The sequence below is a fragment of the Phyllostomus hastatus genome, unplaced genomic scaffold, assembly GCF_019186645.2.
Source record: "Phyllostomus hastatus isolate PE091 unplaced genomic scaffold, TTU_PhHast_1.1 phas_contig_402, whole genome shotgun sequence".
In the NCBI taxonomy this organism is placed as follows: domain Eukaryota; kingdom Metazoa; phylum Chordata; class Mammalia; order Chiroptera; family Phyllostomidae; genus Phyllostomus; species Phyllostomus hastatus.
In genome coordinates, this window is record NW_025333873.1 from 208,089 (window position 1) to 457,258 (window position 249,170).

Consider the following 249,170-nt stretch of genomic DNA (forward strand, 5'->3'; position numbering starts at 1 on the left):
GCGGGGGCAGTGGAGGCATCAGGCCTCACCTTGTCAGGGAGTCTGGGCATTTTGGGTTCTCCTGAAAAGCTGTTCATGGGGACTTAGGCCAGCTCCCACACTTCTCTCTCTCTCTCCCTTTTCATTGGACTTATTGGGGCGACTCAGTTCTACTGTTTAAGAGGGTTATGTGTGCAGTTGGAGGAGACTGGACTGTAGAGCTTCTATATCTGCCTCTGACGGGAGACCAGCGTGCCGAGAGCACAGGGTGGCCTCAAGGGAAGATGCCTGTTTAAGTCCGTTTCCTAGTCTTAAGTCACAGCTGGCAAGTCTCCCGTGTGCGTGTCTGTGGGTCCAGAGACACAGTGCAGATCGGGTGTGATCACACGCACGTGGCTTGGCACTGAGCCAGGCTTTGCTGGGGCTTGCTGTCACCTTCGACAGCCACACTGACCCACAGGGGGAGCCGCTCCGCAGCAGCCCGGGACTCCGGCAGGGCAGAAGCCGGGTGGTTTCCGAAGCAGAGCAAACCAGAGGCCAGAAGGCTCTGTTGCCTGGAACCCAAGTTTCAGTTCTGCTTGGAAAACATCTATTGGAGGGCCTTTGCACAAAGGATTCATTTCCCAGACTCATTTTCATTTTGGCTGAATAAAATGCTCAAAATGATCGTTGCCTTTGTTTTGACTTTCCATTGGCCTCCCATCAAGTCTCCCCCAAGAGGGAACTTCACCACGCTTGGCGCTCCGCTCACTCAGCGGCAGACGATCTGCTCCCCCGCAGTAACCGGAGAGGCAGCCTCACAGCCTCGGGCTGCACGTGCTCAGCGGAGCCCTGGGACCAAGCTGTGGGCCCTTGGCCACCCTTCCCACCCTTCCACCCTGGTGACTACCGAACACACTCGGAGACGGACCGGTTCAGGCCCTGCAGCAAGGCCTGTGAACTGCCCCACTCCCATCTGCGCAGCCTGGGTTCCCTGGGTGCAGCTCTGAGGGGCGACACGGAACCTTCTTTTCCTGACCTTTGGCTTCCTCAGGAAGGGAGAAGACAGAGATTGTTAGAGTGCCCTTGGTGGTGGTGGGGTGGGGGTAGGGGGCTGGGGGTAGGAGGTGTTCAGGCTGAGAGGACCCGGTGTTCTCAGGGCGCAGAAGTTTCTCCCCCGAAACTGCCGTGGCTCTGCGTGAGCTGCCCAGAGGCCCCTGTGGGCACCATCCCGTGGTGAACATGCAGGTAGGTTTGCAGGTTTTGCCTAGAAATGGTCCTACGACCAGATTGCTGTTCAGGCCGGCTCCTTGCCGCAAGTCCTTGCTCTCTCTGTAGGGTGTGTGTGCCCGACAGCCAGGCCTCCCGAGGGCAGGGTCTTCAGGTCGGGCTGTGCCAGGCGGGGAGGCGAGGGCTGCATTCCCCACGTCCTGCTGTGAGTGCTGGGGGTCTTACAGGGAGTGAACCTGATTGAGGGGTGGGCTGGTGGGGTGGGAAACATGTTTGCCCAGAGGCCAGATGACTCGAGCTTACGTCCCCTCTGCACCAACTGGGTGTGTGATTGTGTGGCCTCGGGAAAGTCACTCAACCTCTCCGAGCATCACTGTCCTCATCTTCTGCTTTGGGACATAACCCCTGCCTCGCAGCGTGGTGGCAACCATTCGATGGGATTGTGAATGTGAAGGAGCTCTTCAAATTGTAAAGAGCGGTTCACAGTTGGGGGTCACCGTCCCAGCAGCACACCTGATGTCATGTGTACTTGCTGGACTATTCAAGACCATGTGACTCTGCTCTGAAAACAGGAGACACTGAGTAAGGAGGATGAATTGAACTGAGTGGAAGCAAATGGCCTGAAGGAGGCGAGACAGAGAGAAGGTGAGCCTGGGAGGGAGAGGAGCGGAGTGGCCCTGAGTATTCGTGATTCACCCTAAATACACAGGAGCACGGGAAACACCAACTGGATACATCAAACACACCTGAATCCCACGAGGCTCTCAGTCTTCAAAGCCTCCCACTGGGGATGCCCGAATGGCCTCATTAACCCCTAGAAATGCAGATACATCCAGGGCCTTCAGCCAACTCATTAGGAAGCTGCAGCTGTGGCCAGCTGTCCTTGCCCTGTTGTCTCTCTGAGAGAGCACCTGTGAGGATGGGCCCTGGAACCTTCTGTCTTCTGGGCTCCTTGCCAAAGCCTTCCCTCAGGTGCCAGTGACCACAGCATTAGCAGGAAGGGCTGATGTGACAGAGGGTGGGGACACAAGTATTGCACACTCAGGATTTAGTCGTGTGGTGCCTCCACCCCCCGCCCACATGCAATGTTCTAAGTGTGTTTGCTATCCCATCTCCATGATCAGCTATGCATTCTGAGCCTCTTGCTTTGGGCTGTGAGCTCTTCTGTTTGGGGGCTGGAATAATTCTCTGGTAGTGGACGTGGAGGCTACCACTGCAACAAGGTAATTTCCCCCAGGACACCTGGGGCTAGGGTGGGGGTGCTGGAGCTGCGAACCCTGGAGCTTGGCTACTGAGGGGTGGGTGCTGTGCTCACATGCATGGTGGGTGAAGGGGGCTCTAAGGTCCCCCACCCCACCAGCCCTCAGCAGGTAGACCAGCTGCCCGCAGCATGCTGGGCACGGGGCTGTCAGGGCTGCTTACCCCCAGGAGGTAGAGGGCAGAGCAGAGCATGGTCAGTTACCCCTAAACCAGCTAAGTCTCTCGTCCTTCGTAAAACAGGGAAGAAGCCCAGCCTGAGATTAGGGTCCTCAGATGCTTATGGCCCCCGCTTTCCACAACTGAGATGTCACCCTTCCATCCCTTCCCCCCATTCATATCCTTAGTCTAGCCAGTCAAGGACAGTCTCCTTGGACCCAGTTCCCAGGACTTCCAGTCATTTCTTAGACATGCTCAGCGCCCTTCCTAAGGCCTTTGCGAGTGATCGGATGGGTATTTTTTTAGACAAATAAAGCATTTTGGAAACCCCCTCATTAGGAGGCAGAGGGAGGTGAGAGAAGCAGGCTAGCATTCTGGCTGGGCCTCCCAGGGGCTGAACACTACGGGACTGTCACTGTTCAAGGCTGAGCTGGTCAGAGTCTCCAGAAGTGACTGGTCCTGGGAAACTGGGTCCCCACCAGTCACGTCATGGGCTTATAATGTGTCCTGGGAATCCAGTCCATCAGTTGTCATTGCAAGATGCCCCTTTGGAGTGACCAGATGCTTACGTCTGCCCTCCAAGAAGGGCCACCTCTGGGCTCCTGGAAGAGCAAACAAGTCATTAGGCGGCTGAACAGACTTACAGCCCAGGGAGTGGGACAAGCCTGGACCGCTGCAGCATGGGCCTTCCTAGTGATTAAATGTCTATGCTGCCAGACGCGCCCTCCTCTGTCCCCCCGGACCGCCCTCCCGACAGTGGCGGGCTCTGCTTCCTGACTGTGCCGTGATCAGCTGTCAGTTCCTTTCACCCATCTGCCTGCACGTGTATGACATCACCTTCTTCGTGGGAACACATGGGGCTTTCACGGCAGGCCCCGCTGTCCAAGTTCACAGATGGGTTTATGTTGATTGCGTTTTTGAGTGGCTGCTTCCTTGAGTGTGCAGGGAAGGCCCCTGCTCACCAGGGGGCGCTCGCTCCCGCAGTCACTCCCACAGCCCAATTTCCTCCTGAAAGGATTTCTGATTTAGACAATCCCCATCAGGAGTTCGGGTTCCCATTGGGCCTGATTATAGGGACTCCCTGTGATCTGCCCTTCCCTGAAAGCATCACATGTGTTGGTTTATTTAGCTAATAGCTGCTGCCTTTAATGTTGTTACGAGCTCATGGGAGCTTATATAAATATCTTTTGAGCCAAAAACAATAGGAAGTGTGCAGGGGCCTTAAGCAGAGCCAACCTTTGAGTTTAAGAGTTTGGGATTTTGAAACTGAATCCTTTCCTCCCCTTACAATTAAAAACAAACAAACAAACAAACAATTGTTTGTTAACAGGCATTTAAAAGAGAATTTTCCCTAAGAAACCAAAGTCTTTATCTTCGAGGGTGACTTCCCCCCTCAGCACCCACAGTTCTGAATTTCATTTGAGGACTGTCTGTCTGTGCCCAGTGGCTTGGGCTCTTCATTGTTTGGGAGACCTCTCACTTTAGAGCTCATTTCTAAGGACAGTGATCTTTAAAGAAGGCAGTTTGCCTCAAAACTGAGGTTCTTAACTCAATTGTTTACTTGATTTAAAAGAGTTGACTCCTCTGGGGGCTCGAGTCTTTGACAGGGCACCGGGATCCCACCTCCTCGGTGCGTCTGTCCGGTGGGACTTTAAGTCAGAATGAGCCGAGACAGTGTTCGGCACACAGCCCCCGGGGTCCCATAGATGGCCGTCTTCATTTTAACACGCGGCACATTCGTGGCGTGTCTTGTGCTTCACGTTTACAGGTGGTTCCGGGTTGGTTGCGTTTTAGAGTGGCTGCTTCTCGGCGGGTGCAGGGAGGCACCCCAGTTCTGCACTGAAATCTGAAATTCTGGGTCCAAGACATGAAAAGCTCACATGTTCACAAACGAATCTATAAAATGATTTTGATGTATGTGCAGGTCATTATTTCAGTACCTACCAACTTCTCTTGGTCACGTTTCATTCATTCCGTCTCTCTCCCAGACGGTTCCTGTCATAGGCTTCTAGGTCATACTAGACTCATACAAGGTAGCCAGCAGATGGGCACCGGCAACCCTGACCTTGGGGCGTAATGGAGAATGCCAGGGGTGTTATATATTTCTGCATCCTTCCCCCACCCCTACTCTGCTCTCTCAGACCCATACTTTCTCCCCAGCTCCCCAACCTCACGTGGATCTGAAGATACTGAATCTGACCTGCTGGCAATAGGGATACTTTGTTGAGAAGAAAGTGAGCTTTGGTTTACTGTTGCTGATGTACACACATTAACTTTAGGGTCTTCATCTGCTTTGGTAGATAAATCACAAACATTTCCATGAATAACCGCGACTGTTATGTAAATTGGTTTCTGTCTGCTGGTCTGCTGAGAATGATGTTCCATAATTACAACAGTTATTTACTTATGGGCAAATAGCTTCCTTATCACCTTCTTCATTTGAGAGATGCCTCCAACTGCTGCAGGAGCCCATGTGTCTAAAGGGCTGAGGTCTGAGCTTGCATGTTCCAGGAGAGAGGAGGGTCCGATACCTTTGGCCACGTGTGGGGACTGGGCACCCTCTTGGCTTCTCTGCGCTCAGATGTCTAGGATTCACTCCATAATGGTTTTACAGCTAGGAAACAAATCATATGGAACAAGTGGAAGAGAATTAAGCCCTGTAATGTGTGGTTCTGCTTAGGATCAATGCAGTAAGTATCCAGTGAGGAAGAGATTGGTGTGGCCTGAAGAATTCTGAGATAGCTTCCTGGAGAGGAGTTGTTCTGGGCTTGGGGAGACGGGGAGGATCCCTGGAGAGACCTCAGGTGGGAAGGCATTCCAGGTGCAGAGCCGAGGCCGGAGAAGACAGCTAATGTAACACGGCCTGTCTGAGCACAGGGAGGTGGGCCTCCCAGCCGGGAAGTAGCTGACATGGGTTAATTGAGCCAGGAGTCTCTTGCCGCTGTCCTGTCAGGTTCACTTAGTTAGGTGCCTGCTGACAATAGTGAGGGAGGTGGGAGTATCTCCAGGTAGGAAAGCCCTGGCAGGGAGACATTAAAGTAGATTGCCTTGCATCGCAGAACCAGAAAAGACTGGGCTGGAGAGGGAGGCAGGGCTGGGAGACCACGGAAGTGCTGGAATCCCAGGGACTGGCACTGGGACACACTCTCTCCGTGGGATTTGATCCATGGTGAAGTGTAAACGACGTGGGGACGACGAGTCAGAGCAGAACTGCTGGGGTGTGGGGATGGCGGTCATGCTTTCTCCTCTGGATCTTTGATTTTTCCCTTCCCAAAATGGCTTTTTCGCCTTGACTTTGAAAATTAAACCCAATAAGAATATTATCCATATTGGTAGTTGTTATTTTTCACAGACGAGGAAAATGAGGCCAAGAAACCGCGTGGCACAAGGTATTCGCTCGTTTTCGCTAGTTAGCCTCGGAATGCCGACTCTCCTGGGATGGGGCCTCGTCACCCTGCCTTATATAGTTCATAATACCACTGATATCCATCCCATAGTTTCGGCGCTTCCTGGAGCCCCTGGCAGAACATAGTCCTTGTCTTCAAACAGCTTCCACTCCCACGTGAAAGTATTCCAAGGGTTTGTTGGGCAGGGACATAGGCCAGCTTTGGGTCGCATGCTGAAGAGCCTCCTCATTTACCTGGCTGCCCAGCTGGTGGGGAAGGGTCAGGGATCTGAGAGGCTGAGTAACCCAGACAGTATGAGCTATTCAAAGAGCCTGCTAACAGATAAAACTCAAATTCAAACTTGCGAACCAGATACAGTATTTCCCCTTCACTGTCTAGTAGACGGAGGGCAGGACTTTGAAGGGAAGGGGAGGCTGGAGAGAAGGATCAGATCAGCTATGGAAAACTGAGGACAGTAGGTATAATATCCATAACTTAGTGGCCTAAGGACAGATGCTTGAATAATAGCCCTGCACCCAAAGGAAGGGCTTTTTTTTATGATTTATAATTGTCATAGAGCTTGAAAATCTTCCAGGTCTTATAGTTCTTAATTATGCTCTCATGCATATGCATCAATTACCCACATGCTCCTTACCTAGCTTGTTACGGAAAAGATATAAAAGAAATATATTTGGAACCGTTTCCTCTGCATGCATCTCCCTCTGCAAATATCCTATGAAATATTTCACCTCCGCCGCAATAATCTGCTCCGGTTGGGACCTGCTTGCCAATCTTCCCCTGCAGGACGGAATTAAACCTGACTGTCATCCGCTGTGGTCTCAGTGTCTGCTCATTCTACCTGGCAATTCTCTCTTCATTAACTCCCCGTGGCTTAATTGCAGGCCTGATTCTCTGGGTTTGTGTCTGCTTTGCTGGGGATGGTCTGCACTCCAGGAAGGACCAGGAGGTTGTGTTCGAATGGCAGTGGAGGGGAACACAGGGTGTTGATATTTTGCCTTGCTGTGTCTCCCTGTCAGAAGTGGCTCTGCGGGGTCTGCACTTCGGGTCCAAGGACTTTCCGCTAGAGTCTTAGTGCTGGAAAGGCAGTTTTATCTGCAAATCAAGATTGGCTGAGTGATAGCATGTGAATTCCCCAGGGTGCCCTTGGGCGATTCCCAGTCCCAACTGGCTTAGTTGACTAATCTACAAGTTAATTTTCTTCTTCCCTGGTCCCTCCTCTTCCTCTATTCCTTCTCTCTCTGACCACCACCCCCTCCCTTCTAGAGATGCCCATAGGAACTACACCTGCTTGTTTCTGTTGGGAAAATGACGGAACTGCATGGGCATTTTCATCAGATGGACTGATGTCATTCTACTGGGGAGCTAACAGGCGGTGGTCTGCCTCAACCTTTGACAGTCAGGCTGAACTTACAAATTTCACCTTGTGAAGAGCTTCCCTTGTATATAACATGTAGTATCCTTAGGTAAATCCCTTCAACCTCTCTGCATCTCCGTCTCCCTACCTGTGAAATGGAGATAATGATATAAATGTGGTTGTGTCCTGGGGAGGACTAAATGAATTAGTGTGTACAATGCTCATCGCATACGGAATACTGTCCCTCAAAAAATACTCCTTCCCTCCTCTGCCTCCACACTTCATTTTTACTCGAGATGCATATATCGCTCCCCTGCCCCCCCCACCATGTGCTTGCTTTAAAGGGAGATTCTGGGGTCTTAGTATGGAGAGTCAGATTTGGTTAGTCGTGGGGAATCTGCATTTTGAGCAAGCTTCCCAGGTGACACGCAGGATGCAGGTGTCCTCGGCTCTGCTTGTAGAGACGGCCCCTTGGGCTGTGAAGATGGTGAGCTTGGGGTAAGCATCTTGAGGGCAGCACCTGTGTGGTGTCCACTGTGTATGATCACAATGCCCGTCACAGAGGACACAGCCAGTGCACATCGGCCAATGTTAAATGAATACCTCTGAGCACCTTCAACATTACCTGATTGATTTTTTAAATTAGTCAGGTCATATAGGGCAATTAGAAGGCTGTGTATAAACTACACTAGTGCAAAAACCCATCCCCTGAACCCTGAGACATGTCCCAGGGGTTGTCTGGAGCGCCCGTGCTCCTCGCCCCCCCTCAGCATGTCCAAGTCTAACCCTCTTTCAGTAAGTCCCAGTTCAGAGCCATGTTGTCTACGATGCCTTCCCCAGTTAAAGCTAACACTGTCCTTCTCTTCAAGCAGTTTCTCCATGTCATTTAAAACAGGGGAACTCCACTGTGTTTTATGTATGTGTATTCGCTCTCTCAGCAGATTGCCTCCTCCTGGTGGTTTTCCCTCATGCTCTCTCAAATCCACGCCCTTCTCCCACCCCCGACACGTCGGCCCAGCCCCAGCCCCATAACCTTGCTTTTTTGTGCTATAGAAGCTGCTGCTTTGGTCTGTCCACCCACTCTGGCCCTCACCAAATTGCTCTCATCGTTGAAGCCAAAGGAGACTTTTGCACACAGGAGGCTGATCACATCATCCCTCTGCAGCTCCGTTTCACCAGTCCTGCCGCTTGGAATCCTCTCGCGGTCTACTTCTCTGTGCTCCTGCGAGAAAACTCCACAATTAGAGCATGTCCTCAAACGCCCTTTGGGGCCTGGCTGTCCTCCACCTCTCCAGCCTCCTCTTGTATTATCGTCCCCTCACGCTGATCTTCTCAAAGTTTCTGAAATGCAACACTCTGCCCCTGCCTTTAGCCTAGGTAACTTTGTTTTCGGGACTGGGTACAAATCTCACGTCCTCAGGAAAGCCTTCAGTCGGGCCCCCAGTCTAAGTTCCTCCGTTATACGATATTCTCATATCACTGTGTTCCTTTTCCTCCTTGTCCCCATCTTACTTATAATTACATACCAGGTACTTTACTGTTGGTCTCCAGGAGAGCAGGGCTTGTCTGCTCTCGTTTACCTGTGTCTCCTTAGCCTTGGAAGGTAAGACATAACACACACCAGGTGCTCAGTGTGTATTTGGTGAATAAAAGAAGGAGTAAAGGCATGGATAAGGAGTGTGCAGATCTTACTTCCAATGCGGGCTGTTTTGAACCTGCCCAGAAAGCGCCTGGTTTCACTAAGTCCTAGGAATCCGAATTAAGCAGTAGGCCTCTGAAAAATAAGTCCAAATTGAAAAATTTGTGAAAACTGGTTTATGGCTTAACTTGGCCTCAGGGACTGTGCTGATTGATTATGCTGTGACTATATCACATGCTCTAAGGAAGCAGGTTTTGCTGACTAAATGACTTACAGAACAGACTTTGGTTAGACAGATGGTTGTAGAGTACTATGTCCGTGTGAGTTTTGGAGACCAGCGTTTCCGATGAGCAAGAAGGTGACTGTTGTGATTGGGTAAGTGGAGAGTGGGTGGCTGAGGGGGGACGGAAGCGGTGGGCTCTCTGGATTGAGATCCTATGCCGTCAAATACCCTCCATCCCAAACTGAATCTGGAATATCATGCAAGAGTAGATATGGCTGAGGGTGGGTGATGGGAAAGTAAAGGTCACGGTTGGGGAAAAGGACAAGAACAAGAAGACACGTGGAATGAAGGGCAGCAGTGCACAGGAACTGTGGGAAATAAAAAAAGGCTCAGGAGATTATGATCGTGGGAGCTGCGGTCACGTAGCCTGAGGTTCCTGCCTCCTCCCGAAGCTCTCCTCTCAGGCAATTGCTCCCAGCTCAGGCTGGCCAAGGCAGCCATAACTGTCGCCTGCAACTCACTCTTAGTCGCTAAACTTCTCATACAACTGTTGGGTCTGGGTCAGTTTTCTGAGCAGAGCTGAGCCGATCAGGCTGTTTTCTTGAAAATTGGAAGTAGAATAGTGAGGGACTGAGTCGTTTGTCAGAACCTGAGCCCAAGGTGTCTGTAGAGATGGGGTCAGGGTCACCCCAACACAAGCCGAAGCTGACATTACAGGAGCAGAAAGCACGGGCGAGGGAGCAGGCGTGCAGAGGGGAGAAGGCAGCACAAGCTGGAGGGAGGCAGAGATGCAAGACTGTTTGTGTCAGAATCACAGAGAGGAACTGCTGCGTCCCTGCACCTGCCAATTATGGGACTGGCCAAAAAGACCACTTAGTTTTTTTTCTGTGAAATCAAAGACATGTTTTTCATTGTTGCCAATAACTTTATTGGTTTGGGTATTTTGAATATGTGTGTTTTCTTCCATTTTCAATATTAAAATGGCTACACAAAAATTCACCAATTTTGACAATTTTTTAAAAATGCACGCTGATATGACAGCTGTCACAATACAATCTAACAAAATTGTTTCAAATGAGGTTAAAGACAACTAAGCGCTCATAGAGCCATCTTACAGGAAAAAAAAATGAACTTTTTGGTCAACCCAATACTTAGATCTTTCCAAGAGCCCAGCTGGGCCAGATGACTGTGAGCTCTGTATTTTATTGATAAACTCCTTTATAAGGGCTAGCTCACGTGGGTCTCTCTCCATTCTCTATATTCAAAAGAAACATGGGAAGCCATTAGTGAGTGAGTATATCATGGAGTGAACCATTTCTATAGGAATTTGAGATGTACCCGGAAGGACCCAACTCCCCTGGAGAATGGAGCCACAAACACAGCCTCAGCAGAAATAAGGTGGGAAGGTCATGCTCGTCTGTAACTAAGTCGGAAGCTAGCTCTGTGTATACGTGTACAGTCAGCATTCCCTGCGATCACGCCTGAGTGAGGGAGGTTTTCCTCACTGCTCATCTGACCCATCTGGAGCTGGGCTAATGTCCTGCTGTGATGGAGCCCCCAAGACTGAGGTCCAAAGTGAAGAGTCTTCTCTGTTGCCTTGGGAGATGATGGTGGAAATGACAGGCAGAGAAAGAATCTGTCTAGCTTTTCCCTCTTCCCCTTCAGTAGTAGCCTGCCCTAGCAAAAGGCCTGTGGTCCCTTCCCTGCTCTTCTAGATTATTTCTAAGGTGTTAGCACCATGCCGATGCCCTTTTAAATCACACTGGCTGCTGCTCCCCTTGGACGGTGTCTCTGCCACCAGCTCTAAATGCCTTCCGATGTTCAAGTCAGCACACTCAGCACCTCCTCATGGCCTAGGTGTTGTCAGCTAGTCAGCAAGTGTGTGCCGAGCATCCCCTGGGTGTCCCTCTCTGCACCAGGTGCTCGGTGAACTTAGCTTATGTGTGTGAAGTAAACAGTTAATTGACTGCCGTATGTGCTGCTCTGTTGGAAGAGTTCTGATGCTTTGGTGATCATTGCTAGGGCAACTGTACCAAGGGCCTGTTAATTAATTAATACTGCAATGAATGCACCCAACTCGAGCTACAGATCAGAGGAAACTGGTTGGGATGATTTTCTTGCTTGAGAAGGACAAGTAGAAGAAAAAAACACAACTATGTGTTTTGCTATGCTATGAATGTCACAGCATAGAACAGTAGGTCCCATTTTAAAGATAACTGGGAAAAAACACTGAGAAAACTGGTGTGTGTGGGGGGGGTGCAGAGGTTGTTATGTATGAAAATAGTTCAACTCATAATCAAGTGGATGACCAGCAAAAAACTAACTGAAGGTTTTCTTAGGAAGGAAGAGAACCACAGCATGAGGATCTATCAAGGGAGAAGCTCAATTACTGAGTTAGGGTTCAGGTTCCATGTGAAGGCTCAATCTGATGAGGGCTTGTGAGAAGTTCCACTTGGAAGGGTTTTTATAAAAAGTTAGGAATTTATACAGAAAGTCATATACATGTATGTTTTGTGTAATTTTTGGTTTTCTTTTGTGTGCATGTATGCAATAACAAAAAAACTTAGTGATTTTCCAAGTTCCCCATGGGAAGGGAGCGAGAAAGGCAGGGAGAGAAACATCAGTGTGAGAGACAAACATCGATTGGTTGCCTTCTGTATGCGCCCCAACTAGGAACCAAACCTGTAACCCAGACATGTGCCCTGACTGGGAATCGAACCAACGACCTTTTGTTTTTCGGGATCACACCCAACCAACACCAGCTGGGGCAACTAACTGTTTTTTGATTTCACATATATGCATATGAGATTAAACAAAACAAAGACTGTGCACTAGTGGATTTTGACTTGGGTATACAAATCCTTTCTTTCCACAGTCCTGGCTACCTTTCTGTACTTTGGGCCCCATTCTGTCACCAAAGGTCTTTGGATATAAGATGGACTCCAAAGCAATTCATGGGTAGGTTGGACTGAATCAATCAGATTCTTTCTCTCTTCAAAAATTTCACTAAAGAACTAAATTAGTCAATAATTAAGAGCTTGAATCGGGGTGGGGGGTGTCACAGAGACCTGGTTCTGGGCAGCCATTTTCTCCCATGACCTCCCAGAAGCACCTGGAAGCAGGGAACAAGACTGGAGAGAGAAGGAAAATTCATTCATTCCTCACTCATTCAGAACTACTTATTGAGCACCTTCTATGCATCATGCCCTCTTCTGGGCGCGGATGATGCCATGGTGATTAAAACAAAGTCCCTCTCCTCACAGAGACAAAGGAGAGACAGAAAACAAATATATATGGTATGCTCAGACAGTAATAAGTGCTAAGAAGGAAAAGCAGGACATTAAGCCACAGAGATTGAGAGGCTGCCATTGTAGGTGAGGAGGGCAGGAGAGGAGAACAAGGGTACCAGCCATGCAGCTATCCAGGGGGAAAGAACAAAGCAGGTCGTTGAGAGGCTTGGGGACAAAGCTTCATGTGGCCCTAGAGAAACAAAGAAAGGGACTTTTTTTTTTGGTGATCCAGCTGTCCTTACTGTCCTTGGGTTCTGTGAGATGCCTGCTACATATCCAATGAATTATCCCCTTTTGCTTAAGTCAGTTTCAGTGGTTTTCCTTTTTTTTGTATTTAACAGATATCAAAGTCATCTACAAATCCTCGGGGTGGGTCTAACACTGTTATAAACTACCTAGAATTTCTGTCAAGGCTGGGTAGGCAGAGCATGTGGCTCTTTATCACCCCCTATTGGCAATACCCTTAAAGTGCAGGGGCCTTAACAAAGGCGCCAAACATGACCAGTGAGCAAAACAGATTGTCAAGAGATAATAATTTTGCAACTGTTTTACTCCAGTTTTAGCAAATTTTTAAAATGGTAGAAATTATTCTTTTGAAAGCATTAAAAAGTATTTATTCATATCAAGATTATCCTATTTCACTTGGGGGATTCAGGGAAATATGGAGGTATGAGTCATGATCTCTTGGAGCTGTGGACCAGAGGTGGTCCCCATACTGGATTCAGTTCATACAGATCACTCTTGATGGCTCTGAGTGGTTCCGCATGTAAACCTGGGGCATGGTTGCCCCTGGCTCTCACTGTAGCTAAAGAATCAGCCAAAAACAGTGGGTTCTCTCTAGAAAATGTGTGGATTCCTGAGGCAGGCAAATACTCAAATGTCAAAAAGGAGTGTAAGTAACAGAGTACTTTGAGGCTATGACGGCTGCTAGACTTGTGTTTGAGGCAAATGATATTTACTGAGTACTCTGATGCCAGACACCTGGCATCTCTTTTCTCCTTCTATCCTTGAAGAATTAACCCTACTCTGAGGATGAGGAAAGAGACCTGCAGAGACATAAAGGGCCTTGCTGGATCAGTCAAAATCTGGGTTCCATGCTACAGAACATGACTTTGACTGATAAAATCAAAACAGAATATTAAAGGGATTTGGGAAGCTCGCAGCAAGCCAGGGCTAAGCTTCCCAAGGTGTTCTGAACCTCACTGCAGAATCAGTTTCTTGCAGAGAGCTGGATGCCTGTATTTGCAGCATTGCCATTTCCATACCCCAGGTTTGCATGTAGGTACTCAGCTGGGCTGCTCCTGCTACTGCTGCCAGCACCATTCCACTTTTGTACCAGGAATTCAGCCTTTTAGCTGTCACTGCTTCCACTGCTCTCTGTCCTCTCTTGTCCCATCAGCTCCCAGGTAAAATCTGGCTCTGGGGTCTGATTAGGAAAGCATAAATCTGGGCTCTAGCTGCAAGGGAGGCAAGGAAAGGAAGGAGCTAGCATTTTCAACTCCTTTGGGAGAGGTGTTTAGTCCCTCATTAAGGGAGAAATTCCTCAAAGAAAGAAAGTGGTTCAGATGTAGGCAACCAAACAAAAGTCACGTGCCCACCAGAGTTGCCAACAGGATGTACATATCCATTATGGGGTGCAGTTGGTACTCTATCTCCAGGGCCCATCACTTCACATTCCCTATTGTAGGGCTGCCAATCAAGTGAAAGGAGATGCTCACTTTAAAATATTCATCAACCAAGCACAGTGTTGAGTATTTTCAATGCACGCATTATGTCACTAAGTGATGAGGTACAAAGGTGCCAAAGATGTGGTCCTTGCTCTCAAGGTAAGGGCCCTACCCATCATCACATGGTCATGAACATGGTCATGGTCATGGTCAATAATGGATGACAAATATATTGATTACCTTCTGTATCCGATGCTTTGAATCCATTGTCTGTAAATTTTGACAAGTTTTCTGCAAGAACATATTTTTAATTCCATTTTTTTTTCAAATGGTGGCACTGAAGCTCAGAAAGACTACACAACACGTAAGTTACACAAATAAGAAGCCACATGTTCTAGAGGTCTGTCTCACCAAGTCCCACCTGGGGACACTGGGAGACAGAAGGAGGCAGTAGCTTGACAGAAGTCTGCAGCTGATGGGAGAGCTGGGATTTGAACACAGGCCTCTGACTCCAGCACCCAGGAGACTAACCACTAAACTAAACTGACTCCATATCAGCTCTGCTCACTTCACGCTGGGTGTCAGCTGGCCTGTCCCTTTCTGCCTACATTGCTCTGGATGCCTTTTATTCAGTCCGAAGGTTTTTAAACTTGACCTTTCCAGTTTTGGTTTGGTGAGGGATAATGACCACTGATGATGCAACTGATTCCAGGATGGGGTGTGTGTCACCAACACCAAACCACCCAGAGACCCTCTGAAGGCAGGATAGAGAGAATCAGGGCATCACCAGCTGAACTTGAAGGGCACCTCTTGGTCCAATTCTCCATTAGGAGGGCTTGTTCCTAGGGTCTGTGACTCCTTCAGGACAGAAAGCACTAGATTTTAACTCCCATTCGTGAGACTGCTGAGCTGTCTGATCTCAGGCTGTCCACCCTGACCACTGGTGAGTTCCTTCCCTAAAGGACAAGGACAGACTGCTGATGGTGATTAGCTTCCTAATGAGGAAAAATGTCTTTAGAAGAAGAAGCACGCTTTGGTAGGGGACATAGTGAGTGACTTCATGAGGACATGGCTCCCAACGGGACAGATCTGGCAGAGTTGCGGTGAAGAAGAGAGCATATTCTGAAGGAGGTCACATGAGGTTGAGAGAGACAGAGACAGACAGAATTAGAGAAACTGGTTCTTTACTCCACATCTTTCCAGACCACCTTTCTTCACGGGTCCAGGTTCCACCACGATTATCTAGCCTTAGTTTTCATATTGCCCTTTGAGGTGCACGGGGTCTGTAGAGAAGTGCTTAACCATGATTATTGTTACTGTGTTAGCATTATCGGGCCATTTCCACTCAGTTCATGTAAATGGGAGTTGATGCCGCTTCCCCGCCCCCAACTCCTCCCCACACACACCAATGGGAATCTCAGAGCTATTTGCCGTACCCTAGAGACTGCTTTATCGGAGAGTCCAAAAAGAAAAACCGATCAAGCTGTCAAGGATTTTTAATTATTTATTTTTAATTATACAAGCAATACATGGATATGTTCAGGTTGTAAAAAATTCACACAATACAGTCCCTATAAAATTAAAGTGTTCCCCAAGCAAAGAATTTTAACTAGCTCTGGTGGTCGTGTGTCAGACCGCGGCTCTGCCGTGGACCAGTTCAGGGAATGTGGGTGAGCCCGGCGGGGAGTCGGGGGGCGGGTTAAGGAAGCACAGAGCCTTTGTGACACTGGGAAGAATGAGGAGCTGCGGTCAACTGTAAAGTGGAATGGGAGTCTCAAGCTGAACTTCCTCCTGCGAGCCCCCATCCCGTCTGACTTCCTGAAAGAGCCCCTCAGAGTTGGCTCACACCTTCCTGGGTTTCAGGGGCCTGGGCACATTTGGCCACAGCAAGTGGAGAGATGTTTGTCGAATTAATTTCTTTCTCAGCAATATTCCATTGGTCTTCCCTATGATTCAATAAGCCCCCATATCAATTTGTACAGAACTACATGGAGATGAATAAAGGGGTTTGGAGGAGGAGTCAGAAATGCATTGAATCAAGGAAAGATTGACGTGGAAAAGACCTTAGAGACCACCAATTTAGTCCTTCACTTTTCAGATGAAGACGTCGAAGACCGGAGAAGCTTGGCCCCACGTCCCAAGTCATATGGAGAGCCGGATGCAGAGTGGGCACCAGCACTCCCACGTGCAGACTCCCACCTCAGCGCTGGCCCAGTACACCGGCGCCGGAACCCAAGCTGTCTCGGTGATCTCGCTGCAGGACCTGGGCAGGTCGCAATAATTCTTGGCCCCAGTTGTCTTGTCACTCCTATGGACCTTAGAGTGGCAGTGCTAACAGCATCAGATGACATAATGACTAAGTGCCATGCAAATCGCCAAGCAATTTTCAAGTACAAAAGTAAACTGCATTTCAGTTATTAGGAAGACAAGCATTCTTAATTAGTCAGTCATCTACAGTAGCATTTCTCAAAGCATGATCATTACCTAAATGAACAAACATTTTTGGGAATCTGGCCAGAAAGCTCTGCCTTTTTATTTCCGTTTGTCTTTTTAAGTCCCCGAGAAACTTGATTATGGGCTGAGAGTTGTATGATCTTAGGAACTGATTTTTAACTGAGTCAGGTGTGATAATGGTGTTGTCGTTACGTCCAGAAGGTCATTAATTTTGGGGAATGTGTGCTGCGGGGGGAGTATTTCTGGGTAATTTAAGTTTATTATTTAGGCGAGATGTACCATGATTTCTATAATTGGTTTGGCAATTGTAGATGCATACGTGCATGTGCCAACACATACATGGCAAAATGTTAACAAGTCTTGAATTTAGGTGGAAGGTATATTACATGTGTGGATATTGAGCAGACTATCATTCTGCCTTTCTGAATGCTTGAACTTTTTGATGATGAAAGTATTAGGAATACATTTTCTGCAGGTGATTCTGATTCTTTCTAACCATTTGAGATCCAGTTACCTAGAGCTGTGAACCCCTGATGAATGCCAATGTGTGAGTGGAAAAAGCTTTTAACCCTTCTTTGATGTCTCATAAGAACTGGAGCCAGCTTTCCTTAGCAATGCTGGTGAGGTTCTGTTCCTCCTTGCTTCGTTTTGCCTGAGTTGACCAATAGACCAAAATATCAAAATAGTGGACCACCTTCCTCATTTCCAGACAGGCCTAGAAGTGACAATGACTCAACTTGATTAGACCAAGGGTTCCCAAGCTTGGGTGCCTGGAAGCACGAGTCATGGAATCTCAGCGGGCTTGGGGTGAGACACGGTCATCTAATTTAACGGCAGTCAGAGGTATATCTAATGCACATCTAGGTTTGAGGCCCATTGTTTTCCACTATCATGATCATAAAGCCAAGGTCATGGGTTTGATTCCCAACTTAAGAGCTATTGAACTTTGTAGGACATTCTCTTCTTTAATGACACCCTGCGCTGCTTACCCTGTTCTACCATTTTGAAACAGGGGTCTCACTGGGAAAAAATGAAAAAATTCAAAAGAAGCAGGAGAAAGAAGGTATATGGATCTAAGAAATTTACTATTGTGAATACATATATGATTTCCCCCCTTTATATGAGAACCTGCTACCATACTTTCAATTGCAGAGGTGGCTGTGTTGTGTTGATGGGTGAAGAGACCTTTATTCGTTGCTCTCTGATTATGAAATGTATCAACTACCTCAGAAATTTTGGATGAAGAGGTAAAAATGTTTTGTCAGCATCAGTGAATTACGATCAAAATGAATGATGTTTTTAATGAAAAACACTTGATGAACACTTACCCAGCAAGCCTGAAAGGGGAAATTGAAGCTCAGGGAACGGAAAGATTAACCACTCCCCCCTACCCGACCGTTTTTTATTACCAACACTTTGGAGCTTCTTATGCTTGTTGCAGAGCAGGGGTGTCCAACCTTTCGGTGTCTCTCTGCCACACTGGAAGAAGAGTTGTCTTGGGCCACACGTTCAACACACTGCGACACGTAATCACACACACGCAAAATCTCATAATGTTTTAAGTAAATTTACGATTTTGTGTTGGGCCACATTCACAGCCATGCTGGGCTGCGGGCGGGCCGCAGGTTGGACGCCCCTGCGAGGGGAAGACAGGATCAGCCCTCGGAGGGAGCCTGGGTTTCTGCAACAGGAAGCAGGCTCTCCATGAAGCGGCTTCCCTGGTTCTTCTGTAATACGTCTTTGCAGCTTAAACCTTTAATTAACCAGCGATGTCATCAGGAAAAGTTTGCCAAGGGAGAGGATGCCTGGTTTAATTAAAAAGATCTTTAATAGTTATTAAGGAAATCAATTTGGAATTGAGGCCTGAGAGCGGTGATAGGGGAAGGAATCACGGGGAGGAGCTTGGCCGTCTCTCCCGGGAATGGAGGTTAACCCTTGGCTCTGCATTGCCGCAAAGCCCCGGGGGTGGTGGCGCAGCGGGTGGAGGGCGCGCTTATCTTGACTCCACGCTTTTGGATCTACATTCCGGTTCCCAGAGGCGAGCCCGTCTTACACACGAGAAGCCTAACCTTCTGGAATGCAGTTATCCGGGCAATCAAAGGCAACAGGAAACCTTTATAAATTGGAAATCACCTACCACATAAGTATAAGCTATTTTTCCCCCCAAAGAGATGCATTACTTCTCCCTGAGGATCTGTGCTTGGACTGTACATCAGACTTCTTTCCATTAGCGCTGCAACCCGCCTTCTTCCGAGCCAGCCAGAGACAGGGATTCGGCTCTTTGAAGCACAAGAGAAATATTATCTTCACTTGTCTCATGAAAATAATGACACAAAAGGTGAAGTAGCCAGAGGATGGGCAAAATAAATAGTCTGCATGGGGGAAAACTGCAAAAGGGAAGGGGTTTTTATTTTAAAAAACAGCTTTCCGCCGCAGGCGATAGTCTCCTATTCCCCTGCCGGCGCAGCCCGGTTGAGTGCAGATGCTGAAAGCAAGCGCCTTTCAAGTCATCTATGTTTAATTAATACGTTTACAGCACTCAGAGAGGGAAACCGAAGACAGAAGCAGAGTGTGGCTACACGAAGGACTTTCCTGTTCCAACGTAGCTGTTTCTCAGGTGGACTGAAGCACCTCCACCTGAGAGTCAGATCATTACTCAATGGAAACTCAAAAGAGAGGAGGGACCAGGTCCTTTAACACCGGAGTGTGCATGCTAATCACTGGCTCACACTTTCTTGAAGAGCTGGAAATAGGCCTTATATCTGTTTGTACCCTTCACAGCAAATTGCCCAGAATCTGTGCTCACAATGTATTTGTTGATTGCTTTGCTGATTACTTGGAAACTTCTGGGCATAATAGTCCCCCAGAATGTCTCAGCTTCCTGTTTCAGTTGGTCCGTTAAACCTAGTAGGGAATGTCGCTTGGTGAATTGGGGTATCTGGGGAGATGAATTATAACTCGAGCGTCACTTTGTTGTTAGAAGCATGAGGGCACACAGGGAGTCTCAGTGCTTATTAAAACATTTGTGGCAGAAGCAGGGGTTGTAAACCGGCAAGCAGCAGGCTGGATCCAGACTGCAGATGTGTTTGGTTGAGCCCACCTGATTTGGGGGGTGGGTGGTAGGAACTGAATTAGTTAACAACAGTTAAAATGCAGAAAGTCTCATAGTTATCTTGACTTGGGCTTCTGTTGAGAAGCAGGGCAACTCTGGCACCACTTTGTCTACCCTGGCAGCGGTCCATTGGAACTCCCTCCTAGTGAGTCCTACATGGACCCCACCAATCCCTACTGTGTCCTCGACACGAAGGCTGCGTTTCAGCTCCTTCGTTATCATTGGGTTTATTCCTGATCCAGTCTCATTTCACACATCCGTGTGACTTTCACGGCCTGAGTAGGTATGTGGGTGAGAGGAAGAGATGGTTGGAGAGATGATGTCAGGAGCCGCCTGCCCTCTGGAGAGACCTCTGCCGGGAACGTGACTGCTTCCTGGGGCATGCTCGGTGCTCGGTGGGTAACACGCCTTCAGCTGGGTGGATGGGGTCAGATAGCCATTGACCGATGTGGGCAACACAATCCTTTCCCATTTAAAGTTGGCTCAGATTGTCCACATGGTCTCTTCTTTGAGTGAATGTCTTTTTTTTAAGATTTTATTTATTTGTTTATTTCTAGAGAGGGAAGGGAGGGAGAAAGAGAGAGAGAGAGAAACATCAATGTGCAGTTGCTGGGGGCTGTGGCCTGCAACCCAGGCATGTGCCCTGACTGGGAATCGAACCTGCGACACTTTGGTTCCCAGCCCGTGCTCAATCCACTGAGCTGCACCAGCCAGGGCTTGAATGAATGTCTTAAATGTCACACAGATCAGTGCCCCACACAAACATACAGGCCATCTCAAACTTGGCACATGCTCAGAAGAACTTTAACAGCAAAGAACCACATTTTTAGTAACCATTGGAGTGGCCATGAAGTTTGTTGCCTAAATTAGGACATTTTTTAAAAGTCAAAGGGGACATTATTCATATTGATGTCAGGAAAACAGGAATAAACCAGCAAGCAAACTGGGGCGTGTGGTCACTCTGCTGAATAGGCCGCATCCATGAATGACTGATTACGGAATCCGCCACTGGCCACCAGGGGTTGTTCTGGGAACAAGGTTTGTCCCATTTCCATCCCTGGCACACGCCTGGCTCCTCTCACTGTTGAAGTTCTCACCACGCTGGAGAGGACCCAGGACAGCTCTGTCCCTTCCAGAATTGCGCTCTCCTGCCCTCTCTACCTTTCGCCTTTGCCTCTGAGCCGAAGCCTACTACGAAAGACTGCCTTTTCGGCTCTCAGACATCTCTCAGATGTCTGCCTTTTCGGCTCTCAGATGCAGGTGGCTGTCAGAGTCGGCTGTCTGAAACTTGGGACCTGGGAAGTAAATGACATCTGCCTTTGGGTCCTTCCATTTCTTCTTCTGCTGTGCTCCCCTCTTTCAGAGACCCTTCTAGGTAATTAATTCAGGATACAGAAGTTTCCTCTACTTTTCCTTAAGCTAACTGGGTCACCCCTTCCTGCTACTAGACATTTGCATTTTCTAGGGGGGAGGGGTGGTCGTGGCTCAGGTCACTGCAGGACACCGCCACAGAAGATCAAACCACTTTCTGCAACCAGCACAGGCCTATCTTGGCGGCAGTAGTAAGTTTCACACTTGGCATCTGGGGGAGGAACAAAGGAAGTCTGGGGGCATTTCAAATATCGGAAGAAAGAGGCAGGTTTTTGAAATGCAAAGATATGAGTCCCTTTCCAGGAGGCAAATTATACAGTAGTAGCTAAGATAAAAAAGGGTGGAGGGGTAGAGGGTATCGGGATGGTGAAAGAAATTGTTTAATGGCTAGAGAACGATCCAGAAAGGTGACTCTCAGATCCCTTAGATAAAGCCACCCAGCTACTCGTCAAAGATAAGAGGAAAAGCTGGCTGGCTTTATTCTTTTGACAAAGATGCACCAAGGTGGCAGAGAGAGGAGGTTAGAAGGTTGGTAATAGCTCATTCTCATTTACAATGCATCCTAAACTATTCTATCATTCTTTATAAGAAGGCCTTGCGGGAGACTCGGACATGAGGTTTTGACAGAATCTACAGTGGCAAAGAAAAGGGGGAGAGATGAAGAGAGAGGGGGGGCTGGTGTATTATTTACAATTGGAGAACTTGCACAGAGCAGACTGCAAGGGCTGGCCCAAAGACTCGTGTCTGTATGACTGTGGAATAAAGACAGACATGTCTGAATTCTCACCACGGCCGTGCTGGGCCAGCCTGCGGGTGTCTCATCACTGTGCTACAGTCTGCCCTGCTACTGGTTACCTTTCCCGGTGGTCTAGAAGGGCAAAGATCTCAACAGAATGCTGCTCAGGCCTCTGGGGGTGAAATCTCATTAGACTGGCACGGAGGGCATCTTGCTGGTGGTGACAGGTCTAATAAGCATGTGGATGGTAGACACACGCACATACACTCTTACTGAAGTCACCGCACAGTGGGCAGAGAGGAGGGATGTGGGGAATCTGATCCGAAAGGCACAAAAAAGCTGCAGCCTCTGCAGTGAGCTGAGAGAGAGTGACAGGAGGACGGCACAAGGAAACAAGAAGCAAAGTGTGAAACCCCACAGCAAAAGCCGCTGGAGAGCATATGCATTGGACTTCACAGCTTCCCCCCGTTTCCAGCTTACATTTGCTCCATATGCTGCTTTACACGGCTTTCCAGAGCCATAACGGGTTTTATTCCGTAGTTTTTATACTAACACGAATGACTCACATCTGCTCCAATACCCAATTCACTCTCTAATGTCTTCGGCTGCGCGGAGAGAACAGCTTACACAGAACTTGCCAATGACAGGAGTGGCGAAAGGAATCCTAATTCATGGAAGGTTAGAACCCTGTGTGAGCTGGAGGGTCTGTGAGAGGGCATGGCACGACGGATGGGAAAACGGAGACCCAGAGCGATGTGGAACTAGCTCAAGAATATCAAGACCAGCGAGGTCAACTCATGCTCCAGCACCAGGATATACCTAATTAAGAGGGCACTTACTATTATTTTTTTTCTTATTTCCTGCCATGTTAAATCTTTTGCTGGGAGATTTTCCTGCCCATGTAGGCTGTGATGAGAAAAAAAGTAACATGGATTAATCGCTAATGATAGCTAATCCCCAACTGGGATCAACTGTGCTCTGTGTTACTCAGGCTGGTTATTAAAGTTTTAAATATCCGCCAGAGCATGGAGGTCCCCTGGATAGACTGTGTTCTGGGGGAGACCTATGGGGCTGTGCTCGGTTGGGGTGGAGCTTCACTTGGCTTCCAGATGCTGAAAGTCCCATCTGAAATTGATTTCAATCCTAATAACTTGCTGGTGTGACAGCCCAGGCTAATATGCCCTTTGGCCAGATCAGGTAATGGCACTCAGTGAAATGGGATTCCCTCGATGGCTTCCGGAGGCCCAGGAAATCTCCATCAGACTGGAGGACAAAACAGCTACTCGAGAGGCAAGCGCCTTCGAAGGCAATCCCTGCTGCCCCAGGCATGGCAGGCCTTGCATGGAGCTTCCGTGGGAATCCCAGGGCCTCAGTTTCCCCAGATGCTAAACAGTTAGAAAGAAGCACCTAGCACCTCAGCAGCAGGAAGTGCGGTGCTGCACTATCTCAAAAGCTTGGCGGTGGTGTTGTATAACTCCCCACCATCTGTTACTCAGAAGCAGTAGTATCACAAAGCGCTGAGCAATGGACTACGGTACAGCAGCTCCTGCCTGGAGCTGACAGCGGCTCAGCCTCAGCGGCTCGCCTGGGGGTCCCCTGCAGAGTCTGCTGCAGACACTTTGCAGGCCTGAGCCTGCAGGTCCACGGTGAGGCTCCTGGAAGAGATCCAGGCAGCTCAAGATGCTGCAGGGATGGGTTCTCTTGCTGCCATCACCCCGCCCCTCCTCACCCCATGACTACAGTCTACCTGGATCTTTGCCGGGCCAAAGGCCAAAGCGATGGCTGGGAAGCCTACACCAACCTTTCAGCATACAGAGCTCTAATGGAGGTGAGTCCTGGGTCACCCCCACGGTTCTGTGTGGTGGTCGGAGAGCTCCACCAAATCTGGGGAGGAGCTTGCAAGAGCGCTCAGCTTTTCTGGGCTGTTTGATTTCCACCCCTGTTCCCACCCAAAAACTTCTGATTTACAGCCTGGCCGAGCACTTTTAGAGACGTGAGGCAGGGCTGCCGTGCTGCTGAAAGACAAGGTACTAAACACAGTGGCTTTCGGCAGATTCCTCCATTTCAGACTCTTCCTGGGGAATGAATTCCGGAACTCCGCTTTCCTAGTGTATGGTGCTTCCCTTGTGCTGAGTTCCATGGGGAGAAGCAGGAGGATGGTGGCTACATTGGTAGGTACATCAGTCTTACGTCCTTTTGAAAGGTAACCCTCTACATCCAGTATCCCCACCCCCCCTGCCCAGGGTCACTTTCCAAGAACTCCATGTGGTTGGCTTAACTTCCGGCCTCCTCCCTATAAACATCCGCAAATACAGAGCTCTGATGCTTCATAAGAAAACACTTAAGGGAGATAACTGCTCCTTAATTTTTAAAAGGAGTTCTTTAAAGTTAAAAGACCAACTCAGAGTTCCATTAAGCAGAAAAAGTTGCCAGCCACCTGCATGCAGGTAGAGAAACAAACACCCTGGGGAGCTGGCTGAACTCAGCCTTGGCCCTGAGCTGCCAGGAGCAGCTCCAGCGTCCCAGGGCCGGCTCCGGGGGGATGGTGGTGGGGGGCGAATGCATTGAGGGCGGGACTCGGTTTGAGCGCCACGTGCAGCCCTGTGCTGTGAAAAGGAAAGTCTTCCTAGGCACAGCTCTGCAAGGCGCAGCCTGCCCCTTCAGTCCCAAAATGAAGCTGGCGTTGGCGGGCTCCTGAGTGCACCGTTCCCGTCCTGCCCCGCCCCAACCCAGGATGGCCCTGGAGCTGCGCCCTGTGTTCGGCGCCGTAGTCTTCAGAACAGCACCATGCGCCTCGGTCGGCGGGCGGCGGTAGCGCCCCCTGTCAGAACCCCCTCGCTCCCACCCCGGCTCCCTCCGAGTCTGTCTGTCGTGCCTTCCTTCTCCGTACTCTCCCTCCTCCCCTTCCTCCCTCGTGTTCCTGTTGGGGTGCCGGGCACAGCCTCGGATTCCTCCCTCCCCGCAGCTCGAGTCAGTTTCCCCCGCGGCAGCGGCGGCGGCGGCGGCAGCGGCGAGCGAGGCGGCCGCGGTGGCGCGGGGACCATCTCGGCTGCCACCGCGCTTGTCCAGCTTGGCTGCCCCTCGGCCCTTTCCTGCTGTGCCTCAGAGGCGCCGCTCCCCCACCCCTGCTCTCTTTACTCCCAAGCGGGCGGGGCGCTTTGCAGGATCCTGCCGCCTCTGCACCGCGTTCCCGGGCTAGCGCTCCACGGAGCAAGGTGCTCTCCGAGACTCCTGCCCCGCCGACCCTGACCACCAGGGGGTGCCCCAGGGACGTAGCTCCGCTGAGAGGAAAAGGCAAAGGGGACCATGCGGTGCCTGTCTCGCCGCCTGGTACTGCCGATCTTCGGGGTGCTCTGGATCACCGTGCTGCTGTTCTTCTGGGTAAACAAGAAGAAGTTGGAGGTGTCGACGGGACCTGAAGTGCAGACCCCCAAGGTATGGGGTTTGGCGGCGCGCCGGGCACGGGGCAGCGGTTTGCAGGAGGGCGCGCCACTCGCGCGCTGGGTTTGCGGGCTCCCGGGAAGCCAGGTCCGGGGTCTGGGTGTTGTGAGCAGGTAACCGGGAGCCGGATGAGGCTACAGGGTGTTATTTCTGGATTAAAAAAAAGCTCGGGGTTATCTCCAGACCCGCAGTGTGGTAAGTGGGATTGGGTGTGGGTAGTGGGCAAGCGTCGCGGGCAGAGCAGAGCTGTCAACTTGGGCAACGCGCCGGGGTCCCGGGGCGAAGGAGGCGCTGCAGACGAGTGGCCCAGAGGGTGGCAGTCTGTGGACTCCTCAAGAGAGTCGCCGGTGTTTGGGTTGGGTGGCGCGGCCGGCCGGTGCTGGCGCCCGGGAGAAGTCTGGCGGCTGCGCTGACCTCCTTCTTTCCCGTAGCTGCCAGGCCCCACCACCCGAGGCCAGAGGCCGGGGGTGCGCCGCGAGCGTGTGCTTCTCCCGCGAATGCCCTGCAGCCTCCCAGGGCGGCTGCAGCCGGTGCTCATCTGGCCTGCTGCCACCCCTGCTTTGTAATTGTCCCTGAACCCTTAAGCTGCATTGGAAATTGAACGCCAGTAAAGAGTCTGTAAAACAAACTCCCTGGTATTGGTGGGGAGTTGGGGAAATGAGAATTCAAGTGGCTTTTCAAACTCCTGCCCAGTTGGTTCATCTGAACAGAGCCAGAAGGTTCTCTCCACAGGCTCTCTTCTACCTCTCATTCAGAGCCCCCATTTCTCAGTCTCTTTCACTTCCGCGCACCTGGCCACGGGCCAGAGAAGGAGGCCTCCGGGTTTCCTGACGAGTGAGGCAAAATTTATGAACTGGGTCCAGAGCAGAGACGAGGAAAAGCCCTTGGAAGAACTTAAGGTCCAAAGCAGGAGGCTGAAAAGAGTGGGGAGTCTCCCCAGTAGGTACAGTACAGAGGACCACGATTTTCCAGGTGACATAGTGGGTGTTTCTTTATAAGGAGTTGTGTGAGTTGGGTGGTACTATCCTTACTTCATAGATTAGGAGGCTGGCTCAGTCATTGAATGCCTTGCCTGAGGTCACTTTTCTGACTTGAACTCAGAGCTCAGATGTTGAGGACCTTTCTACTGTACCCACGTTCCTTTCAGATCCCCTTCTAACTAAGCCTTCTGGTGATATGTTTTGGAATCTCGCCAGTTTTTAGTTGTGTTTCACAAGCATTTTTTTGTGGGTGGGCCATGCACCATCGCTATGGGCACAGAGATGCAGAACGTACACTCTGGGGTGGGATTGACTCATCAATGGGCAGACCATACAGCGCGCGGAGGGCCAATAGGGTCTCCGTGCACTTGGTGGTGTCGCAGGAGCCCGGGGACTTCCTGGAGGAGGACGTCGCAGAACGGAGTTGAGAAGGACGAACAGTAGGGCAGGGAGGGCATTCCAGGTAGCGGTCAGCTGCACCGAGCAGGCTCAGAGGAATGACACAGCACGTTGTGTGAGTTCGGCACAACTGGGGCGTAAAGCAGGTGGCAGACGCCAGGGACGAGGCTGGGGAGGGAGGTGTATATGGGTCATGTTGGGGAGCACCTTGTGGGTGCTAGGGGGGCCTTGGAGGAGCACTAAGCAGGGAATTGTCAAGGTCGGACTCATAACTTCAAACAGCCTTCAGAGCACAGGATCAATTTTCCTACTCACCTCAGACCTGCCCCATAGATCTAGAGAGCGTTTCTCCTTTTTCCCCGGGTGGTTCTGCTCCTGGTGGTGCTGCCAATGATGCCTGTGGGGACGTGAACTGTCTTTTGCCTTGAAACTCATTGCCTGAAGTTCACTTATTCTTGGTTTCCACCAGGGAGGGATCTGGGACAGACAAGAGATGTTTCCTTCTTTGTGCACCTTGTCCTCCTTCCTCATCTGTCTGTTCTCATCCTGGCGTGTGCCAGACACACACTTACAGAACAGATGCCACTACGGGCCAGGCTCTGCGCCAGGGCTGGGGACAGCCCTTTGTGGGGGGCGGCTCTCACAGTCCCTGGTTGAGGCAGAATCGCAAACCAATGAGTGGACAAGTAGCATTGGGAGTGGTCAGCCGCCAAGTCTGACATTGTGCTGTGCCGTCACAGAAGTGGGGGATTCCAGTTTTGAGCACTTGTTCTTTGTCTTAACATTCTATTTTTTCTCCCCCCTTTTCTGTATCCCTTATAACTACAAATTCCATAAACTTTAACAATCTGGATACCTTTTATTAGGTGCCCTTCTGTTTTTGTTAGTGTATTTCTCCTTCCTGTTTTTCACGTGGGTGTCTGACTGCACATCTGCATAGCTGTGTTGTGTGTTTGTGGGTGTGTTTGTGTCTGGAGGATGAGCTAGCCCTCTGTAGCTTAGTGTGTCTGTGTCTGAGAACAGAGGTAGAGAGACACAGAGAGATCTCGTCTTAGCCCCAGAACAGTTTTATGCCCATGATGGATCTATACATGATAGGAAATTTGCTCGTCTTGCCTGAAGAAGTGCAGTTGGTTCCCAAACCTGACTGCGTGTCAGAATCACCTGGAGAGGTGGTTTACCATACTCATTTTGGGGGTTGTGACCCTGTGGGTTTGGGAGAAGGTCCTAGAATCAGTATCTCTGCAAGTGCTCCGTGTGAGTTGGAAGCAGCCTACTGATGGATTGCCACTGGGGAGCTTGATGAGGAATACCGAGTGTGTGGATGTTTCTATAGTTCTGTTGGTCCTGTGTAAAGTGTGCCCGAGTGACTTCATTCTTCTTGAGTTGCTGGTGGACTGAGCTCTTGTGAGAGGGTGCACTCACGAGAAATAACCACAGCTAGGCTTCGGACGGTACTTTCCAAGTTCACAAGCCCCATTTTATGTATATTCATTATCTCTTTTAATCTTCACAGCCACCACATAAAGCAGATAATACTTCCATGCAGATAAGGTTGACTAGCGAAGTTATACAATTTGGCCCGTGATAATAAGGCTATTATTAGGTGGCTGCATCAGGGACAAGGGTGGAACAGGATCATTCTGGGAACTGTGCACCCATGTGCCCCTTCCATGCCACTATGCCATGTGGACCGCCTGGGTCCGCACTTGTGGGTGGTGGGGTGGGGCTAGGTGGTGGAGTGGGGGATGTTTATAGCATATACTCCCCAATCCACTTTCCAGCGCCTTCACGCCTCATCCCTGGATGCTGGCCTTCGGAGGGCTGCAGCGGGGGTCTCTGTGACTTGTGAGGGAACCACTTCAGAGGGAAATCCCGCTCTGCCCCTGGGAGGAGGCCATCTGGGGCAGGGGAGGCTCCTCTGGCTGGTCGGAGTCCGCCCGGGTGGGGAAGGGCCCAGGGGAGGTCATACCCGAAAGCTGCAGATGGTTGCGGCACCTTTGGTTTAGAAATCATTTGCCAGGGCAGGGATCATTTCCTCAACAGTAGGAATTTGGACATTTCCTGGGATATTTGAAGATTGCAGGAAACAAAAAAAAACCCTTCCATTTTTGAGTGAGTTCTGTACCCTAGGTTTTCCTAGGAAATGCTTGTGCACGGCCACGCAGAGAGCTCTTGCCTTGGACAGGTCAAGGCCTCGGGGAACGTTCCCCCTGCCTGGGCCTCTTCTTGCTGTGGCGGAGGGGTCCGCCTGTTTTCTGGGGCAGGGGCAGTGGGCTCCCGGCCCTTCAGAGACTTTACAAAAGTTGGGAACGCCAGTTGGAGAGGAGAGGGCTGTTGCGAGGGCTCCGGGGCTGGGGACCTCCCGAATTCCAGGTTCCGTGCAGCGAAGAGCCTCCCTGGGGGCCGCTGCAGGCTCCAGCCCCTGGTCTCCGTTCTCCACCGTGTCGGGGAACGTCCGTATCCACCCAGAGGTGGCGTCTCCGAAGGGGGCCTGGTAATAAAATAAAACCCATGCCAGGTCACACTCCGAAGGGGATGGGGAAGGCGTGCTGTACTACCGGTTGAAGAAAATTAATTGAGTTTTTTTTTCCCCTTGGTTTCAAGAAGGGCTTGGTTCTATTAATAGCTCGAGTAAAGATTTTTTTAAGTTTGACTTTTTAATGTTGATTCTGTTCTTTTACCAGGTCCCCTACCACCGAATCCAGCAAGCTCTAATTCCTAATTGGAAATTCTGTAACAAGTCTGATGTCTTAATTCAAACTGCATTTTAGTGATAAATATGGTACCAAAAAATACCCCCCAAATGTTTCTATTTCTTCTCTCCCCTATCATGTGTTTGCCGTTTGGAGAATTCTACAATAAATGACAGAATTGAAAAAGATAGGAAACCAGCAAATTTGTCTTCTATTTCCTAGAACTAAATTTAGTCCAGGGGTTAGGCTTTAATAAAAGCAACAAAATATGTATATTTTTTGAGGCCTGAGGGTACTTTTTGAGGGAAGCATTGGAACTGTAACAGCTTTGAACGGAGTGCCTCGGGCCCGGGTGAATGTGTTTGTGCTGCACTGGAAATACAACAAACACTCTGAGAAAAGAACTTGTCTTTCTGTAACATGTGCATAGCGCCCATGCCTTCGGTAGATGATACCGTTATTTTCCCCAGTTAGTAGGTAATTTCTTCCATTAAAAAAATAATGACTTTTAGGGAGAGACCCTATTAATCTGCTAACGCTCGGTGCATGCTTATCGGACTCTATCCAGGGAATGTTGACTCTGGCGTGACCAGAAGTAGCTCATTAGCACAAGAATGTTTATCCTCTCATTGACACCCACGCCTGAGCTTGCTGGGGGCTATGTTTTCCCCACAGGCAGGTTCTTGGAGCAGGTGGGGAAATGGCCCAGCAGTGGCTGCTGTGAGAGCCCGGGAAGGATGCACGTAGGAGGTTGGAACCTCAGGTATTTGAGAAATAGCATGTCTTTGCTTTCTAGAGATCAAGAAGCTTTTTAAACAAACAAACAAACAAACAAACAAACAAAAAAACAAACAAATCTGAGTTTACCCCCACCCTCTTACAATCCCATCAAGCTGGGGGAATGTCTCCTGGGTCATTTGGGGCCGCTCTGGGTTGTACTCATGTCCGAGCTCCCTTTCCCAGCCAGTACTCCCCCCCAGGTCCTGGTGGGAGGTCCTGTCCCAGGGACCCACAGATCTAATTTAAGGGACTCTCTTTAATTCAGTCTGCGGAGCTCTCTCCCTCCCTAAACCCTTATTGCCCTAATTGGCCTGGTGCTTCTGGAGACAAAGACTAGGAATCCCTGTCTCCAGTGTTCCTGTAGGTACAGAATGATACCTGCTCAAATCCGAGAAGACAAACGGGCAAAACCAGGAAGGAAAGAGAAATTAATGTCCCTGTAACAAGCCTCCCCAGCCTGTCGAGGGACTGCCCTTTTTCAAGGTTGCTGTTTGTATCATTTGTAAGTGTTAATTTCCACTCATCAGAGGTCACCAATAAACTGAACAGGGTCAGAATGGAGCTGCATTGGCTGATGCCCTCGGCCTAGGGTTTCCACCCAGCCCGTTCAGGGGCCATATCACCTGCCATGTCTGCCTGCGCCCTTCCCCACACCTGTCCCTTCACAAATTTCCCAGACAGCCTTGTCCATGACCAGGCACCCATGAGCACATTCGGAAGGAAGGTGTTGCTCTGCCCTGGTGTAGTTTCTAATGCACACAGTTCTGTCTCGGTTCCAGAGCACCTCACAGTTCCCCATGCTTTTACTTACTTATTTATTTTGGGGGGGGGATTTGAATTAGAAAGCAGAGACAAAATTCCAGTGCCACTCTTGGGGCGGGGGGGGGACTGTGAATCCTGCTGTGGCTTTGGCACATTCCACCCCAGAGACCAGACCTGCCATCTGGTTAGGGAAGTGAGTCTGGCCCTGCCCGTGCCTTCTGAAGCTGGCTGCTGCCTCTTCCACTTGCCTGAGCTGGGTGGTCAGCCTTCCTCCTCGAGTGGACCTCAGAGTTCCACACTGTCCACGAGGGGCAAGGATAGAGAGCCTGACCCTCTCCCGGTCACCCCCATGGTGTCGTAATCAAGCGAGCTTTCACCTTCTAGGTTTTCTTACACATGCGGCAGCCCGGGCGTCTCTTCCTGGCATAGGGAGTGCTAGGGACAGCCCAGATCCCCTCTTCCAGCTCAGTGACCTCAACTGTGACATGGGGACAGCACTGCTCGTCTCCCACTTGCCCTGCCCAGCAGGCTGAGGCATTTTGGGTCACCTGTGAATGACTCTGAAGTGAGACCTCATGACGATCCATAATTACACCACAGATACTCTGCATCTATTACTTATCTTTTAATTATTTTACCAGAAATGCTAGATTAACCAAAAAATAAATCAGCCTCAGAGTCCTCAGATGTTGAGCTGATTAAAAAAGAAGCCCTTTGGGATACTTACGGGCGAGCGCACACACACACACGCCCACACTCATGCACGCATGGGCGCGCACACTGCTACCCTGGGGAATTCTTGCAGAAGCTCCTGAAATTTGCTGGCTCTGGTATTTTGGTGTTTCAGAATAAATGGCCCGGTGTGACCTTCTGGGGCAGCAGTCTGCACTTGGCAGCAGCTGCCGCCGTCACAGGACCTCATGAGCACTAGGAAGCGGGCAGGGAGAAAGAGATCTCCACAGTGTGAGAGACTATGTGCCGCCCAGGAGTCCTCTTTCCTCCTATTTTCTTTCCACGTGCCCCTCCTTTCTTCATCACGTGCCTCCTCCTTATTCACATCCCCCGCCAAGCTAGTGGGGTCTACAGCAGAGCGCCCCAGATCACTTGGCCAGGAGCTCTAGGGAGAAGTCTGGAGGGACAGGAGCCCAGAGTGTCCCTGTCCCAGAGCAGACTCCAACCAAGGGCAGGGGCAGCCTGCCTTGCTGCTGCTCTGGACGCAAAGGCACTTCTTTCTGAAGGAGGAAGGCAGCCACCCCGAGCCATTCTCCTCAGATGCCCGGAGACCAGCAGGAGCCCGTATCCTAGGAATTAAGGAGTCATTTGACCCACTGCCTCCTGGGAGATGCTGATGTTCAAGCACAAAGGCTCTTCTGCATACCATTTCCGGGAGACAAGATTAGGCACTTAAAAAAAATAATTAAATTCTCTCTGTGTCACTTGTCTTCTTAACCGTAAGCACTACAGAGATCTTTCAAGGAAATGCAGGGCAGAGAGACACACTCCCGTGTCCCTCCCTTGGATTTGAATACCAAGAGGAAGAAAACTCCCCCAGCTGTCTCCTTTCTAATGATCCTGTTGTTTAGACCCAATTTGCATCTCATTCCAGTTCAGGAGAGAGGGGGAAACACCTATCGGACTGGAATGACCGCCCCATCTTGACCAGCTCTCTCCAGAGAGGTGCTGTCCCTTCTCTCTGTCCTCACGAAGGCTTAGAAATTAGGATTTTCTTCCCTAGGGTCCAGGCTGGAGATTTATGTATCTTCTCTTGTTCCTTTGAGAACATTCTAATCATTCATCTCCTCCCCCCAGCCACAGAGGCTGGCCTAATCAATATTTATGCGCCCATCACTCGCAGCTGCAACATGCAGGGATAATGGACGCCCAATTCCTTGGTGGCCATTGAAAAATTAGCTGGCGCCTGTATTTCAGCCTCATTGTTTTCTAGGATCTGGGGAGCCCAGACCACGTGGATTAATTAAGCCACCCAGATAATTGGCTGTTAATAGATGGCCAACTGGTGGCTGCCAGCTGGGTGCTGAATGGACTCCGGTCTTGCTGTTGGGCTGTGGTCCTCCGCAGAAGAGGGACGGGCCAGGAGACTTGACTGATGACAGGTGAATCAGGGTGGGAAGGTGAGAGGTAGCTTCTTTTCTCCACCACTTCGTGTGATGTTTTTTTACAGTTCACAAAGTGTTTCTCTTCACAAATACCTCATCTGATCCTTCCTGCCACCCTGTGAGGCGGGTGTTATCGCTATTCTCATTTTCTGAAGCGCGATGAGTCCGAGGTGACACGGGGAGGAGACTGGCAGGCTGGCCTAACGGGTGAGTGGCCTGGACTCGCTCATTCGACTGTTTGCATTAGGCCAGGCTCAGCTTTCCTGCTCCAGGGAAAGCAAACCTATTTTATCTAGGTCTGTATTACATGCAAACTTTCATGTGGACAGAAAGTGAGCAAGCACTCTTGCTGAGAAATGGCTCCTGGCCCCCGACGAAACGCCAGAATTGTCTTTGTGCCCAGTAAGGGGAACTGGGGAGTGAATTAAGGGAAATATAGAGCCTGTCTCTGGAGGGCCACTGGGGGTCCAGGAGGACCTTAGGTTTTCCTCCAGGATAGGCCAAGTTTAACCGCCCCCTGCAGGCCTTAGAGAGATGTCCCACGGGTCACTGCCTTGGGCTGTAGGAAGATGCTGGGCAGGAAGATGCTGTAGGAAGTGGCAGACTTGGAGTCGCAGGGAGCAGGGGAGAGAGGCTCTCCCATCCCCTCAGTCCCGTGGTGGGCACTGACTCTGCCCTCGAGTAGTGAGCCTGCTTTGGGCAGCCACGTAGTCCTGCCTGGCCTGGGGCGGGGGTGGTTTGACAGCAGGAAATGAGGCTGCTCAACTCTTAAGTGAACAGGATTGTGCAATTAACGCAGAAACTGTTGATTGGAATCCCTTTCATGATGAATGTGGTCCTTACAGAATCAGAAGCAATTTCTCTCCAAGAAGAAAAATGTCATTGAAGGAACTTAATGCAGCCTGTTTGAAATGCAAGGCAGGTGTGTGTGGCGGGGTGGGTTGGGGGAACGACTCTAGGGACTTAATTACCTTTAGACCTAGACACTCAGCAGCATCATTTGAGAGCCTCCTTCCTGCTCAACGGCAGAGGGCGCTCTGCCTGGGTCTTGCTGTTGAGCCTTGAATGTCCACTGGGGACCGCTCAGTTCAGTCCAGTCCGTGTCAGGGTGTCCAACCAGCCACAGCCCAGGATGTCTATGAATCGGCCCGACGCAAAATCGTAAGTTTACTTAAAACATTATGAGGTTCTTTTGTGATTATGTGTCACAATGCATTCCATGTGTGGCCCAAGACAACTCTCCTTCCAGTGTGGCGCAGAGATGCCAAAAGGCTGGCCACCCCTGGTAGATGAGCTGCTGGTTCTGCCCAGTGCAGGGCACAGACGCTTCCTGGCTGCTGTGGTAGCTGGGCGTGACTTAAAAGTTGCCACTCGTGTATGTATTTAACCTTATGAAAGCGTGAAGTCGGGAGGCTGCTTATGTCTTCACGGCATTTTGTCTGCAATTCAGGTGAAACTACCGAAGGGCTCACGTTCCCTGACCTGAACGGCAGAGTCGGTCTCTCCTGCAAGACCTGCAGCAGAAGTGTGACTTTTTCACTCTTGTCCACTTCTACCGATAACGGCAACATTAAAGGGGACTGCATTTTTAGAGTGTGCATGGAGTAGGAATGAAAGAAGTATAAACCTAGACAACCCTGGTATTTTACCTCTCTGCTTGGAGGCCCTGATGGTTTTCTCCTCACTTGCTCCATTTGGGCTCAGGTCAACTCCCCGCAGTCCTCCCTGTTTATTGTTACATGAGATTAGGGTTTTAGCTGTTCTTTTAAAACCAAGCCTATCTTTTTGGAAAACTTCTTCGTGATGTCTACTAAAGCTGAACATATGTAAGTGACCTTGCAATGCACTCCCAGCCCCTACCCAGGGGAGATGCACACACCGTGCACTGGAATTGGAGTCGGCAAACTTTTCCTGTGAAGGGTTTTTGGGTTTGGCAGCTTCTGGGGTAAGTAGTCAGCGCTGCTGCTGGAGAGCGAAAGATGGCCTGGGAAGGAATGCGTGGATGTGTTCCAATAAAGCTTTATTTATGCACACTAAAATTTGAATTTCATATATTTTTCATGTCTCCTGAAATATTATTATTCTTCTGGTATTATTTTCAAATATTTATAAATGTAAAATCCATTCTTAGTTTGCAAGCTGTGCTAGAGCAAGCGGCATGCCAGATTCAGCCTGAGGGCCGTGGGATTCCCTTTATCCACGAGAACAAGGAGAACTAAGCTGTGGCGTTGGGGGTCAGTTCACGGTGACCCCTGGTCGGGGTGAGAGACCGGAAGGGAGCAGGGGGTGCTTTGGGGGGGAAGCTGGCACTGTTCAGTTTCTTAATCTGGGTGCTGGTGATGTAGCCCCTGCGTGAACATTCATTCAAGACATGCTCTTTTCTGTTTGTACACCACATTCCGCTCTAATGAAAAGTTCAGAAAGAAAACATCCGAACTGTGTGTGGCTTCTGACTCCGGGTTTAAGCACCCCATTTGGGGTTAAAGTGTAGCAGTTTTCATTCTTTTTATAGCCACTGCTTTCTGTTTTCTAATAAGAGAGTCTTTGAAGAAAGGTCTGATATGTCTTTCCAATTTCCCAGATCTTATTTCCTTTTATAGACAGGGAGACACTTAACAACCGGTGTGGTACAGGCACCAGTCAACCCAAGTACCAGTATGGTGATGAGTGTTAACCCTTTAGTCGCCGGATCACAGGAAGATGGGGGAGGCTGGGGAGAGAGCAGGGGCAGAGGGAGGGCCCTCAGGACCGCGGGAACCATGGGCAGGACTTCAGCTGGTACGGCTGTCCCCAGAGTGAATCGGCGCAGAAATCTACCTGTGCTGATCGGTAAGAGGCGGAGGCTTAATTGGAGAGCATGGAATTACATGGCACAAGTGCCTGGCTTGTAGAAAACCAGCTTCTTTTTGCATTTTGGCGGGGTCGGGGGGGGGGGTGGAAAGCAGAGAACTAACCATCAGAACCCCTGGTCGGTGTCAGGTGCCTCCTATGTATTTCAGTCACCTATTCTCCACAGCAACCCTGGGCAGGGGGCGTTCCTCACTTAGTTTTTCAGATGAGGAACAGGGAGGCTCGAGGAAGGGACGTGACTTTCCCAAGGTCGTGCTGCTCAGACGAGGCTGAGCTGGCTTCCCAACCTGATCTGTCTGGCTCCAGAGCCCCCTTCCACGTCACCATACTCACCCTGCGCTTCCTTCCCTCTCCTCACAGTGGCACCGAGTCTGGTCTCTTGGAAGCGATGGCCTCAATGTATTTTCCCCTGAGCAGCCAGCCTTTACAGACCGCCTGTGCTCTGCTTCCCAGAATTGCACACACTTGTTTAGACGAGAGCTGTTGAATGAAACAGTTTTATATCAGCAGCTATCTCTTCTAGGGCAAGTCCTTTCTAAAACTAGAGTCAAAGAGAAAACTTTACAGCATTTTCAAAGAGAAATATATTGGGCTTTCAGCACCATTTGACATCTCTTAGGAATACTTCTCTCCTGCAGGCAACCAGGAATGTTTCTGGCCCCTGGGTTAAATTTTAAAGAAGCCCCATGGCTTCACATTCTGAGGAGTGTTAAGGTGCTTTGGGCACACCTCAAGACTGACTCAAGAGGGGACAATGAGGAATTGATCCACAGATACGGAAAGTGCAAAGGCTGTAGCGGATGGTAAACACTCGCCACATCACCATTCAGAGAGGAATAGTCTTGTATCTATTATAGCATAATAGCACCAATTATTTGGTTGTTTGTGCTGAGGAGTTGAAAGCTATCATGTGCCGGGGAAAATACTCAGCATGGAGCAGTAATTATGGATCAGCTGATGATAACGGATGCATTGGATTGACTGCTAATTAGATTATTAGCAACAAAAACAAATACCTGCTATTAACCATAAATAAGCTGCCTTTATGATATTTTCTACTTTTTAATGCATATTTTTTTGGTAATGTGCAATTTGCTTTCTTTTTTTTCTGTGCCAAGACCTCCCAGGCTCCCCAGTCATATTAAGCGTATTTGTTTATTGAGCTGTAATCAAGTTGTTTTCTTGTTTCCTTCCAGTCTCACAGGGGGCTGAGAGAGCTGACATGTCCTGAGTGCCACATGTCAGGCTCTCTGTGATGTGCGCTGGGTCTTCTCAGGCTTCTCAGGGAAGGAGTCGGGGCTATTCCAGCACCGGATCCAGGTCTTCCCAAGGGCATGGGATCTTTGTTAAGGGTAAGGGATGGTAGGGTTTTCCGGATCGCGAGTTCATTGTTGAAGACATGTCCTGGTTGCTCTTTTGTGGCACTTTGAGGTTAGATCCTTTTTGTTCTGGATTCAAGGAGAAGGGGATGGGCATTTGGGGCCTCAGGTGACTGTACCTCCACTTCCTCCCCTCCAAATCGGCCATCTTCCTACAAGCAGGTTGACTGTGTCCCCAGCAGTGTGGGACTCCTGCTGTCTTCCCGCCCAGGTGGCTATGAGTCCTGTGAGTAGGACCAGCTGGAAGAATACTTGGGAACTCCCTGGGTTATCTGGGGAGAGAGAAGCCAGCATCATGCAGGGGCACCTCTGGCCATGACCTTGATAATTGATGTCAGTCACTATCAGGAGTCCTGAGGAGCTTGAGTTGGAACTGTTTGTGGCCACCATTATATGCCAGGAGCGTATGTGGGGAGTGGAGGTTTCCATGGGGAGAGGGCCATGTGACTGCCTTTTGAGAGAAATGCGAGGCACTTCATGGGTGTTAAGTCATTCCTTCTTTACTACCACCTCATGAGGTAGGCGGGTTGAGGGTTAGCTGGTGCTTCCCAGTGTTTAAGGCCAGCACCTTTCTGATTAAACCGTGCCTGAGCCATGCGGGCTGTCAAAATGTTGTCTGATGAATATTATCTCTGGATGAGATGTTAATGATCCACATTTTACCAGTGGGGAACTTGAGGCTCATAAGCATCCAATAATTTGCCCAAGTCTATTGAGCTAACTAGTGGCAGAAGTAAGACAGGTCTATGTGATGCTGGTGCCCGTGCCGGGAGCCACTGGGTCATTGCCAAATGAGAAAGATGGTAAGCTCCTTGAAGGAGTTTCTCCCTTTGCGTGCCTACCCAGTGGGCAAATTCCCCCGAACAGGGCCATTGGGTCAAGCTCATCCAGCACGCTGATGTGGCCATGCAGTGTGGGAAGCCCTGTGGGGGAGGCCTGGGTTCTGCTCTCCTTGCCCAGGGTGGATTCTGGGAGTGTGGAAGTGAGGAGCAGTGCTGGCCCCTGGCCACTTCTGTCTCTAGAACTCTGCCTCCCTCTTGGATGTGAAGACGTGTTGCTTTTTCCCTAGAAAGATGTAACTGTGCCACCAGGATGTCTGTGTAATGGTGAAAGGGACTTCGAGATGGACTGAAGTCTTTTCTCTTTTGAGTCACGGTGGAAAGTGAGGCCGACGGGATGGAAAGAATCTTTACTCGGGCTCATGGGATAAAAGTTGGAGACAATTGCTTCTGAATTTCCTAGGAGTCGTTCTGCAAGGTTGAATTTCTTCCCCTGATCATGCCACTCTTCTGTTAGCTCAGAACACGGTGGTTGAAGTTTAATCTCCTCCCGAAAGCTGTTTCACTATAACAGGGCCCTGTTATTCCACAGGGCCTTTTATTAGAAGAGGAAGGATTTCGGGCGGTCTTTTAAAGTCAGTGATTTTTGAAGAAGTATATTTGCTGGAATCCACTCGTCCCCAAAGTGCCTGCCGTTTAAAAAGCATAGCGCTAGTGGAAGAATCACGGGAAAGGAGAACCAGCTTCGGGGTAGAAAATAGGCTGACGGAACAAGTGGAACAACCGACTTACATTTAATTAGTGTGGGCGGGGGCTGGGGGAGGCCGTTGCAGGTTCTGTACTGTTCGGGGCATCCTAGGTCAGGGCTGGCCCAGGGCAAATCCAGACGCCCTTCCTCCTGGGGTTCATGTATGGCTAGTGAGCTAAGAATAATTTTTCATAGTTTTACTGCAGATTACATGAGATTCAAATTTCAGTGTCCACAGGTGATAAGGGAACGCAGTCCCGCTCATTCCTTTAGGTGCTGCCTGTGTCTGCTGTCTCACCACTGTGAGTTGGACAGTTGCAGTGGAGACGGCTAGCTGGCCTACACAGCCAGAACTTGAGCTGGCCCTTTTTAGAAAAAGTGTGCTAATTCCTACCCTAGACCTTTGCTTCTCAAAGTGTGCTTTCCCTCTCCACTCCCCAGACCCCATATCCTGGTGCTGGCTTCCTTCCCCAAGGAAACTGTCCATTCCAAGAACTTCCTCTTCCTCTTTGCTCACTTCTACGGCTGTTCTTACTCATCCTAATCTCTAGGCAACAGGCACTAAATTAAAAACCATGTTGAGAATCCCCTCCCCCCATTGGCCCACCAGTCCTAGCTCCTCCCTCTCTTTCCCCAACTGTCCCTAAATAAAGCCCATGTCCATGGGGAAAAAAATTTTTTTTTTAACAGGCAGTACCTGTCTATTTTGTCAGGGGCACTGACCTCTCTTCCCTTAGATTGTCAAATTAAAAAATGATAATGGCCAACACAACAATAGCTGTCCAGTGTGAATGAGTCAAAATTATACCTATTTTGGGGGGTCAGGTCAGCAGCAGAGATAATACATTTTTTGGTGTGGCACAGAATTTCCGTAATTGCTTTATGTGTGTCAGGAGATGAAAAAGGTTGAAAATCGCTGTTCCGCCGTGTGGATGTGACATCTTGTTTAATCATTTCCTTCTGATGGGTATCCGACTTGTCTCTTATCTCTTGTCACTGCACACAGCGCTGCACTAAATATCTGTGTGCACAGACTTTTACATGTTGGTGCCTTTACGTCTGTAGAATGGATGTTGAGGAGTGGGAATTCTGGGTCAAAGGGCTTTCCTCACTCACAGACACATGTGAGGGTTGCTTTTCAAACAGGGTGGTACTGCCCGTTTCTATTAGCGAAGTATGAGAGCACTGTTTTCCCCCAGCTTCCCCTCTAGCGTAAAGTGGTCATTTTCATTTTCCCTAGTAAAGGGTATAAAATGGAACCCTATCGTAATTTTATATTCCTCTGACTACCAGAGTGGTCCTTGTGTGTTTATTGCCTTAAAGGAACTGCTCTTCTGTGAAGTGTCTATTCACAGCCTCTGGCCGTTTTACCACGGGGCTGTTTATCTCTTTGTTGTCAATTTTATAACATACAGAGCTCTTTAGTGGTCATAACTATTGCAGATATTTCCCCCTAATCAGTTGTTATGCTGTTGACTTTATGATATATATTGCCATGTAATTTTTTTGCTTATTTTCATATAGTTAAATGTGTCTGTTAAGAAATAGCTAACGAGCGTTGTGTCTTATTAAAAATATCATCCTAACTCCTAGAGTGTGTATAAGGCATCCTAAATTTCCTCTTCTTTATGACCTTAAAAACACTTTTAAACCTTAACTCCATCTGAGTTTTATTTTCATATCTAGTGTGAGGTAGGGATTTAACTCCATTTCATTCCAAAAAAGGTATCTATTTGTGTCAAAGCCTTTAATTAAATAAACTATCTTTCCCTCCACTAGCTGAAATACCATCTTTGTCATGTATTTATTTCCCATAAACATCAGGTTTTAGTTCTGGAAGCTCCATTTAATTCTGTTGACCTATTTACCTCTCACTATGCCAATATCATATGTTTTAGGAGAATTTTCTTATTAAATCTAGTAGTTCTTAATGAGTCCATTGGTTTTATTCAGTACAAAGTTATATCATGATCAGAATGAGTTAAATTTATCTCATTTTTTTGAGTACTTATCTTGATTATTTCATTATCTTGTTTGTCACATTCATAAGAACATTCCAAACAAATTACAATGGCCATATAGGGCTGTTTCTTGATTTTGATGCAATGGCTATAGTGTTTCACTATTTACTGTTCGCTTTTATGAAGTATTCTTTAATATTTCCGTAGATTTCTTCTCCTGTATTACTTCAAATTTTATTAGAAACTATGTTGGATTTTTATCATATTTTGATTCAATCATAGATATAGCTTTTCTCTTGTATTGATGCAGTGAATTATTTTGATTTCCATACTTTGAGCCAACCTTGTATTCCCGAGATAAACCCTATTCAGTTATATTTTATTTTTATTTATGCTTCTGTATTTTATCTGTTGTAATTTATTTGGAATTTTAACATCTATATTCATGAATTAGGCTGATTTATAGTTATTTGGTACTCATTAGAGTTTAGATTTAATCATATACTGCTACCGTAATTAGGGAAGATGAATGAATTAGGGAGGTTTTTTTTTTTTTGAACACGTGGGAAGACTTTGAATAACTTCGGCACATCTGTTCTTTGGTGGCCACGTACAGCTCCACCCTGGGAACACCGATCCCGTTGGCTTCTCCAACGGGGGAAGGGGCCTGTGGTGGGGGCCTGTGGCTGTCTTAACTCCCCGTTTTTATTGTTCAATCCAATCTGATGCTGTTTGTATTCTAATAGCAATATTCAGCATATCATGATCAGTAAAATAATTGAGATATTGAATATTCACTATTTATTTTCCTTTATCTTTTTATTACCCTCAGTATGGCCAATTACTACGTCAACTCCTTGTTTAAAAAAAAAGTTGGATCTCTTACTATAACATCAACACCGTTACCTTCCTTTTCAGGACATTTAAATACCTATGTCTATAAAAACAAGACATCAATGAGTTTTAAATACCTGCCAAGGTGTTTACTCATCTACCCAATATCGACCCGATAAACTGAGCCTTTCAGCACTTTACTTCCTTCCTCCTCCTTACACTGAAAGCAGGCAGATGCTTAGAAGACTTATACTCCCTCTGCCTTCTACCACTCCTAATTTCTAGGTTTTGCTAAGATAACTTAACACTTCTAGAACCTCTTGTCAAGTTTTTCTTTGCTGGATGCTTCTTCTTTGAAGTATTCTTACTTGTCACGTACATGTTTCCAGCATATTCACACGCTCTATTTAGAGCCATCCGCGCAAACTGTGAGGTTCATCCCACACCACGGCGTTCTGTTCACCTCTCCCATGACAGGCTTTCTTTCTGTTTGAATTCCTATTTGTACATATATGTTAATTTGTTTATTTAAACATTTCCAATTATAGTTGACATACAATATTGTATTAGTTTCCAGGGTCAGGGTGACATTTTCTATGAACCCTTGTATACCCACAAATGCGGATACCATGTGGCTTGGGTATCTGGCCGTTGGTGAACGGTTTTCTACTGTCTTCTAGATGCCACTTTTGCAGATGGCAGGTCTACTTGAAGGCTAATTACTTTCCTTGGTAAGTGACTTATTTTTTCTGTTGGGGGGCTTACGAGGTCCCATTCTTGGGACTTAGAAACACCCCTTGGGCTGTGTCCTTTCCCACAACTCCTGCAAGGAGCTCAGTTCCATTTGCAGACGGTAAATGCCTGTGGACCGGGTGGACTCATGAGCTGACCAGGAGGCCGGACTCGGAGGGGAGAGCGTTGTTCAAGAGCATAGGCCTTCGCCCAGGAGTTTCTCAGATGGCGCTCAGAGTTGGAGAGCCGCAGTGGTGTGTTTGCTCCCCGGTGCCCGGGGGCTGGCTGACTGCTCTCTGGGAGGGCACTTGTGCTGAATGGCCAGGAGTGGGGCTGTTGGCCTTGAGCTCATGTCTGTGGAACAAGGAGAGGTACAAAGAAGAAAACAGAAGTAGCAAATACAAAGTTGTAGAGCGAGAAGGCAGCCAGCCCCTTCATCGGAGGCGACAGCTGCTTGTTGACTGTTCTGTTGGTGCTTCAGGTGGCTTACCTAAAACGTGAAAAGTTAAATAAAATATGAGGGAATAGAAAAATAAAGGTAGTAAAAGGAAGAAAGGATCCAATGGTGACTCATCTTGCATAGAAAAAGTGACTAAAATCAGAGAGGGACCTTTGTCTGAAAGCAAGTTGTAGGCAAGCATCTACTAAAACTTCGTTTTCACAAGGCAAAGTGTGCTTAAGGTGCGCCTCAGAGTCGCCGGCCCTCTGCAAGGCTGGACTCAGGGGTGGGCCCTGTGCAGTGTGTGGTGGCTCGTTGTAGTTTATTTTCAGTTTGGTGGGTTGTAGTTTGATACCTTGGATGAAAGCTGCACCGGCAGCTTATAGGGCAGCTTTTCCGGCCAAAGCAGCCTGGGGGACAAGCAGATAGGGCCCTTCTCACTGTTGCTTTTGTGAACAAGTTAAATTCTACAAATGTTTAACAAGTATCTGCTGTGTGTCTGGCACTGCACTCATCATTGTGGACATGCAAGTATTGGGTTGGCCAAAAAGTCTGTATGGTTTTCCCCATAAAATAAGAGACAGATTTTTCATTTTCGCCAATAACTTTATTGATTTGGATATTTTGAGTATGTCGGCTATCTCCCACGTGGTATAATGTCGATTGTTCTCAATTAATGTCTCAATTTGATCGCTATCAACTCTAACTGATCTACCCAACCGTGCAGCGTTGTCCAGTGAGAAATCTCTGGCACTAAACTTCACAAACCACTTTCGACACGTTCAGTCAGTCACAGCACCTTCTCCATACACTGCAGAAGTCTTTTTTTTTTTTGCGTTTCAGTTGTGTCTTTACCTTTCTTGAAATAATAAAGCATAATATGCCCAAAACGATGTGTATTTCCTTTCATCTTCAACATTGAATTGACTACACAAAAATTCACCAATTTTGGTAAGTTTTTTTAGAATGTGTGCTATATGACAACTGTCACAATACAATCTAACGAAATTGTGTCGGATGAAGTTCAAGGTAACTAAGCATTACTACAGCCATCTTAGGGGAAAAAAAATGAACTTTTTGGCCAACCCACTAGAAACCCTAGCCGTGAGCCCTGGAGTCGGGTGAAGTTTGGGGGGTCATCACTGCGGGAGGCCCTGTCCTGGTGTCCAGGTAATGTAGACCCGTAATGCAGATCCGCGCGGGTCAACATCCTGGGCGGCTCAGCGGAGGCATCTCCCCAACCACAGCTGGACACTCTCCTGCCATCCTCCGCATGATCTCTTTGATGCTCGAGAGTGCTGCTGCTGCTTTAAATCCTCTGAGTGTGCAGGGAGACCACAGGGGTGAGGGACGGTTTTCTAACTCTCTCTTACAAATGGGGCATGTCAATGCAGGAACACTGAAGTGCTTGACCCCCAAGTCATTCAGGGCTTTGGACCTGGAGTCCCAGTTTCTTCCTTTTCCCTTAACCTCCTCCGACTCAGGTTCAGTCGCATCTTTGAACATCAGGCTTGAAGGATTCTTTCGCTTCAGTCGAGTGCCTGTGGGAGAGTTGATACAAGTCTTGCAGACTCAGTGTTTCCTACTCAGGGAAAAAGACCAATCCGCTTGATGTGAATTCCGTGAAAAATTAGAACAGATGGTTTTCTAAGCACTTCGGGGAAAAAATGTGATTGCCAGGCTCCCCTAAAAGCAAAGCACGTATTCTTTTCTGTGGTTGCGCCCCTGGGGGGTCAGAGGAGAGCTGGCCAACGCCTAGCCCATGTGCGGGCACTCCCACCCCTGGCACTCCGAGAGACGGCATGCAGTGTCCCATGTCAGCATCCGTCTACGGTTCTCATGAAAGCCAGCAACCGTGCTTGGCATCCCCCCGTACGCTTTGATTTTGCTCACTAAAGATTGCCTTCTGGGTGAGAAACAGGGCTCTTTCTTTTTGTGACTTTTGAAATCCTGGGCCTGTTCAATTTCTAGGATGCCTAGTGTTTGGAAGACCTGTCCCTTGGAATCAGTACAGGTAGGACACCCTTTGAATTGATGAACCAGTGAATCGAGTGCCCGGAAGCGGGGGCCACGGGGAATCTGTGTGTATCTTGCCTTTGTAGGGAATGCAGAGATTTAGGAGGTAAGGGAGAAAGAAGGATATCCTATTCAGAGACCTGGCACATTGTTCCAAAGAAAGGCAATGCAGAAATTAAACCATTTTCTTTGGAAAAATGGGTCTCAAAGACAAGGAAAGAATGGATTTGTTCTTAACGATTTCAAGTAGAATTGAGCCTGTTCCTGTGATTGTTGGAAATAAAATTGGTTAGAAAATGATGTCAGCGGAGAGCGGGGATTGTGAACCAGGAAAATAAATGAGCTCTGAAATCACCTTCTATTTTATAAATATTGTTTCTGGAGCCGAGAAAATTGAGACAGATTATTCCTTTTTCTCTCTCCCAAGCTATGGGTGGAAGAAGCCCTGAGTACCCCATTTGGACCTTGTGAGGAGCATCTCATCTTGTCCTGGCGCGCTAAGTGGCTTTGTCTGCATTTAGATACACTCCATTTCCCTTTCAAGGACCACTATCAGCAGCAGCCAATTACAAACACACCTCATAACACATTATTGAGAGACACACTGCACACAAATAAGCTGCAGAGATGTTTAATGATTGGGCCGCACCAGGCCTGTTACAATCTGTCCGCAGCGCCGTGGACGAAGGGCCCAGGTCTCAGGTGTGAGTGTCTCCGGGTGTGTGTGTTTATGTAGATTTCATTGTCGCTGTGTCTCAATTAGACCTAATTTGAGCCAAATCGGTTTACACTTTAAAGGAAGGGAAAAGGGCATCACTTCGCATTCTGACAGGCCCCTTTTAAGCCCGAGGTTCCTTGTCTTTGGTTTTCTGAAAATATCAGCACTATTAGCAGCCTGAATTCATCTGAGAACAAGGGCTGATGCATTTTCCGACTCAATAGGTGGCTTCCTTCTGTTATCTGTTTCTCGTGGAGAGGCGAAAGGTGGGCAATTTAGGGAAATGTTACTTAGGCTGTCACTTCCTCCACTCTCTCATCTGCTGGCTTGGTTTTGCAGTAAAAGTTTGCTGTATTTTATTTTACTGGCTATTTGCCATTGCTGTTGGTTTTGAAGTAATGACTGCATCTTGCCCCAGTACCAGCCGTGTTCCAGGCCTGGATGAAGTGGCGGCTCATTCATAAACACAAAGCCTTCCCTTACAGTGTTTGCGGTGTGGGACCTAGGGATGAGATGTCAGTCAGGCTCAGGGGGCTAAACCGGAATCTCCACTTGTTGAGGCAAGAAGCCTTTTTTATTTTTTCCACTCCCAAGGACTTTTTTTTTCATTGCTTTTAGAGAGAGATAAAGGGAGAGAGAGAGAAACATCAATGTGAGAGAGAAACACTGATTTGTTGCCTTCCATATGTGCCTGGACCAGGGATCGAACTTGCAACCTTGGTATGTGCCCTGACTGGGAATCGAACCTGCAGCCTTTCGGTTCCAGGATGATGCTCCAACCAACTGAGCCACACTGGCCAGGGTGGGGCAGGAAGCCTACGAGTTTCTCAGACCTGCTTGCTCTCTCTGTATCTGAGGATGCTGAGGCTAAGGAGAGGGATTTACTTTCTCAAGAGAACTCAGCTGGTTAGTGAAAGAACTTATCTGGAACCTGGCCTCTTGGCCCCTAGTCCAAGCTCTTTGCCCTCTGCCTGTTCTGAGCTGGCCGTGTTTTCTTCTGTGAAACGCAGAGTTCAGCAGGGAGCTGGGAGCTCCCAACAGGAAAGCTGGGGAGCCTGTGAACCCTCTGCCACGAAAACCCTCACAGGGCATGCAAGTGCTTAACACCTGTATCGTGCTCCCGCCCCAAGGAAACTTCACATTCTGCAGAGCATCCTGAATGAAGGCATATGATTTTAAAGGATTCTTTTTAAAAAAAATTATTTATTTTTAGAGAGAGAAGAAGGGAGGGAGGAAGAGAGGGAGAAAACATCAGTGTGTGGCTGCTTCTTGAGCGCCTCCTACCAAGGACCTGGCCCACAACCCAGGCATGTGCCCTGACTGGGAATTGAACTGGCGACCCTTTGGTTTGCAGGCTGGTACTCAATCCATCCAGCCACATCAGCCAGGGTCAAAGGATTCTTTTATCAAATGTTTGGCTTTATCTTCATTCTGTTGGAAAAACGAATGCTCCATGCACCTACATATGTTGTCTTTCTTGAGATTTGCTCCTGTGGTTCTGGGCTTTCCTGGAAGAGGTAGCAGAGGAAAGAGAGAACACACCCTTAAGTCAGCCAGAAATGTTTTCAGCTGGACAGAAAACTCGGCTGGGTCTTCTAGAGCCTGTTTGTATAGTTGAGCGGGTGACATGTCCAGCCTTCTAAACTTGGAAAAATTTACTGTTCACACTTCATTCGTATGTTCCTTAGTCCTTGGCAAATGAATTGCTTTTGAAGAATTTATGTTCCATCTGCCACTTCTGTTAGTAGGAGTGGCATTTGTGACTGATGTGGTGATGGTGGAGTCCTGGGGCTTTGGCGATTTGATGTCAGCCATCTGCAGCCTGAAACTCTGGGGTCGCGGGGTCAGAGGCAGCAGTGTGGGTTTGTCATTCCCCGAATCACACTGCCTGGCTGAGGGAGTGGTGCTTGCTCACAGCCAGGTGTTTGGTGCCAAGTAGTGGCACATTCCTACTGCTACTTTGCAGCCAGCAAGAGAAATGAGACAGGGCAGCCAGCAAGTTGGTATTTTGAAGAATCTGCTCTGTCTTTGGGTGGGAGTGTGGGTGTTCTGGGGGAGGTGGCAAGAGTCTGAAGTGTGGAGTGTGATTCTGTCCAAAAGAGCCAGCTGTTTCCCAGCTGGTGGACTCTAAAGTGCAGGTGCCAACAGAGGAACTGGATGAGAGGTAAAGCGGTCAGCACCATGGAAAGCACCAGGTTTTTTTGCCATCTAGGACATTTTTCCTGATTGCAATGAGACATGCTGTATGTCTGTGCTTTCCATACTTTGCTTTTATTACCTTCTGAGGGAGCTGGGAGGACAGCAGTTCTGTCTGCCTACTCTGCTATTAGGGAGCCTGAGGCTCAAGGGGTGACTGGTTTGAGATTGTAGTGAGCCAGTAGGCTCACAGGTAAATAGGACTTCCAGCATGATACGGTTGTGCCAATCAACCTCTTCTACTTCCTAATCTTGTATAGCACACAAAAACAACAAGGAGAACAACTGGAAAAGTTTAAATGCCATTTTCAGTGGATTTAAAGAATAGATATAATCTGTGGGGTTTGAATTATATGCAAGGGCTGCCCAGTCGGCCAGGTTAGGGAGAGGCCACTAGGGGGATGGGAAGAGGGTTAGAAGAGAGGCAGGAGGGCCTCAGAGCAGCAGGTGGCAGAATGCCTGCGAAATGTGTGTCCCAGAGGTGCAGGGGTGTCCCGAGGAGTCCCCAGCTACATCTTTTACTTGCCAGCATTGGGCAGGGACTGGCAGGAGCACGACTGAAGGAAGGCATCTCTCGGGCCTGTTTTGCTTCAGAGAAACAGAGGCAGTGGGTTCATACAAGAGACATGTTTGCAGGAAGTGATGTCTGTGGCAGCACAAACAAATCCTCCTTCTCTCCCTCCCTCCATTCTTCCTCCCCTTAACATTTTTCTCGAGGTATAACATATATACAGTAAAATACACAATTACGTTTAGCTTGACAAACTTATATATGTGTACACTTATGCCACCACCATCCAGATCAAGACCTAGAGTAGTTTTGGCACCCTGAAGTCTCCTGGTGACTGCCCTCAGTCATTACCCCTTCCCATGAAGAGAGCTTTTTGTAAACAAAGGCTACCCTGCTTCCTCCTCCCACCTTGCAGGAACTTCCTCCAAAGAGCTGGTCCAAGAAAGTCCACCCTGTACAATGATAAGGCATAAAGGAGAAATTGAGAGTATTGGTAGAAAAGAAGCAAAGATATTCTAGTGAAAAATATCAACAGTAGCCACAAAAATTACCTGCCAAATAAGGAATATACCCAGGAAAATGTTCATAGGGAACAGATGAAAATTGTAATCAAGCATTTTACAATGAATTTAAAGAACTCAATGAAGCAATGGTTTTTAGAAGAAAAACTACGATGCAGAAAAGAGAATTCTGCAAGGGATGACAAGGCAGCAAGAGGTGGTGAAACGTGAGCTATGAGAACTCAAGGAGGAAATCGGATTAAAAAGGCCAATTTATCTCAGAAATGAAGATAAAGTTGGAAAGTCCTCAAGGGAAAATAGACACTGGAAAATACAGTGTAGGATATAGACAGTGGAAATGAGACAGGCAAATAAATATGACTGAAATAAGGGAAACATTAATAAAAATTAGAACGTGATAGATATAGAAGACTGGCAATGGAAAACCACCATAAACTTAATTTTAGTCCCTGAAGGAAAACACAAAATAATTTAATAGAATGAATATTTAAAATATAAATTAGAAAAGTTTTCATGATATAAAGCAGGCTTAAATCTACATGTTGAAAGAACTCAATTTAGGTATCAGGGAAAATTACCGAGAAGAGTTAACACCAAGATATGGCGTTGTATAGTTTTAGACACTAAAGACAGGGAATGGTTCTTCTCTCCTCTCCTCTCTGTCTGCCCCCTTTCCGGTGCTCTCCCCTCTTCCCTCCCCTCGCTCCTTCCCTCCTCTCCTCTGTCTTCCCCTTCTCTCCCCAGCAGGGTAGTGGGCATGTGTGCAAGTGGCAGACACGGAAGGTGGCTGGAATGACTGAAAGATTAGTTACGGAGGGCAAATAAGTTACTTGATGGAGAAAGTAAATAAATATGTAGAGCATAACAGGATCCATGTTGCTCACTATTTGAAAAGAGATTCATAAACATGGAAAGAGGGAAGGCTAGGAAGAACCTGAGTGTTAGAGTGGAATTAGAGGCAGTGGCCTGTGTGTAGACATACATGCATTTCCTGACTCATCCCACTGAGATGGTCTGGAAGCAGTGGAACGGCAGTGGCAGTGAGTATGCATCGAGTATTCAGACCCTGGTTTCTTAATGCCGTCTTCCACTAACCGTTACTGGGGCTCCTCTGAGAAATGGCTGATTTATGGGATAGGGCCAAGAAGGTGTAAAATGAACCCAAAATATTTAATTTTACCAGAAAGTCAGGAAAAGATTGGAACATGTGAAAAGGACACAGAAGCCAGCTTGACGGAGTTTCCATGGGCCAAACTGAGGACAGTATGAGCATCAAAGTATATAATGGGTATCAGATTACCACCTATTGAATAAAATAGGAATCCATGAGCTCATACTGTTATAAGTGGATGAGTAAATAAGTACATAAATAAATAAGTAAGTAAGTTAGTTGGGTAGAGGGAAAACTCTTCTTTATAGTAGAGTGCCAACTGGTCAATGTAGAGGGGATGATGGAAAAACATATTTACCACTTGCCAACCATTGTAGATGATACAGGCAAGAGTTGCAATGGATGCTAAGTGTTGTAGGTGGAGGTTTCATAAGGATCAATATATTGGTAGCATATTGGAATAGGGTCCCACAAGATTGTAATCAAAGACAACGGAAACATGGTGAATTGTCAGTGGTGAAATCTGGCAGACACCAACTTGGCCAGATGATCAAAGTTAACCTTACTAGTGGGATGGGTTGACCTAAGGTGCCCCTAGACATAATGTGCTGAGAGCATGATATCATTTCCATTATAGTCCTGCCTAGATGTGTGGCTTGTGTCTGGTCATGAGGTAACACCAGATGGACTCAGGCCCTGCAGAATGAAAGGTCTGCAGCTTTGAGAAACTTGAAAAACAGAGAGAAAAACTGAGGAACTCTTTCGGACTGAAGGAGACTGATGAGACTTGATAACTAAGTGCAACCCATGTTGGTGGATAGGATCGTGGACTGGGAGGAGAAAGGTGACATTGTTAGGACAATTGGAGAAATTTGAATGGGTCTGTGGATCAGGTGTGTGCTATCTGGTAGATACAGGAGAAGGGAGGCATTCACAGGAATACTTAGAGGTGGTAGACATCATGTGAAAAGGAAAATCTCGAAGTCTCATTAAAATATCATCACCTAGAGAATTTGTGTAGAGGGAGTGTAGGAGTTTGTACTAAACTTTCAGCATTTTCTTAGGTTTGAAATACCTCAAAATTAATAAGAGAGCCATGAATAAGAACAATACATGGAAGGAAGGAAGGAAGGAAGGAAGGAAGGAAGGATGGATGCAGGTAAAGAAATCAAGTTACGAGGAGAAAAATATCAGGTCAGCCCTGGTTTTCTTTGCAGCAACATTCAATGCCCAGAAGACAGTGAAACATCTACAAGATAACCCAGGAAAGCACATGTGAGCCAAAGATTCATATCCATCCTAGCTGCCTTTGAAGTATAAAGACAATTTTGAGCATGTGATATCTCAGGAATTATTGTTCCCAGGAGCCTTTCCTGAGCAAACTAGTAGGGGATGAACTTCAGCCAACACAGAGAAGACTGAGGGTGAACACTAAATACTCCCAACTGTCAAAGCAAACTAAAACAAATATAAGGATTAGAGCAGCAGAAGAGAATGCAAATGTTCTGTGCCCTGATGCTGTAGAAAGGACACAACCAACAACTATTGCGAGGGGTAGGAGGAAAGAAGGGTAAGCTCTCTGCATGCCTCATTCTGTAATGTCAGGAAGTCAAACTATATAATTTGGAGCTGACAAATACAGCAATGTAAGCATAATTATATTTAAAAATAAATGGTAAACATTAGGAAAGATAACATTGTTGACTAAAATCAGGTGGTAGAAGAGATGCAGCACAGCCAGAGTAAGTGGCCCCTAGGGACTGTGTAATGTGTTTGTCATCTCCCTGCATGCAGCTGCCACTGTGTTAACGTCTCTGTGCACTTTCAGAACTGGCATCCGGGGACATGTGCCTCTTTCTCTCTCCACCCCAGCCAAGCCTTTGCTATGCCTCTGTGGGAAGGAAGGGACATAAAGGGGAAGAAGAGAAAGCGTACCAATTTTATCTTTGCTTGTAGTATAGGATTAATAATGATGTCTAAACACATGCGTTACGATTATTACGTAGCATTGTGGGTATGAATGCAACCACTAGAATAAAAACATGAACCTTCCCAGAAGAACTACCCATCAGAAACAATCACAGAAAGACTAAAACTAATGCCAAGAAACCAGAGAACATGATATAAAATGAGAACTAGGAACAAATGCATTTGTTATATTGCTAAGTATAAATGAGTGTAACTCACCCTTTAGAAAGATTTTCAGATTGGATCACAAATCACAGTCCAGTCCTTTCTCATTTGTAGAAATGCCCCTAAAAGAAAGTGATACAGAAAGGTTGAAAATACAGGAAGTAATGAATAAAGGAACACCAGGAAAATGCTTTAAAAAGTTAATGAAAAGTAAATGTAGAAATACAAAGTAGTAATTATGAGCTGGCATCACACAAAGTTGAATTCAGACTAAAATGCATTAAATAAGATAAAGAAAGGAGCTTCCTAATGCCAAAGTGTACATTTCAGAATGAAAAAACATAGCAGCAATACTAAAAAAAAAATGCAAGGGAAAATGGAACAAAGCACACTAGTAACAGATCACTTTAATTTACATGTTTCAGGTAAGTGGACAAAGAATAAAAATCAATATTGAAGACCTAATTAACATAAGTAATAAAGCTGATCTGATTGATAAATAGCAAACCCTGTAGACTAATGAAAAGAATGCATCTTTCAAGGGCCCATGAAACATTTACAAATATTGACCACCTATTAGGGCACAAAGATAACCCCCATAAATCCCCAGAGGTAGAGAAACATAAAAAGTATTCTCTGATTACAGTCCAATTAAACTAGAAATTAACACTGAATCAGAAAACTGAAAGACCATTCCACTGAAAGAAAAATCAAAACAAAACAACAGCAACAAGGAAACACTCAATGCCTGGCTCATAAAAATGGAAACTGCAGATTTTCTGGAAAAGAACGACTAATGAAAACACAATCAGAACAGATGTGACACAGCTAAAGCAGTGCCCAGAGGAAATGATAGAGCTAAAGCAGTACCCAGAGGAAAAATGATGGACTTAAATATTTACACAAAAGAATGACAGCACGTGAATTAGTTATGTAAGGCAAGGAGTTATAATAATAGAACAGATTATAGCAGAGTGAAAGCAGAAGGAAGAAGTAGATAAAAGTAAAAATTAATGCCTTAGAACACAAAACAGTTAAAATAGATTTCAGAACTGGTTTGGGGGCAAAGAACAACCATAACATAGCTAAGCTACTAAGTAACCTAACCAAGAGAATGTGGGAGCAAGTGTAGATACATAAAATAAGAAATGAAATGCGGGAAGTAATGATACAACGAGAAATTAAGGGACTCACAAAAGACTTCTTTCCTCAGCTCCATGCAAATACATTTGAAAGTCTTGAATGAACTATATTTTTCAAGAAAATGAAATTTACTCCACTGACCCCAGAAAAGAATTCAGATTTTCCAAGGTGGAAATTTAAAAACAGAAACAAAACCCAAAAACTGCTCAGACATGCATGTACACCATGCCTCAAAGAAGAAAGCACCAGTCCTGAGGGCCTTACAGGGGATATGCTACCAAACATCCAAGGAACAATTTCACTGGGAATGGTCTTAAATGTGTTAAACATATACTCAACCTTATGTCATCAAAAATTAAAATAAAACTATGTATAAATGCAACCAGATTTCATCATATTGCCAAGTTAAGAAAAAAAAGATGCAGAACAGTGTGTATACAATACTAATTTTGTATAGAAGGTGGTGGAATGGGGGTGGGGGCAGCATTAGAATGTATATTTATATTTGCATCTACATGCGTGAGAAATTCTGGAAAGCTACACAACAAGCTAACAGTGGTTTGCCTTTGCAGGTGGTGATGTGAACTAGGGATGGACAGGGTAGAAGGGAGGCTTTTCACTGTATGCTTTTCTTCAACCGTGTACATTCCTTTATTCTGGAAAGGGATTATTATGTTAAGGTGATTCTGACATATTCACTGACATTTTTATATCAGCAAGATGATGCACACCCTTCCCTCCCCCACCTACAGAAATGGGTACAAATGCTTCTACTCCAACAAAATATAGTTTGCTCAAAGTCCCCCGCCTTAATAAACCATGAAGGATAGAGACAGAGCTTCTCAGCGTCCACTGTGAGTTTTTCAGGTAAAATCAGCATCTTCTCGAATCACTGACTTTTATTGGGCTCTGGAGTGTTTGTTTGCAGAACACAGTGCGTCTGCTGAGTGTGCGGTTTGCATCTCCCCTGGCGACAGCATGGATCTGGATCAAGTGTTACATGCTTGTTTTGCAGCTTTTTAATGGAGATGTACACTGGTGATTGATACTAGTTTGAGATTCCTCAGTTTCCAATTATAATGGATGTTTGAGCAGCTCTGACCATGTAGAGCATAGAACACAAATTGCAGAAGTGGAATGGATTCTATTGTTTTGTGAAACTCCCTCTTTTCATTGGTGAGGAAACATTCCAGCCCAGGGAGAGGGAACTCAGCTAGTCGGTGCTCAGAGAGGAACTAGATGGAGCCTGAGCTTCTAAGCTGGAACCTGCTAGCTGTGGGGTCTTTCTCATCGCCCATTTCTCACGATCACAAAGGTCTTGGCTGGGCCAGCACAGTGTGATGCTGTGGACAGGACAGTATTAGGGAGGCTCAGTATTAGGGGGGTAAACGCCATCTGTGTTAGGATGCTTTGGTGTGAACAAGGGGGACCTGATCCAATGAACTTAAACAAAAGGAAATTAGCTAACATAGTGGAAAAGAAGTCCAGATAATACCTTGGGTGTCTCCCTATAACAAAAACCCTATTTCATTTTTTTATAGTCCATAACACTCTTGAAAAAGTATCTGCTTAGATGTTTTAGTTTTACTGATTTATTTATTTGGTAGCTCCATGACAGTAGGGAACTCATCTTTTATTTATTTGGTAGCTCCATGACAGTAGGGAACTCATCTACTCTTGTAACTTGTGTACCCTTGTATTTCCCATGCCTAGAGTACATATTAGGTGCTCGGTAAATACTTCTGGTTGGAGTTAAGTTTTCACCCTTGGAGTGGAGGCTGGAGAATAGATCAGGTGCATGGTCTGAAAGTAGGGAGTGAGATTGTCACCAGAACACTTTGATGTGACAGTGGATGCTCGGGGCCAAAAAGTAGCGAATGTCTACTGTACCCCAAAGACTATCAGGTAGTCTTTCCTCCCTCCTCCTTCCTTGTTTCCTAGAAAATGTCTTCACTGTTCCTGTTTTTCCGTGCACTGGATTTGACTGAAGAAGACAGGGAGAAGATTTCATAATGGCGCTGAGCTGCCCCGTCTCACTAAGCGCAGTCTCATGTCCCCAGCACTACACGAAGGGCATGAGACCCTCCCCCAATCCCAGCTAGAGGCTCATGACTTCTCCTTCATTTAGACTGAGGACTGTGCTGATAATCTCATGGCAAGGAAGGAGGAATATGGACTAGGAGGATACTTTCAACAGAACACAATCTGACAGAGTACAGAAATCCGAAGTGGCAGACACCGAGTCCTGAGTTATCTTCAGAGATCACTTTCAAGACTTGATTCTGCTGTCGATTCTCAGCATATCATTTGCACTCTTAGTGACTGAGTTGGAATGTTCCCATTGATTCCACCCCAGGATTGATATTTACTTGGTCATTCTTTCGTATCAGCTCCTGGCCTCTTTCTCATTTTGATCTTGATACTCCTGCCTTGTGGCTCTGACCTGGCTCCTGGTCCAATTTGCTCATTGGACCCATGAGCCACTAGGGCCAGACAGGAGAAATTACCTGTTTGGGACCAAGTATCACTGGGACAGCAGTGGGACCAGAGCTCAGTGTCCCTCATTCTATTCTTTGCCCCCTCCAGCCACCCCCTATAGTGAGTATTTAGAGGCATCATTGCTGAACAAGATGTGCCTGTGCTTTCTAATATTAAGACTGGCCTCATGTTCTTTGGAAAAATTACTTAAACATGAACTTTCATTTTCCATATGCAAAATAGAGCAGAGAAGATGCTGAGAGACACCTGGAGAATGGTGAAGTCTGGCATGTGGAATAAGCTGGATCAAGGTAGGCCTGAGGCTATCCTATTGCCAGAGCAAAGGGTAATGGGCATGTAGCCATATATTGCCCATATCCAGTTTCTAGGACTCTCTGATCACACAGTAGCTTTGGCCTCCAGATGGGGCCAGGTCAAAGCCTACAGCTGGGGTAGATTTCATTGCACCAAAATGAATGTAAATGACCTGGATTCAGTGGGTTTTCTAGCCTATCAGCATCCTTGAGAGGGGCTTCTCAAGTCCTGCACAGGGTAGTTCAGTCTGGGATATGGAGGAACCTGGCAGCTTTTCTGTTCTGTGCTCACAGCTGTTTTTCTGGAGACTGCTAGTCTGCAAAAATGTTTTTTCAGTCCATTTGCATTCATCACCTGCTGGATGCTACAGAAATAAGGTGATGTATACATGATAGATAATAATAAGAAATGTAGCACTTGTCATTTGTTAACGGTGCTATTCATTATTCTTCATAGCAGCATGATGTGATAGATTCACATTATCCTCTCCCTAAAGAGGAGAGACTCAGGCACGGTGGATGGGAATTGATCTACCATGTCTGTTGTTCCTGCTCAGGATGTTCAGTGGCAGACTCCACAGGAACTGCTTCTAGAGGTCGTGTGGCCTCTCTTCTAGGTGGGCAAACAGGATCTTAAATCCCCCGCACCATTATCAATGTTTGAGTCTCCTTTACTCCAAAACTACACAATTTAAAGTTTTTGAGCTGTAAGTCAGAGAATCCATTTCAAGCTGGCTTCTGAAAAATGACATTTTTAAAAATTTTTAAAACATTTTCTTTTCTTTTCTTACAAATATATTTTATTGATTATGCTGTTATGGTTGCCCCAATTTTCTCCCTTTGTCTCCCTCTGTGTGGTACCCCCATTCCCTCTAGCAATCCCCCTGTTAAATCCTGTCTGCGGGTTGTGCATGTAAGTTCTTTGGCTCCTCCATTTCCTATACTATTCTTAATATCCCCCTGTCTATTTTGTTCCTACCAATTATGCTTCTTAATCCCTGCACATTTTGCCGCATTCTCCCCCTTCCCCCTTCCTGCTGATAACCCTCCAAATGACCTCCATGTCTATGATTCTGTTCCTGTTGTGGTTTGCCTAGTTTGTTTTTTTAGATTCAGTTGTTGATAGTTGTGAATTTGTTGCCATTTTAATGTTCATAGTTTTGATCTTCTTTTTCTGAACTAAGTCCCTTAACATTTTATGTAATACTGGCTCGGTGATGATGAACTCCTTTAGCTCTACCTTGCCTGGGAAGCACTTGATCTGCCTTTCCATTCTAAATGATAGCTTTGCTGGATAGAACAATCTAGGTTGTAGGTCCTTGCTTTTCATCACTTTCATCACTTCTTGCCTGTCCCTTCTTGCCTGGAAAGTTTCTTTTGAGAAGTTGGCTGACAGTCTTATGGAAACTCCTTTGTAGGTAATCATCTGCTTTTCTGTTGCTGCTTTTAAGATTTTCTCTTTACCTTTAACCTTTGGCATTTTAATTATGATGTGCCTTGGTGTGGTTCTCTTTGGGTCCAACTTGTTTGGGACTCTTTATGCTTCTTGAACTTGTACATCTATCTCCTTTCCAAATTAGGAAAGTTTTCTTTCATTATTTTTTCAAATATGTTTTCAATTTCTTGCTCTTCCTCTTCTCCTTTTGGCATCCCTATGATTTGGATGTTGGGATATTTGGAGATGTCCCAGAAGCACTTTAAACTATCCTCATTTTTAAAAAATTATTTTTTCTTCTTGCTGTTCTGGTTGAATGCTTATTTCTTCCTTATGTTCCAAATCATTGATTTCAATCCTGGCTTCATCCCCTCCACTATTGGTTCTCTGTAGATTTTTCTTTATTTCACTTAGTATAACTTTCACTTCTTCCAGGGTCTTTTTTATTCTGTTGCGTGCTCAGTGAGTTCTGTGAGCATCCTGATCACCAGTGTTTTGAATCTGCATCTGATAGGTTAGTTTTCTCCATTTCATTTAATTCTTTTCTGTGGTTTTGTTCTTCTCCTCATTTGGGCCGTATTGCTTTGTCTCCTCAACTTGTCAGCCTCCCTGTGTTTGTTTCTGTGTATTAGGTAGAGCTGCTTTGACTCCCTACGTTAGTAGCGTGGCCTATTGTTGAAAAGGAACCTGTAAATTGTGTGGGGTGGTGTTAGGTAATCACTAGGGTAGGACAACCTGCTTCACTGCTTTTGGCTTTGTGTGAGGGGACAATGCTGCTGCCTGGCTTCTAGAGGTTTGCCCAGCACTCACTCTGTGTGACTGGTGCCCTTCCAGCTGTTGCCCTGGTGCTGACTCTCAGAGGGGTGGGTCTGCATACATTTAAATCCATGTGGGCCCTTTAAACAGTCTCCTGCAAATCTGGCAGTTTCTTCTGTGGCCCCAACCTCCACTGGTTTTTACAGCCAGAAGTTTGGGGATTTAGCTTCCTGGCACTTGAATACTGGGCTGTGCACTCGGGCCTGGGGCTGGGATTGCTGTCTCCTAAGATATCCCTCCAATTTTTGTCCATCACATGTGAATGTGGGACTGCCTACGCTTCCTCTGCTGCCATTTCTACAGGTCACACCGCTTCTCTGTGCCCCTCCATCCCTCCTACCTGTCTGGATGAATATGGCTTCTTTAAATCCTTGGTTGTTGGATTTCCATACAGCCTGATTTTATGACGGTTCTGGGTGTCACTGTAGTTTATTATGTATAATGTATACCCATGGTTTTGGACCCAACTTTCAGTTAATAAATCTTTTGTTTTAATTTTTTAGTCCAATTATTTATTTACTTATTTATTTATATTGAGATACTAATTTTTTGTAAAGAAACTATAAAGAAATTTTAGCATTTATTTTTGAACACATTATGGTACAAGAAATTTTATGTAACAAGTAATTAGAAAACATGAGAACAGATGCAAGGTATGAGAAATTTTATGTACCAGTAACAAATTTACAATATGTACACATCATAGAAGGCCAAGAACTCACCACTGTCAATGCCAGAAGTATCATCTTCTTCAGTTTCTACATTACCAGTGTCTTCTGAAGAGTCATTTTCTGAAGAGTAACATAAATAAAAGAATTAGAAACATTTATGTAGATACAGAATTAATACTACCCATGTATGATGTGTACCCTTATTTTCCCTCAAAAATTTGGGCAAAAAGTGCATATTATACATGGCAAAATATGGTATTTGTTTTGAGGTCTAGTTGTAATTCTTCCTGTGACTGCGGGAGGAGGCAAAGCACGTTTGCCTACACCTCCACCATGGCCGGCAGTTGAAGAATGAGATTCTTGTAGTGATCCAGGAGTGTGGTCATGGAAGCCAGGCCTCACGAAGAGTTTGGAGGCCAGGACGCAAAACTGTTGGGAGCCCTGGGAGCACGCTTTCTCTCTCTCATTCCTCTCCCGTTCTCTGGATACCTGCTTTATTCTTCTTTCCTAGTATTCCAACCTTCTCTGCTCCTGAGCCCACATGGTGGATGAAAAGGTTACCCTCCCAGCCACACAGAGCACCCTCGTCCTCTCTCTCTTCCCCACTGTGACCTGCTCTCAAGTTCTAAGGCGAGGGAACCCCATGGGCCCAGCCCCAGACAGGAGCCATGCCTGGCCCAATAAACTGTGGTTGAATCACATCATACAAACACGGCATCCAGGGACATCCTATTCTGTGGATGCTTGTGGTGGAGTGAAGGAGGCCTTTGCAAGATAAGCAGTCTTCTAGAAGATGAACAGGTGCCGGTCATTGCACACTGCATTTTATATTCATGCCACTGTACATCCACTGCTTGGAATGTCTGCAATGACAGGGAACGCGTCACCTGAGACAGTTCAGGCAGCTAGGATGCTTCTTTATACTGAACTGAGATTGTCCTTCAGTCCTAAGTGTACTTCTTGCAGCCACAGAGAATTATCCTTGTCTTCCTTCTTCATGACAGCTCTCGGGTAATTGAAGGCAGCCTCTGAATTACCTCCCTAACCATTCTTCCCACAATATGTCTGAGTCCCAGCACATCTCTGGTTGAACCCCTGAATAGGACCCATTTTTTCTACATCTCTCTTAAAGTAGAATCCTTATCAATCAAACCCTTACTCATTCTAGATCCTTCTCTAGGAGTAGCCTTGATGTTAGTACAGAAATGGGGCTACATCTGGGGTTGGCAAATTTTTTCATTAAAAAACCAATGAGTAAATAATTTGGCTTTACAGGCTACATGGTCTCTGTAGCATCTACTCACCTCTGCTGGTGCAGAGTGAAAGCAGCCATAGGCAATGTGTCAACAGGTGACATGGCTGTGTTTCAATAAAACTTATTTATGAACACTATAATTTGAATTTCACATAATTTTAGTGTCACAAAATACTCTTCTTTTGACTTTTCTTTCAACCATTTAAAAATGTACCAACCACTGAGCCCCCCTGGCCTTGATCAGTGTGGCTCTGTTGGTTGAGCATCATCCTGTAAAGTCAAGGGTCACCGGTTTGATTCCCAGCTGGGTTCATGCCTAGGTTACGGGCTCAGTCCCTGGTTGGGGCGCATACAGGTGGCAACAGATGAATATTTCTCTCTTACATTGATGTGTCTCACCCTCTCTTCCTCCCTCCTTTTCCCTCTCTCTAAAAATAAATAAATAAAAATCTTTAAAAAAACACTGTTCTTAGCTCAGCAGCCATACAAAAAACAAGTGATGGGTCAGATTTGGGGAGTGGGACACAGTTTGCTGGCCTTTGGGAATTAAGGGCCTTGAGCACTTGAGCACTTCCGTCAGTCAAAACAAATCCATTCCCTTTGCCCACGCCCAAAACACCGCTGCTGCTGAGGGAAGAAAACATGGCTCTCCACAGAGGAGGGGAAGGGAGGTCAGCAGGTCTGTTTATAAAGTGAAAATACTCTGGCAGAGATAGTACCACCTTTATAACTTTAGTATGAATTGGTGTTAATGACTTAACCTTTGTAAAACATTTGCCAGTTTGTGAAACAATGCATTATTGAATTCTGTCTTCACAGCACCTGTGAGGTAGCTATTTCAGTGTTCCCTTCACTAGCGAGGAGAAAGCCCCTTAAAGATAATCTGACTTCCTCAGGCTCCACAGTCCAGGCGGAGCTGAGGCTTATTACAGGCAGGTCCAGCTCTCTGCCTGCCACTGCTGTGAGAGTATAACGGAGCATTTATTGGGCGCTCGCTCACTTGTTCCTGCTGGAGAAGGAAATACAGGTGGACGCGATACAGCTCCAGTCCCCGAGAGCTCAGTGTCTCATGAGGGAAGTCACTAATGTCATCTGATGTCCCTGGCAGCACCTCCCTGGAAGTGAGGGCATAGTGTTCCCAGGAGCTCAGAAGAGGGGACTCTGAGCTCCACTCTGGACTGGGGACTTCTCGAGGGACACTTCGCTCCAGCAGAGGAGGAGGGTGGGCTGGCTTGATGAATCTGGTGTCTGGAAATGATGCGAACTGGGAGGTGTGTGTGTGTACTGTAGTCTTTTGGGGAGGGAAGGTAAGTTCCCTCATGAGTTTGCCTGTGGCCATCCTGCAGCCAAGCAAGTGTTCTGTGGATCGGCCCTGTCTTCACATATAACTGGTGGTGCTGGAGACGGTGGTGCAGGACCTCCTGAAACTCTCAGGTTCTTTGAACCGAGACTTCAAGGTACTCTTAGCCACCTTGGTTCAGGCTGGGGCGTCAGTCCCTTGAGAGCTCCCTTAGCTCTTGATCCGCATCACTGGGATGGAGAGAGCATGCTGGCTGCTTGTTATTTCTGGGACCCCTTGCATGAAATACAGGCTTCCTAGCATCACCTGTCAGATACGGTGCTTTTTTGTTTCATTAAAAATAAAACAGAAAGCCCTCTGAGCAATGGCATTAAAGAACATCTGGAAAAGAACCCTTCTGCTTTCCCAGGGAAGTGTCAGTATGTCCAAGGCAGGATTGATGAAAGAATTTTTGAAGTGCTCAAGAAAATGGATCAGGCTTTGGGGATATTGGCATAAGAAGTGAGAAAAAAATAACCCTAAACTAGATTACATGTCTGCCTCCAAAAACAATAGTTCTGGTGGCTAACTCTTCACAGCTGGTCTCGCCTGATTTGCTTTGGTCCCAGTCAGCTCTTCTGGAAGAGGAAATAGTGACAGACAAATACTTTTTTTTTTCTCCAACTAGTTACCAAGTAATTTTTAAGCCTCTTCAGCATGATCCTCACTATGGCACGGGCACTGTGGGGATTTCAAAAGCAGCAGACAGCATGTTCTCACCCTCCACCCCACCGCCATTTCATCAAGCTCTAGTTCAGCAGAGGGAAGATATGTGGGTCCTGCATCTCACAATGAGAAGGCTAATAACGTATTGGGCTGGGGTGGAGATTAGGGATGCCGTAGGAAAAGTGAGGGGTCAGGGTGGGCTGAACGAGTGAGCAAAGGCTTTCCAAGAGAAAGTGAGACTTATCAGGATTCAATTTGGTGGAGAAAATTGGAAAGACACATTTAAGGAAGGGAAAACGACAGGCAATGAGGTCCCCCTCACCACCGCCAACAATACTCTCCTGATGATCTTGCCTCTCCATTTCTTGAGAAGTTCAAGTCCATCCAATCTGAGCTCATCTTTCCTCTAGCAGACTTTAAATCTTCTGATGTCTGGAACCATCTCTTCTATTCAGCTGTCTTGATGTTGCCATTGGGGTGTCATGGTAACCCCTAAACTTAATACATCCAGACGGGATTATTTTCCCTCCATAATTTGCCCCCTCAGTGCCCACCCCTCCCTCATTCCCCTCCCCTGCCCCCCGCTTAGCCATAAAGGTCCTAAACAGACTGTGCTGGCCACTCTCTCAGGGACTTTGGAAAGGGCATTCCTTCTGCCTGGAAAGCTCTGTGACCTTCTCCCCACGCCAGCTCTCTGATGACTGGTGTCTCGTCATCATCCAGGTCATATGGTCAACTGTCTCTAACCCAGAGAAGCCTTCCCTGACCATATTGTCTAAAGGAGCCCATGTTTTCTATGGCTTCTCACTCTTTTTTTGATGTCAGGCCTATGTTTTCTACCAGTTACCATCATTGGGCATTCTTTTATTTGTTCTCTTGGATGTTTTCTGCCTCCTTAACTAGAATGTACACTTCCTAGCAGGCACTCAGTGAATATCTGCTGAGGGAATCAGTGACCTTGAAAGGCCCGTGGAAGTGGTCTAGTGCACTGTTTGCCAATCTGCAGGCTTGGGCTCCGAGGGACTGTGGAGTTATTACCCTGGGCCCAAGAGTGCGCAGTGCACTAATCATCGCCTCGCTGTCGGAGAACTGAAGGATACATCTCACATGTGTGCACTCCTGTTTTTCAGATGATGGCGTTGTAATGAATAAAATACAAATTCATTTGAAGGTAATACTAAATTCATAGGGCCTTTTTATCTCACCTAGTAGAATAATTTGTATAACTCCTATCTTTTTAGTGTAGATACAGCTCCAGAGGGAGGACAGTCCTTGCTCAAGGTCAGGTTCTTCAGCAGCAGCAAGGCCTGGAGGGGGGTGGAGAGGGAAGGTCAGGGGACTGGGGAGCTACCCAGCCTGGTGATTAGGAGCACCACTGTGGGGCAGACACTCTGAATGTACCTGCTGTGGGGGCCGGTCCCACGTCCCTGGGCCTGAGCTGATTTGTGGGGTTGAAAGCCCGTGACTTGGAGGCAATGACTTGGAGTAGCAGGTGGAAGGGTGGAAGAGCTAGCAACTCTCTGTGCATGAAAACTGAGGTTTAGCCTGGAGACTGGGCCAGTCCAGACATCTGGGGATGTGGTGACGGCCTGATGGCCAGGGTGGGGGTGATGGCGGCAGATCAAGGGTCACACGTGGGCAGGAACTGAGCATTTCAATTTGAGAAGCATCAGGAAAGCACAAGAGAGCCAAGGGGTCCCGGCAACACACAGAAAGGAAATGAGTGACTTCTGATGAGGAAGAAGGGGAAGTGTGACTGAGGTGGCCGAGGTCAGCGTGGGTTTTCCCGGGAGCGTACGTCAGTGCCCAATACGGGGAGCCACGGAGCTGACTTCCCGCCTCGCCCAGGGCCCCCTACCCCCTCCTCACTGCCTTCCTGTGGCTAAGGCTGCCTCCTGTCTCCTGCTGGAAGTTGAACTCATCTATGGCTGTTCTTGGGAGCATCTTCTTGAGACCCTGAAGGTCATGCTTGAGGAAAGAGAGGGAGCAAGGAATGGAGACTTTGAGTCAGGCTCCTAGTTAGACGAGTCTGTTGGCATAGTTACATGCCATTAATGGGGAGAAGGATAGCTTCTGTTTGGCTTGTGGGCCTGGCACCCTGGCAGTTAGTAAATCTTTGCTTAAGATAATGTTCCTTATGTGGCGGGGGCGGGGGGCTACCTGCACTCCATGCAGTGCAAATCGTGTCACACTTGCTATCTATCTCTAAACAGCAGCTCTGGGTAAGCCCGGTTCTTAATGAAGAGACTGAGGTTCAGGGAGGTTAAGTGACTCGCTGAAGTCTGCTCAGCCACCACGGAGCAGAGCCATTATTGCAGTCCTGGTTTGTGGGTGTCTAAACCTACGCTTCTCCTTTACCATTCTACCTGAGCAGTGTTTCCAAGGACGAGACCCCCACCCCTGCAACCCTGACATGCTGAGCATCAGGTTAGGGCACTGAAGTCTTAATAAACATGGAGGGGCTACACACATCAACCTAGGGCCTCGAACGCCACAACGGACAGCTTGCCCAGAGGAGGCCCTTCAGGTCCTGAGATGCCTGGTGTCTGGCATCAGCCATCACCCGCTCGGTGAACATTGCTGGACCCGACCCACATCTTCAGGCTTCCAAAATTGGCTGCTTCAGCTTTAGCCAACACCGAACCACCAGCAAAATAGCTTTGTTGTCTTGGATAGCTCGCCTCTCGTAGCCTCAGATTTCTGCTTTCTTAAACTGATTTTTTCATTTAAAAAAGGCGGGGGGAGGCCTAGCAGTGCTCATGTTGCAGTTTTGTGGTGAGGATTAGAGGAGGACAAACTCCGAGAAAGTGCCTCCAGCAGGAGCCGCTCCCAGCACCCGGCTGACAGGGGTTCAGCGAAGCCGAACCAGGAGGGTGTGAGGCAGGCAGGTTCTGACGGCAAATCCAGCGCACTTGCTCCCCTGCTGCGCTCTACATCTGCAGCCTCTAGAAACCATTTGCCTCAATCCATCCCCAAATCCAAATGTTCTGTGGGCCCTTCTTGCTCCTAGTTTTAAGGTTCACCAGCAGCGGAAGAGGGAGTAGGAACCCAAGGCTGTGTAACTTCCCTTCCCTTGGGTCAGGGTTATGGGCAAGGCCTTTGGCCCGGGCCACCTGGGTCAGGGAGCAGGACCTTCCCACTGAACCACAGCTGCCTGGTAGTAATTCCAGCCAAGCGCCCAGGCGTTTCTGCAGACACACGTCCGAGGAGGTGGCGGATTGGAATCCCAGCCCCACCACCAGCTTATCAGATGCGGGTGCACGTGGGCTGAGTGCCCGCCTGCCGTGCTCCTGAGTGAGGCACTGGGTGGAGGTTCAAACTTGGTGAAGGGTCAGGATCTCCAGCTGAAACTCAGTGATTCCTGGCAAGGCCAGGTCTGGCTTCCTCACCATCCCCTCCTAACCCTTCGTTCTGTTTTGTTTAACTGGAAGTGACTGGAGGAAACGATCAGCCCAGACAGCTCGTTAACGATCATCGATTCACTATGTTCCTTTCACAAGGTGAGGAGAAAAGCCAGACCATGATCCCTGAATACCTGTCCACCTAAGGGGTTGTGGTGCCCTGCTCGCTGCCTCCACTGACCTCTGATCCCCAGAGCTCACAGCTCGTGAGCCTACCTGTAGCGTCTGTCCCACCCCCTGGCTCTGTGATCAGTCTGGGCACAGTGCGGAGGGAGAAGGACCAGCCGTCCTCATTTGCCTTACTAGCTTTAGCACTGAATGTCCTGAATCCTGGGAAACCCATCAATCCTGGACAGACTGGACACCCAGTACCCCCAGCTCATGATTTCAGCATCATGCCAGCCCCCTGCAGGGGCTCCTGTAACCCTGTGGCTCTAAAACCTGGTTTCTCCCACACTACTGCCTTGTCCTGGTCTCTGGCTCTCCACCTCTCCTGTGGCTGGGACCCACTGAGTCCTGCAGTCCCTGGTGACTGAGGCCAGTCAGCCTTGTTCCTGACCTCCATTCCAGACTTCTACAAGAGCCTGGTGTGTTGTACTTGAATTTCTGTCACTGAGGCTTCACCTTTGTACCCTCACTCTGGATCCCTTCTGGCTACCTTGACTTGGGCCTGCTCAGTTGCTTGGTAATTATAGTTGGTACTTGGTTGGCCTTACTGGGATTATCTGCAACTGGTCTAAGTCTGCAGAAGCCTCTGCTCCTTGCTCTGTTGGTATGGCAAGGGGAACACAGTTCTATTCATATCCGTCCAAGCATTCTGTAACTAGGAAGACAAATAGAGCACCGAAAGTAACAGCAGGCACTCTGAAGGCATGTATCTGTGACTTTTGGATAGGGTGGGGTCCATTAAAATCAAATTGATTCAGATCATGATTTGAATCACTAGTCAGGAAGAGTCGATTAAATCAATATTTTCCCTTCAAAAATGCATTTATTTTTGATATAATTTTAATGCACGGTCTCCACAACTCTGACAGAGATAGATGTGGTTTTCATTTTTAGGAGTCACATACCATGCATTTTTAAGCTGTGATTTATTTTGACATTTCGTTGAATCAATTTTGCAGCCACATCTGAGCCTTGAGTGATGACTTGGTTTATTTTATTTACCAAAGCTAATCAAACAAATGTGTATAATTTTCCCAACAAAATAAGCATGTGCACTTTTGAATGTTTAAGTATTTGGGTTTTTTGGATTTTTTTTTTGTTGTAAATGTAAAATGTGTTTTTGCTGAAATGAGTTAGACTGTTCGGGGCAGATTCAACTCAAAACACTTATAATATTCTATTTTGGAGTTAACAAGAGTCTTTACCTTTTATTTCTGCTTAATTATATATTAGAAAAGAAAGGTAAGCTTTTCTGCTTTCATACCTGCCAAATCATTTTTTAAATTTAGACTGAATTAATCTTCTTTGGAAGACACTCTTGCATGTATAGAAAAGGAATAGCTGTGATCACACCACCCTGATACTCCTCTTAATCATCGTTGAGAATCCATGTGCCTGGCTCTGCCAGGCGCTGGTGGGAACTTTCAGAAGCCTTATCAGCATCTTTCGTGATTAATTGGGCCTCACTATATATCTGAGGCCAATTGTCTTCACAAGGATCAGTGGATTGTAGTTTAAGAAAGTATTTTCACAACAACAAAATCTTTTAAGGCTCAACATTTGGAATGGGTCACAGTCTTAGCTACGGCTGTCTTATGGAAAGACAGCTTCTCTTTCCCTCTCCCAGCTTCAGAATATTTGAGATGGACCCCATGCCGCGTTAGAGCTCCAAATAGCTTATTTGGGTTGATGAGTTTACCTCGTTCCTCTCGGAGCCTGTTTCTGGCGTGACCATGACATCACCTCCACAGACATTTTTTGCCTGCTGGGAAGTCAAGTCACTGTCTATAGATGAATGGATACAGAAAATGTCAGATCGGTCCATGCACACACACAATGGAATATTATTCAGCCTTTAAAAATAAGGAAATCCTGCCCTTTGTGACAATGTGGACGGATCTGGGGGCCTTAAGCTGAGGGAGACAAGCCAGGTGCAGGAAGAGAAAGAAGTACTGTGTCATGTCACTTTCAGGCGGGATCTGAAACACTCAAACTCACAGCAGCAGAGAGTGGGATGCTGGTTGCCAGGGCCAGCTGGGGGAGGTGGAAATGGGGTGATACTGGCCAAAGTGTCAGTTAGGAAGGATGAGTGCATGTTGGAAAGCTAATGTACAGCCTTGTGACTGTAGAGATAATACTATATTGCATGCTTGAAATTGGCTAAGAGAGTAGATCTTAATTGTTCTCACCAAAAAAAAAAAAGTAACAACCTGAGATGATTTGTTTAAAAAGATAAAATAGTACCTGCATCTTTCAGGTGCCCCCTAGTATTTTTAGGACTTGGAACATAAATACATTTATGTTTACCCTGTTCATATAGTTCTAGTTGAAAAGAAAATCATACCATTTTAAGGTTGGAAGGAACATAATTATTTCCTTGCCCCATCCTCAAAATAACTCTTTAATGTAAAAATTAAGTGACTTGCATATATCCCAAGCCTGGGACAAAAAACCATGTACTCTGAGTCTCTGGAATAGGGCTTTCTCTGTAATAAATCATGCCTGGATTTGGATATTTCTCCTCATAGTCTTCGTCTTCTGGAAAAGAGTGATTTTTTCCCCAACATCTTTAAACAAACAGCTAACTTTTGTTCACTTACAGCTCTCCTTTTCTGGGCTTCCTCAGAGCTGCTCTCAGGGTCCAGGTGTGGACTGGACCCCACCTGCTTCTCTAGCGGGGATGCCAGAGTTAGTTAGCGAATGAGAACAGAGGACACGCAGGTAAATCTGAATTTCAGATAGACGGCAAATGCATTCTTAGCATAAGTATGTCCCAAATATTTCAGGAGACATACTTATACTAAAAACTTAACTGGGCATCCTGCTTTATATCTGGCAATCCTGTGCCTCCTCCCATCCAGGGTAATATGTTGTGTTTGGTTTCTCATGTGTTTTTAAGGTGTCAGGTAATATACATAATTCACCCTACAGGTGGTCAGATATGCCTGAGTTATAATTGCACTGTATACTTTACTTCTGTTTCTGTTTCATTAAATATACATACACACGCACATTAAATACACACACACATATGTCTCATTTTAGCTGTGATTTTGCCCCATACACCATTTTCATTAACACGCACGTATACTGCATCCTCTTCAAGAAAGGATCCTGTGCTTACAGAGCTCATGCCTTCCTAAGCCAGCCTGTGCAGCACCAGGTCGCAGGGACTAGCCAGATCCGGGACTGCTGGAGGCTGGAGTGGAGCCCTAAGTGCCCAGGTGACCACCAGAGGGAGTAGCTGTGATGGGGGCTGAGAGACGGGAGCCTCGCTGTGCCCAGAACGGGACGTGTAGACCCTGTGTGACTAAGGAAGCCTGTGCAACCTTCCTGGGGACGCAGCCACTTTGCTGGTTGGTGGCAGCCTCACCCAGAGGCCAGTTATCCCTAGATGCGTGGCTTTCTAATTGGCTGGAGCAGTTCCTCCTGTCCGCCAGCTTCCCTTCTGACATGGAGCCTGGGCTATGGCTCTTGGTTCCGACAAGCTGGTTTCCCAAATATCATGGCATGCACTTCCATTTTCTTATTTCTTTGTTTTCTAGAAGTGAGAAAGGCCTGCAGCAGCAGTCTGGGCCCACCCATGTCACTCGGAGCCCAGCCCAAGCATCCCAGCGTAGCTCCCCTGCTCCCCCTCTGAGGCCCTGAGATGGGCCAGTGCGGCAGGGGTCCTGCCTACCCCGCTTCCTACTCCCGTGGGCCCGACGGTGCCCAGGTTGGTGGCCCTGGTCTCCTCTGGTCTACGAACCAACGTTGCCCTGAAATCTCTCCGCACTCAAGTTCTCCCAGGCCCGTGTCTTGTGCTTGTCTTGATCTCACGTGCCCATGTCATTCCCTGTTGCTTATCTTGGTGGCCTCATCATGCTGTCCAGCTTGAGTGACCACTCTGTCCTGAGTGGGCGGCACAACCCCCAGGAGCCAGGCCTGTAGTCTCCCTGGTTCTGGCATCCCTGCAGGCCTGGGCCAAGAGCGCTCACGGCAGCCAGCTGCGGCACAGGTCGGGGCGGGGGGCGGATACTGGTTTGAGCAGGGTTCAAGCAGGGGGAAGAGAAGTCTCTAGTGGGCCAAACCCTCCCAGGACCGCTTGGATGAGAGATTCAGACTTAGATGTTTTCTCCTAAAGGCATTTAGTTGGCTTTAATCCTGGACACAATTTTCTGGTAACCTTTAAAACAATGAGGTTTTCTTGTCAGTTCGTGTTCCTTTATTAGGGGACGGGCTGATTTAGACGGGAGTAGGGGGCAGACCAGGGGAATGTATGATGGTCTAACATTATCAAACCTAATTACCATTTGCACGGCCTTGCCGACACTCTGCAAGTTGTTGAGCGGGATCATTACCACGCCAGTTCTCCCTTTCTAATGAGCCTGAACTTTCGCTTCCCTTTGCTTCCATCGCTTCTGCCCGACGCTTTCCGGCGGTTGTCCCCGTTGACTAATGACCAGAGTTGGTCCTGGCCCTCTTCCCTGCCTCTTCATTTCAGAGTGAGCTCTGTCTCCCCTGGAGCTGGTCTGATCTCAGGATGACCCTTCCCTTCGCTTGGTGTTGTCACTCCTGGCATGACAGAGCAATGTCCTCAACTCCTGACTTGAATTGTTTGCTTCCTTGTTGCCCCAGCCTCTCGGCCGGCCCCCCAGTCTCCCCCGTCCCCTGATACACATCTCCCCGTGGGTGCAACGTGAGAAATCTTGGTCAGGCTCCTCGGCCGGTCTTCCGCAGCCTGTCCACCTGGGCTGCACCTGGGGCGCGGTGCTTGTGCAATGGGAAAGAGGCGGTGATGCGGCCCCCCTGGTGATTGTGGGGAGGTGATGAGCCAAAGGTGATGAAACTGAGTGAGAAATGTGTATGTGTTGCTGGGACTCAGGGAAAAGTCAGTTTAATTAAAAACAGATGAAGAGGTAAAGATTTCTGGGGATGGTGAAAGGGGACTTCTGGGCACATTTTATGTCATTATTGAATGGTATAACTGTTTATTATTTTAAATTTTATTTTGCAACTTAAAGCTTTCATTTGCTTACATAGAGGAAGCCTTAGGCTTACCCAACAGGATTAGCTAGCGTCTCCGGAGGTTTGAAACAAGAATGGAGATGGGGAAAGAAATACTTAGCGAGAAGGACAAGTACGTCTACGATAACTGAAGGGGAAACAGACAGATGTTAAAGAGGGAGACGCGTGTGACCACGGGGAGAGAGGGGAGCTGCCTGAGGTGGCAGACGAGCTGTGCGTGGTGAAAGGCGGGGGTGTGTGCTGGATTCGCGGCCTCCTCCAGGGATGCACTGAGTGCAGATAGTGAGAGGACCGACAGTTTGCAATGAAGACGAGGTCCTTCAAACTCAGTCCTAGCTTCAAAGACTCGCTCTTGTGGCCACTGATCATGTCGCTTAACCTAAGCTCTTTGTACCCTGTTTTTACTCGTCTGTGAACTGGGTTTAATAAGGCTCCCCTCTTACCATCGTGAGGACGGAATGAGATTATGTTTTTTTAATCTTTTTTATTTTATTTATTTATTTTTAGAGAGGGAAGGGAGGGAGAAAGAGAGAGAGAGAGAAACATCAATGTGCGGTTGCTGGGGGCCGTGGCCTGCAACCCAGGCATGTGCCCTGACTGGGAATCGAACCTGCGATGCTTTGGTTCACAGCCCGAGCTCTATCCACTGAGCTACGCCAGCCAGGGCGAGATTATGTTTTTAATGACTCAGTGGAGTGCCTGGAATAACCAATGAATAGAAGCTGCAATTATTATTAAGATTGTTACTATACTAATGCAAGGAACACCAGTGATCGTTAGTGCTGATGTCACAAGGCATAGGGTGGTACCTGCAGAAGTGAGCACTTGTATAGGACAGACAGGTGGAAGCTGAGTCTGCATAAGGTCAGCTGGGGCTTATGACCTTCTAGCTACCTTAGGCGACCTTATGTCCTGGATCACCTTGGCCAGTCGCATTGACATCTATTGTTCCAGGGCAGTGGTGGGCAGTGCCTGCTTTCCTTCCTAAGAGTGTTCCAGTTTGGGTGACAAATCAGTTACTGGCATATGGTTCTTAATGTCTAAGTCAGTAAGACAGCATTATTGCATTATTTATTTTCCTATTTCTCAAATACACTGAGTTTCCTGAGGCCACTGTGTATGTGTGTATGTAGAAATCTGTGTGTATGCAACACTTGCATGTGTTGTATGTCCGCGCACACACACACACACACACACACAGAGCTTCTTTTGCATTTACATCAGTCCTTCACAAAGAAATGTGGTGACCTCATCCTACGTGTTCATCTGTACAGAACCCATCCCCTCCCACTGTCTGCTACGCAATGGGCCTCTCACAGAAAGGGGATCACCAGGCAATGGCGAGCTAAGAGGAGAGGTGAGGGGAGGGTGTTCATAGGGGCAGAACTGGTTCTGAGTTGTGGAGCTGCGGACAGACCCTGAGTCTGCACCCTCGCCCCTCAGCTGGAGCTCCGTGCTCTTGGAGCACTCACCGAACTTCTTTGAATCCCCACGTGCTCGTACGGAAAAGTGAGTAAAAAATACACCTCGAAGGGAAGGATTGCATTGCAAGGGGCCTGACTGTAGTGGGCGCTCAATGGATGGGAGCCTTGGAAAGGACAGTCTTCTGAATAGATGTGGGCGGCACCAGGGCCCTGCCTGCTCCTCCTCAGCTCCTCCTTCCTCTTGTTTGTCCAGCTGTTCTTTGTACACTGTGGTTTTCAGGTCCTTTGGTGACCCCAGTATGCTTCAGTTCAATGGCCAGGTGGATGGACAGACCAATGCATTCATTCAGGAAGTATTTATTGGAGGCTAGGCCCCGTGCCAGGCACGGGGAATTCCCTGGTGGATGCCAGATGCAGTCCTGGTCCCGTGGAGCCGGTGGCTGCCGGAGCTGTTTGCAGACTGCTTTAGAAAGATTTCCCTCCGCTCTCATGAAAGCGTGTGTAGAACCTGCCAGAGTCCCAGAGCCCAGAGTCCTCTGAGAGAGGTCTTTCCACCATGGGCTTTGAACTTCCTGCTTGCCTTGAAGTTAAATCATGTTATTCAAATGGGATATTTGTGATTCAATAATCAATTCAACAGCGAAAGGCAGAGGCGCAGCCTGCCAGTCCTGGCTGAGTAAATCATCCCGGAAGCATATGAGGAGCAGCAGCCCTAATAGCTCTTGTAAACATGCTGTCACTCTCGGGGCTGGGCCCGGTCCAGCCCACCCTCTCCCTGGTGTTCATTTCCATTTCTCGGAAACCGTGCGAGAGCCAGCCGTGGCACACATCCCGCAGCAGCCCAGGAACACTGTTCAGAGATCGGTTCTGAAGTTTGCATGCCAATCAGCGAACCTTGTTGGAGTAGCTTCTCGGTGGGTGGGTGGGTGGAGGGTGGAGGCTCAAAGATTCAGTGAGACACATTTGCAAGTGAAAGAGGTGTGGGGATGGTGGAACCCCTGCTCTGTACCAAGTTCTGCATACCTGCTGTCACTAATGCTCATAGCAGCTGTCCCTTGTGGCTTTGTTTTATAGATCAAGAAGCTCAGACTTGGGCGCCGGGGGGCGGGGGGGGGGGGATCAAGTGACTTCTCCAAGGCCACACAGGGGAGGGTTGGCCCCAGAACTGAGTGCTGACTGTGTTCTCTGCTCAGTATACCAGGAGCTGAAAGTCTCCATTAGACTTCTGTCCTCCCCACAAGTGACACATGGCCCTCCCTTACCTGCTTCCCCTGCAGCTTGGTGTCATTCCTCACCCACGTTTACCTCCTCCAAGTCCGCACCTCACAGGCAGCTATTTGCAGTGTGAACCTCAATGGATTCTTATGTGCAGAAAACGCAAATAACTTACAGGTAGGTACATAGCCAGCCTGGGGTAAAGCAGAGGGCCCTGTGTAGCCATGGAAAGAGGGGGTTGCACCCCAGATGTTGCTCCTCCTTTGCACGCTAGCCCCCGAATTTGCTTTATTTTTCTTTGTAGCAGAAATAATTTAACCATGATTTGTCTGTCTCCTCCAGCCCAATGCAAGCTCCAAGAGGGCAGAGTCTTTGTTGGTTTTCTTGACCACTCTGTCCCCCGTGTCTGGGTCAACACCTGCATTGGCGCGCAACACTCGTACTTATTGCACCCCCTTCTCTGTAAGTAACAGGTGCTGAGGGCGTGTACCATGCCAGGCACGGGGCGAGTTATTTATGTTATCTAAGCCTCGTACAAATCCCACAGAGCGAGTCCTGTTACCATTCCCTTTGGCAGATGAGGAGTCTAAAGCAGACAGTGCTTAAATATTTTGTCCAAGATCCTGCAGCTGGTTAGTGTGGGAGCCAGGGCTGATTGGCTCCTGATCGGAAGCCCAGAGACACTATTCTTGAGCAACCACTTGCTGCCGTCACTCAAGCAATTGGGGGAGGGGCTCTCCCAGCAAAACATTGCCCGGCCCCTGCAGTTTCTGGTATTTCCTGCGAACTTGACTCTTTTCCTTAACCACATCTCCCATGTTCCTAACACTCAGCTGTTTTGGAACAGAAGCCAGTTTATGATTCTGAGTTGAGAATTTAGGGCTTAAATAAGACATAGAGACAACAGTGATGCGCGGTGCAGGGTGGAGGCCACCCGTGGTCATGGAAGGAACCCCAGGATAGACTCTGGTGGCCTCTGTCACCCCGTCCAGCAGGCACACATCTCTGCATGGTGTCCTAGCGTGCATATTTCCCTCACCCTCTTGCCCCATCTAGAGGGCGGAGAAGGAAGTCCCTTTGTCCCTGTGCACTGAGGTGAGGGATCCTGCTGGAGGGACGAATGTGTCAGTGTGTAGTGGGACCCATGCCCTCCAGGTCTCCTTCAGCTCCGGGAGGCCCAGTCTGCGAGCCCGTGAGTGCAGTAAGGGAGAAGCAAAAGAAGGCAGAACTTCCCAAGCAAACCGAAGCAAGGGGTTGTGTAAGGAAAAGAGGGAAGGAAAGAGGCAGGGCAGAGAGAGGACAAAGAGAGGCCAGGCCAGGGGACCAGAGGAGGACGAGAATGAAAGCAATGAAGGAACAAAGAAAAAAAGAATGGGACCAGGAAGGGAAAAAACGTGTATTTGACATGTATGTATGTATATGCAGGTGTGTGTGTGCGTGTGTGTGTAAAATAAACGTGGTGAAGGAAGGAGACCGGAAGCCGGGGACGGGGAGTGAGCTTCTAGCCTGAGCTGCACCCCTGCTCCTCCTCCCTCTGCCTGAGTTGCTCTGCACAGCGCGTGCTTGGGACCTGCCTCCGGTGCTTCCATCCTGAAATGCTACCCTCTGCCTGGGTTCACTGTGTTCTTCCACGTGTCTCCATCATACCTTCCTTTCTGGCCCCTCCCCATGCCCTCTCCTTCCTCCCCCACACGGTGGTAGCCCCCCTCTGGCCGCACCCCACATGGCTGCAGTCCTTGCTGTTGTTCCCTGGGCACTGTCTCTGCTGGTGGTTGCTGATCAGCACCTCCAGCCCCCAGAGTGTCAGGGCAGCCTCCAGAGGACACGACACCTGGGCAGGCAGCTCCTGCATTTGCACTGTGCTTGGTCTCATGTCTGCTGTTGCCGTATTTAAATTCTTCAGGAATGTTGAACAAGGAGCCTGCATTTTCATTTTGCACTGGGCCATATCAGTTATGTAGCCAGTCCTGACTCAGAGTCCAGAGACCCTCTGGGGGTCTGAAGGGAGAAGGAAGGAGATTGCAGAATTCAGAGACCGGCAGGGGTGAGAGGGAAGAGGACCCAGACAAGTCAGGTCAGGCGAGGAGAAGGTGGACCTTGGCTGCTGTGGGGAGCCTTCTGGGACCAGGTGAGCCAGGGAATCTGGTGAGGCAGGAGAGGCCAGCTAGGGATGCAGAGTCGGCCTTCAGGGCCTCGATCACTGAGGCGATGCTGCTACTTTGGGTCCGGCTGCAGGGACCCCTCCCTGCCTGGGGGACAGGGAAAAGAACAGCCATAATGAGTGGCGATGTCACTTGACACCAGTTTCTGAACAAAGCTGCTCTGTCCACCCTTGATTTCAGACCTGAGTGGCTCTCCATTATGCTGTAGTGTCCTCTGGATGTTGTTCAAGAAAGAGCTGTACAAAGTCCTGTCCAGGGAGAACTCAGACTCATGATGGGCATCCTTGGTTGACCCTGGTTCCACCTTTCTTCAAGTCCAAGGACGCCCTGCTAGCTCCCTGCTAGTAACAACCTCTCTTACTGCTCCCGCAAGCCCAGTGCCCAGCCCCGAGTGGGGCCAGCCTCCCTGCATCCCTCCAACATCAAATTACCCAGACTTCCAAATCTGCATTTCTTCAGCTGGACCAAGGATCTAGGATTGTCTCGCCATCTCCACAATTTGGGCAATGGCTGCATCCTAGGTTGTGGATGCAGCTGAAAGAAATTCAGACTTCAGGATGTAGGACTTCAAGTAAAAATTGGAAGTACGGTTCCCATCACGGCTTGTTTTGGCTACGCTGGCTCGTGCCTGGCAGCCGCCTCCCCTCCAGCACACTGATAAATGGCGGCTGAGCATTTTTCGGGCTGGTAGAAATGAATGGATCGCAGGGCTCCGGGACCCTAACTACAAGCTTGCTAGAAAGTTCAGTGTAAAATGAGCGGATGGAAGAGATGGCCCTGGGGTCAGGGGCCCACTGGGGGTCTAGAGGCGTCTGTTTCTGAGGACAGGACAGCCTGGGCAAGGCCTGCATGGCGTTGCCATTTCTAGGTTCCTTCCGTCTTCAGAGGAACTTGGGTCCCAAATGACCCTCTTTATCACATCCAAACTGGTCTCCTAGGTGTGTTCAGGATGCTGGACAATGCTGCGTGCAAGCTGAGCTCACGGCAGGTGCTTGTGAATGAGGGGGTGGGCGGGGCAGGTCCTGGCTCACCCGGGAGGAAGCACTTGGGGTCAGCCTGGCACCCTGCCGTGGAGTGGCAGGGCCTTTCTGGGACTTTACTCAGGTGGTGGCTTACGGTTCACCTCTTGCCTCCCAGAGGTTCTTGGAGGATGCTTTGCAGACTTCAGGGGAGGTGCAGGAGGGTGGAGGGAAAGTGGTGGCTTTGCGTTGGCCGGTTGATTAAGCCATCTCCTTCTCGTCACCCCGGTTCTGGCCAGCGCTGATGGATTCCTCGCCTCCCTGTCACAGCGCCTGCTCCTCACGGAGTGAGGCAGTTCATCACCCCCATCGGGATGGGGAGACAAATGACAGCAGTAACGGGAACTGAGGAGGATTAGATAAAACCAAAGAGCTATCACACACAACAGCGGACAGTCATTTAAAAGGAAATCCATCTCGTTGTTGCCCGAGGCCTCTCGGGGAGAAAAAGACATCTTCCTGTGGCGAGTTCAGTGTTTACTGCCGGGGTCAGCCCCCAGGAAGCTCGGGCCCTGCTCTGGCAGGGCAGGTCGGCGCGGCCCCGAGGTTGCCCCCTGTGAACTCTCCCAGGGTCGGGGCAGAGAGAGGAGGGAAAGTTCTGGAGAGACTGACCGAGTCCGCCTCCCAGCACCAGCCCTTGGGGTCTGCCTGTCCTCGGAAGAGGAATCCCAGTCAACCTCTCGGTGAGTCCATTCTCTCATTTGGAAAGTGGGGGTAGTGAAAGCATTTCTTTCACACAGACACTGTGGAGAATAAATGAGGAGATGCATGCAAAGCGCTTGCACATAACCAGGACGCCATACAGGGTGAGTGTGGTGATTACAGGGCAGGAGCAGGCTGCGCGGCCTGCGCACACACAAACGCCCACTAGCACCGACGCCCTGTGGCCGTGCGGGAAATAACACAGAGAATGTTTATCTCCACTTCTGAGATGCTCACCTTCTCCCTGGCCCTCTCTGAAAAGGAAGATGAAGGGGATAACCCTAGCATCTTATTTTTTCAAGACAGCTCTTCGGAGACACCACTTACATACCATGCAATCCACCCCTCTGAAGTGTGCGGCTCGGTGGCTGTAGTGTGTTCACGGGGCTGAGCAACCATCGCCATAACCCAGTTTCAGAGCTTCTTCATCCTCCCAGAAGAAACCCCGTACCCACCGGCCGTCACTCCCCAGGCCCCTTACCCAGTCCCCGGCACCCACTCATCTACCTTCCGTCTGTGGACTTGCCTATTCTGCGAGTTTCATATACATGGAATCGTCCAGTAATCGTCCTTTTGGGTCCGGCTTCTTTCACTCAGCATAATGTTTTCCGGGCCCACCTGTGTTGTGGCATGCATCTCTCCTTCTAATTGGCCGATCATAGTCTCCTGTATGCATGTGCCTCCTTTTGCTCCCCCATTGGTCAGCTGGTGGGTGTTTTGTTGTTTCTACTTTATGATGGATAATCCAGCATGGCCTCAAATCCCCAAGGGCCCCACTGCTGTGCCGGCACGGGGGCCGGCAGTGCTGCTCCGTGCTGGATGGTGACCCCCGCCTGCCTCCAGAGTGGGCCCTCTGGGTTGAGAGGGCAGCGCCGGCGGGGGGTTGGGGGGGCTCTGTACTTTCTGTTACTAGCGAAGCGGTTTGCCATCAGTTAGGGGCCTTCCTTGGAGCGCAGCCCTCTGTCTCCCTTCTAAGCAGCCAGAACACAGGTGCCTGTGGGGCCGGGTCCCCGGGTCTGACCAGAGATTCTAGTTTGGGCAATGACCTGGAATCCCTTTCTGGGCAGATCTGGGTGCAGGGTGGGAGGTGGAGGCCCCCGAGCTCTGTGGCTGGTGGGGACGGGGAGAATCCACACCCACAGGAGGGGAGAGCAGGCTCAGGGTGAAGGAGCTGCACCCACAGCCCTCTGCCTGCGTCTCCCGGGGCTGTAGCTCCTGGGAGGAGCGCACAAGTAGTCCCCCCCTTATCCTTAGCTTCCCGTTCCGAAGTTTCAGTTACCTGTGGTCAACTGCAGTCTGAAGATATTAAATGGAAAGTTCTAGAAATAAACAATTCCTAAGTTCTAAATCACTGCGCTGTCCTGAGTAGCGTGGTGAAATCTTGCGCCAACGCAGTCTGTCGCACGGGACGTGAGTCATGCCTTTGTCCGGCATCTCCACGCAGCATACATGTTCCTGGCCGTCTCAAATATCAGATCTGTTATGGGGGGGGAGGAGAGGAGAGACCACATGCACATAACTTCCATTACAGTATATTGTTAGAAGCGTTCCATTTTATTATTAGTTATTGTTACTCTCTTCCTGTGCCTAATTTATACAATGAGGGAAAACATAGTATTGATATTTATAGGGTTCAGTACTGTCCAAGGTTTCAGGCATCCGTGGGGGGGTCTTGGAATGTATTTCTCTCAGAGGGGGGATGACTGGACTGCGCATGTCCAGACGGCCTGGATTCGGCTCGCCCACATGGAGCAGGTCACTGCGCACCCCTGGGCCGGTCATTGTCTGAAAAGTGGGAGGAGGCATGCTCACTTCGTGAAATGTTTAGAGGAACTTAGCAAGCGGATGGCACTGGAAGCAGAGCTTTGCCTCCGGACGAAGGTCATTTTTATTGCAGGAGAAGTTCGGACTCCTGAGCCCTCTGTCTGTGAAGCCGGGTAAACTGAGGCATGGCAAACAACCTCAGTGTCACGGCCACGCGGGGCAGAGCTGGGGACCCTGCTCAGTCTCACAACAGGTCCAGTCACCTGTGGACACCCCGCTTTCCTGTGGTGTTGGCCCCTCCCAAAACCTGCGGGGAGGAGGACTCCTGGAGAAGCCCCCCCACCCCAGTCTGAAAGCCCTTGGGGTGCGTGGCAGAGAGTCCGGCCCTGTGATTGGACGCCTCCTGTGGGATTTCAGGGCGGGCCTCTGCCTTCGCGGTGGGGTCGCACGCCCCTGCGTCGGGGCTCGCTGTGCGGTCGCAAGGCCTGCGCTCCTTCCTGCCCTTTCTCTCCTCGGCACCCTCCGTAGGTCTGGAGGGGGTCTCCCCACTGGCCTCCCTTGTTCTCCTCTGCGTGACGCAGGAGGGACCCAGGCCAGGGAGGCCCGGTGGCTGGGCGAAGGGCACAGGGCACCTGGCTGGCCTGGGGCCGGAGGGAGGTAGTGTCAGAGCAGGTGGGGAGCCCCTGAGGGAGCGGTGATGCCGGGACTGTGGGCGGAGGGGGGGGGGGCAGGATGAGGAGATGCTTGGCTGAGCAGGCTCCGGCGCCGTCCCACTGCACCACGGGTGCGGCTGGGGTGGGTGTCCTGGCCCCGCGTGGGTTGGGCTGGTGTCTGGGCACCCTGAGCAGGGGCGTGGGTAAGGTAGATGCTCCTCCCCCGCCCCACACTTCTCATCCTGCCTGGGCCTGGGACTTGGGTTTTCCACGCTCGCGGCAGCTTCCTGCTATGATGTGATTTCCCTTCTGTTGCTGGAGAGTCGGTCAGCCTTTTGGGGGATGGCGGTATGTGGCACCAGTGTCTAAGCTGGCCTGGGAAGGGCCAGGTGGCCTCGAACAGGTGTCTGGGGCAGCAACAGGGTGGCTTCCTGCCCCACCTGCACCAGGCCCTGCAGGCTGCTCTGTGTCCTTCCCGCATTTGCAGCCATTGTTATTGTCCCCCTGGGATCCTGGGGATGATGATGTTCTGGCCGAGATGTAGTTCCAGTCCAACCCACGTCAGCATTTCTGAGGGAAGAGCTCTAATAACAGGCTTCCCTGCGTGGCCCCCTCCCTGCGTGCTCAGCTCCAGTGACATAAATAAGCCCCTTGTTTCTCTTTCACAGGCAAACAGGGACCCTTAATGGTGGCTGGACGCCACTTCCCCACCCCCCCGCCTCTCGCAGCCCCTGGGAGTCCTTGGGCAGAGCCGGTGAATAACAGCTGCTGTCGAAGCGGCAGCCTCACTCCTGTAGCTTCTGACAGGCTCCTGGGTGCTTTACGGCGGGGAAGGGCGTTATGAATTCTTCTTCCATCTCCCTCTGATGCTGGTGCTCTGGACCCTGGGGCGGCCTCGAAACAGCTCAGCTGAGCAGCCAATGAATGACGAGCAGGTAGCAGGGGGCTCTCACACAGTGGGACCTCCAGAGGGGAAGCAAAAGGGAAGGGGCTCCAGGAAGGGGGCGCCTGCTGCGTGCTGTCCTGCCCTGAGCTCAGCGCCTTGCAGCGATCATCTCTCTCCCACCTAACAGCCCTGCGTGCAAGCTGAGGAAAGTAAGGCTCAGAGACGTTGGGCCACTTGCTCTAGGTCACACAGCTTGAGAGAGGATGGGGCAGGGTTTTGAACCCTGAACTGAAGGCCTATGCCCTGGCAATAGGCCAGTGTTCTACTGACTTCCCATGGGCTGGGTTTTGGGGAGGTTTGTGGGGATATTTGAGGAAGTTACAAGGCATAGATGTATCAAAGCTGGAACCCAAAACCCACGTCTGCCTGCTGCCTTGGCCCTGCTGCTGGGCTGTGCCTGGGAACCCAGGGAAGACCCAGGGTGTGCTGGGTCCCTAGAGAGGACTCGGAGGGGAGTTTGTTCTAGTCTTTCTCAGAGTAAGAAGCCCCCAGTGCAACTGGGAGGTGATTTCTTTCACAACGCTTCAATCCACACGTCATTTTCAAAGTCCCAAATAGTGAGCCATGCCTGTCAATCTGAGACACTGGAGGGTCTGTTACCAGGTCGATGGGGCTGGAAGGGGTGTAGTAGCATCCATCCATCCCAGGGCCTTTCTCCTGACCCTGAACTTGTCTGCCAACCCCACCCACCACTGTGCTGGTTACTCCCTTGTCTTGTCCTCTAGGATTTGCCAGGTACCGAACCGTGCGGTTTACCGAAAGCATCTGTGTCGCCTTCATCCTCACCACTCTCCTGAAAAGCGTTCTCCCCATTCTTCCAGTGCAGAAAATGGGGCTCGGAGGGTGTCAGTGACTTGTCAAAAATCACGTGGCCATGACATAGACAGGAGGGATTTGGATTGACTCGCCATCCCCACGATCGTCTCAGCCTTCCGTGGGGGGAGGAGACAGGGAGGGGGAGGCTCGAAGGCAGACTGTGAAACATCAGACGTAGTCTCTGCCCTCAAGGTCCCAGGAACTCAGTGCATCTGTGCAATAGTTAAAAGGATAAAACGAAAGAGTAGATAAAGGACCAAGACAGAAACATAGACTAGAAATTCTGTGCGGACCTAGAGCTGGGAGGTCTCTAGGGCTGATCTGGAAAGGAGAGGTCCGTCTGGGCCTTGCTTCCAGCCACTCCTCCATCATCCCCACTCCTCCCCTCCCCCCCCCCAGGAGGAGTGCAGCCAGCCTGAAAGTGTAAGCACTTAACGTTCCAGCAGTGGAGGAGGAGACGAATCTCTTTAGCTGTATAACAGTTTTTCACCACGGTCTCCCTCCTCGTCCCTGTTTATTCTGGAGATCAATATGAAGGAGAAGTTATTCCCAGGAGAGGACCTGGCTATGTAGCTTCTTAAAAAATATATTTTATCGATTATGCTCTCACACTTGTCCCAATTTTCCCCCTTTGCCCTCCTCCACCTGGTACCCACCTTCCCTTCAGCAATCCCCTGCCTTACTTCATGTTCATGGGTCGTGCATATAAGTTCTTTGGCTTCTCCACTTCCCATACTATTCTTAACACCCCCTTCCATCTATTTTGCACCTACAAAAATATCTTTAGTCCTTCCCTTGTCCTGCTTGCCTTCCCCCATCACACTTACTTAGAGCAGCGCAATTTCTGAGGAGGGACTCTGGGTGGTGGTGCTGAACTGGACAGCTCTACTGCTGAGTGACTGGCGGGGACCCCGAAGCCTGACCTGCACAGGCACCCGGCATGAGAAACTCATCTCCCTTTTTTTAAAAAAAATTTTTTATTTATTTTTATTTATTTTTTATTCATTGTTCAAATACAGTTTTCTCCTTTTTACTCCCAATCCATTCCCCCCTCCCACCCTCCCCACTTCCCTCCCATTACCACCCTCCCCTTAGTTTATGACCATGTGTCCTTTAAGTTTGTTCCTGTGAACCCTTCCCAATGTCCCCTTAAATTCCCTCTACTCTCCCCTGTGGTCATCTCTCTTGTTTAGACAGAAATGTTGACTTCCTGAGCCAGAAGCCTTTGCAGCAGAGGAGACCCAGTGGTGGGTGGGAAGGCGGCATAAGTGACCTCCCACTTTCAGAGTTCATAATACAGGAGTGTCTAGCAAGATCCAACAGGACCTAAATCTAAAGCCTGCCACTCCAGTAGAAGCCAGGGTCCTCTGTGCCACTGACACGAAAACATACAGTCTTGACTGTCATCTAGTTGAATGACCTCGGGAACCAGATGTTAACTTTCAGACATTTCCCCCAGTGGAATCCTTACAGTTTGATTGAAATCTGTGTCAGGTCCTGTACATGAACTGGGTGAAAGCAGAGCTCTGGTTTTCGGGGGCCAGGGTTTGGGGCAGACTCTACTTTCTTAGTCACTCTCTGCACCTCCCTAGGATCTGGGGGTCTCACCCGGGTCAGGAAAGCCCGGAGGGTTTGGCTCTGGACTTGTTTCAGATATAACATTCCAGAAGTGGGCTATCTTGCCTTCCTCTCCTCTCAGTGTTGTGCCTGAGTTTGGACTCTCCAGGGACTCTGTGAAAGCTGTGGTGCAGACACACTACCTTCCATTTGTGTCCTTGCACACAGTAGGGACATGAAGGCGGATGTGTGCACAGTTGGGTTTCAGTCTCTATTCCCACTAAACTCAAGTGCTTGCAGCACGTTATCTGGGGAAGCTGGCCACTCGCCACCAATCCAGATGTGACGTCCACCCTGAATCCCAGTGGAGTTGGCTGGGAGCCTGGCCATTTCTCGTCTTGCAATCAGTAAAAGAGGACGCTGCCCATTAGGATGAAATGAGAAGGAAATCCTCATTTTGGAGGTCCCCTCCTGTAGAATCGTCTTTTCAAATCTTTTTCATTCAGGCAAAATTATTCTTACTTACTATGTCAGGGATTCAATTCATTGTCAAGATCCTATTGAAACCATTTGGCTCTGGCTCTGCATTAAATGCTGGGGTATGAGTAAGCTTAAACTATGATCCTATTTTCGAGGACTATTCAATGTGGGTGGTGACAGTAGGCACCAGTGGGCAGATGACAGGGTGATAAGATGTAGTGACAGGAAGTCGGAAAAGAGGAAGGTGTAGAGTAAATTGCAAGACTTTATTCTGAAAGGGCCAGGGCACCAGGCTTAAAAGGTGAGGAATGAGGGAAAGAACACTCTAGGCAGTGGGGGAAAGCAGGAGCGAACACTCGCAGGCATTGCGATGCTGTTTTCTGGAGGTTGCGTGGTCGTCTGGGGCAGCTGGAACTTCAGGTTTAATGGGGAAACTCGCTTGAGGCGAGACTAGCCAGAGAGTTTGGGTCCCAAGGAGGAAAGGCCATACAAGCTACAGGACAGAGAGCTGGTTTCCAGGAGGAGAAAACTTATGGTCATTACTCAGTTTGGGGAAAATCCTCTGATGATATTTTAGAGGCTGCGCATTGTGCTTGGGAGTAATGATGGAAGCTCAGACTGAGATGAGATGATCCCATTTAAAATGAGCGTGGAAGGAGATGGGCACCAGAGGTATCTGGTAGTAGAGTTAATCAGCCCAGCAGTGGATATGAGGGTCGAGAAAGAAAAATTAAGGAAGAAGCCAGATGTTTGTTTTGAGAAACTGGGTGCAGAAAGGAAATTGCTCTTGAGATGGGAGGTGGGGGGAGAAAGAGCACCTTGGGTGTGGGAGGTGGAGAGAAGGTCATAGCTGCGTGGAGTCTGAGGGGTCTGCGGGACATTCAGGAGGGATGCTTGCTGGGCGGGCGGTCTGGGCTTGGAAGAGAGGCCTGGTGGAGTCTGGGACCCTTGGCCTGGGGATGACGGTTGACTGCCTAGGTGTGAACAAGTGATGAAGGACCCCATGAAGGGTAGGGAGAGAAATATCAGCACTTAAGAAGCCATGGGAAAGGAAGATAAGAAGAAATGCAGCAGGAGAGCTGGAGGAAGGCCTGCCTTCCTTTAAAAGCCCAGTGGGAAGAAAGTCTGCAGTTCCTACAGCAGATGCCTCCGTTTCTCAGAGACCTGTCCCGTGGTAGCAGAAGCCCCGGGGCTTTCCCACGAAGGTCCTGGCTGGGTGGAGTGCGATCATGAGTCACAGCACAGCAAAGCCAGGTGGTCCTACAGCATTGGTCGTCTTCCAGGCTTCTCCGACTTCCCTTGGAGGGGGGTGACCCGCTGGGCCCAAAGCACCGAAACTAATCGAGAGAGCTGTTTAACTTAAACATATCACCCTGGCTGTGCTGGCTGGGCCCCAGGTGTCACGTTGACAAGCCGCTGGCCCGTTAAAGATGCAGCTAGCCTGATGAGGCACAGTTCTGAGGAGCTGCTATTAACAGCATTTAATAGCAGCAGTGTAGTTAATGGTTAGCAAATGTTTTATGAACAGGTTCCCTCATGCTCTGGGAAGGAGGATTCAATTATTCAGAATGGATTTGCTTTCCCCTATTAAGCACCAGAGTGTATAATCAGCTCCATCTCTCCACCAAGGGCTTTCTCTCTGGTAGGAGTGAGGTCTGTTTGACTGTGGTTCTCCTTAGGGTCACTAGGAGGCTCACTAGGAGGGTCACTAGGAGGGTGGTCGGCCTGTGCGGATTGTTGGCAAAGCGGCGGCCTGAGAGACTGGTTTACGGTGGGTGGAGAAAGGCATTCTGGAAAAGCCATGTGGTCATAATAGAGTCTTCCAAGACTGGTAGGAGACCCCCTGACTTGGGAGCTCCTTAGGGACTCCAGGCTGGGACCCTGTTGTCCTTGTCACTCTTGGGTGAGCCGTTTAACCTTTCTGCTTCTGCTCTCTTCGTCTGTGAAGTGCACCCCATAACACCCCTCTCTTCCTCTCTGGAGTGCTGGAGGAACTAGTGGTTCTGAGGCATTTCGGGGTTGGGGGCGGGAAAGGGCCTGGGGTAGTGTCCACACTAAGCAATCGAGGAGACTCAGGAAGTCCCCTTAAATGGAAGGGAAACACAAGTTGGCCTTACTGATAAATCGTACGTTCAATTCAATTTCCGATAGTTGTTTGTTCAGGGCAAGTCACATTTTAGAACAACATATAACATGAGATGTTGATCTGTTTCTGTCCAGAATGGAAGTGGGCTGTGGTTTTTGTTTTTAATTCAAAGAAAACCTAACACTGTTTTGTGTATTTATTTTTTTCATTAATGCTGGACAGTCAAGGAGGAGGACAAGGCCCCCAGCCTGGCTTCTCCTTTTAAAGCACAGGGGAAGAAAATGTTGTCTCTCGGGAAATAAGGATGTCGAGATGAAACTCCAGCTCTCTTACTTATACTTAAATGAAAGATGTTTCTTGTATTTCTCTTTTTTCCCCTAAAACCAGTTCTCTAGATGACACAATGAAACACACACACTCAATGACCAGTGCACAAATGACTGTCCCTTCGATGCCAGTCCTGCTTCTCAGTGGCAAGGCCTGTCCCTCCAGCCCAAAGACCATGGGAGCAGGAGGGTTTCATCGAGTCATTTACATCTGCTTCCTTAGGTCTTCCTCCTGGGTTGGAATTTGAGACGTTGTTTAGACGATTGGAGAACTAGGCCTGGTTCTGGCACTCAACAGATATGTAATGCTGGATAAGTCTCACAATATCTCTGAACTTAGTCTCATCCAAAAACTAAGTAGTGTGATAAGGCCCAGTTTCGTGATATCATGAAGATCAAGTGGGATGTCCCCTTGCATCTCTGTGCACCTGTCAGGTGTGGTGGTTTACTGCCCAAGTAGGAAAGAAGAGGCAGATGAAGAGGAAATCTACAGGGTGTTGTTCCTTAAGCCAGATGGCCCCCCAGGGCCAGCCTGGCCTTGCTCCTCCGGGGAATGGCCCCAGCTGCTGAGTGCCCCCACAGGACAAGAGGCCTCTGAGTGCCTTGTGCTACTGGAAGACCTGCCCTAGAGCGATTCTGGCCGTTCTGGACAAGGGACCCGCTGGGGCTGTTGACCAAGAACAGCTTGTCTGCAGAGTTCATCACCAGCTCCAAAACAAAAGGAGACTTGGCGAGAGCTCCCAGAGGATGGGACCCCGCTAATCCCCGTATGCATGCTGACCACTGAACCCTTGCAGCCCCCGCTGGCCAGGGGGAGCTCTGGCTCCCCTTCCACGGATGAGGAGGCTCTGATCGGCGGGGTCACCTTGCTCAAGGTCACATGGCTAGGGAGCAGTTATATTGGTAGGACTCTGGCAAGAAATGGCTGGCACACAGAGTGTGGCTGATGAGACCTTAGTGAAGAGAGGTTATAAAGGTCTGTGGGCAGCGGGGAAGGAGCCAGCAGGGCAGAGAGCACCCCTCGGGGACTAGTGAAAGCAGGAAGCCGTTACCCACAGGCCTGGAGGGGCAGGGGAGGGATGGTGTTGCTGGAGTAGGGGGCCACCGTGAAGCCCTGGCAGTGCATAGCTTGGTGTGGTCGGCTCCCAGGGCGCAGAGTGGGATGGGAAAGGTCAGAGGCAGTATATCTGGGGGACAGATGGAGAGTAATTAGGATGCAAACCTGAGTCTCTGACATCAAACTCAGGGCTCGTTACTACTTTGCCAAGCTGAACTGGAGTTACACCCAGGCTCCCACACGTAGGGATGTGCCATGTGGTGACCTAGGGCTCAGGGACAGGAAAGTGAAGCACCTGGTGAAAGCTGTTCCTGGTAACCGTAAGAGGGCTGTTGCCTCTCCTTTGGTTCCAGAGCCCGGCCCAGGGCCGCAGCAGCCAAGGTGGGTTCCTGGCATGGCCCCAGCTGTACCCTTAAACATGTAGCCGGTATTTTAAAATAGGTATTTTAAAAGTTTTTTCATTTTTCATCTTGTTACTACCATGAAATGATAATAGTTATTAGCCTGCTGCTAGATCTTGTTATTGAAGATATTAATAAACATACTATTATATAAAAATTTTAAAAATTTTGAAAACCTATTTGAATATAATTTTTCTTTGTAATACTATGCATTTTGTTTTATGCATTTATAAACATTGCTCCGAGAGGGGCTTCCCCGTGGCTCGTACGCACACGGAATGTTCAGGATCCCTGGACGGCCCGGTGTTGACCCCATGCACATTGGTGTGACCACAGGTGCTGGATTGTGGCAGGTGGCACCTCGGAGGTCTGGGTCGCAGGACCTGGCCAGGGGCTCCCCAAGGCCAAGGCCCTTGGTCTGAGCTCCCGGAGTGTCCCTGGTATTGTTTTCACTCCTCCTACCTCTGGATTCAGGGACTTAGACACCGATCCTTTCTGAGGATCGCGCCTCTGAGGCTGGGGCTCTGGAAAGCAGCGTGGGGATAGGTCAGTCTGACCCACCAGGTGGACCAGGGCAAACGGGAAGACCATCTCCTTCCACGTGGAGTTTCCCCACGGTGCGGTTCATTCATCCCTGCCTGCCTCAGAATTGCTTGGGGAGCTTATGAAACTGGAGACTCCCAAGAGCGACTGAATCAGAATTTTGGGGGGGCAGGGCCTGGGAATCTGGGTTCCACGAGCTTCTTGGGTGGTGTGCAGGCAAGCTGATATTTGAGGCCCAGGACCATTGCTTTAGAGTCTTGGGCTCTTAGTTTGACCTGAAGTTCAAAACTTTTTAAAGTCATTTTTTTATTGCTCTTCTATTAGAGTTGTCCCAGTTTTTCCCCCTTTGCCCTCCTATGCCCACCCCACCCCATCCCCGGTTCCCGCAATCAATCCCCGCCCTGTTGTCCATGTCCGTGGGTCATTCATACGTTCATACTTCGGTCCCTTCCCCTTCCTTCCACCAGTGTCCCCTCCCCCACGCCTCCGGTCACTGTCAGTCGCTTCCATGTTTCCATGCCTGTGGTTCTGTTTTGTTCATTAGTTTAGATTCCTCTTATAAGTGAGATCATATGGTACTTGTCTTTCACCACCTGGCTTGTTTCACTTATTTTAACTGAATTTTGAAAAAGACGTCTAATCTCTAAACCAAGCTCTATATTTGGTTTGGATGAAAGTGTGCAAGTTAGGGAACCCCTGGCAAAATTCTCACAGTGTACGTACAGGTCTCCTCTCGCTCTGTCCGGCAGAACTAGAGGTCTTCTTGCCAGGCTAGGCTCTCCTGTGTGGCTGGGCCACTGTCTATAAGTGAAATAAAGCAGCCAGTCACTATACCAGCAGCCCGTCACTGTACCAGCAGGGTGCCTCATTCCCCCACTGTCCCGCAAGGCAGGCGAAGTACCAGACCTACTGCACAGCCCCTCAAGCGGCCCCTGTTAGCCACGGCCTGGCCAGTGGGGAGCCTGTCTGCTTGGCTGTGGACCTGCCCGAAGCCCCCCTTACACGGGAAGCCCCTCCCGGGACCCAGTGCACTGCAGATGGGTGGCAGGTGCTCGGTGTCAGGGGCAGACCAGGGCTCAGAGAGCAGATAATGGCATAATGGCCCCTTTGGCCTCCAGCAGCTGGAATCCCAGCTGACCTGGGACTGCTGTATGTTGACCCCGAAGCTTTGCCAGGCAGTTGATCAAGTGAAATGACAAGTCTGTGGTTTATCCGGCACCTTTAGTCCCAGCATTTAAAGCACTATTCAAAGGTCAGCTTCCAAGGGGTAAGTGCCCATGTCATTTACGCGTTTAAAATATTAGAATAATGAAAAGCAGTGCGTTAGCGCCTTGCTAATGGGTGTGCCCTTTCCAAATTTTCATTAGCCTTTCTGAAGATTGCCAGTGTTATACGGATGATCTATTTGATAGCAGTGAGCCTGAAGATACTGTGTATCTGTGCTGTGAATAATAATTTTTGCTTTTATTTAAATCACTCCTTTTCCAAAGCGTGATTTCTTCTATGAGCAATATTTTCATGGCTGAGTCTCACCCTTTTTCGCTCCAATGCTATACAGTTTTTTTTTTACTGATGGCTCTGTGTGGCCTCTCACCTCAGTCTTACCACCCAGAAAATAGACAGGTACCCCAGAAAATAGGAGAGGTATCGCCAGTCTCCCCTTCCACCGTGAGATCCTCTAGCGCTTTTTATTTTGCTCCGTGGTCTCTAGTCTTGAAAGATGTTATTCACTAAATAAATGGCTCTGATGTTATAATGTTTTGTTTTCCCACTTTTAATATCCAAAATATACTTACTAATGAAGAGCGTCTGATTAGCATGGGGGCCAGTAATACTGCGTTCATATCATTCCAGTCAATGGCAAAGAAATATGACATTTTATTTCTCCTGTGGGGCTTTATCAAGGGTAAGCAAACAGATAAAGACTGTTAGGCTTTGGAATATATTAGGATCGCTCGCAGTGCCTTGTTATTACATTCAAGGGCCCCTGGAGCTTGGGAAGCAGTGGGTTGTTATTCTTTCCATTCATTTAATTGTTCATTCATCTGTGCAGTAAACATCGGTGGAGTGGGCACTGCGCTGGGCGCTGGGGGTGCAGCATCGCATGAGACAGACAGGAATCTGTCCTGGGCGGAGGATGGATTAACAAATCAGGAGAGGTCGGGCAGAGATAAATGTTGTAACAGCAGCAAAACAGCATGATGGGAGGGAGGGCGACGGGGCCGCCTCCGATCAGACAGTTGCGGAAAGCCTCGCAGAGGAGGGGGCGTTTCCGGTGGGACCCCAAGGACGTGAAGGAGCCAGCCACGCCAAGATCACCCCTGATCATGCTGACATCACGGCCAGAGTAAGTTCACACAGATGCAGATATGACCAGTCTTAAACTATATTTAAAAAAAAAATCAGAACAGCCATTAAGTTGACAGCTCACTCCGGGGGATTGAAGGATTTGCCACACTTCCTGGCAGTGGCCAGCGTACTTGTCTCTCTCTCCCTAAGTAATGTGCGATCTCCTTGGAGGCGGGAATGCTGACTTGCCTCTGCTGTGTCCACGGGGCTGGAAGCAGGGCCCGGCTCAGGGGAGGCCTGCAGTGAGCTCAGCGGGTGGATGGATGAATGAAGGAGTGAGTGATGTCCGTTGTCACTCTCCTCAGGCTTTGCAGGACTACAAGTTGGTGGGGTTGTTGCTGAGAATTGATTGACAGGGCTCAAAAGTGCGCAAGAACTGGTAAGAGGGGTCTTCCCAGCCTTGATGTGATCTGTGAGCCCCTCAAACACTAGGGTCTGAAGACTGCAAGAGAAGGAAAGGTTTAGTCCTTAGTAAAATAGTACTCTTTGTTGTGCCTCTTGTGAAGAAGGCATGGATGCCAGGACAGCCACGAGGGGACGGCTTCCCAGTCCCCTCAGAAGCACCATTGTTTTTGGACCAGGCTACCAGTTGGAACAGGGGCCTCAGGGGAAGCCGTGGGGGTTCTGGTGGGAGCCCGCTCAGGGAGGCCACCTGGCTAAGATCCCATCCATGGCTCTCAGACGCGGGGATTGGCCGAACAGCCGGGCGTGACAGGGCATGTGGGGAAAGGCCGGCTGAGAAGGTTCTCACTCCCCTGGGTGCAGAGCTCGCCCAGCTGCAGGTGCTTCGTGGGCGAGTTGACACCGACGGCTGCTGCAGGGGTTGGGGCTGCAGCTGTCTTCAGTCACAGATCCACCTGGGAGGGTGGTGGTGCGTGCCCGAGGGGAAGGGGCTGACGATCCTGATTACCCTCCCATGATGCTGGGGCGCAGGCCCTGGATCTGAGGACAGACGAAGGGCCTGACATCATCAGGCAGGTCCCCAGGTCTCGGAGTGGTGCCAGGCAGAACACAGCCCAGGCAGGTGGTACAAGTGGCATGCAAGCCCAGGGGCTGGGGCTGGGTGAGGGCTGGGGCCGGTGAGGGCTGGCTGGGAGCACTGGGGCTCGCCTTTGGTGTGTGTCTGGAGCTGGTTAAACCCCTCTTGCCTCGGGGCTGGGCCTGAGCTGAGTGCGTGGGCTCCGCTGTGAGGAGCAGGATGGAAGGGCCCAGATGGAGGCCGATGACCACACAGGCCCTGATGCTGCAGCTCTCACGGATCTCCGCCGTTGGCAGTGGGATGCCAGATAAGATACAGGGTGCCCAGTTATATTTGAATTTCAGAGAAACAATTTTTAAATTATAAGCATGTTCTACTTCTTACATGAGAGGTATATTTGCAGTTGATATGAAATTCAAATTTAATAGGGCATCCTGTCTTTTTAAAGATTTTATTTATTTTTAGAGAGAGGGGAAGAGAGGGAGAAAGAGAGGGAGAGAAACACCAATAGCAACCTATTGCTTCTCGTGCGCCCCCAACCGGGGACCTGGTCTGCAGCTCAGGCATGTGCCTTGACTGGGAATTGAACTGGCGACCTTCCACCTTGCGAGTTGATGCCCAACCCACTGAGCTACACCAGTCAGGGTGGGCATCCTGTATTTTTATTTGCTAAGCCTGGCAACCCTAATTTGAAGGCAAAAGTCAGAAGCTCCCGAAGAGGCCACTGATTTCTCAAGCATCGGCTGTCTGGCTCGTCCTCTGCAGTCGAAGCCGACGGGGCCGCTGTTCCCTTCCCCCTCCCCCAGCACGTGTTCTCTGGGTTGGCAGCTGAGCTGAAGGAAGGGGCCGGCGTGGCCGGACCGGAGGCAGATGGCAGGTGTGTCGTGGGTGGATAGAGGAGGGATGCCCTGGTGTGTCCCAGGAGGCCAGGATTCCACAGAGAGGAGGCCGTTGCTCTCTGCTTCTCCTTCCTGAAAAGTGTCCCAAGTAAAAATGCCCAACTTTCTGCCTTGTTGCTTGACCTTGAGGATGTCCTCTATTGACACCTAGGATGTGGCCCGTAGGACGTCACCCACCCAACTGGATGGGTGACCAACGTTTCTGTTGGGTCACAGAGCAGGGGACCCGAGGCTCGCAGGAGTACTGCGGGATGGGTGTCTTGGTGTTGTGTGGGGTGCTGGGGACGCCACCCAGGTCCATAGATTCCCGGTCAGCTGAGAGCCCACAGGCCCTGGGCTGCTCCACAGACGCTGCTCTTGTCCTTGATGCGGGGAAAACTGCGGGTCCAAGGATAACTTCAAGGACTAGTCGTCTATCCCGGTGAGATGGTCTGTTGTGTGCCGTTGGTAACTCAGCACCTCGACGAGTGTATCTCCTTGGCAGGTGGCACATTTTTTTCTCTTCACCGAGGCAATTCTGTCGTCCCAGGGCACGTGGGACTGTGGCGGGTGGTGGCGGGGGGGGGGGGGGCTGAGCGATGTGCTGTGCTTTCATTTCTGAGTTGGAAATGAAAGGCTGTCGGGGGAATGTCCACTAAGCTATTTCTGAAATGTTTGTCACTTACTGTCACTTGTGAGCACAGGGAAAGACATCCTCTTAAGACAATCAATATGACTCTTTATTTCACTGACTGCACGGCAGAGCTGTGGATGCACCGGTGATGGGGTGTCACAGTCTGTAAACCCACAGAGCGATGTCAACAGGACAAAGAACGGAGCGGGCGCCTCTGACCCTCCGCTCTGCTTGTATTAGTCAGGAAAGCAGAGCCGTATGTGTCTCTGTCTCATATCTATCTGTCTGTCTATCTGTCTGTCTGTCTATCTATCTGTCTATCTATCCAGATGAATTTTGAGGCACTGAGTCAGGAGATTGTGGTGGCTGGCAAGCCCCAGATCTGCAGGGTTGGAAGCTCAGACAAGAGCTCTTGTTGCGGCCTCAAGTCCAGAATCCATAGGGCCAGCCAGGAGGATGGAGGCCCCGGCAGGGCGTTTAGGTTTCAGTCGGGAGGAGAACTCCTTCTTCGGTAAACCTCACAATTTGATCTTAAGACCTTCGATGGATTGGATGAGGCCCACCCCCATCAGCTTGCCTCAACGTCTGTTGAGTTAAATGTCCGTCTGTACTCAAAGTCCCGGGCCAGGGGGGTTGCACACCCTCTCCTCGGGCCTGTGAGGAGAAGTACAAGCACCCCCGGGCAGCAGAAGGACTCACACACCCCGGCGGAGGCTCCCAGCCATGGGCTGTCCGGGGCCAGCCCGGAGTAGGCCGTGTGATATGAAGCCTTCTACACAGTTCGTTTCCCTGTCTCTGTCCAGTAGAGTGTTCTGGCAGTTTCAAGCTTTCAAGGCGGTTTCTCTGCAGCATCCTCCCGCCTGCTTCCTTTGCTTCCATCTCTCTGCAAAGCCTTTCTCCTCTGCTTTCCCCCTTTGCCCTTCTCCTTAGTTACAACCCGCCTGTGACCTGCAGGCTCTGTCCAGGGGGAGGCCCCACACAGAGCACGCCCCTCTTGGTGCTTGGCTGCCCCCACCCCCCACCACCCGTAATCGGGAACCCTTCACCTCCAGAAGGCCTGCACATTCAAAGCAAACTTCTTAATTTAGACTAATTTTAGATTTACAGAAAAGTTGCAAAGAGCACAGGGAGGTCCTGCCTACCCCTCACCCAGTTTCCTCTAGTGTTACCGTCTTACCTTACAGGGAACATTTGTCATAATTAAGAAACCGACACGGGTAACTGCAGTACTATGAGCCCACCTCCAGACTCTGACTGTCACAGGTCTTTCTGCCCCAGGGGCTGGCCCGGGATGCCCCGGTGCATTTCAGGCTCCTGCACGGTCCGGGCAGGCAGGCTTGGTCTGCCTGCCACGTGCTCCTTCTCGTCATGCCCCTTCCCAGTGCTCCCCACCCCCTTCCCCGTCTCCCGTCTCTGGTTCATGGTCACTGACCAGAAGCCCACCGCCACGTCTGTTGATCTCTACTAAGTCCTCAGAGCTTCTTTTGCATGCTGGGAGGAAGGGAGCCTCCCTGGCCGCTTGGTAAATATTTTACAACGTCTAATGGAATCAAGTTGTTTACTCTGCAGGAAATAGAAAGGCATTAGTTAAAGAAAGTAACAAGCTGGCTGGTTGCTGACTCTTCAGATGTAGAGAGAGGCCTGAGAGCCAGGATGATTTCCACTTAAGTAAGGAGTGTTAGTGCTGGCAACTAGAACATCCCAGACGGGATTGGCTTCTGCTGCCTCTGGGGGGTGGGGCCCGGCCGCCAGAGCCCCTAGGGGCCTGGATCGGGAGTCAGGCTCCCTGTAGCCTCAGGGTCTTGTTGGGCTTCTGCTCAGCTCTGCCCCATAATGCTCCCACCCCCAAACCTCATCCCCAATGGCTGTCTACTTGGCCTATTCCTCCTCAGCTTGACTCTCCTGGCCTGTGCCCTATGGGGTGTCTGTGTGGGTCTGTGGACCACATCCTGAGCCTGTGGTGTCTGTGTCTATCATCAGGGCCCCTGGGCCGCAGGATCTGGCTTCCTGGTCTGGAATGAGAAAGGCGGTGCTCCTGGTCTCGTGGCCCTGAGACGGTGAGCAGGGCCGCTGGTGCCGCCGAGAGTTGGGGAACTCCCACTGCGCTGCCCGCCACGTTTGTTCCTGCTCCTGCCTCACCTCCCCCACCTCTTGGTCCTACCTCTGCTTTTTCGTACTTTGCTTCCCAAGAGTTTCATTTCACAGGAGAGTGAAATAAAAATGTTTATTATTTAAACCAAGGCAGATAAAGGCTGTAGCAAATTGTTTTGATGCCATTTACAAGCTGTGCATTGTAGTCAAGTTTAATGTGAAGTCAGAAGGGATTCAGAGAGGGAGGTCTGAGCAGAATCTCGAATGAAGGGGAAATGGATTTTATAGACCCACAGGTTTGCAGGTTGGTCCCTTCCTGGCCTGCCCCTTGAAGAAGACTGCTGTCTGCCTGGGTCCTTCCTGCTAGCCCTGTGGCCTCCTCTCAGCCTGTGCACCTTCCCCTCACCCCCCACCCCACTCAGTGCCCTCACTCTTCCCCCCTTCTCAGCCCCTGCCACACACACACCACAGTTCTGGGATCTCGAGAACCCAGAGCGTGAGCTACCAGTCCGGATTCATGGTGCCTCGGCCCAGAAGCCATGTGGCCTGGCTGTCCCCCAGTTATCTGGGAGCCAAGGGGTGGAGCCAGCTCAGCTCTGGCTTGGAGCATTCAGGAGGATTCTCTGAAACCTCGGCGTTCCTGTGTCCCCCAGCCACAAGCCACAGGGCCTGCAGGGCCCCAAGCCTGTGGTCCCGAACAGAAAGCTAGACACCAGTACGGGTTCTCTGCCCCTGCCCTCCCACCTCAGGTGGGTAGCACATATACCCAGGAGCTCTCCTGAGGGTGATGAGGCTATTCCTGACTCTGGTCATGCCTCTCTGGGCCCAGGGAAGGTGGTTTCGTGACCCCCAGGTCTGGGCTGTTTCTCTCAGAGAGCTGGGAGCTGACTCTCAGGTGTTTGGGGGCATCCCACATGTTCAGCAGCTTTGGATTAAAATGTTCTAAATCTACCTGTTACAGACCCCATGATGGAGCTGCAAAGGCCTGGTGCTTGGCTGCGAGCAGATGCTCCCCAGTATAGGTTGGACCCTGGCACTGAAAGTACTCCCGGAGAGGAGGTGGATGGGCAGCCTTGGCCCCTGCAGCTCGTCTCCGGCTGCCTGTGTCCTCTTGCTGGTTGCGGCTGGCAAGGAGGCTCCATTACAGCTTTGTTTCCTTATGGCACGCGGCTCCTTTGCAGAGCTGGTTAGCATGCAGACTCTAGGGCCTGCTTGCCGAGTTCACAAGTCTGGGTGTCTGGGGCATGGCCCTGGAATCTGCATGTTGACCAAGTTCTCCTGGGTGATTCTACGTGCAGCCAGATTTGGGAACCCTAGCTCCAGCCCAGCTTCTTCTTCTAGGAAGGATCCCTTCAAGGTCACTAGCCCAGACTCAGATATGAAAGGGAGACTGGGGAGCACTGTGGACCCCCCACCCCTGGCCCTTGCTTTCAGTTACTGAAAGGTAAGAGATCTTACCTCTAGTGCTCCTGATTCTCAGGGTCCAGAGTCCTTGGGAAGAGCCAATTCTGAAGCTATTCAGAGCCCGGCAAGTGGCTACAAATGGAATCTGGGCCTCAGGGAATGATACCCTGCCTTACAGTAACGTGGGAAGGTCAGGAGCAACACAAGCAGATGGGGGCTCTCGGGATGGATGACTTAGGAGTTTGCCCACAATATAACCTGCTTCCCAGGGGAATGATGCCAGGCCACAAACATGCCTGTAAAACATCCCATGTGCTGACTTCATGTCGGATGTTCCCACTGGCCTTCCCTTCTTGGCTTGCCAGGTGTGACTGGGGATGGCAGGTCAGGTGAGGCTGCCAGGCAGGCCTCCCCTCTGCTCGTCTCAGCAGCCCGGGGCCCGCAGCTCAGCCTCCTGGACCAGCCAGGCCCTGCCGTTTTCTCCTGGAGAAGGAGTCATCTTCAGAGATGCCCGTAACTGGCCTCATGGCCCTCGTGTTCTGTGGGGTCCTGATGGTGACAGCGATACATGCTGTGAGGTTACCCCTTCACAAGGAAGCAGAAGACCTGGATGGAGTTTATTTCCAGCCATGACACTTCCCGGCCTCCCAGCCCAGGCGAGGGGCTGGGCTTCCCTGAGGCTTAGTTTCTCCATTTGCAAAAGGGGATTTTGATTTCTTTCTTGCCTCCCTTATGGAAACATTTCAAAGACCCAATGAGCTGAGAGATGGGTGAAATCTTGCAAATTCTAAAGCAAGATCTGTGGGCTTGAAATGGGTGACATAAATGAGTGACCCAGGCAGTGAGGAATGGTTGGGAGCGCTGGAGAACTGGATGACAAAATCAGATTTTCTTAGGAGAAAAATACTGCAGCCTCCGAATAGCTCCTCTAAGGGCTGAACTTGGCTTCTGGCCAACCACTAACCTCCACTGGAAAGTGTTGTTCAAAAGCAGGTGTCATCGGTTGCCATGCCACGTTCATGAACTGTGATGCGGCGACACTCCGAACAAGGCCCTGCCTGCAAAGTGTCTTGTGCCTGGATGTGTCTGCACGTAGAGGCTCTGTGGGCACGGGCTCCGGAGTCAGGCTGCTTTGACGCTCACCTGGCCTCCGCTTGGGCTTGTCATTTCAGCTTCCTCTGTTCTCATTTCTGTAATGTGTAAAATGTGATCATAATAGCACCTCCTCACTGGAATCCCGTGGGGACGAATTGAGATAAGCCATGAAAAGTTTAGCCCGATGACTGCGCCTAACATAACTTTCTCAGTGAACGTTCATTATTATGTTTTCATTGTGTCATTGTTATTATTCTCTGCTTTGTCGCACAAAGGATTGGAGGGACGCAAGCAGCAATAGCAACATGATGATGATGCAGAATAAAAGAGGGAGGTAGGAAAGAGTCCGACCTTGAGAGTGGACAGAGAGGACCACAGGGGTCTCCTGTGGTGTCTGTTGGGAAGTTTCACACTTGACTCAGCTCCCTGATGACTATAGGGGACAGGGTGAAATGGTCAGTTAAAGCTTCTTGTCAAAAAGGAGGAGGGATCGTGGAAGTTCCTCCTGGATTTGTGCTTGTATCTGCTCAAGAAAAGAAGTAGAAAAGACTTTAATTCTTGGGTAACCAGCTATGAATGTCCCTGGATAACTCAGGTGGGTGGAGTTTGGAAACAGGTGTTTTTCCAGGGGCGTGTCTGACCTCAGCTTGGCGCCTTGGTGGTTGTTAAACCTCACCCGGTCCCTGGATTCTGAGATGTTGAATGGCCCCCTCATGGCTAGGGCTTCAAAGTTCAAGGTTTGGGCCAGTGTTTTCATCTTTCTGAATGCACCAAGATAGATCATGGATGCTACTGGATGTTTCAGCAGTCCCATCCTTGCCTGCACCTTGTTCCTGAGCTACCTGCCCGTCCTTCTCTTCCCAGCATGCAGAAGGCTCCTGACACCTGCCTCCCTACCTCCCACCAGGAAGCCTTTTGAGAAGGTTTCCTAAAGGGTGATTTCTTGTGAGCATATTGGTTTGAACTTCCAGTGCCTTTGGTGGATCTGATGCCCCATTCTTCTGACCAGCCGAATGCACTTAGGATGGAGTGCAGCCAGTGTGTACTTTCTAGAAGAATCCTGTCTTGGTTTGTGCACTGTTAATATGTAGTATCGAAGTACGTGTTTCTGGAGTGCGGAGACCACACATCTGTCTCTCTGCTCAGAATTGCATCCTAGGCACTGAAGGACACTTACTAAATCAATGGCCTGTTGAAGACGGTGGTATTGTCAGTAAATGATAATGCCTGGGAATGCAAAAGAGGGCAATGTTACTTGATTTGAATGTAAACCTTGGGTTTGGGGTGGGGAGAAACTCTCTGCAAAGTGTTTATTTTAGGAGGGCAGTGTGTTGTGTTTGCAAGCACTGCACCGTTGCGGGATAAAGAGAGAAATGCGTCATTTGATCGTGCAGCCCTTGCAAATATTTCTGGGAACTTCGATGTGTCAGGACAAAAGGCTTCTCTTTCTCCAGTAATGTGTGGCTTTCAAGGGCTTACTAATGGGAACATGAAGAAACAACTACGTGAAAAAAATTGATCTTTGAATGATTTAATGGTCTTCAAAATGATTAGGCGGTCGTATCGTAAGTTTCTATGTTGTTATAGAGGGCAGTACATGAACTTGGCAGTCAGGAAACTTGACAGCATTCTCTGAGGGTGTGTCCTTCTGGTTCTGCTTTCCAAGATGCAGGGAGGCACCCTAGGGCCCAGTAGGCCCATTCCCTGGCCATCCCCAACCCCTGCCCACCCCACCATAGATCTCATTCCTGTTGCATCTACAATCCCATGGCCCTTTGCTTAGACATCTGATATCACATTGGATGATAATTCTTTGTTCACAGGTTCATCTCTCTGGACAATGGGGAGGGACCATGCAGTGGGATGTCTTATTAATCTTCATATGCACAGGACCTAGCAGGTAGTAGGCCCTCAAAGTGTATTTGTTGAATTAGTTGAGTAATTTTGAAAAAGCACTAAAAAATAAAAAGTCATTTAGTCCACCCCTTTCTGGTAAGGTGGAGTATCCCAGAGAGTTTTAATACCTTACCTGGAATTCCGCAGCCAGACTTGTGGACCCTGCCGGGACTGGGTCCTTTGCCTTCTGTCTCCGAGTGCAGCATTTTTGGCTGGAGTGCCGAGTTGTGGGTTTCTCTCCCACTTGCTTCTGTACATCGTTTTTCCTTCTTCACTTATTCATGCATTGACTCATTCTTATGTTATTTATCAAGCAGCTATAATGGGCTAGATATAGGTATAAAATAAAACAGATAAAACTAATGGGCTTTTATTTTAGCCGGGAAAGAGAGCCAATAAATAATAAGCATAATCCATAGGGAAGGTATATGGTATGTTCAAAGGAAATCAGTGCTGTGTAAAAAAAATGTCAATAATAGGAGAGTAAGGGGAGGCATTGGAAATGTTGAGAAGGGGCAGGCAGGAGGTTGCAGCATTTCATGGGGTGAGAGTGAGAAAGTGAGGTTGAGCAGAGGTTTGAAGGAAGTGGAGGATTTAGCCTTGCAGATGTCTGGGGAGGTGTGTTCCCAGCAGAGGAAAGAACTGCAGCAAAGGCTCCAGAGTAAAAGTGTGCTCGGAGCGCCTGAGGAACGGCATGGGGCTGCCGGGGTAGAGCGGAGCCGAGTGGACAGGGTGAGGGTAGGGTGAGACAGGTAACCAGACACAGATCAAGCAGAGCCTTGTAGGGCATAAAAAGGACTTTGGCACAGATTCGGAAGGAAATGGAGACCCACTGGGGGGGTTGGAGGAAAGGAATGGTATGATCTGAGTTTTCCTTTCGGAAGGATCATTCTAGCCGTTGCACTGAAAACAGGCTTTGGGAGGGAAAGGGCGGAGGCAGTGTGAGCTACTAGGGAGCTATTGAAATAACCCAAGTCCAGCATGGTGGTGGCCAGGATCAAGACAGCAGCAGTAGTGGAGATGGCGAGAAAAGGCAGCTACTGGATGTATTTCAAATCCCAGCGAGCCACTGGGACTTCCTGGTGGATTAGATGCAAGCAGATGGGACTGAAGGATGCCCCAGGGTTTTCACCCGGACAGATGGAAGGATGGAGTTGCCATCAGCAGAGACGGAGAAGGCTGTGGGTGGAACTGGATCCCACCCCCCAACCAGCCGCACGGATCCCTGCAAGAGGGAGGAGCGGGGACCATATGGGAGGCTTCCATCCCAGGGAGACTGCAGCTCCCACTCTGGAGCCCTCAATCTTTTTTCTTTTTACTGAGTCAAGTGCCACCCTTTCAGTACTCCCGTTGAGATGGATCACCCCCTTCCTGACATCTACCTTGATTAATTTTACCTGGCTGAAGTCTCCCAGTTCATTCCATATTCATACATAGATATGCTTTACTTAACACAATAGATGGGTTTTTGAAAAGAGAGGTGTAAGTCACCTTTCAAAAAATATTAAAGCCTATTTTATATTCACCAGGGGAGCTAACTATTTGAAGTACCCTATTATTAATGCTTTTGTAAGGTGAAGATTCCTTTTGTTAGATGACTCTGGAGCTCCACTAATTTATCAGTTTTGAAAGATCAGGTTATAAATGTATCAAACTGAGTGCCCACTTATATACTATGTCTCTGTACCTGAGACACCTGCTAAGCATCTCATCAGAGGGCCCACAGGGACCTCAGGCTCTGTGTTTTCACCTGAGCTGATCCCTTTCTTCCTAAACCGTCGCCTGTGCTCTCTGTTCCACCCAGGGCTGAAATCTCAGAGTCATCCCCGCCCCCAGCTCGTCACTTCTTCACATCCGTGAGCTCTCTCACATCTCCTGCATCCTTTCTAAGACCCTCTGCCTCTGTTACAGTGCAAGTGCCCAGGACATTTTACTGGGCTCCTTAACACTTCTCCTGCACCTACTTTATCTGTTTCCTCTAACGTATCATCCCACATGCAGCCATTTGAGCAAACTGCCCAAAGCATTTTTCTTATCGTGACTTTTTTCTGTTCAGAGATCTGTAATCTTCTCCTCGCCTTGGCTGTTGCTCACCATCGAAACACCTGACCCAGCATGGTATCCAAAACCTGTCTGTGACCGACCTGCACGCGCATTTCCGGCCTCCTCACCACCGCTTATCTATCCATCCTCACGCATCGGAGAGGCATTGTGATGAAGCAGGTGCTGCACCCCCACAGCCCCTAGCGCCAGCAGGCGTGCACCCCACCTTCCTCACCCCTGGCCTGCACTGCCCCTCAGACCCCCTTGCTCTGTTCAGATCCTTGCCATTTTCAAAGGCCAGCCAAGTGCCCCCTTCCTCTTTGAGTCTTCTCTTTCTTCAAGCACAAATGACCTCTCCTTCCATAGCACTTCATGCAAGGCACTTTCTAGCCCGTTTCCCTCTCCTAGTGTAGCATCTCCTAGATTCTACTTCTCATATCTTCCTCACCAGCCCGTACATTTCCTGCCTGCTGGGCGCTGCCTTCATCCTCACCTTTCTCTCTTGTGCCTTATGTGTGGTGAGTACAGAATATGTCACGTGACTGTATGGCTGTTCTTTTCCTCAGTAACATTTTATTGTTGACATCCGCTGCCTACATTAAATTGTAAGTTTCATGAAGGCTGGAACTGTCCTTTTTTTTTTTTTACCTCCATCCCTGGCCACACAGTCCCTGCAGATGGTATTTATTGTGCTAGGTGCCGAGTTCTCCGTTAGCCCTCGAAAGGTTGCTCAACCCTGATGGTGGAAACACGGCAAACTAGGAGTTGATCCCAAGCACTCTGGCCTCTGCTCTGTTTACTCGCTCATTCATGTATTTATATCCCATGTGGCATATATCAATTTCAGGCCACAATAGTCGGGTGTAAGAGATGTCGCCTTTCTTTATCTGAAATTTCATCAGTGACAAGCTTTCGCCTGCTGGGCTGGCAGGAAATTCAATCTGCCTTTTGAGAACCGCGCCCCCCCCCCCCACTCCTAACCACTCCCTGAGGATTGTGCAAAAGCCTCAGTGTTCTCATCAGCTCTGAAGGGCTGGGGGAGGACCCTTTAGCATCCCAGCCCATGTGACCCATGGGCCAGTGGCTCCTCTGCTTCTGTGTCATGAGAGCAAGAGGGTCAGATCCTCCCATGGTCCCAGGATACTGCAAGGAGAAGAGGGCAAACATCCACCACTCATGGTACCTCCAGAGCTCAGGCTCCATCCCAGCTTCAGGGGACCTTCTCAAAGCTCCTTCCAGACGAGAGAGGGGAAATAATTCTTGTTCTTTTACCCTCTTTCTGTATTCCTAAAAAAAAATTGATATCAGATTGATTTTCCTGTCACACATCTTAATAAACTGATTTATGCTAAGTGTATGTCATAAACCCATGGCGGTATAGAAATAAAGAATTTGGACCAGGGAAAGCACCCAGAGTTGCAGGGACTATAATGGCTATGGTTAAGCTTCACGTTTGACTTAAAGCTGCCTGGTTGTCCAAGTGAAAAGGGACATGTGATTTCATAACCCAGATATCAGAAAAGGAGAAACAATCAGCTTCTCAAGAGAAACAAAGATTTTTCTGTTACTTGATTGTAAAATAAACTTTTCATGGGAAGCATTATAAAGGGGATATGAAGTCTTCTAAGGTATTCCCATTGGACTCCGTTTCTCAAAGCTTGAGCCACTTGATAACCACTTATGCGGATAAGTACGTCTGGGAGCCTGCACACAGATGCACTGACCACAGACACCGGTCTCTTGTTTTGCTACCTTTATCTTCTGCTTTATCTCCTAAACATAATCATATATTATTGATAGCACCACTACACGACAGCGTAAACAGAACAGGGGCTGAAACAAATGTCTATTAGAGGTTATAACCTAAGAAACATAAAAGTGTGGCCAGTCTGAGCAAGGAGCATCTGCCCTTGATGTTGCCTTCGCCCACTGATGACCTTGGCTGTTTCCTTCTCCTGCTGAAATGCCTTTGAGCTGAGACTCTATTCATCATTGAACCACCATCGCCAAACGTGGTGCCTAGTATTTAACAGGCAAATAAATCATTGTGGAATTAACATGCCTGCTTTATCCTCTCTTTCATGGCTGAAGCATGATCTTTTAAGTTTCCCTCCTCTGTTGCAGAAGTAATTGGAGCTAAACGACAAAAGAGTCCCTCCAAGGTGGACCCTTCTCATACCTGATGGGACTAAGGAGATAGGCCTGAGGATCTGTCAGTGAGTTAGGGGACATATGAGAATTAAAGGAAACTATGAGGAAATTGTTTCATTAAATATAGAATATCAGTAGTTTGAAATTTTATATGTAGATGTTTCAGTTGTACTTATTTAGTATATTTTATATATGTTTTGATATATATTAAATAAAAGTTCACTAAAGAAGCTCAGTAGCCTATTTGGTCTGGCAAAAGAAGGACTCAGCAAACTTGAAAACAGGTCAGTTAATATCTGGACTGAGAAACAGGACGAAGAAGACTTAAGAGGAACTGACACAATGTCTGAGACCTGTGGTACACCATGAAGCAGGTCAACGTCTGCATACGAGGAATTCCAAAAGGAGAGGAGAGAAAGAAAGTGGCAAAAAAAAATTTGAAGAAACAATGTCCCATAACTTCCCAAATTTATGAAAAACAATCTACACATTCAAAAATTTCTACAAATTCCAAGTAGAGTAAACTCAAAGAAATCCTCACCTAGACAATCCTCATGGTTAAACTGTCGAAAGTCAGTGACAAAGAGAGAACATTTAAAGCAGCATGAGAGAAGAGGCTTGCCATGTGCCAGGGAGCCTCCATAAGACTGACAGCTGACTTCTCACCAGAAAGCATGGAGGCCAGGGGTCAGTGGTATGAAATAGTTACAATGATGAAAAAGAAAGACCGTCAACCAAGTATTTTTCTATTCAATAAAAACTAGCTTTTGAAAGTGGAGGAGAAATGAAGACATTCTCAGACAAACAAAAACTGAGAAAATTTGTCGTTAGAGGACCAGCCCTATAAGGAGTACTGAAGAGTATCTTTCAGGTTGAAATGAAGGAACACTAGATGTAACTCAGATTCACATGAAGAAGTAAAGAACAGTAGGGAAAGTTGCTACAGTGTGAATGTATTTTTATTTGTTATGCCTTTATTATCTGCTTTAGAAAGCAACTAAAATTATAGGCTTATAATGCATAAATATGTAATTTGTATGGCATTAGTTGGGGGGAGGGAATAAAGCTATACTGGATTAAAGTTTTAAATACTATTAAAAATAAATTGGAATTAATCTGAACAAGATTATTATAAATTAAGATGTTAATTGTTATCTCCAGGGAACCCACTAAGAAAATAACTAAAAAAAAGAGTAGAGAATAAAATGGTACACTAGAAAATATCTGTTTAACATGAAAGAAGCTAGTAGTGGAGAAATAGAGGAACAAAGGCATAAGTCATACAAAAAACAAATAGCAAAATGGCAGACCTAAATCCTACCTTATCACTAATTACACATTGTATTTAAATAGACTACTACAATCAAGAGGCAGAGATTGGCAAATGGATTTAAAAGAAACATGATCCGACTATAAGCTGTCTACAAGAGACACATTTTAGATTCAAAAACAAAAATGGATTGGAAGTAAAAAAAGTAGTTAAACATATAACATGCAAACAATAACCAAAAAGAGCTTTACTACTACCGGACATAATAGACTTAAGAAACAATTTTAGTAGAGGCTTAAGAAGGACACTTTATAATGATAAAAGGGTCAACTTACCGGGAAGATATAAATATAAGCATATAATCACCTAACAGCATATAATCTCTATAATACATAAAGCAATAACTAACAGAACTGAAGGAAAAATAGACATATCACAATAATAGTTGGACACTTCAATACCCCACTTTCAATAACTGATAGAAAAACTAGGCAGATGACTGACAAGGAAACAGAGGGCTTGGCCCTCCATAGATCAACTCGACAAACAACTGTAGAACATGGCATCCGGCAACAGCGGAACACAGGTACTTCTCAAGTGCACACGGATGTTCTCCAGGTAGACCACCTGGCGGCCCACGAAATGCCCTCAATAAATTTAACAGAATTTAAATCATGCAATGTAGTTTCTCCAACCACGGTGGAGTGAAATTGGAAATCAATTGCAGGAGAAAATTTGAGAAATTAACAAATATGTGGAAATTAAATAGCATGCTTCTAAATAACCAGTGGGTTCAAGAAGAAATCACAGGGAGATTAGAAAATACTTTGAGAAGCTTGAAAGTGAAAACACAATAAAAACTTATGGGATGCTGCTAAGTCATTGCTTAGAGGGAAATTTATGGCTGTACATGCCTGGTTTTTAAAAGAAGAAAGATCTCAAATCAATAAGCCCAACTTCCACCTTAAGAAATTAGAAAAAGCAGATCAAACAGAAGGAAGAAAACTAATAAAGCTTAGAACAGAAATAAATCAAACAGAGACTAGAAGAACCATCAAGTCTAGGAAATGATCAAAAGTCAGTGACTGGAATAGCCACAAGCAGCTCAGGGAATTCATCAGCCAAGGCTGCAAAAGACGCTGGGACTGTTTTGTGAAGGGCCCCGTGCCAGACACAACACTGCGTTTTGGTGGGTGAGCTTGGAGGAGTCCTTGGAATTTTCTCCTAGAACAGTAACAAAGTGGAATGAGCTCTAAAGAATTATTTGGTGTTGGTGTGTATTGTCTGGAAGTGGGGTTCAGTGCATTATATAAAAACCAAAGAATGAAATCAGCAAGGTGAAGCGGGAGGCCTCTGCAGTGAACCAGCCAGCGAGGGGCGGGAGTGGAGTTGTGCAGTGGAAGGACAGGGTCAGTGTAAAGGGACTAGAGGGGAAAGAAGACTTCGTGGGATTTGATGGATGTTTGGATCTCTGATCTGAGAAGTAAGAAGGCATAAAAACTCACTTCAATCTTGCCTCCATAATTTACTAGCTGTTTGATCTTAGACCATTCTGAATTCCCAGTTCCCTCACCTACGAAATGAGAATAGCATTGCTTCCCTGGCTTTTCTTTCAGGATTTTGGGTATGTTCTAAATGGAGTAATGGGTGTCAGTAGGTGTCAGTGATACTTGTGAATGTTCAAACTCTTGATGAGTATGAGGTCTTGTTTGCTATTGTCGTAATGAGTTCCATTTCTGACTCATTTCAATAGTGAGAACATCCAAGTGGAGATGTTGAACTTGGACGGTTGGAAACATGGGAGGGAATTCTGGAGAGACATTAGTGCCAGAGCTATCATTTGGGCATCACCAACTGCCTCGGGGAGAGGAGTGGATCGTGGAGTGGGATGGAGGTTTGAGTGAGCAAGGATGCAGCCAGGGGAGAAACTGAAATGCTTAGGAGCAGAGGAAGGCCAGGGTGGGAAGGGATCGGGAATTCAGGATACGGTTTCCCAGAGTCGCAGCTATTGCCCCTGAGATGAGAGAAGACAGCGGGACGGGGGACGAGGGTACGTCTGTGAGCTGCACACAGGCATTTCCTTAGAAAACAGTGGAAGCATAAGTACCATTATCAGAACTGAGATTCACAAGTAAGGCAAGGTTGGCAACCCTGTTCCTTTCAAATGGTTCGCTTGGGAAGAGGGGACAGGGACAATTTCAGACTCTTGTGTTGAGATTTCATGGTTCTTTATTTTGTGATGGAAACTGTGGTGCTTCTGCTGTTAGAAGTGTCCGGGCCATGAGGGAACACAGGGGACCCCTTGTTGTCCCCACCTCTGGTGCGGGTTTTGCAAGTAGGAGCCGTGCCACACGTGATAGATGGGCGGGAGCGCCTGTCCAGGAAGCTGGAGGGAAATGCTCTGCAAATCAGAGATGCCCTAAGGCCCTTAGAGCTCATTTGCTTTTCAGTGACTTTGCCCGAGCACCTAGAGAAGCAGCCCACCTGAGCCAGCAGAGTTCATTTCGGAGACCTGATGCTTGTACTGCCATCTGTCCCCATACCCATGTGGCACCAGCCAGATTACACCCGGTCTGTTCCCCAGCCCAGGGCTGTTCACTAATCACAGTGTGGCTCCAAGCGTGGAGTGAGGTGTGACTCCAGATCCCTCCCAACTAAAGGGCTGCTTTGGGAGTTGACTAGTGCAGTGGTCCCCTTAGGGCATGGATGCAGCCTTTCTGGCTCCTTCTCGCACAGAGCCAGCTGTTCTCCAGCGTTGAGCTAAGTGCCCCCTGAGGCAGGGCTTCCTGGCTGCCAAGTGCAGGATGCATCTTCAGCTCCTCTCAGCAGCTCTGTGGGAGGTTGATGTGACCTTACTGGCTCAGCAGTGCTCCTGAGGGGCTTCCTGCTTGGGGGGCGGGGGAGCATCAGGGGTGGAGGTGGTGGGAGTGTTCTCAACAGCTACCCTGGCAGGAGCAAGTTGTGCACTTGCTCACTGGGACCTCTGGGCTGCAGCAGCCATTTTGCAGCCCCAGGATGCTTCTCAATACGCTTGACCTTCAAAGGCACCAGAAAAGTAGAAGCAGCAAGTCAGGCCCAGCTACCCTGAACTGCCAGCTTCATCTGCTTCCTGCAACCTGGAAATGAAAGTGGCCCTGCCTTTGGTGACTGTTCAGGGCATTCGGGAGCCCCACACTGCGGTCTGCCTGCCATACCACTACCCCTGACTTTCTCACTCCCAACCCTGGGCTCAGGTGGGGATGGAAGTTCTGGGGTGTCGGTGGCTGGGAGGTTTCTTGAATAGGGGAGTCCTCTAGGGCCCATGGGCCCAGGGGGCTTTCAGAGAAAAATCACACTTTCATAGGTCAGGGCTTTGGGCTCAAGCCCCGTTGGTCACCTACCCTGGGGACCCTGCTTCAGCACCATGGGCCTCGAGGGCTCCATTGTATCCACAAGTCTGGTCCCTGGATGGTCCTCCCAGAATCCTACCAATGGTTCCAGTGTGGCCGTCCTGATGGACAAAGAAACTTTCTTCCAAGTGAAGGAAGGTCCTCGGCAGATTAGTGTGGCAGCTACAAGGAGTCCCTAGAGGAGTAGGCAGGGACAGCTCAGTAACACCGGACACAGAGGCTCTGAACAGGAGGACACTTATTGCAGAGAGAATGTGTTACCCAGTATTGTGTGTGTGACTCCCGCGTGACCCACACACGGGGATGTGGATGGACAGGGGGAAGCCTCTACCTCCCCCTACAGGTCAGAATGTATTGCCGAGATTCTGCACCCAAAGCCGCATTACTTTATGGAATTCTAAAGGTGGCAGCTATTTTGAAGGTTTAGGCAGGACATTTAAAAAGACTTCCTGTTTCTCCATATGATCTCGTTTGGCTGGATCCTGATGTGAATGTAACCAGGTACTTGGTTTCCTTAACTTGGTGCGTTGGGGGAGGGGAGAGGAAGTGATGAGCAAAGTAGGAGGCGGGAGGTGGCCCTGGTGGATGAGGCTAATCAGAGGATTTTCAGGGCAATGCAAAGGTGGGCTGGATCACACGTGTGAGTTCAGTTACTTTAGTGGGTCTAGATACCATTTCCTCATTACCACATTACCATTTACAAATATTAGTATCACATCCAATCATGATTTTTTAAATTTCATTTATTTATTTTTAGAGAGAGGGGGAGTGAGAAGGACAGGAAGAGAAACATCAATGTGTGGTTGCCTCTCACATACCCCCTACTGGGGACCCCAGCCTGCAACCCAGGCCTGTGCCCTGACTGGGAATCAAACCAGTGACCCCTTGATTTGCAGGCCAGAGCTCAGTCCACTGAGCCACACTAGCCAGGGTAATCATGATTGTTAAAAATGATGGTCCAGTAACCTGAGAGTGAAAATGGGGTGTTTTTTTTGGTAAGTGTTTCTAGTCACCCACTCGAGATCATGTTAGGCAAGGATCAATGGGACTTGCTCCCCAGCCCTGGGGCTGCTTACACCCTCGAGTCACCTGATGGGGCTCCCGTGGCTGCCCAGCATTCACCTGTTAAGTGATCTCATGGTGTCAGGACAGGACTTGAGATGTCTACAATTTTGAGAAAGGACATTTAGTCTCTTAAAGGTCATGGACTTGAGTTCTCTAAACACAGAGTGACCTCCACTCTAGGAAACTCCATTCTTACATTATTAGAGTTGTACCGTTGGGACCGGCTGGTTTTGTACAGTTGCTTTGGGGTATGTATGTATGTATGTGAACACGCAGTCTCATGATGCTTGAATGTCAGTGGCTTTTGGGCCTGCAAGTGAGAATATCAAGATCCTGCAGCCCCCAGTGAATCCAAAATGCAGCAGCAGGCATCTTGAGAGAGAGAGCTGCTGGTGGACCCATATCTAAGTTCAGGCTGTGACTGGCTACTGGTGCTCAGTACCTCCTCCGTCCTTCTTGGTTCTCATCTACAGGTCAGGGGCCAGAAGCCCGCAAGCTACATTTCTCAGACTCATAAAGGTTCCACCGACAAGAAGCATTTGCCTACAGTTTGCAGGGCAGGAGGGAAGCAGAAGCTCAGTGAGAAGGCTCATGGACTTCAGCAGATGGTGCACCTGAGGTTTCACGGGAGTTTTGGGGGTCCCCCTGTGAATGGTGACAGAAGTGCCTGTGCTGTAGGCAGCTAAGACAGTCGGTTGTCATCGCCTACAGTCCCTGAGCTTTTTGATTTCCTGAGCAAATTAGGGAAGTTTTTGACTTCCCTAACTTTTACCCCTTCAGCCTTTTTAACAGTTTATAAGCTTCTCCATCCTCCTATTTCATTCTTCTCGCTGAAAATACCTGGAGTGGTTTCTGATACAAACACTTTGTTTTTCTCTTCCTTTGTCCAAACCTGGTACCCAGCCTTAGATTTGTGTGATTTCTCCTTCCTTTTAAATCCTTATCTGGGAGATATGTCCCTTGACTCCAGGGGGTGGAGGCGGAGGCATCGACGTGAGGGAAGCAGCCATGGGCTGCCTCCACAGATCGTGTTGGCATCACTCCCAGCGTGTCCGTTAAGTCCTGGAGGCTCTGCTTGCCTCCTCTTGTGCTGTTCTGGAAACGCAGCAGGTGAGACCATTCCATGCAGAACTGAGTCCTGACATAGTTCAGCAGCAGCGCGGACCCTTGAAGATGTCCTGGGAGAGTCTGATAGGGAATTTTTTCATTTGTTTAACTATAATTTTATAACCATTTGCTACAATAAGTCCTCACTTAACTTCATAGATAGGTTCTGTGGCTCTAAGTGAAACAAGGGATAATGAAACCAATCTTCCCATAGGCTAATTGACAAAAACGAGAGTTAAATTCCTACGGCATTTTGCCAACACTGACCGAACAATGTTATTTGAAGACGTGCTGTGCCTGGTAAACACTTTCTTTAGGCCCTGGTGATGTCAGAATGAAGGAGACACAAACCCTGTTCTCCAGCTGCTCGCTGACTACAAGACATGTGTAGTAACTTCATGAGGTCGGACGATAGGCTCTAGTAGAGGTTACCGCGCAGATGATGTTCTGCAGCCGCACTGCGCAGAGACAGGCTCAGTCTTCCCAGAGGGACAGTGGAGGCACATGAGTTAGGACACAGACTGTGCAGCTAGAACAAAGATACCCAAAATGATAGTGGCTAGAGCAACATAGAGGCTTCCTCTGTACACTCTAGGCAGTCCAAAGGTGGTCCAGGGAGATAGCATTCTGCAGTATGAGGTCATGTGGACAGCCGGGCTCTGTCTTGTTATTTCTTCATGCCTTAGAGTGTTGTCCTCACCCACATGGCTGAGACTGGCCATCAGCGTCACATCCATGTCCCAGGCCAGGGGAAGGGGTAAAGAGAGGAGTGGGGGACAGCCCGTCTCCTATGTGTTGTCTACATCATTTCCACTCACCTTCCTTTCGTTATGTGGTTCCATCTGGGAGCAAGGCAGAGAGCGGGAAATACAGTCGCTAGCTGGGTGGTCCTGCCCAGCTCAGTCTCAGGGAGGGATTCTGTTACCCAATGAAGGAAGTGGGGAAAGATTCAGGGAGACAGAGATCAATCTTCGCCCGGATGGCTTCCCTGGGAAGGGACGCAGGAAGTGCTGCCACCATGTGACACCGGCTCTGTGCAGGGCTAGAGAGACAGATGCTGGTGGTGGAGACCAGGCATTCGGGCGTGATGGTGGTGGAGGGGGTACAGAGGCATCCGTGACAGTGAGTGGGGAGCTGGAAGTGGCAGAATGTGTGTGACAGGCAGGCTGGCTATTCCTGGCTTCAGTTCTTTGTATACAAGTCATGGAGCTTACTGCACCTGTTATTCTACAAGTGACAAAACGGATCCAGAGAGCTGGAGTGACATGCTCCAGGTCCCACTGTTGGTGAGTTGTTGAACAGAGTCTCAACCCCATGTCTTCCATCTCCTGGGCCAACACTCTTCCCTCAACACACGTTAGAATGGAGCAGTTTGATACAGGGGAGCCCAGGGAGCGCCCAGAGTGCTGAGGGTGGTAAGAGCATTTGAGGACGGCTAATAAATGCCCTCATTCCTGGCCCTCAGACTTCACTGTGAGGAGCAGGGGTTTTGTTTTTATTTTTCATTTTTGCGGCCAGTCCCGCAACTGCAGGCTCCCCTCAGCCGTTGCTGCCCGTCCAGGGAGCTGGCCTCCTCACCTCACCTTCCCTTCCCTTCCCCACCGGATACGGAGGCAGTGAAATACCACCGCGGCTGTGTCGGAGAATTTGTCATTTTTACATCTCCACATTCTGGTGTCTTCTGCTCCTGGTGACAAATAAATCCTTGGGCTGATGGCTGGCCCCGGCCATTCATTAAGCAAATATAGCCCCAGCGTGCGAGTGGGAGACTCGTAAATAATTCCCGGTGTTTTATCCCCGTCGCCTGCTGCCTCCCAAGCTTTGCATATTTATAACCTGGGAGCGGTATTTCTGACACAGACGGTTACGTGTGGGAGCCTCCAGGGAGAAGGACAGACGGAGGCAGCTGTCACCTGGGTGGAGAGAGCCGGTTCACTGGGCCTGGCTTCGGGCAGTTGCCCTGAAGCTTGGGATGTGGGCGTCATCCTCCGGCAGGGGTGGATTAGGGCCTCTGGTGTTCGGCCTGGAGCCAGCTCTGGATGGGCTGCGAGGTCTGATCTGGTTCCAAGTTGAGGTGGGAGGACGGGGGTGATCTGGGGCATTCCCAGGACAGACCAGGCTGAAGGTGCCACTTCCGCCAAGGAAGTGCGTGGCAATAAAGGACACAGTGCCCTCCTAAGAGAGGCCAAGCACCCTCGCACCTGTCTCCATGGGCAGCCCCGTGGGTGAGGGTGTCAGGCTTCCAGCACTGAGGAGCAGGGGGAAGGTGAGAAAGTGGTCCTGCCAGGACCAATGAGAATGACGAGAATCACTGACAGGAACATTTACCACTAAAGAGGGGGTTCAAGTTTACAGGTGTGTTCATGCACATTACGTGCCTCGTTATGCATGCTCATGACCAGTGGACTCTGCAAACCTCATTCACCCGAGCAAGATGCCCCCTGCCACCCCGAGTGTGCGTGCACACACATGCACACACACACATACAAGGGAACTCTTCGCATGTCATGTATCTCAGGCAACAACTGCTGCCTGAAGGCTTCCGGGGGCAACAACTTGTTTGCAGAGGTGTCCCGTCTACAGGGGTACATGATGGTGGGCGTGAATTTCATTTCAGTTCCTGTTTAACTGTATAGGGCGGGCACATGAAATTGGGGTGAAAAACAGGAATACAGATAATGGGCAACTAACACTACATACCAGTCCTGAAAGGAACGCTGGGGACAAACTCCTAACCCACTGGTGTCCATGTGCCAGGTCGCCACAGTCGACTGCTCTCACACACGCCCCACACTGTCTGGGGTCTGTGTGCACCGTGCCAGGGCCCCCGAGGGTGAAGGTTTGGTCCTGGACTGAGACCTGTGACTTCTCAGAGTAAAAAAATGTAGAGAACAGAGCCTGCCTTTAAAAAAAATATTTATTTATTTTTAGAGAAAGGGGAAGGGAGGGAGAGAGAAACATCAATGTATGATTGCCTCTCGTGTATCCCCAACTGGAGACCTGGCCCACAGTCCCAGGCATGTGCCCTGACCGGGAATTGAGCTGACGACCCTTTGGTTCTCAGACTGGCGCTCAATCCACTGAGCCACACCAGCCAGGGCCAGAGCCTGCCTTTAAGCCTGGCGAGAGCACGTGGACCTCCTGGTTCTGCACTGTGCCTGGTTAGTGTCAGGTGGACCAGAGTGGTTTTTAAATATGTGTTATTATGCATCAGTGAATTGTATCTTTTTTAAGATACAGGACAGAATGAGAAAGCAGTACAAGCAGAAAGGGAGCCTTCCATTCCTAAAATGTGGGTCTCGGTGGTGTTCTTGGGCTATGTGTGTGTGCTATGTGGGTGTGCTGGTCATATTATGAAATGTATGTCTTACCTTGGGTTGCACTCAGATAGGAGGGCGGTGTGGGGAAGACCGGAGAGGAAAGGGCTCTGGACTCGGAGTTGACGGTCCTGGGGTTAGTTCCCAGCTGTGGCCCTGAAATCCTCGCGCACATGTTTGCACATCCTGCCTCAGGCCGGTCCCCTCCCTGTGCATGTGAGCATGACAGAAATGACTCGCCATGACGGCACGGCAGGCATGTTAGAGCGAGAAGACACCCTGGAGGCTAGCTAGGTCTGCAGGGAAACTCCAGGACAGGGATCGGGAAAGCTGGTCCACGGTCACTTGGCACATTAGTGGCGGAGGCAGGACTGGAACCCTAGTGACTCCTGGGGCAGCTTCCCTTCTGGTACGTGGGTGAGAGGCACAGGACCCTTGGGAATCTTCTTAGAAGCAAAAGTCTCCAGGTAGCAGCCAGGATGACCTGGCATCACCCCATTCTAGCTCTCACTCATCACTGAGCCAGGCTGGGGCAGCCGCCTGAACTGTCCCAGGCCACACTCCAGTATCTGTCTGTAGAGAGAAGACATGATACTCTGCATCCAATTAAAAGCAACAGGAGTATGTAAGGGAAACAGAAAGTAATTCTCCTTCCTGGAAGCCAGCCAGGGCATCCCCGTGCCAAGATTAAGAAGGATAATAACAACAGCCATAATAGTGGGAAGGAAAAAGCTTCTACAAGGCCTCAGGGACCTGGTGATGTAAAAAGAGGAGAGCAGGAAATCGGGGCGAACCCTCTGACCTTTGCTAACCTCTGGCGGAAAAGCCGATAGTCCGGCCCCTTCCTGGAGAGCAGTGGCCTCTTGGCAGCACCACACACCCACCTGGGCCTCCCACCCGCTCCACACGCCCGGCACTTCCGAGGACACGCTCGCTGTGGTGGTTCATGCTGTGCGTCAGCTGGGCGAGACGACGGGGCCCAGCTGCTTGGTCAGCACCAGCCCGCATGTTGCTGTGAACGTGTTTCGAGCGCGTGACAAACATTTCAGTCAGTAGCCTGTAGTTAAGGTTAACATTTCAATTAGTAGACTTGGAGTCAAGCAGATCCCTCTTCATAGTGGGGGTGAGCCTCATCCCACCAGTGGGAGGCCTTCAGAGCAAAGGCTGAGGTTTCCTGAAGAAGAAGAAGGAATTTTTCTCAAGAAGGCAACGTCAACTCTTGCTGGAGGCAGTTCCTTAAAATCAGTGACACACTCTGTCCCTCTGGTTGGCTGTTTCTCTGGAGAATGCTGACCGCTACACTCAGCACCTCATCTCCTTCCTCTATGTTACAGGTCCGTCCAGCCTCATGCCCAGCCAGGTTAGCGCTCTCCTAGCCGACCTCAGCTTGGGTTTCTTCTTCCTTCCTCCACCCACGTCTGGTGGGCCAATAAGCCTGGGTGTTTTCTCACCACCGTATTACTTTCCTCCAGGCACAATTAAAGTGTTTGCCATTCCTTCAAACATGCCTTTCCCCTCGTCCATACAGTTGTTTTGCCGGACCCTTAGATATCTTGAAAACTTTCTCCTAGGTTTCAATTTGTTGAAATTGTATCTGTTCTTCCAGGCCTGTCTCCAATGCACCCCCATCCCAGGGGCACCCCCGTCTGGGTGCTTTACTTGGTCTCTCCAGAGCACCTCTGTCCTTGCTGCCTTCCTCACTGAACAGACTGAGGGCATGGCCACCCATGGGTGGGGGGTGAGAGAAGCAATTCCGCTTCCATGAACTTATGCAGAAGTATGATATTGGAAAAGCTACAACAAGCTTCTGTTCCTTTTAGTGTACTTGTAAATGTTATGCTTTAATGTGGCATATTGTTCTTATTCAGAATTATATATGGCAGAGGGCACCATACTTTCTTCTGAGCTTAGATCCAAAGATCCCTGAAGATTCTTATCTAGTCCTGCCCTGCCCCCCACTTCGCCTAGGGAGCCATAGCAACGTGAGCAGCCGTTCTAGCCCACCAGCCTTGGGGCCCCTGCTGCACCCCCTTAGCTCCTAAATGCACATTTGTTGAGTGTAAAGACACTTTTGTAGAAGCATTACCTGGTTATGTGAGGCCCTGTGCAGGGTGGCATTCTGACTTTGAGGAAGTTAGAATGTTGGTTAAAAGTGGCCTTATTCCAGACCTGGGAGGAAAAGAGGACAGCAGGGCTGAGTGTGGGATGGAGATCCATAAACTCAACCCAAGGAGAGGCTGACCCCGAGCCAGGTATTGGGATCGGCCCCGCATCCCCCCGCCCCCCACTGAGGGACTGCGTGGCCATGGTTTATGTATGGTAGTGTACATATTTTTTTAAAGGGAGGCTTTGATTAGACTGCTTATCAGTATTTTTCCTGGGAAAATCAAGAATAATTCTCCCTCCTTCCCTCCTTCCCTCCTTCCCTCCCCTTTCTGACCCACACCTCTCACCCATACACATGTTCACAAAACACCTGCAGGGTCCCTGAAAATATCTAGCCCATGGAGACTGGGATGCAAAGCTATATTTCAGAAGAAAGAATCTCCATTCTAATTACTCAGTGATGTATGTGCCTTCGAGGCCTTTGCTGCACACATAGCTTGTCTCATTTTCACTAATTGTGAAAACAACCCTGTAAGTAGACAGTATATTCCCATTTTATAGATGGGAACAACTGAGCTCTAGAGACGTCAACCCTACCCAAGTCTAGACAGCTAGGACAGGACAGAGCATGTGGTTAATCTCAAGTCTCCTGACTTCCCGGCTCCAGCTCCAGTGCTCTTTCTACTCCATCAGGGTCGGCACACCTCTTCTCTAACAGGCCAGGTGGTGAGTATGTTAGGCTTGGTGGCTGTGTGGTCTCAGCTCTGCTGTCGTAATGAGAAAGCAGCCACAGTGTGTAAACGGTGGGTGTGACTGTATTTCCATCAAACTATTTATCAGAGCAGGTAGCCAACTGGATGTGGCCCACAGGGTGAGGGAGAAGACCTCAGACCTCCTCCAAAGCCACCTGTTACCCCGATGTCCTTTGGTGACCACAGCTTCACATGGCCGTCAGTGTCCCTTCCTCATCTGCCAACTGGCCCACGTGCAGTGCTTGCTGGCTTTTCCAGCTCTTTCATGAATCTCTCGGCTCCAGGATGAGCATTTATGCTTCTGCCTTCCCTCCAGGCCCATTGGCAGGTGATTAAGAGCCCAGCTATACGTTTCTGACAGCAGTGGCTGGCAGAAGGGACCGCGTGGCTGAGATAAGCGAGTGTGCACTGGGGAAGGGGACTGGCCACGTGGGATGTGGGTTTCATTCCTGGAGAGGAGTAATAAGCATGTAATTGGCTTTTCAGAAAATGTGCAGGCTGCTGGCAAGCCTGTTTCTCCCGCACACCCTGCTCTTCAGAGCGGCTGAGCCTGGCTCACCCTGAGCGGTGATGAGCCAGATGAATTCTGGATCAGCAGGTGGGAGCCGCCTGTCCCAAATAATCACCGTAAGCTGCATGATGTTTGGGAGCCAGGAGGCAGATAAGAACAAGACAGAGGTAGGTGGTTCCCACCAGCAACAGACTTCCTTACCCCAAGGGAGCAGAAGAGACGGGCCTGGGAGGGCTAGTCCTGGACACAGCATGATTGTTGAGTAGAGAGTTAAGTAGCTTCCCCCGAGTGCCAGGAGCCGTGGGCCTGGAGATGATACCATCCTTCTGTGATTCCCCAAGGCTACCTTGAACTCCAGGCACACGTGGGAACTGCATCCCTCCAGCTATGTGCTGCCCAGTATGCTGAGGGTGCTCTGACTGTCTTTGAGTGGGGAGACGAGGAGCTGCTGGAGGTCCCCTGTTTCTTCTAATCCTCTCCGTTCTCTGGGGCATCATGGACCCACATGCTGTATTAAAAACTGGAGCCGTGTTTTCGATAGAAACAGGGAAAAACCAGCTTTAGCTTTAGGTTCACTTGAGGTTCATTCTCCTTTTAATGAGCACAGTTAAAATGTACGGTTTTATAAACGGAGTCTATTTTCACGTCCTGGATAATGATCCACCCCTGCCTTGCTGTGCTATAGCAGCAAGACACATCTGTCTAACGTGTATGTTTCCAAATCCCTTGTACTTAGCGGTGGTCTGTTCAGCAGAGAGATGCTGTTTGTAGGGTAGACCTCTTGCCCCTACTCTAGTACAATTCTATACATAAATTCTGGCATAATTTCTCTTAAACTTGTAGCGTGTGTTTTAGGTTGTCAATAAACTTTTACGTGCATATTTTTTACTTAATTCCCACAATGACCCTGTGACCTAGACAAGCTAGGAACCATGATGCCCATTTTTACAGAGGGACAAATGGAGGCTCCATGCATGGTCTTTTGGGGTTGCACAGGGAGTAAGTATGGAGATGGAGCTAGACTCCAGTACTCTTTCCTCTGCTCCAAGTTGCCATTCACATGAGGGTCCCGGTTCCAGGCTGAAGCCAGGGTACCAGACTCTGGAAAGGGAACAATAGATATAAGGTCTGTCTGGAAAAAGTCCAGCCATTGTTACTATAACGAGAATGTTTGTGTGACATTGATGTAACCTGGCAGCCAAGGAGAGTGGACTGGAATGCACATGTGTGGACAATGACGACTTCACTCTACTAGTCAGTAGGGGCGGTAGCTGCTGTTGAGTGAGCATGTGCACTGTGTGGCCATCACATTTAAAATGACTGAGCAAGTAGGGCAATGAATCTGCATCAAATTTTGCATTAAGCTTGAACATTCCTCCATAGAAACTATTTGGATGATTCAGAAGGCTGCAGCTATGGGCAACCTGTGATTGGCAGCTGCATCACGACAATGTCCCCACTCATGCATCATGCCTCATGCGGAGTGTTTTGGCGAAACATCAGATCATCCAGGTGACTCAGCCCCTCTACAGCCCAGAATTAGCACCCTGCAACTTCTGGCTTTTCCCCAAACTAAAATCACCTTTGAAAGGGATTTCAGACTGTTGACGAGATTCAGGAAAATATGATGGGGCAGGTGGTGGCGACTGGGAGAACCATGTGAGGCTTCAGGGTGCCCACTTTGAGGAGGACAGAGGCGTCTTTGTCCTATGTACAGTGTTTCTTGTATCTTGTATCTTCTTCAATAAATGTCTCTATTTTTCCTAGTCCGTGGCTGGATACCTTCTGAACAGACCTTGGACATAACCTCTGTGTGGAACCCTTGCACCCCTGAGCCTACCCATTATAACCCTGCTGACCTTTCAAGGTCAACTGCAGGCCCCTGATGCAGGACTGGGTAAGGTGGTTGTGTGGTCATGCGGAGTACCCTCGGCCTGTTGCCTAGCTCAGCCCCTGCAGGACACGGCTAGATTTTGAGTGAGTGGTCATTAAATGAGTGAATGAACGAGTGACTTGGGACCCTCACAAAAGAGTGAGGTGGCCAGTTAGGTGCCAGACACTAGGCTCTGCCGTTGCAGAAAGGAGAGTTCTTTACAATTGAAACGTAAAGCCAAACCCACCCACAAAAAGCCCTGATGCCAACAAACTCTCGACCCAAGTCAGGTTCTACACGAGGACTACGCTGTTCCGCGTGGGTGTGGAATTGCAGCTGAAGGCCACGGGGAGGAGCGGCAGCGTCCGCCCTTCCCGGGGGGGTCGGGGAGGGGGGGTTCGGGCTTCCCTCCCCTCCGCCGTGAGAGGAGGCACTCAGGCTACGGATTTAGCACACCTGTATTTGAGGCCTCTCTGGCTTCTACCAGCCTGTGGTCTTGGGGACATGACTTTTCTACCTCATGGAGCTGTATGAGAATTATGGGAGATGATGCCCAATAAAGCATAGTACTGCAGACACCGAACTCGCCATCACCAGCCCCTGTCACACTGTCATGTACTCATTTCATGACCGCTCACGGAGGATCTGTCTGCCCTGCAGGGCCTGGGCTAGGCAGCAGTCCCCGGGGCTACCCCACGCAACCCCAGGGCCTGCAGGTCACACTGAAAGGCCACGAGGCTGTGAGGGCCGCGTGCTGAGTAAAACTGTGCATCTGTTGTCACCATCCTCAGCATCGCACTCTCACGTCCCACAGACCCTGCCGAAATTTCCTTCTGATTCACTTTGTCCCTCCCTAGAAGCCTTCACTGTTCCAGACGTCTCACTCAAATACTTTTTTTTTAAAAAGAGCCCTCTGCTCTTGTCTCTTTCACAAGAAGGGACAGTGTGTGGCAGCTGTCCCTCTCCAGTCCTCCAACGCTGACACTCCCCTGCCCCTGGGCCGTGGCCTCTGTGCTCATGGCAGAGGCAGGCCCGGGCCTCCTTCCTCGCACGGCTCCAGGCCCCCCTTCATCTCAGGAAAACTCCCTCTCCTGGGGCCTCGGAGACGCCGACGGCTGCCCCAGACCTTCGCGGGGAAATGAGTGGAGTGCGGCCCCAAGACCCAGGGCCTGCGGGAGGGTAATTGACCCTCGTCGCTGTAACTACCGACGCCCTTACTGCGCACACAGGCGGCTCGCCCTTGTTGAACAACACATTAAACCATTAGTTTCCATGCCAGTGGGTTCACTTAGTTCAAAGTGGCAAAAGCTGATCATTAAATTCTTTTTCCCCTGCTTAATCTCTTTTAAATTGGTTGCCTTTTCATTTCATCAAGTGCCTTCTTTCTGAACCTGTGCAGCAGCACCGGTGGATTCACAGCCGCCAGGAGCTGGCTCTCTGGGTCTTCCCTGAGTGGTCTCTGTGGGTGACGAGGACGTGGGGACAGGGGCTAAACAGGGCCCTCCCCCTGCCGAGTGGGCCCCTCTGAGCGTCATGAAAGGGCTATTGGTTGTGCTTCTTCCTCTCTTACCTCTGATACCTGTGTCAGAAGATTCCAGTCTTTGAACACTTTGCTTCACCATCCTGTCCAAGAACCGGGGCCCCCTGTAGGTAAAAATTAAAATCCTGTGTTTTCTCAGGAGAAAATGGCAATATTTCTTAATATGGATACTGTGTTATGTGCATTACTTGCATTAAATTCAAGTGTCATTAAGGTTGTAATAGGAGATTTTGGTTTGCTAGGACCCATCAGAAATGCTTGAGTGGGTGGGGGGAAGGGAGGTGGGAGGGGGATGCTGAGGGTCCACTGTCCCTCCTGGCAGGTCTTATGGGCTGTGGGAGGAGAAGTCCTGGCTTTCAAGGTCAGGTCATCCCTGCTGAAGGCCACAGGGATGGAGGGAGATTAGAGTCTTTATGAAAATGTGGAGACAGAATTGACATGTGAAACCAAAACGGCATTAACAGAATGGCTGCAGGGCCAGACAGATTTGGGTTCATCCATGAACCGAGCATCCTTTATTCACATTGCAGGATTGCTAGGAGGCATCAGTGGGTAACGAGTACAGGGCGCCTAGCCCAGAGCCTGGCACACTGCAATGATGACAGCGTACTGTCCTCTCAGGGCTGCATCTCCATGCTGGTGCCTCAGCAATGCTCCAGGGGGCTGGTGGCGTCTGGATGGCAGACCGTGTTTTAGGACCAGTGGATCTGCAGTTGTATACCCACCACTGTACTCCCTTTACAGAAATGGGTCCCCTGGTACAAAACAATGCTATGGGTGGGCAGGGAGTCCCCTGTTGATACATCAGACTTTGTGTGAGCCTTCCAATGGTGGTACCAGCTCAGGGTCTGTGGGCAGGAAACGTGAACACATACCTGGAATATGTGTTCAACTGGGAGGGATGAATCACTGCTTTTCCCATCATGGGCAGGTCCAGTGTAGTCCACTTGCACTCAGTGGCTGGCTGGCCTCCTCAGTGGATGGCGCTCTTTGGAGCTCAGCACTGGTCTGTGTTGTTGGCAGGTTGGCATGTGGCCTTGGTGGTGGCTGGATCACACTTAGTGGAAGGGAGGCCGTGCCCCAGTCGTTGTAAGGGGCAAGGAGGTGGGTCTGGCCACCCGTTCGTGAAACCTTCTTGTGTTCCCTGGACACACTCAGCCCATTCTGGATGTTCCAGTTCCACTTTTTGATGGCTTGCCCCCAGGCCTGCTCACCCTCGTGACATGGTAGGTCTGGCGATTTTCAGTTCGTTTTGAGTAGTCCTGGCTAAGTTCTTGCTTCACGTTCTATGTCCAATTTCCTTTTTTAAATGCTCTTTCTTCACTTGATATCTCAGGGTGAGTGTGTAGGGTGTGTGTGCGTGCGCGTGTGTGTGTGTTCTGTCTCTCCCAGGCCCCAGGAGCATGCCCTGGTGTAGAGTTCTGTGCCTCAAGGGACATAGGTCACCTTGCTGCATAACCCTGAACTACAGACCTACCATGAACTGAACTGCAGTTTAAAACCCTGCCACTTTTTCCATTAATGTCCTTTGTCTCTTCTGGGAACAAGTTCAGCTGTTATAGCTCCTTAGTCTTTTCCAATCTGTGACTGTCTCTGTCTTTCCTTGTCTTGCATGACCTTGACACTTTGAAGAGTGTTAGTTATTTTGCAGAATGGCTCTCAGTGGGGCTTGTCGGATGTTTCTCCCGATCAGGTTGAGGTTAAGGGCTTTTGGCGAGGACGCTGCTGTCAAAGTGATGTCGAGCCCTTCAGTGCGTGATTTCAGGGGATGCGTGTTATTGATACATCTTGTGACTGGGGTGTTGACCCTGATCACGTGGCTAAGGTGGTACCAGCCAGGTTTCTCCATAGTGAAATTAACATTTCCCCCCCTCCTTTGGAATTAATAAAAATCTTGGAAGAATGTACTTTCAAACTATGCAAATACCTATTCCTTCTCCAACTCTAGCCCACCAGTTTTAAGACAGACGAATGCACTTTCTATGGCTTTTGTGGCCCCCTTTTATACAGTGGAGCTGACTTCCCTCTGCAGTTCTGATATCAGGAGCGGAGTGTGGGCTCCTAGGCATGCAACTTGCAACCCTCACAGGCAGGCCACTGACACTCCTTCAAGGCTATTGAACTTGGTCTGTCGTAGGCCACAGCGCTTTAGCTCCTTCCTGCTTCCTTTTCTCATCCGCTCCCCTGCAGATTTCCACTTCCATCTCACGCTTCCTTTGCCTTTCTCCCTGTTTCCTTTGGTTTGCTTGTGGAATTAATTGCGGCCACAAAGACTTCACGTAGAGGATGCAACCAGCTCAGACCTCAGCACTCCACACTCAGGGTAGGCCCACAGATCTCAGAGAATGCCCACCCTCCTGTTTCACTCATGAGTAAACAGACACAGAGCACTTGAAAAGAAGGGGCAGGTGCCAGAGCCAGGCCAAGAACTCAGCTTCCTGACGCTGTGTGCTGTGTTCCCAGGGGTGCTCAGTTCCTCCAGGCTGGTCCTACAGAGATGTCCCCAGGCCCTCTGACCAGCACACTACCTGTCCCTCTGCTCCTTCCTGAGAGGAATTCTGGCTTCCAGTCCAGTCTTCAGCTCCTCCACCCTAGTCCTGGAAAGGGGCCTGCTCTCGGCCTGGTTGGAAACCGGGGGTCCCGTGCCTCTCTGGGGGACAAGCATCTCCCTGCTCTGACTTAGAGCAGTAGCCACAAGGACCTTGAGAGAGCCCAGACCGGTGGTTGCTCCTCTTGCCTTCCTTTGGAGGGGAGGGGGAAGGGAGTGGGGGTGCTTGGAATGCTCACTTTCATTCCCATTTTCGTCCTCATCTTTGGTCCCTGCCACCTCTTAGCAAACAGTTACTATGAGCAGGTCACAGCTTTTTACAAGTATTTTCATTTAATCCTTCAACCCTGAGAGAGATATGATTCTCCCCATTGTACAGGTGAGGGAACTGAGACTCAAGGAGACTCAGTAGCTTACTCCAGATCACATAAAGAAAAAGTTTTCAGGTCGTTCCCACAGCCATTTAGTGTTGATTTCATAAGAAAACAGATCCAGTGCCTTACTGGTTCTTGCACTCCATTCCTAGGCTTTCATCATGAACCATCTCTGCGCTCGCTGGTGTTCTCTAGCAGAGTCTGCAAAACGGGCTCCGACATGCAGCAACCCTGAGCTCCCCCGGAACGAGAACAGCAGTCTCTCCCTTTCACGTCTGAACGCAGCAGCCCCGCCGGCTCGGGTGCTCGGGGCGCACTTGGAGTTGGCCTCAGCGGGCTGTTTCCTCACGGTCCTCTGACAGCCTGGCTGTGGGGAGGTTTGCGGCCAGCACACGTTTTCTCCTTCGAGGTGACTTATTAGTTCTGCCTGGATGCTCAATCATTTCTGCCTTGATTTTCCAAATTCAATACCTAAACCAGGAATGTCTTCATGCCAATTGTTCTGTGTCCATTTTTTAAGGGGACACAGCCCACTCTTCTGATGTGCAGATTTGGAGCTTTTTAAAAAAATCATTTGATTGTTGTTCAAATCCCCATCCTTCCCCATCACCCTCCCCCGCCCTGCCCACCACCCTGAGTGAATACCTATCTGTGTGTTCCACCTGTGTCTTCCTCAGCTTCACCAGTTTTCTGATGTTGGGCCGCCTTTGCTGTTTCCACATGTTTTCCCTCTTCCAGTTGCTTTAATAACTTGAGCCTTTCTCCTCTGCAGTCACAGTGGCTCAGCCAAGGACCCGCCACCACCTGGCGGATGGGGACGGGCACCCTGCAGCTGGTGTCACTAGTTAGCTTTTCTCCTGTGTCTGCTCTGCGCCTCGGAGTGGGTTCTGCAGAACTGTTCTGTGATTCTCAGTGTCATGAACCTTCATTTCATTTCTCTGCTTTGGCATCTCACCTTTCAGCTCTTATTGGATGAAATCCGTGTTCTTAAGTTGTTCTATAGCATGAAGCATGTTTGGGTAACTTCCTTCTGTTCCTTAGTTTACATTTTCTTCCACACTGGGGAGTTTGTTTTAAGTGTGTGTATGCGCAGTGGAGTTTTTTTTTTTTTTTAATCATTGTTCAAGTACAGTTTTCTCCCTTTTACTCCCATTCCAGCCCACCCACCCAACCCTCCCCACTTCCCTCCCATTACCACCCTCCCCCTAGCTTTTGTCCATGTGTCCTTTAAATTTGTTCCTGTAAACCCTACCCATTCTCCCCTGAAATTCCCTCTTCTCTCCCCTCTGGTCCTCAGTGGAGTTTTTAATATATTCTTTACCCTGTACTCCATTTCTTTGTTCGTTTTTGTTTTATTCCCTCACTGACATGTCTGCCTCATTGCCACGCAGTGTGTTCTTATCTTGCCTGGCCTCCTGACCCTGATGTAGGGCAGGTCGGTTCTGGCTCCTTTCCCTGCCTGCCTGCCCTTGTCCCTGTGCTCCGTGAGGCCAAGTCTGGGGGCCAGGTGTTCTGTGTGCTGTCCACGGTTCTGCAGCCCGAGAGCCTGGCCAGGTGAGGGATGGAAGGGAGAGCTGGGGCTGTGAGCAGTCTTCATCCGGACTCCCGGACACTCATAGAGAGGCCAGGATTCAGACAGAAAACCCACGCTCCCCTAAATGTGTTGTTTAGGGAAGAAGGCCCAATAAACACGTAATTATAGTAAGTGCCATGACATAAGAGGAAGGGACACTTTTAGACTGCAGGGACCAGACGTTCTCAGCTTACTCCCAGTACTGGTGGTAGTTTAAGGATACCCGTGTGCGGGGACCAGGATGGAACTGAACCAGATGAGGCTAGAAGCTCAGCAAAGAACTTGTGGCCCCCAGTAAGGAACTCGGCCCTTACTCTATCAGCAGGACCCACCTGTGTAAACGCACTCCGGCAGCAGTGTGAAAAGTTAAGTACAGACCTAAAGATGAGTCCCCAGAGCCTGCCTGTTGGTCAGCTCCGTCAAGGGGCCAAGGAAATCTCTTTCACACTCGGAGCAGGGGCACCAGGGAGTATAAAGGTTCCAGAAAGAGGCCGACACCTCCACTCTTCTTTGTTCCTGCCCCGTTTAAGACTCCCTCGGCTTCTGTGCAGCAGCTGAAGAACACGCAGCTTTTCCTCCTGGTGACACTTCCTCGTGGCCCTCTGGAGATGTTTTTGAGGGTCACCCAGATGGCAGCCAGGGCCGAGGACTGTACATCTGAATAACATATCTCACGGTTGTTGTCTTTTTCCAGCACCAGCACACAGCAGGAGCCAATGATAAGGTCCCCCTGCACAGCGCGCCTTATTGCTTTGCTCAGCATACGGGATGGCCAGAGACTGGCAGAGCTGGGGGACCGGCCTTGGCTCTTTAAAGGGCAGCTGGGAGGGAAGGAAGGATGACACTGATTTCGTCCCTGCCAGACAGGTCTGCTCAGGTGAGCTCACCTTTTTAGGGAGGCACCCATTCCTCTGTCCCTGACTCGGCAACCAGGTGCCTCCTGGGCCCCCAGGGTGGCACTGGGTCCTTGACACTGCAAGCAGAAATTCACTTCTGTTTCTGCGAGGACATTTCTCTGGGGGAAAGGGCCATGGGTTCCGTCACATTGAACAGGGAACCATGTTTTCTCAGCATAGTTGAGAATGCCTGCTCTGTGGAACCTTGCATTTCGTAGGTGGGGAAAGTGACGAAGACACAATGAGCAGAAGGGATCCATGGACACCGGGTGGTGGCAGAGGCGGACCTAAAGGCCACAGCTCCTGGGTCCTCCGAGGACTCCCCGCTGCCTGGCTGTGAGGTCCCCGTCTACCCCGTAGACACACGGGGTAGTCTTCCTTTTCCTGACAGACTCAGAGATGCTCTGTAGTGAGCGCTCAGTGCTTTGCTTACATCAGCTCCCTAGTTCGTGAAACAGAACATATCAAGATTTTACAGGACAGGCAGCTGTGCCACTCTCAGGAGAGAGGAAGAGGATAAGTCACTTGCCCGAGGGCATGGAGACTGTGACTGGAGGACAGAGATGGCACGCTCGGCTCGCTTGGGCAACCACCCTGCCCATCCCGACCTCTCACTGCTCTGGACTCCTGTCTCGGTCCGTCCGTCTCGAAAGGCTCACGTCAAGCCTGGTCTATTCCTGAAGTGCCCTCTGACAGGCCCAGCCCTCACCGCCCCATTGCTCCAGTGGGTGGGGCCATTGCAAGAAGGTGGGCAGGTGGTCCTGGTTAAACTCGCATCCCGCTGCCTCTGGGATGGCTGCCCTTCTTCTCCCCCCAGCCTCTGCTTGGATGCGATGTGGGAATAGTCATCTTCCAATCCTGGGGCTTTTAAGAGGATTAAATGAGATCATTACTGTCCACTGACTCATTTATTCAGCAAGTATTTGAGAATCTACCATGAGCCAGGAACTGTGCCGAGGATACCAGTGGGGCCTGAAACAGACACAGTTCCTGTTCTCAGAAACTCCCAGAGGCAGACAGGAAATGTGTAACTAGACAGAGGTCCCCGCTTTAGGCTGGGACCGCCAGATTCTATGAAGGAGACGCACCAAGTTCTAGGAGGGAATAAGGAGGGACTTGATTCAGCCTGAAGATTCGTGGAAGGCTTCTCTAAAGATATGGTAACACTTTGTCTGGGAGCAGATGGGTGAGTAGGGCTTGACCAGATGAAGAATATTCCAGGAAGGCATGGAGTCTGGAGATGGTGTGTTGGTATGCTGGCTGCCGTAACGGAATACCACAGGCTGCGAGGATTAAACAACAGACATTTATGTTCTTGAGGTTCTGGAGGTCTGAAGTCTGAGATCAAAGTGCTGGCAATGTTGGTTTCTCCTGAGGCCTTTGTCTGTGGCTTGCAGAGGACTGCCTTCTCACTGTGTCCTCATGTAGCCTTTTCTCTGTGCAAGGGAACCCTGGGGGTCTCTACCTCTTTGTATAAGGACACCAGTCATGTGGGATGAGGGCTTCACCTTGGTGGCCTCATTGTAACAATCGCCTCTTTGACAGTCCTAGCTCCAGGTACAATAGCATGGATTAGGGCAGGGGTGTCAAACTTATTTTCACCAGGGGCCCTATCAGCCTTGCGGTTGCCTTCAAAGGGCCGAATGTAATTTTAGGACTGTATATAAATGTAACTACTCCTTAACTAGGGGCAAGGAGCTCTACATTTGGCTGTTTGAAGGCAATAGCAAGGCTGGTGTGGGTACTGGTGAAAATGAATTTGACACCCCTGGATTAGGGCTCACCCATATGAGCTCATTCAACCTTAATTACTTCTTCAAAGGTCTTATCTCTAAATACAGTTACATTCTGAGCTACTGGAGGCTTCAACAAATGACTCTTGTGGGGGACACAACTCATCCCCTAACAGATGGAAAAGGGCTTGTCCTGTTTTACAAGCCAAAGGGAGGCCAGTGTGGCTGGACCATAATGAACAGAGCGGGAGGGAGAGTGGAGGGAGGTGGGAGAGAGTGCAGGGCCTGGAGGGCCACCGTGCAGTAAGGGCAGTATTCCCTGTGCAGCGAGGTCGGCATTCCGTGTGCAGTGAGGACAGTATTCCCTGTGCAGCGAGATCAGCATTCCGTGTGCAGTGAGGACAGTATTCCCTGTGCAGCGAGGTCGGCATTCCGTGTGCAGTGAGGACAGTATTCCCTGTGCAGCGAGGTCGGCATTCCGTGTGCAGTGAGGACAGTATTCCCTGTGCAGCGAGATCAGCATTCCGTGTGCAGTGAGGACAGCATTCCCTGTGCAGCGAGGTCGGCATTCCGTGTGCAGTGAGGACAGCATTCCCTGTGCAGCGAGGTCGGCATTCCGTGTGCAGTGAGGACAGCATTCCCTGTGCAGCGAGGTCGGCATTCCGTGTGCAGTGAGGACAGTATTCCCTGTGCAGCGAGGTCGGCATTCCGTGTGCAGTGAGGACAGCATTCCCTGTGCAGCGAGGTCGGCATTCCGTGTGCAGTGAGGACAGCATTCCCTGTGCAGCGAGGTCGGCATTCCGTGTGCAGTGAGGACAGTATTCCCTGTGCAGCGAGGTCGGCATTCCGTGTGCGGCGCGGAGCCGCTGCAGGGTTTGTGATCCAGAATGGGAGAGGATCAGGTGCCATTTTTGAAAAAGTGATTCTAGAAAACTAGGATTTTGGGGGTCAGGAGTAGAAGTATGGAGTTGGGCCTACTGCGGTCTGTAATCCAGAAGGGAGTCAGTGGTGGCAGGGCATGGTTGCAGAAATAGGAGAGGGCAGGTGGGTGGGTAGAGACATGTTTCGGGGGTAGAATGGACAGGACATGGTGATGGGTTAGACGTGTGTGAGAGTTCAAGTGATGGGGCAAAGATGCGGGTTAGAGGGAAGGGCATATCAAGGATTCTGAGCTTCCTGGCTGAGCGCCTGCATGGATGGCGGTGCCGTTCTCACATGGGAAAGACGGTGGAGGCACGGTTGTGATGGCAAGGTCAAGAGCTCCAGCTGGAACCTACTTGGAGTGAGAGGTTTATGAGATGCCCAAGTGGGCCTGTTAAATAGGCATTTTTTTTTAAAGATTTTATTTATTTATTTTTAGAGAGGGAAGGGAGGGAGATAGAGAGAGAGAGAGAAACATGAATGTGCGGTTGCTGGGGGTTATGGCCTGCAACCCAGGCATGTACCCTGACTGGGAATCGAACCTGCGACACTTTGGTTCGCAGCCCGTGCTCAATCCACTGAGCTACGCCAGCCAGGGCGGCATATGTTTGATGTAGATGTGGAATGCAGGCAAGAGGCCTGTGCTGGAGAGATGTGTTGGGAATTATCCACCTGTAGAAGGTTTTCAGGACACAGAAATGGAAGAAATCACCTATGGTGAGCACATCATGAGAAGAGAGGAGGGTTAAATCGACATTTGGAAGCCAGAGAGGAGGAGAGAACAGCAAGGAGATAGAGAAAAAGGCCAACGTGTGAGGGAGGCCAAGGGAGAGGGCTGGGGGAAGCCAGGGCCCAGGAGCACCTGAAGGGGCTTCCTCAGTGGGCTGGGTCGTTGCTCAGAGGTCAAGGTTGGTGAGTACGCCAAATCACAGCTCAGTGCTGGGCAGCCAGGAGGTGTCCATCAATGTGGGAACCTTTTCCTTGCCCCTCTCTCCTTCAGAATTTTTCTTATCTCTGAGGCTGGCCCTCGGATTACAGAAAGCACTCAGGAATAGTGAATTAATAATGAATGAATGCAGGCATCAAGCGAATGAAGAAGCGTATGACCAGTGAGGCTGTTAGTGATGGGTTTCTGAGGCGGGCTGTAAATCCCCTCATCTCCCTGCCTGCGGCCTGGGCGTTGGTTTCGTCCAAGGGCTCGACTCGGTGCAACGTTCCTGGACACCGTTGGCTCCAGCCTGGCAGAGGGCCCTCTGGGAGCTCCCTCTCCTGCTTGTCGGGCATCCCGGCCCGAGCAGGACCGAGGCGGTCCCCTCGGCTGCCTGTGCGGGGAGCCGCCTTCCCCAGTAGGTCGCCAGAGTCCCTGCCATCTTTCTTCCCCGAGCCGTGTTGCCTGCACTGTAATCACACAATCATGATGCCATTAAAATGTCACATTTGGAGAAATCCGTATAAATAAAGCATTAACAATCGCTTGAAAATTGTAGTCTTTACCACTAATGACCTACTTTCTCTACACCTCATGCACCCCCCCTCCCCGCCACCCCTCCTCAGCAGCCTTTTCCCCCCAGTCTCACTTCAGAGACAGACCAGGAGTTACGGCCCTCTCTGCTGCCTGGAAAACCTTCCTTTTCAATGTGTTGGGAGAGGTTTCTTGATGGGGCCCAAGACGTCCAGGCCAGGGGAGCCCAGCACTGAGCATTTGGTGAAGGCCGCGAGAGGAGGCCACACCCAAGCAGATCTAAGGTCCTGGTGCTGGACGGCCCTCGGAGAGCGTCTGGTCTGTGGGAAGTTGAAGAAAGCGGATGGTGTTGAAAAATCTGAGGTGTGGATTCAGTCCATGGGCTTTGACTCCTTCCTTTGGGAAGAGATGGAACTTGAGACACAGTGGTTCTCAGCGTCCTGCCCAGGGGCTGTGGGCCAGAGAGCATGGGATCCCCATGGCCACGAGTGGAGGGTGAGAATGCAGGTAAAGGTTGGTAGGTGGGCAGAGACCCCTGGGGCAAGACGGCTTTTGGTAGTTTCCCCCTCATTTCCCAGCATAGCGCTCTGGAAAAGTCCAGGTGCTGAATTTTCTTTGTCATCACAATCGAATTTTAATGCACTAAGGAAGCGATTTTCACCCAGTGTGCCATAAGAATCTTTAAAACATGCAGTACCTGACTATTTAGTCAGCGGCACTGACCTCTTTTCCCTTAGACTGTCTAAAAAAAAAAATGACAACAGCCAACACAACAATGGCCATCCGATGTGAATGAATCAAAATTATACCTATTATTTTGTCAGATGCGCAAAAAATGTATTTTTTGGTGTTCTGCAGAATTTTAGGAAATTAGTTTATGTGTGCCGTGAGCTGAAAAAGGTTGAAAATCGCTGCACTGAGGAGGTGGAGTATTTAAAGGAATCTCGCAGGGAGTGAGCCCACGAACTAAAACACAAACCAAAACAGCTCTGGTGGACTGATTAACCTCTTCCCAAAGTATCTGAATTGCAAATCCTGATCCCCATACAGCCCCAGCTGTGATGAAAGCGAGAGAGCGCCTCTAATTCTGAGGCAGCCAAGAGGCCACTGCGGATGACAAGACGTGGAATGAGAGTGTAGGAGACATTGGAAATACCACTTCGGCACCCCTCATGCCTGTAACAACGAGAATGATCAGTGACAAGCACTCATTTGGGGAGCCATTATTGGTGGTTCCTAAGGTGGGGGAAATGCCCTCACGGGTCTTGTTTGCGTAGCAAATGCACATAACCCCCCTTTTATAGTTCGTGCAAGACTCCCTGGAGTCGTTTCCTGCTGTGCCGTAAGGACGGTCAGTCCTTAGGACCGGCTCAGAGGGTTTCTCCCGGTTTCTCGGCCCGCTGCCGCCACCGCTTGCTGTATCATCCACAGCACTTAATTTGCGCTTGGCTGAGGCGGGCACCCCACCCCCACCCCGATTCAGCAGGCATGACAGCAGGGACTGTGGGCCTGCTTTTGACATACCAGCCAGCGGCCCCTATGGAGTCCTGTGAGATAAAGTCATTTCAAAGTCACTCACTCTCACCCCACACCTACACATTCAGCAGCTGACCTAGTTTTGAGGGAACTGGAGGATAGCTGGATGTCACCGTATTTACAGAGCCAGTGGAAAATGCGCTAAACTCTGGGCACAGCGTCTGGGATCTCTCGCGCACCTCGGAGGCGGAAGGACACAGGGACAAATTTATCGCAGCTGAGAGCTTGAGACTTCTCACTAATGTGACCTTATGGGATGAACGACAGGGCTCAGGGGACACTCGACTCTGAAACTCTGTTCAGCTAGATCCTCATTGACACCTCTGGGGGTGTGGATTGGGGAAGGTGCTTCCGTGCTAACTTTAGCAGAAAGTGTAAGAGTAAGACTGAGCTTCCGGCAGGTGCCCCTCCCCCCTCCTTCCTTCGTGGTCCTTTTCTATGCGTCTGATGGGTTTGGAAGTTCCCTTGCTCCAGTGACCCTCTGCCACTGCCGATCCCAGTTACGGATGTGACAGAGCCCACCTGCCTGGGTTTAACCCCAGCACTTCCACTCACTAATTGTGTGACCTTGGCCAAGTCTCTTTAGCTCCTCCAACCTCAGTTTCTCCTTCAGTAAAAAAGTAAGGTTCATAATAGCACTTGCTTCAGATTTGTTCTCAGGGTTCAATGAGTGACATTTTCAGGACAGAGCCTGACACAAAGTACGCTCTACAAAACTGCGAGTTGTGGTTGTTTTGAGTTGTGTCTGGTGTGAGAGCTGATCACCCTTTCTAGTCTGTCCTTTCCCTGGGCTTTCCACAGCCATCCCCATCTGCATCTCTCTGGTCACCTCTCCCAGAGGGGCACCCAGAGGGAGATGTGGCCCCGCCAAAGCCCTTGCGGAGCACACTCCTGGCGAGTGCGGCTGCCCCACAGACCCTCCCGCCCTTGGCAGCCAAGCCCCAGGAGCCTGGGGAAGCCCCTCGGGCTGATGTCAGGGGAGGGGAGAGAGCAGCAATTGAGCAGGGACACTCGGGCTCCTGGGCCAGATGAGAGACTTGGGGTCTCCAGTAGGGTCAGGCGTCTGACCCCAGTTCCAAGGTCTCCAGGTCTCTCCCCTGAATAGCCCCACACAGCCGCTGGCCCCGCCTCCACATGCGTAAGAAAGAGTTAGCAGAGAGGCCACGCAAAGCTCTGTTTCTAGCCTTCTAACTAAGCTGGTGATAATCTTACATATTATGCTTCTTAAAGCAGTCTTATCATTTGCATGGTGCTGGGCTCAAACCCACGTTCGAGATGGAGCTTCTGGACCAAAAAGCCCTGCCGAGCCCCAGGAAACACTGGTGTTAATAATAACCAATGGCTTTCATCCGGACAGTGGGTGATGCGTCCAGTTGCCTGTGGACGCCATCAGAGATCCCACCCGGAAAGAAGAAGTTAAACATAAATTGGCTGACTGTAAATTACATTTTCTCTCCATTAGCATTCAGTCCCCAAGAGAAATAATGGTAACCACGAGCAATGTTGACGATAATAATAGGTTACACGTGCATTATGTTTTGCCAAGCACTTTTTCCTGTCTTATCTCATTTCTGAGATCTCCTTCTGTAAAACTGCATGGGGTGAAGATTGGTTATCGTCCTCAGGATGGAGGGAGAAACCGACCACAAGAGGTGGAAAGGGCATGCACAGCAGAGCCAGGCTCAGGACCAGCCTTCCAAACTCCTGTGCTCTTATGGTGTCGATGGGACTGTGGGGAAGAATCACAGGACCATCCTGCTGTTGGACTCCCCCTTCTCTGCCCATCTTTACCTTCCCACACAAAAACACTCTGCCCTGCATTTCTTCCAGGTGAAATTGACTTAAAATGTGCAAGGGGCCCCTTTGAAGAAGAAAAGAAGCCACAAAAGCGTAACACATAGGATGAGCACGTTTCCTTTGGTTTCATTTTCCCTCCTTTTCCCCCTCTTTTATCTTTTTCCTTTTAATCCATTCCTGTCCCTGGGTTCACAGTTTGCTGTCCTGCAGGCCCAGGTCAGCCCACAGGCATATGTTTTTTCACCCAAGGAGAGCTTTAAACCGTGTACCTGGGCAGTTATTGGGCAGTTACCTACAAGGCACTGGCTTTCATTTCGCTTCTTGGTGACCCTGCAGGCAGGTTCATTTGTGACCCCTGCTAGATATCCTGGTTCAGTAATGCCCCTTGGAAATTGCTTGACTCCATCGCTGTTTCTGCGGCTAAAGAGCTTCCTGATGATACCTGAAGACATTCCCGGGGCCTGCCCAGGCGAAAGAGGAGAGAGGAGACTGGCTTGTAGGGAAGCCGCTCCTGTCACTGAGAAATCAAAATCTTGTTTTTAGTGTCTTCTTCCTCTTCTAGAAGTGGCTTCCAGTGGGGTGAGCCTCTACCGTGGGGTGAGCCTCTACCATGAGGTCCTGTCTCTGTTCTGCTCAAGGCCACTCTGGCCACATTGCTGGGCCACCCCGGGAGGAGTTGGCCTCTATTTCTCTTGCACCCCTGCCCTGGGAGGTGCCACAGCACCCCCCTGGCAGACCTGCCCTCAGACAGATGAGGGGACCTTGCGCCCAAGACAGCTCGACTGCCCACACCACGGACAGCAGCGTGTTTCAGTGCTCAGCGCTGTCCGGCTGGGTGCCTCCCTTCCTGCGCCCACTTCTGGTGCTTCTCTTCCCAAGTCCAAGCCCTCCCTTTGGTCTCTCCTGGGCACTGGTTCCGTCTCCCAGTGCATGCTGTCCTCCAGTGTCGGCAAACCCACCCTCCTGGGCCCCTCTGCAGCCCACCAAACCCTCTTCCTCCTGAGCCCCTTGTGGGTGCCTGGCTCCCTCCCTCCTTGATCTCCTGTTCTCTCGGTTCCAGAGCTGGGACGGATAGAGGCTTCTCATGGCCCAGTGATCAGAGAAGATGGTGCAGAAATACACAGAGAAGAAGGTGCAGAAATAAATGGGGCTGGGGGGTAGGGCCCACTCTCTCTCAGTCCTCCTGCTCCCCAGCAACGGGGAGGTGCTCCTCAAGCAAGCCACAAGCGACCCGAGGTGCCCATCTCCATCAAGGGGCTCTGGGTTAGCCTTCGGTGGTGGAATCTACAGGGTTTGGGGTAGGAAGGGAGCAGGCACGTCAGCGTCAGCACTCACGCACCCTGGTGCATGCAGGGAGCCAGCCATCGTGCCCAGGAACGCTGACTTCCTCTTCTCTGGCACCTCCCTCTCATGCTAATTAGTTAGCAAATTAATCTCTCTATAGGGTCCAAATGGTGTGAGTTTCTTTATTTCTATTCCAGAAACAAAAGCTGGGCTTCTGTCCATTCTGCTAATCACATTATATTATGCAGTTGGAGTTTTCAGGCAATTATAATTATCAGAACTTTTCTTCTCCCAGAAAGCCTGATGCACCCCCCAAAGCTGTGTCTGCACATGTGGTGTACAGTTGGGATATGGCTGGGGAGCGTGTGTGTGGCGGGGATGCGGCGGGGAGGAGCGAATCCGGCGGCGGTGGCTCTTGCTGTCAGAGGCTGAAACCAGGTGGAGGAAGAAACCAGCATCTTGGAGGCTCTAGATACGGCGTCCGGGGTGTCAGACTCTCCGGAGCCTCAGAACGGCCACAGCAAGGCGCTCCCGGCAGGGCCCACTTTCTAGGCACCTGGCTCCGGAGGGAGGGCGAGGGGGCGAGAAGGGAAGTGGAGAGAAGGCGCAGAAGAAGGTAGAATAGAAGAGTAAACTCAGCCCCGCTGATCACACGCTACCTCATTTGGTCTGAGAAATAGCCCTTTCCCCCTCTATTATATGTCCATTTCATCTATCAAACTCTTTGAGGAGTGACTTTCATATAATTAATACTAACCATTAAACTACAGCATTGAAGAAGCAATTGCCTAATTCTGAGGAAAATTTAAATTTATTAGCAGCACCCGAGATAAAATGAATGCTAAAGAGAAGGAGAGAAAACCCAGCAGAAGATAAATAGAAAGCCAAGTGGGATATTGACTTGATCCTTCTCCAGTGCTGGGTAATTTGGCTTCCAAAGTGAGTTAGATCATAATAAATTAAATTTAGATTTCTGCACATCAGTTAAATAACTCCCAAGACAGAATTACAGTGAGATGAAGAGGTGCTAATACATGGTGAAAATATTAAAATGAAGATCTTATCTAATAATCCATAATTGATGTGCTGTCCCCAGATGAGGGGAAAAGGATTTTTCAGCTTTGTCATGAGCGCAGGTGAGTGAAAGGCTGGCCTGCCCCTCGTTATTTGTTCGAGTTTGTCTTGCATGCTGGGAGTGTCTGTTACCAGCATTCTTTTCCCAGGCCGCTCCTCTAGGGAGGGTGTACAGAGCAGGGGTTATGCAGTACTCTTTCTAACTGTTTGACCGGTCCTGGGAAAAAGAAGGTCTCTGCCCAGCCAGGCGAACAATAGAAGAGTATAGGAGTAGCAGTGAGCAGATACTTCTGCGTTCTCGTGACTGCCCAGCATGGGGAAAAAGTGGCCCTGTGGATGAATGAACCATCTAGTAATGTGGAAGGAATTCCGGCTTTGAAGGCAAAAGTCCTGGGTTGGTGTCTCAGCAGCAAGCTCACTACCTCTGTGGTTTCAAGCAAGCGCCTTGGCTTCTCCGAGCCTCAGTTTTCATAGTGTGAAATGGGAACAGTGCAGCCGGCCTGCCTCCCTCATGGCGGTAACACAAATGAGACATTCCAGTGAAACCCTTTGTAGGTTACACGCACCTCCCTTCGGCCAGTTTGGTACGGACTTTCCGTCATTATTAGACTCTTTGTTTCTAAGTTATGCTGGTTCTGTCTCAAAGAACCTTTGTTCTTCACTAATTTTCTATTCCATATTTTAACCATTTATCTACAGTTATGCTTTATTTTGTATCTATATTTCCTGTATCTGAAGTCCTTTAGGAGATCAAAATACCGGGTCCGGGAAAAGTAACATCTGCTTGAGTGTGGTTAGTAGGGTAATAATATGGGTGTAATAATTTACAGTTTTAATTGGAACTTTGCACCTAAAATGTCACATGGTGGGCTTGCGTGTGGTATTGTTATGTCACAGAATTGCATGCTCATGATTTTGTCATGGAAGATTTTGTAATCAACAGGGGCATTATTTGCGCCAGATCCTGTCTATTGGTTCTCGTCTCTGCTGACTCTCTCTTCCAGTGACTTGTTCCTTTGTGTGCCTGACCGCTTTTTGTGGTGATTCCATCTTTTTGATCTGGGACCCTTACACCCGCCTTCTTGGCCTTCCTTACGGAGAACTCGGGCTCGGTCTCCCCACCTTGTGCGGCCTTTCCCCTCAGGGCAGCCTCACGTGCCTTTACTCGCCATTCTGTCATCACAGCCCAGATTTCAGCACCCTGTTTTTCCCCAGTTTTATCACTGCTCTCACAGTGAAGATTTTCCTTCTAGAAAACCCAGGCATGTATTTAAAGGCAGAATCTAGTCGTAGTTTAGCGTGAGTTCCCCGGAGTGTCTGCTCTGTGCTAGATGCAGAAGCCCCAGCGGGCACATAGCAGGGACCCTGGGGGCGGTTTGGGGAAGCCAGAGGCTGTGGGCACCCGCGGGCGAGAACCCCAGGACCACACAGCTGGCTCGGCAACTGGGTCTGCGGGCTTTGGGGCAGGCACGGCTCAGTTGGATGAACTTTGGCAAATCGTGTACCCTCCTGTGCCTCCGTTTCCTCATTTGGAAATTGGGAAGACAATTTTCTGTTGCATGTCCCGCGAATTTGTGTGCCCATTTTAGCACAGACGCAGCATTTCCACCCAACAGCTTCCGTCTCGGAAACCCGGACACACAAGTTAGACTCCGTGGTGAGCAAGGTCTCCCTGGTCACACCACTCGTGTAGAAGGCTTGCCAGGGTGTTTGAATTCCTTGATGGACCCCACCTGCTTTCTGTTGGTCTTGTTCTCCTCGACCCCCAGTGTACATTTGGCACTCTTCTGTGTCACTTATTCTGAGCTGTGAGTCTCAGCTGGTGGTATAAGAGGGCAGAGGGTGCTGCGCGAGGCACAACAGTTACTACTAACTATTTGAAAGGCGTAAGAAAGATTAGATTTGTATCATAGAACTTAGCGGATAAAACCAGGCCCCAAAGGAGAGATTACTAGGAGACAAATTCTGGTTCAATATTAGAAGGAAACTTCTAGAAGCTGTAGTCCTTTGCAGCTTGGAGTGGGCTACTTGGGACCTCTGTGTCCCTGGCTGGACCCAGGGGGCCTGCCCACTGGACAATGGAATGTTGTGCTGGGGTTTCAAACACTGAATGGATACATGAATGATTTCATCTTTAATTATGACCTTCTCCCGACTGTTAGCCTAGCACATTCCCACCTTCCTGCAGGAATGTGGCTGCCAGCTTTTGTGCTCTGGCTGTCAGGAAGAAGCCTGCTGCTGGGAGGGAAACCGCCCAGGAGGGGAGTGAAGAGCAGGTGGGGTGACGGGGAAAGGGGGACAGACAGCCTTTGGGAGAGGCAGGTCCCTGAGCAAAGAGAGAACTTGACTGAGGAAAATGACGGAAACACGTCTTTGCAGACTCCTGAAAGGAACGATACTGAGGCTGCCACGTGGCAATGCCGCCTCACGGTTGAGAGCCTGGGGGCTAGAGCCGGGCTCCCTGGGTTCAAATCCTCACCCTGGCTTGGTGGGCAAGTCACTCCATCTCTCTGTGCCTCTGTCTCCCCATTTATAAAATGGGAAGGGTGCTGTTGACATCTATCATTTCGGGGATCAGATGTAAATATTTATGACACATGATAGGTACCCCCAAGGTGTGAGCTGTTTTACTATATTATTGGGCAAGTTTTTGAGAAGTTTTATTCCAGATACGCACAGTTCAGAGCTGGAGAGAAGCCTTATGAAGAGACAGAGATGTTCTCATTTTAAAGGTGAAAAGGAGAGAATTAGGACAACAAGAGAGAACGTGGAGTATCGAACTGGGGAAAGGAGGAGAGAGTGGAAATAGTGGAAAGTGGGGGCAGCCACACAACCGAGCAGAAGGGAAGTCTTCCACCCGTGACCGCTGAGCCACGCATCCGCTCGAAGCCAGGGTGAGAGGGAGCAGGCCGGGCTGGGATGCGGGCAAGGGAGCTCGAGATTCCTCATGGAGGAAGCATGGTGGGAGGAAAGGATGAAGCAACTCCACAGATGTGCTTTTGAGCTTTTGCTTTAGGTGCCAAATTATTTCAGCAACGGTCTTGGCCAGGGGTTTGGCTGACTTAACCAGATGGTTCCTATTTAAAAGATTGTTATCTGTGTGTGGCATCATTTTGACTCCAGATTGACTAAATTCTGGCCAGAAAGTTAAGCGGGGACTTGCTTGGGAGGAGCGTGCATGGTAGTGAGGAGCAGGCTCAGCCCTGGGGCGGGACCCTGTGGAGGCCCCTAGGTGCGTGTTCTTGTTTCCAAGGGGAGCATGACCCCTTGTCCCGTGGAGGTTTGTGAAGGTGCCAGCATGCGTTCAGTTGCTCTCCTGGATGGTCACACGAGCCAAGAAGCGAGTGGGTGTAACATACTGCACTCTGGACCCCCAGACCTAGACATGGGACTTGAACTGTAGAGCTTGGAAGCCACCCCCACATCTGTACTAGAAGTGTCTGGGGAGTCAGTGACCTTGCAGAAATCCCGAGAGGCCCACGGCTGGCCTGTTCTGCGGGCAAGGAAGAAAAGAGTGGCTGGCCCTTCCTGTAGACATGCCCCCCTCCGCTCCTCATGACGGGTTGTTGTCTGCCCACTCAGCCTCAGCAGCAGAGACGCCCCTCGTTACTGTCCATGAGGAGACAGAGCAGACCGTGGCCTTGGGAGGCTCTGGGGAGAATTCGATCAGCTATCCTGTCACTTACTAGCTATTAAAGCCACTGAACCTCGGTAAGCCGATCCCTCCCTGTGCAAATGGGGCTGTGTGGAGATTCTGTGACAGTTGCACATGCTGCATTGTAAAACAGAAATTGCTATTCCGATGGTAGTGCTATCATTTTAAACACAGATTCATCATTATTTAGTGTGTTCAGATATCTCGATAGGAAAGCCAAGCTCCCGGTGCAGGGCGTCCTCCCGCCCCCCCAGCGTGGACCTCAGAGCAGAAACGTGTGGGCCAGCTCCATAGTGTGACCATCTGAGGGAGCGGTCCTCTCTAAGGACAGCCTCGTGGCCTAGTCTTGACTGTTCAGGTGACTGTTCTCGCCAGCCTGGCTGCTGCTCTGGCTCCAGGCTCTCTAGGGGCCAGAATGCCACTGAGTTCTCCCGGCACCATCTCCAAGGAGACGGGTCTGTCAAGGAGGCTTAACCGCTCCTAGGATGGCAAATGCCAGGCTGAGCAGATCACCCAGCCTCAAGCCCTCTTGGCCCTGGGCCTGGTCTAGTGGGAACAGAGAGTAGGGGATGAAGCCAAGAGGTTGGCTACCTGCCCCCTCCACGGGTGCCTGCCTCTCCACCTGCTTCTCCCGCTGATGCTGGAACCATCCATCTGGGCCCCAGCAGGAGCTGCCCAGTTCAGGCTGCCCTTCCCACCAGGCCAGTTGACTGAGGTCACCTCCCCCCTGGCCTCCTGCCATAGCTCCCCTCCCCCCACCCTACCCTACATATGTGGCCAGGGGCGTTTCCCTCCTGAGCTGCTTCCTGCAGGTGCAGCTGCGTTCCAGAGTTTTCTTTCACTCACGCCTCTCTGCGATCCCACTCCGGCCTCCCATTCCTGAGCTAGCCATTCCCTGAACAGGTTTCCCTCCTCAGGCCTCCCCACCTTTTGTCTGGATTTTCACCACACACGTATTTGCTCTCCCCACCTCCCCTTAAATGAAGTAAAATTCCTGCTCAGACTTCAGCCTCTAACTCACTTGACACTTGTTCCAGGAAGTCCTTCCCGCTTCCCTCACACCTCCATTAGCTGTGTGAGAGGTGTCTTCATGCGTGTCTCTGAGCCACACGGCAACCCCCCGCCTCGAGGGCAGAGGCCTCCCCTCTCTGCACCTCCCTTCATAGCACAGAGCACAGTGGGGCCCACAGTTTATTTACAACGATGCAATGAATTAAGCTGGAAATGAGCCAGCAGGAGACGGTGCAGGACCCCATGTTCCTTCCCTGGAAGATGCGGGGTCAGTTCATCGTGTGGTGACATTCTAAGCACAGGTGACAGCTGTCAGGCTGTGACATTGCACAGCACAGGCTCGGGAGTTTTGCACACACCACTCCCTGCAACCAAGTTCCCCCTGAGTAGCAATAGTATCACAGGACATTAATAAGATCAATTATTGGATAAAAATCACTGGTTTCTAAAGCTTCATTTTGTGCTATTAGCAGGAGAATGCTGTTGCAAAATGAGATAACGAGAAAGAGAGATCAATTACCAGATAAGACGGAGGGGCGCCTGAGCGGAAGGGTGCCCGAGGTATTCGCACACCGGCAAGCGGCCCCTCACCTGCCGTGTGTGGGCGGGGCTCCTGCTCTGCTGTCTCTGTGCCTTTCTGGCTCCCCAAGTGGAGAAGGGCATCCTGCTCAGTGATGGGAAGGGCAGGGACCGGGCAGCTTGCATAGCAACTAGGCTCGGTAACACACGAGTGAGCATCTCATCCTCGGTGAGGATGCCAGCCCCAGGGCCCGGGTCCCCCATCCCGCGTCAGACCCTGGTCAGTAGGTTCTTCCCAGAGGCACAACATTCCTTTGGCTTTGATGAACCTGAAAGGTCTGAGTGTGGTTGAATACAGACCAGCTCTCACCTTTCCCGATGACAGTGCTAGCATCCACTGGGTAGTGGTCGCCAAGGGATGCTTATCCTGTGGGATAGGCCCTGAAGCCCCGCCCCCTCTCTGGCTTTGCAGTAGGGCTCTGTTGGCTGTGGATCCGGTGTGGGTGGGGCTCTGGGTGAGGCCCCCCTCCCTGCGTAAACCCTCCCTCCTCCTCCACTGTGCGAATGCATGGAGGGCATGGGGGGCGGGGGTGAGGGGGGCGGCTGGAGCTCTGCTTCACGCCCTGCCTGTGTCCACTGGGCAGCCTCAGACAAGCCAGTCACCTTTGCGAAACCTTGATTCCTGCCTCAGTACACAGGGTTTTGGGGAAAGCGAAAGGAGCTCATGAATGAGGAAACTACCTAATACCTTGTAAAGTGCTGTCTCCCCGGATGGTGAGGGTTATGACTTGTTTCCCCACTGATGCTTTATAAAAATAATTGCAGGTTCTGGGGTTGGAGCAGGAAAGGAACGCGTAGGGTGCCTGTCCAGTGGGAGCACGGCATCTCAGATGGACCACCTACTTCCCGTCACAGCCTTCCTATGGGATGACGGTCATTGTATACCTACTATGTGCCGGCTGCTGTGCTGGCGATTTCAGTTGTGTGTCCTCAGATTATCCTGGAGTCAGGATACTAAAATCCACTCCCGGATTGTGGAATGTTGAGCAAGGTGCTTAGCCAGGCGAGGCTGTTGCCTTGCCTGTGTAATGGGAATGTGAGCCATACGCACCTTGCAGAAGCACTGTGAGAAATACACGACATCCCAGGAGTGACAGTCCCGGCACGCGCCTGGTGTGTCGTGCTCAGTAAATGGTAGCTGCCATGATGGTCGTTCTGTTCACTTGGGTAGCTGATGGTTTTATTAACATCCTACCTCTGGCGCATCTCTGAGCCAAACTTGCCAGAACAAGCCTGGACTCTGCGGTTGGACACTGATGGATGGACAGAAGGGCTGGTGGAAGGCCAGGAGCCATTCTCACAGACTTCCTGTTCCTGTCACACAGATTTTGGAAGCTGACTGGGATGACCTGTGGGACCAGTTTGATGAGCGGCGGTATCTGAATGCCAAAAAGTGGCGCGTGGGTGACGATCCCTATAAGCTGTATGCTTTCAACCAGCGGGAGAGCGAGCGCATCGCCAGCAACCGGGCCATCCCGGACACTCGCCACCTGAGGTAATCCCCTTTCTCTGCTACTCTCTCGCCTGCCCCTCCCTGTGGTCAGGACACTTGATTTGTGCGGTGGCCAGTGCCAAGTGCCGGGGCAGGCAAACCGTTTGTTGCCAGCTGGTTGATAGAGGGTTTACAATGTGGCCATTCACACTGTCTGTGCTGAGCTTGGTTGTGAGCTACCCAGTGGAGAGGGTGGGAGGCCCCTTTCACCAGCAGCGGGGACTAGAAGTCACAGCCCAAGACCCAGGGGATGGACTGTATCTAGAACACTTCCTGCTGCTGGCCTGGGAGCTTGTTAGAGTCAGTCTTGCATTAGTCCCGTGGAAATGCCCCAGCCCGGGTCCTGGTCCTTGGCATCTGATAGAATTTTATTTAAACATTAGGCTATTTTATTTCTGTGAGCAGAGGTTACGTGTAGGAGAAGAGGAAGGAGACAGAGTGCTGAGGGGCCCCACTGGGTCTCAGTCTGGTGGCACCTTTCTGCTCCTGAGTCCAGGGGCCAAGCCCTCCAGAGGGACAGGGACACCTGCCGGCCAGGAAAGGAGCTGGCACGTCTGGGTGAGAGCTGTGGTCAGAGAGGGCTGGGGGATGTCCCTGGACGCTCTCCCCTGCAGCGGGGGGGAGGGGGGTTCCTTCGGGAATTCGCTGAGCAGGCAGGTTCGCAGGGATACCCTGTGCAGGATGAATTTCTGCATTCACTCTACTCTATGAAGGAGGTTCATAAAGGCCGGATGTCCCCAAAGGTCCAAGTTCCCCTCGTCCAGTCCTGGGCTCTGCAACTAACCCGGTGAATTCCATCTGTTCAGTAAGTGTGGTCTGCTGGGATTTTGCAGCAAGAGGGGAAGAGAGAAAATCCAGACACCCTTTGGGAAGACAAAAAGGGAATGTGTACCAGGCATGTGTCTGCCTCAGGGCACTGACCTTGCCCTGGGGAGGTGGGGGGAGCTGGGATTGTGTTACTCAGAGCATTTCACTTGTATGGATCCTAATCTGAAAGAGCAGGAAGAGGAGAGGACAGGGGATTAGGAATGAGAACAAGCGCACAGGACCAGGCAATCAAGGCACTGAGCACCTACTGTGTGCGAAGACCCAGGCTAGCACCACGAGAAACCAGCGATCGATCAGCCATCTCCAGGTTGAGTCGGGTAGAGGGCTGCCCCTGTGCCCACCTCACTCTTGTGGTGTCGGGTGTTCCGAAGACTACCAGCAAAGCCTGGTGTTCTCCCCTCATATCGGCCCCATGGCGGGGTGGCCTTCAGTCTATAGGGGCTCCCACTTCCAACCCTGTGTCCATGAGGTCGAAGTCGCCAGCTGAGTCCCTGCATCCCCCTGTGAGTCCAGCCTCCACTGTGCACTGGCTTCCTCCCGCTGTGAAGTGTGGAGCCTGCCGGCCTGGCCTGACAGAGCCCTGCGGCCCTTCCCGGCCCTGCCTGCCCCGGCCTGCCCCGGCTTCGACCAGCTGTGGCTGCTGCTGACTCACAGGCCCCGTGACTAGAGATTCTTAGCGGAGACCGACCTTTGGGCTGGGTAATTCTTTTTCTCGGGGTGCTGCTGTGCACTGTAGGATATTCAGCAGCATCTCTGGCCTCTGCCCACTAGATGCCAATAACACCCCCAAGTTGTCAAAACCAAAAATATCTCCAGACATGGCCAGATGTCTCCTGGGGACAAAACTGCAATGAGAACCACGGCTGCAAAGCCAGCCCCACTTGTTACCTGAGTTCTCAAGAATGAAATGTAAACACGTTATCGGCCCCAGCAACGGGATGAGGCCACACCCTCCCTGAAAGGCGGAATCAGGCAGAAGGCGGTACTTAGAGCCCAGGGGGTTGAGGTGTAGACTCCGGGGTCAGATCATGCTGTTTCCAGTCCTGGCTGCGCCACAGACACAGCGGGGGGACCTCACATCGCCTGGCTGCTCCGGACTGCAATTTCCTGTTTTAACAAACAGGGATTGAAACAAAAACAAACAAACAAACAATAACGACACCCACCTAATGTGATTTTTTTCTAAGAATCAAATAAATTCTATGTAGAGCACAGGGTAATAAATAACATGAGCTGGCTGACAGTGCAGGGCCAGAAATGGGAGGCGAGGGCCCTCCTGAGAAAAGTGAGGCCGCTCAGGCAAAGAGATGCAGCCAAACCCCAGGCATCGGGAAGGGGCACTAGGCAGATCGCTGAGTTGTCAGGAGTGGTGGTGGAGCAGGGAGGGAGAGAGGAGGGTTTCAAGATTAAGTCCAATGCTAGAGAAATGGGAGCGTTGCAGTCAACCATACATGTGGGTGTGGAGTGTAGGCGTGAGTATGAACCTCAGCAGTTCTCAGTCGAGGCCTCGTTGAAGAACCACATGGGGAGCTTTTTAAAAATGATGAGACCAAACTCTGACCAGCTGAAGTCTCTCTTGTCTAAACTCCGCAGGTGGTTCTAATGAGCAGTCAGGCTTAAGAGCCACTGCTCCAGCTCAGTGTTTCTCAGACTTAAACAGGCGAGCTGACACGTCACGGGAGGACCTGACTCACCGCTGATGCAGCAGGTCTGCGGTAGGGCCTGTGCTTCTGCATTTCTCACAAGCTCCTGGGCAACGCTGATGCCACCCGTTCATGGATCCCACTCTGAATAGTAAGGGCTCAGAACAACAGTTCTCCACAAACTAGCAGCTCAACAGCGACTAGCATCATTTGGGAACTTGTTAGAAATGCAAATGATTAAGCTTTACCCTAGAACTACGGACTCAGAAACCCTGGGGATGCAGACTAGCAGCCTGCATCTTGACAAGCACTACAGGTAATTCTGACGCGTGTTCGAGTTTGAAAACCATAGGTCATCGGCTTATACTTGCGCTTGCTTTTGTGAACCAGATGAAGTCCACGGGCTGGTTGGTCCCGCTGAAAGACTCAGGGTTTGAGGGGAATGGAAGGCCCTGGAATAAGGCCACCCTGCTGCCTGCATGCTGCAGCACTCTCCCTCCATCCAGGAGACAGGACTTCTGTCTCAGGCCCTGCGCAGTCCTTTCGCTTCTCTGGCTCCTTCCGGCTCCTCCCCCTTCTCCCAGTTTCTTCGAGCACAGAAGCTGTATGAAGCCATCCTCCTGGATTTCATCCTACCGTGGGGCACTCCTAGGCCAGTGGCCACTGGCCCACACTGGACTCCTGGCTCCTTTGTGGGATCCAACCCCACCGATACAGGCTTCCCTCCCACAGGTCTACTTTTGTGTTCCCATCATGCCTTGCAGCTAAGGCTCTACTAGTTAATGACACCAGTTGCCCTCTAGGGCAAGTAACCTTTGATAATATCTACTACAATGTGCCTGGTGTGTGATAGGAACTCAATAAACATTGTTGAACCAACAGAAGGGAGAGTAGAACTGGAAAGACACCTGACTACTCCCTCCCATCTGCCTTACGTGCAAAGAGGAGAAGGGGAGCTGGAAGAAGCTTCTTCTGTCTTCCTTCCATCCTCAGGGCATTCAGATGAGGGATCTGAACAGACTCAGTTAAAGGAAAAAGGCTTTTTTCCCTTAAAGATTTCTCATTACTGAAAAGAGAAGAGTGAAGACACAGTCTGTGGGAGGGGTCCAAGCTTATTAAATTTACTTCCAATTTTCTTACCACCGTAATTGGATTCTGATTTATAGGATGCGTGTGGACAGCACCTGATACAGAGAACAATTAGCCAAGCATTAGAACAGTGCCGCTGAGAGGGCTGCTGCTGGGGTGAGCTGCCTAGGAATCCAGAGATGCCGCAGGTGGGGTGGGGAGGGGGAGAAGGAAGAAGACTGTGGAAGCTGTCACCCAGCTGGCTGCTATCCTGGTGTGACGGCAGTGTGGAACACCCCTGACGAGCAAGCCACAGCGTGGCGCCATGTGATAGAAGAAGCCCCAGAGAGACCGAGGGCTCAACTTGTTTCGTATGGAATAGGACAGAGTTGCCATTTTTCTCCGGGGCCTTTTCCCCGTGGAGCCCACAGTATGTAGGAGGCAGCTGGTTTGCCTGGAGCATGCGTGATGTAACTGAGGAGAAGACTGGAGAAGATAAGACCGGGGAAGGCTTCGAACTCTACTTTCCCAGGGTTTATGAGGTCTGGGGGGTGAGCAGTGAGTGATGCCCACACCCAGAATTGTTTGGAAAGGGGGTGTCGGCAGTTTCCAAAGGATCCCCTATCCATTCAGCCTTTGGGGTTAATAACGTCCCCCCCAACCCCCACTCCTTGCATACTAGTTAACATTTCCACGATCTTGAGATTGAAACCTGGTGCTGTTGGCCTTTCGGCATGTGTTTGCTGCGGCTGGGTATCCTCCTCTTCCCAGTTCAGGTCCTGGGAGAGGAGTGGGGATGCGGTAACCAGTCACAGCCTTCCACACACCCCTGCTCCTCTCTTGGCTTTGTTTTCTCATCTGCAGTTGGACTTGAAGCTTTGTCATTCTGTAAGTCGCCAAGCAACTGGAGATCCATTCACCCTCCCGCTGTTGGTCTTCCCCGCCCAGATAGGTACTCAGGTGTGCACTCCACTCTCCTGCCCCGCCTCCGTGTGGACAAAGCAACTGCACCTATATCAGGGCATCCTAACCCTCAACTTCCCCCGCTGAGGCCCACAGTTCTGTTAACACTGGTGAAAGCTTTAACTTCCCGGACACTGCCTAGGTCCTGTGGGATCACAAGGGTGAATAAGTCAGGGCCACCTATATCAGGGAGAGGGGGTGGTGTGCCATAAACAACTTACAGTGAAAGGAGAGGCAGCAACTAGCTGGAGTGAGTCTGAGATTTCCCACAGGGGTTCTGCTGTCTGTAAATCATCGACTGGCTCCACACACAGTCTTTGTCTTCCTATTGTCCTACCCTGACATCCAGGTGACAACAGCTGGATCCACCATCATCCAAGGAGCACATAGACCATCTGGCAGTCAAGAGGCCCTTAAATGGGGACACACCTCTCTAGAAGGAGGGAAATATTTTGATGAGACAAATGCATGTTTTCACTGTCACCCAGCACCACTTATTACAGGGTTGCTTTGCTTGCAGGGGAGCAGGGTGGACTGAGCCCAGGGGCCGTGGGCTGGAAGGAGTTAGAGCTGGGAGGCCCCATTAGGTCACGTCCTCCTGGCCCGGTAAGGTGGTTCCCCTCAGCACAGTCCCCGGGCCTTCGTCCAGTGCCACGCTAAGTGGTTCAGACAGTGGGATGCCTATCACTTGCCTAGAGGGAAAATTCCACACTTCGACACATCTCACCAGGAGGACTTTTTTCCTCTGCTCCTTTCATCCTAGGGAATAAAGGGTCAGCAGCCCGGTCTCGGCTGGCATTTCTCCTTCCTCGTATTTACTCAGTTGGAATGACTGCCAAAGATCATCATCATTTCTCTCCTTGTACTCCTCACTTAGCAGTAATAGGATAAAAATCTTTACGGCTGGAATGGCTAAGCATAAAAAATGCTCATACTCCCTCAGAGTCAAGGCTATTCCACCAGCTCAGCACACAGAGCTGGTGATTCCACATCAAGGCGGCGGGGAGGGGAGGGGCAACCCATCACAGACACTTAGCTTTTGCAAACAAGCTCCCATCTGCTGTATCCTGGTCCCTCCTGTGCATCGTTTTTCAGTACAGGAGTTTGTGAGCCAGTTGATGGTGGTGCTGAGTGCACTTCCCTGCAGAGCATCTCAGACTTTCAGGGAGCTTTGGAAGGGGGCAGCAGGAGGAGTTTCTGAACATCCTGGAGATCTGTGTCCGCTGCCCTGGGCAGCTGTTCAAGGGCCACCAGGGCCACGGAATGCATCCTCACTAGGGTGGGGGGAAGAAAGACCACAGAGGCTGAGAGAACAGGTGCCTCTGGGCCAGGATTCCTTTTATTCCCAGTCCCTGGGCCCTTGTGTACGGCCCCTCCTGCCATGGCTTGCTCTGTGAATTTCAGACAGATATCTCAGAGAGGCAGCTCCTCAGCTTTTGAAAGGGAACCAGTCAAGAAAATGTGCTGATGAGAATTCATCTAGGCAAACTGCCTCACTAATGAATGTTTTCTCACACCTTGTTTCCTAGCTAATTCCCACCAACTTCGACATTGCATTGTGCACCTCATTCATTCATTTATTCCTTTTCCTATCATGTGCTCATTCATCTGCTCAACACATTTACTGAGCACTAACCACGGGATGAACTCCGTGCCAGGAATGGGCCCCCACTCCCCAGGAGCTTGCGGTCTCGTGAGGGACGTGCCCATGGGACCGATTCCTGCCGCTCACGTGTGGGTCACCCTGACGCCACATCCTTGATTCTGGAGTTAATGCACATTCTGCCCTCAGTTTCCAAGCACCCATCTCTTGTCCTGCCCCTGATATGGGTGCGGCTATCCCTCTCTTGGCCATTGGGCAACCCACAAGAGGTAGGAGCTTTCCTGTGAGAAAGACAGAACATCAGGTGGGCCTATGGACAAGGACTCTGCACGTGGACAGGAGGCAGAGGCTTGTTGGAGATGGCATCTGGGCTGGACCTGGGGGAGACAGGTGGGGTTTCAGCCAGTGGTCAGCGTTCCCGGTTGAGGGAACAGCATACACAAAGACGAGGAAGTGGAAAGCCACAGTGTCTTGTAGGAGTCAGCCCAGCTTCCTTGGGCTGTGGGATGATGGAGTGGAGGGAAACATTTCTGGAAGGAAACTTGGGGTCATGTTGTGGCAAAGTCTTGAATTCAGGATAAGGAGCTTAGCATTAACTCAGTAGACGTTGGAATGCTTTGACTTTCATACTGTCATTGCCTCATCACCATGACAACTCTGAGAGGTGCCCTAAGCAACATACTCCTGGCAAGCACCACATTTTGAACACTCCTACCAGGGGATGGGGACAAAGTTGGACCGAGCAGAACTATGCCAGGTGGCAGTGATGTCCCTGCTCCCACAAGAGGAGGGTGGGCAACAGCACAGTACCAGCTTGGCTTGAGCTGGGTGCCACCCTAGGGGGTAGAGAGTAATGTGGGATCTTGGCTTTAAGGCACTGGCATCCTGAAGATGGAGGTGTGGGTCTTACTTTGGGGAGTTTGTTCTCAGGTGAGGCAGAAGGGATGAGAAGCAAGAATTGGTTCTGAAGGAAAAGGACTGGTGGGAACCTAGAAAAGGGGTCTGCCCCCCACCCCTAAACTAAGCGCTGGGTTTTAGGACTGAGCACTAGTACTAGCCGTAGAGACATGGGAAAAAGACCGAGACTGCTAGCAGATTAAGCATATACCTTAGATAAGGAAATTCAGGCTCAGAGAGGTTAAGGGACTTGCCCAAGGTCACACAGGAAGTCAATGCTTGGCTGAAACTCCAAACCAAGTTTTCAGATTATATAATTCTGTCACACACATGGAGTCCCTATTGTGTCCAAGCCCACTGAGTGAGGGAGTGTGTATGTATTTGACTTGTGCCTGTGGGACAAGGAGAAGAGGTGACACATGACAATTCTGTGTTTCCCAATTAGGGTAGTTTGATACTTCTATCTTAGCTCTGCTTGGGGGCACAGATGTAACATAGGTCAGTTAGCTAACGGGGTCAATCGTTTTTTTCTGGGGTTCCATCACCAAGGCCAAGTTCTAAGAAGCAGGTAATCCAAGAACTTGTGTGTCTTTGGAAGGTGCCAAATGACCTTCATTCTGGGGCAGATTTCCCTTCTTCCTCCCTCGCTTTGCCTCCTTGAGTACGGATTGCCTGAGGAAAGAGGCAACGGGAAGATGTGGAAAGAGATAGTGAAGTATGTTCACTGCTGTGGGGGGGGGGGCTGATTTGGAATTAGATAATTCCCATGAAAATTCATCCTGAAGATTAGTGAATATAAGGCTGTTAGCGCTGTATCAGTAAATGAGCATTCCGAACTCCTGTTCTCACGGAGCTTATATTCCCCAGTGGGCAAACCCCCCAGCCGGCGACTGGGAACTGCCCCAGTGCCCTCCACAGGCTGCCAGCACCTTCTCCCCTGTGGGCCGCCCCAGGAAACCATGTTCCCCTGAGCTAGCCTTGAAAATAAGCCCCATGCACTTAGGGCCAATGATGCCAAGGGGAATGTGGTATCATTTCTCCCTCCTCTAAATTATCTTTTTAAAAAAACTGTTTGGAAGATGTGCACACAGTAAAAGGTGGACGGTGGAGGGGGAGGCCCTGGATCTGCACTCTGCATTCTGGGATGTCCTCTGTTGCGCCGTGGGTCTCCGGGGGAGCTGGGGGTCTAAGGGGAGCGGAAGGCACAGCTGAGCTTGTTCTTGCTCCTTCCCTACTTCATGGGCTGTCTTGAATTCTTCCAGGCCTGAGGCTTTGGAAATATTGCTGCAAGACTGAAATATACCCCAGGATAAGAATCTCTCTTTATCTTTTCTTAAGTAAATTTTGTCTGAAAGTATAATATTCATACAGAAAGGTTCAAGCACCATACACAGACAGCTTAAAGATTTGTCCAAAGAGAACACAGCCAAGTTCCTGCATTAAGCACCTTATTCAAGGACAAGATGACTCTCAGTTTGCCAGCAGCCACCCTGGTGCCCCTGCCCCTACCCCCAGCACAGGTAACACCACAAACCTCAAACGCCACGGGCTAGCGTCGCTTGTTGTTGAACTTCCCCTAAATGCAGTTGCACAGTATGTACTCTCGTGTGTCTGTTTTGCCTCAAATTATATTAATGAAATCCAGCCACAATCTTGCAAGACAGCATGTTCTTCCTTGTTGCTGTATAGCACTCCTTTCAGTGACTATATTACAATGTAAGGACCTAGTCTGCTTGTAATGCACATGTGGGGTTTTTCCAGAGTGGGGCTCTTAAGAGCAGAGCTCCTGTGATTGATCTGATGCTTGTCTTTCAGGGAACAGGTATAAGTGTGTCTCTAGGGTGTGTCTCTGGGAGCTTTTGGAGGTCCTGTCGAACATCTAAGGGAGTGGTTTTACCCAGTCCCAGCCACCCGCAGGGGAGGAGAGTTCCAGCTGCTCAGGCCGCTTTGTTATCAGTTCCTTGCTATTGTCTGTCTTTTCCCTTTTAGCCTTTTTAGAGGCTGAGTGGTGGTATCTTATTGTGGTTTAAATTAGCCTTTCATAAGTTTATTGGCCACTTGAATACCCAATCAAGTGTTCTGCCTCTTTTCTGTTCATCTTCCTGGGCCCTTTGCCCAAGAACCAAGCACAAAGCCCGACTTTTGGTACTATTTTCTCTTCTGATTATTCTCGTTTTGTCCTGCGTCTTGGCAGCCCAATTAAACGGTCCGGGGTGGGGCTGCTAGCCCGAACCTGAGAAGACCTGCTTCCTGTCTAGGATACTGCCCGACCCTTCAGCGACCTGGTGTCCCCTTTGTCCCTGCAAGAAGAGAGAGGTAGCTCAGAGATGGTTATTAAGGTCACTTCCAGCTCTGTCTGCTGGTTGAAGATGCCTCTGCCGGGAAGGATGTGCGGGAACTGACTTAGGAACTGAATCCGATTGGAAGCTATTTCCAGATGCGTGACTCCTGCAGCTCAGCGGCAGCTCCCCTCCCCCACGGCCCCGGCTTAGTCTTTCTCCTCACACGCTCCCCTCCCCAGCAGGACTCGGACGGCCAAACCATCAGAGCCACCCTGTCTCACCGCTGCCTCATCCACTTCCTTATGCAGCCTTCCCCGTGCCCCTGCTCCCCCCACCCGTGCCTCCCACCTGGCGGAGGTCACCAGACCCACTCCTGGCTTAAGACACACATAAGCTGGTGTGACACTGTCACTGAGCTTATCTGAAGGCCCAGGATCTACTAAACGTGAAACAGCAAGCTGCTTGCTCTAGGGGCTGGCACATCACGTGGATGGCAGCCTGGCTGCGAACAGGTGACCTGCTCACTTTTTTCAGCCTAGAGAAAGGAGTGGGAACGAATGGACATCTCCCCTTTGAAACAGAGAGCACCGTCACGGTCAGTTCCCGTTCCCCACAGGGCTTTGGAGAACCCTTGGCTTGCTGTGATACACCCCACGGGGCTCTACTGCCGGAAGAAACGGGGCCCGCAGAAGCAGCGTGGGGAACCCCGAGGTGGCTCAGCGCGCCAGCGTGATTCCTGAGTAAAAGGCTGACCCTTCCGGGACGTCCTCGAATAGGAATAATCACACCTGCTACACCTTATAATTAACGTGAGACTTTCCAAAAATGCGCTTACATCCCTCTCACGGGATGTCCTCAGTAGACAGGTCTTCCCCGCCATCACTGTTTCACCGGGAGGAAGCCGAGGCTCAGGCAACTGGCTAACAGGGGACCCAGCTCTGTGAGCTGCGAGGTCAGGCGTCTCCACCGGCTACTAGCTGGTCCTTGTGGACGTGACTCAAATTCCCTGAGCCTCGTGGGAATGACAAGGGTTGCTGGGAGGGTGCACAAACCCACGGTCCACATCAGAGGATGGGCACAGTCTTTGTCCTCTGGTGACACCAGGTGACCGTGAGCTGTGGCGATGAGTTAGTCAAATGGGTATCCGTGTCAGGATCAGCATGAGCACGCAGACCCTGTGATCTCCTCCTCACGGCTTCGCAGCTATGGGTAAAAGTAGGTTTGAGAGGCGGGGCAGAGAAGGGGACAGCTCCAAAGGAGAAAGGGGTGGTGGGAGTGAGGCTGGAGAGGTCCTGGCGTAGCCCTGTCCCCCACCTTTGAGCTGGGCTGCACTCCACGAGCCAGGTGGGGCAGAGTTGGAGGGAGCGCAGGCAGAGAGCTTCCCGCCTCGGCCCTGGCTCCCAGCACCGAGCACCGAGCACCTAACGTGCCTGAATGTCAAACTTACTTTGAAAACCGAAAGGCAAAGTAAGCAACGAGGCGGTTATGATGCCTGGTCTGCTGAAGTCCGTACTTTTAAGATGCTGGAGATGGAAGGCAAGGGCAGCGGGGAGAGTGATTTAAGGGCCGGGGGCCAGGAAGTACAAATGTGTTGACAGGAGATGAAAAGAGCAGAGAGGCGATGACAGCTGTGGGTGGAAGAAGCCGTGGCAGGGAGGCTGGCGGAGGTGACAGACAGTGGGAAGGAGCGATGCGATCAGCTCAGCAGGGCCCGCGGCGGCTGCTACACTAAGAAGACTGTGATGTGATGGGAGGGGAACTTGGCTGAGGGGCCCGTGGAGGCTCGGAGACGGCCCGGGTTCCCGCTGCGCTAGCAAGGGGCGAGAGCAGCAAAGTCCCTTGTGGTTGTCCTTGGCATTTCGGATGTAACAAGAGGAGATCCTTATATTTGATTGGAGGCTGTTGTATCCAGACAGCTCTCACCTGACCCTCACCATGACCTTGAAGCTAGCCAGAGCAGGCATCGTTCCATCCTTCACCTGCTTCCCCACTCCTCCCTGTCTCTCCTTGATTCAACATACAGAATACAGACATGCCATTTATCCCTTACCCAAGTTCCTGTGGGCCTGCCTGGACCACCTCTCGAGACGACAGGCACCCACATCGCGCTCACCTGCCTCACCTCAGTGCAGGCCCCGCTGTTCACCCTTTGACGTGAGCCCAGACCTTTGGAGTTCTACTCGTCTCTCGCCCTCATTTTGTTGAGTCTGCCTCCCAGAGAGCTCTTAGCCCTTGACCTTGCTGCCATGCGCATCATCTGTCCCCTCTCCCCTGGGTGACTGCAGCAGACCCCAGCTGCCCTCCTAGTTGGCTCTGACCCCCCGCACCAGGGCACGCTCCACACCTCCTCCACAGGAGCTTTCCAAATGCGGTCCCATCGCTCCTCATCTACAGCCCTTCCGTGCCGTCAGCTGGCCCCCCTCCTGAAGGCGTGTCCAGCGCAGCCAGGCCCGGGGTTTGCAGCTGCCTGTTGGTACCCGAGGGTTCACGCCCCTTCATCCTTGCTGCTCTCTCAGCGCAGGCCCTTGCATCTCCAGAAAGATACCCCATGTGCTCCGGCTGAGTTAGGTCACTGCTCCTCACTCCCATGCTCACCCCCCAGCAGCACCTATGCCCCAAGCTGCAAGCATCAGTTTGCTTTGCCTCTGCCCTCTGAGACCTTGAGTGACTTGGGGCCGGGACGCTGACCGGCCGTGCTGTCTCCCTCTGGAGCCCCGCCCAGGGCCTGGCATTCGGACTCCTCACTGGTATCCGCCGAGTCGACATGGACTGGAAAAGCACCTCACTAGATTTATCCCCAAACTACTTTCTGAAAACATCAGGGCTTGGGAGTATGCGTGTGGGAATGAGTCCTCGGAACAGTGAGAAAATCAAATCACGGGAAATTTAAAACCACCTTCACTCAACAAAGAATTCTCTGTGTTAGCACATAAATCTGAGACCATAATCAGCCAACATTTATTGATCAAACTATCTCCCTGACATGTGGTAGGCACCTTATATATGTTCTCTCGGTTAATCTTCACAACAGATTTGCTTTGATCCTGGTTTTAGAGATGAGGAAATTGACTCCAGTCAGTTGAGTAACTTGTCCAGAGGACCTGGAAGGTGAAAAGTGGTCCCTGTCCACGGGGAAGACAGCGCAGCAGCCGTGCAGAGAGGGTTGTCACCGCGGGCAGCCCCAGAGAAGTGAAGTGGAGGAAGCCGACTTGGGCCAAACACTGCACAGCAGTTCCAATTCAGGCAGCCCCAGAAAGGAAGCTGGCAGGATGGGAGGCACGTGGAGGTTGTGGATTAGGGCAGGAGCAAGGGTTTGCAGGGACAGAAGGCTTAGTCTAGGGAACAGCGTTGTGGGGCTGAGGGCTCACCTGGTGGTGGAGGCCTTGAGATGCGGCCAAGGTTTAGCTTCAGGTAACTACCGAACATAGAGTTGCAGGTGTGAAGCAATGTGTTATGAAGATGAACGTGGGAAACGGGTGTTGGCCCAATGGAAGTGAGGCCAGAAGGAGGTGGCGGTGGCCAAATTGCATGCAGGACTGACTCGGGGTGGATTCACTGACCAGAAGGGTGCAGGAGGGTATCAGAGGCCTTTGCTTTTTCCCTCCCACCTCAGACCTTCCAGAGGGGCACACCACTGTGTGTGTCCTGAAGAAAAGACAGACATGGGACACTTGGCCCTCAGCCAGGCTGTTCCTGAGCTCGGTGGGCTCGGTCTGGTGACATCCCTGAAGCCACTAGGCTACAAGGCTCATCTCAGGTCTTTCAGTTTGAGGAACTTTTAACCCATCCAGCAAAAGGAAGGAATGACTCTTCCCTAATCCCTGAGCTGGGAGGTCTGAAAAATATCAGGAGATTGCTTGGGGACTGTCAAGGAGACACAGTCATTCTCTAGCAGCTGATGGGTAGCCCAGAGTCGTGATTTTCTATCTTTCCAGAACCTCCCGGGATGAGGTCTTCAAGACCAAAGACAGAGAGAAAGGTCAGTATGAAATAAAGGTCTGCGAGCCAGTGAGTTGGATGACCATCAAAGGTTGTTCTAGTGGAGCGTGTGAGAGCACAGAGTCGGGCGCCAGACCATCTGGCTTCACACCGAGGCTCTGCTGCTCGCCGACTGCGACCTCCCAGTCTTCTCCCCAACGGGAGAGAAGGGATTGCAACACTTACCTCTGAGAAATACTGTGCAGATTCGAAGCTCTTGACGAATGCCTGAGACATAGCGAGGGTTCAATAAATGTTATCTATTATTACTACTGTGGGATATGATTCAAGCACGGCTAAAATAAGAATTGAAGGCGCCCTGGTCTCAGACACTGAGGGATCTTTTTCAGGAAACATTCGGAAAATAAGCCTTGGCGCACCTCCACAGTTAGGGCCCAGTCAGACTCAGCATTTGCCTTTGGAAAACACTCTCCCCTGTGCATGTACATCCACGCTCGTGTGCACGTACATGTGCGCATGTGTGTGTGCATATGTACAGCTGCCATCTGGGGGGTGCTCGGTACCACCTAACACAGGTCCTGCTGGCGTCCCCAGAGAAGCCTCTTTGCAGCCTCCTGGGGGCAGCCGATCTTCCTGGAGAGAAGGTGCTGCTGCCTCCACAGTCTTCACCAAAACTCAGTGTCCTGCTCACCTGGAAGGGGCTGGTCCACAGAAGAGACCAAAGTTAGTTTTCTGGAAAAAGAAAGGCATTAGTGCAGACTAGAGCAATGATCATTTCTAGGCGGTCTCAGTGCACATGGCCATCCATGCTCTGCAAGTCTGGAGGGAGCCCAGAGGGCATGGGCAGCAGAGGACCTGAGGAGGCCTGGGGCCATAGATGGGAAAAGCCACAGCAACTCACTAGCATCAGCAACACCAAGGACAGAGTTGGGGCTGCTGGTTCCGGAGCAAAGAGAGGAGACAGCCCCGTCTTCTGGGTTCAAGGTCCTGGCTGTCGGCAGAGGGTGGTCAGACACAGGCTCATCATAATTTAGTGGAATAAACCATAGGTGCCGGTTGGTGCGTTAGTGCCAGTTGGATCCGTGGGGTTGGGGAAGAGGGGGAGACTACGAGGGAGGTTTTCTCAAAGCTAATATTCATGGTGAAAGGGTTTTCAGCTGTTCTGAGATAGCTTCCTTTGCTGGTGTTTAAATACCCTGCTTTTTATAAAATAATGATGATACTAGATGATGGGTTTTTTATAATACATTCTTTTCTGCAGAGTGAAATGTTGCAAGCAATGGTCTCTATAATTTTTGAATTATATTCTACTTATAGAAAAGAACCCAACATCTATTACTAGAAACCAATGTCTGACACTAATGTAGAAATGTTAAATTGGCTTAGGAATTAGGAATTTTAAGGCTTAGGAATGACCTAGGACCACAGTGTCCAATAGAAATTGATGTGAGCCTCCTATGTAATTAAAAATGTTCTAGCAGACACATTGTTAAAAGCAAAAGAAATAAGTGAAGTCATTTTTAATAATATATTTTATTTAACCCAATATACCCATAGCATCATTTCAACATGTAAGCAATATAAAAACAATACTGAAATCTTTTACATTCTGTTGTATACAAAGCCCTTGAACTCTTGTGTATATTTCACACTTACTGCTTATCTCCATTCCAACCAGACGCAGCTCAGGTGCTCAGCAACCACTGTATCTAGTGACACCGGATTGGACAGAGCCAGTCTGGGGAAGGCAGTGTTGAGCCGTAGCCTATGGTCCTATCAGACAGGATTCAGCCTCTCTTGCATCCGTTACCATCCCTGGGACTGTGGTGTGTGAGGGGAGCATCCCAGCCGTTCAGCACAGTCAAATACTCCCAGTGCAACACAGAATGGGTCAGAGCTCTTCGGAAGCACCATCTGACTCTCCCAGATGTCTCCCGGGGCAGCCTTAGCCCCAAGCCCCCTGTTCTTGCCACCGTGACTTCACACTCCAACTGCAGTTTTGGTGAATTGTTTGGCCTTCCTTCTCTGCATGACTGACCTTGGCACCTCACTCAGCTCACAGCTCTGCAGCTCTCTTGAGTGGGTGTCACCCGTAAGTTAGCAGGGGACATTTTCTCCTGGGGCTTTGCCCCCATGGAAGCCTCACCTGCTTGCTCCCTCACTCATTTGCCCCCTCACTTGTTCTCCAGGCACTTACTGTGTGTCTGTTGTGCTTAGTCACTGTGCTCGGTGCTCACTGAGGTTGCAGCTACAAAGAAGGCTACAATGAGGTGCCTTCACTGCGACTAACAGTCAGCAGAGGAGAAAGGGATGTAAATTCACAAGACTTGGTGATAACTTGCAGTGGTGAGTGGAATGCAGGGTCCTAGGGGAGCCCTTTGGAAAAGTCTTGAGAGATCAAGAGATGCTTCCCAGGGGAAATAATTTCCCAGCTAGGATTAGAAGAGGAGAAAGTAGCCCAGCCATGGAAGAGAGGAGAGTGCATTTCAGACTGAGGGGAGGGAGGCGGCGCCTGCACAGGTCCAGAGGGAGAAAGCAGGTCGGAACCTGGCTGGAGCGCGGAGGGTGTACAGAGAGGAGTCGGAAGTGGTGCTGGGTCACAGGGAATGGTAAGCCGTGGTTAGGAGTTTGAACTTCATTTTGTGAGAAATTTGGGCGGCGCTGACAGGCGTGAAAGATTTGCAGTTTGGAAGGATCATCCGAGCTGCAGTGTGCAGGATAGATTGGAGGGGGATAAAGCCAGCTAGAAGCTGCTGCAGTAATCCCTGAAGAGGGACGGGAATGGGGTGAAACGTCCAGGTCGGCAGAAAAGGACGAAGGATCGGCAGGACCAGGTTTAATTAGACTGGGTGTGGGGGAGGGAGGGGCAGCACTTGAGAGTACCTCAGAGTTTGGACACCCAGTAGGTGGTAAGGATCACCATGAACACGAAAGGGTCAGCAGACTCGGCCTGTATGGGGGAGATAAGGGCGGTGAGGAGGTCACGGCAGGGGGACATGTAAGGGAAGATGCTCGTCAGGATTAGGGTTAGAGTTGTGGTCGTTAGCAAACAGATGGGAAGCTGAAGCCTTGAAAACAACTTAGAGAATTCAGAGAGAGGGACGATTGAGAAGAGGATGGCATGGAAGAGTCTCTTTTGGGAAACAGGAGAATTTCAGATGAGGGAAAGAAAAGGAGAACCGAGAGGAAACCGCCCAAGAAGAGGATAGCTGTGCCCGGGCGATTTCAGCAAAGCCAAGGGGAAAGAACTGAGCATCTCATAAGATGGATGGGCTCAGTGTCAGGTGCTACAGAGATGAAAGTAGGAAAACGACTGAAAAGTTTCCATTGGGTTTAGCACCGCAGAGAAGTAGTAGGGAACTCGGTGGGTATGTTTCGGTGGGGGGCAGAGAGGGTACTAAAAGGGCACTGGAAGGTCACGGTGGCCAGTAACCCTATGTGGACTGGGGCTTGCAGCCTCTCTACCGTCTGACAGGGGCTCCCAAGCCTCAGTGCTTTAAGGAAACAGCAAGTTCAGTCCCAAGAACTAGAAGATCTTAGCTCTGCCACTAACTAACACGGCAACCTCGGGCAGGACAATTCACTGTCTGGGCCACGGTTTCCTCATCTATAAAAGAAGGAGAGAGCTGAACCAACGTGTTCTAAACCTGTGTCCCACCCATTCTGTTTAGTAGGATGTTACATGCTAGGCTTGACTCAATCTATATTCGATAAATATTTGGGTTCCCATTAGGTGCAAGGGATTGTGTGCTCAGAAAGAAAAAGTGCAAGGGTGGGGGAGGGGACAGGTTTTGAGGTCAAAGCTTGGTAAACAGTTGGCCAGTAGAAGTCTCAGAACTTTTAACAAGTTAATGTGCATTGGTGGGTCACCAGAAACGTAATATGGCCCAGGCTGTTGTGGCTCAGTGGATTGAGTGCCAGCCTGCAAACCAAAGGGTCACCGATTCGATTCCCAGTCAGGGCACATGCCTGGGTTGTGGGCCAGGTCCCCACTAGGGGGCATGTGAGAGGCTACCACACATTGATGTTTCCCTTTCTTTCTCTTTTCTTTCCTTTCTCTCAAAAATAAATAAATAAAATCTTAAAAAACAAAACAAAAGGTAATCTGGTATTTTCCCAGTATTTTTCGTTTGCAAAGTTATTTGACTCTTGTACACTGAACACAGCATGCACAGACTGCTCCAGGAGATGCCTCAGCAGCTTACAGTGTGGGGACTGCCTACCCAGGTGATCGCTGTGGTCCCTTCCAGTCCAGAGTTGCAGCAACACAGGAGTTTGCTGCCAAAGACAAAAAGGTCTTCCAGTTGCTGTGGGCTGCAAAGTAAAGTAGAGGCAGAGACGGAACCTTTAGGGGAGTCTGGACAACATGGCCTTCGATATCATAGGGCCCTCCCTTCCCTAGTTAGTCTCCCAGGTTGTCAGCAAAGATCCCGTAGGGCATTTTTACGTTGCCAGGAAAATGAGCTTGCAGAGCTAACTTCTGAAATCGCCATTCTGATCTGCAGCCTGCAATTAATTGATCTGATGGGGAAGTGCCCTAGAATCATCATAATGCAGATTTTCTTAGAAATCGGATGCTTCTGGAAGTCTGTGGCTAAGAAATTCAGAAGGGTCCTCTGAGGAGCAAGAAGTGAACTGTGGACCCTGACCTGGTCTGACAGATTCAACCAAGACTGTAGTGGTGGTTGGTACAGAGAGATGCGTTTGTTGATCTAAATAGGTCCACCCTGAAACCAAGGACCCTGAGGATGGCCCTGTTTTCATAGAAAGGGAGAATGTCCATGATACCATCTAGGTCTGGTCTTTTCTTTTTCTTTCCTTCCTTCTTTCTTTCCTTCCTTCCTTCTTTCCTTCCTTCTTTCTTTCTTTCTTTCTTTCTTTCTTTCTTTCTTTCTTTCTTTTTCTTCCCCTTCCTTCCTTCCTTCCTTCCTTCCTTCCTTCCTTCCTTCCTTTCTCTATCTCTCTATATATCTCTTTTCCCTTCCTTCTCTCCTTCCTTCCTTCCATGTTTTAGGCTGGGTTATTTTGTTTGTTTTTAATTAATTTATTATCCAAATACAGTTTTACAGTTAACATATAATATTATATTAGCTTCAGGTGTACAACATAGTGATTAGACATTTATGTAGTTTACAAAGTCATGGCTCTGGTAGGTCTAGAAGCCATGCAACACCAGACATGGTTATGACAACATTGTTGTAGGTTAGCCTTCCCTAACGGGACTTCCATGAAAGAATTAAGCTGTAAAGCCCTAGGATGTCGATTGTCTGAAGTGAGTTCACTTCTCTATGCATGTGAACAGGTATTAAGTGTGTACCATCCATGGGAGAAGTGAGAAGACAATCACTCAAATAATTTCCTAAGTATTATGTTTTATATTAGGAACCTGGGAATTGAATATTTAAAGAGTGGAACAAGCCCCAAAGGTACTGCTGAAGGGTTTTTTTTGTTTGGTTGGGGTTTTTTTGTAGCTAAGAGTAGCCTGTATTCATTGCCTATTGTTGCATAACAAATTATCCCAAAACTTAATGCCTTAAACCAATGACAATGTTTATCATCTCACAGCGTCTGTGGGTCAGGAATTCAGGAATGGCCAGGTGGGTCCTTTACTTCCGGGTTTCTCTCAGGCAGCAACGAAGGTGTTGGCCAGGGCCATAGGCATCTCAGGGTGTGACTGGGGTGGACTCTCTTCCAAGCCCCCTCACATGGTGGTTGGCAGGATTCAGTTCATCACAGGCTGTTGACCGAAGTCCATGCTCAGGTCCTTGCTCCCCGATCTGGCAGCTTGCTTCACTAAAGCATGCATGCCAAAAAAAAGTCACGGTCTTTGGTCGTAACCTAGTCACAAAAGTGATATCCCGTCACTTCAGCTGCATTCTGTTCCCAGAAAGCAAGTCACCAGGTTCAGCTCACACTCCAGGGGAGATCACACAAGGAGGTGGGGTGGGGGCCATCAGCTGCCGCCACCGTGCCCAGCCAACTCCCTGAGCAGTTCATGTCCCTGCCCCAAGCCCTCCCAGTGTCCTGGAATTTAATAACATGTTCAGCAATTCAAAACATGACGGTGCAGTGGAATGGCAGATCTCACTGTCATTTTAAATGTCTTTAGGAGATGGAAGATTTCTGTAATACTAAGTGAGGGCAGCTACTGAAGCAAGAAACAGGAACAGTGTGTCTTTATAAGGAAGAACGAATTAACCTGCATGTGAAATCCCAGGGAAATTGACATGGAAAAAAAATTTCATGCCTTACAGTATATCCCATGAAAGCAGATGAAAAGGAATGTCTGATTTTACAGCTGTCACACATTTTAGACTGCTTGTGTTTTTCTCTTCTAAAGAGTTGAGTTCGCTCCTAGAGGCCAGTCACAGATGCAACATTTTGCAATTTGTAGTTTGTGGGCATCTTCCTTTTCCTCTGAGTGGAGAGCAGGCTTCCTTAGACAGAACTGAGCAGGGAATGCATTAGGTGTTCTCCGCCCTAAGGACTGAATCGATTCTAAAAGCTGGCAGCAAGCCCACAGTGCCTGTCCTCAGGGAACTGACATTCTGGGAAGATCACCGGGCCCAGAGCTGTTCCCTTCTCATCCTTTCTTCCTCACCCACTCGTCAGTTTTGGTGGCAGGGGAAATGAGGGGAGGAGAGGGTGGTCTCCACGAGGCTTCTTCAGGGCTAGAGCAGTGCCACAGGGAGACAGGTGGATGTGGGGGTGTATACCCCACCCCCTGCATCTGGGAATCCACAGATGGTCCCTCCCTCGGGGACAGGCACTGCTCTCCCAGGAAACTACCCCACTTGTCTTGTGTCTGTGTTTCCCTCGGTCGTGGTGGCCATGGAGTTCGGGAAGTGGAACACGTGGAAACGATAACCCGTTCGTTTCCTCTGCCTGGGTCTGAGGTCTGTGGCTCACTGGAACTCCAGGAATCGGAGGGACACAGCATGGCTTTCTGTTTAGGAGAGCTGCTCATAAACCACCCCTAGAAATGGGCCTCGTGGAGATCCCACCTCCACTCACCTCTTCCGGCTCCATCTGGGCAGTAAGCGGGAGCCCTTGTTAGCATGTCCCTAGTGGCTGCTCAGCCAGCAGTGTCCCTGTCTTGTTACTAGTCGAGGGTGGCAGCTGTCCCTCCCTTCTGGGCAGGTCAGTGCCACTGCTGGGTTCCAGAGCTCAATAGAAACGGCTCTTGGAGTGGTGATTCAAGCATGGGCACGTGGGCCCATGCGGTGAGCAGGACACCAAGCGGACCTGAGGAACAGCGGGGTGCTTGAAACGGTGCTGGCAGGGTGATGCTGTGGCATGGTGACGGGGCCTCCAGCAGGCCTGGGGTCACTAGCTGCGGGGAGTGCTTTAACCTCCCTGAGCCTCAGTTTCTTCATGAGTGAACTCATTGAACAGGAGCCCCCCGCAGGGCTGTTGTGAGCATTAGAAATGCCGGGGGTTCAGGACAGTGCCTGGCAGGAGGGATCTCTAAGGAGGAGGCTGAAGCGGCCGTTTTCACCTCTGTAAACCAGGGCGCTGAGGCCGAGAGAAGGGAAGTCACTGCCAGGCCCCCTGTGGCCGCATGGGTCCCACCCAGGCCTGCTGGATTTCCACTGTACTGTGCCGTGTGATCTCCGTGCGACCTTCCCCTTCATCTAACTGCCCTCAGTCTCCCCTCTGGATCGCCAGAGCCCCTTCCAGAGTCTGTCTTCTCAGACTCGGAGCCATTGCCGCTTCTGGGGGAGCCAGAGTGGCTTTGCTTCACATGGACATTGTTGTAATAATAATTATGCTTTCCTCTCTGCTTCAGAGTTATTGAGGCTGCCTCTCCATCACTCCCTCCTGATTTTATGCTCGAGAATAAAATCCCGTATGTTTACACTTTACGACCATGTCTTTTCTTCCCCAAGGGCAGCGTGCTGTGGGAGGGAGACCGTGTATGGGAGTCGGAGGACCTGGGTCCTCGCCCCAGCAGGCACGCCCCGGGCCACCAGGGCCCCTCCTGCCCGCTGAGAAGGTGGGGATGATGATCATCATAACACTCTGTTTACGGGTTGCTGCCCGTTTAATGAGCTTGTGCAGTAAAATGAAAGGCATGTGCACAGCATTACATTTCTATGATAACTGACAGTGATCCTTGCTCGGTGAGTTCCTGACATGCCCGAGTTGGCGGGTGTTCAGGTGCAGGGGCGGGAGGGGGTGGGCGGGGGAGCAGCGATTGGCTGGTGGAGAGATGGGAAGAGAGGAAAGAGGGAGACGCTCCAACCCCCGGCCAGGGGTTAGCATCTCAGAACCTTCTCTTGGAAGCAACCTCAGCCCTGGACACTCAAGAAGATGGTTCAGGAAGCACTTTGGGGCCCAGCTGAACTTGAGGAAATCAAGAGTCTTAGTAGAATCTTTCTTTAAAGGAAAAAAACCAGCTCGGAGGAGCATGCATTATTCAGGAGCTGCTGTGGCAATCAGGATGGCAGCCTGGGGCTGGCGTCTGTCTCTCAACACAGTCCGCGGTGGGCCCGTCCTGCCTCCTGGTCCCACCCCCACGCCCATCTTTCCTGCTCGCTAGCTCTTCTCTCCCGTAAAACCCCCGAGTCTTTAATAAATTATAAACATGCTTTCTGGTCCTTCTGCCGGCGCCGGAGCTCCGCGTTGGCAGCCTTTTCCATCCCCCTCGTGCCCCTAATAGATCTCGCTGTTTGATTAATTTTTTAGATTGCTCTCTCCAAAAGCCGGCTCTCTGCACTGTGTCCAGTTTTAAGGATTTTTCTCGGTCCTTGGCTTTGTTGCCGCCATGTCCAGTGCTCGTTCCAAGGCAGGGCTTTGCTTCCCCACCCCTGGCCTCAGAGGGCAGGTGGCTGTTGCACAGGGCTCAGGCAGGTGGGCCCCTCCAGCTCTTGTGCCTTAAGCAGGGTGAGTTCACAGTGGGACACTAGAGACATATACCGGGTGAAAAGTCTCAGGACCTGGGTTCAGCTCACTCTGCAGGTATGTGGCCTTGAGCGAGATTCTGAGCCTCAGTTGTGCTCATCTGGGGAGTAAAGGTTCTCAGAGGCTGTCGAAACGGTCAGATGAGACATAGGGTAACCCCGGGTACCACGAGCTGTGAGCAGGGGCAGAAGGTAGATAGTGCTGAGTCCCATGAGCCAGGATACCTGTACTTTTGAGGTCAGAGTACCACCCTACTGCCTGCATTCCCCAAAACCTGCTCATGCTTGTGTCAGTTGTAGGGTGCCTGCCCAGCCTGGAGGAACAGCCTCTGTCCTATGGGCACAGGAAGCTGGAGGGGACTGAGACCCAGGAGCACACCTGCACAGGCTCCAAATCTCTACCCCGTTGGGGAGATTGGACTGGGCCATCTCCAAAGCCCCTTCCTTTTCTGAACTATGAGTTTGTGGTTCTAATTCAGGAGTACTGACTGAGCATGGCATGGAGACGGCCTCAGCCTCAGTCGTGATAATAATGCTAGCTGCCTGCCGTTTACTCAGCAGCTGTGAAACACCAGGTGTTTTGCCTGCAGTATCTGTGGTCTTCAGAACAAGCCTGGAAGGGAGGTATTTGTTCACATTTTGTAGGTGACAACACTGAGGCTTATGGAAGGCACATTACACAGCCAAGGGCACACACAGCCAGCGTCTGGCAGATCCAGGCTTCACACGGACATCCCAGTGCAGGTTCCTTTCTCTGACATCGATGCAACCTCCTTTGCTTTCACCTCCTCCTCTAGCCTCCCAGCACCCCTCACTCACTATTACACTGGCCAAACCACTCACCCTTTCAGCCCATGCAGGATCTGGCTCCACCCAGTGGAGGAGGGGTCTGCAGATCTGAACTTGATGTTAAAAACGAGTTACTCTTTGTCAAGCATCTGTTAATAATCTTGGGGGTAGGGGGAGGGCGCGGTCTACAAGTTAAAGATGGTCTCCGCTTTCCAAATGAAGAAATTGAGGCTTAGAAAGTAAGTTCAGATGTCCAGCTACAGAGTTGAGCCTCAGCTGCAGAATATTTGACATTCCATTCAAGTCAGCCATACTTACTGAATGCCAGACCTCATCAAAGCTTTTGACCACCGATGCTGTGAGAACCTTGAACAGGAGAGCCTGTCTTACAGAGGAGCACACAGCAGCCTGGGGAGGTGGGTGGTCTGCCCATGGTCCCACAGCTGGTCGGTGGTGTCCAGACCCTGAGGCCAGGGTACCATGAGCTGCCTCACTTGGCATTCAGCCTGTGGGTCCAGAACTGTGCTGTCACTGGGAGGCTGTACCCCATTTGCCATCTGTCCAGGTCTACCTCATCTGTGAGATCCAGCTCGCCCTCCTCCAGGGAGCCTTCTTCACCTCCCCAGGTGGAGGCATGCCCACCTCTTTGCTCCCCCAGCCCCATGGGCTGCATCACTGTGGGTGAATACACCTGTCTCCCGGCCAGATGCCTACAAGGCAGGAAAAGTGTCCCTTGTCCCCTAAAGCTCTCTAAAACCATTAAGTCCCAGTACCACCTTCCCTGAATAACTTACATCACAAAGGTTGGGGGGGATCCCATTGTCCCCCAGGGTGTGGAGGGGAAGCCATCTCCAAGACGGTGCTCAGAGTCTGACCCTTGACACAGCCCTGGCAGTGCTGGCCTTATGAGTCACTCTGCTTGGTCTCTTATTTCTTCCCGTCTCCAGTGGAGACAGGGAGGTTCTGCTAAGTCCTCGGCTTTATTACCGTCCTGTAAAGGTGCTGACTATGTGCACTGCCACCTGCCCCACTCTCCGTGCCTCTCCATGTCCTCATGAACCCGGCAGCACACCAACCAAGGGACCCCCCACATCCACCTTGACCAGCCACCTGCCCTACCCCCTCCTACTGCCCCCACCTCAGACTCAGATCTGCGTCCAAAGATAGCTAAGTCCAAGGCCTCGTCTCATTGGGGGCCCTTTCAAGGCATTTCTCTTCTCTTTTCATAATGGTTATCTAATGTACAACAAATTACCCCCCAAAATTAGTGGCTTAAAATAATGGGAATCATTGATTATCTTCATGGTCTTCGTGGGTCAGGAATTGGGAGCATCTTGGCTGGGTGGTTCTGGCTTGGAGCCACCAGAGCCGCCATCTTCTGGGGCTTGATGGGACCCGGCAGACTCACTTCCAGGCTCGCTCCTCCCATGGCGGGCAACCTGGCGCCCGCTGCGGGCCTCAGTTCCTCTGCACGTGGGCCGGCTTCACTCCACGTGGTCAAGGTAGAGCCTGAGGTGCTTTTGTGACTTAGCCTTGGAAGTCACCCTCTGTCACTTCCATCACATTCCATTGGTCATATAGCCTAACCCTGGTTCAGTGAAGGATGGAGCTGTACAAGGCCTGAGGACCAGTAGGTGAGAATCACTGGAAGCCATCTGGGAGGCTGACTACCACCCCTTTTAAAACCATAAAAGGCAAAGTCATCGGCTGAGCTAGAAGTGCATTTCCTGAATCTCTCCCTTTCTGTGTGAATGGGCATCTGGTATACTAAATTCCTATTCTAGGGATAGGGAGATGGGCAAGGGTCTTTCTTCTCTATAGCAACTCACAGTCCAGTGGGGGAGACAGTCCTATCTCGAGAAGTACTAGAAGAGAGAGATGTGTACAGAGTTACGGGAGCACAAAGGACAGGTAACAACCTGTCCTGTCTGGGAGAGCATAGAATACCTTCGTTGCAGAGGGGACGTTTGCTCTGGGTCTTGAAGGATGTGCAGGAGCTCATCAGGTGGAGAAGGGAGGAAGGACATTGCTTCATGCAGAAGTAACAGTGTGAGCAGTGGCAGAGAGTGATGGAACTATATTAAGGAGCAACTACGACAGGTCTTGAAGGCTGTGGTGGCAGGGGTTGGACTTGTATATCAAGAGCCACCAGAGGGCTTCAGCCAGAGGAAGGCTGGGGCAGAGCTGTGTGGTAGACAGGAGATGACTGGCAGGGGCAGAGGCCGGAGGGCCAAGGGGACGAGAGAGGAGGATAGATTCAGGGGCGTTTTAGTCACAGGTGGAGCTGGCAGTATGTGGTGAGACCTTGTCTCTTTGGGACGAACACAGACAGGCCCAAAGGACACAACTTACCTTTTCCACAGTGTCTTCCCCTGAGGTCTTCCTTTCCTGATTCTCGGCTCCTCTGCCCGCGCTTAGGTGCCGAGCAGAAGAACAGCCCGCCTTTCTTGGAACAAGTTCTCTGATTCAGTGTTTGCTCTCATAGAAATAAGTGCTCAGAATTACCAGGGAGGCCACAGGGACATCAGGCCCACTGACCTGGGAATGAGGTTCTTAAGTATCTTAGGCCACACAGACTTCTTTGAGAGTCTATACAAAACTGTGAACCATCTTCCCGAGGCTGGCATGGGGGCAGCAGGGGAGGCAGGGATGCACATTCGTATACACAGCTTTGCAAACAGTTTCAGCGGGCTCACCATCCCCTTGAAGTCCATCCTCGGGTTTCTGGACCCTAAATTAACAGCCTAGGAAGAAATGGAATATGAAGAGAGGAAATATTTGACTCACCAAACGTCTGTTATTTACTTCCGTGTTTAATGCCCGTCCTTGCACTTGGACAGCCCCCCGAAGAGCACGAAATGGGAGGGAACACTTACTCAGAGACAGCCCCTGGTGGCACCAGCCTCCCGTGGCAGGTTTATCTTCATTATTACAGTAATTTTCAGGCGGCGGGCTACAATTTTCACTTGCAGCAAGGTATTAAATTGAAAGTACCCTAGATGTAATTGTCGTATGAAATGATCCTGGACACGTGGGAATGAATGATTTTTCAAGACTGGGTTTTACAAGTATTGTTTATGCCAGGGTTTGGGGGATTTGCCTCTTTAAGCCTGGCCAATTTGGGAGTGTGGGGGCAGGAGGTCGGTGGGGTGCAGTGGGCTGGAGCTGCTGGCCCAGAACCTGTGCAGCCTCTGCCAGCTGGAGGGGCACAGACTGGGGGCAGGTTTGTGCGGCCCCTAGGAACCACTGGGTACTAACTGGGGCATGCGAGGAATCCCACATTTGTGTTCTGTGTCTCAACTTGGCACCAAGCCCGTGTTCCCCCAGGTGGTAGGAAATTGAACTTCAGTTATTTTTGGAGTTTCCCCACCCCACTGAAGGTCCAGGTGAGGCCCTGGGGTCTTGCCCAGGACTACGCAGCTAGGGCGGCCCCATCGGATGCCAGGCATTTGTCCGTGCTGGTGACCACCATGATGCCCTTGGTTCCAGCCCCTGACCCCCGCTTTGCCCCCAGAGGTCTTAGTGGTCTCCTGCCTTCTCTTCCCCAGGTGCACTCTGCTGATGTACTGCAGGGACCTCCCTCCCACCAGCATCATCATCACCTTCCACAACGAGGCCCGCTCCACCCTGCTCAGGACCATCCGCAGGTAAGCTATCCTTCCTGGTCGGCCAGCCCTCCAGGGCCAGCACCTGGGGAGGGCCTGTGTGCTTGCTGGGGGTGCTGGCCTTGTGATGAGGGTATGAAGTGTTCTCAGCCCCTGCCAGGTGCTGTTCACGTCATACATGCATCCGCTCAGTCTCTCCTCGCACCCCTGCGAGGGTGGCTATTCTCCCATTTTACAGGGGGAAGACAGAGGCCTGAGGTGCTGGGTAATTTGCAGAAGGTCACTGAGCATCACAGAGATCCTAGCAGAGCCCTTGCCCTTGACCACTATGTAGACTGCCTCTAGAACATGAGTTCTAATTTCACAACTAACAAGGGAGCTGAGGCCCTGAGAGACTGAGGTTGCCCCCCATTCCCAGAGTCAGGCCGGGATTAGAACTCAGGTCGTCTAGGTGCTGCCTCTCCCAGCGTCTGCCTCTCCACAGCCTCCCATGCGCCAGGGCCCAGGGCGCAAATCGGAGCAGCCTGATGGTAATGGCTGATGTTTGCTTTCTCAGCCACCACTGTTTCAGCCCTATTCCCCCTCGGGCCTCTCCATCCACCCTCAGCGCCTAGCCTGGGCCATGCCATTGCTCTGACAGGCAGGCCCTTTTCTGTGGCCTGCATGCATTTTTGATATGCAAAAGTGCCAGGTCAGCTCCCAGCAGAACACCCCTTAAAACAGACAGGCCCCAGAGACATGGCCGGGAATTTTTTTGCCCAGGTTCTCAGAAGGTGCTGGTTGTTTTGGCTTCCCTTCTCTATGCCATGCCCCCTCCTCCCCTCTGCCCAAAACCCCCCCTTACCCCAAATCATCTGGCCCACCCTTTTGTCACTCACATTAGCATCTTAGATGGTGCTAACAGCAGCCACCAGTCCCTAGGTCCCCTTGAGTGCAGACACCTGAGCTCACGCTCTCAGCTGGGGAGGCAGGAGGACTATGCACTATGCACATGTGACAGCTGAGAAACTGAGACTGGAAGGTGCTGAATTAAGGCCTCCTGTTGCTCAGCTAACAACGGGGATGCAGGGCTTGGACCTTGCACTCTCATATGAGTTCTTCTCAGCAGCCTCAAAGGAACCAGGCTATTCAGCATGGGGGTGTTGAGCACCTCCAAGGGAGGTGCTGGGGCTGCAGGTGCGCTCAGCCATACATCAAGCAAGAGAGGGGCTGGCCTGGGGGAAGGTGCCTGTCGTACCTCCACTCCCCGGGCACACGGCCCATGAGAGCCCTTTCCGATCTGCTGGGCGGCACATCGGGTGCGTTCCAGATCCCACCGAGAAGGAGATTAGATGTTGGCCAAGCAGAGGACAACCAAACACAGCAAAGCGTCATCATTCCCATCAACAAGCCACGCCTTCCCTCCCTCCCTGATGCACCTGCATGGCTGGGGGCAGCTGGGAAGTGCCAAGAGGCAGGAGGAAATCAGCAGTAGGTCCCCCTGACGGCCATCACCCAGTCCTCTGCAACACCTGTCACTCTCAATGAATGTCCTCTGTGCGGGGTCAGTGCGTCCCTTAGAACTGCAGGGAGGGCCTGCCCAAGCCCACGGGCACCAGCCTGATGTTCCTCTCTGTCCATGGGGCAGCTCTGTCTGCTGCCCAGATGTCCTTGGGGACTGGCTGGCTAGGTCCTTCCACCTGCCACTTGCCCTGTTTGCCCTGGCTTCTGCATTCACCCCACAAGCCGCCGGATTTGAATTTGATTTTCTAACAAGGTTTCAGCGTTTGACAAGAAAAGGTGCTGAGTCACTGTCGGATGTCACTGTGGGTCTCCCGGTAGACCAATAATGTGCCTTTCTGATTTGTAAACCAGTGTGGGTCCACATGGTGGGGTGGGGATGAGTAATGGCCCCACTCACCCGGGTCGGTTCTGGTGAAGGGAGAACAGAGTTCCGAGGCCCCACAGGCAGAACAGGCACACGGCAGGAGAGGTGCTGGTTCCAAAGGGCCAGCCACAGCCCCACCACACAAGGTCATGTCTGCGCATGTTCACTGGATGCTTCCCCAAGGATGCTACGGCATCCTAGAGAAGCTCCTTGCCTTACGGGCTGGCCTCCTCTCCTCCTTCAAGGAGCCTTCTGATGCCATGCACCTCCGTCCCCCTCAACCCTCAGTACACACACACCTGTGCACGCACGCACACACACACACACTCACCATTAGGGAGCTGAGAACTGTGGGCACAGAGTAAGCTCTTGATCAGCGTTAGCCATCCCTGTATCTGCACAGCCGGTGAGCACGCAGAAGGAAAGAGGCTGTAGGGTATTCAAAGGCACTGCACTTGGAGTCTGAGGACCTGGGGTCAAGTCCCCACCTGCCACTTCCAGTCCACCTTGGGCAGGTCACTAGCCACGTCTATAAAGACAATGGTGAAAGTATACTAGATGTCTCAAGTTCCGTCACATTTCCCACAATGAACCTTCCTCAGGAATGCCTCAGAAACATTTGGGGGGCATTATAATATGGAGGCCCCAGCACCCCAAGCTTCCCTCACACTGTGTTTACGTTCTGGGGGCCCCTCAGCCACTGCCCTCAGACTCGTCCACTTCAGCTCTAAGACATACTTCTCCTCTTCCGGCTGCTCCTCCGTCTCTTCATAGTAGTGACAATGACACTTTGCAATGGCAATGGGTTAAACCTGTGCTGAGTTTTAAGTCTGCAGACCCCTCGCTCCAGTCGGGGCCCCAGGGGGAGTCAGGGCCCCAGGGGGAGTCTGGGACTTTCGGTGCCTGTGGTGAACGGAGGACAGGAGCCACAGTGGGTGAGGCAGCACGGGGGCCAAGGCTCGGGCTCCCGACTTCCTGCGTGCAAGTGGGGGGCAGCCAGGGGTGTGGGCCCAGCACCTCTGTCCTCTGGCCTGGGGGTCTGTCTCCCATGCCCTGGTGCCCTGCTCTCTGGGAGGGGCTTGCAGCCCATCAACACTGTCCTTCTCAGAAGGTATCCCTGCAGCGCCCCGCTCCACACCAAATTGTTGGGCCTTTGGCTGAGAGAGCCCTGGGCCTGGGTCCTGCCTCTCGGGAACTTCCCATGTTAGCCAGGACCCCGGCCCAGGCCCAGGTGTAATGCGAAAGGTAGCAGGATAGGGGCCTGGAAGCCTCGTGTGAACAGACCTCTGTGTACGTCCTCAGCAGGCTGGATGGAAGTGAGCTTCAGGGGTGGGGGGAAGGAAGACCAGTATTTCTAAAAGCTTCCACAGCCAGGTATCATCTGCCTCGGGACTCTGTACCTCCTTCCCCTCCCTGCCCTGTCCCACAAGTGAGTCACTAGATCCTGAGCGGGGGCTGAATGAGAAGCTCTTCCTATCATCTCACCATTGATGAAAGGATCTTTTCTAAGGTATCTTTCATCTTTAATCTTCTAAATTTTGGATGGCTTTGCTGCCAGGCCCTGAAAAGCAAAAGATACTTGAGGAACTAGGGGCGGGGAGTGGGTGACTGTTCCTCTCCTCCCTCCAGCCCAGCGCTTGGCCGGCCTTCACCTCTCTGCGCATGCCTGTCCACGCCCTCCGACCTCTGAGCCCCTGAGTCAGCTGAGGGCTGGGGGCTGCCTACATTGGGGGCACTCAGAGCCAGGCAGAGGCACGATGGGGTGGACGATGTGGGGAGAGAGAGGGAATCACGACCTAGATGAATTAGGGCACTTTTCTCACTTGAGAGAGAGAGAAAGCCCCCCAAAATGGTTTATCCTTGGCGTTGCAGTGGGTCCCCGAGTATATGTGAAACCCAGGGAGGAGGCACCTTTAGCTCCACACCTCCCATGGGGGCTCCGGAGCCCACACCATTTATACACTTATGTCCTGAGTCTCCTTCCTGTTGCTTTTTGTAAAGTCCTCGATTTAGAGGAGCAATTTCTCAGGTTGAGGTGGTTAAGAAACTGGACTCTGGGGCCAGAGTTGCCTGCTCGGCCCTTACCAACTGTGTGACCCTGCGTACGCCCCTTCACCTCCCTGCCTCATTGTCTTTCTCTGCAAAACAAGGGCTACTGGTAATAAATACTTTGCGTGATTGTGGAGGAGGATGAATGAGCTTAGGCAGGTAAAGGCCTCAAAACAATACCTGAGCCCATACATGGGACAACAGGTGATGTGCCTCCAGCAGGTAGGCAGCAGCACCCTAATGCAGCTCCAAACTGGAGCAGGGGTCGGGATCTCCCAGAGGGGTTGTCAAAATGCAGTTTGTTGGGCCCCCTCCCCAGTACTCTAGCTCAGTAAGTAGCTGGGGCGGGGCCCAAGAAGACAGACACATGTCTAACAAGCTCTTAGGTGACGCCGATATTACTGGCTCCAGGGTCACACTTGGAGAACTGGTCTCATTATCAATACTCAGATTTGAGAGCAGCCGCTGTGCGCCATGCACCTGCCAGGGGCCTGTCGTGCAGTCGAGGAAGTTGCGCCGAAGGCTCAGTACTTACTGAAGCTCTCCATCTCGTGAATGGAGGGCGGACAGGCACGGTGCCTCCACCCGGGCCAGTCTGGCTCCAGAACGAGTCAACTGCTCTACCAGCCGGGGGTCTTCATTCAACTGGCATTTATGAAGCGTTTGATAAACCCTGCCTGTGTATAGCACCACGGAGTTCACAAAGCAATTTCAAATACATTTCCTCATTTCCTACGCACAAAAGCCTGTGAAGTAGGTCAAGTATTAATATCGCCCGCCTTTACAAGGAAAATGTAATTACAGCTGGAAAGGAAGGCAGCCCGGCGTCTTGTTCGGGACTGCACAGGTAGGAGGCAGTGGAGGCTGCCTGGCCTCCCGTGCCGCCCACGCCGGGCTGCCGCCACCTCTCAGGGCGCTCCGTGTGGGCCTCACAGTCAAGGCAGCAGGCAGAAAGCAGAAGGTGTAGCGGCTGCCCGCACGGCCGCCGGGTCCTCTGGCAGAGATGTGAGTGGTGTACAGGAGACTCAGTTGCAGAATGATTCCCAGGCGCCGTGTGACCTGGATATGCCAGTGACATGAGCTCTCACTCCCATGCTGAGGCTGTGTAAGGAAAGGGCATGGAACAGCCCCAGGGACTGAAACAGGAAAAAAAAAAAAACATGCTCAGCTGGGCCCTGGGGAAAGGGACAGTCGGCTTCACTGTGGAAGGGGCTGGTGAGAAGTGCTGGCCGAAGTCATGACAGCAGAGGAGAGGCCTGAGCGGTCGGGGTCGGGGGAAGGGGCGTGGGGGGTGCTAAAGAGAGGGCCCCTGGGAGGACCTGGACCTTCCTCCTTCGCCAGCCACCCCAGGAGCCCAGAGCCCCTTTAACACAGCGGAGTGGCCCCCTCCCCACCTCCCCCACCACTCCAATTGCTCTGATTAGAGGAGCAAAAACAAGCCAGGTGTTACCAGGAAATGGTCTAATTAGCACTTACTGCTGACGATTCCTTTTTTTCTTTTTTAAACCCTGGACATTTTTTATTCACTAATCATCTCTTAGTTCAACCAGTGCAGAGCCACACGCGATTTACCTTTTGATGTTCGCAGAAGAGAACTCTTGAATTTCAAAGAGCCGGCAGGGATTTGGGGAATCACATGCAGAAGCTGCGAGCCGTAATCAAACCTCATTAGAGGGTATTCTTCAAGCAGGTTTCCCCTCTCTTTCCGCCCCCCTTTCTGATGAGAGGGCTGGTTGTGGAGTTTGCCCGTGTTTTCCCGGGACGGTCACGGTGAGGGTCTCCTTCCTCCACCTCCTACCCCTCCTGGTTCTCACCTCCCAACGGTGGACTCAAGGCTTGGTGTTTGGGGCTCCTCTCTCCACCTTACACACTGTTGCCGTTGCCATGGTGAGAATTAAGGCCTTCATAAATAAAGGTAGCTCCAGGCAAGGTTCTGCTGGAGAGTCTCTGCAGTCTATTTAGAAAAGCGCCTCACCTGAAGCAGAGCTCAGGACGGTCCTCCAGAGAGAAGGGACGCACGTAGCACGGGGGCCCCACCCCTCTGAACCGCCTCCCCAACCCTAGGCGGCTCTGGGCGTCCCTTGGTGGGCGGTGTGGCCCACGAGGGTTTCTGAGGGAACATACATTTTGGAGGGTTTTCAGGAGAAGCGGGATCCAGCCGTCTCAGTCAGGCCTGACACCCAGAGTGGACTCCAAAACCCGGCCTTGTCCCAGTAAACAAAGTCAATTCAGAAAATCATTACGATGCACAAACAGCAGTCGTTGCCACCGCGTTTCATCATTGGGTGCCAGACAGGATGCGGTTTCTCCTTTCATCCTCTCAGTAGCCCTGAGAAGTGCCTGCTTTTCTTATTGTCCCACTTTCTAGATGGAGAGACTTTACTGCGCAGGGCAGTAAAGTAACTTAGACAGGCTTACACAGCCTGCAGTAAGTAGCTGCTGGACCACAAGCCTCTGGAAGGCAGAGCCCGTGTCTCCTTTGTTCCTCATTGTGTAACCAGTCCCAAGCACATAGTAGGTGTGCACTAAGTGTCTCTGGAGGGGATGGTTACGGACCAAGGAAGGGGCTGTGCTGAACTCTGGAGATACAGAGGGAACCTGACAAGGATGTGATCCGTCCCTGGGGGTTTAACCATCCACAGGGTCAGCAAAACCAGCCCGCAGAGTCAGGCAGCAGTGGAAACCGCAGGAAGCTTCAGCTGCAAACTGCTGAGGAAGCCCGAGGAGGAAGCAATTAATTCTCATGAAGTGGGGTGGAAAGCTGTCAGGGAGGAAGTGACATTTGAACTGGTCCTCGTGGCAGAGGATGGGCATTTCCAGCCGCGACAGACAGCGGGAGGGAAGCGGGCTCGGGGTGGGAGTGAGCAGGGTGTGTCTAGATAAGGACCTTGGGTGTGAGTGGGCGGAAACAGTAGCTAGCTGCAGGCTGTGACGGGCCTTGAAGAGCACGCCGAGGGTTTGGGGCGTAGATAGTGGGGAGCCCCTGGAGGAGGCTGTCGAGTTATATATTTGTCTCAGCGAGACAAGTCACAGGATAACAGATCAGATCTGTGCTTCGGGAAGCTCACCCTGGAGGCCGCGGGAGGGTGGCCTGGACAGGTCAAGGCCACTGTAATAAACTGTACGAAAGAGGCTGGAGCAGGGATAAGAGGTGAAAGTGACTTGGGTGACATTTTCAAGTTGAACCAGCCGTTTGGGGCACTGACTTGGGGTGGAGTGTCAGGGAGCGGCAGGGCTGTGGAGGACGGCTCCTGTATGTCTGCCTGGGTGCCGGGTGGGTGGTGGTGGGTCCTCACCACCACAAAGCAGCTTTCTCCACCAGGGGGTCCCAGGGACTCAGTGGGCCTGGACAAGCCCTTTGGCTGCTCTGAGTTTTTATTCCTCCAATGCAATGGTGCCTATTTAAAACACGATGTAATGCACATATATTGTACTTGCCACTAGAAGTCATAATGACCATTCCTCTTCCCACCTCACAGCGTATTAAACCGCACCCCTATGAATCTGATCAAGGAAATCATACTGGTGGATGACTTCAGCAATGACCGTAAGTAACATCGCCCCCTTGCTCTGTAGACACGAATGTCTGTTCCAGCTCCCAAGTGACAGCCAGAGGCGAGCCCACGGTTCCCTGGGGACGGAGGAAAGCCTGGGTTTATGGCAGGAATGGAAACTTCGAGTTGTGGTTGGTGTGTGCATGCGTGTGTGCAACTGCTCCTTGGCCTGCACTCCTGGGCGTGGGAACTGCACCTTCAAAGAATCGGCCCTGATGCCCAGGAGCAATGATGTCACTGAAGATTCCTGTCCAGAGTGCTGTGATCACCTGCGAGCCTGAGCTGAGGCTAGCGCACCCTCTCTGTGGGAGGGCTGGGTGCGCTCTCTCTGTCTTTGGGATCTCCAGGGGGCATCCCATAACCTGGCCATGCCTTCCAACCCTGCAACCCACCGGTCATCACTGTCTCCTAGTTGTCGTATTGAAGAACCTGGGTGCCACCCAAACTCATACTCTAAATCCTCTTTCCCCCCAGAAAAGTTTGCAGGTGTTTTCAAGCATCTGTGTGTACAGTTTGACAGGTACAATACTTACAGAAGCATTGTTAGACTTCAGGTATTAACAGTGCCGACACCTCTCCTGAGAGCCATGGGTACAGTTCCAAGCAGTCAGCCACACCCAGGCAGGACCGTCCCTTCCCAGTGATGACCAGGGGAAGCAAACAAGGGTCCCTGGGGACAGCTCCACGTCCCGGGAGAGCGCAGTCTGTCCCAGTGCTGACGCTGGAGGCTGGGTGTGGGAGGCACTACTGTGCTGGGCTGGGCTGTAGGGAGTCTGGTGCCCCACGTCCGTGACAGAGCCTGGGAACCTTGGAAGGATTACGTAAGTGGGCCGTGTAGGAGGTCCACGCCAGACCCGAGTGCAGCACCTCAGGGACCTGATCTCCTTTCCCTTGTGAGGAAGGGGCTGGAGGTGCCTGTCCTGCTGGGAGGCAGCCTGGCATTGAGGCTGCGGGAGGGGATGCTGCTGGAGTCACAGGGAGGCAGAATAGGCTGGTGGTTAGAGCGTGGACCCTGGAGCCAGACTGCCTGGCTTCAAATCCTAGACCTGTCACTTACCTTACTAGGTGCGTGCCTTGGGGAAGTTATTAATCTTGATGTGTCTCAGTTTCCTCGACTATAAAGTTGAGATTATAATGATAATAGATATGGTTTATCTAAGGATTTAACTATGTTAACACACTCAAAGTGCTTAGAACAGTACCTGGCCCCAGGAAAGCTCCTCTGAGTCTCTGCTGTCACTCAGGAAAGTCCCAAGCCAAGCAGAGAGCCTAACATTGGCAAACCGGTGAAGCAAAACCAGCGCGGTGGGATCGCAGCATAGAGTTCGGAGCCAAGGGGTGGTGAGCCGGACGAGTGCTGGGGCAGCGGGCAAGCTAGAGGATGACCCCAGGCATAAGCCTGCGGCCGGGTCCCCTGTGCATCCTGGCACATTTCCTGCGAGGTGGGAGTCGGACCAGCTCCGTGTGGTGGGAGACACTGTGGACAGACCCGTTAACACACAGGGTCTCCTGTGTTAAGAGTTCATGGTCTGAAGCTCCAAAATTCATCTCAGCCATCTGCCAGCCTCTGCAGTCGGTGGCAGGGATGGCAGGCAGGGCTGCCCTATTTTCTCCTCAGGTTCACCTCCATCCCCAGGTGCTCACTTCACATAACCTTGTGTCTTTGCAGCCGCCGACTGCAAAGAGCTCATCAAGCTGCCCAAGGTGAAGTGCTTGCGCAATAACCAGCGGCAAGGTGGGTCCGGGCAGCTGGCGGGGCCTGGGGAGGTGAAGGGTGGTTTGCTGCTGTGTGTGCGTGTATGTGTGTGTTTGGGAGTGTGTCCCACATGTGGGGAAAATGCTGAGGGGTTCTTCCGTGGGCCTGTTGGAAGGTGGAGCGACGCGGGCACCCACTTGGCCGTCTGTCCCCTTTGCAGGTCTGGTGCGGTCCCGGATCCGGGGTGCCGATGTTGCCCAGGGCACCACTCTGACCTTCCTCGACAGCCACTGTGAGGTGAACAGGGACTGGCTGCAGCCGCTGCTGCACAGGGTCAAAGAGGTGAGTGCGGCCCACCGAGAAGCGGAGGGATCCCGCACCCCCACTCTCTGCAGACTCAGTACTTCACCTAGGCCCCTGGTCCCTCTAGGAGTTGGATGAGGCAGAGGACTGTCCCAGTTTTATAGGTGGGGAAACTGAGGCAGAGCAGCCTGCCCAGGGACACACAGCAGGCAGCGGTGGGACGAGGCCCAGGGCCTGCTGTGTTACACTGTCACACACAGCTTCCTGGCCTAGGGACCCAGCTGCCCAAAACTGTCTCTCCCAGACGATAGAAGGTTCCAGAAAGGAAGCCCTGAGGAGTGCCTTTGTGAAAAGGAGACAGCGGAAGTAACCAGGCCTCATCACTTAGCCTGTGGGTTTTGCCTCCACCCACATGTCACCCTCACCCCGGGGCCAAGGCAGGCCAACTGGGTGCAGAGACCTGAATTCCTTGCCTCTGTCTGTCCTTAAATTACTCTGGAATTTTGTATTCTTTCTCTCTCCGGGTCTCAGTTATTCTTCTTGAAAGTGAAAAAAAACTTTAGGAATTTTCCTCTCATTATTTTATATTCCCCCAAATCTGTCCGCCCCCATCCTGATGTACAAAAGACGCTATTGGGTGCTGGGGGCCAGTGCCGGCGGTGAGCACCCGTGGTACCCACTTTCTCCCGAGTTACTGCGTCCGACAGCCGTCCTGAAACGTGAGGCTGGGTGTTGTTGACATCCCAGATCACAGATGAGGACCCAGTCCTGGGGGGGAAATATGTAACTTGGGCTGATGTTCCCACTGGAACCCTCGCTGTCGCCTGTGCTGTGGTTCTTTCCTCCCCGCCCTGCCCACTTTCCTATGGTGTGTTCCACACGGCCTGCAAAAGGGCAGTGTGGCGAGCGCGAAAGAACTGGGTCGTGCCACCTGCCAGAGGGCTAGGAAATCCTTGTCAACTGCCTTCATTCCTGGGAGGGAAGCTCGGTGGGTTTACGAAGTTCTCACACGTGGGCCTAGGTGTGAAAACCCACCCTGTGACCACTTTCCCCACGGCTGGTGGGGGAGGGGGGTGGCGGTGTTCATGCACTGAGTGCTGTTTACAAACCCCCCTCTCACCACTTTCGGACATTATCTTGGCGGAGGGATCTGCACTGAGAAACAGAAGGTTATGAATGGACCACTCAGGGGAGGGGCTTTGCCTGGATCCGGAGGCCCTTCCAAACCCTCTCCTCCCCTCAGGCTCAGCCTGCAGCCACAGCACGGCCTCCCCAGACTCACCCTGGGCCGCTCCGCCCCTCTGAACATGCGCTGAATTCCTGCTGCTACGGCTCTGACCACGCCCTTCCCCTCCCTGGGAGCCCTTCCGCTCCTCTCTACACACCCGTACTCTCCAGGGCCTCTCCCAGGTCACCCTCCTCCAGGAGCTCTTTCCCAGCCCTAGCCAGCTGGGGTCCCTCCAGGCAAGAACTGCCCACTGGCCCTGCAGTTTCTTCTCTGGGTTTAGTTCTCTGTCTCCCCTGACAGCCTACAACCCACTGGGGGCACAGTCGCCTCCTGTGGTCACCCTGCTTGATGTCCTGTCGGGGCCCAGTGTTCAGAAATGACCATGGGCGGGGAGGTGATGAGGTAGCAGTGGGAGGAAAGCAGGCTCACATCCTGCCTCGGAATGAGCAGGCGTTTACTGAGCACCTGTTTCAGGCAGAGCCGCCAGGGAGGGAGACCCCGTCTCAGGCAGGCCCCCTTGGCTGATCAGCCCAGAACTGCTCAGAACCCTGTGCTCATGGGGTTTTACGGAGGCTCCATCACACAGGGATGATTGATTATACCATTGGCCATTGACGATGGAACTGGACCTTCTAGTAGCTGTCCCCTCGCTGAGGTGGGGGGTGGAGGGGAGCTTGGAGGGAGAGGTGAGGGGGGCAGAGGTGGGGTGAAAGTTCCAGCCTTCTGATCAGTCTGGCTCCTCCGACAACCAGCCCCCATCCTCCTCCCGGAGTCCCTAATTAGCATAAACTCAGGTATGTGAAAGGGGCTTAGGAACAAAAGATGCTCCTCTCATCCCATTGGCTCAGGATGTTATAAGGGTTTTAATAGCTGTGTTTGATGACCCAGGAACAAAAGCCAACATATATTTCTTGTTATGTCACATCTTCACAGTATATGCAGCACCACGTTTTGTTATCCGTTCATCTGCTGATGTACTTTTGTGTCGCTTCCCCCTTTCTACTGTTGCAAATAACGCTGCTGCAAACATGGGAGTACAGGTTTTTGTCGGGGTGCCTGCTTCCACTTTGGGGTGGGGTACAGAGTGGAATTGCTGGGTCATGTGGTAACTCGGTGTCTGACCTATAGGATCCCTTGGGCTGACGTGTCCCTGCGGGATGTGTTAAGGGGGCTTTGCCTTCCTCAGGCAGCCTGAATGTACCTGCCAGGCCCTTTTCATTCCCGGGGTCTGAGTCCGCCTCAGAAGCCCTGTCTGAAAAATGCCCCCACTTCTGTGTCGGTGGCCGGCCTTCCCTGTAGGCAGGGGACGCCTTTACCTCCTCCTTCCTGCCTATGAGTGTTGCCTGCCACCCAGGGCCCCTGCTCCGGGGGTCATTGGGCTCCCGGACTGAGCTCCCAAGACTGAGCTCAGCCTCCCAGGCTAAATGCCGGTTCTCACTGCTGTCCGATCTAAAGCTTTCGTTGCAGAGGGTTGGTCAGGCAGACCCTGACCAGTGGCCCTCGCTCTGCTCCCACAGAGGTTGTCACCAGGCCCTGACTCTTGGTGGCCGAATGGCTCCACTGGGACATCCCTTTCAGGAAAAGGGGTGGGGGGGAGCACCACCCTGCGTCTCCACGTGTCTTCCTATGTGTCTCGTCTCAGAGGAAAGTACGATTTGATCTTCTGAGTGGAAGTGGAAATTTTAAGCTGTAATTGGGGTTTGGGATTTTCAAAAATAGAAAGGCGATAAGAAAGAGGCTAGGCTTAAGCTGTCGGAATCTGTCCTCGGCTGGTGTTTTCCTCATGGAAAAATCTCGATTTCCCTTCTGTCCCCTTCAATGACACGGTGGTGCTTGAAAAAGCACCACGCTGGCTTTTGAAAAAACATAGGCTTTTTTCCCTTCCTTATCTACATACTTTTTTACTAGAAAACGATATTTTTAAGAAATGTGAGTCCTGTAGCATTTGGTAAGTTGATATAAACAATGGCTTACATGTGCTTCAAACCCTCAATTATCCCAAAAACCCTCTTGGGAAGGCAGGACAGTTTTGCAAAGACTAATTTGTTCCCACTTCATAGAGGAAGAAACAGCGCCTCGCTGTGTGCCGATGTGCTTAAGGTCATGTGCACCTTAGATGGCAGAACCCAAACAGGAACCCAGGTCTCCTGCCACCGCACCACCTCCTGAGGATCCTCTCCTGACCCCCACCCTGCCCTCCAGGCTAGCTTAGAGACCTCATCGTAAAACTGCTCACCTGTGCACTACCGTCCCTAGACTGCAAGGTCTTACTCATCCTTGTACCTGCCACAAGTTCTAAACTATCATAGGTGCTCAGTAATGTTGGTTCACAAAGTGAAGGAATGATAGTCTCCAGGAGTTTTTTGATTGCCCATCCACAATGTGGTTTTAATTATATGAATGGATAGAGAAATGAGAGGCGTGCCTGCAGGGCTGATCCATGGCCATTGGCTCCCGTGGAGGGGCGGGGCTTGGGCGTGGATTATGAATGGGGGAGGGGAGAAGATGAGAACTTTGTTCTGGGTCTGCTAAGGATCCCACCAGCTTGCCTGCTTCGCCTACCCGTGGACATAGCCTTAAAGATACAGCCTCCTGGGGGACACAGGTGGGGATCTGTGATGGGCATGAGTATCTTTACAGAGAGCCCCTCCATCCCTTAGCCTACAGGGGGGGAGGCCATCTTGCTCAGCTGTGATTGAGCCACCTGTGTTGCCTCCAGCCATGACACAGAGCCTTCAGCAGGAATTAATAGAGGGCCTCTCTCAGCCAACACCAAGTGAACACCTGCCGCCCACCCGGCTCTGGGCTGGGGCTGAGCGACGTGACATTGGAGCAGGTACTGACCCCTCTGCCAGGGTCACTCAGACAGATGTGTGTCCTGGCTTTGATGGGTCATTCAGAAAGCCTCCTGCAGCCCCTTCTCAAGGTCATGGCCCTCCACAGCACTTAGCCCCAAACCTCTCTCATTGTCTATCTGGCCTCCATGGCTCCAAGCAGATGCTGTTATCAAAATGTCCCAGGAATAATAGGACAGAAACCCTCAGAACTTACAGGGAGCACGTAGCAGAGCCTGCCGCAGCCCCGGAGGCAGAAGCCCGTGGCTGGCTTCTAGGGAAGCATATGGATGACGTAAGAAACCTGCATTTTATTTTGTATTTCAACTTCCAAATAGTGAAGAAAGATTTTTTTAAAAAGCAGGATTGCGGTTTGGGGGTCCTCAAGACCACCCTCAGCTTCAATAGTTCACTAGAAAGACTTGACACTTAACAAAGCTGTTACAATCATGTAAGCTGTTACTGCTTATGACAGCGGAAGGATGCAGATTAACATCAGCGGCAGGGAAAGGTACAGAGGGAGAGTCCCAGGCACAGATTTCCGGTTGTCCTGTCCCAGTCGTGGTACAGACCCTGCTCACGTCTCCCAGCACACATGTGTGATGTCACGCAGAGAGTATTGCCAAACAGGGGAGTCCACCTGAGCCTTGATGTCCAGGGTTTTTATTGGGGGTCCATCACATAGATATGACTGATCACCCCCATGGTGTCCACGTACCTCCAGAGGTCAAGTTGAGTTGGTACCACGTGGCCAAGGCCCTCGCCCTAAATCTCTCTGTTAGCACAGACTATCTGGTGGAGCCCAAGGCTCCACCAAGTAGAGATATTGTTACAGGCAGGACATTTCAAGGGCTTAGAAGTTCTCTCGAAGGAGCTGGGCAAGGGCCAAATGTATCTTTGAGTAAGGTTAGTCCTTTCCTGTACAAGGGTCTATATAGGACTTAATGAAGCTGCAGAATCCTCAAAACTCAGCAAACAAAAGCAAAATGAGGATGTTATCAGACCCGCAGAATAAGGTCAGACTCTGAATTCCGGAGAACGTTTCAGAATTCAAGTCACAGCAATGTCTTGGGGGTATGTCTGTGTAGATGTTGGTGTGGACGGCAGTGTGTGTGTGTGTGTGTGTGTGTGTGTGTGTGAGATGTGCACACACACACACCGATGCATGATGACCGTGGCCTGCGAGGAGCCCCAGAGGACGGTGGCAGCTGGGCAGGGGCTGTGTTGGCCACGGAGGAGGCAGCTGTGCACATCCCAGGGGTGGAAGCAATGCATTGAAAATGAGCATTTGTTTCCACGTGGGCCGACTGGCTTCGGAGGCACCTCGTCACTGTCAGGATGAGTCACAGAGGGAGGCTGAGGGCCAAATCAAATCTGTGAACGTAACAGCAGGCATTTGGTGGATCTGGGCTTAAAATAAGAAGACAGCCTCATTCGGAGGGAAGACTGGCCCAGGAAGTTAAAAGGATGCAAGGAGAGACAGAGGTTCCCACCTGTGCCAGCCAGGGGTGGTGGGTGCAGGGGGTTGGAGAAGTGGTCCCGTCTGGCCCTCTGCCGCTGCAGGATTCCATATACTTAGCTGTCAGCTCTCCATGTTCATGTGCACCACACTCTGCCCGTGGGAGTCCAGCTTCCCCTCCTACACACCAGGTACAGAGACGCTCACTCAGAATTAGGGAACATTTACAATATTTAATGCCTTGGCGGTCCCCAGGAGGTGGTGAATCTGTCTTGTAGATTTTGAAAATGTCCTCTGGATGACTTTGATGCCGACAAACAGGGCAGCCTGCAGGGAGGAGCCAGCACTTAGGCTGGGAAGCTAGCTACAGGCCTGTTTTTGATGGTCTTGGATGCCAGCGAAGGAGTTGGAACTTTATCTTGGAGGCGACTCAAGTCTTTAGCTGTTGAGCAGCAGAGTGAGATTTGCATGCCAGAGAGACAACTGTGTCAGCCACCTGTGGACTGACAGGGAAAGGGAGAGATGGGGTGGGGAGGGGCTAGGGGTCCACGGCAGGTGCGAGGCGCTGAAGGAGAGGCAGGATTCATTCAGATGAGCAGTTTCGATTGATGGACAGAGATGAAGCTTCTGAATTTAGTGCTGGGGAGGAAGTGGGGTATGTCCTGACTGTGAACAGAAACAGGGAACCGAGGGGAAGGAGCCCATTTGGGGAGACGATGACGAAGCCGCCACTGAAAGGCTGTGTGACATCCACGTGGCGGTGGTTCTCGGCCCACTGGGTCTGAGCCTGGGAGCGAGGAGGGCGGTCAGGGCTGGAGGTGCAGATCTGTGAGTGCCACAGGTAGCAGCTGAAGGCAGGAGGCTCTGAGAACACTCTCCATCAGCTTGCCTAGAAGCATAAGCACAGGATGAAAGTATTTGGAAATCCCAAGAGGTTCCCTCTGTGGATAAGTGGCTTTGCTTCTTGGGGCTGCAGGCTTGGGGTCACCTTCCCAGTTGAGTACCCCCTGACAGTGAAGGACTTCTGGAGCCCCCCTTCCCGATGTCCCCCTTCCCAGCGTGCATCACTCTTGAGCCAGCCTCCACGGTGTCTCCACTACACTTAGACGGCCGTCATGCCAGACATCAAGAAAAGGCTCTCAGCATTTTTTGGTATTGGAACTAGAGGGGTCACAGTGTCCGATGCCCCATTTTATAGATGGGAAGGAAAGTTGACACCCAGGAAGGAGAGTGTCTGGTCAAGGCCCCAAAACCAGTCTCTGGCACTACCAGGGGGAGGCCCTACCGAGCTCCCGGGGGTCCGCCACTCCGCACACTGAGCTCGGGGTCTGCTGTTGACAGGACAACACGCGGGTGGTGTGCCCTGTGATCGATATCATCAACCTGGACACCTTCAGCTACATCGAGTCTGCCGCAGAGCTCCGAGGGGGTGAGTGGGGCTACGGCCTTCTCCCCAAAGGACTTGCTTTTTCCCCCTAGTCATTGCTGTCAAAGGGAGAAGTGACAAAATCTTTCCTCCCAGTGGTTTGTCTGGAACTTCCTGCCCTGCATCCTATAATACCTGTAGCTCCAGTGTGGCCCTCACCACTGGGCCTGAACGGAGGGGCCAGGGGAGGGCGAGCTCCAGCCCCCAGAGCTCAGCTTTAGCACCAGCTTACTCACTCCGGGGCCTGGTGGTGAGGGAAGCAAGGCCCCCTCGCTACATGGGCCCTGAACTCTTCTGGCATCTCAGCATCAGACACCACCCTCTCCTCAAGGCCCACCTCAGCTCTCTGCCCAGGCCCCTACCCCAAGACCAGCCACTTTAGGTGATTCAGCCCCTCCAGACCTCGTGCTTCCACCTCCTCGATGGTCCTGGCCAAGGGCCACACTCCATTACTGTCCATCTTGTCCTCATCACGTGTCTCTGTCCTCTACCCTTCATTCCTACTGCAGCCAGCAGGGAAGGCGCAGAGAGACGGGAGCAGGCAGAGAAAGAGAAGGAAGCTGTGATCAGTGGGGGCGAGACTTGATATCCCTGGGACTGGCTTCCCCAGGACACTGGGTACATTCACAGACTTGTAGAATAGGGACAGGATGAGCAAGCTTTGCAGGTACACCTGAGACACCAAAGCAACCGAGCGGGCGCTGTGTTTCAGGGTTTGACTGGAGCCTCCACTTCCAATGGGAGCAGCTCTCCCCGGAACAGAAGGCTCGCCGCCTGGACCCCGCTGAGCCCATTAGGTAGGTCAGGGCAAGGGTGGGTGGGCCGACTCATTCCCGCTGGGTCCCTCCCGCTGTCGCGCGGTATAGCAACATTAGATGCGCAGAAGTTTGGGCAGAGACCGAGAGAGCCCATAGCCAGGCCTGCACCTCGTTTCCCTTCATTTCAGGAGGTTTCTGTCCTCGGGGAGACTTCCATTAAGGGGCCGGGGTTCTGGTGGAGGGAGACCTGTGCTGGGGAGTCGCCCAGTGTTGTTCTCACACAAACACGCCGTGACGTGCTCACGCTTCATGCTAAATGTGGGAGGGTCCCAGGTGGTCCCGCTTGAGCCTCCGACAAGAGGAAAGGTCCCTTCGTGCCAAGAGCAGAGCACCCAGGTCTCGGATGTCAGGATTCAGCCCAGGGAGGTCAAGGCAGCCGTGGCAGTAAGTGGAGGCTGATATCAGGGCAAGGGCACTGCTGCTTGTTAACAGACACATCTGCTCTGTTCTGTGCGAGAACATGGCAGTGGCATTGCCTCTGGGCTGCTTCTGCCCTGTGTACATGGCTTTGACCTGATCTGCCGTCTCTCTGCCGGCCCCATGGTGACCACGCTAATGACTGCATTGTAAGTCACTTACCTCCGTAAAGACCCTCTGTCCAAGTAAGGTCACATTCTGAGGTACAGGGGGTAGGACCCCAGTATGTCTTGTAGGGGAACACAAGCCATAACAGAGGGGTAAAGAGGGAAGAAAAGGAAGAGGAGCCCAGTCTTAAGAAATGGATGTGTTGTTGTCAAGTGCGGCCTCAGCCTTTCTTCTCTGCCGGGTCATTGGCCCCAAACAGGGAGCCCCCCAGAGAGCCGTGCTGGGCAGGGCCTGGTGGGGTGGCCAGTGTCTAAGCGAGTCTTGGTCCCCCACGGGAGGTGTGCTGGGCTGTGTGCATGGTTTTTCATGAAAGGGAAAACCCCGGGAGCATGTTCGTGCTGTAGGTAAGTTGGAAAATGCTCTGGCTTTTCCCTGAAGAGGAGCAAAAATGGAAATGACCTTGAGTTCCAGACGGCTGGGGCAGAAGAATGTGGCCATGGTCCCCTCCCATCACTGGCCCTCCCCCTCCCCCTTCTCTCTGCACAGGACTCCAATCATAGCTGGAGGGCTCTTCGTGATGGACAAATCCTGGTTCGATTACCTGGGGAAGTATGACACGGACATGGACATCTGGGGTGGGGAGAACTTCGGTGAGTTACTCTCTGTGCGTCCTGGAGCTGGGGTGGCAATCTGTCCGTGGACCCCATGTGCCTGGGGGGAGGGCCAGGGGATGGGGACTCAGTCGCCCCTGTGGGGGGAGGTTGGGTGGGGCACCAGAGGAGCAGTTGCTGGGAGGGTGGAAGCAACCAAGGAACAGCTCCATGGGACCAGGTGGATGCTGAGGACTGGGCAGACCCATAGGGGGTAGCTGACATTCAAAAGCCAGGAAGACCAGGGAGGAACACCAAGGGCCAGAGGCAGGTGTGAGCTAGGAGCACTGAACTTGAGAATTTGGAGTTGCAGCGAGACTGGAGATAAAAGTGAATGAAGAGCAGGATTGACAGTGACACTGGAAACATCTGGGTCACCTGTGTTGGCTGCTCTAGGCAAATAGCACTCAGCACTGAGTTAACGAGGAGGGGCCGGGATGAGCGCTGCAGAAACTCTGGGGGGATCTTGTCCTTATCTGTCACTGGGGGTGGAGGGGCTGGGCTCCAAAACCGCACAGGCAGAGGGCCCGGTGCGGCCAGAGGTGCAGGGCTGCGGTTTGCAGAGAGAGCAGTCAGAGGCCCGTTCCGTCGGCTGACAACACCCTCCAGTTTCCTTGTGTATTTAAAAGATAATGTGGGGAGGCTTCTTGGAGTCATTGTGAAAATCAGCCCTTTGAGGTGAGTCTGCAAAAATCTGGGCACAATACGGGCACCAGAAATGTTAGCTTTCCTCCCTCTCTCCCTCCCTTCCAGCAGGTGGTGACTGGAATATCAGCTGCACAAGGGCAAGGGTTGGGGTCTGGGGCCTGCCATGAGGGAGGCTTCAGTAACTCTGTGGAATAAAGCACAGTAAAGGAAGAGGAAGAGTCCCCAGGTGCCGGGCCCCGTCTCCTCCCTGTGCCCGGAGCACTGTGTTTGGCACGGGCTCCCCGAGTAGGAGCGCAGGCCAGGACGGCGATCCACGGGGATCATCCGGCATTTAGCGGTAATCCGGCGCATTGTCCTCTGCCATTGTTCTCTCCTGTCCCTGCCTCCAGAGTGTTTTATGACTTTCCTCCTAGTCACTAAGAATTATTTCCCAGAAATTTATGGCCGCTGGTCTGACCCAGAGCATCTGTTCTCCCAAACTGGGCAGTGAAGGGAAATCCATCAGAAAAGCCAGTCTCCTGCCATGTGGGCCTTGGATCGGGAGCCTGGCAAGCAGAGCAGAAAACCCCAACACCCACCAGCCAAACCGAGTCCCCTTCTTGGACCCAGCCCTGGGACGTGAAGGGATGTTTGCTGTGGGTTTGGGGTCAGAGCTGCCCGTGCGGGCCCAGGAGGACTTGGAGCTGGGTCCACCTCGGGTGTTCTCAATGGGGAGGAGGTTTCTCTCTCTCTGGGCAGAGCCAGTCAATGTGGTGATGACCACAGCCCCTCTCACGGCCCTTAGCGACGTGCTCTAGCCTTTCTTTCCAGCCACCACGTGAATTCTTTCTGCAACACTCTTGACAGACAGCAGTCATTGACCTCCGCTCAGCTGCGGCTTGTGCTGGTTGTATTCACCGCTTCACGACTCAGCGTGTTCTGTTGTTGGGAATTTTGTGGGAAGTGTTAGAAAATTCTTCTAAGTCGAAGCCCATCTCCCTCTAGCTTTTGCGTGCCGGGGCTTGTGCCCTCTTGAACCCTACCAAGTGCGCATGTCCCTCCTTCCACTGGGCAGCCGCACGTGGACTCAGAGAGCACATGACTGTTAACGATGGCACATCTGGGCCAACCTTCTCTTTACAGCCGTGAGGACACACATCTGCTCACGTCAAGTGGTGACTTCATCTAGTCGACTTCCGAGTTGGTTGCACTACCAAGTACGGGTTCCAGTAGGGAAGCAGGGAGGGGCTTCTGCAGAGCTTCTGCGTAGAGATGTTTCATGATCCACCACGACACTTTCAGGCCACAGAAAAAGCAGTGCCGACAGCTATCACGGAAACACTTGCTTTTCTCCCATCCCAACATCCCATGATGCGGTAGCCGGCTCCCAGCACCTGCATTTCCTTCTCTTCGAGTTTTATGTGAGAAAATGCAGTGCTCGTCCGATGGTGGGTACAGCGTGTGAGCAGCACCGGTCCTGTGGGCGAGGACAGCTGGGCACCTGAGTGCTCGAAGGTGGGGATTTGAAGGAGTCCGTGCAGGGTGGGGCAACGAGCAGGGGTGGATGTGGTAGGAGAGCGAGGCTTCCGCTGCAGAGGAGAGAGGACGCCGGGGATGGAGGAGGCTGCGTGTCCCGAGCGGGTCCCAGGTCCCACAGCAGGGTGTGGCCAGAGGGGCCTCCCCACGTCCCAGGTCACCGAGTCCTGAAGGTCTGCTCCTCCTCACCATTGTTCACGTCTGTTCCCCTCTCTTCATCCCCAGTACTCTCCTGAACGACCCGCACCTCCGGTCTACGCCCCTCAAAGCCACTCTCCCACACGCCTGCCGCCAAAGTGCCCTCTCTAAAATGCTGGTCTCTCCCACCTGCTCGGGCCTGGCAGCCACCCACTGGCGGCTTCCTGTCTCAAGGACGAGGTCCACACTCCTCAGCTGGGTCGCTCCTTGGCCTCGCTCACCCCTCCAGCCTTCGGTCCAGAGGCTCTGCCTTGACTCGCCCACGCTCCGACAACCTAGTGCTGTCTCTCTACCAAGCTGAGGAGCGTGGCTCTGGGGCTGCCCACCCAGTGCATGGGCACCTCCCTGCCCACGCTGGCACCCACCTCTCCCTCACCCTGTGCCCATAGCACCCAGCTCTCCTCTGCACCCTGGCACTGAGCCCTCTCGTGTATTTGTGATGTATGACATTCGTCTGTGCCTGCTGCCCTGCCTCCTACTAAACCTAGAACAGAGGCAAGAGCCTTCCTCCGGCTTCCCGTCCTTAAGGCCTGGAATGGTGGAACCCACTCCCTGTGTGTTCAAAATCCAGAAACGTAGGAAGAGGTGCCGGGGTGGGAAGGTGAACACACATCCAGTTCACGAGGCTCCGCGTAAAACAGGTCTCACTGCAGTAAATGGAGCTCATGGAGAAAAATAACAGCAGGGACAGGTGCGTTTCTCTTCCCAGAAACGGGGCGTCTGGGGGCTCCAGACAGGTTGGCCTGTGTTGCACTGACCATGTTTCACAGAAATCCGTGATGTTATTGGAGAAGGCTCTGGCTCGGGTGGCCACCAGGGCCCTCAGCGCCGTGCTGCCCCTGCCTGCCACCCCACCGCACTCTCTTCTGTCGGAAGCCACCCCAGCTGCCCCGGGAAAGACGACCCCCCAAGCACTCGCCCAGCCTGAGCCTGGTGTGCCGTATTCCCACAGTGTTTCTGGCAGGAGCTGAATAGTTTTGATAACTTGGTCTGCATTTAGCATAGAAGCAGGCTTTAGGGAAGGAGATGTGGCTTTTAGCCTTTTTATTCCTCCAGAAGTTGTTTTGCATTAAAATTGTACACTTTAACTCTAATTTGCATAACACAGGCCACCTGATATATCTGATACATTTACTCCCTCCCAGCTGCATCTCACTCACAGCTTTTGGTCTTTAGAGATCAAAGGAAGCTATTGCCCAGTGAGAAGAGGGTATGTGTGTGTAGGGGGGTGTGCACATTTCTGGGGGGGGGGACTTAGCACATGCATGAAGGGTGAGCATGGGATCTCTGGATTTAGCCTGGGCGATTTCTAAAGCACAGCAAACACAAAAGACAGGGCTGAGGAAAGAAATGAGGTGAGGCCCAAGGAGGAGCTACCACCACCCCCGGCCCTGGATGCAGTCAAGGACAGCAGGCTGCGTCAGGCTTGGCACACACACCTGCGCGTGCGTGAACAGGGGCTGCAGAATCAGAGGGGCCCGAGTTTGAACCCTGTCATTGTAACTAGCTGAGTGTCCCTGAAATAGTTAACTTTACTTCACTGGGCCTGTGTCCAAGTCTTTAAACTGGAGATAGTGTTTTCTGAGGTATGGAGAATGGCCTCCCCCCAAAGGATATCCACTCCCTCATCCCCGTGTTAAAGTAAAAATTACTCTGAGTCTTGTTAAGATGGTGAGGAAGACATCATTCAGGACTATCACAATAGGTGCCGAGACTGTCACCACACGGGAAGGAGATGGGGCTCAACTTAGAGGACTACAGGAGCAAGTGGGGACTCTGAGCCAAGGGCCCGAGTGGGGGCCAGTGGGTGAAAGTTGCTAAGAGAGAACATCACAGGTGAGGGATTCTCTCTCAACCGGATTAGCAGAATTCTTGCTACAACTGCAGAATGGAGGCTCAACAAGGACAGGGGCCAAGATCAAGGCCTCATCGAGCAGAGCTGGCTACAGCTTGGTCAGGGAGAACACACCAAAAGGGACTTTGCAGATGGGATCAGGGCTGTTGACTGTGAAGATGCGAGATGATCCTGGATCATCCAGAGGGGGCCAGTCTAAACATGTGAGCCCCTAAAAGCAGAGAACTTTCTTCACCTGGAGGCAGAAGAGACGGAACAGAAGGAGTCGGAGACACTGGCAGCCGGAGAGGGACTGATCTGGCCACTGCTGGTTTACAGGTGGAGGGGCAGCGTGGGCGTAGAGAGGCTCCTGGCCTACAGCCAACAAGGAAGAGGGACCCTCCACCCCACAACCACAGGGAGCTGAGTCCTGCAAACGACCTCAGTGAGCTTGAAGGCAGATTCTTCTTCAGGGCCCCCAGAGAGGAACAGGGTCCTGTGGACCCTTGATTTTGGCCTTGGGAGGCTCTCAGCAGAGGCCCAGGCAAACCCACGCACTAGGTTAGTGTGGTAGTTTGTTGCAGCAGCGATAGAACCTGACCACCCGCTGTACCACAGGCTGCTGTGAGGATGAACTAGGTAACGTGCGGCGTCTCTGCTTCCCCTCCCAGCCCCATGCGAGCCACATGGGTTAGCGGAGCGTGTGTCAGGCCTGCTGCAGCAGCTTCTCCCCGCCGCTTCCTCTTTCAGCCTCATTCTTTCCATGCTCGGTGGCCCAAGGTGAGGGAAATGGCCCCATCTGAGGACACTGAGTCTGATGAAAGTCACTTTTTCCCCCAACGTGAAAGCAGGCCTCTGCTCCGTTCCTTGTCTGGGCTGCTTGCTAAAGCCCAGTGCCCCGGTGAGCTTCCCCGGAGGCCATTCTCTCCCACTGGGAATACAGAAACGCGAAGGGTGCCACCGTGGCATTTGCAGTCATATGGCCCTTGGTGGCCGTGGTGTGACTGAGGCCCACATGCAGCTGCGATTGTCCCAGATGGCGTGAAGCAGTTTTGCTCAAAGATTCAAAGCTGCCTTTTGTGGGCCAATTAGATAATCCCTCCTCAGTCGGTGTAGTCATTAAAAAATAGTAACAGGGATTTCTGGCACAGGAGACCCTGGGAATGTGACGATTACTGAAAGGAAAGGTCCTGGGACCACATTTGTGTGTGTGGCCTTATGAGTAAAAATAGCCAGGGGGGCGTGTGCCACTTTCTGCCCGCCACTGTCCGCCCGCCTCCCTTTGATCTCCATGGTTTCAGCCAGCCAGAGGTGGGCTGGGTAGAGCGATGGTGTGCACAGCAGATGTGGCCGCACTCAGAACAGCCCACAGCTCTCGGTGGAGCCCACGTCTAATGCTCTTCCTGCCTCTGCTGAGAAACCAGGCTATAAAATGAAATTAGAACCTCGATCAGCAGAGGTGTATGAATAGCTGTGGCTTAGTTCCTAGGGAGGAAGCTGTCCCTTTTCCCCTGAACTCCCATCCACCGTCATGGATTTGTCACGTAGGTGTTGGTTCCGGCAGAGCGTGGGGGTCCATGCGCACCGGTAAAACAACTGGGGGCTTGGTGAGTAGAGAGAAGGAGGCAAGAGTGGAGGGCGGGAAGGGCAGCGTGCTCTCAAATGTCACTTTAAAGGAAGCTTAAAGAATAAAGTTAAAAATAAGTTTGAAGGAAGTTGAAGAAAATAAGGATCCGTGTCCCCATTGAGGATGGAATAATTACACATCTCCCACCTGGAGTTCACAGCAGACTTGAATCTCCCATGTGACATTTGTCACCAGGGAGATTGTGTGGGTTACTCAGTGACGACCCCCTGCCAACTCCCTGCATTGTCTTTTTGCTTCATCTTCCTTCACATGAGAAAGGGGTGACGTTGCGGGGCCAGAAGAAGCAGAGAGCGAGGGACTAGGCTTTGCCTACGAGGGACACATGCTGATGTCCCGGCCCCCACGGCCCCAGGCCGTGGGGTTACAAGACTTTCACAAAGCCTCTAGCAGATATCTGTGAATCTCTGGGCCTGGCTTGCAGTCCTTTGAGGACTCTAGCAGTCTTTGAGGACATTATTATCTTGGAGTTAGTGGAGTAGAGAAAGGAAGGGCCACTCTGTGTCCTAGGTCTTAAATATTCCACACTCTAGTACCTGGGAATCATCATGCTACTCTGACCACTCCAAGCTGCATCGCCCAGACTGCCCGACCCCTGCAGCAGCACAGCCATGCCCGCCACCCGCTGTCTCAGCTCCGCTCAGACATGACAATCTGTCCCCAGGGAGAGGAGCGCCTATGCTCCTAAGGCCACAGGATCCTCTGGGTGGCATCCAAGCCTGGAGATCTAAGACAGACATTGATCAGGCTTGGGGGAATGAGTGGATGAGGGAGAAGTGTGACCGCTGGTTATAAACTTGTCTCTCTTGTTGGTGAGAATGGAGAAGTTGCTATGTTTGCATCCGTGGCTGCATTGGCTGGTGGGAGGTATACAGTGGTGAGGGAGGGTGGAATCAGGCAAGAGCATGTGTTCTGGAGTTGGGGGATGCGCTTCGGTTCCCAGCTACTCACCATCAGCTGCCCGATCAGAACTGCTTCTGCATCAGAAAACAAGACCAAGCACAACCATGAGCCCTGGGATTGTTGGGGTGACTCATAAAGCCACCACCTGAGGGAGGACTGAGCAAAGTCCAGCCAGAAGTAAACGAAGGGGTTGTTTTCCTCCCGTTGATGATGTTGGCAGAAGTGAGATGCTTAGAAGGTTTGGACAAAGGCACCAGACACAGGAAAACGAGGAAGAGGAGGCAGGCTGAGGGGGGGGGGGGGGAACGCTGATGGGCCAGAAGACACACAGTGTCTGAGGGGGCCCAGTGCACCTGAACAGAGCAGCAGGCAGCCACTGGGAGCTGGGGCTGGAGCCCGGAGGTGAGTCCTCGGTGTCAAGCGAACATGGGCATCGGAGGAAGAAGCAGCATGGAGAAGACACTCAGAGGCAGCCTTGGAGTGCAGAACGCTAGGAGGCCAGAAGGAATGTGGAGAAGGACCAGGACCAGGCGACGGTACTTTCGAAGGGGAGGGGGGGATCTGTGCGTGACTGTGGCAGAGGGGAGGGAGGCCGGCAGATTCAGGAAAGAAGCAAAGTGCTGGGCCCAGCAAACACTGGGAAAGAAGCAGGTTTCAGGGGACTGGGGGTGGGGGATGGGCTTGAAGCCTAGGTTGGACGGATTCACTTTAAAAATGAGTAGGGAGCATATGTCTCATTTGAATACATGGAAAGGAAGAGACCATAGCCAAAACATAGACATATTTTTAAGAAAGCTGGCACAAAACTCACTGGTTATATCTAGTAAGCAAGGCTTCCATCTCTAGTCTTGAGGGATTAGCACATTTTCCTTTTTAGGAACAGGAACAAGACGAGTTGATGGGAACACAGTAGACTTGAGACCTGTTACCGAAGACATCTCCGGAGACTGAACTTACACGTGTACCAACATAATTCCCTGGGCCAAGGCCTTCAGCCCCTCGGCACGTTCTCTGCAAGGTGGAGAGTGCTTGTAAACTGTCGGCAAAACACACTCATTGTTCCTATCTCCTGCGAACCTCAGCTTGGGCACACGATGCTAGCGGTGTCCCCGCAAGACTCCAAATCACGATGCATCCTGGACCTTGATGGAGAGTAGAAATCTCGAGCGTTAAGTCCATAAATTTCAAATGCCTTTTATGGCAGAAGAAGTTGCAGGTGGGCACAGGTGGTCCATGCCGTCGGTGGCCATGTTTTTATTAAAGACACGGACTTCAGAGGGACATCTCTTCACAACTGTGGCTGCTCTCTGCATCCCACCGGAGGTTTCAGTCACTCTCAGAATCCTGTTTCGTTGGATGTCAACAGCAATCCTGCAGAGTGTTTTTATGGTTTTCATTTGATGAACAAGAAGACCTGGCCTCAGCAAGGTCAGGCAGGCGTCCCCACAAACGCAGCTAGTAGGACACTGCAGACTCGGGCCACTGGCCCCAAAGCCAAGCTCTTCTTGTTTCTCCCCCACTCCGTGTTTCTGCCATCACTCGGTGGCACCCTCGAGTCCTTTCCTCGTCCTAGTGTGCATGTTGTCCCCACTCTGAGGGACATCCGAGCTTCCTGGGAGTGAGGTGTAGTCCATCCGGGACAGCACCTGGGCAGATGTGGAGACAGGGAAGTCTTGTGTGCAACTCTGTGGCCTTTCCAGGGACACATGGCAGGAGGAAGTAGGGGACAAGGGTGGCTGAGGACTGGTGAGGGAGAGAGCAGGTGAGGATCAGGGTAAAGAAGAGGTCTAGGCACCTGCTTGGGTCACTGAAACGAAGGGAGACACAGAGCAGGAAGTGGGAGGGACAGAGAAGAGACAAAGGGAGGTGGGGCCCAAGGTGCTGGGTGGTGCAGGGCACCTGTGCGGTGGGAAGGCACTGGAATATTCACATCCTAATTCCTGTCCATGGGCACCCAGCCTGCTGCCACATGGCACCTCCAAGGGACAGTCACCAATGGCATAGATTTTTTTCCTGAGCCGGCCTGTCTTCCTCGTACTTACACTTGACTATGGAAGCTAGGGCCAGGCAGGAATTCCCTGTTGGGAAGCTGGCTCTTCCCACTCGTGGCGTACCTAGTAATACCTAGTAGAGTGCAAATGGGTGGCCTGCTCTGGGAGCAGTCAGCAAGGGGGTGCACTTCTAGAGAAGTTAAAAGCAATAATAACAGTGTCTAACAGTTATTCTGCTTTTTATTATCAATATGTGCTGGCAATTCTGAACAATGGCAGTGGTAAGATACACCCCAGCCATGTTGGTCTGCTGCTGCTTCCTTCCGGGGCAGAACCACTGCCCCCAACCCGCTGAGAAGCAGCCCCAGGGAGAAGTGCCCAGCCCAGCCTGTCTGCTAACTCCACTCTCCTCCCTGAGGTTCCCGAGGTCGTGGCAGCAGCAGCAGCAGCAACAGCAGCCAACCAGGAAGAAATGGGGGTGTGTGCAGAGTCCCCACCTGATGGAGCACACCCAGCAATAGCATTGAGGCTTCTAGCATATTCTGTGGCTACTCTCAGTCCTCTTGGGAAGGCTACAATTCAGGTGTCCTTGCAGAGTGGTAGGATTGCAGTCTGGGTATTGGGAGGTGCCTCCTGGAACCAGCCATGTGGTTTGCTAGCCTGCCAGAGTGTGAAACTCCCTATCTCCATGTCGGCCACTTCTGTCTCGACCTTGACTGTCAGCAAATTTTTCCATATTTTCAAATGGAAATTCTTTCTCATCAGTCCTGGTTCTAACCCTCTGAGGTCTTGTGAGGGAGTCTGATCTGGCTTCCACACTGACACCTTCTGTGTGTCCAAAAGCAGCACTCTCGTGGCCCCAAGCCTTCTCTTTCCAGACGAGGGCATCGCAGCTGGCCCTGATGTGCCCGGGGGCTGATTTAGGCGCATGCTCCTCCTCCTCCTTGCAGGCCTCCACTCCCATGTTAACTCAGACCACCCTCCCAGGTCTGAGTTATCTTCATCCCCATTTGTGGATGTGGGAACCAAGATTGCCCAGCCTGCGGAGCACACAGTTGGCTGTGAACTCAAGGCTGTCCTGTGTCCCAACCCCTCCTTGTCCAGGAGGCGGAACCGTGATGGAAGGCGTGGCTTTCTTGCAGAGATCTCCTTCAGAGTGTGGATGTGTGGGGGCAGCCTAGAGATCGTCCCCTGCAGCCGAGTGGGCCACGTCTTCCGGAAAAAGCACCCGTATGTTTTCCCAGATGGAAACGCCAACACGTACATAAAGTAAGTGTGCAGCCCAGGGGCTCCCTGGGAGCCGCGGTGGCGGAGGGCTTTCCTGGGGATGGGCTGCGGCTGTCTCGGGTTCTCCGGTAGGTTGCCCGAGCGTTCTGGGTGGTCAGGAGCCGCATGTGGTGCTCTCCAGGCCTCTGCCTACGCAAGGAGGTCAGGCCTGCCCATCCAGTACTAGGCAGGGGCCTCCAGGCTGGCAAGGTCCCACATAGGGCCTTGGGGATTTCAAGTCACTGAGCCATTCTGCAGGGCCTAAGGTTCTGGGTATTCTGTGTTGTTCAGGGATGGGGCAGGGCAGCTGTTTTTGGCCTCTGAGTTCTGGAAGATCTGCTGCTGTTTTGTGCAGGCTGTCACCAGGGAGAAGGTTCTTGGGAAGATTCGGGGGCAGGGGGGCACAGTGGGTTCAAGGCCCATGGCTGTGCCAGGGCCTCGCCTGTGCACAGAAAGGGTCCAGGCCAGGGCAGACCCTGCGGCCGGGGCTCCTCTCCCAGGGTGCTCTCGTCTCCTGCCCAGGGAAGGACAAGACGCCAGGGACTCAGTGACCCAGCGGTGCCCACGGGCCGTTTCCTGCCCTCTCCCTGCCTACAGCCTCCTCCTTTGCTCCATTTCTTCCCTTTCAGCCTTGTCCCTCTCCTTTAAAATAGACTCATGTGTAACGTATTCCTTTTTTTCCCTCTAGCATCTTCTCTCCTTTTCCCTAATTCTCTTGTCTTTTCTCATTTGAAAGGTCCACTCGCCCATTTCTTCCACTTTCCCCTATCGTTTTGTCCATTTGGGGGAAGGAGGACTAAGCACCTCATTTGGTGGTTTTCTTCCTTCGGGGTGCCACTTTCCTCCTCCGTGTTCTTCCTTCCTCAGTTTTCCACATACACGAACAGGTATGGGTCACACCCTGGCACTGCAGTCGCACAGGAGACATGGGTTTGAGCCATGGGAAAGTTGGCACCTTTTGTGGCAATGTGGAGGGCAAGGGTGGGGCGGTGAGACTCCCAGCAGGCAGGAGCAGCAGCAGGGAACAGAGGTGGGGCTGCCTCAGCTCTTGAGTCTTCAGAAGGGACAGAGGAGCTGACGTCTGGTGTGGGAAAGCGACGTGGCTGTGATGTAGCGTGGGGACAGCCCGGGAGTGAGGGGCACAACCTGGGGCTCCAGAACACCCACCGTCCGTGAGACTGGACCCCGGCCACTCCGTGGTTAAAGAAACGAGGTGGAGCTGTCTCCTGAGCAGCTTCGGTTTGCTGATGGTTCAGCCAGTAGAAGGGTCAGCAAGGCAAGAACAGCCTTCATGGCCCCCCAAACGGGGCTGTGTGTGCCTGACTCATTGCTGGCCCACCACCTTGGAAGGGCTTGCCATGCCCCTCTCTCAAATGCCTCTGCTCCAAATGGAACCAGAAATCTGGAGGCGCACACCGTCTTCAGTGAGACCCCAAGTTCACTGCCGAGGGCCTCAGCGGGTGCTCCTCCCCACACTGCCTGCCCCTGGCACCTGGTTGTTTTCTGGGGTGTTTTTTCTGCGCTCCGGGGCTCCTCCTGATAGCCCTGCCTCTCTGATGGCTGAATGGTGACATTTCTCACTGCCTCTCTTCCTCCCGGCCTTTTTTCTGTGACCTTTGGAGTCAGACTCAGAACAATTCCCGATGTAAAAAAAAAACGCCTGAGTGCTGGCAAAATATCTGAGACGGCTTGATTACTTCATTCTTCACACCTGCAAGAAGCTAGTTGCTTAGATCTCGGGGAAGGCTGGGAGAGCGGGGACCTCGGCGTGTGTTCTGTGTAAAGGCGGGGGGGGCGCACCTGGAGCAGGGGCCCGGGGATGGCCTGGGGGGAGGCGACCAATGCACCACTGTCTGTCCTCTCGGCTACTGGTGCCACACAGATGTGCCGGACTCTCCTGGCTCTTCTCTCCCCGTGACTCCTTGTTTGAGTCCTGGAAGTTCAGTACATGGGCCATTTCTCTGGTGCAGACCTTTTGGGGACCAGTTTGTCATCACCACTAAAGTCCTGTGTCTTGGGGTAAAGTTCCCGTTGGAGACTGGGTGGGACCTGGCTCGGCCCAGCACCCTGGGGAGAGGAGTGTTGCTGGACCGTGGCGGCCTGGGGAATGCTGCCTGCTTGCTCGCACGGGTGTACCTGAACTAGATACATTCACGGGTCCTCTCGGATAACACCACCCTGACACCCCGGTCCCCCGCCCCCCAGGAACACCAAGCGGACAGCAGAAGTGTGGATGGATGAATACAGGCAATACTATTATGCTGCCCGGCCGTTTGCCCTGGAGAGGCCCTTTGGAAAGTAAGTGCCCTTCCGGTTGATTTGCACGGAGAGTCCAGAAGGGCCCCAGCTCCCAGGCCCAAGGCAGACGGGTCCTGACGGGCCTGTCACTGAGCTGTTCTGAGCCGCCAGGCCCGTCCAGGCCCCAGGCTGCGGCTGCTCTCCTACTGCAGCCCTGCTGTGCCCGCCCCGCACTGGGTGTGCACGGCTCTGGGCGGCTCGTGTGGAATGACTGCCTGGCAACCCGGACCACCCGCTCCGGTGGGGCTGTCCTTGTACAGTGGTCGGATGTTTCCAGCTCTTTCCAGAAAGGCGGGCTGTGGGACTACAGCACTATGCCTGCACGTCAGAGTGCCTTCCTCCCGGTTCTCAGCCACCGGGCCCAAGTCCTTCTCCTTCCTGGGAGACACGGTGTCGCACAGATGTCCCTACAGCGGCGTTCCAGCTTCGTGGGGGTGGGGGAGGACAGGGAAAGGGAGGAAGTGCCAGGTGACATTACAGAAGATACCTAACTCATTAGCACTTCCCAGACTGTAAGACGTGGGTATAATTACCTGCCTCACGGTGAGACGACTGAGGGTTCTGCAGGTTAAGGTACTTGTCCTGGATCACACCACTGTACGAGGGGACGAGGCCCAAACCACACCGGTCTGATTCTAAAAGTACACGAGGTTGCACTCCCCAACCCAAAGCTGATTCAAGCAAGGAAAAGTGGCAGCTTTGTTTATGTTATCTGTCTCTGGGGGAAGTGGGGGGCAGCCAGTGACTTTTTGCTATGTTAATGTCACCCATTGGTCAGGCTGAGGCTGTGGAGCAGGTGGGTTTTTTGCAACCTACACTTCATAAGCTGATCCCATCACTGCTCCAGGGGGTTAAATCAGACCCTGACCAAATGATCTGCACCTCTTAAGCCATTAACCCATGCCGTCCCCCACTTTCCCTCCAGGAGCTTCCCAAGGCCTTCATTGCAGTCCTCACCAAACTGCCAGTTCATTGGCCATGCCCATCCGCCTCTCCTTTCTTCACTTCCTTCCCTCTCCCGCTTAGGTTCTGTTCTCTTGCCTAAAAGGAGGACTAGAAAGACGCCCTCAAATCTGTTGCCCTGCTGTGCCTCTATCAACACCCCGGGCAAAGTTTTCTCAGCCCTGGATGAACCCGGTTCTATTACCTTTTCCTCCCCTCTGCACAGGCTGCCGAATGGTCCTGGGAATTATCAGCTGGGACTGGTAGCACTCTGCAGCCATCAGCCTCAGGGAGGCCCTTGCTGTGCTTACTGGCCCCGCCCCCTCTCCTGGCCAGCGTTTCCCCTCCAGCTCCTTCTAAATCTTCTCCACTCTCCCCAGCCACCGAGTCCACGCCCCTTCTGTCACTCACAACAGATGACATCCGTTTTATAGATGACAGAGATGGCATCCACTTCCTAAAACGAACCAAACTATACACTGCACTGTATCTGCACCATCCTTCTCTGTCCCTTTCATCTCAGAGGACGGGGTTTGCCTCCTGCTGGGGCAGGCCAGCCCTCTACCTGTACTCCAGACACACCTTTCATTCCTGCACTCATTTATAAATCAACATTTATTGAGTCCCCACAGCCTGGACTCATCTCCTCCTGCCTCCTGGCTCAGAGCTTATCAAACTTTAATGTGCACATGGATCTCCTGGGGATCTCGTTAAAAAGTGCATGCCGGTTCGGCAGGACTGCATTTCTAATAAGTTTCCAGCTGATACTGCGTTGCTAGTCAGAGGACCTCAGCCCCAGGAGCAAGGTTCGAGGTGGGTGGTTCCCAGAATAGCCAGCTCACTGCAATGTCACCCAGGGAGCTTCGGAAGCTACTGAGGCCTCTAATCCACTCCCAGGGGGTTGCTGTAATCCGGGGTGTGGCCTGCGCTGCAGGATATTTTTTTTTTAAAGACACCCCTGTCCTGGTGATTCTAAGGTGCAGACAGTGTGGGAAACACTGCTCCAGGGGGCGTGGCCCTCCATGTGTCTCCACTCTCTCCCTGATCACTCATGCCTCCTCCACTGCATGGTGCCCACCACCATTTGAACTTATTCAGTGTCTTCCATCTTCAAAATGGCATGAAAAGGAAGAAGAAAAAGAAAGAAAACACTACCAAACTCTCCTTCACTCCTACTGTGCTCATTACCTGCCCCCTGTCCTCTCCTCCTCGAAAGCCAAGCTTCATGAAACAGCTGCCTGCCCCGCCCCCTCTGAGTGCTCCCCCCTGCTCACCCCTGACTCCCTCGGACCCCATACCGTTCTCTGTGTTACCCCATTCGTGCGAGTCTTCTCCCACCCCGCCCCCCACTCTCAGCACACCTCCGATCTCTGGATTTCTGTAACGACTGTCCAGGCTTTAGTCCTGCTGCTCAGGCTCTGCCTTTGAGGTCTCGTTTTCAACCTCAGTTTCCCCTTGCCGCCCTTACATGTCGGTCTTCCCCGAGGGTCTGTCATAGCCGTCTTCTTACCGTGCGGTCTCTCTGGCATCAGCCACCCCTTCAGTGCTGCTGCTACTCACGTGTCCGTCTCTAACCCGGACCTCCCCTCTGAGCTCCAGTCCCTTACGTCCAAGTATCAACCAGACATCTCTGCCTGGGCGTCTCCTCCAACTCAGGTTCCAGCCGAACTCATCCACTTGGCGCCCACACTTGCTCCTCAGCCCCTGTTCCCCGTCTCAGTGAATGCTCTTCCTTACATCCTGTGGCCCAAGTCAGAAATCTGGGTGTCAGCCTGCACTCCTCCCTCCCCCCTCACGTCCAAACAGTCACCACATCCCGGCATCACTGAGCACCCAGGTCCCTGCTAAACACTGAACATTTAGCATTTTTTTTGAAAGTCATCCCTGTCCCTGTGTTGCTTAGGGTCTGGTGACAAACTGTTGTTAGTGCTATATAAAAAGTCTTGGTGCTAAGACAGTGCCTGGTGCAGGCTTGGGTGGCAGGAGGGGCATGGCCGGATAGAGCAGGGCCATTCCATGTGGATGCCCAGGAGCGACAAGGTGCAGATGGAACTCAGCTGGTGCTGGTGGTGCAGATGGGGAGAAGTGGAGGGACTCGAACCTGTCACTTCTCTCCATTCCCACCCCGGCTTTTCTACCTGAAATCATGATCAGCACCCAGGTTTCTACAACCACCTGCTAATGGCTCTCGCTGCCTCCAGCTTCGCCCCATCAGACCCATTTGTGATCCATAAGACGCCCTTAAACTGCAAGCATCATCACATTATGCTCTGCTCAGAACCCATCTGTGACACCACTGCCCTAAAAATAAAGTCCCACCTCCTCCACAGAGCCTCGCCTCACAAGCCACTATAGGTCTGTATCTTTGTCTCTCATCCCACTCGTTTCCTCTCTTCCATCCCCCCGTGCACACACATTTGCGCATACACATATGTTCCCCTCCCACAGAGCTGCTCCTGCCCACACCCTCTCACTTCTTCACGTGCATTACTCCCTGCTAGTCCCCTGCCTCTCCCCGGTGCCTGCTTTACCCACTTTCTGGTTTGTCTAGGTAACGTCCACTCCTCCTTCGGCGTTACCACACTGACCACCACAGAACTGCTGAGCAAGGGCACACCCCTGCAGTGCTCCCGCAGTCCGTGCCTGCCCAGCCCCTGTCCTCATCCGGTTGGGATCGCTTATTTCATTACCTTTCTCTATTACTCAAAAGCTCATCATTATATCCCGCACTGGACACATGCCTGGCACATAGTAGGTGCCCAATAAATATTTGATGAGCAACTAGATGATGAGGCCCCGGAACCAACCAAAGAAGAGGATTCTTTGAGGCTGGGGTGGTCTGGGGTGGTATTTCAACTGCAGAATCCTAACAGGGATGTGCGAGCAAGTAGACTCAGAGCCCCGATGGTGAATTATTACAACACACGGACTGTCCTTGTAGCCTCGTTTTTAGTGAAAAGTCAAAATACCCCCAAAATCCATTTTGAAGTTAAAGCACAAGGCCTTGGTGTCATTACCGCACCATTGTGAGGTATTACTCAGTATTTCCGTAGCTCTGCCTGGGGCTCTAGAAATGTCTCCTGGTTAATTCTTTCAGCACCCTCCAGACAGAGGTGGGCGCAGAGCATGGGCACAGGCTGTGCGTTGTGCCACCCAGCCTGGTACCTGCCCGTGACACGGCTGTGTTCTATCCTCCTGTTCACCCCCAGCATTGAGAGCAGAGTGGACCTGAGGAGGAAACTGCACTGCCAGAGCTTCAAGTGGTACCTGGAGAACGTCTACCCAGAACTCAGGTACCTTCCCTACTACGTGAGCCTTTGGTGGCTGCCAGGAAAGGCCCTCAGCCGACTTGGTCTGGAAAAGGGACAGCCTATGGCCAGCAGGATGAGGGCTTTTTAGTACGTAGAGGTCTGAGAAGTCAAGTGAGCTCCCTCTGACCCGTGACACCCAAAGAGGAGTTACGCTAATCAGTAGCATCAGGGACTGAGGTTAGCTCGGATCAGTGCTTCTCAGCTGCTGGGGTCTGACTGCCATCCCCCGACCCCCGACGTGACCCAAGGACATAGATGGGCAGCCGCTGCCTCCCTTCCAGCTCCATCTGACCTTTGACTCCTGGGTCCTTCCTTGCTGCCTTGTTCCTAAGTGTATTCTCCTCCCCAGCAGGACCCAGGAAAAAATGCCCCTGCCATTCTCAAAGCACTGCCCCCACCTCTTAGCTGCTAGTGTAAACATCCCAAGAGCCACGGATTCTCACCTCTCCCGTGGCTTCTTTCTAGAGTTCCCAAGGATTCCTCCATCCAGAAGGGCAACATCCGACAGAGACAGAAGTGCCTGGAGTCTCAAAGGCAGAAAAACCCAGAGATCTATAACCTCAGGTTAAGTCCATGTGTCAAGAGCAAAGGCGAGGATGCAAAGTCCCAGGTAAGTGACCGGTTGGGGATTTGCAAACATGTGCATGGACTCAGCCTCTGTCTCCTGCTTTTATGTGATGCCAGGTGACCAGTTATAGCCAGAGCTCAGCATCAGAGGATGAGAAGCATGCCTCCCCTCAGTACGAGACTGGGTTCACTCCGCCGAGTTTCCAAGGGCATGGGATTTCTCTGAAGGACACCTTACCAGACTGTCATGTTCAGAGGAAATTGCCATTAAATTAGCAGTTTAATGAGTATGTCATCGGTGTCCAACCCGCTGGCAGTGAGTGTGGGCTGGGTCAGACTGGGCGGGTAGGACAGCTACTCCCAAATATGAAGTGCAAACAGGAATACATGTCGTTGATTGTCGCTGCTCCAGCCTGAAATGCCTGTTCTATGAATCTTTCTGCTGACTTAACCCTGACTTCCAGGTAGTGACCTCAGATCTGCTAAAGCCACTACCATCCTCTGCCCCTCCTGTCTCTGAGGAGGGCCCTGGTTCACCCCACCCTGTCCTCTGCTATTTCCTACTCTCCCACGTCTGGAGGAAGCATGTTGCCCCCTCTCAGAAAGGTTGCCTGGTGACTTAGTTGATTCACCAACACAGCGTCCCCATGTTCAGTGGGCCAGTGCTCTCCCTTCTGGTGATGGAACAGCTCTTCAAAGGTCACTGACAAACACATGGCCTGCTTCAGCCTCTGTGACATTTGTTCTGCTGGATGCACTGAAGTACATCCGTCCCGTAAACTCCCCCACTGGCCATGCTGGCTCTGCCTGGTCCTGATTCTCCCGCATTTCCATTTTCCCTGTCTCTCTTTTCTTTGCTGGATTCTTTCCCATCTCACTTATACTTACAGTGAGCATTCACCAAGAATCTCAGGTCACTGCTCTTTTCCCTATAAGTGGTTTCTTAGAGACTTTATCCATGCTTCCAGCTTTGGCATCCTTCTCTATTCACTGATCACAAATTCTGTATCTTCATTTATGAATTCATTCATTCATTCATTCATTCACTCATTCAGCAGACATCTGTGTCCTCCGCTAGCTGTGATGATGCAGAAATGAAAGGCCAGGCCACTTTGGTCCCTCAACGGGTCTAATGCTTATTGCTGCATTAGACCCATTGAGGGACCATGGAGGTCCCCAACTGTGGTGTGCACATGTGCGCACGTGTGCACCTGTGTGCATCTGTGAAGTATGCACCTTGTAGGACTGGCTTATGGCACCTTTCTCTTCCTTTCAGCATCTGCTCCTCCTTTCTACATAAACCCACAGTCCTGTCTTTCTGCTAATGCATCATGGCATCCAGGGGTTCTTGCCTCTCCCCTCCTACCTCTCTCTTCTTGACCGGCCACTTGGCCTGTCTAGAAGGAGTCGTGTCTGCCCCTCTGCCCTTCACCGGACTCATACATCCCTCTTTCCTGCTGTCACCTTTTCTGTCTGAGAGGCCCAATCAAGCAAGTGATACAAGAACCCTATAAAGTAGGTACAATAGTCCCCTTTATCCACGGTTTCATTTTCCATGGTTTTAGTTACCCATGGTCTAAAAGTATTAAGGAAAATCCCATAAATAAACAACCCATAAGTTTTAAGTTACACATCATTCTGAGTAGCGTGATACAGTCTAGGGCTCTCCTGCCTCATCCTGGATGCGAACCATCCCTTTGTCCAGCTGTCCACACTGTACATGCTCCCCGCCCTTTAGTCACTTAGTAGCCCTCTGCATTATCAGATCCGCCATCACAGAACAGCAACACTTGTGTTCAAGTGACTTTTATTTGACTTAATAATGGCCCCAAAGCACAACAATGTGATGCTGGTATTCAGCTATGCCAGCGAGAAGCCATAAAGTGTTCCCTTTAAGTGAAAAGGTGTGTCCGTATGTGAAAAAAAAACATAGTATATATAGGGTTCAGTGCTGTTCAAGGTTTCAGGCATCCACTGGGGGGCTTGGGATGTATCCTCCAAGGATAAGGGGGGAGGGACTACTGTGTGACTATTGTCCTCATTCTACAGATGATGGAGCCAAGGCCTAGAGAGATTATCCAAGGTTACATGCCAGTAAGTGATGAAGGTGGATGTAGAAAACCCCGCTGCCGTGCTGTAGCTCTGCTATTATTACTGTCGCCAGACTCACGGCTGGTTTTAGAACCCGTTTATTCAGATTTAATCACAGAAGCTGTCTGTCCCTGAGATCCTCTCCCAGGTTGTAAATATTAAAGCTATAAATCAGCTCCACTTTGACAGAAGAGAGCTGGCAAGAAATTCTCCTTCTTGGCCACTTCCCAATGGCAACCCCCATGAGCAGGGAAACAGAGGTCACACCCATTGTCAGAACTGGGCAGGGGGCAGACCAGAGAGGGGGCCCCTTCCCTGCCATCGGTGGGAACCTCGCATGTAGGAATGGAGGCCACACTCAGGGGACTCCACACCAGACCAGGGGACTCACGGAGCTCTGGCTTCCAGCCTGCACTGCCCTCTTTTCTTCCCACCCTGGCCCTGTCCCCCATGGTGACCTCCATGCCTGCATGTCCAGGCTTGGCCACACCCCTCTCCATGGTCCCCCTTGGGTCTGGGGGTGTGTGCTGGGGACACACTGCACCTCAGGAAGGCCACCCCAAAGGAGACATCCACACACGTCCCGAAATCGGACTTGGGCCATTTGGGTCCTAGATGTCTGGAGTAAACGATCACCGTTTCTGGAAGCCAAGAGCTCTGAGTCCTGCTTCCCACTGGCCACTCACTGTCCAGGTCATGTGTCACCAGGCACGTGGGTGTCCTCATTGTTGAAAGGAGGCCCTCAAACCATGTCTGTCCTCTGGCTCTGATGCTGGCTTGTGTCCCCGCTTCACCCCCAGCCCCATTCGTCCTTCTCCCTGCCTTACCTCCCTCTCTTGGCTGGCTCATCAACCTCAGAGCAAAATGTTTTATCTGAGTGCGTATTGAAGACATCAGCAAACCGGTGCCTTAGGGGAAGGCAAGAGAGAAACACCATGTGTCTGTAAATGTGTGAAGCCCGAGCGGCCTCCTGGTTAACAAGTTCCCTCTTAACTGTGTTGGCTTCCCTGGAAAAATATGTATTGGATCCCCTAGAAGGAAGACAGATGCACCAGTCCAGTTGCTACCCCAATTTAAAGAACAGGAAACCACATCGATGAAAAACTTCTGAGTGTGTTCTTCTACCTGGATCCCAGCACTTCAGGCTACTGGCTCGCGGCACAAGTGTGCAGATAGCTGGGAACCCAGGCGGGGGGGGCGGGGGGGCGGGGGGGGCGGGGGGGGCAGGGGGCGTGGTTAGATGAAGGGAAAAGCTCTTCCCCAGACCCAGACTCATACCGGCTCCTCTAGGTGAGTCTGCCAGTGGCACAGGTCGCCAACATGTCACCTTCCCCACCTGATACCACCTTTCCTCTCTGAGTTTTCTCTGTACCCCCTTGGGAGTGGACCCATTGCAACTGCCACTCCAGCCTCTCCTGGGAATCAAAGCAAAGGCAGATTTCTAAAGGAAAACCTCTAGGGCAGGGGTGTCAAACTCATGTTCACCAGGGGCCACATCAGCCTCACAGTTACCTTCCAAGGGCCGGATGTAATTTTAGGACTGTGTGAATGTAACTACTCTTTAACAGTTAAGCGAGAGCTCGGCGATGCTGCCGGGTAGAAACAAGGTGCTGGGCGGATGAAACAAGGTGGAGGGCCGGATTCGGCCCGCGGGCCTTGTGTTTGCCACCTGTGCTCTAGGGCCATGTCTTCCTCTTTTCCATCATTACAGTCAACATGCAGACGGTAACTAGCACTGGTTCTGTAGCCAGCACCCTTCTGGACATGGTTCTGTGTTAACCCATTTATTCCGGACAGTGGCCTTCTGCAGTAGGTGCTGACTCTATCTTCATTTTTCATCTGAGGGAACTGCAGTGAAGACTTAAGTAACTCACCCAAGCTTACAAGGGTTCATAAGTGGGTGAGCTGGGGTTCCAGCCCCAGGAAGTCAGTGCATTTGGGTGGTCCTTCAGGGATCCAGGTGCATCAAGAGGTCAGCTGAACTCAAGTTTCACTTGAACCCACCACCTCATTCCAGACATCTTATCTGAACAGCTTCAAGAGAGTGTTCGATGAACTAGTGTGCTGCCCGGTGTGGCCTTAGAGGTTCAAGGCCAACTGGTGACCCCGGTTACTCTCAGCTCAGATCCCATCTCACCAAGGAGGTCCCTCATTCACCACCTACCCTGCTCCTTGTGTTGCCCAAAATAACGCTGCCTTCAGGAACAGGTTTTCTCCCATTCAATTGTACCGACCTCCAGAGGTAGGAACCTATGACGATTAAATAGACAATGAACATGAAGTACCTAACGGGACTTGTCAGCTCTGAGTGACTAGTTTGGCCACCCAACCACAGCATGAGCCGTGGTGCTGCCTTGCTTTCAGCGTTTCTTCTCCGTCGTTTCCTACTTCCCACACAGGAGAGGCTTTGAATAGGAAACACGCGCCACCACTGCTAAATGCTGCATGTGTCTGCATTGATGAAAACACAGACCCTCCTGACTTTTCTCTCTGTGTTAGTGTTTCTCTAGTCTCACCCAGCCGCTTCTCCTTCCCGCGTGTCATTAAAAGCGCTGTTCCCGGAGACTCTGCGCCAGGGGCCAGGCACCGGGCTAAGCGTGTCCACATGCATCACTGTATTCTTCAATCCCCTGAACTATGTCCCGTTATTACTCCCATCTCACAGATGGAGTAGATGAGGCTTAGACAAGTTGGCCAGTGCTCCCCAGGTGATGAGTAATACCAGAGCAGGGTGCAGACACAGAGCAACTGCCCCCAGAGACCGAGCCCTTAAAACTAGGTGAGGGTTTCTCAGTCTCAGCACTGCCAGTGCTTTATGCCAGGTAAGTCTTTGTTATGGGGACAGTCCTGTGTGTTGCAGAATGGTTAGCATCCCTGGCCCTACCCACTAGGTGCCAGTAACTAGTCATAATGATCAAAAAATGTCTCCAAAGCCAGATGACTTCGGGGAAGGTGGACAGGGGCAAAATCTCCCCGGTGAGAACTGTGGCCCCAGACCACTTGCTTCTGGCCTCCTGGAGGGGCCCCTGGACCATTTGAAGTTCAGCCACTGCGCCCCAGCTCATCTTCATGCATGCCCCTCTCAGAACTTTGCTCCTTCAGTTATCTCCTCTAGAGAAAATCTCTGATGTGCGTCTCCATCCAGTGCAAGACCGTAGGCCCCAGGCACGGAGCTGTGGCCTGTTTCATCCCAGCTTTCACAGCTGTGGCCAGATGCGCATCTACTAGAGAGGGGTCTGCTGTGCCCGCTGCCAGGCAGCCTCTTTTCCCACCACAGTGGCTGTCTACAGGGACTCCCTCCAAGCACAGAGGGCCTCGGGGCTGTCCATCCTGGACCATCCTGCTCCATCATCAGCTCCCCTCTTCCAGCAAAGAACCCTCTCCTCCCCAGCCCCTTACCAAGGGAGGCAAGGCCACCCACCTCCAAGATGGTCTCTGGGTTTCCTTCCACGGGTATGGCTGTGCCTGTGTGCCCAGTGGGGGTCTGAATTAGCTAGTCCCCCTGATGGGACCATCAGCAGGGGCCCAGCACTTACCAACTGGGTCCAGGCCAGTCTGAGCAACCACTGCTGCCCTCCTAAATCCATTTCTGACTCCGGGATTTGTTTCATAAACATATTCATCACCGGCCATTCCGGGGAAGTCTGACCAGCTGCAGGGTGGGAGTTGGAAAGCCCCTCCGCTGCTCCTGTGCCCGCTCCTGTGTTCTGCTCCCCAGCCTCCTCTCCCGCGGATGTGGCCATCGAGCCGTGCTCCTCTGGGAAACTGAGAGGCCGAATTATTTCAGTGCCAGTAAAGCACCAGCTAATGGAAAATCCATTTAGTGAAAAGACTTCAGTCCCTATCTGTGCAAGACCCTTGGGGGTCTTGGGGTGGTTTCCTCAGACACCAGCCCCAGGAGTGGATCCTGTGTATTCCTTCCCAAAAGGCATTTGTGGATGGGGTGGCTCAGATGTCAGAGAGCCTCCCTCTCCACATGCCCCCAACACCATCCCCTGCACTTCCAGTTCTCAAAGCCACTTGGTTAGAGCCACTTGGTTTTCAATTCTTTTCATCTCATGGCACAAACTAATTACTAAAATTCTACAGCACACCAAAAAATATATTTTTTGACAATCGGACAAAAATAGGTATAATTTTGATTGATTTACAAAAATAATAGTAATGACCTGTCCTTTCTGCTCCAAAGTGACTTTTTAAGAAATCAGGTGCCTATACTTTTATACAAGGATTACTGGTACCAAGAATTAACCAATCAGATGCAGCCTTATTATGCTATGTGACCAATAAGATATGACTCCAGGGTTGAAGACAGAGCATTCACACCAGACGGCTATTGTTGTGTTGGTGTTGCGATTTTTTAAATTTGACAATATAAGGGAAAAGAGGTCAGTGCCCCTGACTAAATAGTCAGGTGTTGCATGTCTTAAAAATTCTTGTGACACACCAGTTGAAAATCAGAGATTATGGTATATTTTTAAAGTTGTTGTTGTTGTTGTCGAACCAGTTAATGCTCCTCATGTAAAAGTAGAAAGCCAGGTTAGGGTGGTGATAAGATAATTGCAGGGTGATAGGTAAATTGCTGAGGCACAGTTCACTGCCAGCTGTCGGGGTGGGGGGGGGGGTAGGCCTGGGTCCATGGCTCCCTGGTAGCCTTGCCCTTGAAGCTGGGCCTTTCTTCCTTTCACAACAGAGCAGGGAATTCTCCACACGAAATCCGGGCTCTTCTCCCACCTTTATGATAAAGGTGGGATCCCAAATCCCTCACCCAAGTAGTCCAAGTCTGATTTCGGGACGTGTGTGGGTGTCTCCTCTGGGGTGGCCTTCCCGAGGTGCAGTGTGTCCCCAGCACACACCCCCAGGCCCAAGGGAGACCATGGAGAGGGGTGTGGCCAAGCCTGGACATGCAGGCATGGAGGTCACCATGGGGGACAGGGCCAGGGTGGGAAGAAAAGAGGGCAGTGCAGGCTGGAAGCCAGAGCTCCGTGAGTCCCCTGGTCTGGTGTGGAGTCCCCTGAGTGTGGCCTCCATTCCTACATGCCCGGTTCCCACCAATGATAGGGAAGGGGCCCCCTCTCTGGTCTTCCCCCTGCCCAGCCCTGACAGTGGGTGTGACCTCTGTTTCCCTGCTCATGGGGGTTGCCATTGGGAAGTGGCCAAGAAGGAGAATTTCTTGCCAGCTCTCTTCTGTCAAAGTGGAGCTGATTTATAGCTTTAATATTTACAACCTGGGAGAGGATCTCAGGGACAGACATGTTCCATAATTCAACGAATGAAAGGGTTCTAGAACCAGCCGTGACTCTGGCAGCAGCAATAGCAGAGCTGATGGAAAGAGTGTGTGCAGGGGACGCTTATGAGGACGTGGCTCTGGATACCCTCTCTGGGCCTTACTTTCACCATCTGTAAAATGGGGATAATAATAGCAATCTAGTCCGATCTTCATGAGGAACCTATGCATCTGTGTAAAGCACCCAGAACAGTCCTGGCGCACAATAAGGGCTCCACAAGCACTAGCCATTACTGGCAGTCTCATCTTGGCTCTGCATCGCCTCTGTGCATACAGACATCTTCTCCCTTTCAGCTTATCCTAGAGGAAGGCAGGCATGTGTGGAATGGTGACATACACAGGCCGGGGGGGAACTTGATCTGTCCCAGGGAGTACATTTCACAAGGTTTTACTAGGAGAAAAATTCAAACATATATAGATCTGGAAGTAGATGGAGGAGTGTAAGAAGCCCCAGGCCCCAAGTTTTCTCAACTCATGGCCTGTCATTTTTCATCTACATCTCCATTCACTTCCCAGGGAGTACTTTCTGGTCTGGGTCTTCTCCCAACACCAGCAACTTAAGAAGGGACAAGAGAATTCACAGGCATACCCCAATCCTTGGGGACAGAGGTTCCCACTGGGCCGGTGGCCCCATCCAGGTGTGAGAGACAAAGGAAGGTCCCAGATCAGGAGAGGCAGCAGCCAGCATCCTGTAGGGACGGCAAAAGGCCCCAAGCCTGTGGGAAGGGAGAGGAACAAGCCAAGTCACAGAAGGCATTGAAGACGTTAGCAGACAGTGGAGGCTGGGAGAGAACCAGGGCCAGGAGGTGGCTGCCACGAGCTAGGGAAGGTGGAGAGCAAGAGGCAGGTAAGCACTGTATCAGCTTATGAGCCACAGGTTCCTAGTGTGCAGACTGGCTGGCTAAGGACCCTTTTTTTCATTCTTTGGCCAAGGAGAAGTGGCCATTGAGGGGCGTGGTCTAGAGGCTGAAGGTCATCTGGTTGGCGAGGGTGAAGTGAAGGTGAAGAGATTGTCCTCTTTACCCCATGATAAAGGCAAAGGGCAAATCTCCCCATTTTCCAGCCTGGGCAACACCTCTGGGAGGTTCATGTTTTGATATTATTATGCCAGTGCTTTTACCCCTTGATGAAAGAACTAGAAAGGATGTGGCTTTTTCAGCAGTCAGTTGCATTCCGATCTCTGGCACTTTGGAGGAAATACTGAGGAGCGTGCTTCCTAATGAACCTCACAGAAAGCCCCTTTCCCTTTGTCGTCAGGACTCTGCTTGTCCATCCAGCTTCTCAGCTTCCCTCCCTGCTGGCCCTCGGGGGCCAAGTGATCTATGCTGCCGGGAATGCTGGCGCGCATGCGCCCTCCAGAATAATTGTAGTTCTCATGTCTTTCCTCCCTCCCTCTATACTCCTCTTCCACTAGCTCCCTCGGGACACTTTGTCCCTCTGTCTGCCTCTTGTCATAACTCTCATGTTCTCACAACACTGATTTAGACTCCTTTTCAGAGAAGAAGGGACATTCTAAAGACAGCTGAAGGGTGCAACCTGCCAGGTAGCTGCTAGAAACGTCAAGTGTGGAGAACAGACACCTACCAAAACACAAATCAGAGACCACGCAACTTGCCAGGGGTGTTGCTCAGCTCCCCGCAGAGGTGGCCTGCATGCCCCAGGCCAGTCCCCATTATGGGGTGTGGGGACAGAGACTGCAGTGGGAGCTTGACCAAGTAGCATTTTCCAGTTGATGCTTGTTGACAAATGATTTCTGCTAGCCCCACCCCCAGTGCGTTTTACCAAGCTGTGTTATGTTATCACACATGAGCACAGGAGTGTCCCACCAGTGGTGGCTTCTCCCAAGGATCCTAATGTGACCCTTCCTGGCCTCTGCCCCTCCAGATCTGGGCCTTCACATACACCCAGCAGATCCTCCAGGAGGAGCTGTGCCTGTCAGTCATCACCTTTTTCCCTGGTGCCCCAGTGGTTCTTGTCCTTTGCAAGAATGGAGATGACAAACAGGTAAGTGCAGAGTGGGTGTGCCCTGGGGCGTGGCTGCCTACAATAATGTGACGGCCTGTGTAGGTCTGAATCTCTTACACAGGAAAAGAGAGAACCTATAGAAGAGGAGTGTTGATAAGAAAGAGGTCCTTATGGTTAGGACAGGGGTGGAGTGCTGCCTCTGATACCCTCCCTGAGGCCAGCCAGCAGCGGTGGTCAGCTTGCCACACGGAAGCCTACTGACCTCGTCAGACCCCACTGTGTGTGTGTATCTTGTACTATCATGTCTTGCCCCGAGTCCCACCTGGGATCCCAGAGCAGGAAAGGACTGGGACAAAGCCTTGGGACCACAAGGCTGAGCAAGGCTCAAACCTTTGCCTTCAGGAGCCTTGGGCTGTGGCAGGATGTCCACCAAGCTCATAGTATTCTGGGTACACCACCTGTTCCATTCCTCCAGCAGCAAGGTACTGGCTCCACCCAATTCCCTGCCAGTTGCTTACTGGCATTAGGGAAACTGAGATTCAAATGCCCATTTGTGTCTCACTGGCTGTGTGACCCATGGCAGCTTATTGGATCTCTCTGAGCCTCAGCTCCTTCTTCTAGGAAATGGAGCCCATGGTGCCCAACCACATAGGGTAGCTGTTTACAGAAATTAACTGACATGGCCCATGGCCCATAGTCAGTGGTGATTCCCCAACACATGTCCATTCCCGCCCTACTTGTCATGCAAGGTGACCTCTGGGAAGCAGCAGCATGAGATGCGCCCCCCTCCACTCTCTGCTCGGGCCCCCCATGTGCTGAAGCACTTTGGAGGAGCGGAGGTTTACGTGCTGCCCAGGAGGCCCACCCACCCCCACCCCTCTTGCGTCGCCATCCTCCAGCTCACTCACTCCCACCCTTCGAGGCCATGCAGACACTGAAGGTGGATCATTTCTTTGGTTGCTTCTGTGACTAACTCGCTTCACATTTTCTGGCCTATTGCTTGGAAGGTTATTCCCTTCTAATGAGTTTTCCTAGCAAACGTATTGATTTTGCTTTTACTTTTAAAAAAATCTGATTAAAAAAAGAAAAACAACAATACCTGGTAAAGCAATTAGTTGCAGTTTTATTTCTCCATGGGACCATGAAGTCGAGTCTCAAGGGGACTCTAGCCATGTGGTTAAACGTTTCTGATTCCGCCGGACCTCCTGGTGTTATTGCTAGGACCTGGCCTTGGCCAGAGAATCTGGTTCATCCTCTCTCCTCTCCGTCTTCTCAGCAGTGGACCAGGACCGGCTCCCGCATCGAGCACGTGGCGTCTCACCTCTGCCTAGACACAGACACATTTGGTGATGGCACAGACAACAACAGGGAAATCGTGGTCAACCTGTGTGAGTCCTCACTCATGAGCCAGCACTGGGACATGATGAGCTCGTGAGGACCCATGCGGGAACCAGCGGGGACTGTGGGGCAGCGTGTCCCCGGAGGAGAGCAGACTGGAACTCAGGCTGCGAGCCGCCCGTGACTGTTGCAGATGCCCTGACCTGGGAGGTGGAGGCAGAGCCCCCCAGGGCAGGAGCGGCTGTCTCAGGGAGGATGGAGGAAAAGTTACAAGCCAAGTGGAGCTCCCAGGCACACCCCGCCTCTTCTCAAGGCCATGAAGCTCCAGTCCCAGCCTGATCTGCCCCTGATTTGTGTCTGGAGACAGATCTAATGGGAAGCGTTCGTGTTTTTCCCTTGCTTACATGAGAAGCTGGAGAGAAAAGTCACTCACTAGGCCAGGGCTGAATTGAAAGTTAAAGAGTGGAGGTTGGTTGTTTTCTAAACAAATAAAGAAACTTAAGAAGTTTTCCGTGTGCCTCTTACTTTGCTTCTACTTGGATTAGCTCAGGGCTGGGTCAAGTTCTCCACTGAGTGGATACCTAGGGGCTGTGGGGCCTTGGGGGCCTTGTGGCAGCTGGATGAAGGAGAGAACGGAGGTAGGAGACCTTGGCTGCCACCAATGTGCTGTGTGACCCTAGAAAGACCTGTCACTTCTCTGGCCCTTCATTTCCTGTTATGTCAACTTGGGGTGTAGGTGCTCATCAGTGGTCCTTACCCCGGGATACATGGTCTGTGTGTGTCGTCTGGGGAATTTTACCTGTTCAAGGGGCTCTGGGTTCTGCCCAGAGGGGGCTCCCCCTTCAGTGGGTCCAGGGTGGGGTCCAGGCTCAGCTGATTCCAACACCCTTCCCTGGTTTGAGTTACTGCCCTAGATGGGTGGCTGTGTGGGCCCTTATGGCCCTCTTGTCAGTGGCCAGTAGTGTAAAGAATTTCCTACCATCATCAATTCCCTGCATGCTCTAGGTCCAGTGGGTGTCCATTCATAACTAGAGTTTAAGAGAAGAACCAATCTGTGTTGTTCAAAAGTTCCCCAAACCTGCCTGCACATTCTCAGCCGAGGTAAGGTAACCACGCACGGATTAGTTACCGTCTTAGTTACCTATTGCTAAGTAACAAAGTACCACAAAGCTTAGCTGCTTAAAGCAACACACATTTATTCTCCCTTGGTTTCTATGAGGCAAAAATCGAGGCGCAGCCTCACTGGGTGCCCTGCTCCGGGGTGCCTTAAGAGGCTACAATCCAGGAGTTGGCTGGGGCTGCAGCCATCTCAAGGTGCAACAGGGGGATCTGTTCTGAGTTCACCCAGCGGTGCTTGGCAGGATTCGGTTCCTCGGGGGCTGTTGGTCAGCAGCTTCCCTCTGTTCCTTGCTACGTAGGTCTCTTCAACGCAGCAGCCTGTTTCACCAAAGCAAGCAAGCCAGGGAGGCCCGGATCTTTTATAACCTGATCTCACAAGTCCTTCCCCATCACTTTTCCCACCTTCTACTCAAGAGAAGCAAGTCAGTAGGCCCAGCCCACACACAAGGGCAGAGGGTCACATGAGAGCTGATGCCGGGAGGTAGGGGCCCCTAGAACCCTTGTAGAGTCCGTCTGCCACAGTAACTGTGATGCCCTGGACAGGTGTCCCTCTCCCCTTCATCCAGAAAATCATCCGTGGCTGGCAGTTGTGCAGGTTCACAGCATATAGGGTTGGCCAAAAAGCCTGTTTAGTTTTCTCTGTAAAATAAAAGATATTTTTCATTTTCACCAATAACTTTATTGATTTGGATATTTTGAGTATATTGACTATCCCCTACGTGGTATAACATTGATTGTTTCTCAATTAAATGTCTTGATTTGATCGCTATCAACTTCAGCTGGTCTACCCAACTGTGGAACATCATCCAGTGAGAAAGCTCCGGCACAAAACTTCACAAACCACTTTAGACAGGTTCGATCAGCCACAGCGCCTTCTCCGTACACTGCACAAATCTGTGTTTTTGCATTTCAGTTGCATTTTTACCTTTCTTGAAATAATAAAGCATAATATGCCGAAAACATTGCGTATTTTCTTCCATCTTCAGTATGAAAATGGCGGCACAAAAATTCACCAATTTTGATAACTTTTTTAAATGCATGCTCACTCATATGACAGCTGTCACCATACAATCGAACAAAATTATTTGGAATGAAATTCAAGACAACTAAGCACTACTAGAGCTATGTTACGTAAAAAAAAACAAATGAATTTTTTGGCCGACCCAATAAAATGCATGACTGTGGCCGACGGTGGATGTGGCTGTATTTGGTCGCACAGTCTTCCTCTTGTCTTAGTTATGATTGGGCTCTTTGAGGAACCATTCAGTCCCCACTGTGAAAAGGAGGGGAGGCCCTGGAATAAAGACATCTGAAGGAGACATTCTCATGTCCCTTTAAGCTGTGTGTCCACAGACTTCAAGCCAGTCTTGCTAAGAAGAAAGAACAGAAGGGGCATCAGCACCCTTTTCCCTAAGCAGCGGAGTCAGTCACTGCACTAAAATAACTAAAGGAGCTGGCCTTGTCCCCATCGGTCCCCTTGTCTCCCTCTGTGTATGCGCCTGTCCCTGGGTTCCCCGGTGGCGGGACAGCTGTCTCTTGTCTTGCTTCATTGCCAGCCCTGGGCTGGGCACATGAAGCGCACAGTGAATGTTTTCCTAAACGGATGATTGAAACAACTATCCTTGCCCAAGACGACGTGACTCTACTTACTTTTTACTACCCCCCAAAAGTCACAACGTGCAGGTGGCTGTAGGTCTGTCTCAAACATCCGAGGAAATGGGGAAACAGGAGTGGATGCTCTGCCCCGAGGGGCCTTTTTGAAAATCTCGGCTGCTTTCCATGTGGCAGGAGAACAAACACTCGCCCATCCCACCACTTCCCACTTGCTAGAGAAGGACTCGGGGCTGCAAAGGACGTGGAGGGTCACCTGTTAGTGGAGATAAGGATGGCTGACATGCAGCTGCTGGGCGTGCATCTGTTCTTGTATTTACTGAAGTATAATTGACCTGTAACATTGGATTAGTTTCAGGTACAGGGCCATGTATCCGAAGGCCTCCCCAGTGGAAAATACAGGTTAAAAACTCTGATGATGCAAACAGAAGTCACTACAACTGTGTAGTTATCCACATGTCCTCTGTCCACTAAGCTGGTGATGATGAAGCAAGAGTAATTTGTGACTTAAAAGTAGCTATTTGAACCCTCAACCAATCCAAGACAAAGTTAATGATATCCTGATAGGACAGCGACCTGCTCCAGTGTGGGACACCTATGACCTGCACACGCACAGCCAAACGAGTGTGACCTGGTGGTCAGGGTTTCTCTGATGGATGCTGAGTTATTGGCCTCAGTTAACTCTATTCACTGAGTTTGAATTTTCATAACCTAGAGTACGTAGCTCAGGAGGCCTCCCGTAGCTGTGGGTGAAAGTGAAAGACTTTCAAATGACATTGACCTATGAAAACAAAAAGAACCCATACTCTTCAAATTTCTAGGGCTCACAAGACTTAGACTCCAAACTGAGCTTAAACAGTCACCACCCAGGGAGCACAACTGGCTCATGGGAACTGATGTGAACAGTATGGGCTCCTATGTATCTTAATGGTGTAACGTACACATTACATGAAGGAAAATTTATACATATATGTGAGTGCACATGTGTGGAAAGGAGAGAGGCAGGGGCTCCGGGCGCTCTCTAGTGTCTGGATGAGAGTTGGAGTGATGACGGTGTTGAATGGGTGGAAATGGGAGTTTTTAGGTCATTCTGGGGCCAGCATGGGTGGCCCGGCCGGGTGCCATATTGAATCTGAGACTCGCTCCCTTCGTTCTCTTACGTGCCGTGTAATTTCTGTGTGTGAGCTCCTCTTCCGCGGTAGTTATTTCCTCTGGGCCCCCTGGTTACGGAGGCATGCATGCCTCAGGGAGGGTTCGAGTTTGTCTCTGCTGGGTTCCGTTGATTTCAAACCAATTTGTACATTAATTTCCCCATTTGTGCTTCCCACACTGTGGGACGATGATACCAATTTAGACCCTGCGTCTGTGCTTGGCACAAGTTTGGATTTTGATCTTTTGCAGATGATCTTTCTCCACCCAAATTGTCTTCTTGCTTTCATGCCATCACCACTTACCTAGCTGGGTGGGGATCGTCTGGCCCTTCTAAGCACCCAGCCCTGCGTTGGGTCCCACCGCCGGCCGCAGCCACCCGCGAGGCTGGTCTTCAGTGTCTGCCTCTGCACGGGCGTTAGAAGCCCAGCCGGGATCGCACACATCTGGCCACAACTCCGGCTTTGAATTCCCACTTGTTTTTAAAATCTGGAATTTGTCCTTCCATCCTTCTGCATGCAGCTGTGATGTCAAGTTGTTTTATTATGTTTTATACAATATTTATATGTCGGGGGGAAGGGAGCTTCCATGCCAGCTCGGACCAAAATTCCGTAGTGCTGTAATTGGCTGTCACCACTGTCTTTCCCACCTGCTGTGGGCCCATATCTTAGTATAGACACCCAACACATTTCCATGAATAAGTGAGGGAATAAGCCTGTGATTCTTTAGTACCATTTCCTAATTACCCCCTGGCTACAGCTATCAGACATTACAGTTTTAAAAAGACAGCAAAGGCAGAAATGTAGGACCGAGAAGACAAATTTATAACAATGAAACCTCGTTATAATATACATAGATTTAGAGATCATGCATATTTTACTTTGTAATGACAGAGTTTAATACTGAAAGTGCTAACTGGAAAGAGCTATCAGTAATGGAAATCTTTAATACTGCAGTGGAGCCCAGCAAGAGAGGATCTGTTTTCATAAACTCTGAGGGATGGTGATGCATTCACGTCTCATCTGCAAGCGTCTGGGGCAGGTTCTCTGGCACCTGGCAACCTGAGTCCTGGCTGGCCTCACCTTTCATCTGCCATCCACCTTAGCTGACCCGCAGGAGAGTTAAACACCCTCCCTTCCCCCACTCCGTACTCTGAGCTGTTGTCCACTGTGTCCCCGGAGAGACCTCTTTGTTCCTTTGGCGTGTGACAACACCTCGGGCAGCATCTGGCGTGCTGGGGAGCACAGTGAAGGTTTGCGGGTTACGGCAGAGGTCGAGCCTGTGCGCACGCGGTGGCCTCCGGGACTGCAGACGGCGGGTGGAAGCCTCGTCTACCCAGCACGCAGAGCCAACCTCCCGAGCTCCCTGGTGGTCTAAGGTCTCAGGCAGCCCAACCCAGATTAACAAAATCGAAAGCTCCGAGCGCTTTTTCATTTGCCATGGAGCCGGCTAATTTAATGAAGCCGTCACAGTGCAAACCTCGGGGCTTATTGGAAAAGGACTCGAGCACGACATTATTTCACAGCAGTAGATTGCATCATTTTCATTTCACAGCTTTCCAATGGGAAATAATAAAACAAAATTACAAACATAATGAAGAAAGAAAGGAGGCAAAAAAAAAAAAGAAGAACCCTTGGGTGCGAGACGCATCCTCTGTGCTGTGACAGGGCTGGTTACCTTATTCATTTGAGCCAGTAAATATTACCTGGCTTCGCTCTGCAGGAAGGAGCCCAGGATGCCTCCACCTGCTGCTGAAGATAACAGGCTGCAATAACTCACTGTCCAGCACAGCCGGGAGCCGTGTGCGTCCCTGCAGAAGGCTCGCTGGGTGGCCTTCTGAGAAATTCCAGACGCCAGGCACACAGCCCCGCCCCCGGGGCTGGCTGCAATGCTGGGGTGGAGGGCGGCCATTGGAGGTGCCAGGGCAAGCTGCTGGACTGTGGGTGTGCACTGTGCCCCCCTTCTCTTGGGAAGACAAAGCGACTTCCCAGGAGGGCTTCCTGGGATGGAGGAAAGGTGATGGCTGCCTCTCCCCATTTGCGTCTGCAGGGTGCTTCTGTGGTGACCAGGTGAGCTGACAGCCAGGGGCTAAATTCGAGTCAACCAAGAGACAAAGCTCTTTTCCAAAGCTGTTCCCAGCACAGCACCGAGGCAGAAGATGATGGGACAGCCAGCTCTGCTGGGCCTTTTAACCTATTCCACAGGCCTGTCCTTCAGCCGAGGGGTGCCCCGGCCTGTCCCCACAGCGAGGGGCCCCCTTCATCTCACCCGGGGCCCCAAGCCCTCCCCTGCCTGTACCGAAAATACCATTTTCCTCTGTCAGCAGGGAGTTGGAAGCCATCTGAAACAGTATCCCCATTTCTCCTACCCTGGTGTACAGAAGGAAAACCTTCCCCTGAGGCTGGGCCCCGCTTTTTCTGTGGCCACCTGCTCCTCTAACGTACCTCGTCCCACGGACACAGGTCCAGATCCTGGCTCCTCCAGCTCCTCGCTGTGCAGCTAGGGGCGAATTACTTAACTTCTCTGAACTTAATCTCCTCCTTTCTAAATTTTGATAATCTCGTAATTTTAGTGTGAAATTAAATGAGATGATTCATGTGACTTTCTCAGCACAGAGCCAGGCACGTATTATGTCTAAAAGTGTTTGTCATCATTGTATCTTGTGTGTGTGTGTGTGTGTGTGTGTGTGAGGTTCAAACATCTGTTTCCAGAGCAGAGGGCAGGGACTGGGAATGTTGAGGACTGACCTCCAACCTCAGGGGTCACTGAGAAGTCAGGCAGGGGCCTGAGACTTCCCGGTGGGGCTGACCTGGTGGCGGAGGACTCGAGCCCCCTGCAGCCCTGCTCTCTGGTTCCAGATTGGTGATGAGCGGGGCGGGGGGGGGAGGAAGCAGAGGGGAGCCGTGCGGAGCAGCGAGGGAAACGTCAGTCTCCCGGCCTGTCTTGGCTCTTCGTTGCCTGCGTTTCTCTGCCACTTGCCCACTGGGTGCTTCCTCAGCCTTTGTGTTCATTCCCCACCCGTGCTCACTGATTGGGTCTGTCACCCGTGTGGAGCCCCTGTGTGTGCTGTGGGGAAGCCACGCCATGCACAATGTAAGTGGTGTCATAGACGGAAACAGGACATGCATGCTAGTCACGGAGGCCTGGCAGAGACAGCCCAGCCTGGCCCCGCACCCCAGAAGCTTCCTCTTCGCTCATAGGGATGGTCACATCACTCCCCGACCCCCAGGGGATGTCTGCAGTTCGGCCTCTTATCCTGTTTGAATCACCTGGTCTAACCTCTGAGTTCAGCTCTCATGCCTGAATTTGGCCCCTTTTAGCTCCTCAGCAGCCCGGCACCTGCATGGTTTTTGCTTTTGGAGCTCCTCTTGGGAGCTGTCAGAATGCCATGTTTGTCTGGGCTGCCCGCGCCCAGGGCCGGGGCTTCCACCTGCCTTCCGGCAGGGTCCCCTGCTCAAGAAGTAGGGTCTCATCTATCTCACTAAACCAGGTGGTTTTACAGGACACACGGTCCTGAGAAAGCAGACGGGATGTTAATATCCCAAAGCAGTTCAGCCAGAATATCTTGGCAGAAAAAAAGTTAAAGAACTCTGAGGTTCAAAGGAAGAAAAGTCCTCGTGTGAGATGAACTTGAGGTATAAGCGAGACTTCAGAAGGGTGGAGATGGGGACAAATCCCAGATGATAACAGCCTAAGCAAAAGCAGAGAAATAGGGCAGGACTGGCCTTTCTCCGTGAATGCGGAGCAGGTCTGCCAGCCTGAGATGTAAGAGAAATGAAGGAGAATGGGTGCCGGTAAGGCCAAAGAATGGGTTTGGAATGCCAGGCGGAAGATTCGGAACTTAACTGGGTAAGTAGTTGTGAGCCACCGAAGGTGCTGGAGCAAGGAGGTAACACTGACCAGATCCTGAGAAGGGGAAGGGAGAAGGGGTAGCAAGGCGTGGGTGTAAGGTGGTTTGGAGGTGGGGTTCTGGGAAGAGGGGCCTGTCAGAGGCCGTGTCCGGGAGAGACTGTGAGGCCGGGGCCGTGTCACCAGAGCAGAAAGTAGCCCATGGTTACGGGAGATCGTGGGGGGCGGGGAGTGGGAGGAGAGGAGACGGAGCAAGGTGGGAGAACGGCCTTGATGCCAAACAGATCCTGCTCTGTCTACCTAGCAAGCATCTTCAAGGTCCCGCGTTTAATTGTTCTATTTGAGTACCTGATAATTATTTAATTATAAAGCATTTTAGACACACGCAAAAGAAGAACAGTAGCTTAGCAACCACTTACACCGTGCTTCCCTACACTCGGTATTGTTCTAACAGCTTAAAGAATTTAACTTAGTCAATCCTCATGAAAATAATAGCTACATAATAATAATTACTACTGTTCCCTCCATCTTTCAGGTAAGGAGCTTGAGGGCCAAGAAGGTTACGGAACTAGCCCAAAGTCTCCTAACTGATACTGGAAGTGAGATTCGAGTCTAAGTTTACTCCTGAGTTCTGGGCTCATAACCACTAGGCTACACTGCTTCTCACGTTGATGTTGGAATAATGAATGTGTGTTCTTGCCACAAATATAGGGAAGTCCCTGGTGCAAAACTCCCTAAGGGGCTGGCTTTTCAAATCAAGTGGTTCTACATCTTTAACCACTGGTTAGCCACATCGATGTTCAAATTCGTCCACTCATTAGCCATTGGTTAGGTGAGGAAGGGAGGAGGGAACTAGCATTTAGTGAGCTACTCTTTTGCACCAGCTGTATGTTTATGTGCTGCACGGTCACCATGGAGTTGAACGCTAACAGCTTTCCAATGGGAGAGCTGTTATCCTCATGATTTGACAAATGAGGAGCATGAGTCTCAGAGAAGTTAAATACATAACTGGTCAAGGTGGCCCCACCGATGGGTGGCAGAACCTCTTCTCAGTGACCACGCTGCCTCACAAAGTGCATGGTGATTCAGCCCCCTCCCCACTGCCATGTGCATAAATCACTAAGTAACAAATATTTACTAGACACCTGTTACATGACAGGCACGATGCCAGGAGCTGGCCACCAGCCCTTGCCTTCAAGGACAACAAGCTGGGGAGAGAGCTGGATCTTATATTAGAGAGTCCGGGGAGAGGAGGAGAGCAGGTGGGAAGGACGATGTGTTGGGTATGATTGTGGTTGTGACAGAGGTCACCTGGGTACAAGGAGCACAGAGGAGAGGACGGAACAGCTTCACAGAGAAAGGGCGGCTGAGGCGTAAGGCTGAGAGGACAAGGGGCAGAGAGGGCAGAGTTCCAGACCCAGGAGTCCACGTTTGCTTCTCCACAGTGTCTTTGAGTCCCTGGCTCAACCCTGGCCATGATACAATGGAGGCATTACCCTTACGTACTTCTGAGGGTTTGTTTTGACATTGGATAAGAAAATGGGACTGAAGGAAGCTGAGCCATGGCCTAGGAAACCCTTTCTGGACTCCCAGCGGGATGGGGTGCCGGGAGGCTAGGTGTCCTTGTGGCAGCCTCTGTCCTCACGGAACACTTTGGGTCCCTGTGGCCTTCTGTGGGAATGGCACCCTCTGCAGAGCCCACTTAGTGTTTTGTGACCTGCACCTGTTGGTGTGTCTGTCCCCCCCCACACACTTGTTCATAAGCCCCTTACAGGGTGGGACCCCCTGTGTCTGGCAGGGCTGGTACTCAGGGTGCCTGATGAACTGAGGCCACCCTAAGTGGACCAAACCAGATTTTCCAGATTAAACTGCTCCTTCATTTGCTCTTGTGTCTAATCAGCTGGGCCAGGGCCATAGGCATTTTTCTGTCCAGAATGGGCCCTTGCAACCTGAGCAGCACAAACAGGCCGTTAGTTCATTGTGAACTACAAGAACTCTTCTGCTGGATCATGAAGCAAATGAAAAACTCTCAGACTGTAGCTTCTGTTGATGGGTAATCAGGTGCTTCTGCCCTGCGGCCCCGGGGAATTGACAATATGCAGTTGATGGGAACTTCAGAGCATTCAGAACTGCCTTGAGGGAACTCCTGCTGTCCTGAGGTTTACCCAGCCACCCTGAGCAGGACTGGCCCTCCCGAGAATGGCAGGGCACAGCTCAGAGGGATGACTACTGACCTTCCTCCCTGCCACAGTTGGCTGTGGGACATCCAGACAAACTCAGCTTCTGATAACAGCCAACCTGCGAGGCAGTGCCTGGGGAAGGGAGCCCATAGGGAGGCACAGTGGGCACCAGCAAATGTGTGTCAACCACAGTCATAGTTCAGACTCCAGAACCAGGAGCTCCAATGAGGGAGTGTGGCTTGGAGATTAAGTCCTTGCATCTGCTGGGAAACCAGTGTGGTGCAACATGAATGCTTTATTGTAAAGCAAAGTCTCCCTGGTGGGTGTGGCTCAGTTGGTTGGAGTGTCATCCTGTAAACTGAAAGTCCGTGAGTTCAAGTTCCGGTCGGGGTGCAAACAAGAGGCAATCAGTTTGATGTTCCTCTCCCTCTCTCTCCCTCCCTTCCTTCCTCTCTACAAATCAAAAAGCATGTCCTTGAGTGAGGTTTAAAAAAATAAAAAATAAGATAAAATAAGGCCAAGTCATTCCTGGGAAAACAGGTGTGATTACCTCTGCCTCTTCTCTACCCATTCTTTCTAATTGCAAGAGCCCGACTGCATTGCCTTAAATTGTGCATTCCTTTGGTAGAATGAAAGAAAAGTCTAGAAGGCTGAGCGTGAACAGAATCTTGAAACAGCATTTCAAGTCCAAATTCAGCTTTTTGGTAGGTCTGCACCCACGTAATAGCAGCCACTTGCTTCTGTTTTCAAATATCTTTAGAAATGACTCCATTTACTCTAATCAAATCAGTACTTCGTGGATGCCTACTTCATGGGTGCAGCCAGTCCACTGAGGCTGCAGTAGTAAAAGGCCCAGGCCTGCCTGTAACTGCCCGTGAAGAGGGCGGTGTGTGCTTCCTCTGCAGGGCGGGAGGCCGCCTTTCAGACCAGTGCGGTGACTCGTAAGGACACACGGCAAGTCACAGGGGCAGGCAGGGCCGCCACCCACGTCTCTCGACTCCGCATCCTGGGCCCCTGTTCTTCTTCTTTTCTTTTTTTTTTTTCAAGAAAGTTTAACTTCAAAAAAATCTTATCAAGAAAAACATGAAACTGAAGCGATATATAGTGTAACTAAGAAGTTCAAAATGGAACACATTTTAAAAATTGCCTTTTCGTGATGAGAGAAAAGGGGGGAGTTTTGAGATGGTAGTGACTAGCCCAGTCTGGTAATGACTAGCCCTTTTTCTGGCTGGAAAAAGGTTCGGAAACTAAAAGGCTGTGCAAGCTATCTTTGTCATTTCTAAAGATTTGAATTTCTGTTTGTTGATTATTTTTTATCAAGTAATACTTGTTTGAAGTAATGTCTGCGTGGGAAATCCCCTGTCCCACGTGCACTTTCTCTCCCCAGACATGACATCCTTCACACCTCCAGGGCTCTCCCCTGGCCATTACCCCTATGATTTAAAACCCTACTGCTGTTTCATGAGATCAGTCTTATCCACTTTGTGCATGGTAGATAAGGACTTAGTTTTTCCATACCAATGCCCACATCTCTCTCCTTTTATCCCTGTAACATATTTATGAATTTATTTTTGGCAAAATTAACAATTAGCACTTATATAATGAGTCAGTAGTAAACCAAGCATTCTTTTCTCGTACAGTCTTTTGTTGTTCCTAGAATCATTAATTGCTCCATTTTTTTATTATCCTCGTTTTCTGTGGATGTTTCAAACTCTTCTCCAAATTTTTCTACGTGTTATAATAATACTTTTCACAATGCATGCTGACATCCTGAGAATTTTTTTCTCCAACTCTAATTTTGCTTCTCCTCTTTTTTTTTATCATAAATCTTTTTATTTCTTAATTAATTTATTTAGTTAGTTTTTCTAAACAACAACCTAGAATCCATTCCTAAGGATGGGTGCATTCACTGCAGGTAAATTTTTTTTAATTTAAGTTTGTCAATATAAAATTTAAAATTTTAAAACTCTCTATTCTATTTCACATTTGTTTTCTGCCTTGTTCATGCATGAAATCATAAGGTGAAAGTCACTTTCCTTCAGAATTCTGATGGCATGGCTGTCAGGAACTGTGAAGGATGAGGTTTTGCTTTACTCGTGAGCCAGCAAGCTGGCCTGGCCCAGCACTGTGGAGGCTGGTGGAAGATACAGGGCTCCTGGGTCAGCCACAAAGGACAGTTTAGTCTTTGTACTCACAGCACTGGGAGAAGCCAAAGTGTCAACATTTTTGCACCTGTTTCTCTAACCCCAATTCTCAGAGGGGATGTCAAGAGGGCCACATGACACCTGCACACACACAATGAGTTGTGTTACAGGACAGGAACCCTGAGCTTAGGGAACCCAAATGTTTTATAACGGGCATGCCTGCCTTTGGCTCTGGAGGGAAATACTATCTCTGTCTTCTACAGCTGCTCATCACACATGCATGCCCGAGAGGGGGGTCCAGAACACAGGCAGCCAGTGCTTCTCTTATAAGATATTCAGGAATGCAAGACACATGTGGTTACTTGTCTGCCCAAAATTGTTTCCTTGCCTCGTGGCTACCCCCACCGCTCCTGGGCTTCCACTGATGGCAGTGCAGTCATTTTCTCAGTTTGTCAGTTTCTTTGGCCAGTTTATTTTGTTTGCCTTTCCCCCTCCCTATCTCTTTATACCTGGCATTTTGACACTTCCATATACCAATTTGGAAATTCTTATATCCTGCATTTCTGGAGACTTGTCTTATATGAGTTCTTTGGTTGTTAGATGGCTTCCTATGGAATTTTTCTGTTTCTTGTGGATTTGTTTGTTTGCTTTGTTCCATCATTCAGTTTGGAGGATTTTCCTCAAATTTCCAATTGCCTATGTATGTAGAGTATATTTAAGAGTGAGAGACTAAAGCAACTGGAATCCCTGGTAACAGACAGGGCATTGCCGCTTGGTGAGCCCACAGGGTGGTTGAAGGTGATGTGGCCTTTTCACTGGGGCCTTTCATTCAATTGTCAGTATCAGAAGGTGTTTGCTTTTGGTTCCTCTAGTGTCTCTAGGACACAATCTGTTGGTTTCTACTGGGGAGATTTATGCCAGGCATGGCTTTCTGAATATAAGGCAGGGGAAGAGAGCTGGGGGCTACCAATTTGAGCAAGCATGTTGTTATCAAAGAGAGGAAATAAGTACATTTGATAAACCAATGCCTCTTGACCCTCATGGTCTCACAGAGGTCTTTCCCAGCCTCTCAGTGGGCCTCAGCTTAGAGCCTGAGACTCCTCGTACAATGTCAAGGAAAATACCTACAAGTTCACTTAGGCAACAGGATGTATGATTGAATATTCACTGTGCCCTCGTAGACATGCTGTTCCTAGTGGGCCTGTCTGAGGGGGGAATCTGAGGCGGGACATCCTGAAGAAAGAACCTGGGATCCTGGTGACGACGTGGAACTGTCTAAAGAAAATAACTGCTTTCTCTTTTTCTTTTTATATAATTTGACCTTGGTTTCTTGGTCTTCCAAATGGTGTGTGCCTTTCTTTTTAAAAACCTTTTCTTTCTAAAGTGCTTGTAAGCTCATCACACTTTCTGAACATCTGGTTCACATGCTTTGAAGACCTCCTGCCTCTTGGTAAAACTTTTTAAATTGAGCTCAAAGTCGCTGCTATTATGAGGCTTTTTGGAAAAGCATCACGTGGTAAGCACATGCACTTGCAGAGCTGGAACACTCATAATCTTCTCTGGCAGTGCGTCCGACTTACTCTATCAGAATCTCAGTGGCTGGAGCATGGGAATCTGTATTTCGAGAAAATCTCCAAAGTGATTCTAGTGACCTACTTACTAATTGACAGCACACTCTTGCCTCTCTTGCCTGCTGCCTCAATTTGGAGCTCTGATCTATTAGGCCACACATCCTTGGTACAAACTGCCTGCCCAGTTGAATCTCTGCCAACCCACTGCCCTGGCTGGACAAGACCTAAGTCCCAGACCTTAACTTTGCGTCACCACTCAGCTCTGGTCCTCCACCTGGCTCTTCTCTGTCTTCATGCTGGCCTCTGGTCTCAGGCTAGCTCTACAGGCTCACTTGCCCCGTCAAGACTCATATCCTAACCCCTCACCCACTACTCACTACCCAAGTTCTGGTGTTTTGCTCCACTCTGTCTGGACCAATCAGCTCGGTCTGTGCCTCAGACTCTAGAAATAGAAAAGGTGTTATTGGGTGTTGCAGTATTGGGCCTAATATGAAATTCAGACAACACTGAGGAGGAAGGGATGACCTCAGACTGGAATGGCAGAGAGGTGTCACACTACAATGAAGTTCAGCAGGACTTTTAGTGGAAGAGCATTTTTGTATAGTCATAGAGAAGGGCCAGGTCTGACCTAGGAAATGCTTAGCCAAATGCCTCCTGCTATTACAATACAGGGACTGCTACTCTGGCTAGTCTTACTAATAACCAGATATGTTATCATTGAATCCCCACTCTAGTACAAGCACTGCATTTTTATGTCTATAGACTTACACAATTTACATGCAGTATTTGAGACTTTTCAACAACCCTACAAGAGAGGCATGATTATTCCCATTTTAGAAACGTGGGAAATGAGGCAAAGCAGAGAATTTTTCTCTCTAGACCTCAAGACTCAAGTGTGGAAGGAAGACTGGAGGCCCCGTCTCCTGACGGGTTTCTTCTCCAAGCTCCTGCTGTGTCCCTATAATTGAAGGATGCAGCTCTCTCCCCTGGGAGGAGCAGCCTCCCCTGTCTTCCCCCGGGAGACTTGTGCAAATAAAACTCACATCAAACCACCCAGTGTCTCCCCCTCAGCATGTAGACCGACAGGCTCCTCCCTCATCCGTGTTCATTATTCTGGCAAGTGAAGTGTGGCTAATTGTGATACTGATAATTTGGTGGCCACAGGAGTTGTCTGAAACACAAGGTGGCATTGCAAGGCTGCAAGCCCTTCTCTTTCCACACCCTTCGTTTTCATTCTCCACGGCTTCCTGAGACATTTGCTCTGAGACTAAAAACATTCACGGTTCAGTGCAGCCCCAGATCTGAATTACTTTGTAAAACTTAAGTGCTGTTAGAGTTAGGCAAGCAAGAAAACATTTTAAAATATAGGAAACAACCATACTTTTGCACTTCGGGTGCCAGTATTTGCCAGCATGCTGCAGTCCACAGCCCGTTAAGTATACAATACATGAAAAGCTAGGTTTACAGAAAAGTTGAATTAGAGATTGTGTGTTTACAAGGATGCCTTTGTACGGGGATTCCAATAATTCAAAAACTCGAATTCTGGTGTGCATTTCAATGTGTGTCTGTGTAAATGAGGGGAGGTCACAGTAAGCTGTTTCATGTGTCCCACGAGGCTGTCATGGGGCACAGACTGTAAGCTGAGAGGTGCTTAGAAAGGTAAGGCACCTTCAGTGAGAGAAGCAGAGAGCTGGGGCAAGGAGAAAAGGAAATCCCTGTCCAGAGGTGGCGCTCCAGGTTGCTGGGGACCAGTCTAGATGAGTTTGGGAACCTTCCACCCCTGGTTGTTACCGCAGAACGTGAGCTGTTCCAGTTCCATTATCCTGCACAATATCAGTCTGCAGCCCTGCTAATCAGTTAAACACCGTATCTCCTGAGTACATTTTAATTTCTGATCATTAGTTACAAGATTTTCTTGTTAATTCTGATTCAGCAGATTTTGCTGAGACAGCTCTATTTTTTCCATTTTATTTTGGTGCACTGCACAGAGCCTATTCAGACAGATAATAAATTCCAGTGGCTCACCTCCCTCCGGGGATGAAACATCCAAAACTCTGGAAAGGACACAGCCGTGTGGGTGGAGACAGGGAGGGGTCCTCTTCCCAGGCTTCTTTGTGGGGGACTCTGAGGGAGGCTTTGAGACTCTGGCCTCAGGACACAGACCTGCCCGTGGTGATTACATCAGGGATAACAAGGTTCCCCCAGAGCTCCACGGTGGGCAAATCAGGGGAAAAAATAGAACAACGAGGGAAAACTCAGCAAAATCAGTTCCTGCTTTCTGCTGCTTTTATTAGATCATGCATTTGCTATAGATTTATCTAACCTGGAGGCACCAAGAAATTTTGCAACCAGCAAGACTGGTTTTGAGCCCTGTACCCTCCTCCTGTCCTTCCTTCCTGTGTCTCGTTGTTCACCACAGCCATTGGCATGAACAGGTTTATTCTTCCCCTTGGTCTGGTAGGTAACCCACTCCCAACCTCGGACCTAGAAAAGCAATGAGCTCATCATGATGAAATGTTGTTCTGGTCGATGGTATTACCCCTCCCAGGGACCAGTGGTATTTTTAGACATTTTTAACAGTCACAGAGCGTTGGAGTTACCATGTGTTGGAGGCACTCTTCTTAACCCTTTTAATGTCTTCACTCTATTGCCACATCAACCCTGTGAGGCAGGTGTAATAATTTCCCCCATTTTATACATGGAAAAACTGAGGCACAAAACGGTTAAGCAACTCTCTGTAGTCACACATGTAGTATGTGGCAGAGCTGGCATTTGGTCCCCTGTTCCAGATTCCATGCACTTTATTGATGAAACTGGATGTTGTCACAAGATACTGCTGGCACGGCCTGATGCTATAGCCGAAAAGCTCAGTCTCAGAGGAGGGAGAGGGCCTGGGTTACATCTACAACAGAGAGGAAGAGACCTAGTTGTTTGGCTGAAAGGAAGTCCTGTCTAATGGAATTCAATCCAGGGCAAAAGCAGTAGTCTGGACAAGCAGCCCACATCATGAAGGCTAGCATAGGGTGGAGGGGCATCTCAGACTAACAGATAATCCGGGGCAAGAAACCCTTAGCAGTGCAGGCATCAGGCACCACTGCCAGCAGGCTAAGGGACCTGGGTTGGACCCCAGGCTGAAGTGGCATTGGGAGCAGGAGGTAAGAGTAAATTAAGAATCTCTACCTCATTCCATGTACCAAAATTAGCTTGAAACCAATCAGTGACCTAAAGATAAGGGCTAAAACCATAAAGCTCTTAAAAGAAGACATAGTGGTCGATCTTGATGACCACACAGTTGGCAATGATTTCTTGGATATGACACCAAAAGCACAGGCAACACAAGAGGGAAAAAACAGCTAAACTGGACTTCCTCAAAATTAAAATTTCCATGTATCAAAGGACGTTATCAAGAAAGTGAAAAGACAACCTACAGAATGGGAGAAAATGTTGGCAAATCATCTATCTAATAAGAGTCTAGTACCCAGAATATATAAGACACTCTTACAACTTAACAATAAAAGGACAAACAACCCAGTTAAAAAAAATAGATGAAGAAATTGAATAGACATTTCCCCAGAGAAGACATACAAATGGCCAATAAGCATGTGAAAAATATTCAACATCATTAGTCATTAGAAAAATGCTAATGAAAACCTCAGTGAGATACCACTTAATATCCACTCGGATGGCGTATTAAACACAGAAAACAAGTGTGGACAAGGATGTGGAGAAATGGAAGGCTCATGCTATGGGGATGTAAATGGTTCAGCCACTGTGGAAAACTGCTTGTTTCTCAAAAAGTTAAGTGTAGAGTTTATCCTGTCCTTCCTCTTGTAGGTATATGCCCAAAAGAAATGAAACCTGCTCAAACAAATACATGCGCATGCATATTTATAGCAGCACTATTCACAATAGCAAAAAAATGGAAATAAATGTTCACCAATAGAAGAATGGATGAACAAATTGTGGTACACACATACAATAGGCTATTATTCTAACACAAAAAGAAGGAAGTACTGATACATGCTACAGTGTGGATGAACCTTGAAAACATTATGCTAAGTGAGAGAAGCCGGATACAAAAGGTCTCTCATATTGTATGATTCCGATGATATGAAATATCCAGAATAGGTAAATCTATAGAGACAGCAAACCGGTGGTTGCCAGGGTCTGTGGGGAGAAGAAAATTTAAAGCAACTGCTTAACAGGTATGGGGTTTCCTATTAGAGTGAAGAAAATGTTTTGGAACAAGATAGTAGTGGTTGTACCATAATATGAATGTGCTAAATGCCACTGAATTGCTCACTTCAAAATGGTCAGTTTTATATTATATGAATTTCACCTCAATGAAAAAATCAATTAATTAATCAATCAATCAATCAATAAGGACCTTAGGACAGCCATGGCACCAGACAGGGACCAGGCAGGGTCTCCAGTATTCAAGGGGAGGCATAAATGATGTGGGGAGCAAGCACAGTACAAGGCAGTAGCCCATTTGTTAGCCAGAGGCCTGGTGCTAAGCCTCAGCACACAGGGCCAGGGCTCCCTGAGCAGGAGCAGCCCTGGAAGAGGGTCAGGGACAGAGCCAGCAGGGGAGATGGACTGTGTCCAGCTGGGCACAGAGGACCTGGGATCCCCTTTCTCAGTGGGAAGTTACCAGCAACAAGGAGAGGCAGAAGTGAGAAACCATGGGACGCAGGATGGCCTCCTGTGATGTGGGGGTTTCTGGCCTTCCTCCTTCAAGTTGTCTGATGCGGGAGGTTTAGAAAAATGCATTTGCTGATAATAATTCTCACACACAAAGGAACAAATGGGAGGAGTGGGGGAGGAGGGGATGTTCTGTTGTTTAGAAAATGAATGGAACAGCTGGAGGTAAAGCTTTTGTTATAGGCTGCCATCTCTGATTTATGCATCTGTAATCCTGTCTACAGTATGAGTGAGACAGGAAGGTGATGATTACCCCTCCATGCTGCACCCACCGGTATCGGGTTTATCAGAAGTAGTATGCAGTGTTAGGAACATGCTTACCATTACACAGAATGGGCCACTGCCTGAATGGAGAGCCACTCTCCTCGGATGCCCAAGGCCCCACTGAGAAACTCTGAGGCCCTTGGGGGAACCCCAGCTGTTAACATGCAATATGCATGGAGGCCTCAGCCCAGACTTAGCAGAGCCAAACTTAGGCGTCAGTGAGTTGAGATCCTCCAACCTCCCTTGTCACCAGCAGCTGGGAGTAGCAGGAAAGGGGAGGAATTTGTGAAAAGGAATAAGAGGTCTTTGACACCTCCGCCATGTTTCTGTCCTCTTCCACTTCCTTCATAGCTACACCTCCTCTTCATGTCCCCTTAGGCTGCCTGTTGCCCACAAAGGTCTCCAGACGTGTCAACTTCCTCCGCACCCAAACTCTAGGGCCAAGCTCAGCTCCTTCCTGGGGTGAGTGTCTCGCCTCAACTTACTGTGACAGCTTCTGGTCCCTCTCTGTTGGTCCCTCTGGCCCTTCTGGTCCCTCCATTCCTATTTGTGGCCATCTTATCTTGCCTGGAAAGCTGGTTTGTATGCTCTGTGTTTAGAAACCTTTCTTGATTGCCCACCCAGATATGTGCTCCTTACCTCCAAACAATCTAGGCTCTGTGTGTGTCTCTCTTGAAGGCTTGTTCTATTCTGTTTCCGTTATGGTTATTTCTGGCCTTGATCTAACCCCTTACTAGATTATATGGGTCTAAATCTGAATGACCTCACACCAGCACATGGGAGGCAATATGTGTTTGAGGAAGGACAGAGGGAAGGGAGGAAGGAAGGAAGGAAGGAAGGAAGGAGGGAAGGAAGGAGGGAAGGAAGGAGGGAAGGAAGGAGGGAAGGAAGGAAGGATGAGAGGAAGGGAGGGGAGTCTTCAGGCATTGCTAAGCCACCCAGGAGTCCCTGTGCCACCAACCATGACTCCTCGTGCAGAAAGCCCATCTAGAGCACGTTGTTGAAAATGTGTGTGGGGAGGAAGTCAGGCAGAGGCTCCAGACCAGGCCCCCTGCCTCTCTGGGGAGTGCCCTGCCTTCTGCCATCTCAAGAAGCCAGGCCTGGAAAGCAAAAGCAAAGGAAGCATACAGACCCCTTTTTATGAGATCTGAGATTGACAAGACCTAGGCACACTGACACCCCAGGGACACAAGCCAGGGAAATGGGAAAGGAGAGGACCAGGTTCGGAAGTGGCAGGCATGCCACACTTCCCGTCATCTGCCCCGTTGGCATGGGAATGCCAGGGAGGACCGATGTCCAGTGGGTAGGGCGAGGGCTTGCAGGACGTTGGGCCCCCGCCAGGTGAGCTGGGCCTCTTGACAGTGGTCCTTTCTTAGCACAGGGCATAAGGCAGAGGCTTGTCCTTCTCATGACCTGAGCAACCCTAGTAGGCCCAGGAGGGACAGGCCCCAAGAGACAGGTCCCAGACGCGGCCAGGGCAGACACCTGATAAATGTGGCCAGTTAACCCCTGACCTGGGGGCACTGGAGCAGTTGTAATACAGGGGAGGGGTGGAGGGGAGGGCTAAAATGCCCCCTGGAAGCCCAGGCACACCCTCCTCCCACCCTCCGTATTTCTCTCGCTCGTCTCTGAAAGCCTCACTGGGCTGCCCAGGCTGCCTTCCTCCCTTCCATCCTCCCACCAATCCCAATTAAAAAATCCATTCTCTCTTTCCTGCATGCAGCACCCTTAATATTAGGCCTGAAAACAATTTGCAATCAGTTGCACTAATTAATCTAATTGAATTTAATTTCCCTTTCTTGGTGTTAGGGGTGAGCGAACTCCATATGCTGACTTATGTAAAGCAATATGCAAATTTGTATCTTGAGCCCAGAGTTCTGCAAATGGTTTTGATTACAAAAAAGGCTTTGCTGAGGCCCTCAGGAAACACCAGCCACTTCAGTTTCAGGTCTGACACCCTTGGCTTCCAGCTGCCTAGACACAGTATCCCCTTACGGTGCCAACTGTGACTTTGTCACCCTTGTTCCCTCCCTACACTACTCTGTTGGGTCTCTCTAAGGGGTCCCTGGGAAGCTGTGTACTATACTTTCTACTTTAACTCTTCAGAATCTGTGTTCCTTCCCTTTGTTTTGCTGCTGTTCCTTCTCTCTCAGGCCCTCTTTAAGCTAAGGAATGTATCTTTACTTTTGCTGGGAAATCTGATGAGCCCCCTGTCAGTGAGACATGCCAGACTGAGCAGGGGGTGGGTAGTGCTTTGTCGGCTGCCCGGATCCCTCCGGCAGAGGGCAGCTGGGGGTCTTGGGTGGGGGACCCGGCCAATGTGCAGGGGTATCAGGCATGTGGCCCCAGCCACTTATCTCCATGCCCATGCAACGGGGTAGCATCACCCGTGGATGACAGTGGAGCAGAGGCTCATGAGCCTTGGTTAGCAGGGTTGAGTCCCTGGGTCCCTCATAGAGCCCTGCCCTCAAGAGCTGCCCTGCAGGGAGGTGCTGAGTAAAGGTGACGATGGGCACCAAGGTTATCACTCCCTGCAGGGCCTGTGCCCCTGGTGGGTCTGCTCGGTCAAAACCCAATGTCATAGTTTGGGATTTGCTTCAAAATAACCCCGGGTGTGGAGAGGACTATGGCACGGAGTAGAGAAGATACACGTTTGGCCATGAGTTAAAAACTGGTGGTTGAACCAGGTGATAGTTCATTGGGGTTTATTGTATTTTTCTCTCTATTTCCATATATGTTTGAAATGTCCCTCAATAAAAGAGATGTTTTTTTAAAGTCCTAATTCCGAAGCTGGTTGTAAGAGCTGGCATTTTGCTTCCAGTTGAGTGGGAGCTTGGAGAACGAATGAGGAAAACCACAGGAGGCTTTCCTGTCAGCTCCTGACATGCCTAAACCAGCGTGGATGCGGGCGGCACCCTCCCCCCACCTCCCAGGCAGCGGAAGGCAGCGAAACAGCCGATTCCTGGCGGTCAAACCACAGAGACATGGACCGGGGCAGACCGGAGAAGAAAGAGGCTGAGCGGTGAAAATCCATTGGAGGGCTTTGCAATCATTTTGCAAAATTAAAAAAAAAACAATGTGAAGATTCGAATTGGATCAGGGATAATGGATACGGTGAGGAGAGCACAAATAAGTGATATTCCCAAGGACAGCCCGTAGCATTTCTGTTCATCTGTATGTGAGAGACGAGCAGGCAGGAAACTTCAAAGATCGCCCCAGCGCGCCGAAACCGGTGAGGGAATCATTCATTAAGATGAGGATTCCAGGTCAGGGAGAGGGGAGCAAATCTTTTTCCTCAGACAAATTTCATTTCAGACACAATATGAATCCAAGTGGAGTTCCCCAAGGAGGTTGGGCGTTGAACCTGGAGTCCCAGGACGAGGCGAGGGCTGGAGAGAAGGAGTGGGAGTCGTGGGGACCGAAGAGGCAGGCCAGCACAGGGGACAGCGAGCTCGTCCTGGGAGAGAGTCCCAGAGAATTCCAATGTCGAAGGGGCAGGAGGAGGGAACGCAGACAGCAAAGACTGAGACAGAAAATGAAAGGAGCATGTCAAGGAGGAGGGAATCGGAGAGGGGACTGTGGGAGCCTGGAGAGGAGGGGATTCCAGGAGGCACACTTAACCATGCCATGTACTGCAGGGACACTGCGTAAACTGAGGAGAGCGTCTGCGCTGGATTTCCCACAAAGGGGTCCCCACCCACTGTGGGGAGAGTTTGAGGAATTTGTGTGAATGCGTATCCTTTGCCCTCAAAAATTATATAATACTTAAGAAACTGTTCTTGTTTCAAGTAAAAGCAATTTCCAAGCCTACGTCTGTTATGCATGACATCCATATTCTTCCCTAAATCCAATCTTCCGTCCAGTATATTAAATGTACTTCAAACGTGATTCAAAGGTCTTCAAGAACAAGAACTTTCCAGTTTGGCTCTGATGAGGGGAAGAGTTTATCACTAAGGATAAATCCAGTCGAGAAGGCAGAGGGTAGAAGACAAGGATTGTTGAGTTGAGGAGAGTTTAAGGGGCCCCCGGGTGCATCCAGCCCTCCCCACCCCTGCCGTCCTTGGCATAGGACTTCACATTTCTGGTTTTTAAAAATCTTACATATCTTTCCACCAGAATTTGTTAAGGGCATAGCTGTGTGCTAGGCACACATCACATGTGGAGATAAGATTTTACTTAGTATTTTTTAAAATTATTTTGTGTGTGTATGTGTGTGTGTGTGTGTGAGAGAGAGAGAGAGGGAGAGAGAGAGAGAGAGAAAGAGAGAGAGAGATTTGTAGCTTCTTTTATTTACGCACTCACTGGCTGATTCTTGTGTATGTGCCCTGAGGGGGGATCGAGCCCACAACCTTGGCCTATCAGAATGACAGTCCAACCAACTGAGCTTCTGGAGACAAGATTTTAAAAACTGCTAAACCCAGACCCGGCCATGGACGAGACGATGCCCGGTAGGGAGTTAGGGAGTCTCTCTGGGGATTTTATCACAGAGGCACACAGGCGTGAACCAGGCTGGAGGTGAGACAGGGCTGAGCCCTAATCCCCTGACCCAGCTGAGGCTTGTCCCACAAGACTGGCTGCCTCCCAGGGGCTCTTGAATAGAGGCTCTTGTTTCCTGGGGGAGCCTTACTTGGCGCGGCATCAGGAAGTGCGGCAGCAGGACTTCAGGGGTAGCCAGATAAAGGCATCCAAATCCGTGCTTGGCTCCTGTGTCAGCAGCTACCTTGCTGGGGTTAGAGCTTCCCAAAGGCCCTTTATTACATTTTCTCATTGTTCTCTGCCCTTCTCCAGACTCTGTCGGCTCCCTTATCTCTTCTGGGTAGGAAGCAAAGTCTCCTTTTAAGACCGCAGTGCCCTGAGTCCCCACTCAGGGCATTTCAGCCAGATCCATGGGCCCACAGAGTGGGGCTCTCCTGCCAAGTGTCTGACAGTTTGGATTCTTGCTCGGTCTGCTTTTCAAGCCCTACTGGGTTTCTGGTTTCTGGGGACAGCTGTTATTACCAAGCCCCTCAGCATTGGAGAGAGATTAGATGAAGGAGAAGAGCTGTGTCTCCGTGAGCCCTGGCTGGTGTGGCTCAGGGAATTGAGAGCGAACCTGTGGACCAAAGGTCGCCGGTTCGATTCCCAGTCTAGGGCACATAAGCAGCTCTTCTCCGTGCACACCTGATTACCATGGCAGAGAAAAGTGCAGGGGTCAGGGAGGAGTGTTCTGAAACCATGAGCAGGAAATAAAAGCTGTGGCATCTCCAAGACCCTTTGAGCCGCCTCTGAAGGAGGAGGGTAAGGGCCTAGAAAAACGGAGAACTCACTCCAGGCGCAAAATGTAAGCGGGCACCAAGAAGTCAATAATCAAGGTAAATCATATTTTAATGCAATATTATTTTTAAAAATCAAAACTAATGCAAACATTTCACGATGAATGATAGGAAATGAAGACTCCTAGGGTCAGTAGGGTCATTTAGGTAGCGAGATGGGGAGTGCTGAGGCTGTTGTGGGCCATGCACTTCTCTCTGACCCTAAAACCCATCGACTATCCTTCCCTTCCTTAAAAACCTCCCCTGTTCCCAAGAGCAGCAAGACAGCTCTTGACCACGAGGGTGCAGCCTGTCCTGGTGTCCAGCAGACTCTCGCTACAGCAACCCCCTCCAGTACCCAGGAGACATGACCTCTTTTCCACCGCAGGACCTTTGCACTTGCCGATTCTTCCATCTGGAGCTTGCACCAGCTCTACTTGTAAGAGACTTATTATCATCCTTCAAGTCTCAACTCAAAAGCCCCCTCCTAGAACACCTCCCCACCCACCAGGTTTAAAACAGGCCTCCCCCGCCTATGGACAATCACACTACCCTCTTTACCTCTTCCAGAGCACGTTTTACCATCCATACTTACCTTGTTGACTTGTTCATTGTCTCCAGGGCTAGAATGTAAGCTCCATGAAGGAAGGTCCTTGGCTGCCATCTCTGTGCTACGGCAGACCCTAACACAATGCCTGACACAGAGCAGGTACTCACTCGATATCTGTGATCTGAACGGCCGAATGAGACTGTAGTTCAGGGGCTGCCTCTTCTGGCGAGGCTCCCAGTGTACATGTCCTCACCATCACCACTGCAGAAGTCAGTGCTTGTTCTCTGGCACCTTGGGACAAACCAAACACCCCAAAGTCACACAACAGAATGGAGCTGGAGCCTCTTCTTTCCCTCCCTCTTGCCCATTTAGCATCCGCATCCCCTGCCTCCTGGTCTGGGCCCTGGGTGTTAAACTAAGGGTGTTCTTGGTCCCCGGTGGCTCAGTTCCCAGAAGTGTGTGCATGCCCCTTAGCAAGTGTGAGTGCTGCAGTGATCCAATGAAGCTACAGTGAGTAATTGTTATTTTCTTCCACAACATCCATCAGGAAACAAGCCCTGGCATTTATCTAGCAGGAAGTGATTGTTATCTGAGGGCAGTGTTCTTCCCACTGACAATATCTTCTAAATTAGGGTCAGTCATCCAGTGGTCTGTCTGCCCCTGGTTTCCTCCCGTGGGATAAACCACATTCAAAACAAGGCGGCGGGGGCACTGAGGTAGGGCAGTGGGGAGACCATGAGAGAGAAATTTAGGGAAAGTGGCCATACCACAGTTTAGCCAGAGAGGCTGGCCCGAGCTTTGGTTCTCATGTGTGTTTGATGAACAAATGTTGGAGAGAACACAGAAGACAACACCAGGGAGAATCTTCATTTCCTCTTGAGCAAACCTTCATGCCTAAACACAACAGGACACCCAGAAAATTACCAGGGTGGTGAATTTCTGGCTGTGAGGGAAGTGAAAGAAAAGGGTTCCTGTTGCTCTTGATATCTGCTGCTTGTCTTTCTACCATCAGAACAGTGGGTTTGAGTCAAGGAGCTCAGAATGAACTGTCGTCAAAGTAGCCCTAGACCTGGCATCAGAAGACCTAGGTTCAAGTCCAGACCCACCAAGTCCTGGTTCTGGACTTTAGACAAGTCAGACTCATTATCTATACATGGCCGAAGGGTATAAAAAGCAGGACCGAAACAGGTGTTTGTAGACTCACTCTCACAAGCGCCAAAAGGAGGAGGACAGCTCAAGTGTCCATCCGTGGGTGAAAAGATAAACAAAATGTGGTGTACGTATATAATGGAATATTACTCGGCCTCAAAAAGGAAGGACATTCTGGCACCGGCTACAGCATGGATGAACCTTGAGCACGCTATGCTAAGTGAAATAAGCCAGACACAAAAGGACAAATACTGTGTGATTCCACTTATATGAGATACCTGAAACAGCCAAATTCAGAGATAAAAAGTTGAACAGAAGTTACCAGGGCCTGAGGAGAGGGGAAAATGGGAGTTACTGTTTAATGCATTCAGAGCTTCTGTCTGGAAAGATGAAAAATTTCTGGAAATGGATAGTGGTGATGGTCGTACACCAGTGTGAGAGTACTTAATGCCACTGAATCACACCTAAAACGGTTAAAATACTAAATTTTATGTTACGTATATTTTACTGCACTGAAAAATCCTCAGGCAGAAATTCTCCACTTGAAGAAAAGGAATGTTATGCTATCAAAGTTCCTTTTACTAGCAAGTCGAGATGATTATGTTTATTTAAAAATCATTAACTGCTCTTCAAAGAAGGGGCAACCAAAGACACTCAATACATGAAAAGGGAAGAGAAACAGCTCAGCAATGTTAATGTGCGTCGCTAGGAAGAGAGGGTTTGATTTACAAAGACTCAGTTGTTACCCAGCGTCCTTCAGAGCCCACCTAATTGCCCAAAGCAAAGGAGCCTGCCACAGAATTCAAAGGAGCTGAAAGGAAATGTGGTGGGATTTGACCACAGTTCCCTTTCAGTCATTCAGTGATGAACACTTATGCCACGTGTTTCCTGGGCTTTTAAAAGGCAATGTTCTGTGCTGATGGTCCCTCCGGCGGTATGGATAATTGTAAAACAAACTCCATATTCCACTGACACCCTTTCTAATTACATCTCACCTTCATTAGGCTATTAAAGTGATAGATGGTAGCAATTACATTGAACCCCACTGAAAACTCTCTATCTGTGATGTGCAGTGATGGGAACATGAGTTATTTACCCAGAAGCCAAGAAGAACTTGGCTGCCTTGGCCAAGAAGGGGAGTAAAGAGAAATGCTGTGAGACCACCAGCAGCACAGGGGTTCCTGGAGCAATGGCAGGAGGCAGGGTGGCAGGTACACAGTGGGCTCACTTTCCTACTGGCCTCGCCAGGTGGCAGGGTGTGGAAAACAAAGACTATATTCAGATGTTATCGAGTTACTGAAAACAATTTGAAGATAGCCTGCAAAACTCGGAATTACTCCTAGCTAGTCCATATGAAGTCTAGTTGAAGGAACCACAGTTGAACCTGGAGAAGAGAAGACACAGGAGCAGAGGGTGGCCATCTCTAGGCGTTTCAGTATCAGTTAGGCTTGTCACATCTGTGTGGCCCAAGGAGAATGAATGGATTAGTGCAGACAGCAGGACACCCTACTCTAAATAACTAGGACACTTACTAGTTTGCGTAACTGGAGGTCTAGAGGTAGGTGGTCTTCAGGGCTGGTTGACTCAGGGGCTAAGTGTTACCACCTAGCTCTCAGGTTCTTTCTATTCCTCCACTCTGCCATCCAGTGTTGGCCTTACCCTCGTTGGTTACTCTAGTGTGCTTAGGACAACCACTGGTAGTGATAACGGCTGCATGCTGTCTTGCTCAAATCCAGTAGGAATGCAAGACCTGACTCCCCCTAACTCTCAGAAAAATTAGGAAAGCTCTTAGAACCCCCCGGCGCACACTTCTGATTACATCCCACTGGCTGAATTGGGTGACACACTATTTTCTAAATTAACCACCTTGGTACAGAAGATGGAATTGCGCTGTTTGGTTAAGACTAATCATGACCCAACTTGGAGCTGCTGCAGGTCAGCTTCTTCTGGGGCTTCATGAAGGGGGGACAGGGGGCAGTGGAAACCTGAGCCAAATTGGGTTCTCTTGGGAAGAAAGAAAGGGGAATTGATATTTGGCAGGGCCACCAACAATGTTCACCATAGGGGAAAATAAGGACCAATAAAGTAAAAGCAGAGTTGACCCATAGAAAGAAGAGCTTCTAGCACCAGGGGGTGGGGGGCAGATATGCTGCATCCTTTGCACAGCTGCCCTCTTCCATTCCAATGGCAAATGTACGGTAGTTAATCATTCCACCGAGGAGCCTGGCAGCATCTACCTCCTCCCTAACTAGCTTGTCCAGGCAGTCACTAGCAATAAATTAGACAACTCTCAAAAAGAGCATTTCATCCTCTGTTCCATCAGCCAGGACTGCCCAAAGATGGGCTAGGCAGGCTCAACGGGCAGTGTGCTCTTGGTCACCGGCGGTGTCCGAGCACCGGCCACGTGATCAGTGCACAGAGATTCTGTCACAGGGATTTGATCACAGGGGAAGGCTGAGACTCGGCTGTCCCTGAGATTCTCAGGATAAAGATGGCTGGGGAAGGAAGCTGGGCATTAGAGCAAGCTTCAGTTAGCAATAGAGGAAGGGTTTGGGAGCCTTCTTTGCCTTCTCTTCATGGTTCTGAAGCTCAGATTCCTTACATGGGACATCACTGCGGGCATCAGTAGCTCCCCAGAGCATCCACGCTAGTCACAAAATATCAGTACCTTTGTCTGGGGCTTTGATTCATGCATGCTCTTTCCTTTTAGCTCTCAATGTTTGGTTCTCATTAAAAAACACATAAGACTTATGGTCATTTCACAGATGCATGCCCCTCAGAGGTGGTTGCCTTACCCAAGATCACACAGCTAAGGCTGAGACAGAACCTTGGGTATCTTCTCCTCTAGCCCAGAACACTTCTCTGGAGGTACAGGCTGTGGGGCTGAGGCGCCCTCACCTGGGCATACACATGACAAGAGACACAGACAAGACTTGATGTGGGCAGGAAGGGCCAGACAGGTCTCAACATGGGAAATGTCCTTATGGCCTGTTCAGGAAGCCTGAGTACCAGGCGCTGTGAAAGTGGGTGGGTCCTCTATCCTGTCTGAGCATCAGTTCTCCCATCTACCTCTTCGCCTATGTCCTGTAAACAGGAGATGCTAGTGTGGCTAAGGTGCCGTAGGGCCAAGGTGAGAGGTGGAGGCAATTCCTCCAGTTTCTCCCTTAAGAACAGATACTCCAGGTTCACCTGAGCAGGTGGGAACCCCTGAGGCTGCTTCTTTCCATTGGTCCCGAGAGCCTGTAACCTCCCTGAGCAGGGGTGGAGGTGGCCTTGGATTAAGGCCATCCCTTGTCCAGACACTGGCTTCTGGATCACTGCTCTGTCTCTTCTCTCAGTCATTGTCAGCTTGCCAACATGAGCAAAAGACCAGCAAAATATGAAGGGAGAACCTGAAAGGAGTTCTCTTTATCCTTATGGCTCTGACAGCACAGTGAGGCAGCATATTGACCCCTCCTGGGTGCCACACCCAGTAGGAGGCACTCAGGGCATATTATCTGGGTGCTTCTCACTGGCAGTGTTGTGACACAGCGGTGTGTCTCCCTCAGCTCTCAGGGACGCTGCTGGAAACGCAACAGAACCTGTGTTGATGTTCGTAGTCTATAGCACAGTGTCTACTCTCAGTAGATATTAAAAAAAATAATCAGTTTACAGACTGGATGAATGATTAAACCCATTTTATAGATGAGAAAACCAAAGTACATGAGGCTTAGTTGGTAAACCAAGGCCGCATACAAGTTGTGGCAGAGCTGGGACTGGAAACAGGTCTTCTGTCGTCTGGTCTGGTTTGGAGCAAGACCAGACTGTCTCTCATACCCCTCTGTGATCTCCAATATTTGCAGACTCAGATTCTGGGCCAGCAAATTAGTCTCTAGGCCAGCACTGTGCAGGAGAACCCTCTGCAACAATGGAAATGCTCTCTACCTATGCTAATAGAGAAGCCGTTGGCCACACGTGGCTGTGGGCTGCTTGGAAGGTGGCTCGTGGCTCCCATACTGGACAGCACAGCTCTAGTGTTGTCCCTTCCCCGAGGCCCAGCTCCTCCGCCTCTGCAGACATCAATGCAGTGGACGATGGCAGGTGGCAATGGCACTCAGAAAGACTTTCCAAATCTCTCGGCAAAACACCCGAGGTGTCTCTCAACGAACCAGTCATTCGTCAGTAGCTGTGCTTCGTCCTACAGGAGGGATATGAAAACAAAATTGAAAGAGTTGAAGCAGAAAGAGTATTGATTTTTAATCCTTTTTTATCATCTAAGACTTTCAAGGTGTATTCCTCACGTCATTCCGTTCCTCTCCTGGGAGCGGACAGAGACTGACCTGTAAGGCCTGGGCAGCCTCAAGTGATGTGAATTAAACACGCTTTAGAGAAAAACTCTCCAGTCGCCATCATTTTTTTCTCTCAGCGAAATGTTTAGATCTTTACTATTATTTTCCTTGGGGTTCCTGCCAGGAGAGGATTTTTAAAAATAGATTAAGCCGTGAATTCATTAACCAGCGATTTAATTTCTAGACCCTCATTCTTCTAAATTGTTTTCTCATCACATGGAGGAAGCGTGGCACATCTGAGCTGGAAGACAGCTTAGGGAACCTCCAGTCCATAAAATTAATGAGGATGAAACAGTTACTGCGTGTCCAGGCTTGCGCAACTGTGGGACTGTGTCCTCTATACCACAGCTGTATCATCGCCACCGGGATCCTATGGGGTACGTACGCCTCTCCCCAGTTTGCAGATTGATAAGTAGCTGAGCTAGCATTTATGTCAAGGCCTATCTGGCTCTGAGACTGGGACTCTTCCTCTGTGCTCTAAGCTGTCCAGTCCTTTCATAGACAAGGAAGCAGAGATAAAGAGAACTGTAATAATGGCAGCAATCAGCACCCAACGTCGTATCTTTTTATTCATTCAGCTCTGTCTTTTGACCTCAGATGTAGAGTCCCATACTCTGCTTGCCCACATCACCTACCCTTCCTCGTTAGCAATACCTTTCTTATTGCCCAGAAAAAATATATATATATAAATACCTGCACTTGCCACTCAAGCCCTTTCACAATTTGGTGCCAGTCTTCCCTGCACCATCCCCCCTCAGCTCCACTCAGCTGAGGAAGGTGTCTGGTCAAGCCCAATGTCTTCCACAGTTTCAGGATTCAGCCTGTGTCTTGCTGTGATAATAAGATGTATAAAAACAAATTGCACACCCGTACACGGACAGGGATGGTTTGGCGTTCAACGGAAGATGTTTACAGCACAGTGAACTGTAACAAGTAAAAACGACGCACGTGGCCAATCATAACAAAAATGTTGACAGGAAAGTATTTCAATTGTGTACATTTGGGTAAGGCCAGTGAAATCAAGGTAGGAGCTCATGACCTGGGAACATGGGGCTCCCTCATTGGGAAGAGCCGGAGGAGAACAGGTTCTGTCTCCCTAAGGCCTCCTGGGCATGCACAGCTTTGGGCAAAACCAGAAATGGCTGAACTGGGTGCCGTAACAACAACGACAACAACAACATCAACAACAAACAACAAAGTGATAATACAGGCTAATTACGCTTTGCGTTAATTTATAAGTTAAAGTTTTCGGCACTTGCCAGCTCCTCCTTGAAGCAGTCCTCGAGGGTCCCCGGAAAAGTCAAATCCACAAGGGACCAGCAGGCAGAAACCATTTGTTCAAAGCCCTGCCAAGTCACTGAGAGAAGTTTCAATGTGTCTGTCGGTAAAACGGGCTGGCTTCTGTCCACTGCAGGGAGCTGCGCTGAGCAGGGTCTGAGCTGGCAGCATCACCACTTGTCCATCTCCCTGCTGCTCCTTTGGCTTTGTCCAAGCTCAGGGAGAGCGAGGGCAGCTTCACAACGGCACCCCGGAAGAAGAGGGGGCCCACCATTGCTCTGCTTGGACTTGCTAGCCCATCGGGCTCTTCCCCAGCTTGAATCAAAGCGATTTGCAGCGATCTGTCCACACGGTGGCAGGAGTGGAGAGGCAGGGACCTGCAGCGGCTCCCCTGAAATCCTGCTGCTTGTGGAGTCTGTGGACACACAACGTTAGGACTGGGCCTGTCAGCAATGACGGTAATAGCCACACATGTCTCGGAGGCTTCCCTTACTTTGGCAACCACTCACAGGACATTTCCAGACCCTGGTCAATACACAAGGCAATTACTATTTCCATAGAGGATCATTGTCACCAAATGCTCTTGCAAATTGTTTGGTTCAACCAAACGTGCTAGTGGAAGAAAGGACTATGGAATGACTCGGGCTCTTACTGTTACACTTAAACGCTCACTCTGAAGTCTTTCCTCCAGGGCCACATGGGTTGATCTGATTTGCTTGTTAAGCTTCTAATTCAGAATCACGTGAGGCGGCTCAAAGCCGTGGCATTCAACGTTTTTAAGCAGCAGAACATTTTTTTCCCCAAATGAAATTTCATCAGGAAATTTTGTGTTTATTTTGTAGTTTCTAAATTCATGATATTTAATTTTTTTACAACGTCTATCGGTGACAATAATGAGATTGGATTAACAAATAAGATTAAATCAGGAACAATGGATGACGGTGGTATTTTTTATATCAGCTTCTGTGCTGATTTATATCTGTATCTTATTTTTGGTTGTGTTGTATTAATAACACACAATAACAAATACTTCCACACTACTCTGACTGCTTCAAACATTTTCACTTATTTAAGCCTCGGCATAGACAATATTATCATTCCCAGGTATGGAAATAGAGGCCCAGAAACCTGGATAATAGGTAGAGCATCATCCCAATACACCAAGGCTGCAGGTTCAATCCCTGGTCAGGGCACATACAAGAATCAACTGATAAATGCATACTGTATTTTCCCATATGTAATGTGCATTCTTTTGCCCAAATTTTTTAGGGAAAAATAAGGGTGAGAATTAGACATGGGTAGTACTAATTTTGCATCTATATAAATGTTTTTAATTCTCTTATTTATGTTAATCAGTTAAAAGTGTAACTCTAGAAAGCAATAACAATATTCATGTGCAAAACAATACCCTGGAATACAATAATCGGCTTGGTTTCTGAATATAAATTAATAAATAATTGCATCAAAAAGTTGAAACAAACATTTTTTTCCTGAAAGTTTGGGCCAAAAATGTGGGTGCACATTATACATGGGAGCACATCATACACAGCAAAATACGGTAAATAAGTAGAACAACAAATCAATGTTTCTTTCTCTCTCAAAATCAATTAAATAAGAAACAAGGACCCTGGATAAGCAGCCCAAGAGCACACAGCTAGGGACGGCCCTAGCCGGGGTTCAAACCCAGGCAGAGAAGCTCCACAGCCCTTTATTGAAATAACTGTTTCCTTTTGCTGCTCCCAACAAAAAACCCGATATGTATATAAATAATATTATAAACAACAGCCTTCTAATTGACTGGCCTGCTAACCCAGGCAATTCTTTAATTAAGCTGGAAGGGCAAAGTAAGTTTTATTACATGTTCTAATGCCTGAAGCATGCCCATTAGGGTTCAGGGGACAGTTTGAAAATTCCTGACCTAGAGCACAAGGGACATATTGAAGGGACAACCCATCTGGCCAAACACACGTGCAGAGGACCCTCGGGGTACAGTAGAGAGGAGAGGCATTGGCTGGCATCTCACCAGTGGAAGTCTCTTGTCTCCAGCACTACCTATATTCCCCACCACAAATCTTCCAGCTGGTAAACAGAATGATGCCACTGACATTTAATTGAAATGTCAGCACATTTAGAAAGAGCCCCGATGAAACTGCCAAGTTAAAGTGATCACTGATGACTTAAGCTAAGTGGAAACAGAAAATCGCCACTAACACCCACCCACCCCCACGCACACACTCACACGTGCACACATTATAATATCAGATGGAGAGAAAGCAGAGAGCTTCAGCTGTCCAAGAAAAATTTACAGATAAGTTTGAAATGGAATTTTAGTCTAGCTATGAGAAACTGTGGAGCGATGGGAAAAACTTGCGAAAGTAATCAGGTCTGAGACAGGCCAATGCCCGTGTAAATCAATGCAACAGGCACCCACTGATTAAATTGCCTTTGGGTGGCAACAGCAGCTTACACTTATCTGCATAGCTTACGGTCTATAGAGGCCATGGTCGATGGCAAAAACGGCCAATTCTTCACCATTCCCCGTACCCTCGCTCTCTGCCGGTGTAACCAAGTGGTTTGCTTTGGCTAATGGGTTGTTAGAAGACATGGCTTGAGCAGAGGCTTGAAGAGCACTTGCGAGTTTTCACTCCTTCTTGTCCTATGCCATGGCCATTAGCAGAACATGACCATGAACAGGGCCAAGGCATCCCCATTGTCCCAAGGCCATCCCAGGCCAGCAATAGTGACTAGTTCCCGGGTGTATGAGTGATCCCTGCCCGTATCAGCAGAGCCATTCAGGTGACATGCAGCTGACCACAGCCACATCAGCAGGCAGTCAGGAGTGGCTGGACCCTGATCATCTGGGCCCCACGGACTCACGAGCTAATTCCGTGTTTACTGTTTTATGCCACTGTGGTTCTGAGGCTTTGCTTAAGCATTGCTGGTATGGCAACAGCTGTCTGCTGAAGAGACTTGCCTGGCCTGACCTCTTGTGCCCCCTCCTTGGGAAGGAATATGGGACAGAGGTGACAGCCCCCATTTCATAGCATTTTATAGATGAGGACAGTG

General features: G+C 50.5%; 1 protein-coding gene across 1 annotated transcript; it reads left to right on the top strand.

The window, feature by feature from the left end:
- Positions 1-25,162: 25,162 nt before the first annotated feature.
- Positions 25,163-215,376, top strand: GALNT14 (polypeptide N-acetylgalactosaminyltransferase 14). Its single transcript, XM_045844560.1, has 15 exons — positions 25,163-25,292; positions 142,023-142,192; positions 168,653-168,751; positions 176,105-176,172; positions 177,849-177,914; positions 178,096-178,217; positions 185,041-185,128; positions 185,838-185,922; positions 187,015-187,118; positions 196,995-197,121; positions 199,324-199,416; positions 203,568-203,651; positions 204,135-204,279; positions 213,499-213,618; positions 214,856-215,376. Exons 1-15 carry the CDS (start codon positions 25,164-25,166, stop codon positions 215,012-215,014), a joined length of 1,659 nt encoding a protein of 552 aa, XP_045700516.1. The 5' UTR covers position 25,163; the 3' UTR covers positions 215,015-215,376.
- The last annotated feature ends 33,794 nt before the right edge of the window (positions 215,377-249,170 follow it).

Coding starts and splice junctions, on each gene's coding strand:
- GALNT14 (XM_045844560.1), top strand. CDS start 25,164: ATGCGGTGCCTGTCTCGCCGCCTGGTACTGCCGATCTTCGGGGTGCTC. Junction 203,652..204,134: donor AACGTCTACCCAGAACTCAG/GTACCTTCCCTA, acceptor GCTTCTTTCTAG/AGTTCCCAAGGATTCCTCCA. Junction 204,280..213,498: donor GCGAGGATGCAAAGTCCCAG/GTAAGTGACCGG, acceptor CTGCCCCTCCAG/ATCTGGGCCTTCACATACAC.